This window comes from Dreissena polymorpha, chromosome 13 (assembly GCF_020536995.1).
Source record: "Dreissena polymorpha isolate Duluth1 chromosome 13, UMN_Dpol_1.0, whole genome shotgun sequence".
Taxonomy (NCBI): domain Eukaryota; kingdom Metazoa; phylum Mollusca; class Bivalvia; order Myida; family Dreissenidae; genus Dreissena; species Dreissena polymorpha.
In genome coordinates this window covers 71,450,265-71,738,622 of record NC_068367.1, presented here as the reverse complement: position 1 = coordinate 71,738,622, position 288,358 = coordinate 71,450,265, and the positions used below count along the sequence as shown (strand labels likewise).

At 35.0% G+C, this 288,358-nt stretch overlaps 11 protein-coding genes and 3 long non-coding RNA genes across 20 annotated transcripts; 9 read left to right on the top strand and 5 right to left on the bottom strand.

The window, feature by feature from the left end:
- Positions 1-42,082: 42,082 nt before the first annotated feature.
- On the top strand, positions 42,083-61,786 carry LOC127855788 (uncharacterized). The gene is made up of 8 exons (XM_052391600.1): positions 42,083-42,207; positions 49,185-49,293; positions 50,215-50,352; positions 50,500-50,623; positions 51,533-52,242; positions 52,568-52,845; positions 52,998-53,129; positions 53,375-61,786. The coding sequence occupies exons 3-8, from the start codon at positions 50,286-50,288 to the stop codon at positions 53,483-53,485; spliced, it is 1,422 nt and encodes a 473-aa protein (XP_052247560.1). The 5' UTR covers positions 42,083-42,207; positions 49,185-49,293; positions 50,215-50,285; the 3' UTR covers positions 53,486-61,786.
- Positions 43,502-45,621, top strand: LOC127855802 (uncharacterized). The gene is made up of 2 exons (XR_008037747.1): positions 43,502-43,588; positions 45,067-45,621. It is a non-coding gene; the product is annotated as an uncharacterized LOC127855802 (long non-coding RNA).
- Positions 46,048-49,095, bottom strand: LOC127855801 (uncharacterized). Its single transcript, XR_008037746.1, has 3 exons — positions 49,003-49,095; positions 48,048-48,194; positions 46,048-47,512 (listed from the first exon to the last, which is right to left on the bottom strand). It is a non-coding gene; the product is annotated as an uncharacterized LOC127855801 (long non-coding RNA).
- A 781-nt stretch (positions 61,787-62,567) lies between the features above and the next one.
- LOC127855795 (agrin-like) lies at positions 62,568-66,144 on the bottom strand. Its single transcript, XM_052391606.1, has 5 exons — positions 65,979-66,144; positions 65,353-65,479; positions 64,610-64,727; positions 63,125-63,225; positions 62,568-62,712 (listed from the first exon to the last, which is right to left on the bottom strand). The coding sequence occupies exons 1-5, from the start codon at positions 66,013-66,015 to the stop codon at positions 62,640-62,642; spliced, it is 456 nt and encodes a 151-aa protein (XP_052247566.1). The 5' UTR covers positions 66,016-66,144; the 3' UTR covers positions 62,568-62,639.
- A 23,223-nt stretch (positions 66,145-89,367) lies between these two features.
- On the top strand, positions 89,368-107,440 carry LOC127855784 (uncharacterized). 3 transcript variants are annotated; one of them, XM_052391592.1, is made up of 18 exons: positions 89,368-89,474; positions 90,863-90,942; positions 93,934-94,064; positions 94,334-94,563; positions 94,987-95,201; positions 96,104-96,207; positions 96,745-96,818; positions 98,645-98,812; positions 99,845-100,059; positions 100,373-100,470; positions 100,925-101,056; positions 101,401-101,482; positions 101,602-101,745; positions 102,147-102,270; positions 102,867-103,603; positions 104,300-104,577; positions 104,845-104,976; positions 105,616-107,440. In XM_052391592.1, exons 2-18 carry the CDS (start codon positions 90,903-90,905, stop codon positions 105,724-105,726), a joined length of 3,015 nt encoding a protein of 1,004 aa, XP_052247552.1. In that variant the 5' UTR covers positions 89,368-89,474; positions 90,863-90,902; the 3' UTR covers positions 105,727-107,440. The 3 variants fall into 3 exon arrangements, with proteins under 3 accessions (XP_052247552.1, XP_052247551.1, XP_052247553.1); XM_052391591.1 differs by lacking the exon at positions 89,368-89,474 and adding an exon at positions 89,612-89,739; XM_052391593.1 differs by lacking the exons at positions 89,368-89,474; positions 102,147-102,270; positions 102,867-103,603 and adding an exon at positions 89,612-89,739.
- Positions 107,441-111,291: 3,851 nt separating this feature from the next.
- On the top strand, positions 111,292-156,015 carry LOC127855786 (uncharacterized). 4 transcript variants are annotated; one of them, XR_008037738.1, is made up of 19 exons: positions 111,292-111,446; positions 115,262-115,332; positions 115,753-115,883; positions 116,202-116,422; positions 117,252-117,475; positions 117,829-117,932; positions 120,707-120,780; positions 121,172-121,342; positions 123,870-124,081; positions 127,364-127,461; positions 127,777-127,896; positions 129,990-130,098; positions 130,594-130,737; positions 132,853-132,976; positions 136,104-136,819; positions 137,251-137,534; positions 138,292-138,420; positions 146,651-146,775; positions 148,604-148,744. XR_008037738.1 is itself a non-coding variant. In XM_052391594.1 (18 exons), the coding sequence occupies exons 2-18, from the start codon at positions 115,314-115,316 to the stop codon at positions 140,655-140,657; spliced, it is 2,976 nt and encodes a 991-aa protein (XP_052247554.1). In that variant the 5' UTR covers positions 111,292-111,446; positions 115,262-115,313; the 3' UTR covers positions 140,658-142,592. The 4 variants fall into 4 exon arrangements, 3 of the variants coding, with proteins under 3 accessions (XP_052247554.1, XP_052247555.1, XP_052247556.1); XM_052391594.1 differs by lacking the exons at positions 146,651-146,775; positions 148,604-148,744 and adding an exon at positions 140,562-142,592; XM_052391595.1 differs by lacking the exons at positions 111,292-111,446; positions 115,262-115,332; positions 115,753-115,883; ... (11 more) ...; positions 136,104-136,819; positions 137,251-137,534 and adding exons at positions 149,298-149,403; positions 150,268-150,398; positions 152,897-152,997; ... (2 more) ...; positions 155,046-155,224; positions 155,485-156,015 and having other exon boundaries at positions 138,300-138,420; positions 148,604-148,898.
- A 7,077-nt stretch (positions 156,016-163,092) lies between these two features.
- Positions 163,093-166,942, bottom strand: LOC127855797 (uncharacterized). The gene is made up of 4 exons (XM_052391608.1): positions 166,775-166,942; positions 165,807-165,831; positions 165,348-165,502; positions 163,093-164,260 (listed from the first exon to the last, which is right to left on the bottom strand). Exons 1-4 carry the CDS (start codon positions 166,821-166,823, stop codon positions 164,133-164,135), a joined length of 357 nt encoding a protein of 118 aa, XP_052247568.1. The 5' UTR covers positions 166,824-166,942; the 3' UTR covers positions 163,093-164,132.
- Positions 166,943-172,366: 5,424 nt separating this feature from the next.
- LOC127855791 (uncharacterized) lies at positions 172,367-175,775 on the top strand. Its single transcript, XM_052391601.1, has 4 exons — positions 172,367-172,498; positions 172,779-172,989; positions 173,839-174,043; positions 175,571-175,775. The coding sequence occupies exons 1-4, from the start codon at positions 172,420-172,422 to the stop codon at positions 175,685-175,687; spliced, it is 612 nt and encodes a 203-aa protein (XP_052247561.1). The 5' UTR covers positions 172,367-172,419; the 3' UTR covers positions 175,688-175,775.
- A 3,690-nt stretch (positions 175,776-179,465) lies between these two features.
- LOC127855792 (INO80 complex subunit E-like) lies at positions 179,466-207,582 on the bottom strand. 2 transcript variants are annotated; one of them, XM_052391602.1, is made up of 8 exons: positions 207,442-207,582; positions 203,702-203,791; positions 201,846-201,916; positions 197,838-197,960; positions 189,974-190,052; positions 186,045-186,093; positions 184,515-184,662; positions 179,466-181,596 (listed from the first exon to the last, which is right to left on the bottom strand). In XM_052391602.1, the coding sequence occupies exons 2-8, from the start codon at positions 203,768-203,770 to the stop codon at positions 181,530-181,532; spliced, it is 606 nt and encodes a 201-aa protein (XP_052247562.1). In that variant the 5' UTR covers positions 203,771-203,791; positions 207,442-207,582; the 3' UTR covers positions 179,466-181,529. The 2 variants fall into 2 exon arrangements, with proteins under 2 accessions (XP_052247562.1, XP_052247563.1); XM_052391603.1 differs by lacking the exon at positions 207,442-207,582 and adding an exon at positions 207,388-207,409.
- A 2,367-nt stretch (positions 207,583-209,949) lies between these two features.
- Positions 209,950-210,869, top strand: LOC127854761 (uncharacterized). The gene has a single exon (XM_052389816.1). It carries the CDS (start codon positions 209,967-209,969, stop codon positions 210,867-210,869), a length of 903 nt encoding a protein of 300 aa, XP_052245776.1. The 5' UTR covers positions 209,950-209,966.
- Positions 210,870-217,789: 6,920 nt separating this feature from the next.
- LOC127855803 (uncharacterized) lies at positions 217,790-222,538 on the top strand. The gene is made up of 2 exons (XR_008037748.1): positions 217,790-219,344; positions 219,494-222,538. It is a non-coding gene; the product is annotated as an uncharacterized LOC127855803 (long non-coding RNA).
- A 10,426-nt stretch (positions 222,539-232,964) lies between these two features.
- On the top strand, positions 232,965-238,447 carry LOC127855793 (uncharacterized). Its single transcript, XM_052391605.1, has 4 exons — positions 232,965-233,229; positions 233,581-233,680; positions 236,959-237,119; positions 238,052-238,447. The coding sequence occupies exons 1-4, from the start codon at positions 233,172-233,174 to the stop codon at positions 238,309-238,311; spliced, it is 579 nt and encodes a 192-aa protein (XP_052247565.1). The 5' UTR covers positions 232,965-233,171; the 3' UTR covers positions 238,312-238,447.
- A 15,594-nt stretch (positions 238,448-254,041) lies between these two features.
- Positions 254,042-260,371, top strand: LOC127856331 (uncharacterized). Its single transcript, XM_052392467.1, has 4 exons — positions 254,042-254,193; positions 254,739-254,763; positions 258,615-258,781; positions 259,006-260,371. Exons 1-4 carry the CDS (start codon positions 254,145-254,147, stop codon positions 259,203-259,205), a joined length of 441 nt encoding a protein of 146 aa, XP_052248427.1. The 5' UTR covers positions 254,042-254,144; the 3' UTR covers positions 259,206-260,371.
- Positions 260,372-276,375: 16,004 nt separating this feature from the next.
- LOC127856337 (uncharacterized) lies at positions 276,376-284,862 on the bottom strand. The gene is made up of 2 exons (XM_052392472.1): positions 284,763-284,862; positions 276,376-279,378 (listed from the first exon to the last, which is right to left on the bottom strand). The coding sequence occupies exons 1-2, from the start codon at positions 284,778-284,780 to the stop codon at positions 278,560-278,562; spliced, it is 837 nt and encodes a 278-aa protein (XP_052248432.1). The 5' UTR covers positions 284,781-284,862; the 3' UTR covers positions 276,376-278,559.
- Positions 284,863-288,358: the final 3,496 nt, after the last annotated feature.

The following is a 288,358-nucleotide window of genomic DNA, read 5'->3' as shown; positions in this document are numbered from 1 at the left end:
GTGTAGAAAGACAATATTATAATTTTGTAAAAAAAGAAAAATATTTATATTGACGTTAATTGCGTTGCCTGCGTCATAGCGGTCAGGATGGTATTATTCGTCGATTGGTCGAGCATTGATAAAGTAATTAACACAGCGGGTGTTAATGTTTACAGTTTAAATAGACATACAAAGTCGAAAAAAATGCACCATGCGCTTAATCAAAATTGCGTCTCAATTACCGAGCACATTTTTATCTGTTATTTGACGTCAATCATAGATTAAGAATGATAGATTTCCCGTAAAGTATAAACACCGGAGAGAGATTATAAATTATCAGTAAGTGAGTTAGTTTCAGGTGTGGTCGCTTTGAATATAATGAGTGCATTGTGTTTGATACCCGGATAAAGAGTGTGCAGTCTTCTACATGACATCAGTTACCAAATCTTTATTACGTTATATGTATGAAGTAATTATGCACAGCGTCATTTGACGTTTAAAACATTAACTTAATTATTTGAAATGAACTGTCGTTAAAAGATTTTTCCATATTGTTGATACAGGCAAAATGCCTAAACGTTAATAAGAGGAGTAGAATCGGATAATTGATTGCTATTTAATATCCACAAGGATAATTACAATGAGTTTATGTGTGTTTAGAATCAATCTTTTCTGCTGTTATTCAAATAGATATCACAGATGTGTGTGTGTGGTAAATTACTGACCAATACAACAATGTTTTTTGTTGAGTATACTTGTCAAAGAAATCACATAAAATCCACGAAAGACCAGAATATCAATACAACATAATTTATTTTAATATGAACTTTTCTTTGTATATAAGCTTTAAATTAAAACAATTGAAATACTAGAAAATTGGGATATGTAAAATACTCAAGTCATGGGCATTTAGCGTTAAGATAATGTACATATTGTAAAACACAATATGTTGTTGAATATAACGTGTGTTTTTTTCTTGACGGAAATTGATTTTTCTATTTGCCCCTCAGATAAACTTATTGCAAGAACCAAGAATAAACTGACTTTGAAGTCGCCTGGTTCCCAACGTGGGACAAGGGACAGCACACAGATAGTATATAATCGCTGTTTTTTTCTATCCGTCCAAAATCTAAATTTACTTCAATGTTTAAGTTAAGTTGATAACAAAACGGACATTTCAGATACAATTATTTTAAAACTCAAATTCAAAGGTTTAAATTGAGTTAAAATGAAACTCTTTTTAAAAAATCACAATGTCATGGTAGTCCTTCGCAAGAAATAGTTTCGTACACTTACTTCATTTACGTTCTACCGCAGAAAACAAAAACCCAATGTCTCTTTTTGTGCTCCGCTTTTAATAAGGTGTTTATATAATCGAAATGCTTGTGTAGCTTAACACGTGTTTAACTACGAATATGAACGTTAATACTACGGAATAATATAAAGTAGGTAAACAAATACTACTAATGAACAAACTAACGTTTCTATAATCCATGTTAAATTTATTCTGGTGTAACATATTAATCTCATTGATATTTAATTGATTTTGTATTCATAGGGGCGCATATGGAGGAGCGTTGATGTATGGGGGAAATTGTCAAAAATAGCTAGTCAATGCATTTCTAGTTGTAATATCAAAAGCGACCCAATAACGTCAGCTTCAATGCTCGTTTCTTTGAAGGTGAGAATATTGTTATAAAATACGTTGTGACAGCATACCGCATTACATATTAAAAGGTAATTGACATTAAATATGGCAGCACATCAAACAAACAAACAAACACTATGTAGCGTGAGCAATTACTATATGTGAAGTCACAACGGTATCACTTAATTGTACCCTTAATTTTTCGTGGATCAGCCTGCTTAACATTTTAATTGGAAACAGCATAATGTGTCGACATGGGAGTGTGGTTATACACATCTCCCATATTGGCAGTAATTTTAGAACGTTCTCTTTTCGTACTTACATCGATTCGGGGTTTAAGCAAGAAAACAACTCATGGTTTAATCTTGTTTCTGCACTTATTACGAAAGTAGCATTTTTTAACATGTTGGCCCTTCAACTGTTTTGTATTCTCGTGTTGTTGCTTCCATCATTGCAGGGTATTTTACGAAAAGAAGGTAATTCAGTAAAAAGGTGGACAGTCCTGGGTGACGACAAATGTGAAGTATGCGTAGTAAATGATCAATTGGACAAAGGTTAGTAATTAATTAAATTGACTATTGTGTTACCATGGGATGCCTTTGATAACAGTAAATAAAACAACATCAAATGTAGCATATTTTACAGAAAATATTTTGATTAATGAAGTGGTTTCGCGTGAGTCTATTTATTTGCATGTGTGTATATGTCTTGTGTTTATCAATATGAAATAATTTTTTTAATGAAAATAGTATAAAAAATGAAATTCCAGCTGCATCCGAGGAGACAGAGGAGACACCTTATTACAACTATGATTTATTAATTAAAAGAAATGAACATATTGGAAAACATTATGCCACAAATCACATTTAATAGATATGTTACCCAAATTCACAACAGACTCCCGGACATAATAGCATCTTGGGCCACCGCCTTACAACTGTAAAAGCAAAGCATTTGCGTTTAAAAACCAGTTTTAAGGAGCTACACTCCTTATACTTGTTTCAAAAACCTTTAGTTGAAAACATGTTAACCTCACAGCCTACAAATTCAGTAAACTACTGAATGGTTAGATGCAGGCCAGAGCATCAAATGTGTAATATTCTGAAGATGATTGACACTAAACTAAAATATAAATCTCATTCCGTAAGATTGAATCAAAATTTTTTTCGTATAGACATAGCTAGCTTTAAGATGCATTTATATGACCATCTATTGCTTTGGTATGCTCCTAATTAGAATTCAATTTTAGTGTACTCACTTGCGTATATCTTAATACTTAAAGACAGTTGCCACATGTGATTATATTTTATTGCAGAAGATAGTTTTGTTGGCCGAGTTACAGACAAACATCATTCTTCTGACTGCCCAACAAAGATCAAAATATGCGGTGCCTGCATGCGGAACGGGTACATAAATCCAGTCAAGTGTCAGGGATGCGACAATGAGATCAAAGCCATCATAGGTAATATAAAGAAGGGAAACTACAGCTGCTGGAGCAGTATTGCATTCGCATTATATACAATTAGAATAAGTCAATGCGAAATCAGGTAACACAACTGAGCTTTTGTTTAAAACCGTTTTAATATACAAATTATTTACTCATTGACCATAATTCTTTAAGAATACACACCCTAGTATACGGCATATTCAAATTAAGTTGCCATTTAGTTTGATTATAAGATAAATCTTAGCATAAACATCAAGTATCTTTTTAGGAGATGAATGGGGCGCCATTTTAATAGCTGGATATGACGAAGACAACAGTTTCTTTGAAAACGATGTAAAGGTGTTCGCAATGGCTATATCATCGAATGTTATACCATCAATGTGTGTGAGGTATATGCATCTTCTTGTTTTCAAAATTCATGTTATATTTATCAATTTAATTGAATGAAGCCTCTGATTTTGTTTCTTGAATGTCATTGTATATAAATGTTGAGACCGCAATTGCTTGGACAATACAGGACTATGCATACGTCATAACAAAAACTATTTTAAACAACTGAAAAAAGATCCAAGAAATGAATATGATAATATGAAATTTATTTGGGCTTTAAACATTCAAATTCAGCAATAACTAATCACTACCGTAAAATCATTTACATTAGTTAATAATTGAGTTTCGAGTAAAACAGGAACACATGTACTAAAAAATACAATATAGTAACTCAATGGCTTGATTTGCGCCAAAACAACCGTAAGCACAATTTATGTAGAACAATAAAAGAAAAATGATGTGTGAGCCAAATCCAGTCTTGTTGTCAACATCTTTGAGTAGTGCATCATTGACATATTATTTAGAGCACATTCCAGATCATCACTATGCATCTCAGGGAGAAGTGTTCTAACTGGTGTAAAATTCTAGACTAAATATCTTTGATGTTTATGAACTAAATAAATAATTCATAAATTAAAGAATTATTGGATTATATTCCTAACTGATTACAGTCGCTAACGACCAGATGGCAACGTAAATAAAAACAGGACATTCTCAAATACAAATGTTAAAGGCGCTATTAAAAATATTGCAAAGCAATCGTTTCCCTGATCCATTACTTGACAAATCATATGTTGAGCATTTTAAAAAATACTGTAATATCTGCCACTTTATGTCGTTTATCTATTTTTCATTATTATTATCAATTATAAGTCTTTGTGTATTATTATATTAAACACAATTTATAACAACACATCCATTTTAAGTAAAAGTTGAATGTTCCTACCAGCCAGTAAACGCCCTCATACCCTAAGCATATTTAACAACTTTCTTCTTTTAAAGCGTCTCTTCATTGCAATTAAATATGCCAATAACAACACTCACAGCGTATTAGTTCTGCTTAAAATTAGTCGATTCTATATGTCCTTAAATCAATTATAACTGATTTTGTTGAATGCAGAAAGTTTTTTTTATTTAGTAGTTGATTGATTTATTTGACAATTAAATATGTTACCAGTCCACCACTGGTTCCACCGGAGAGGATTTAAGGTTAACCTTCCATCAACCAGTTCTATCAGTTCGTCCGTCTGTGTGTAAACTGGATCCTGCAATATTCTAAAAAAACGTATTGAAGATAATTTGATTTTGAGTGGTTAACATGTCAATGAAAATGTGAATATGAGGTAAAGGTTCAGGTAACTGTTACGAAAATGTTTGATAGTATAATAACTCAAACACTACTTTAATATAAAAAATGGTATACAGATCGGCTATAAATTTGCCAGATTTCCTACTATCAATCTATTCCTCGTATGTTAAATTTAAATGTTCAATTTATTAATATTTTTTTATTTTTTTAGGAAATGCAAAGTAATTAATACCGCAAGTAATACAGAACGACCCGTGGCGGCAAGGATTTATGATGCGTTTGAGAAGATGGCCAAACGAAATATCCACACGTTGGTGTTTCTTTACTCAGGGCATCACGGTAAAACAGGATTTAAAGTTGGCATAGATGAATATGTCAGCATAGAACACATTAACGACAGCATACAAAAAATGACAAATATTAAAAAAGTCATAGCGTTTTTGGATTGTTGCCAACCGGGGCAAATCACAGTTAACGATGAACAACAACTCATTCAGTTCAACGCAACATGTAGTTCGGGTGAGGTCATATGGCGAAAAGGAAAACCAAGTTATTTTACCAAGGTGTTGGTGCAGGCGTTCACAATGAAAGCTTGTGGTGGCAAATGTGAATGGTCGGATTGTGAATGTTGCATAGATGGGAACTTTATAACTATTGATAAATTAAAGAATTACATTGAAACACACAGACGAAACGGGCTTCTACCTCACGAACCTGAATTTAGTGGGAGTAAAATTAATTGGTGTAGTGAATACCTTGCGTACAATTATTCATATAAAGTAGCATTTCGTTTCGAGATGGAACTTCCGATACCAGTTACGATAAAACAGTCACACGAGGTTTTGGCAACAACTGTGGTAGACTATAATGGCCTGATTCAAATGATCCTTTTTCCGAAGTTTGTTGGTAAGTAACGATTTTATATTGACTTCTAAAGAACAAATGATGAACATAAAGTAAACACACAAGTGTTATTCAAATCTAGTATTTATTTCAAAACGACCATGTGTATATTTTCTAATCTGAACATTCTTTTCATTTGTTTGTTAAATGCATTGTTTTACAATAGAAATGCGTGAAATATAGCACGTATATATGTAAAAGCGTATGGTTTTGGGGAAAACTGTACCTAAATGTACATAATCGTATCTATGCGCCTAGGAGTTTTGTACGGACTATTTCTGTGCAACCAGATATTTTATATTTTGTCAGTGAAAGGTATAGTTTTAATAATATATATTGCAATATATTTGCAATATCAGTAGTAAATACATATGGATAAATACGCAATTCTTCACTGATATGTCAAATACATTATATTGTTTGTGGGTAATTGCTTAACAGCAATTCATTGCAACTAGATGTGTTATCTAATTTTACGACGATTAATGTAATTGTTTGTTATTTTTGAAGACTTTATACGGCTTGGTTTATAACATCGACCGAACAGTGATATTTAAAATGATATTAGTTATTCCATTATGTACATTTTGATACATTTACTCAATTCCGACATTGTATTTCTGACATGTATCCTCCCGTCGCAATTTGATCGTTCAACAAATTACAATATGGGGATATTCGTAGATGTTTAATACATAAATACAACTAAGACACCCGCACATTAACGTTTCACGTTATTTAATTTGCTTTCGAAAATATATTAGCTCTGTTAAGTGTGTGTGTGACTTTAACTTCCAATTTGCGAAATGATTCGTTTTGATTTCGCATTACGAGGAGAAAAAAAGTGTATGATTCTAATAATTGCAGATTTATTGAGACAGCAACTAAATGTACAAGGACAGTCAATCACACTCACAGACAAAGGTGTTGATTGCTTGTGCATTGTGTACGAGACGGGCCCAAAAAGTTATGAGGAGGTAGATAACATAGAAACACTTATGCTGGCATGGAACTCAAAGAAAGGGCTGTTCTGCAAGTTACGGTTCTCTCAGGAAAGCAATTTTCTTAAACCGTTTGGCTTTTTCTTGGAAAATAGTCAATCCGCCAAGCATGCAATCTATGGAAAGGTAATTGTAATTCTAATGTAAGTTTATATCAATTGAATACTTGTATGACATACAACGAGATGTTAAAGCATTAACAACAGTGTTTACACTGCATTCTAATACATACCTACTGATATTTTGTAGGAAAGATTTTGCTATTTTCGGCTTTACTTTATTGCAATGAACGGTTCCTGTAACATCCATACTCGATTTACATCTGACCATTTCACGGTTGATCTAAGCATTAAATTGATGCTCTGAAACGAGGCCCACGTCATTTAAAATTAACTATATCAATACTTTTTTATCAAATATACAAACATTTAAAAAATAATATTAACAATGCAAAACAAGAAGTTGTTGATTTGAATGCAGACAAAAAGATAAAATGTTATGGGAACTTATAAAAGTATGTTAAAGAAATTAAAATATCAAGCATGCTTAAAAAAGACAAAGAAAAAAACAACAACATTTAAACATAAACAGAAGCCAGGTTACGCAATATCGACGAAACATTAAAAAATAATCAAATAACTGAAGCTTTTTGTACAAAAAAAAATAATAAAACAAATAAGCTTATGCCATAAATGATGAAAACATGAAAGGCATTTTGATTCGGACCAAAGCAAAATAATTTGAGTGAGAAGAATAAAACACATAATTGTTCGGTAATTTAGAATAACAACGACCAGAACCAAGATTATTTAACAGCGTAAAGTCAATAATGAAATGGAATACGATCATAAAAAAAATCTGAAGACATAAACAACAATGTCTTTTCGGTCTTTATGACGATAATCGACTTTTGAATCACGAAACAAACTTTAACTTCTTTGAAAGACTTATAAAATTATACAACTAAAACAGAGATAAATACCCCCATTTTTTCATCGAATATATATGCTGCTAAGCTTAAGAAGACATGATAATGAAAGCCCGTGTTCAAAAAGGTTGACTTTATACTTCTATACATCGTGTTTATGAAAATACTCTTTTAATAATAAAAATCTAACTGAACTTAAAACGAAAGTTCTTATTTTACTTATTTCACCGAAGAAATATATAAATCTTCTGTCTATAGTTAACTGGTGACTTGTTTCTTTGCTTAACATATATGATCAAATTACTTCTTAATCAATTGCAAATATAATTAAACTATATCTGCAAACTATTTCTCTATCTTCGTAATGAGTTGTTTCGTACTGTTTTGGCACTTGCCTTAAATCTATATCTTTAAAAACTGAAAAACAGAGACCGCACGCAATTTATAAAGAGACTATTTATGGAGGAAATATATTACTTTTGAATGACATTAAAGACATAATTAACGACTACAACGAGACGGGGATGATATTTTCTCGGATTTCAAAAGGTATTTCAGAACAATTGACCATAACTTGATGTAAACGTGTTTAGAAACATTTCGTTACTACAGTGCGTATTTTTTTTCAATAGCATTGCCAAATCTTGCATTACCAACAATAGGTATTTTTCTGACGTCTTTCACACACAAAGGGTAAGAAACGGTTGTCTTAACAACAACTAAACAATAACAAATGCTCCGTGATGATGAACAGTGTTATTGGAAAATTGATCGTATACACGTATTAAGAATCACGTTAGACAATAAAACATTTACACAATATTAACTAAATTAAGGCATTTAAACACTGCTTACATAAATGGAATTAATGAAATATTGTATTAATATGAAAAGTATCAAAACTGATGCATTACCAAATAGTAATTGAATCCATAAACACTTTTCGACGGGCAAAAGGTTAACAATTAAAGTAATAAAATTAATTATGTTTGCATTCTTATGGGATGACAAACATGACAAAATTAAACATGCTACAAATGTGCAAGTTTAAAATTGATTGATATTGAATGCTTAATGAGGGTCCTAAAGCAAGTTTGATTAACAGATTTATTGATCAAACTTAATAAATTTGACTTAAATTTTTAATGCCTTTTTGAAGGCTAAGATATATGTTTCAATATTTATAATTGTAGAAAAAACTCGACGATATTGACTCGATATTTATTTGAAAAAAATGTTTCTAAACTGTTTTACCCCCTCGGCTAAAGTTACCTTTAAAAGAAACAATACGAAATAACTGAAATAGCTAATATATTAAACATGTACATGTTTGTTTTAAAAAGACTTGCACCTTAAAAGTATCAACCTTTTAGGACAAATTTATGATTACAGTCAGAAAGTAGTACAGTTTTTAACAATTAAAACAATAAGATAACGTGAGTTAAATAACACCGACCTCTTTAAATACTGTTGTCTCTTGAAAAAGGTAACTCACGAGTTGAACGAAAACTTACAATGTTAGTGAATTAGTTACTAACCGCCTGAATATAAATTTTCTTCAATAGCAGAATCAACAATAAATATGCAAAACAATATGCACACTGCTTATTATAGTAAAATGCAAAGATTCAATCAAAGCAATCACAAAATGGAAATTCTACTTTTATATACTTATACAGGAAACCAAACTTACCTTGGTCGAACTTATTACATAGCCAATTACGCTCATAATTGTATTTTGAAAGATGGCTACTCAATCAATTCATTTTATGTTAACTGTATGATGATTTTAACAAAGTTTTATATTGTTAAAAAGTTAGAACCAGAATATAAGATTCAACATTTGGCTTCATATTTTTAAAACAGAATGAAAATTAAAGAAAAAAAAATCAGTTGGACACATTTGGAGCATTTTGAAACCAATTGTTATTATTGCAATGAATCCAATCTTGGCTTTTGTGTGCGTCTATTTTTGAATACTTCTGTAAACCACTTGAATTTGTCGGTTAAATGTATCTTGATTTTATTTTTGACGGCATTAATGTGTATGTTGACAATACTTTGTTTTGAACAATAAACAATATATACATTATTTAAACAAACACAATTTTAGTTCATTATGTAATTTATTATATAATGAATCCTATTATGAACTGAAATACCATGAATGCTTAATTAGTATAGTCAATTGTAAACCAAACATATGCATATTTTGCAGGAAGAATTTGAATTGAAAGAAATGGAGAATATCGTACACGAATTTATAGAAAAACAGAGAAGTTGCAACACACCAGATAAAGCGATAGAATATTTCATGTCAAACGTATTCAAATTTATACACTGGTGCAACGCGACCAAGGTAAATCACGGTACAAAATATTGTATGTAAGTTTTTTTATATGAACAATAACCATGACACTGACATGGACCGATGGAAAAAGTGCGACCATTAGATATGTTCATACCAATAAATGTGTCAACCCCTATGCAAGTTTAAACATTATTTAACATAAATGATTCTACTATAAGTTAACATAATTAGCTTTAATGACAATGAGCTCCTATTTACTTGTAAGCGAAGATATATCTTTACTCGGTTCATGTTGAACATTGTTAATTAAACCTTTCGGGTCAAATTCACTAAAACAATTCCTTTATCTCGTACTCAATCTTCTCTTATGTCCATTTCAAAGAGAAACATGACCGCAGGTTGAAGACATAAGGACATGACTATAAAACCATAAGAAACGCCAAATCTCCTTTAAACAGCTTGGTCGACCTTTAAAACATTTAAAAAGTATCGTCAAAGTTAGAGCATTTTATCGATGCTTGATTATTGCAAAGGATTAAAATGTTCACGTCATACAGTTAGAGTTATTACGACACGTGATATCACACAAAACCATCGCTGATTGAAATTTTAATTTAAATGTAACTTAATTGTTTTCGCATAAGTGACAGACGCAAGATTTTGGGTAAGAGTCCACTATGATGCATTTTATAAGAAAATTGTGTCACCTTCATTCAGTATATATTTAATTGGGTTGTGTTGTTTTCTTTCAGCTAAATCATCCAAAAATAAATATTCGCTTCATTGATCTCTTTGAGGAATGCCCAAGCTGCGTCGTACACCTTTTGCTGACCGCTCCAGGTAGGATTTGCATTAACATTTAATTACATTCAAACGAGTTTGAATACAAAAAAGAGGTGCTAAAAATATGATTGTCGTCACATTATTTTTGGATCGTCGCTTGTGTTCAGGAGATTTATCAGCGATTGAACGCATTTTTTAAGCATTCTGTTTTAACGCTTTTCAGCAATGTTCACCGTTTTAATAAGTTTGAACTGTTATTCATCGGTTACGCGAATAATCACTACTCATGCGCAGTCATTCGAACCAATGTTAAATAGAAAAAGGCGAAGCACGTTGACTGATTTAAACTATGTTTTGGTTTATAACGAAACAAATGAGATTCCTACATATTACTTAAAAAGATCAACATTTAGTTGATTGCCCCTTAAACATTTTAAATTCAATTAACTGATTAATTATCATATATTTTTTAAAAACAAGTTAATAAATAAATTAAGTTATAAATTAATTTATCAGTTGGTTTGTAGTTATTAATTTAATGAAATAATAAAATTAGATAAAAAAATACTTATTTATTATCATATTTATGTATTAATCTATAAAAAAATTAAAGATAGATTGCTTAATTTGTTATCATTTGGTATGTATTTATTTGTTTGTTGGAATTAATGTTTATAATAATGGAATATAGCTTTAGTGAAGTAAGCGTTTCGCCTAATTGATTGAGATTAAGTATATTTCTTAACTGATATGAAATAAAAACAATAAGAAATGCATACTATTGACTTTAAATTTCATTTATTTATTTATTTGTTTTGAATGACACTGAATATATTTATCTGTTTTGTTTTTTGTTATTCATATCATGTTATGTCATTTCAACTATTTGACATACGTTATCAAGCAGCTTACAATAAACTGCATTTGGAAGCTTAGTTCGATCTTTGTTTTACTAAACCTTAAATCAGAGAATGGGTTATTGCAGTCATTTGACGAGTCTCACTGAAGTTCACTCAGTAAAGCGAATCATAATATATAATTATGCGGAAGAATGTGATAAGACATTTAGTTATGGGCCGATACTCTGAGTCGACAACCCCATGGCGGTCTGCCTTAGCCAACTGATAAAAACATGGTTTCCATAGTAACAGATGCCAGTTGGTTTTATACAACCTATAGCAAGTCAAACTCGAATTTATATTGGTCTTTGAAATATTATAAAATATTCGATAAGTCTACAAACATGATAAGTTTGAACTTTGAAAACAATTATTATTTCAGTTTAATTGAATGCATTACTAAAGTACGATATAAGTTATAAGTAAGATAGCCACTAATGCTGGTAATATAGCTTCTACCTTTGCTACTTCCACTACTACCATTACTGCTATTATAACCACTGCAACAATCTCTTCTACTTCTACTACCACTACCACTACTACTACTACTACTACTACTACTACTACTACTACTACTACTTCTACTACTACTACTACTACTACTACTACTACTACTACTACTACTACTACTACTACAAATACTACTGCTGCTGCTGCTGCTTCTGCTGATACGTCTACTACCACTTCTACTTCTTCTTCTTCTACCACCACTACTACTACTACTACTACTTCTTCTACTTCTGCTGTTACTATGACTACTTCTACTTTTACTACTACTACTACTACTACTACTACTACTACTACTACTACTACTACTACTACTACTACTACTACTACTTCTACTACTACTACTACTACTACTACTGCTACTACTACTACTACTACTACTACTACTACTACTACTACTACTACTACTACTACTACTACTACTACTACTACTACTACTACTTCTTCTACTACTTCAACTACTACTACTACTATTACTACTACTACTACTACTAATACCAATACTACTTCAACTACTACTTCAACTACTTCTACTACTACTACTACTACTATTTTCTTGACGATTCTGATTTTATTTATTGTTGCCGTAAGAAGGGCAACAGAAATGCACTTGCTCCTCCGTTCTTAGCTTCGTCCGTCATTACATACGTACCAAAGCTTTCATTTTGAAATCCCTTGTTAGCTCACCTGATTGCTTAAGTGAGCTTTTGTGATCGATCTTTGTCCGTCGTCCGTTCGTCGTCCGTTGTCTACATTTGGTTTGTAAACACTCTAGAGGCCACATTTCTAATCCGATCTTCATGAAACTTGCTCAGAAAATTTGTCCCAATAATACCTCGATTGAGTTCGAAACTGGGACATGCTGGGTCAAAAACTAGGTCAGTTGGAAAAAAAACTTATTAACACTGTAGAAGTCACATTTCATGCCCATTCTTCATGTAACTTTTTCGTTGGTTGAGTTTAAATGTGGTTCTGGTCCGTTGAAAAATATGGTCGCCCCACTGGCGGTTTTCCTTATTTTGCTATAAAGAAACCTTATAAACACTCTAGAGGCCACATTTCTTGTCCGATCTTCATGAAACTTTGTCAGAAGATTTGTCTCAATGATACCTCGATCGGGTTTGGAACTGGGTCATGCTGGGTTAAAAACTAGGTCACTAGATCATAAAAAAGAGAAAAACCTTGTTAACACTGTAGAAGTCACATTTCATGCCCAATCGTCATGTACTTTTGTTAAAATGTTTATTCTAATGATATGTTGGTTGAGTTGAAAAGTGGTTCCGGTCCGTTGGAAAACATATCCACCAGTAGGCGGGGCAGTTTTCCTTATTTGACTATAGAGAAACCTTGTAAACACTCTAGAGGCCACATTTCTCTTCCGATCTTCATGAAACTTGGTCAGAAGATTTCTCCCAATGATACCTCGATCGAGTTCGAAACTGGGTTATGCTGGGTCAAAAACTAGATCACTCAATCATAGAAAAAGAAAAACATTGTAAACTTTGTAGAAGTCAGATTTTATGCCCAATCTTCATATAACTTTGTCAAAATGTTTGTTCTAATTATATGTTGGTTTAGTTCAAAAGTGGTTCCGGTCCGTTGAAAAAAATGGCCGCCAGTGGGCAGGGCAGTTTTCCTTATTTGGCTATCAAGAAACCTTGTAAACACTTTAGAGGCCACATTTCTTGTCCGATCTTGATGAAACTTGGTCAGAAGATTTGTCCCAATGATACCTCGATCGGGATCAAAACTGGGACATGCTGGGTAAAAAAACTAGTTTAATAGGTAAAATCAAGAAAAACCATGTAAACACTGTACATAGAAGTCACATTTCATGCCCAATCTTCAAATAACTTTGTCAAAATGTTTGTCTTAATGATATGTTGTTTGAGTTCAAAAGAAGTTCCGGTCCACTGAAAACTTGGCCCCCAGTGGGCGGGGAAGTTTTCCTTATTTGGCTATGTAGAAACCTTGCGAATACTCTAGAAGTCACATCTTTTGCCCAATCATCGTAAAACTTTGTGAAAACATTGGCTTTATTGATATCTCACACGAGTTTGAAACAGGTCCAGATCGTTGAAAAACTAGGCCACCAGGGGGCGGGGCAGTTTTCTGAATATGTACATAGTGAAAACATGTGAACACTTTAGAAGTCACATTTTTGGTCCAATTTTAATGAAATTGATCTCCTAGATAAATGAATTAAGCTTGAAAATGTTTCTGGTTCGTTGAAAAACATTGCTGCCAGGGGGACGGGGCAGTTTTGCTTATAATTTTGTAGTAACAAAATGATGTGAACAGTCAAGAGGTCACATGTTTTGCCCAGTCATAATGAAACTTGGCTAAAACATTGGTTTTATTGAAATCTCGGAAGAGTTCGAAAACGGTCCAGATTGGTCAAAAAACATGGCCGCCAGTGGGCGTGGAGTTTCTATATATGTATATATTGACAAGAAGTCACATTTTTGGCACAATTTTCATGCGTTTCATAGATACGAGAGTTGAGTTCCAAAAAGGTTCCGGTCCGTTAAAAAACATGGCTGCTAGAGGAGGGAGGGGTGGCGCATCTTCCATACATGTCTATAGTGAATAAAGCTTGTTAACACTCTAGAAGTCAAATTGTTAGCCCAATCATGAAACTTGGTGAAGACATTGATTTTATTTATATCTCAGATGAGTTTGAAGATGGTCCTGATCGGTAATAAAACATGGCCGCCAGGGGGTGGGGCAGTTTTGCTTATAAGATTAATAGAGAAACCTTGTGAACACTCTTGAAGTCACATTGTTTGCCTTATCATCGTGATACTTAGTCAAGATATTGGCTTTATTGATACCTCGGATAGGTTGGAAAATGGATCTGATTGGTGACAAAAACACACGCACTTTTTAGCTCACCTGATTGCTCGGGTGAAGTTTTAGGATCGGTCTTTGTCTGTCGTCCGCCCGTCCACATTTGGTTTGTAAACACTCTAGCATTCACATTTCTCAAGCATTCTTTATCAAAGTTGCTGAGAAGCTATATGACCACAAGATCTCAGTCAAGTTTGATAATGAGAAAAATCGCATAATAAATGCCAGAATAATTGCCCTTAGATTGTCAAAATTTTCATTTTATTATACAAAATACTTGTAAACACTCTAGAGGTCACAATTTTATTTCAGATGTTATGAATCTTGCTCATAATATTAATTTTTGTAAGCAAAGTTTGATGTTTGGTCATGATGGGTCAAAATATAAGTCACCGGGTCAAATCTTAAAAAACATCGTAAACATGCCATACGCCGGAGGTTTGGTTAAATAATGATGAAACTTGGCCAGGTTTGTCTGGACCATATCTGGTCAAGTTGACGTTTGGAAATGTGTATACAAAATCTAGGTCACGGGGTCTAATCTTACAAAAAACCTTGTAAACACACTAGAGGCCATAGTTTTGGTCAAATAATGATGATTTTTGACCAGGATGTTTTTCTTGATGATATCTAGGCAAAGTTTTACATTGGGTCATATGGGGTCAAAATCTTGGTCACGAGGTCCATATCTTACAAAAGTGTTGTAAACACATGTAGAATCAGCATTACTTGCAAATGTTTGCATTGCAAAAACACATGCAAATGGACATTACTCAATCAGAATTAAGCATATGCTCACACTGTAAAAGTAAACAGAAGAGGACCAATCTAATAGCCTCTAGAGAACTGAATTTTCAACTAAGCAATGAACAATGCCTTGTAAGACTAGGTTAGTGAACTAGGGTTATATTGGCCTTCTTGTAAATTATAGAGTATCTTAAAGTAATTTACAATTACCGGTTTTTCAGCTGAGATCAAGTTCTGCAAGAAGCTTAAGGATAAGACGGAGAAGGAGAAGGGAACTCTGGCGCTTGACTGCAAGGCCTCCAACCCCAATAACGCGCCTGTGACGTGGTTCAAGGATGGGAGACCATTGGAAAATGACGATTCGTATGTTGATGTGGGCTCAGAAAGATCAATTATGAATGTCAATCAATCTCGTGGAATAGTTGGTTCATTTGTTTCTCGATCGAACTCAGATTAAAAAAGAATTTCATGAATATGTGCAATAATTAGTTTACTATACTTCCTTTTGCAAAAAAAAAATAAAAAAAGTAATCTTTTAATTTATGCTATTTATGTTTGGCTTTTGCAACAGTTGTGATGTGTTTTATTTGTATATATGATATATTTGATAAATTTAGTAATATTTTTTAATTACAATTAAACTTTGTTATTTAATTTGCTTAAAGTTCTTTAGTGTTTTTGTATATGTGTATTTATGCTATTTTTGAATGATTTTTGCAACAGTTGTGATGTGTTTATTGTGTAAATATGATTTCTTCCAATAAGATAGCAATAATTTTTAATAACAATTAAACATTATTATTTGTTTGAAGTTCTTTAGTATTTTGTTTCATTTACATAATTTTTTTTATTAAATTACCTTTTTATGGGTTATGTTATTATATGTATGTTTTTTATTATTTAATTAGTTTAATGTAATTACTGATCCCTCTTTACTCTTATCACAGGCGAATTGAGATTTCAAGAATAGGTGATGTGATGAAGTTGATTGTCAAGAACCTTTCAGAGGCCGACGCTGGCGAGTACATGTGTCAGGTTGGAGAGAGACACACCAACTGTCAAGTCCTAGTGGAGGAACGTAAGTGTTCAAACTGGCTTTTTAAGCGTTTTTTTTATATTTTTTAAAAATAATGTGTAATTCATTTACAGTAAAGCGGTTGTAAAATCTTAGAAAATTAACGTTAAAACTTAAAAAATGCTTCGATTACCCATTTTCTAGCTGGCTTTCCTTGCCTCAACACATTTTTGCTTGTGGTAACTGTAACCGTTGCAAGCAACCAAATAGCAAATTCAAAAGCGTCTCAGAAACCTTTTTCAGCTAGAATTTAATACACTTTTAGAGGGTGTTGTTTTAAAACTACCACGGGGCCGAATCTGACCAATTAATCTCCCTTCTGGTTTCCAGGAGATTGCGAACAGTATTTTCAAAATAAGAGAGTGTTTTAACTGTTAATGACTTACGCATCTCAGATAGATCATTTGACCATCAAGCAAAATAATGAGGTTCAATCCTCGTACGCGACCATATTCAATGGTTATGAAGTATACAAAATATAATTTTCAAATTCTTTTAAAGATATATTAAAATCAATCAATAAACATTAATAAATACAAACAAATTATAACTGTATTTTGGTACATATGCCATATGCTTCAAAATTTAAATATTCGGCCTAAAATAACAATTATTCATAGAAAAACAAAACAATGTATCAAAATATATACCTAAAATACCCTGTGTATGTTTAGGAGCGCTTTCCAAACAAATCGTTAAGCTCGATTGTATTGTTCTAATTATACTTTTCATAGATTGTTTTTATGGACTGCTTTTATTGGATATTATAATATTCTGTTTGCGAACACTAATTCTGTACGCATTTATATTTTTCTAAAAATAAAACATTACCAATTGAAATTACATTCGTATGCAACACAGCTTTGTAATCTGGATTAAAGCCACACAACTTATTTGGCATAGTAAATTTAAGTATAAATAAGAAACATATTTTATCTATGCCAAGTAGAATATATCAGATGGTTATAAGGAAGAAATCAGTCTTTGTTGCGCTTTAAAACTTATAAATAATCGCGTTTGTCGAAATGGACGTATACGTTTTAAAATCCTACTTTCTGTTTTAAAAGCGGTAATGTTATCTATGCCAATTAGAATACATCTGGTGGTTACATGGTAGAAATCCGTCTTTTTTGCGTTTTAAAACTTAAAAATAATCGCGTTTTTAGAAATGTACGTATACGTATAGAAATCATACTTTCGGTTTTAAAAGCGGCACGGTTTGAAAATTAATAAATTACTTGCTAACAAGGCTATAGATTTAATGAAAATGTTGCACACTTTCAAATGTCATCTATATGTTTTGATTATCGTGTATTTCATTTCAAGGTCAGAGGCAAAGTGTGTGGCTTTAATGTCTTCGCATGTAACGTGTCTTCTTCTTTACTTTTCTCACATTTCGTTTATAGGGACAGGAACCTCCGTGGATGTTAATGTAGATCGAACTCCTTCAGACAAGCAGTTGGTCAATCTAGCAAGCACAATAGGCAACGGATGGGAAATGTTAGCAGCCTATCTCGACATTTCTTCGGCAAGTCTTGACCAGATTAAGGCAGACAATAGTCGACATGTTCAGCGTGTGTATCAAATGTTTCTGCTCTGGAGAAGACGTAAGACGAACAGTGCAACCCTGAGAATGTTACTGAAGAACATGAAGGAATGTGATGCGGTGGTGGTCGATTGGGAGGGCGTGCGAGAACGTCTTGGATTTGGATTAGGTATTTGTACAATGATAAATGTTAACAACTCTTTTTCATATAGAACAACATGCTCACGATTCTCTCTCTGTGCTTGCATTGTGGCCTTGTCAGTCGTTTTAAGTCGTGCACCGTTATTTTATACATCGTTAACGATATATATTGTAACATTTCTTGCCATATCGTCACCAAACTATCAAAATATGTCCAATTTATATCATTGTTGAATTTAAAACAAGGTGATGTGGTTGAAAAAAAAGATGTAGGTCATAAGGTTTGATAGAAGAAAGAGCTTATTAATCAATTTGAAGACATGTAAGACACAGAAGATAGCTGTCAAAACATAGATACTTATTTAAAATAATATTTAAATATAAAAAATCGTATCCTGATATGAATGGAAAACACAAAATAATGTTAGAAAATCATACATATGTCGCAAACTAGCTAGTTGTGTTTATTCATTACATTTTGAAATTTGTCATGAACATCCAGTGTTATACTTCGAAATTTAAAATGCAACCGACTCCATGATGTTTACTAACAATGGCGGACGAGTCTGAGCGATCTGATATTACCGAAAACAAAACAATTACGAATGAATGGCTGCAGCAAAATTGTTTTAATCTTCAACAACAAGTATACATGTATTTCTCTTTAATTGGTATTAATATTTTCTAAAGCATTGAACAGAAATGTTGAAAGTTTTTTGCTTTTAATGTAAGGAAGCAAACATATAAAAACAGCAACTAAACGGTTAAATAACAATTAGGCTTGATTTAATAAGGGAAAGGGTTGAGTTTTTACATTACCATTAAGTCAATTTAATGTACTATTTTTGCGATAAATAGTTAATTTCGGTGCCCCTATGAATTCGTAGAGTGTGTTTTTCATTTTGCTACGAGCTGACAAGAACAAGTAAGTTTAGAATAGTTTAATAAATTTAACTTTTGTTATTTAAAAAAATGCGTCAAATTACTTAATATTGAACTGTCCGAATGTCTGTTAATTTTGGTATTTGAAGTAAATTTTACTACAAGTAAACTTAAAACATGTCCAGTGTATACATGCCGAAGTATTAAGTGTATAATATCATTGTGTGTATTAGGCACATTAGGGTTTCGAGATAAAATCACAAACATTACCGCTATCAAATTTTCAGAAAGAAAATACTGTAGGTGTGAATTTGAGTTTAAATATTTTTAATTTACCTAGACTAGTTTCAATATGTTACCACTGGAGTTTAGCTGCTTCTCTTGGTTTGTGACTTCTACATGTTTTGTTTCTATTCACAGAAGTGATCGATACCTTAAATGACGTTGCACTAAAGAGGTATTGTTACATGTATTTTAAACTATTATAAAAATAATCAATTGTAATTAAACTGAATATACACAGAGCAGAAATGTGGTGTGAATAAGAAATATAATGTTAATATTAAATATTGCATAGGCTATATTCAAATAAATACATGCAATATGACACGCGATTCTTATGTAGAAAAAAGATTCTTACATAAGTGACATTGATTTTTGTTAAAACTTTTAAGTCCATCATTTTTAGCTCGGCGTTTTCGGAGAAAACCCGAGGTATTGTCATAGCCAGCTCGTCGTCCGCCGTCTGACAGCCGCCATTCGAGTCGTGCTAAAACCTTAACATTGGCTCTAAAGTCAAAGTGCTTCCACCTACAACTTTGAAACTTCATATGTAGGTTCACCTTGATGAGTTCAACACGCTACACCCATTTTGGGGTCACTAGGTCAAAGGTCAAGGTCACTGTGACCTCTTGAAAAAAATGTGACAAGCCTAAGTGTATTCAAAATTGCACCCTTAGCCGAGCGTGGCACCCGTTATGCGGTACTCTTGTTGGGAACATATACTTGGTATGATCAGTTTCCTAACATGGGTATATTGAAAACTATTACCAGTTTGTGTTAACTTTCTAGAGGGTACTTGAATAGCAAGCTTGCTCAGACCTCATGTTAAAATAAGCCGTATTGTCCGAAAATTTCCCTTAGGAATACCCGACATGTGAAGCTTCTGCATCCGTGTATTCTGAGTGGAAGCCATAGTGTCCGCTAATGAGACCAATACAGATTGCGTTGCTATTTAGTGGACAGAGTACATGCTTACACGATTAATGCGTCGGCTGGTCTTGAGCTACACTAGCCACATTTGGCATAATACCAATTATTGCATGACGCGGCTCAAATGATTGTTCTCATGTTCAAAATATGCGTTACAAGCGTTTAAAATGGATCATTATTTTGTATGGATATATAAATTTTCACTGTTGAAGGAAAATCATTAAAATGATAATACATGTACATCACTTTGATCGTTTTGACTTTTTTTTTATAGTTATTGAAGTGTATGTTTGAAACTTTCTTTATTTTTGTCCCCATATAATAGTTTGTGGCAAAATCACATATACTTTTTGTGTCAGATTTAGTCCTTTGGTTACAATTATGTTTATTTAGTTAATAAATCTGTGAACGTTATTACAATTATATTAATATACACCGCATATAATATAAGTTATCTGATCTCTCTGTTTAAATCAGGATCCAGGCTGTTCTTGGAGCTCCTCACCTGAGCATACAACCGCAACTCCAGACACCAGCTTTGCAGGAAAGTGCTTTTAATGTTTTACCTCGTGATACAGTGATAACCAAGAAAATTCAGAAGGACCTTCATGACGGGAGACTCATTGCGCTGAGCAAGGATATGGTCGAAGAGTTAAGGAGTCAGGCTGTCAGTGATCCAAAGGACATAATGAGTGGAGCGTTTGGCAGGGTGTACGTATGTAAGTAAAATATTGACAGTACATATAATTGTGTAATAAATATTGCTTGTCACGCTAAAGATGCGAGTAAAACTGTTAACGTAACAAACACCCAAGTACAAAAGCACTATGGAATAAGGTTTAATATTAACAGCAAATACCGTATGTTAAAAATTGCAATATTTGATAATCTTTCCGTTGTCTTTCCTGCAACTGCCGCCTTTATCCGAACCGAAGTTATACAAAAACGGAACTGAAAACGACACATCAAATTACACTCTAATGAACAAATAAAACAATATCACTGATTCTGATTTTTTAAGCTCATCCAATATTTGAAAACAAATTATTAGCTATTGTCATCACGTCGGCGTCCGGTTAAATTTTTGCGTTTAGGTCAACTTTTCTCAGAAAGTATCAATGCTATTGCATTCAAACTTGGTACACTTACTAACTATCATGAGGGGACTGGGCAGGCACAGTAAGATAAATCTGGCGTGCATTTTGACAGAATTATGTGCCCTTTTTATACTTAGAAAATTGAAACATTTGGTTAAGTTTTGTGTTTTGGTCCACTTTATTCCTACAGTATCAAAGCTATTGCTTTCATACTTGCAACACTTATTAACTATCATAAGGGGACTGTGCAGGCAAAGTTATGTAACTCTGACTGGCATTTGGACGGAATATGGGCCCTTTATACTTAGAAAATTGAAAATTTGGTAAAGTTTTGTGTTTTGGTCCTATTTACCCCTAAAGTATCATAGATATTGCTTTCATACTTGGAACACTCGCAAACTATCATAAGGGTACAGTAAAAGGACAAGTTGCATAACTCTGGTTGTCATTTTTACGGAATTATGGCCCTTTTTTGACTTAGTAACTTTGAATATATGGTTAAATTTTGTGTTTCGATCCACTTTACTTCTAAAGTATCACGGCTATTGCTTTCAAACTTCAAATACTTTCATGCTATCATGAGGTTACTGTACCTGGCAAGTTGAATTTTACCTTGACCTTTTAATGACCTTGACTCTCAAGGTCAAATTATTAAATTTTGCTAAAATTGCCATAACTTCTTTATTTATGATTAGATTTGATTGATACTTTGACAAAACTACACTTACCTGACATACCACAATAGACTCCATCCAAACCATCCCCCGTGCCCTTCCCCCTCCTCCCCCCGAGTCCCCCCCCCTATTTTTTTTTAAGATCATCTCACAAATGACCACCACACCCTCACACTTTACCCCCCCCCCCTCCCAATTTTTTTTGAAACGGTTAAAAAACACAAATATATATTTTTATTATTTTATTTTTGAAATACCGTCCAACCATCGCACCCAAGAATCCCCTCCCCCCCACCCACCCCCATCCACCCCCACACCCACCCCCGAATTTTTTAATTTTTTTTTGCATTTTTTTCGCATTTTTGGAAGATAATGTAACAAATGTTCACACCCCCACACTGTACACCCCTCTTCACTCCACCCCTCCCTCCTTTGTGATTGAAATTGAGAGTCCCTTCACCTCTAAAAAGAAAATAGATGAGCGGTCTTCACCCGCAAGGCGGTGCTCTAATTTATAATATGAAATAATCATAAGGATAATAAAGCGTTTCTGTTTAAACAGTTTATGTTTTCTTTTAAAGTTTTAGAACTCTACGATATTTAGATTTTTGTTTATGGCATATTTCCAAATGCCATGGGTTTGTGAACCTAACATCAAATTAAAAAAATATTGCCGACTAATTAAGGTTTCTCAGACATTATGAGTTGAAAACAATCAACCATATATGCATTTATGTATAAGTAAATGAGGTGTAACAAGTGGACTAAAGAAAACTTAAGCACAAACGCGTTCTTTGATCTCACCAGAAAACCAGAAAAGAACCAAATTCAAGTCGTAAGTCGTTAAATAACATTTGTTAAAAGATAACGGCAAAAGAGAAATACAAAGTAAGGGCAACGGCATGTTGTCTTATATATCCTTGATCGAAAAATAGAAATTAGTTTAGTTTCAACGCAAACATTTTGAGTACAAGTTCACTTGCTTGGTTGTTCTTTTCAGAACAGTTCTCTGAAATTTTGAACTGATAAAAACATGTTAAAAGTGAACGTTACGATGCAGTGCAGAACTTTATTACATGTTTTGGAGTTATTGCCAATGGCTTTTGTATGTAGAATATTAATACTACTGAAATTGTTTTTGTGCACATTATTACTATACACATATGTAATGGATTTAAATGATGCTTCATATTATGATGGATTTGAGATAAAGTACTGGGTATAAGGATAAATACTATTCATGAGAACAAGGATATTGGTTTATTTCTTTTCCAATGTGTTTTGCAAACTCTTTAAGGATTTGAAATAAAACCAATTTATTAACAGATATTTAAGGAAAGTGCAGATGAAAAGAAAAGAATCGGCTCTTTAATACTCTCAGTGTTACTGACAGGCGCCTTTAGTTCAAAACTACCAGAGATCTTGCCGTAACAGTGCCTTATTGTCGATATGGGGATTTTTCGATTACATCATAGCACCTGTTACTTACGACAACTCAATATCCATAATCTAAGTTATGTGCATTAAATCAACCTTAAAGGGGTATAGGTTATTTGTAGCAAATAGGTGGAATATGTATGGTAATAAAAGGCATACTTACGCAGTAATAAAACCGTTGACCAGTCGGTGTACAACATTTTTCCTGTACTAAAAAAACAGGTATAAAATACATTTGTGATGTTTTACTATTGATTTAAGCTATATTTTGTTACTGTAACACTGATTCGCTAATTACATTTTCCATTAACATATGTTAGAGTACGTACATGTACACCAATTCTTGACTTTAGAAATTGTTTTACCTGAATATAATATTTGGTGTTGTAATATGCGTGAAAGTGACAGTCAATATATCATTATTGTCAAAAGGAGCGACCTTTTTATTAGTCGATTCAAGCTAATAACATGAAGTGTGAGCTCACGAAGAGCACACGCTGAGCTATTGTGATCGTCCTATATCCGTCGTAAGACATCGTGCTGTTTCCGATGCGCGTTCTGTGGTGTGCTTCGTAAATGTTAAGCTCGTTACCACTCTGGATGCCTCATTTTTTCATCCAATCGTAAATCAACTGGGTCAGAATGTTTATCTGGACCATGTTTAGGCCGAGTTTAACTTTGGTAATGGACGTTTATAAACATGATCACCAGGTAAACTCATAGTAAAACCCTTTTCCCACCCTAGATGTCACATTTACGACTCGGTCTTGATAACACTCGGTCAGATTGTTTATCTAGACAATATCTTTGCCAAGTTGGAATCTGCGTCAAATGCGTCCATACACAAGTTCACCAGGTCAACTTGTAAGAATCCCCTTATAAGAGCTGTTGTCCGTAACAGTTTCCTTTTATCAAGTAATTTATTTGAATTACCTCTTACAATTTATTTCCTAAAAATGTTAATCAAAGATTTGAAAGCTTGGTTTGGAAAATTTTATTTAAATTGTTAAATTAATTAATAAACAAAACACATGCGAAAGGGTTTGTATAAAAAATGTCATCGGGCCTCAGCTATTAGCCAATAAAGACCCTTGGATAAACTTTGTGATGAAGAAGTGTCTAAACATATTATATATGTTAACTCCTTAACTGATCTTCAAATCATCATCTAGGCAGGTTTTTTTTGTCAACAGGTTGCAAATATTAGCCATTGTTAATGATACACGTACAACGCATAAGCTAAATATATATTTCAGTATTAATCCAGTGGTGTGTCATGTAAAATAATTATAAATGCAACTATTTCATAAAAATGCTTACTGTCTAAGAGTATTATCATGTTTTATTTTTAAGCCAGAGAAAAAGTTCCAGGATTCAACCTGAGAGTGGTTCTCAAAGAAATCAACTTAGAGCAGCAACCAGGCAATCAGACAACAAAATTAGCATCTATTACAAATGTATGTAGTATGACTTTCTCTATTACATTATGTTAAACTGCATTTTTGATCTTCAAACATATGATGTGGCAACAACGTTCATGTAAGTCATTTAATTATAGTAAGCTTATTTCTCAGAAATGGCAATCATTCAAATCTTCATTATAGGTAAAATAAAAATCGACAAAATTTATGTCAGGTAAGTTACACTTCAATGACAGTACATGAAACAAAATACTAAACTTATAAATTATCAATGCTGTCTTTTACGCCTAAGAATGCAGTGCAAAGAATTGGGGGTTCTAATCGGTTTGCAGAATCACAACCATATTACAGAATTTATAACAAAACATAACACACGTCTCTCTTTTATTTGGGAACATTATTATAATTGTTATCATTTTTACTTTCATTAAATTTTCAATATTAACATGTATACTTTTTTCAGGAAAGCATTTTGACATACCAATGCTCTGTATTTTCATGAATTTTCTCTCTCACAAAGATTAGTATACAATATTCCGGAAATACACAATTCAATTACATGCAAAGAATCATTTTTATAACTCAAACAGGAGTATGGCCTGGTCCTTAATAAAAATAGGACACCGTAATCGTAAATAAGCCAGTCATGCTATTAATCATATTATTTAAGTTAAACACCACCATATAATACATTACTTATAATAAATTACATTTTAGTACAGATTTCGTGACAATTGGTTCAAGGTTTTTATTTCGTCTATCTGCCGTATTTTTGTACTGTACTATAAATCTTAAATATTTCAATTTGTAAGGCCATGTTTATTTCAATGCTAACCGAATCTTCAAGCAATATACCGGTGATCCCTTTATCCTTCTATTCTACTTCACTGACAATTTTATTTAGGTAGGGCATCATATATAAGTTTTAACGTCCATCTGCGGATTGTACTGTCCCGATTCTTGGCTTGGATGGATTTATATAAAGTTTCCGCTTGTTTTTTTCCGCATTGCTCAGTCTCAGACAATGTTTCAATTACAAATTTATGTCCCGAAATCACTGGTTTAAATCCAAATAGTGTCATTTCTGTTAAATAAGTTCTTTTATGCCTCCGAAGGGTGGCATAAAGTTTTTGAACTGTCCGTCAGTCCGCCTGTCTGCTTGTCCGTCCGTCCGAAAACTTTTACATTGGACATAACTTTTGCAAAATTGAAGATAGCAACTTAATATTTGGCATGCATGTGTATCTCATGGAGCTGCACATTTTGAGTGGTAAAATGTCAAGGTCATCCTTCGAGGTCAAAGGTCAAATATATGGCTTCATAGCGGCGCAGATGGGGGCATTGTGTTTCTGACAATCACATCTCTTGTTTAGATTATAATTCCCTATAACGATACAATACATCGCGTACAGTGCAAGCTTCTCGGTCAAAAATCAAGGTCAAAAGAAATATTTTTAGGAATAAAAAGTAAGTGGAAAAGAAGTAATGATGATCATTAAGAGTCTGTCACACGTAGTGAATACTTTTTTGCTGATAGTTGAAGATACTTGTTGCGGACATACTTTTTGACAGTTCAAATGCGTCCTGGTCATACTTCACACCCTGTGTTAATGTTAAAAGTAATACTTAATATGAAACTATTCCGTTCCCCTCTTAGATCTAATATATCGAATCAATGGCAATCTATTTGTTACATCACTTTTTAGTATACCGGCAAATATTAGTAGTTCGTTTTAGTCTCATGGTAAGTTGAGGTCATATTGTCTTTTGATAAAAAACAAAGATGCTGTTACTTTGAAATGAACTATATTATTTTCAATAATTTGTTTTATCGCGGTAATTTGTGACATTATACAATAGTATCCCTATGTAAAATGTCTAGGCCTCAACTTCAGATCAATGGTCAAAATTGATTCTTAATTTGTCTGTGATTTCATTTATTTAACAACTGGGTTATACAAATCGACTGTTGAATGTTTGATAAGTGTATGTGTCGTTGGAATGTTTACTGTTACATCAATTTTGCATTCGGCTCTCGAAATGTTCTTTTTGTTTCAAATACAGTAAGCTGCGATTTAAATCTTGTTTCAAGGGGAATGTTTGGCTTTTGTTTGTCTGAGTCGGACATCGTATCTTGGTATTATTAAGAGTTGTGTTTGTCAAGGCTCTAATCAAATTTCAAAATAATATAGAACAGCATCAATATGTTCAAATAAACTTCTATTACCTGTTCAAGATAAAATCACGTGTGTAGTGGCTTTGTGTGATAAATGTTGTACGTGTATTCATGTTTTGTTCATATTGCCTTTTAGGAAAAGATTGCTGCTCGGTTGATGCATTTTGGAATTGTACCATTGCTAGCATATTACGATGACCACACAAATGAGTAAGTTTCAAAGAGTGCGCACATTATTACAATTTATAAAATAATGATTTACAAAAGTAAAAGTAGTTTTTCGTACTTGTGAACCAGGTATTTATTTAATGCACTCGTCGAGTATGAAGGTCTTATTTCATATTAATTGAGAAGGTTGGATGTGCATAGGAACAAGGTCTAATGTTGAGGACGAGGTAAATATAAATCGATAATCATCAGCATTATTCTGTACAGAACGAATAGTCTATAAAATATTTTTTCAACAACCATAAAACACTAGTTTGTTGCACTCAAAAACATGTATGTTGTGAAGGTTAATATCGTGCCTCAAAGTGATTTTTTTCCATACCATACTAGTGTAATCAATGTTATTTAAAGAAACATGACATAAACTAATTGGATAAATACTGTGATATACCACATTCCAGCATTTAATTATGCCCCCCTTCGAAGAAGAGGGGGTATATTGCTTTGCTCATGTCGGTCTGTCGGTCTGTGGGTCGGTCGGTCGGTCCGTCCACCAGGTGGTTGTCAGACGATAACTCAAGAACGCTTGGGCCTAGGATCATGAAACTTCATAGGTACATTGATCATGACTCGCAGATGACCCCTATTGATTTTGAGGTCACTAGGTCAAAGGTCAAGGTCACGGTGACCAGAAATAGTAAAATGGTTTTTAAATGATAACTCAAGAACGCATACGCCTAGGATCATGAAACTTCATGGGTAGATTGATCATGACTTGCAGATGACCCCTATTCATTTTGAGGTCACTAGGTCAAAGGTCAAGGTCACGGTGACCCGAAATAGTAAAATGGTTTCCGGATGATAACTCAAGAACGCATACGCCTAGGATCATGAAACTTCATGGGTAGATTGATCATGACTCGCAGATGACCCCTATTGATTTTGAGGTCACTAGGTCAAAGGTCAAGGTCACAGTGACAAAAATCGTATTCACACAATGGCTGCCACTACAATGGACAGCCCATATGGGGGGCATGCATGTTTTACAAACAGCCCTTGTTTCTAATTTCGTGGGTCAGTATTTTAAAGGGGCCTTTTCACTAATTTTGGCAGTTTGTCATTAAATGCGTTATATTGATAAATGTAAACATTGAATCTTAAAAGTTCCAGTAAAAAAATTAAGAATACAATTTTAAAAAAAAACCGCTTAACTGGGCTCAAACCACTGACCCCTGGAGTCCTGGAGTAAAAGTCTACCGCTGAGATCACTCGGCCATCCGTCAAAATGGATATTTTAGAGCATGGTAATTTTTCAGTAGTACGGTTTCCTCACAAATATCATAACTAAAACGAAAATTTGCGAATCTAACAAACCTGTTTTTAATTTTGTCAATTTGCCAAAACGTGAAAAGGCCCATTTAATATCATGTCTTATGTTACATGTCAAGAAGATTTAATTGGACATTAAATAAAATAGTGACATCGAATTACCAAGTGCGTATATTAAACCAGGCTTTCAACAAATATAAAAAATCATGGTTATTAGATTGGGATATTGGGCCATTCATATATTTTGGTTAATGTCAGTATTTTCACTGACTGATCATGATAATCTTTGGATCAAGCTACCATGAAGAACAAGCTTGATATTGTATTTGGGGCTAGTCGGATCAATGGCAGAGTCCCTGTTTTTTTATGCCCTGGAAGGGTGGCATATAGTTTTTGAACTGTCCGTCAATCCGTCCGTCAGTCAGTCCGTCCGTCCGAAAACATTAACATTGCCCATAACTCTTGCAATATTGAAGATAGCAACTTGATATTTGGCACGCATGTGTATCTCATGGAGCTGCACATTTTGAGTTGTGGAAGGTCAAGGTTAAACTTCAGGGTCAAAGGTCAAATATAAGGCTTTAAAGCGGCGCAGTAGGGGGCATTGTGTTTTTGACAAACATCTCTTGCTAAACACAGATTCCGCTCAATTACTTTTGTTGAGATCGATGCATGGCTATAATATTTTGTATGCAGGTAGATGGCATGCATACCTAACATGAGGGTTCATTTTGGGCCTGTCGGGTAAAGGAAAATGTTACTGTTTCTTAAAATAAAAAAGTCTGTATGCTACGTAAGGTTGGATAGATGAATTGGGCTGCAAGTTTGTGTGTATGTACATGCATTACATTTATAATTGGCATGGCATTAAATTTTGACCCGGTGTGTCAAGGTTAATAATTGTTACTTGAAAAGATAAAGTGTTTTGCTAAATATGTCAATAAGGGAATTGTGTGTGTAGGTAGCTTGTATACAGACATAGCTTGGCATTGCATTTTGAGCCGTTTGGATCAAGGTCGAGGTCACTCTGACTTGTTATGGAAAAAAGCAGTGTTCCTGTGAATAACCTGAGTTTGGATTGAATATTTGCATTGTAGTTGTTGGCGTAGATATAAAGCAGTGAAACTCCAGCTGCTGGAGCAGTATTGCATTCTCATAATATATAATGTGTTGGTCCTTTATTTAAGGCAAGTAACAAATTGCCAAAACAGTACCAAACAACAAAATACGAAACAACATACACACATAGAAGAATAAAGCTGGGGTCACCACCTTGGAACGGTCAATGCAAAGCATTGGGGGATTAAACCGGTTTTAGAGCGCTAAACGTCACACTTTGCCTCGAATATTCATGATACATATAAATATTAATAAAGTTTAACGATATAAACACTGTGACCTATGCATGTAGCCGAAAACAGTGAAAGTGGATCGGATGACGTAATTTAGACGCGATGACACGGTAACGATAATTTAATCTGATATAATTAAAGGGGCATTACTGTAAATAAAACAATATTAAAGGGGCAGTACTGTGAAATCGAATTACCAATAAACCACCTTTGTTTATTGAATATTTTAGAATGAAACATATAAAATGGTCATTCAATTATAATTCCAAATTTTAAAAGAATAAGGATATATTGAATCGAAAATCAACAAGCATTTGTTTTAGTACGTCAACATCATATCCTTTTGATAAAAATGAGTTAATTAAATTGAAAAGTTAAATATATGTGGCTGGGGACGCGATTTTGACTATCTAGTAAAAAATGCTACATCTTAATAATCAAAATCCAAACTTTGAGTATCCAATGCCTAAAATGGCGAAGTTATGCCATTTTTAACCAGGTTTTCCGAAAGTAAAAACTGGTTATTATATTGGCGAATGTCGGCGGGCTGGCGGGCGGAACAAGTTTGTTTGTGTAAAATGTCACAAACGCCGAATAGCTCTGTTTAGTATGCAATGACGTTTCAATTCAATGAGTATCATTACATGTTATGCTGATCAGTTTGTGTCGATACTAACTCAATTGTTCGCGTCTTGCGATGAACATAATTGACTGCAGAACTAATTGCAGTATTAAAAATAATTAAATACTCATGGTTGCCATTTAAACAATTTCTTTTTCATAATAATTACCATTTAAAACAATTTAAGACAAAAATAACAGCTAAAACAGCAAAATAAGTTCTGGACAGAAATGGAATATGGTGAACATATTCAAAATATAAAAAATGTATGCATATTTTCTGGAAATAGGCGTGTATTTAGGAATTGAACATTTTGTAAAGCTTATATATATATTGTTTTTCTTGTTTTAATACCCCCATTACCATTACCCCCATTACCATTGGTAATGGGGGCTATATATGAGTCACTTTGTCGTTCTGTCGGTCTGTCCCGAAAATTTCATCCGATCTTCACTAAACTTGGTCAGAAATTGTATCTAGATGATGTGTAGGTCAAGTATGAATATGGGTCATGCCGGGTCAAAAACTAGGCCACGGGGTCACAGCGCGTTTTAAACGGAAAGTTTATCCGGACCATAACTATGTCATTTATCGTATGTTTTTAAAATGATTTGGTACATTTGTTCACCATCATGGGACGGTGTGTCATGCGAAAGAAGTACGTCAATATCTCCAAGGTCAAGGTCAAACTTTGAGTTCAAAGATCCAAATGCTTGTCCGGACCATACCTATGTCATTTATCGTTAGATTTTAATATGACTTGGTACATTTGTTCACCATCATTACACGGTGTGTCATGCGAAAGAAGTACGTCGATATCTCCAAGGTCAAGGTCGCACTTTTAGTTCAAACGTCAAAAATGGCCATAAATGAGCTTGTACGGACTTTACCTATGTCATTCATTGTAAGATTTTAAAATCATTTGGCACTTTATTCACCATCATTGGACGGTGTGTCATTTAAGGTACAAAATGGCCATAAATGATCTCGTCCGGGCCATAACTTTGTCGTTTATTGTGACACTTTAAAATCATTGGCACATTTGTTAATCATCATTGGAAGGTGTGTCATGCGAAAGAATTATGTCGATATCTCCAAGGTCAAGGTCACACATTGAGTTCGAAGGTCGAAAATGGCCATAAATGAGATTGTCCGGGCCATTACAATGTCGTTAATTGTAAGATGTTAAAATTATTCAGCACGTTTGTTCACCATCATTTGGCGGTATGTCATGCGAAAGAATTACGTCGATATATCCAAGGTAAATGTCACTCTTTGAGTTCAAAGGTCAAAACGGCCATAAATGAGCTTGTCCGGGTCATAGTATGTCATTCATTGTGAGATTTTAAAATTACTTGGTACATTTGTTCACAATCATTGGACGGTGTGTCATACGAAAGAATTATGTCGATATCTCCAAGGTCAAGGTCACACTTCGAGTTCAAAGGTCAAACATGGCCATAAATGATCTTGTCCGGGCCATAACCATGTCATTCATTGTAAGATTTTAAAATTTCTCTGTACATTAATTTTGTTCACAGTTATTGGACGGCGTGTCATGCAAGAATTCAAGAGTTCGTTCAAAGGTCAAAATGGCCATAAATGATAATGGCAAATTCATTTTTAAAAATCGCCATAAATTAGCTTCTCTTGTTTTGTGAAGACAGCATGCAAAATAGTCTGTGTCAATGCAGCATGTGGGGGTATACGTCACGTCTGTGACAAAACTCTCGTTTTTGTTCAACGATATATCAAATGTATGAGACAACATTATTTAAGTTTACATTTGCTATTGAAACAGTAAATTGTCAATTGCATATACATGAAATTTGTAATCAACAATTTATTTATAGTCAATATATTGTCAAACTTAGCATAAGTGAAGATAGATAACAAAATTCACTCATTGCGTACGAAGGGGTTCAAAAACATGCTTTTCAACTAAAACAAAATTAAAGCAATAAGCAATACATATTTAATGTCACACTCACCATAGATTGAACTTAAGACAACAAAGTGTTTGTTTACCGGTAAAAAAATAATATACTCATAACATGAACACATACATTTACATCACATATCTTGATGTTAATATGAATTACAACAGTATTAGTGATATTTAAAAAAAACATACCAGACATGCGATACAGTGAATTATTATGATGTAAAGAATATTTCATAGTGAATATCACTATGAGAGAGGTAATGATCATTAATCATAAAATAGATTTAATGTATCTGACTTAGTGTGCAGAATAAACAAAAATGCATACAATGTAAATTTTATTCCATTATGAATAACATACTGTAACATGCTTATAATGTTTTCTTATGGATTAAAGAGTGCTTAAAAACAGCACAATATATGCATAGTTAATGTTATGTACTACAAATTCATGCATATAAATCAGAAAGAATTTGTATTATTCCTTGATAAAAATGACCTGTTAAGTCTGGAATAAAAAAAAATATCTGTTAAAAAAAGCCAATCGCAACCCACTCTGAACTAAATATATTGTCCATAGTATCATCCACACAACGTCCAAACTGACAGTAAGATGCAAACATGGTAAGCTAAGGTTGCACCAGAATTGGCAAAATTCATATTTGAAGATCTGCCATAATAAAAAATACATATAGATGACTGATTCATTATAAGCAACCTTCTACATACCCGTAAAAATTACAACACACAATGGAGATCACCTACTTTTCCACAACGTTTTGCAATGGCAATCAATATGATATGCAACCTTTTTCTGCATTGATGTTTTTTTTCTTTTTAAACTTGATATGTGTGAAAATAACACAATATTAGATCAATTTATATTTTCAATTAAAATATTCTTGTTTTGTTCAGAATTCACTCTGAACCCTCCAAAAATGCATAGAGAACAGAGCACAGTAGATGTTCTAATTTAAAACATAAATATAAAGTATCATGCTTTTTAATTACTTGACCATAAATGTATTTAATACACGTATTGTAATACAACAAATGTACTTATGTATGTACGTATTCATTATATTATAACTTGTAAGCACCATAGTATTGAAAACAATGATTAACTAATCTGGTTACATGCTAATCCTTCCTTGGCATAACTGCTTCAACAAGAGCGTTAACTGTTGTCCATCCTGTACCATAATACATTTTTCTTTAAATACATAATTATGTGTTTTTGACTAAACATCCTACAAACTGTGCATATGATAATTTTTTTTTTTAAATACAGGATGCTAAACATTAAAAAGGTTAAGCAATTGTAGGGTGTAAGTCATATGATACCTGATAATAATGAGCACTTGTTTTGGTGTTCGCACTTTTCGGTTTTGCTCGATCTGTATTTTTAGCTGAAACTCAACCGATAGGATGCAGCTTAAGAAAACAATTAATATATTTTCTATTTCATCATGAGCACAAACATTAATATGGACATCCACAACTTAACATTCTGAAAAGAATAGAAACATTAAAAAATATACTCATAAACATGATCATATAGAATTTATCACATTGGTGACACTTTAACTGTGCTGTCGCTACCAATGGCAATGTTATTGCTTACATGCCCTCGAGGGATCGCCTAGAAATTTATTTGCAAAATAAATTTTATTTTACAGCCTTATTCAACTCACAGTGTGTCTGCTGTCAACTAATCAACTGTTAAAAAGTCATCTTAAAGTACATAAAATGAAAATCAAATGGAAAAAATCCATGCACACAACATTATCAACACAATGTAATTACTGTCATAACAGGAAAGTACACCAACAAAACATCAAATTATAAGTTTGTTACAATTTTCGCTCAGTTTCGGGTAAGACAGACACAGACTTATCGTCCTAAATCTTCGTTTTGACAGCCAAAACGACTCATACAGACACCTTGATTGGGTCAATAGTTTTATTTTACATTAAATTCCATAAACACAGACAAACTTTTAAATTGGTTGATAAAAACACACTGAAAAGCTGTGAAAAACCTACCTTGACAAAACGAAGAAACTTCATCCGAAAATAAGCAATTGTCAAATCTGCCTTACAGTATTCATTTTGTTTTCGGAAATGACGTCAGCGCCGGAATAGTAAAATCGCGTTCCAAGCCACATATTCATTTTCTTTAAGATATTTAAATTTGCGAACATGCTTCAAAACATCTCCACAATATGATGGGGTGGGAAATTCCATTAGTTAACTGCCATTTTAAAGAAACATTATATTTTGAAATTAAATCACCATACACTGAGTGAAATATAGCGAATTTACGTCGTAGGTTATGATACAAAAACCTTGTTTTAGCAATTTCTTCGTTAATATACGATTACGATCATTAAAATCTTTAACACATAAACATGCTCTAGCGTAACGTACCAACTGCGAAATGAAAATAACATAGGATGGACCTTAAGGGAGGTTACCATCTAGGAACGGAAAATCCACAATTTAAAGTTAAAGTCGTCCCGTATGTCGCATAAACTTGTCTTAATCATATTATTATTGATAGTTACATGGAAGTCTAAATACGCAGCATCTGTATTGGATTGACACGATCTTTTAAAGACTAGTTCTTTAAGGTATATTTTGTGAATTTATTGTTCAAGTATGGATTATCAAAATTTATTATGTCATCAATGTACCTATTAGTTAAGTTAAAACGTTGAATCAAATCTAGTTGTTTAGTTTTCGATAATTCTAACATAAAATCGCTTTCACAACAATACAAAAATAGATCAGCTGTAAGTGGCGCACAATTATTACCCATAGGGACACCGATATTTTGTTTAAATATTTTACCATTAAATCCAACAAACAAATTATCCAGAAGAAATGTAAGTGTTGCACAAAAGTCAAGACAAGTCAAAATGTTGTATTATCTAATATCTGATTAGTAAAAAAGCTGTTTTATTGTTTAAACCAAGATAAGAATACTTCTGTATTGCTAATGTTTTTTTTCAATCATAGAAACAATTTTGGATGTTATTAAAGTGTGAGGAAGCATTGTATATAGTTTAGAAAAATCATATGTTCTTATTTGTGATACCTTGTATTGTTTCATTTCAATGTTATCAATAACTTCTAAGGATATTTTTATTGACCGAAAAAGGTTTATATTACTATTTTCAAAACCTTTATTACAAGAATCTTACTGGTATTCCTAGCTTGGAATTGCACAATAATGAAAATTCAATGTGTAACTACAACAGTTGCCAACCTGGTTTTGTTGCGCAGTCATGTTTCTGGTTTTTAATTATTTCAGAAAATACTACTTTGTTGCACCATATTTCGAGAATGGCGACTTGTTTGAAGCGGTAAACAAAGACACATTCCGTTTGAAACGAGGTTGGGATGCTAAAATGGCTTGGAAAAAAAGGTTTAAAATCATGTACCAGATTGCATGTGCAATAGACTTTATGCACAAGGGAAATAAATATAGGTGGGTGTATGTCATTATTGAAAATATGAAATTAAACAAATTATGATTAAACTGATGAAATGCTTTTCTTTAGAAAGTTTGATTCCTATAATAAATTGATTTCTTTTGTTACAACGAAGACTAGAGTTTGATTTCTCTTCTGATAATGTTTCTTTTTTTTAAATCTTATATTTCAAAAGTTTGGTTCTCCTACATACATCATGATATAAGTTAATCAAACATATTTTAGTTACATACAGTGTTTTTAACTATCTAACACAAACATGTTTACAGAGGTACAATCTTACATATGGATATACAATCCAAGAAAATCGTTCTGGATGCCGAATTCAATGCGAGGTTGATTGATTTTGGACTCGCCAGAGAGTTGAAAGAAGGCGATGAAACCGTGTTGATGACTGTTATGCCTGTGGGGACCCCCGGGTATTATCCGATTATTCAACATAATCTGCTTAAAAAGCAACATGACTATCACAACTTTGGAGTAGGTTAGTATTGTTTTCGTTTTATTATCGCGCAGTGTTGGTTTTAGAAATTTGACTTTACTGTTTATCATCAAAGGTGGTTGTATACATATTATTATTTTATCAATTATTAATAAATATCATACATACGTATAATTGAAATGTTTGAACTCAACTTTATTTTCAGTTTTACTCGAGTTAATTACTGGTCTCTTCCCAACTGCAAGAAAGGAAGGGTTAGATCTTAGAAAATGGCATAAACGTCATGTAATTAAAAAAGCACAGGTGAATCTTTATTTCACGCCAAATTTGCTTCAATTATAAGTATATAGTTATCTCAGCTTACCTGACAACTTCATGCTTAGTTAGCAAAAAAAGCTTTTGGTAAGGGGACTATCCTTCTCATCATAAGCAATTACAATAGATACTTTCGATCCAAAAATGAGAATGTTTGCTATGTAATACAAGCTAAACGATAGCATTTCCGGATTCATTTGTGTCCGTATTTTCCCTGCGACATTGTCAAACAGTCCATGAATTAAGGCACTCGAGGTATTTTGGCGCGTCTCAGCACTAATTTTTTTCGTTTCTATGAAGCGAACTAAAAACAATTGTTATCAATATTATATAGGAGTCACTTTGACTGTCGGTCTTTCGTTCTGTCTGTCTCGAAAATTTCATCCGATATTCACCAAACTTGGTCAAAAATTGTGTTTACATGATGTCTAGGTCAAGTTTGAATATGGGTCATGCCGGGTCAAAAACAATGTCACGGGGTCACTAAGTGCGTTTTAATCCGAAAGTTTGTCCGGACCATAACTATGTCATTTATCGTTAGATTTTAAAATGACACGGTACATTTATTCACTATCATGGGACGGTGTATCATGCGAAAGAAGTACGTCGATATCTCCAAGGTCAAGGTCTATTTTGGAGTTCAAAGGTCAAAATATCAATAAATGAGCTTGTCCGGCCCATAACTTTGTCATTTATTCTGAGACTTTAAAATCGTTTGGCATATTTTTTCATCATAATTGGACGATGTGTCATGCGAAAAAAGTACGTCGATATCTCAAAGGTCAAGGCCACACTTTGAGTTCAAAGGTCAAAAATTGCCATAAATAAGCTTGTCCGGACCATAACTATGTCGTCCATTGTGAAATTTTAAAATTATTTGGCACATTTGTTCACCATCATTCGACGGTATGTCATGCGAAAGAATTGCGTCGATATCTCCAAGGTCAAGATCACACTTTGAGTTCAAAGGTAAAAAAAACATGGCCATAAATGATCTTGTCCGGGCCATAACTATGTCATTCATTGTGAGATTTTAAAATAACTCCGTGCATTTGTTCACAATAATTGGACGGTGTGTCATTCTAAAGAATTACGTCGATATCTGCAAGGTCAAGGTCACACTTTGAGTTCAAAGGTCAAAAATGGCCATAAATGATATTGTCCGGGCCATAACTATGTCATTCATTGTGGGATTTTAAAATGACTCTGTACATTTATTTTGTTCACAGTCATTGGACGGCGTGTCATGCGAAAGAATTCAAGAGTTCAAAGGTCAAAATGGCCATAAATGATAATGGCATAATAATTCTTAAAAATCGCCATAAATTAGCTTCTCTTGTTTTGTGAAGACATCATGCACAATATTCTGTGTCAATGCAGCATGCGGGGGTATACGTCACGTCTGTGACAAAGTTCTAGTTAGTATTATTGGTATAAAAATATGCCTTTAAGTCAGCCCCAAAACTCGAGACCTAATTGTGATATGGATGAAGGTATTGCAATGGCACCTTATATTTGCATTCCTTATAGCATTACCTTGCTAATGATGGCACTATGTTGCGTCTTGTGTAACGGTACAAGTCTGAATGGGAAAGAACAGGTACAGTTCAATAACGTGAGAACAAAATGTAAAATTGTATTTACACTTTTTTCTAAAATAGAAATATGGCCGTTCGCCCACTATATCATTATTAAACACATCTATAAAAATGCCTACTCATACCCGGATACCAAACACTTATTCCAAGACTTCAAATGGACTGGTTAAAGGGAAAGACTAGGTTCAAACAAAGACCTCGTGTAGACTGGCAAAGTGAAAATACTAAGATTAAACCAAGACCTTGCGTGGACTAGCGAAGGAAAAAGACTATGTTCAAACCGAGACTTCAAGTGGACTGGCGTAAGGGAAATACTATGTTCAAACCGAGACTTCGCGTGGACTTGCGAAGGGGAAAGATTATGTTCAAACCGAGACCTCTGGTGGACTGGTGAAGGGGAATGACGATGTTCAAACCGAGACCTTGGGTGGATTGGCGAATGGGAAAGACGATATTCAAACCGAGACCTCTGGTGGACTGGTGAAGAGGAAAGACGATGTTTAAACCGAGACCTCAGGTGGACTTGCGAAGGGCAAAGACAAAGACCGTGCGCGTACTTTTCAATTGGGAAGACTAGGTTAATTGAAAATCTTAAACTACGCCATACAATGTTTATGACCTTCAACCAACCGTTTCATTCAACGACATAATAGCCTATTGCGTGGAGGTTCTTTTCATATGACAAGCCGCTTATTGTTAGAAAATTAAAATTCTTCAAAGAAAAATGTTTCTTTGGGGTCTGTCCTTTTAATGAACCTTTAACATGAACTTAAGGGGGAAGGGGGGGGGGGGGGGCAGAGTTGGTGTTGGCATTTTTATTATGAAATCAATGTATACAACGGAACTGTATACGTTATATTTGTGTCGCAAACAGCTAGTCATATTTTGGCGAGACACAGTTCAAATACGTTCTCTTACATGTCTTAGAGGCGACCAAGTGCATTTGTGAAAACAATGAAGTTCAACCTGATGTGGATGTATCGGGCACATTTTGCAATCGTTGTTATGCCCCCGAAGGTGGGCATATAGTGATCGCATGTCCGACCGTCTGTCTGTCTGTCCGTCTGTCTGTATGTCCGTCACACTTTGCGTTTAGGTTTCGGAAAATGCTTATAACTTTTATGTCGATTCAGATGTCACCTTCATATTTGGTATGCATGTGTATATGGACAAGGCCTTTCCATATGCACACACATTTTGACACCTTTGACCTTGACCTTGAACTTAGGGTCCGCGTTAAGGTTTCGAAATATGCGTTTAGGTTTCGAAAAAGCGTTTTCGGGGGCATATGTCATCCAATGGTCATCCAATGGTGACAGCTCTTGTTTTTCATGAGATACATTTTTGGTACCATTATTGTTCCAAGTAAAATATTTTTAGACATACGCCAGGTCTGAAACCAGTTGCTAATTTTCGCAATAGTTTTACAGAAATATCAATTAGCTAACCATTCCTAAACTCAACTAGAAATGGCGCGGCAGAGGCCGACGCGTATCCCCACGCCGCATGTTTGAAACAGGGGCGCCCCAGGGTTGGTAATGGGGCCATGCATAGTTGAGATTGACCGTATTGTCATAAGAGATGTTAAGTATAAATTTGAAGTAATTCAATGTAGAAATGAAGAAGTTAATGTAAAATAACCTAAAAATGAGTGAAAATCTATACCCTAATTTCTCCTTCATTTTGCTCTCCTAACAAATCTAATAATGAATCAACTTCACTGTAGTCAATTATGTACATGTCATCCTAATTGGAATGACTTATTAGATGACTGAACATGCTCTCTTATAGCCAATCTTCTTGCTTCTGTTTTGGAAAAGTTATGTTTTGAGGTTAAGTGGTTGACTAAATAGTAGCGTCTCAGAAATTTTCCATCGCAATCTTGTACACAACAATGAATATGTTGAATTTCATGTCTGTCTTTGATGTGTATGTTCAAAGTCCATCTTGCTTTAAATTGTTTTTCACATTTTTCCCACTTGAACATTTTGACAGATTTTCAGTAATGAGTCTAAAATTGTTTTTGCACAAATTGAAAGTTTTAGCCCTTTTATAGATTCTTGAGGCTATAATCCATGAGGTTCTCATGCTTTTTATGCTTGACTGCATTCTATCTCTTCTCTCGTATACAGGTGTCCCTTTGCGCCAATATTTTATAATCCCTTGTATAAACATTAGATTGAGCTAAACCATTTCACAGATGAGTTAACACAAACAATTGAATACATCTCTGCGCCACTACTGTGTAACTCTATGCGCCACTTTGATTTATTAAAAATTTTATATCATTTGGCAGGTTATTTACTTACCTTCCTTTAAAGCTTAATACTTCCCTTGGATTTGTTTTTTGACCTTTGACCTTGAAGGATGACCTTGACCTTAACCTTTAACCACTCAAAATGTGCAGCTCCATGAGATACCCATGCATGCCAAATATCAAGTTGTTATCAATATTGCTATCATGCTATGTTATGGCCAATGCACCGTACCGGGGGCATAAAAATAAGTGAAAATATCTGACCCGGCCCTGCCCCATACCCCATAACTTTTGACCCAAGGGTCAGATCAAAATCCCGTCACTGTCACCGTAGACATATGCTCATAGCTACAAGGTATGTAAGTTTCAAGGTTCTAGTGATAATAGTGTAGGAGGAGCAGGTGGCCATGACGGACGGACAGACGCACATCAATACAGTATCCCCACTTTTTCTCCGAAAAACGTGGGGATAAGAAAACGAGTTTGTTTTTATACACGTCTCGTAACAAAGTAGAGGTGGTATACTAGATTCACAATGAGCGTCACTCAGTTTGTGTATGTACGTGTGTACGTAGACACACGCTGCGCTCTCTTCAACTTGTTTTCTTACACAATTCAACGTTGTTCTTAGGATTTGAAGTTGTGATTTTGCATGCGTTATTGGACAACATTTACCTTTCCTAAAGTTATGCCCATGTTGTTTAACTGGGAATTTCCGACCACTAGTTTTGACAGGCTTGACAGCTTATTAAAAACCAGCCTATATGATCGTACGAAAGGACTGTATATTCAGTCATTTAAATCTTTCAGTTTAAGCCAATGCTACTGGGTGATAACAGTTGGGCTGCCATAACGCTTTTATATTATTATCCCCCGCCATAGCAGGAGGGATATTGTTTTGGCGTTGTCCGTCCGTCCGTCTTTACGTTCGTCCGGAGCATATATATATGGATCACATGATGATGCACGCCAAATGGCATTGTACGCCATTTGTTAATAACGGAGTTATGGCCCTTTGTATCTTGAAAAAATGCTTTTTTGATAGTCAAATATAACACTTGTGTCCAAAAGCATATTTGCGGGGAAATCAATTCAACAAATTTGCTTTTTTTTATTGTCACTTATGTCGGTACCCCCCTATATGTTACCATTTATATTATGTAAATTTACTTAATTGTTGTTTTTTTCTTGTAATTTATTACTTGGGTCTTCAAGCTGTTTAATTTAAATTTGTTGTTTTTTTGTATGTAGACGTCGATATGGGATATTCCAGAGATCTTAGAAAAAGCAGTTGATATTGCCGTCAAATGCATTAAAAGCGTGAACCAGGAAGGCGAAGTAAAAAGCCTATCATCTGATGAAATCGTCAAAGATTTAACGGTTTGTTTATTTGTACGTTCGGTTTACCTGGGGCATGGCTTATGTTAACATTATTAATTATTGTCACGTGTGCGTCTTAAACTATTTTCGTTCGTAATCAGCAAAGTGAAAGATGATCTAATTGGCTGAATTCTTTTTAATAAATATCTGTGTATGCTCCTCTTCGAAGAAGAGGGTGCATATTGTTTTTTATGCTTTATATTGGTAATAAACCGTTATTAGTATATATATGACCCGCATAAAGACGTATTTCATTTTATTTAATAATCAGAATACATTTTTACTTGAATGAATTAAAGTATCCGCCCTAAGATTGAAATCTTGGAATTACTTTTATGAGTTGTATAATCGTTTCAAAGAAATATATTTTCCGCATAGGATGCAAATTGATGTTTAACAAATTATATTGGGAATTCCCAAGACAATAAACATAGTAAAGTTAGATATTTAAGCAGAAGTATGGCACTTATCTTTTTCCCACTCTAGAAAAGCTCGGTGGATTTGGCCTAATCTGTCACATCTTAATCCTACATGTGTTAGTGATCGTAAGGCCAGACATTATAGCAGCGAGTAATTTTGGCAGAAATATGGCTCTTTGTCATAGTATCCCACTGAATAATAAAATAAATGGTATTCCTTCAATTTATTGGACTCCTCTTTAACTGCTATGCCTTTTGTTTGTCCTGCATGTGATTGCCAATTAATGGAATTTATTTTCTACTAATTGTGACAGAATAATGGCACTTTTCATGTTTGTCTTGTATTACGTATAATAAGTAGATAGTGATGTTTTGGTGGTAGTCCTGCTCGACTGACTGGGGTTTTGTCTGTGTACAAACATGTGTTGCGTAAACTGTATATCTCGAAATGTAAACTGTTGATAAGCTCATATAACATATGAAGAGGGTTGGCGGGATTATGCAATACATTTGAATATCAAATAATTATAAGTATACGTTAATTAAAAAAAACACTTCTGAAACATTTAAGTTAAATAAAAGCTTAATGAACACGAAACTAAAAGGGGTATGTATTTGCACATATTTATTTTCACCAAAAGTCGAAAGTATGTTCGACGTAAATGGATAACAACTTTTCTGCTATTACACATTCACGTTGGAATCAATAATTAAATAATTTAAAGATATATGTGATTATTAAATACCGTTATAGTTAGGGACTATATTCATCGTTGTTATGTATTAAACAATTGTAAATTTTCTTTTCGAGCTATACTGTGTATTTTATCCTATGGTACAGATTGTTTTGTAAAGATATATATTGAACAGCAATCTTTTCACCGGGGATGAACAACTTTTGTCACGTGACCACAAAAGTCAACGCAGGTTGTTGAATTACATCAGGAATCCCGCTCCGTCAGGTAATTTTCATCTTTTTATAGAGAATATGTTAAAATTTCTGGACAATACATAGCTTATGACATGCTTCATACCTTTTCGCATATTAAGACGCATTGCACTTGTTTCGAAGCTTTGCAGTTTTTAAGAACACTTCGACACAAACTTTAGATTTTCGATGCAAACGCAGTTTGATTTTATATTTTTTTACTTTCCATTCACGAATAAATCATATTTCTAGAAAAATGAGAGCACACGATGCTTAATTTTTGATGATTTATTGTATTTGCGATATAAGTTGTTGTTGTTATATTTAATTTGGGCAGTTCTTGCTATTTCAAAAATTTACAAACGCGGGTTGGTTGAGCAAACGCAGTTTGCTGAAGCTGGATTATGGCAAACGCAGGTTGGTTAAGATTACGGAATCCGGATAGTGACATCTATATTCTTGCCCTTCTTTCATCAAGGGCGACACACGACACACGAAGCGATACACGATATTTTGCGCGACAGTCGCGGCGACGCGCGATATTTTATTATTCAAATATCGCCCATATTATCCGAATTTCGTGTAACGCGGTCTAATTTCAGACCGCGACACACGACACACGAAGCGATACTCGATATGTACTGTTCAAATCAAATCATCATCAACATCTTCATCATCATCATCTCCATCTTCATCGCCATTATCATCATAAAATAAATCGCGATTCGGAGCGGAGTATTGTAAAATGAAGATCTCAAAAGAATTGAAAAATAATTTGTCGGAATGTTATTTTTCTCATGCTGTTTTGTTAGTTGTCCAAATATATTTAATATTAAATATTATCTTAATATTAAGATTTGGTAGTTAAAGAATGCAATTTGAATGAACACAATTGTATGCATATGTTTTGCTCAGCTGTGAAGATTGAGGGAACAATTTATAGAAGAACTGTGAGAATCATCTCTACAGTGTTGCTACTGTTCCGCAATTCATAATACTATATTTTCGGCACACGAGCATTTTACTAAAATGTTGAAAGTTAATAAAAACAAAATATACGGTGTTTGGGAAAACGTATTGAACACCTGAATGTTGAGACACTTTACGACAATGGGCTCGAGTTACAGGTTGTAGCACGGCGTCTCCGTTAGCAACGTACCAGTATAAATTTAATATAATAGCAAAATTGAACTGAGCCTCGCTCTGTGAAAAGGGGGTTGAAAGCATGTGCGTTAAGTGTTGTCCCATATTAGCATTTGCAGTCCGCACAGGCTAATCAGGTACGCCACTTTCCGTCTAAACTGGGCGTTCTTCTAAGAAGAGACTTCTGAAACGAAAAGAATCATACAAGCGGCACGAGTCGTCCCTGATAAGCCTGTGCGGACTACACAGGCTAATCTGTCTTTATTGTCTTTGCTTCGGATGATGTCAAGCTGAAAAACTCGCTCTCAGTAAATAAGATGGTAAATGTTGTAAAATAAATAGTTTTCGATAACAAATATCATGTTTCAGGGACCACGAATTTGACATTCCAAAACGGAAGGAACCTAAACGAAAATTTGACACCGTGTCAACAAGCAGAAACGCTCTCCAGAAGGGAACGTTGGGTGTCCGATGGGAGAGGGCAAGACGAAATGACAGCAAAATGCTTCTAACATCAAAAATGGGAATTGACATTGACCCGTAAAAGGAAATCATAATATCATACGACAGTTTGTAGTTCTTTAAAAGACAGCTGTCATTTTTGATATTCGTTAACCAACGTTACCTATATTGATTCCGTGTAATGCTACTGAATTTGATTTTGTGTTGCTCTTTCTATGTTTATGCATTGAGGAGCTACCAATATTGGGGCCGTATAATATGCTGCCTATATTGACGCTGTGGGATGCTTCATTTAACGAGGCCTACCGGTATATTCAACCTTTTTGGGGGATTTGAAACAACAACAGACATATTGGATCTAACTTTATTTTGTTTGCTGTTATTTGTTTCAAGTTTTAAAATTACAGTTTCTAAAAAATGCCATGTATCTTGTATCTTGTTAATTAAAAAAAAGGTATCTTTCTTTTAGTTGCATAATGATAAATAATGTGGACCTATAAGGAGAGAGGTATCATGAAGCAAATAAAACAATCGATTCCTCTTATTCTGCAAGACATAGTTTTCATTTTAGGTGTATACCATTATCTTTTGATCCGAAACTTTAAATATAATAATAACTATTGACCTTTACATGGGCGCCTTGCAAATCACTAGTGTCTTCATATTGGTCATACAATATAATGTCTTTATGTGTAACGTGAGAATCCTGACAATCTTACAATATGATTGTTGGAGATAATACTTAAAATAAAGCTGAAGGCATACTACATCCATGACAAAGTACACTTCACCGAGATAAGTCTAACTATACTGTGAAAAACATTGAAAAACCCAGCGGTTGAACGCAAACAAGATCAGTGTCTTTAACAACAAAACGAACCAAACATATGCAGATTAATTGTTTTATTGCTGCAAAGAATATCCCGTATCGCAATAATAGCTTATACGCAAAACATTAAACTGGCCTATGTGCAACTTGAGAAGGAATTACAGATTTACATGTAATTGTTGACAATTCGCACAATGATTCCAATGAGACAAAAAGCTAACTCACCAAAAATATATTTTAATCATATTGATTCGAAATAGATAAACAAAAATCGCAGATTACAAATGAGTCTCGCTCTGTGAAAAGGGGGTTTAATGCATGTGCGTAAGGTGTCGTCACATATTAGCCTGTGCATTCCGTACAGGCTAATTAGGGACAAACCTTTCCGATAAACTCGATTTTTGCTCAGAAGAGACTTTCTTTTAACAAAACATATCATAAAAGCGGAAAGTGCCGTCCCTGATTAGCCTATGTGGACTGCACTTTACGCACATGCATTAAACCCCCTTTTCACAGAGCGCGGCTCAAATGTATATTCCAGCGGATATGGTGAGATCAACAATAATCACAGATAATCAACATAAATTACAATGATTTTGAAAAGATCAACAATAATCACAGATAATCAACATAAATTACAATGATTTCGAAAAGATCAACAATAATCACAGATAATCAACATAAATTACAATGATTTTGAAAAGATCAACAATAATCACTGGTTATATAAATCACAATTAATCGGTTGAGATCAACAATAATCACAGATAATCAACATAAATCACAATGATTTTGATAAGATCAACAATAATCACAGATAATATAAATCACTATTAATAGGTTAAGATAAAAAATTCACAGATAATCAACATAAATTACAATTATTTTGATAAGATCAACAATAATCACAGATAATCAATATAAATCACAATTCATGGGCTGAGATCAACAGTAATCACAGATGAGCAATAATGAACACAATAATTTGTATGAGATCAACCATTATCATAATCATTTTAAATTAGAATGATAAATATTACAACAATAATCTTATTAAAAACAGGAATATCAAACAAAACAACACAAGATAAACGATATGAAACACAATGTTTAAGAAGCAAAAACACGCGTAATACTATATATTATTGTATGACAGTCTGTATTTTCAATAATTAAGAAAATAACCACGGCACATTGGTAAGAATTAAAAATAATTCTTGGTCTTATCATCGTCATGCAACAGATGACTAGGCCCGGTGCTTTGCAGATCTGTGCTTTGATAGACTACTGCGGTGCCTGTACCTCTTTTCACACATATCACAAGCAAAGTTTTTCTCTCCATTGTGGGTGGCAAGGTGGGCCTGAAGGTCAATTTTCTCCCGGAGCGTTGCATTGCAAATTGAGCAGGTAAATTGCTTTGCAGCAACCTCCCTCCGGACGTGACGATTCAGGTCATCTTTGGTTGAAAACTTTTTGCCGCATTGTTCACAGGGGAACGGCTTTTCAACACCATGAATGCTGCATCTATATAACAAAAACAAATGGAACTGTTGAATTATTATTCAATACAGAAAAATACACACAGAATATTATCCATAACAATGTGGAACTTAACAAAATGATGGTCGTCAGAAGCGCTCCAGATAAGGCGCGTTAACGCGTATTTACGCATTTCAAAATCCAAAATACGCATTAAATAATATGTTTAAGGGTCCAATTACATACGTGAAGTATCGGAACGCGTACATTCTGGATTTATACGGTGTAAATTCCAATTGTTCAGTGACAATTTGCATTGAAATTTATCTGGACAATTATGGTCGTTAAAAACTAAATACTATAATGAGCACACCAATATGCACCACACTAGTAATAATGTGTTAAGTGTTTTAAAGCCGGCTTTTTTCGAAAACACCATTCAAAACATTTTAAATAGTGCTTTGCAACTAGGTTATAAAAACATACTTTCGCTCAGAATGCAATGACCTATGTTGAATTGTATCTTGATTTTTAAACCGACAGAACCTAGCATTGTACTAAAAACAAAAAAAATACAAACCTGTGTCTGTTGAACGCCTGTTTTGTGTAAAATGTTTTTCCACAACAGGCGAATCGTCCAGTCCCTCTGTGGCGCTTATCATGAAGCTTTAACCCCCACTTCGATTTAAATGTCTTTCCACAGATTTCACACACGAGCGTCATGTTTCTGTAATGAAAGAATTACTTTTTGTTAAAATATATTTCTAAAATGTTTTTATAAAGTTTTAAAGACTACACCAAAAGAGATATGAAACGCAAGTGATTGGATGTGACACACTATCTGCTATTCTTTTCGTCACAGTTCAATAAACATGCGTGTTTACTAATGCACGGGATTTTCGTGAGTTTTGGCGCGTTTAGCGTCATTCGAGGTCCGCTTAAAGGAGGCAACGCACGTTGTGGTTCAATATACTTGTAACAGTACTTAATGTGTTGATAAGCATATTTCCGCTCTGTTTAAATGTCCTCAATTGAAGTTCCGTAGTCATATATTGTGTTGAATAGTTAATATTTTCGTATTTGTAACCATATCATATTTTAGAAGACTTTCAAAAATGTGTACAGTGTGCGTTTCATTATCCTTTGAATATTCTCGCAACCTGCGTTTGCCATTTCCTATTGCTCAAGAAATACCAACCTGCGTTTGCAAAACAAAACAAAACAAAAAAATAAGATATTTTTCAATTTGCACCGCTATTTTTGTCATGAATCTTATTAAATATATTAAAATGAAGTGTAAAATCATACTAATTCAGTCGTTAAACCAATATTGTTGAAAGAAAATCATCAACACCACATAAACAAACAGCGTTTGCAATGCATTTCAGAATTTTGTGTCGAAGTGTTCTCGGAAAGTGGAAACAGTAAAGGCAATGGAATCATTTCAAATAAAAGTTTATTTAGTATACTGTGTCATAGGCTATCACTTGTTAAAAACTGAAATTTTGATTATATGAAAAAACAACAAAACTTACCTTAATGTACAAGATTACAATCTGTTTCTGCAACCGGCGTTGACTTTTGCGGTCACGTGACAAAAGTTGTTCATCCCCGGTGCTTTTACTGAAATTCGGTTTCGAACGACGATGGACTCGTACACTGCTTGTTATGTTGAAGACGTTGAGATTATCTAAAACAAGTTTTTTGGTTCGTTTAGCGCATTTGTAAGAATGAGTCAGTTACGAAATGGAATGAGTCAGTTACGAAACGGGAAACAGCAGATAACGGTCGTTGCGATATATGCTTGGTGAATAACGCCATAAAAGGTATGTTATTTATACTAATCCTTAATTTGAACACATACTTATCGGATGTGTTTAATCTTTCATAAGTTTTAATGTTAAATAATAAGTGTGAGTTAGATTTTCGCTCAATAACTTCAGTTCGCATTATCAAATATTGATGTAAATTTCGATATAGGAAGCTTCATTGGACATCTAGCTTGCGATGGGATGGTGATGTTGTACTGAAATTTTGTAGTTAAGTGACTAAATGAAGAGCTAGCTAGGTCATTGCTTTAGAGCCAGTTGTGTGAACGTCACTGTAACTAGCAACATTAACACAGTAAAAATGTGGTTTACGGTCAATAACTTTAGATTGCATTGACCAATTTTTCTCAAACTGGATGAAGCAAGTTTTAATGGAGGTCAAGGTCAAGCTCACTGTCACATAAATAAAAAATTGGCTTACGCTCAATTACTTATTAAAGAAGCATTATACTAAACATTTATGTGTATGTTGCTTGCATGCATACCTAGTTTGAGGCGCATTTGAGACCAGTCGGGCCAATATCATTATTTCTGTAGAACAACTGTTTCGGCTCAACTTAAGTTTGGATGGAGGTTTACACTGAAGTTTTGTGTGTAGGTAACTGCAGACATAGCATTATAGTTTATTTGAGACAAGTGTGGGTGAGATCATGGTGATAGTCTGCTGATATTTAAGTATATGTAGATTGCATAGATGTTTAGCTTGGGAATCTACTTTGGGCCGCTCGCATCACTATAAATATATAAAATGTTTCCGCTCATAAAAAATTAATTCGGATTGAGGTATTATTCTTGTGTTTGGTGTGTATATAACTGACATGCAGACCTAGTTTAGAATAAAACTCTTCTTTAAATAAAAATTATAACTGAGACGTTAATAATGTAGTTTTTTGGCGTTGCCAATTTTCTTTTTTTTAGGTGAATTGAATGTTCATCTCGCGGATTCCACCAATCTCTGTAAGCAACCGATCCGAACGTGCTTTTCATGCATGAGGAACTCGTACATCAATCCAGTCCAGTGTTACACGTGTGGGAAGACTGTTGAACCCTTCATAAGTATGAATTTTTATTTTCCAATAATTGTTCGGTGTATGAGATTAATACGTAATTTAATTAAAGCGCATCTACTGTCTGCAATAAATGATGAACGAGTCTTAGATGCTACGATTTAAATCTATGCTATTATGTCTATACTGTTTACAGATGACAAATGGGGCGCCATCTTAGTGGCAGGTTATGACGAAAAAGATGGACCGGTTTGGAGGAAGGAAATAGATACATTTAAGGACGTTATTACTTCGAAGGTCGTGCCTGCAATGTGCATAAGGTTATTGGAAAGAACTAAATTCGTTTCATTTAATGTTGCTGTTAATGGCAAGAAAAATGGCTTAACTTGGTACATTATGGCAAAAACGTTTCTTTTCCTTTTGGAAATTTGCGCAAAATCAGGAACCGTATATTACCAATGTCACTTATTAATCGCGCCGCTAACGAAACAATTTTATAATTCTAATTTCCTGAAATAAACGGCTCAATTGATCAATTCAAAGGTTCATATGTAGTTTGAAATGATGTGTGAACATAGTTGCTTCGAAATGATCGAGCCACAGCACTCTGACACGTCTGCTTCGATGTATTTATGGTACTGCGAGCGTAATAGATTTGATTTTCAATAAGTTTTTTTTAATGAAGCCATTTTGTGACTTTATTACGTTTTTTCTCGGTTCATGTTCTTTTTAGATGAATCATGGGTAAATTTAATACAATTTTTAAGAGACATTGAAATAATTTGTGTTCCGTTTTTTGTTTTCAACAAAATTAATAAATAATTACGCAATTTTTAGAACTACTGAATAGTGTTGCGTTAGCAGTGTGATTGAGTTTATACTGAATATAATATTCAAAGTAAACAAAATTGTTGTAAAATATTAATTCTACTAATAAATATGTTCTTGCAAATAACTTTAAGAACCCTTACCGGAACACATTCACATTGTGTTTGGTTATTTACATGTAAATACCATTTTATGTTAGTGTGCCATCGCGTTTTCCGTTTATGTCTGTATTTAGAATGTTAAACGATTGAATCTTCTATTTAATATTTTCATTTACACACAAGATGCTCTGATCGATGTTTAATTTGGTTTCGAAATCCAGTTATAACGTTAAAAAATGGTTTAAACTCCTATCAAACGTTAGATGAGGTATTATAAAATGCATTATTACATGTTTGCAGTTCAGACAATGTGATTGTGATCGGTTCGGGTGCGGGTCAAAAGCACACGTTTAAAAGTCAAATAGATGACGCATTTGCTCGACTCATGGTCAAAAACATCCGGACGTTGCTGTTTGTGTACTCTGGACACAAGGATGACAGTTTTCAAGTTGGTCGAGACGAGAATTATTCATTGAAGTCATTAAACGAAAAACTTAACGAATGGAATAGTAAAGATTCTGCGTTTGAAAAAGTGATTGCGTTTCTTGACTGTTGCTACTCCGAAAAGTTGGACTTGAAAAATACTCTGAAGCTCATTCAGTTCAACGCAACATCTCCAAATGACACTGCCAGTGCTAATGAAAAAGATGGAAGTCCATTTTTGAAGTACATTAGGCAAGCCTTAACAGGTCTCGCTAATGGGGACAGATGCACATACAAGAATGGAATGTGCGAATGCCTTAAGCTCCTTTCAGAAGACGTTATTACTCTTGAAGATTTGTCGAAATATCTAAACGCACATTCAACAACTGAATACTGTCCACACATGAATACCAGTAACATAAAGTTACAAGACACAATATTAGCCTATAATTATCAATATGAAGTGATGTTCGAATTTAAATTAAACTTTCCTGGAATGATTGAACATTCACCGAGTATTTATATCCGCCCAAGAGAGTTCAATAATTTCGGACAATTAAAACTAAAATTGGCTACAGAAGTTATGAGTGAGTTTGTATTCTTACATATTAGGAGTAAGATTCTAATTCACGATTATCGACGTGAACATATCTACATATATACTTGTAAACATTGTTAATTTCTTTTGTTGTCGGAAACTTGATTGTTTGATGTTTACCGCCATTTTATCGAATCATCTTTTTAACTCATTGTAGTTTTAATTATAAAACATTGTTTCCATTCACACATGCACGTTTCAATTGCAGAATTGTAACTCATATGTTATGAATAACATGTTGTATATATGTTCACTATTAGTATTTAAATTGTTTTACTGGCAAAGTCTATCAAGTCTGTGACATTTATTTTCAGAAAGTGTGAATGTCTTGGATCCAGATAAAGACATAAATGTGTCAAAGTTTGCTACTACCTTGAGTATAGAGATCAATACAGGACCAAGGGCCAAGCACATTCAAGAGATAGACTCCGTAGAAAAGCTGGTGTCAGCTTGGAACTCGAAGCGGCTGTTGCGATGCACACTACGTCCATTACAGAATATGGGCCTGGGTAAACCTGTAGGGCGGTGCTTGAAGAACGTTCCAGACATCCGAGTTGTCCATAAAGCTGTTCTCCAGAAATGCAAAATAACGGTATATTCAGTGACATATTACATTCAGTTCACAATAACACAAACTTAGGATTGCAAGATAATGCAAATGTTTATTTTATATGATAACCCTATTGCATAGTTCTTAATCCGTGAATGTTTTTGTATTCATTAGTTTGTGTATTGTATATCTAGGAGTATCCTTTGACGAAGTCTGACCTTCTGAAGTATGCAGACCTATTGATCAAGACAGAAAAGAACGCTACAGGACATTTGAAAGAATATTCAGAGTTTTTGGACATGCTTAGTTATCTACAGAAAGAGCAGGTAAATGTTATTATATCGATGGTATTAACGTGTATTATTCTTAACAAAAATCATTATAAGAATGTAGCTCATTATCAAGTCACTTGTTTCTTATTTTTGTATAGAAAATTGAGTTTAGGCGTAATAAAAAATACAACTAATGAATCATTATTTTAAGTAGAGTATATAAATATAGTTGCACTTTTGTTTGTATGTCGCATAGATACTTTAAGCTTATATACATCGAATCGTACTGTATGTTTCAGGAAGGAGACGTTCGTTTCGACATTTCATTCTTTGACCTCCCAAATAGCTACACCGTTGCCTCCATGAGCATTGTACAGACAACCGGTGTCACAGAAAGCATGCAGGAGTAGTAATGATGTCCTTGTCGCATTGGGTTTGGTCATGAAATGTGGTGTGTGATGTATTTCATAAGAATTGCAATTGGACTTTAATGATGCACATTGAAGGAATAATAGCGTTGAGACCATAACTCAAGTATAACGAGTATTAAGTTATTGATATTGCTTGAGCTCGCGTTTGAAATGAACCCCCTTTGCTCTCTTACCTGTTCATAACTTGCTCAGATGAGTTTTTGTGATTAACCTTTTTTGTTCCGTGGTCAACATGTACCTTGTGAATGTTTTATAGGCTAAATTTATTGCACATTCTTATTGATCAGAACCTGCGTCTTAATGGTTTACCCTAAGTTCAAAACGTTTGAACGCATGCATTTGCAATTGTTTTCCTATTCACCATGAAATTAACGCAAAACATTTATTTTAATAATAACTTAGTTTTTAAAAGGTTCCGGTCCGAGGAAGTTTTCCTGAAATGGCCATAGCAAATGCTTAATAGAAGAAACATGTTTCGATCACCTGAGGACCAAGTACTCCTGATGAACCGTATGAGTGCTTGTGATTTTGCAAATTTGATAGTGAACTATGCTCAAATCCGTGGTTCTGCCTCTGGGAAATCGTTTTGCTGATATTAAGAAGCAGGATAGTTTTTGAGAAAATACATGTCAACGATCTGAATTTAATTAATTTAAATTATTACATGTATTGTCTTAAATTAACATAAATACTCAAAATCTACGAATATCTCGCAAAATACTTCATAAAATAACGTTACACCCCCCCCCCTAAAAAAAAACAAAAAACAACAACATTGTTCCACATTTTGTTTCTTGTTTAATCTATGTTACCAGACCTCATCTAGCGTTGAAATATTGGCTATTGCTATACGGGACATTTATTTTTTATGTGTTAACTTTTTTTCAAAATATTTTACGAAATTTTCGTTGGTTTTGTGTGTTTATGGGCTTTTAATGCATTCATCAGAATATTCACCGATTAAATACAAACATATTTGTGAAAGATGACTCTTATGATGGTGATGAGGATTCTTGGTGATGATTTCTGATTGACAGAAACAAACATGTTTCATCACATCTGATTTCCGTTAATTGCATAGTCTCAAATTTAGCAAATGACCATTATTTTTTTATGAAAATAATTTAGCGGAGAAACAACTGTTAATTACTTAATTGTGTCTAACCTCAAATCCTCATTTCGTGGTTCTTTGGGTTCTATTCTGTGATCAGCATCAGTATGAAATAAACTCACAGATAGCTTTCTGCAATACTCAATATGTTGAGGCAGTTATGCATATGCTTGTGCCTGTCATATGATATTGTATAACATAAAGCAACATCTCTATTATCTGATTGCTGGATTTTCATTTTTGCCGAATAAACAAATCATCATTCGCAAGGAACTTCATAAACGTTAGATAGATTTAACTTAATTGGTTTTAATAAATTTGGGACTTTTGAGATTTAACATGTACAAAAGCCCATGGACCAGTTTTAACATTAAAGTTTATACTATAATATTAAAAGTGATTAATTAGGTTTATTGGCTATAAATTAGGTATATTATTCTAATGAAACGGCCAGTATTTGCATGTATGGTGTATGTATGTAATGGCTCTGCTTTTATAATATTTTCTTAAAACCTTTAAGTATCATTTTAATAAAATGGTCAGCCTTTACAAATGCAGCTTTAGCCTGCATGATACCGGGGTTAATTGTGCAAAGGCTTGGAAATGTGGTTGTTAAATACTTGTTACCCCATTTTATAAAGCATACATGTACCATTGCGACTATCTAGCAGTTGCATGTATTGCAAAACATCGATCTAGGGGAGGGAGGGGGCTGGGTAGTTGTTGTCATCTGGTTATACTAAAACCTCGTTCACATTCTTGCATTCACCTGTTTGTTCAATCGTCATTATACATGCTCATAACATTATTTTTCGAGTGATTTCTTTAGATCAGAATAAACTTTATCAGAACATCATTCTTGTTCTAATGACATCACAGGCGAGATTAAATGCTTCTAGATAAATAAAAGCTCACAAGCCACATTTATTACAGTAACATCACATGTTTGCCCTATGATTGTGCAAACTTGCTCAGAACGTTTGTTCGAAAACGGCTCCACTTGAAAAACATTGCCTCAAGGAGACCGACAGTTTTCCTAATTGTATTGATCTTTGTTTACACTCTCGAAGACACTCTTTGTCCAAGCAACTTGCCCTGACCATTTGTTCTAATGATATTTAAGTCAATTTGAAATTGTTGAAAAAAAAATCGCCAGGTTTGTCATAGCCATAGTAAAACCACGTGAACACTCTAGAAGTCCCTAATTTTTTCAATGTTTATAAATCTTGAACAGAACATTTGTTGAATGATAATTTTGCCGAGTTTGAAAATGATATCGTTCCGTTATAGAAACAGCAGGGTTGTTTGGTGGCAATTTTCCTTTCATGGCAATTGTACGACTAAGGCAGCTCAGAACAGTAACGTTAACATGGGTATCAGACCGGAGCGTTAGGGCATTTAGACCTTATCTTACATTTTACGCAGTACAAAGGTTTTGCGAGAGTCTCCGTTCGCTCGATCTATTCGTTTAGTATAAAAGACCTTACTTCAATGTACTTGTTTTGCGTTATGTTGTGTTTGTGTCGGGTATGTGAACTAACTGCAATACAAGGCCAGATTTATAATCAGTAATCTCCCGAATTCCATTAAATATACTGCACTGTATTTTGATCAATAATAAGAGGTCAGCCTACACGATCCGTCATATTTCTTTTAAAACAACTGCTTACTTCACGTGTACTTTTCTTTGTGCTGTATTTAAGAAAAACGTTGGTAGTTAAAATATCTTAAGATATATTGTATAAAGAAAAGAACTTCAATAAGTGCATTTGTCTTCGCAGAGACTCGACATTTTATTATTTGAGATGAACAAAAAAATAATACGTTCCTCCTTTGGACTCATTCATTATCGACGCTGTATAACTAGTTCACATTATATTCAAAATTTGTATGTAAACATTTTAAACGTACTTCTAATCTTAACCGTTTTGATTTGTGCCATATCTTTGTCAGCAATTACACTTGGTTATATTAACATAGATTATGCTTTTTGTCGAAAATGACAACCTATGCTTGAACGCGTTTGCGATGTTCTTTGCATTATATTAAAATTGCGTTTTCCTTTTTCATAGTTTGAAGCGCCTCTTATGAATTTCATTTTATGTAAATACTTCGTACTTATTTGTGTCTTTCGACACTAAGGGTATGATGCGTTTTTGTGTTTATAATGCTCTTCCGCGTCTAATATGTTACACGCCATATAATAAGAGTTAATATTAATGGCAAAACCATTTATTTCTACTAAAATAGTTTCATTTGATATATTTTCATCAACTGTTTGTTTTTAATTTCAATGTATATGTAAGTATTTGTTAAAGGTATACATGAATGTAAATGCATGTGTACATATTTGAACATATATAGATGAAATGTAAATTATGGTGTGACCCATTATCATTGGGTCGTTTTTTCATCATAGATATTTGATACTATTAACTCACTACTATACTGGGCTCACTATGTTTTTAAAATCAAGATTTGAGAAGTATCAATGAAAATATTGAGTACACATATTGACATACTGTTATGCTGGGGTTGATTTTTTACGCCTACGATGTTAATTAACACGGAGCCCTGTTTAAGCTTTTCACGATACTCCAACCTAGGTAGTACGAAATAATTCGAAATACTTCAACATATTATTCAATATAATTGTATATGTTGAAACAAATGAAAATGAACAATTTTCATTGTTCAATTGTATTATTGTGTTAGTTTATGAAGTAAAATAATCATCTTTTTATTCGTTAATTTGGACATGTACGAATTTTTGGCATGACGTATACATGTAAAAAAGTTAAATTAAATTTGCAAATGCTATTTATTGCTCTCTTGATAAGTTCAGATGGATTACACCCACATTTTTGCATGCTATATCATTCATTGATAACTGATTGCGACGAATTATAATCGTTGGGTATATGTAAACATCTTCTCTCGACTGTATTTGTTTTGACGGTGGGCTTTTCAACCATCATTACAATCTTGGACCATTGTACACGACTTTGTTATATTGAGAAATTCGATAAGCGGCCATAATTGTAAAAGCTGTTTTTTTTAAGTTTAAATCAGCCGCATGACATTGAATGTTCAGTGTTATTATACCTCCACAAACGAAGTTTAGGGGGGTATATAGGAGTTAGCTTGTCTATCGGTCTGTCTGTCGGTCGGTCGGTCCGTATTAAGTGTCCGCACTCTAATTCAAGTTGTTTTCATCCGATTATACCAAACTTGGTCAGATGTTGTATCTAGATGATATCTAGGTAAAGTTCAAATATGGGTCAAACCGGGTCAAAAACTAGGTCACGGGTCACTTAGTGCGTATAAAAACATTGAAAATGGTGTCCGCTCTTTAAATCAAGTAGTTTTCATCCGAGTTTCACCAAACTTGGTCAGAAGTTGTATCTAGATGATGTCTTGGCCAAGTTCGAACATGGGTCATGGCCGGTCAAAATCTAGGTCACGGGGTCACGATTTAAACATTAAGCATTGTGTCCGCTGTTTTGTGAAGACAACATGCAAAATATTCTGTGCCAACGCGGCTTGTGGGGGTATTCGTCACGTTTGTGACAAAGCTATAGTTTACATTGTTTACATTGTTCTTCAGACGAAATACCATATATTGTAACGTAGTTTTGTCCTGTTGGCATTGTTGTAGTTTCAATGTACGTAATTTTGTAATCCAATTACCAAATAGAAACGAAGACATTGGATCATACTTGATCTAAAAGAGAAATAATGTCACGAATGGCACAGCCATTTTAAATGCAAATGCACCTGCGTGTTTGTTGTTGCATTTGTATCAATTGCAAGTGTATGCGTGCTACTTATATTTTGTATAAAACATTCGACAATGATTTTATAATTCCGATGGTTTGTTTGAAGCATGACATATTTCGTAAAGATCATAACACTAAATATTGTTTGTTTTAATTTTCTTCTATATTTTATTTAATATATTGTGTCTTACCATGTTACTTTGGCTAGCTTATTATGACATTGAAATCATGAGTCGCTGGTAATTTTAACATTATTATGTTTTAATATCCCTGTACATCGTATGGTATATACTGTATATCACGTGACGTGACTTTCCAACGTTAAATAATCATCTACCAACCCATGCCTTATATTAATGTGGGATGAAGTTGGAACTTAATATTACCCGATCAGGTTCTAATTTTTAAAATGCTAAGCAAATGGGGCTAAACATAGTAACAAAAGGTCTTCCGAAATTTCTCCTTAGTCTCATACTCGGATAGGCGCTTAAAAACATGTTTAAAATTACAAAAAAAGTTGAAAAGCCCTTATAACATCGACACATACGATCTATTTGTCGTTCTAACATGTGCAAATAAATATGGTTGACTTTCGTAGTATATTAAATATAACCCGCCTCGAAGAGTAATGTCAATTTGGGCCTATGTAGACATCTCTATATCCCTTAACTGCGTATGATATTTATATATAGTGTGTATGTCATTTTGTTCAAAATACTGTCATATTTTATCGATACTGTTATTTAAAATAAATTCAAACGAAACACCTCACAATGGTTTGGGTACCTAATATAGAGTCGTAACGCCATTCACGTTACTCAGTTGGAAAGAAACGTCATGGGACAACTGGTGTATAAACAGAAATAATAAAATGTTTATGGAATTATCTGCTTATATGCAGTATATGTTGTTTTCATTATGCAGTTTTATTGTTATATTTGAAAATGATCATTTGCTTCATTTATCTCTTATGGCAGAACTATTATATTTTCTCTGATCTGATTGAGATTTTGGAAGATTCGAACAATATAACAGCATTAGACGTGTATTTACATCTGTTAATCTTGTTATTTATATGACAATTGGCCGAATTAACAAGATGAATAATTTCGTTTTTTAACACGAATACCTAACCTAATTGAGCTTTTTAAATGAGTTTCCTTTTCTATAACACAATACATCTGCACCATTATTGAACTGTTCGTTGATTATCAAATATTAATACGCGTTTTGTATGAATGTAAACGAGACTATACATTTTAGCTCGACTATTATATATGAAATATATATAGTGGAGCTATCCTACTCACCCCGGCGTCGGCGTGAGCGTTGGAATGTAAAGGTTTGTCCCTTGACATATTGCTTTAATATTTTGCATTCTTCTTTACCTACATGACCCCAATCTATAAACAAGAGCAGACAACTGTATCAAGCATTTTGTAAGAATTATGACCCTTTTTTCACTAAGAATATGCATATTATTTATAAATCTATGTTAAAGTGTGCGTACCACCACAAATATTTATGTCCCTTGATATATTGCTTCCATATTTTGCATACTTTTTTACCAACATGACCCCAATTTATAAACAAGAGCAGACAACTGTAACAAGCATTTCGTAAGAATTATGACCCGTTTCCCACTAAGAATATGCATATTATTGATAAATCTATGTTAAAGTTTGCGTACTACTTCAAATATTTTTATGTCCCTTGACACATTGCTTTCATATTTTGCATACTTCTTAACAAACATGACCCCAGTCTATAAACAAGAGCAGCAACTGTATCAAGCATTTTGTAAGAATTATGTTTCTTTTTTATACTTAGAAAATTGACAATTTGGTTAAGTTTTGTGTTTAGGTCCACTTTATTCCTAAAGTATCAAAGCTATTGCTTTCATACTTGCAACACTTACTTGCTATAATAAGGGGACTGTGCAGGCAAAGTTATGTAACTCTGACTGGCACTTTGACAGAATTATGGCCCCTTTTATATTTAGAAAATTTAAAATTTGGTTCAGTTTTTTGTTTTGGTTCACTTTACTCCTAAAGTATCATAGCTATTGCTTTCAGAATTGGAACACTCGCTAATTATCATAAGGGGACTGTACAAGAAAAGTTGCATAACTCTGGTTGGTATTTTGACGGAATTATGGCCCTTTTTTGACTTGGTAACTTTGATTATTTGGTTAAATTTGGTTAAATTTTGTATTTATATCCACTTAACTTCTAAAGTATCAAGGCTATTGCTTTTTAAGCTTCAAATACTTTCTTATTATCATGATGGTACTGTACCTGACAAGTTAAATTTGACCTTGACCTTTTAATAACCTTGACTCTTAAGGTCAAATTATTAAATTTTGCTAAAATTACCATTACTTCTCTATTTATGATCAGATTTGATTCATACTTTGACAAAACAACATTTACCTTACATACCGCATTGGACTTCACTAAAATTAACACCCACGCCCCACCCCAGAATCGACCCCTAAATAAATGACCACCCGCCCACATTATTCCCCCCCCCCCTCTCCACCCCACCCCACACCCACCTAAAAAGAATTTGTTGTGCCTCCCGGATTGAATGATCGGGAGTATATTGTTTTTGGACTGTGTGTCTGTCATTGTATGTGTGTGTCCCAAAACTTTAACCTTGATCATAACTTTTTCAGTATTGAAGATAGCAACTTGATACTTGGCATGCATGTGTATCTCACCGATCTGCACATTTTGCGTAGTGAAAGGTCAAGGTCATCCTTCAAGGTCAAAGGTCAAATATATGGCTCCAAAGCGCAGTAGGGGGATTGTGTTTCACAAACACAGCTCTTGTTTTTTGAAACATGGTACAAAAAAATATTTATTTTTATTATTTTATTTTTGAAATACCGTCTAACCATCCCAACTATATTTTATTTTTCAGAAATATGATTGCAATTTTTATTCATATTCTGTCTAAAAATGAGGTTTTCACGAACTGTGGACAAGAATCATATTGTCAGTTTTTGGAAATATGGAAATTCAGCAACTACAAACTTTAGCATTAAAACTCACGTACCTTATTATTATTATCTTATTAGTTTGTTTTATATCTTTACAAAGTTCAATAGATTGTGGAAAATATACCTCTATCAATGTAAAACTTCTTTAAAACATAAGCGATCAATATGTTTCAATAATGGTCCTCTTTCAGTTAGAATATGACTATATTACCTTGACCTTATTGAATATGAACAATTTCCCCATGATGGCTTACGTTATACTTTCAAGCACGTAAAATAGTCGAGCGCGCTGTCTTCTGGCAGACCTTGTATATACGTATATTAGTAAAGTTTCAGCTTTATTAGTATCGTATTTATGCTTCATTAATAAAAAGTACGGTAACTGACTTTGTAGTTGGTTGTGATAATTCTGACGCGTATTTTGACACTTTAAATTTAACGTAGGCTTCTTTTTTTTTAATTACAGCTGACAAAACTTTTACTATTCAATTTTTTGTTTTAATCAATAATTTACCTTCTGCGTATAGGTGTTCTCCTGGCAAATAGTTATTGTCTTATTTCGTTAATCGACATGATAGAAATGAAGCAGACTGATCTGCGGTATTTTATTTAAAAAAGCAGATCTTAATGACTATAATTCTTCAGAAAGCAAAAGAAATTTGCATTAAAAATGGTTGATCTTTACAATACATGTTGCGTCTTATTTAGTTGTTAAAGCATTTAAAGCTAAATTTAAAGATTCATATTTTATCCCCATTTGCGAAAAAACAACTTTTTATCATTAAGGTAAATGTTTGTGGGTATAATAGGTGTAGATTAAATCATTTTGCTGTTAACATGCATGCGTTCTACTGTCTTACACGATTCAATTGCTGCGGCATTCCCTGTGCCTTAAGTAGGCTGTTTGGCCGTTTAAGTTGCTGTAAGCAGTGATTTGATTCGTCGGTGTAGTTGAAGTGTGTTGTAAATAGTGATTTGATTGGTCGTTGTAGTTGTAGCGTGTTGTACGCAGTGATATGATTGGTCGTTGTAGTTGTAAAGTATTGTAAGCAGTGATTTGATTGGTCGTTGTAGTTTAAGTGTGTTGTTAGCAGTGATTTGAACATTGCTTACAACATTTCATCAGCGTCCGTTGTCTACAAACAACAGCGAGCGTTTAATCTGGCATTAAGTGAATAAAGAAGTATTTTATTGATTTGCCGCCTTAAAATGTAACATAAACACGAATGCACATCCGGTTTACGCGCTGCAGTCGCCTAGTTTCGCCACGTGCAGGTCCCTGTGCATGCACCTCGCTTTCTCGTACTCGCAGCTGTCAAGAGAAGTGGACATCAAATATTTAGTTTGTGTGTTGTAGTGGTTAAATGTTAGTTCTCTTCCAATTTATAACGTTGGAACTTTCAATGTATGTGGTTATTTGTTTACGTTGTTAATTATCTATAAATATAATGAAACTTTTGAAACATTGTCAGCAAATGAAGTCTTGTTAAGTCCGCTTCTCTTTATTTTAGACGAATAGCCTATATAATACAGGAAAAAACATTTCATACATCATTTTAAAAAAAGTCAAGCGTCATGCGAAAAGAGTTCTAACGACCATATTTCAATAGACCTACACATGTGAATACCCACTTAAAAGTTATGGTATGTAATCCCTTACATATGAACATATTCACTCACAGGTTCTAGTATGTTATCCCTTATATATGAACAGATTCACTCACAAGTTCTGGTATGTGATCCCGTCCGTGCCACAGATCTTTTCGTTCATGGCTGGCTCACATCCTCTGTGACCCAACACTACGCATTGGAAATCCAATACAAGCTGCGAAAACAAATGTTATACTTGTCAAATACATCCTTATTAAGGCGGCACATATGCTCTTTAGAAAGATTTAGTCATTGTCAATGCATTCCGTTTGAAGGTTATATATATATATATATATATATATATAGATATCCCGTTCGATAACTAATATAATTGCGATCTCTATCCATCATGTAATAACGCATCAATTCGCTGAAATTGAACAGGTAAATGTCAAACTGACATGACGAAAAGAACAGCAATGAAATTAATATAGTGCTTTTGAAAGCAGCATCACATGATTTGTTCCTGTCTCTTCGCCTTGAAATGCGCATCTCGCTACCGTGAGCTTCGTGTAATTCGAACATCAGTACCACCCGCTGCTTGCAATACGTACGCTGCTATTGAGTACTTCGTGCTCTTCGTACCGTTCCACTTTAAAGTACGTACAATGTGTACCTCGTAACCGTGAACTACGTATAATGTATACCTCGCTGCCATTCTAACTCACTACGGTGAAACTACTTCTTATTCTTTTTAGCTACCTAGATATCAGCACAGTTCTTTTTCGCTAACTTGAACTACGTTCAGTTTGTATCTCGCTACCGTTAACTTGCTGCATTTCGTACCTTCCTACAATGAAGTAAACTACAATTAATCCGTACCTCGCTTTTATGCAAAACATGTTTATCGTATATCGTTCATTTTTTATTTGTACTTCACTTCAATTAACTAGTATAGGTAACTGTACTTTGTTTGACTGCACCACATGTTATTCGTATCTTGCTGCGTGTACGTTTTACCTCGCTACAGTAAACGATCTGTAATCAATTGTCATACACGAACCTCGCTACCGTGATCATTTGTTATCAAGTGATATACATGAACTTCGCTACCGTTAACCATCTGTAATCAAGTGATATACACGTACCTCGCTACAGTCACCCTTCTGTAATTTATGGCAAACACGTACCTCGCTACCTTGAAACACCTGTAATCAAGTGACATACACGTATCTCGCTACAGTGAACCATCTGTAATCAAGCGATATACTCGTACCTCGCTACAGTTAACCATGTGTAATCAATTGACATACAAGTACCTCGTTGCCGTGAACCATCTGTTATAAAATGATAAACACGTACCTCGCTACCGTTAACCATATGTAATCAAGTGACATACACGTATCTCGATACAATTAACAATATGTAATCAAGTGACATACACGTATTTCGCCACCGTGAACCAGATGTATTCAAGTAACATACACGTAACTCGCTACAGTGAACCTGCTATAATCAAATGACATACACGTACCTCGCTACTGTTAACCAGCTGAAATGAATTAAATACACGTACCTTGCTACCGTGAACCAACTGTAATCAACTGACCTACACGTACCTCGCTTCCGTGCACAATCTGTTCAGGGCTTCGGGTCGTGGTACCGCTATCTCCGCATGGTCCCATGTGCAACTGATTTACAGTGGTATCCTTGCAGTGAGCCTGTCCTAGTGCACACCTAAATATAAATGAGCCTCGCTATTTGAAAAGGGGATTTTATTCATTTGCGTTAAGTGTCGACCCAGATTAGCCTGTGCAGTCATTACAGGCTTATTAGTGACGACACTATCCGCTTGTATTGTATCATTCTTTAAAGGAATACTTCTTGACGAAAATCCAGTTTTGGCGGAAAGTGGCGTCCCTTATTAGTCTGTGCGGAGTGGCGTCCCTTATTAGTCTGTGCGGACTGCAAAGGCTAATCTGGATCGACACTTAACGATCAAGCATTTAATCACGTTTTTTTTCAGAGCGCGACTCAAATGTATAGCGATGAATCTTATACTTAGCTCTGATGTTGTGTTACGATGCACAGATTTCGTCCATATACTGTGTCGGTACGTTATCTAACTAATCTTAATTCATAGAAACGTATTCGTTAACGTATAACAAACCTGTTTACTGTTTTGTAGTTATATTGCACAGAAATGTAAAACCAAACGAAACAAAATAAGTCTTTACTTTCTTGTTTGAATATTTGTATGCAATGTTATGTAATCATTATCATTTTACACTCCCCATAAGTGGCTTTTCAAAAGTAAAATAATAAGTTCATATAAATATGTATATTTCACAGTGTAGTGTACATGTTTGTGTATGTGATGAGGTCCGTTCCACATCTGGGCTCGGCGATGTGAATGCTGCAGTTTTCATTGGCCAGGATACCGCAGTACCAAGTGGAGTCGCCGCCGTTGAAATTCTGCGCATTCGCAACTGCAATGACGCGAACATTAGTGTTACTTTCTTTACTTTAATCCTTAAGTACTGGAACCGTGTTACTAGCACCGAAATACCAGACGTCCTTTTGATACAAGATTTCCGAGGATAGAAGGATTACCTACCAACTAGAAACATAAGTTATTACGACACATATATGATATATCATACCACAAATCTTGATGTAATGAGAACTTCTGATGTCATAAACATTGTCTATAAGAAATCAGAATCTTGAAAATCTTTGCTATAATCAAAATCTTCATAATAAATGAACAAAGTTCTCACGTATGTATATTCATGTTGAAAAATTACTGTGGTCAATAAATCTCTCTCTTTGCAGACCAGACTTTCATATCATACAAACATAATTCAAATCACGTTTGATTAGTTCATTTCTTTAATACGAAACTCTAAAGAACAGTTTACCGATCAGGCATATAGTACGTTTGCATTATTTTTCAGCATAAGTAATTACAATTAGCACAACATTCACCTGTTGCGCATAAAAGAATCATCCAATGAACGCGCATGATTGCAAGGTTAATAGTTCTCAACTGATGATCAACAAACACGCCTATTTCACTGCTTAATATTGGAATAATGAAACGTCGGGCTGTTGCTTAATGATCGACATAGAATGTTCCAGAATTTAGGACATCACAGATAACACCGTTCTTATGTACAAAAGCCATTCAGTAGTACAAAGGTCACCTTTTATCTCGTGAGAATATCAAGACATATTATCATATTGTGACCTCATACATATTGGCCCAACTTAGTTTAACCAATATGTTCCCAAAGAGTATTTGATTAAATTGTAACAGGAAGTCTTGTACATATTGACACGAACATATTTACTATTTTTGTTAAATTAATAACTCCAATCTAACCCGGATCGACTATCGCAATACACTTTTTTGTACATAACAAAGCGATATGCAAATACATAATATTTTCCTGCGTATGCAGTTGTTGGTATATCAAATACCCACAACACGAGCCGGGACCGCTCCTTGCTCTCAGTCGGTGTTCCACTTAAGAAAATCCATGTTTTACCGGGATAGAGCGTAAAACTTCATCAACTATGATTTCAGTTAGTTTCAAAATACAGAGTAGCTGGCCGTTACAGCTATGAGAATTCTTATTCCAAACAATATATAAGACTATATATAAGACTAAAAACCTCCTCACGGGTCCTTATATAATGCGCTGTCGCGCGAGGGGAACTCGTTAATTTCCCAAATGATAAAATGCATGTATCAAACGACAAAACATTTTTTATTTGCATTTGTAGCCGTTGAATGCCATTGACACTCATTGTTATCACTAATTGCAACGACAAACTGTATTAAATGACAGAAATAACGAAGAAAAAGTAGGAGTAGATAGTTATTTGTTATGATGTCGTTGTCCTATCTATCTCCGCGTTGGACTTTAAAACAGAGACACAAGGCAGTCATCTTATCAGTCAAATAACCTATATGGAACACGTTGGTGGTTGAAATCGCTACTTCGTGACTTGGTGAGATCACGATTTACTGGTCTTAATAAATAGGACTACAAAATCGCCAGTGTCAGAAATCACTGCTCCTCAATATGTTGCGTATCGTATGTCTCTGCGTTATTTTGGGTAGGTTTTTACTTTATTTTATTTCTTTAGTTTGCACATGCAATTAAGTCGTGCTCTGTGAAAATTGGTTTTAATGCATGTACGTAAAGTGTCGTCCCAGATTAGCCCTTGCAGTCCGCACAGGCAAATCAGGGATGACACTGTCCGCTTTATGATACTTTTCGCTTAAAGAAAGTCTCTTCTTAGCATAAATCAAATTAAGGCGGAAAGTGTCGTCCCTGATAAGCCTGTGCAGATTACACATGCTAATATGGGACAATATTTTGCACATGCATTAAACCCCCTTTTCACAGAGCGGCTCATTTATATTTAATGTTCTTCAAGATGGTCACTCTTATTGCTTAAATACAAGCATACACATTTTGTTCGACACATGTTCATAAATGCGATTAGTAGTTTTTAGACGATTTGACAATTGACAATATTGAATATTAAAGAGACATATATGATTCATTTATATCTAGTTTTCTCGTTCAGATTTTAAATAGTTCATTGACGAAGGATAATGAGTATTCTGATGATAATTATTATGGCGATGAGAATTTCTCTTGGCCCTTGCTGATAAACCCGACGTGGACAAACACTTATTTACTGTTAAGGACAACTGTTAAGGCATATTGCTGATTTTTCCCGACATCGGCAACAATTGAGAGTCAATATTTACGCCTGTTTAGGCATTGCCCTTTCTGCGAAGCCCGAGGTCGGCAGCCCCCACTGTGTCAGCGTGCTCGCCACTAACTGCTCCACGTACAGTCCCGAGCCCGTCTGTGCGTTTGATGGACAAACACATGTGACCTACCAAAACAGGTACTGTAAATATGCTCAAGAATAATCATAAAGGGGCCGTGTTTGTATTAACAGAGTAGCTTTGAATTATTATTAACCTTTAAGCTGTGTTTTTTAATTGTTAAACCAAACTTGTAATATACATTTCAGCTGTGAGTTCGCAAAGGGCATCTGCACCCATCACGGACACAGCCTTCACGCCGTGCACGAGGGACCATGTGACCCCGCCACGGACACGCCTTAAATTGAGAGACCTTTATGACAAATGAAATGAATGAAACACACGATACATCTGTTGTATAAATGTCAGTCTAACAACGACCTTCAACAATTTACAATTTGATTGTTGATGAAAATCCTATGTTTTAAATACACATCAGTTATCTAAAGAATTTATTTTCTTATTTGTGTAGCTTGTCAACATTGTGAAATCTATCAGAACATAGTTTAAAAGAGTCTCATGCCCAGTTTTATTCAAGCAAGTGTATCTTACAATAAGTTATCAGTTAAGTGGTGGTATTTTTATTCATCCACTTCAAGTTATTATTTATACTGAAACATATCCTTTTGTAAATATTCGTGAATAAAATTACGTTTAAAGTTTTAAATCAGGGGTTAAAACGTTAAAAATGCCGTTTCTTTCTTCAAATGGGGCTCTGTATAAAATGAAAAAAAACGCACAAACAAATTACTGGGTGGGTGGTAAAAATAAACAAAAAACCGCCTTGCGGGTGCAGACCGCTCATCTATTTTTCTTTTTAAAGGTGTAGGGACCTATCACAATTTCAATCATTAAGGATGGAGGGGTGGAGTGGAGAGGGGTGTAAAACGGGCACATAATTCTGTCAAAATGCAGAGTTACATAACTTTGCCTGCACAGTCCCCTTACGATAGTTAGTAAGTGTTGCAAGTATGAACGCAATGGCTTTGATACTTTAGGTAAAAAGTGGACCTAAACACAAAACTTAACCAAATTGTCAATTTTTTAAGTATTAAAAGAGCACATAATTCCGTCAAAATGCCAGTCAGAGTTACATAACTTTGCCTGCACAGTCCCTTTACGATAGTTAGTAAGTGTTGCAAGTATGAAAGCAATGGCTTTGATACTTTATGAAAAAAGTGGACCTAAACACAAAACTTAACCAATTGAAAACAAAACTTAACCAATTTTTCAATTTTCTAAGTATAAAAAGGGCACATAATTCTGTCAAAATGCAAGCCAGAATTATCTAACTTTGCCTCCCTAGTACCCTCATGATAGTAAGTATGTGTACCAAGTTTGAATTCAATAGCATTGATACTTTATGAGAAAAGTGTACCTAAACGCAAAACTTAACCGGACACCGAAACCGACGCCGACGCCGACACCGACGCCGACGCCGAGGTGATGACAATAGCTCATTGTTTTTTTTTTCAAAAAATAGATGAGCTAAAAATCGCATTAAATAACAATAACATTTTCAAACATTAAAACGTCAAGATTATTTCACCAAACAATTATTGATCACTTTTTTCAAAGTAACACGGACAAAATTAAGAGCTATTAAAAGACTAGTGTTCTTCTTTTCTTCTTGATATTATGACAACAAAGACATATTTGAAGTCGATTATAAGTAGTAGTTTTACAGTATATGTAAACGTTCAGCTTGTAAAAAAATATTTAGCAACAGTGAACTTGTACTTAACTAAATAGGCTCCCAAATGCAACCGCATACTATGTTTACATAAGCTCAAGCTATGAGTTGACGCACGTAAATGCCTACCTGAATTTTCCCAACGACATATTCCTAAACGTACGATAATAAGCAAACTTCTGTTGAATTGGAGCTGATAACTATATACCTGGGTCTGTGATCTGACATGATGATGACAAAATGAAATTTGAACTAAATATATGCCGTAGTTGCATAAATACATGTCTGTTCAATGCAAACTTAAAACTGTAATTTAACTCTTACCGAAACATGAAACGGAATTTTATAAGAACAAACGGTAATAATCCTGCTAAGCTGGTCACATATGAACAAATATGTAACGTTAATCATCTGTAGATAATATAGAGACTTGGAGTAGCTGCACGCAAACATTAACGGGATTTGTTCACGTTTAAAAGGGACAAAGTTCTACGTAATTGCATGTCAGCGTTATAGACCTTGGCCAGTGACCACATACACGCAATGAACCAGAACACATACCGGGTACTTGCCGTTTAAAATAAATGTCTGTAGTCATTCTATACATAAATGGTGACGTCACTACGTTATTGTCACCTCTATACTTAGACGCATCACGCACCTCCATTTGGAGGCATTTATGACTACGACACAAAGAAGTCCGCGAATGAATGAAGAATTTGCTTTATAAGTAAACATTCATGCTATGATTTAAAAGTTAAGTATTATTTTGTTCAGTCTTTCGGTCTTATGTTAGTATCAATTAAAAGTTTCGTTAGTTTTCAACAATTTGGCTCTTTATTCATTTTTTTTTTTAAACTGTACTTTTACTTTCGGTTGTATAACAACATGTATCCTTTATTGACGAAAGTTTGCAATGAAATAGCGTTTTCAAAACCGCTTAAAAAGTTTCAGAAAGTGTTTCTGATGCATGTTTTGAATAGACACAATGTCATAGCTATATTACCGACTAGTATGGGAACAATTTGATATTTCAAGTGGCTCCATTTGCATTGCAAGAGAAGTTCAAATTGACTTGTTCAGTTTGTTAAATTTTGACACCCTAATTATATATCTTTTTATAAGTGCCTGATAGATTTTTTTCTTTAAATAATTGAGATCAATGAAAAATTTAGTAAAAGCACAGCATTGATTTTCTATGGTGGTCATTTTTAGTGGAATAGTATGTTACAATAAAACAATTATAACTATTGTATTAATGAATTTAGATTAGGTGTCATCTTTAAATGGGGTAGTAATTCATTATATGAGATTAGCACTTTATATAGTTGAAAAATAAATAACACTTTAATGACTTATCATAGTAAAATAAAGTAGCATAGAATATGTTGCAGGTCATAAAATGTAAAACTGAAAGTGAAGACGCTTTACAAATATTTAACACTGACAACACTGTTGGTTTTCCAAAAAAAATCCTTCCTATCTACCTGCCCTAGTTTTTGGGGCAAATTTAAATATTATTAATATCATTAAGTTAACTTATTTAAAGTTCAATATGTTTTGATTACATTAGCTTATTATATTATTATATTATTAATAATGAAATACTTTGCAAGGAAAGTCCAATTCTGTTTTAATTAGTCTTAATTAGCTACTATTAAAATTGAAAATATCAGTGACATCCACTACTTGGATTATATGCGTAAGAATGCATGTTTTCTTTGACAGTTACATAGTACCCTATTTAATTGGATTAAAAACAACAAATAACTATAGTTCCACAACCCAACCCAAGTTGATTCAAACTGAATTAATTCATCAATTGATCCTATTTAATTATATTAAAAACAACATGTGTAAGATTTTTAGAATATCCCATGTATTCCTCTAGTATTCCTCTAGTACACCAACATGCAAGTCTTACTAATGATTTACATGCACTCCTTAAACAGTTTAACAAAAATAAGGAATGATTAATCCAAAGAAAACAACAAACAAGCTGCTTCATATAAAAAGTTAATTACATAAGATTACATAAGCAAAATAATCATTTTGATAATAAATCAAGATTATACTTCAACCGAACAATTATAAATTAATTGTGGGGTGGGGGGGAGGTAATGTAAGCACTAAAACTAAAATGGGGGAAATGTATGGGAAGGGAACATCTTAGGGGGGGCGTCCGGAATTCCTGCTAAGGGCGACAGTGTTGTTAATGGGTCTTTAGAAGAAATAACTGAAGGAAAGTACTCATTGGTGTATGCCCATCCAGAAGCATTTCTGAGCATATTAATTGGAACAGCAATATTGAGTGCATTTGAAAGAGATATAACTGTTTCATGCATTGCTTTTGATGAAGCCCGCATGGCCCCTTAATGGTAGCTTTCCTATTAGGGATTTTATACTTATTTTTTACTCCACAATCTAGCTCTTTTGTCATAAAATGAGAAGTTTTATTATCCAACAGGTTTTGTGTTTGAACCTCACAAATTTTATAATACCGAAGTCCCATCATATAATCATCATCACAATCAGCAGCAGCATTATCATATTCATCATCATCATCGTAAGCAGCAGCATCATTGTGTTGTATTATCAGAATTCAATACAAACACAACCATTACAACTCTTACTACTACTACTACTACTACTACTACTAATTAATTAATTATCTACTACTACAACAAGAACAACAACAACAACAACAACTACTACTACTACTACTACTACTACTACTACTACTTCTACTACTACCACCACCACCACAACCACCACCACAACCACCACCACTACTACTGCTACTACTACAACTTGGTACACCAGGACTTGTTGTCCATGGAGACGATAATGAGAACTCTCCCAAAGTATTGATCGAACCCATGCCCAGCGGACAACATTCTATACACCATAGCGACCATAAATTAATATTTGACGCCTGATGTGCAACATAATTCACATTATTTCAAAAAACATGGAATTCACAAAATGACTGAAAATGCTTTAAAATAAATGCAAATTTTAAATTTGAAACAAAACAACCTAAGCCATACATAATAAGAAACACTACATTATTGAAACACTGATACCATGAACATTTTAGGGTGTAACACCTTATGTACATGTACCAGACTTTTTATGTACTTCCGGTACTTTGAAACTTTACGTACCACCTACATAAAATATAGGCGTTATTGTCCATTCATTCATAGCAGTCCTAATGAATTATGGTCATTCTCTAAACATGATTAAAGTCTAAAGAGGGAAATAATTTGATTTTTTTACAGTTTGAACATTAAGGTCATTCTCTCTTCTCTTCAAAGTATCACATTTCAATTATACAATATAATACAAACATTTTAGACTTTATAATCCTTAGTCAGGATAAGATAAGAGACAATGAATTTTTATAATTTACTTCAATTTCAGGTAAGACTAATAAATCATTTATTAAGTACTACATGTACTTGGGCTAATAAATTAAACTAAGACACTCAGTGACACTTAGACAATCTGACAAAAAATAAAATCTATGGCCAATATAAAAGTCTAAATTCATAAATACTATCACACAAAATACATTTCATCAATAACAAACATTAATTTTAAATTAGTTATCTCTATATATTATAAATATGGTACATAAAGTGTCAGATAGTGTTACATAAAGTGTCGGTACATAAACGGACTGGTACGTAAGGTGTGACATTCAACATTTTAAAAATCAGTTAACAATATATGGACTTAATTGTTTTGCATATATGCAATCAAAGCATATTTATTAAAAATTAAACACACTGTTCATGGCTGTATCTTTTTATTTATACATGCATCAACTATTCTGGTTATTAATACATTTTAAAAATTATATATAAACAAGAGCACCATATAATGGGTGCCAAGCTAGGCTGCTATGCAGTTTTGAATAAATGATTTTATTTTTTTTAATTAGAGGTTAGTGACCTTGACCTTTGACTAAGTGACCCCAAAATGGGTGTGGTGTGTAGAAATCATCAAGGTGCATATACATGTGAGGTTTCAATGTTTAGGTGGAAGCACTTTGATTTTAGAGCCGATGTAAAGGTTTTAGCACGACGCGGACGTCTGACGACAAGCTGTCTTAGTCAACACCTAGGGTTTTCCCCGAAAACAGCCGAGCTAAAATTGAGCGCCATATAAATTAAATGGAAAACATACAATATTATGTCAAGAAAAATAAAGCTGTAAAAATCTCACCTGCTCGTCTTTGATGTTGCAATTAGCACATTCAGCATTTTCAGTATCTACTAAATAAATATATGAAAGTGCCAAATGTCCAAGATACCATGACGTCTTCCTCAAAATGTTAGATCCTTCGAACTCCATTTATTTTATCCCTGATTAATCCTCTCACACATTAGGCCTACATGTAAGATTCCTTGTTATGTTCACAGCGTTTATTTTAAATCGTTTACGTTCTCAAATTTCAGCAGGTATTTAATTATAAATATTTATTTATGATTAAGATTTATTTACTATTTCGAAGATACAGTCTTGCAACGTGTTTAGTTAGTCTAAGTTACGTGTTTAGTGATTCTTAAAAACAATACTGTCAATAGACTGACATGAAAAGTGGCTCCTTTTAAAGCACAAACAGCATCCAAATATATATTACAGCTGGCCCGGTTTGATGGGGCCTGTTTTTGGTAATAATTAATTACCATTTTTCACTTCCGTGCTTATTATTTTTACCAACGCCATGATGGAAAAAAAGTCCGTTTCCCACAATGCTTAGCGCGCATTCACACAGGTCAGTAAGACCGGTGTGACACAATGTGTCTGTAGTTGAAACAGTGACATGGAGATGTTGTCAGTTTTCCTTAACACGAGTAATACGCGGGCGCGGGCATTCGGATTAGTAGTTTTGCCTGGATAATTCGCTGAATAGTAAAGTTAACAACACATTCACAATAAGCAAGAACGTGTGTAACGATAGACAAATGTTATTGACTAATTTTATAAACAGTTTATTCTGTATGAATCGATGCAGTAATGCCAATGGAGTAATTCTTCACCTGATTAATTGTGATACACAATATACACAATGCTATACACAAAAGAATATTAAAGACATGAACATACTTTGTCCATTTGTCTTGATCTTAGTTTATTGGTGTTATTTTTGTTTTAACGAAACACAGTCAAGCAAAATACAAAAGGCATAATATAAGCCTTATATGCCTACAAATAAACAATTCTGGCAAAATAATTTGAATTTTCGATGGAAAAGTTTAAATGTTGGGACTGGAACCTGTCACAACACGATTCGCCATCATCTCGAATGTAGTTACAACAAATGTTCCTGTATTTTATATAGTGCTAACATATCAAACATAAATCGTTACTGTTCTACCAGTTACACGATATACATCATAAAGAGATCACTTAAACGTGTCGAGAATATAAATAGCGCATTCAACAACCGTGTACTTATTCATGAGTTGAAAGTTGACAAAAACGTCTAATACAAATCTCGATAATTTTAAATCCTTTTAAAATCACATACCTACGGCGGCATAAAGGGGACATAGGAAATATTTTATTTAAGTATTTTCTATGACGTGCGCACGTCATAGTTATGACGTGCGCACGTCAAGGCTATAACGTGCGCACGTCGAAGCTATGACGTGCGCACGCGATAGATATGACGTGCGCACGTCATAGTTATGACGTGCGCACGTCATAACTATGACGTGCGCACGTCATATCTATCGCGTGCGCACGTCATAGAAATAGTTAAATAAAATATTTCCTATGTTATATTATTTTAATATTTCTATGACGTGCGCACGTCATAGTTAATACGTCATAACTATGACGTGCGCACGTCATAGCTATCGCGTGCACACGTCATAGCCTTGACGTGCGCACGTCATATCTATCGCGTGCGCACGTCATAGAGACTGTCAAATAAAATATTGCCTATGCCCCCTTTATGCAACTGTATGACGTGCGCACGTCATAGCTATGGCGTGCGCACGTCATAGAGACTGTTAAATAAAATATTGCCTATGTCCCCTTTATGCCACCGTACATACCAGATAAACGGTTGCTATTTGAATTAAACTGACATTTGATAAAACGGATCATCGCAATGCGACAACGCGATAGTACGATAGCGACAATGCGATAGAACGATGACGACAATGCGACAACTCGATGGCGACAAAGCGAGATTACGATTGCGACAATGCGATAGTGCGATAATACGATGACGACAGTGCGACAAAACGATGGCGACAGTGCGATAGTACGACGGCGACAATACGATAGTGCGACAATACGACGGCGACAATGCGACAATACGATGGCGACAATGCGATAATACGATGACGACAGTGCGGCAATACGATGGCGACCGTGCGATAGTTCGATGGCGACAATGCGACAATGCAATAGTGCGATTGTACGATGCCGACAGCGCGACAATAAGATGGCGACGATGCGATAGTACGATAGCCACAATGCGATGATACGATGACGACATTACTATATGACTAACAGATTGTCGCCATCGTACTTTCGCGTTGTCGAATTGTCGCCATCGTACTATCGCATTGTCGCCATCGTATTATCGCGTTGTCGCATTGTCGTCATCGTACTATCGCATTCTCGCCATCGTACTATCGCATTGTCGCCATCGTTCTATTGCACTATCACATTGGCGCCCTCTGAATTTTAATGTGTAACAACGGTGGCTCTAAAGGTATTTTGTACGCAATAGACTGATCACGGAATTCGCTCGAGTGCAGAAAACCCCACTTATCACCCCGGTAAAAAGAACGCCGGTCCATTATATCAACCAATGATAGCTTCATGTTAAAACTAGCGGTTGATACGGTGTGTGTTTTTGAAAGGATTATAAACGCACACACAGCCTATTCCTTTTCTGATCAAAGGGAGAAAAACGGAAAAACTCAATACCACTTTACGAAGTGATTAATAGACCCATATTTTCATTATGTAAAGCAAAACAAATGTTAAAAGGAAAATGTTTTATTGTAATATGCATAATAAAGATGGAATGGAAATAAATTAAATGAAGTATTTATTTTTTTGCGAAAATTTTATAATGAAAATGAATATAATTGCTTGAACACGCAGTTTTCTTTCCAAACGTTTAAATCACACTTTCATATCCGTATCATGCGAAAATGGGTCTTATGGTCCTCCTGTAAGCGTAGCTCAAGCCCAGCCTGTGCATTTGCGTAGTCTGGTCAGAGGCGATGCTTTCCGCTATGAAATCACTCAAGGTTTTATGGTGTCATTATGTATCTCCTGACCAGACTAAGACATGCGCAGGCTGGGTTGGCTATAGCTATGATGGGCGCATATGGCATAAGACCCATTTCCGCACGACGCGGGTCTTTTTAAATCTCATTGCGAGTGTAAATGGTATATTTTAGCACAATGCAGTTCGATATAAAATTGAACTCAAAAAAGCAAATACAGCACACTGACAAATAAGGGTAGCCTATTCGGGCCTTCAGGAACGATTTTCAGACCTGCTGACCGAGTACGATAAACATTTGTGGTAGATAATTAAACGTGATACTGTAATATTTCGGTAGTGTTTTTTCACATATTGAAATCAAAACTGTGTTTATCGATAGTCAATTATGTCTTTCCCTAAAGATTTAGTGCCCGAGTAAAGACCCTGAAATTCTGCGAGATTGATTTTAACGCGTATTTGTAACTGGTCCACAATTTGTGTCGTTTGAACATTCAGAAGGTAGTCTGAAATTCCGTACATTGAACAGTGTTACATTCTTTACGCTGTGCACAGACACAGTTATGCAGCCAAAGTTCAGGGAATTTCTCTCGAATCAGCCAATAACATATTCGAATGTATTAATTCGTGCCTGCTGGCATTATGAATAGGTCATTTAAGGTGAAAAGCTGGGTAAAACAGCTACGCCGGAAAAGCGCATGAGTGTTCTATACCGATTTTAAAGTCAGAGACTGGTTGACACCGTGAACTACTAGGGTAACAAGTAATGCATTCAAAACAAAGTACGGGTCAACAGCGCTGTCTTTATGACTACCTAATTCGTGAGTAAAAAGTACTCCTCACAGATTTATTTTTATTGTATTTTCATCAATTATCTTAATCTTTATTTTGAATTGAATATGGGTTCAAATGTTATGAAAAGAAAATGTCCATCATGAAATTATATTCTAAGTGGGATAGGTATTCTGCATTCCCACAAAATTTATTTAATATAATGGTGATCGCAAATTTTATTTTATATTAACTGGTTCTCATTATACCTTTTTCATAATATTGTTAATGCTTCAGAACGTCTAAAAAGAGACATGTTGTTGTTATTTTATTTAAATTATCTCTATAACAAAAATATGATGATAAACAGTGCACACACGTCTCAACCTGTGCGTTAAGACACACTCTTTATAAAATCTAAATGGGTTTGTTCATTTTAAACTTGCGATTTAAAATGCTATAAGATAATTTTGAAATGAGTTGCGCCTAAGATTATGAAATAGCGAACAATTTAAGTGCCTTCGGCACTTTGATTTATTTAAAGGAAATCTCATCTTAGCGAAATCCGGCTAAGGCGGAAAGCGTCGTCCCTGACTGGCCTATGCGAACTGCACAGGCCAGGACCAAAACACCCTTTTTGGGGAAGGGGCCTCAGCCTTTTTTTAGGGGAAAAATAGCGCGATTTTTTCTTATTTGGGGAAAATAAGAAATTTGTATTTCATTTGGAGTTGATACATGAAATAAATTGTATTGGGTAGCCACAAAGTTAGGAAGGTTAAATATTAGGGGAAAAGAAGGTTAAATAATAGGGGAAAAGAAACTAAACCGACTGTGGATTTAGATTGCATGGTTACAGTACCATTGTCAGCCTGACATGTCTGATTGGCATCAATAGTTTGAACCGGGGTCGGGGAAGTGACAATGCAGTCTGTCTCTGTGCCAACCTTGGCATGATTCGACATACTACTATCCATGTATGAGTACTATTAAGATATGGGCTACTCACACTCGTGACAGTGACTGTCTTGAAAAATCCTGTGATACTTTAAGTATTTCGTGCGTCGGAAACTTTTAGTTTCTTGGTGTTATGAGTCCAGTTATGGAACATTTTTGTTTACTTCCGTGAACTTGGTTGTAAAGCCTCTGTATGAAACATGTATGTCGCAAAATTAAAGCAAGCTGTAAAAATAAGAGCAAATCAAACGCGTGAAAATTTCGCCGTAAACGCACTAAAAGGAATAACTTACCTGGTATTTCTTAGTTGATACAATAATATTCCAATTATATTCCAAAAATATCCACATGACTGAATATATTTTTAAGTCGCAATAGCGTTTTAATGTAATATATTTATAGCTTTTGAATTCGGCTCGTTTCGTCATTCGCCGATTGGTCACGAATGACAAAATAACGTCATGTTTTGCGAGGTAAGCACAACTAAATCGATCAATACGCATACCCCTCTAGGAGAATAATACGGGAGGTAATGAAAGGCATATTCAACCAATGCGAATACCCCTCTAGGAGACTTTTGACGATGCTGGAAAAGGCAGCGTCCAAGGTTTGATAATCACCTAAAAAAATTCACATTGGCCATCTATGTAAAAGACCGAGCCAGTCCGATTGAGATAACTCGATTTTTCAGTTACTTCCCTTGGACAAACGCCACTGCGTAGGAGATTGCTTGTTGATTCTCCTAGCAGAGTTGTCGTTCGTGTTTCAACATTCAACAATGGCCGTCCCCATGAGAGTCTCGATTCAAAACTTTCTTACTGCATTAATTGGCTTGTTTCGCTATTTAGAAGCTGTCGTTTATGATAAATGAATTATTTATTCACTAAATCTCCGCTAATGATAACAATGGATGGAATTCGAAAGATATATTCGATGTGAATGGATCACTTTCACATAGTTATTCACAAACACATATTGTTACTTATAGCACCTTTTTTAGTTATTTACAAACAACTGTGTCATTAATTTCTTAAAATTTTCTTGTGATTCTAAAATATGCACTTGTTATTTGTGAGCGAAGCATTGGTACATTGGTAAGTTTATGATTGAAATCTGTACGTATTGGCTGTTTTCAGGGAAAACAGGGCTTTATGCTGCATTAAAAGTTTGTGATGTGAGCAAAATTGTTTCTCAATAAATTCTGTAGGTTGAGATCAAACAGTTAGAATCTATATTATGTTTGTGTTATAATGTACTTAAATATTATTAAATGCCAGTTTTATTTTTCATTTTTAGGAAGAAGGTGTGAGAACAGTGGATGTTAAAGGATCACAAGTAAATGTTAAAAAGATAGAAATTAGAGACGGAACTGGAAGTGCCAAGGTGTCCCTGTGGCGTGAACAATCACAAAAAGACTTCCACACTGGGCAATATGTAAGAATCACAGATGTGGTTATCAACCACTTCAAGGGGGAAACATCCTTGCAAACAACTAGTAGGTCGAACATGGAGGTAATACTAACTTTTTTGGTATATTATAATTATACCCCCCCCATTACCATTGGTGATGGGGCCTATATAGGAGTCACTTTGTCAATCTCTCCCGAAAAGTTCAACCGATAATCACCAAACTTGGTCAGAAGTTTTATTTAGATGATGTCTAGGTCAAGTTTGAATATGGGTCATGCAGGGTCAAAAACTAGGTAACTGGGTCACTTAGTGCAATTTTATCCGAAAGTTTGCTAAGACCATAACTGTGTCATTTATCATTAGATTTAAAATGATTTGGTACATTTTTTCACCATCATGGAACGGTGTATCAAGGGAAAGAATTACTTCGATATCGCCAAGGTCAAAGGTCAAAATGCCCATATATCTTAGCTTGTCCAGGCCATAACTTTGTCATTTACTGTGAGACTTCAAAATCATTTGGCACTTTCGTTCCTCATTCTAGGACGATGTGTCATGAGAAGAATTACGTCGATATCTCCAAAGTCAAGGCCACACTTTGAGTTCAAAGTTCCGGGCCATAACCTTGTCATTTATTGTGAGACTTAAAATCATTTGGCACATTTGATCACCATCATTTGACAGTGTGTAATGGGAAAAAATTACGTCGATATCTCCAAAGTCAAGGTTACACTTTGAGTTTAAAGGTAACAAATGTCCATAAATGAGCTTGTTTGGGCCATAACTATGTCATTCTCTGTGACATTTTAAAATGACTGTACATTATTTTTGTTCACAGTCATTGGAGGGCATGTCATGCAAAAGAATTCAAAGGTCAAAATGGCCATAAATGGGCATATTAATTCTTTGAATTAGCTTCTCTTGCACGGCCCTCTATCTTATCTGCAGCCGCAGTCCCCCACCTGAAAAGTACATTTTTCCCCCATTTACTTTTTTTTTCAAGATGTGTCTCTTGATTACTGTACATGTGTAATAATGAGAGAGTAAGTAAAAAAAAATCCCCCTAAATGGAAACGCAGCAAAAATTCCCCTCATGAGGGTAGCAACCCGCTTCACCTAAAATGGATTGAAGGCCCTGAGTCTTGTTTTGTAAAGACAGCATGCAAAATATTCGGTGTCAATGCAGCATGTGGGGGTATACGTCAAGTCTGTGACAAAGCTCTAGTTTTTGTTGCACACCTGGGCCTATTTCTTTCCATTGTGGCAAAGAGGTTGCCAGTCAATACAAAGTTCCAACACAGTTAAACCCTGCATGATAGTAAGGAGTTACTGAATCAGTTTAAAGCATTGGAGTATGTGCATCTTAAACACAGTGCCCAGACAATATGTTAATCTTTGGACATTGATTTAACTTAGAGAAGGTCATGGGTTTGACCCCATCAAATAATCATGTTTTAGTTTTATAAGAAAATGTTCATAGTATTGAAGAGTAGTTTTCAGCTGTTTTAAATATCATTGTAAAGAAAACTGGCCAACTGTGCAGCTCGACAGATGTACCACCACATAAGTGTCAATGTTTAACCTTACTTTACTTGTAATGATTTTATGTACACAAACTTTTTCAGCCAGCAGATGAGCCTGTTTACACACGAAGAGTTACAGTCGCTGGAATCAGCGTAGAAGGAGACATTACACAGCTACTCCTAAGGGACGATGAAGTTGTAACTGTGTCATCCGAACTTTTGTTGGAGGCTTTACCTGAGGGTAACCGCATGGACTTAGAGCACCTGACAATCAATGGAACGGTTGACCTTAATATTGAATTTAAGGGGACTGAGGTGCTCACAGTTCAGTACATCCAATAAAGACATAAATGTATCAATCATCAATAACTCTGATGTCACAGAGCTCCAGATAAGGTTTTGTGAAATTCTTAACGTTACTACCATATTTTAAAAAAGAATTCTTAACTCTGAAATTTTATTCTTAACGTAACTACTAAGTTTTGAAAAATAATTCTTAACTTTTCTAAATGACCTAAAAATAAATAATGATGGTTATTTTCATGCAAAAAATTAAAAATAAAAATAAAACATACTAGCAACTTTATTTATACGAGTTCAATGGTGTCTATTCAGTATTATACAATTTTATTTTTCAAATACCTTCATATGCCCAAACTGTGCTTAGATTGCATGCCTTCGACGAATTTGTACATATTTCATCATTAAAACAGGTCCCCCCTTCAATCTTTTCAACAATTAGCCACGGGAATTGTCCCTCCCACTCCTTCAATGTTTTTTATGTCCCCAACTATAGTAGTGGAAGACATATTGTTTTTGCCCTGTCTGTTGGTTTGTTGGTTGGTTGGTCTGTTGGTTGGTTTGCGCCAACTTTAACATTTGCAATAACTTTTGCAATATTGAAGATAGGAACTTGATATTTGGCATGCATTTGTATCTCATGGAGCTGCACATTTTGAGAAGTTAAAGGTCAAGGTCATCCTTCAAGGTGAAAGGTCAAATATATGGATCAAAATCGCTCATTTAATGTACACTTTTGCAGTATTTCAATATTGAAGATAACAACTTGATATTTGGCATGCATGTGTATCTCATGGAGCTGCACATTTTGTGTGGTGAAAGGTTAAGGTCAGAGGTCAAAATTATGTGAAAACATCGCTCATTTTATGAGTTCTTTTGCAATATTAAAGATAGCAACTTGATATTTTGCATGCATGTGTATCTCATGGAGCTGCATATTTCGAGTGGTGAAAGGTCAAGGTCATCCTTCGAGGTCAGAGGTCAAATAAATGTGGCCAAAATCGCTCATTTTATGAGTACTTTTGCAATATTGAAGATAGCAACTTCATATTTTGCATGCATGTGTTTCTTAGGGAGCTTCATATTTTGAGTGGTGAAAGGTCAAGGTCATCCTTTAAGGTCAATGGTCAAATATATGTGGCCCAAATCGCTTATTTTATGAATACTTTTGCAATATTGAAGAAAGCAACTTGATATTTGGCATGCATGTGTATCTCATGGAGCTGAACATTTTAAGTAGTGAAAGGTCAAGGTCATCCTTCAAGGTCAAATATATGGGTCAAAATTGCTCATGTAATGTCACTTCTGCAATATTGAAGCTAGCAACTTTATATTTGAAATGCATGTGTATCTCATGGAGCTGCACATTTTGAGTTGTGAAGGGTCAAGGTCATCCTTCAAGGTCAAACGTCAAATAGGGGGACATTGTGTTTCACAAACACATCTTGTTTTTGTTCTTGTTATTACTTTAGTAGAAAGATACTAACTTGTTATGTTCATGTTTATATGACCAAATGTTCAGTCCTGTTTTGACTTACAAACGTGTGTTTGCTTCTTTTAGAAAAAAGAATTTGTACATATGCTAAAAGGATTAGCATTGTCAAATCATATCACTACATCCCCTGTAATATTGTTTTTTTTGTTCATCTTACCATTTGAAGGAGAAGTATCATTGTAACGATATTTTTTAGAATTTGTTATGCTGCATTTCTTATGCGAAATGAAGCCATCCTTGATATATATCGGTAATACTTTTGATAACATTTTTACTTTTCTTTTGTCAATTAGCGCTTGCAAATTATATATCCAGTAAAGACATGATTGTATAAATCTTCAAAAACTCTTGATGGCATACACTTCAAGATGTGAACCAGACTGTGTGCTTTACTATTCAGAAAGTCTTTTAAGATATTGATGTATGGTGCTAATATTTCTGTGCTGTCTCTTAGTAAAGAAAAGTGGAAACATAGGAGATTTCCTTTTTTATCATTTAGAAGAAAAATACTTGCCATGTAAATGTTTATTCGACCAAATGTTAAGTCCTGTTTTGACTTAAGAATGTGTGTTTGCTTTTTTTGAGAAAAAGCATTGTTACATATGCTAAAAGGATTAGCATTGTTGATTCATATCACTATATTTCCCTTCTAATGTTTGTGAGCTCACCTAAGCACAACGCGCTCATTGTGAGCTTTTGTGATCGCTTTTTGGCATTCATGAGCCATCAACATTTGCCTTGTTAACTCTCTGGTGGCCACATTTATATTCCAATCTATCTAAAATTTGGTCAGAATATTGGTCTCAATGATATCCTGGATGAGTTCAAAAATGGCTATAATTGGTTGAAAAACATGGCTGCCAAAGGGTGGGCCATTTTTCCTTACATTGCCGTAGTATAACCTTGTTAACACTCTAGAGGCCACATTTAATTTCCGATCTTCATGAATGTTGATCAAATCATTTGTCCCAATAATATCTTGTTATCTCAGGTGAAAGACCTTGGGCCTTTCAGGCCCTTTTGTTTGCTCATCTTACCATTTAAAGAAAAGATATCATTGCACTGATGTCTTTTACTTTTAGAATGTCTTTTGCTGCATTTTTTATGTGGCTTGTTGCCATCCTTGAAGTATTAATAATTTTGATATCATTTGTACTATTGTTTTGTCAATTAGGGCATGTAAATTGTGAAGCATTTTGTAACTGCTTAAACATTTACTAATTATGCCCCGGTAGTGTGGCATATAGCAGTTGAACTGTCCGTCAGTATGTGTTTATGTCTGTCAGTCAGTCTGTCCGTCCATCCGAAAACTTTAATGGCCATAACTTTTCCAATATTGAACATAGCAACTTCATATTTGGCATGCATGTGCATCATCCCCAGGCGGAACATTTTGAGTGGTGAAAAGTGAAGGTCAAGGTCATCCTTTAAGGTCAAATGTCTAATATATGGCATCTGTCTGTCAGTCCAAAAACTTTAACATTGACCATAACTTTTTCACTATTGAAAGTAGCAACTTGATTTTGGCATGCATGTGTATCTCATGGAGCTCAACATTTTGAGTGGTGAAAATTGAAGGTCATCCTTCAAGGTAAAATGTCAAATAATTGGCGTCTGTCAGTCCGAAAACTTTAACATCGGCCATAACTTTTTCAATATTGAAGATAGCAACTTGATATTTGGCATGCATGTGCATCTCACGGAGCTGCACATTTTCAGTGGTGAAAGGTGAAGGTCAAGGTCATCCTTCAAGGTCAAATTTCTAATATATGGCGTCTGTCCGTCTTCCAAAAACTTTTAACATTGGCCGTAACTGTTTCAATATTGAAGATAGCAACTTGATATTTGGCATGCATGTGTATCTCATGGAGCCGAACATTTTGAGTGGTGAAAGGTAAAGGAGAAGGTCATCCTTCAAGGTAAAATGTCAAACATATGGCATCTGTCCGTCCGAAAACTTAAACATTGGCCATAACTTTTTATGTCCCCCACTATAGTAGTGGGGGACATATTGTTTTTGCCCTGTCTGTTGGTTAGTCTGTTGGTTGGTTAGTTGGTCTGTTTGCGCCAACTTTAACATTTTGCAATAACTTTTGCTATATTGAATATAACAACTTGACATTTGGCATGCATGTGTATCTGATGGAGCTGCACATTTGAGTTGTGAAAGGTTAAGGTCATCCTTCAAGGTTAGAGGTCAAATATATGTGGCCAAAATTGCTCATTTTTTGAATACTTTTGCAATATTGAAGATAGCAACTTGTGTTTGGCATGCATGTGTATCTTATGGAGCTGCACATTTTGAGTGGTGAAAGGTCAAGGTCATCCATCAAGGTCAGAGGTCACATATATGTGGCCCGAATCGCTTATTTTATGAATACTTTTGCAATCTTGAAGATAGCAACTTGATATTGGGCATACATGTGTATCTCATGGAGCTGCACAATTTGAGTGGTGAAAGGTAAAGGTCATCCTTCAAGGTCAGAGGTCAAATATATGTGGCCCAAATCGCTTATTTTTGAAAACTTTTGCAATATTGAAGATAGCAACTTTATATTTGGCAAGCATGTGTATCTCGTGGAACTGCACATTTGAGTGGTGAAAGGTCAAGGTCCAGGCCATGCTTCAAGGTCATATATATGGGTCAAAATTGCTCATGTAATGTCACTTCTGCAATATTGAAGCTAGCAATTTTATATTTGAAATGTGTATCTCATGAAGCTGCACATTTTGAGTGGTGAAGGGTCAAGGTCATCCTTCAAGGTCAGACGTCATATAGGGGGACATTGTGTTTCACAAACGCATCTTGTTCAATATTAAAGATAGCACCTTGATATGGGGAATGCATGTGCATCTCACGGAGCTGCACATTTTCAGTGGTGAAAAGTGAAGGTCAAGGTCATCCTTCAAGTTCAAATGTCAAATGTATGGTGTCTGTCCATTCGAAAACTTAAACATTGGCCATAACTTTTTCAATATTTAAGATAGCAACTTGATATTTGTCATGTATGTGTATCTCATGGAGCTGAACATTTTATTGGTGAAAGGTCAATGTCATCCTTCAAGGTCAAATGTCGAATACATGGCATCTGTATGTACGAAAACTTTAACGTTGGCCATAACTTTTTCAATATTGAAGATGGCAACTTGATATTTGGCATGCATGTGTATCTCATGAAGCTGCACATTTTGAGTGGTGGAAGTTCAAGGTCAAGGGCATCCTTCAAGGTCAAAGGTCAATAAAATAATAATTTCAAAACAGCGTTCTCATGAAGCTGTACATTATGAGTGGTGGAAGTTCAAGGTCAAGGGCATCCTTCAAGGGTAGAAGGTCAAAAAAATAATAATTTCAAAGCGGTGTTCTCATGAAACTGCACATGTTGAGTGGTGAAAGTTCAAGGTCAAGGTCATCATTCAAGGTCAAAATTAAAAAATAAATCAAAACGACACAATAGGGGGCATTGTGTTTCTGACGAACACATCTCTTGTTTTGATGTATGTGCCCAGCAGTTGATAGATGAACAGCCTCATAATGCTTACATATACAAAATTGTGAAAAATCTGATTCACATTTTGTAAAAGTGGATCAGCTGTAAATAACAGTATTCAGGGTATTGTGTCAGTTTCATTGTGAACCCACGTTTTTTATATATAAAGTGCTACCTTCTGTGAAATGTACTATATACAATTTCAAGATTGCCATTTCATATCTATTTAAAGTCAGTGTTAAATTGTAACTGTTTTTGCACTGTTATTTTCAGATTTTGCTATGTACATATAGAATGTTTTTGTGATGTACAATTATTCAGTTTTGTAACAATCCTTGCATTTTTAGAAGTATTGTTTTACAAACACAACATTTTGATTAGATATTTGTGTCATTTTTTGAAGTCCACTTCCTTTCACTTTTATATAGCATAATATTTAAGTTTAAAGACTGTTCTTAATCTGCCAATTGCATTATGAAATATGCTTAAAGAGATTAAAACAAAATGCGTTGGGTAACTAAACAACTCCCTGACTTGCTTGATTTTCCTAAATGTAGACTTTTTACAGTGTATTATATCCAACTGAAAACAAATAATGCACTATCATTGGCACATTAAGCACATTGATTAAACTTTTAACTATGTGGAACAAATGTTTCACATTTTGTGATTAACGACAATAGACCGATGTTCATATCTTGAAAACTGCAGCATGTACAGCCTCATTATGCTTACAAATCTAAATTTATGAAAAATGTGATTCACATTTTTATGCACCCCTTCAAAGAAGGGGTATATTGTTTTGCACAGTCAGTCGGTTTCCATATGATAACTGAAGAACGCTTATTCCTAGGATCAGGAAACTTGATAGCTAGATTGATCATGACTCGCAGATGACCCCTATTGATTTTCAGGTCACTAAGTCAAAGGTAAAGGTCACGGTGACCCGAAATAGTAAAATGGTTTCCGGACGATTTCTCAAGAACGCTTATGGCTAGGATCATGAAACTTCATAGGTACTTTGATCATGACTGGCAAATTACTCCTATTGATTTTTAGGTCACTAAGTCAAACGTCAAGGTCACAGTGACACGAAACAGTAAAATGGTTTCCTGATGATAACTCGATATGTTTACGCCTAGGATCATGCAACTTCATAGGTACATTGATTATGACTAGTAGATAACCCCTATTGATTTTCAGGTCACTAGGTCAAAAGTCTATGTCACAGTGACTCAAAACAGTCAAATGGTTTCCGGATCATCACTCGAATGCTTAGGCCTAGGATCATTAATCTTTATTGGTACATTGATCATCACTGGCACTTGAACCCTATTGATTTTCAGGTCACTAGGTTCAAGTTCACGGTGACTCTAAATAGTAAAATGGTTTCCGAATGATAACTCGAGAATGCTTACACGATCATGAAACTTCATAAGTATATTGATCATGACTGGCATATGACCCCTATTGATTTTCAGGTCACTAGGTCAAAGGTCACGGTGACTCTAAATAGTAAAATGGTTTCCGAATGATAACTCAAGAATGCTTATGCCTAGGATCATGAAACTTCATAAATACAATGATCATCACCGGCACATGACCCCTATAGATTTTCAGGCCACTAGGTCAAGGTCACAGTGACAAAAAACGTATTCACACAATGGCTGCCACTAAAACTGACAGCCCATATGGGGGGGGGGGTGCATGTTTTACAAATGGTAGAAGTGGATCAGCTGTATATAACAGTATTCAGGGTATTGGTTCAGTTTCATTGTGAACCTACGTTTTTTGTATAAAAAGTGCTACCTTCTGTCAGGACCATGTCATGCCTACAAACTAATTGCTTCCTTAATCATTTATTACTAGCAAATCATTAGTTTTAGGTGAGCCACATTGGGCTGTTAAAGCCATCTATGTATAATATAGATTGTTACAAAACCTTGTTTATCAATAAAAATATATGAAAAAAATGGCTTTCTAAAAGAAGTAGTTTCTTCGATGATATATTCCTCGGTTATAATCTACGACAATCTTTTGAGAAGAAAACATTTTTGACTATTCTTATACCCCAACATACTGTGATTCGGGGCTAGCACAAATTCTCAATTATGTTCTTCGAAAAATAATGGGTTAGAATATTGTTGCTGTTTTATCCATTTGTCTGGACCATTACTCCCAAAAGAATTGTAAGTTCAAATATGAGATATTTAGGTAAATAAATCTCATTGAAGGGAGTTCAGTGTTCAAGAACGAAAACGATATTGATATTTTTCGCTGTTTTTTCTGGGAAAATCGATATTCCACCGAATCCAACAAATATCCTCTATATATCAATCCTCTTCAAAAGCATCGTCAAACCAGTACTTTCAGTACTTTGATTACGGCTCTGGGTTTTTCAAGCCTAATAGAAGGCCCGACACATAAACAATGCTCAGTTTTTTACGAAGTTTAAATATTATTATTGGTGGGGAATTTTTCCAGTATTGGGGAAAAATTTGGTCAAATTAGGGGAAAAAAAGTGGTTACTTTGGTTTGGGAAGCGGCCGATATTCGGCTTCTTCAAAGAAGGTTTTTTTAGCCCTGCAGGCTTATATAAGGCGACACTGTACGCACATGCATTAAGCCCCCCTTTTCCCAGAGTGAGGCTCATATTAAATCGTTTCAGGTTCCGATAACCATACGTGTTATTTCGTGAAACGTATTTCGTGGGTTTTCTGCACAATATCAGGTCAGTTATTCGTTTTTTCCCACAGGAGTATGGAATTCTATCCATAAAGCTAAGCTAATGGCTAAATAAAAAAATACCCATATATAGTATAAAGACTAAACTCCTGTGGTTTTTCCATTAGTTATTTGTGTTCCATTATCTAGTTTTGTTGGGAAACCAATATATTTAGTGTAACGGAATATAACTTTTTAAATAGTTCTACACTTACACAGTGTCCATGTTAAGGTTAATTTGGGCGCGCAATAAAAGGTCGTGTTATTAAACGGTGAGATTTTTCGGATAATATGTGTGATGGCTGATTCATAAAAATATACAGGGGTATGTTAGTACAATCAGAGGTAATACGATCCAGTCAGTGCTAATGAATAAATTTCAATAGTACTTTCGTTTTCCTATAGCGCATAATGCAGTGAAGAAAATTAATACGGAATATTTTGTGCTTTCGATCATGGACGGGGCATGAGAACAATACAATGCCGCATTGTATTTAAAATCTAGAAATCGGAAATGACGGTTTACAATTGCAGTACGTTTGACTAACCAGGAATTAATACGATTTTAGAATATATGCACACGTTATTGGCTGAATTATTGTGGTTTAAAGTGATATTATGGGCACCTAACAGTTAATTGGTGTCTATCGCAACCGTTGTTTATTTTTGGTGTTTTCACTTCATATACACTTATATTTGTTTATGCAGCATCAAAATACTAAAACAATATCCCGGAAAGAGAAAAATAATGCATTTGAATAGCAACCGTCCTTTCGTTTGACAGCTGATCACGCATGTACAATGTGAACCTAAATTTAGTTTTAATGCAGATTCGTTTATACGACACAAAGACACCATGTTGTTTTACGGATCATTTCGGCTTACAGGACTGGGTGGGTCACGTAAAATATCTAATATAATATATATTTTTATAAACAACTGGTAGCAAGATGAGTTGCAGATAATTGGTCAGTAACCACATTTTAACTTACTCTTTTGACCTGTTATTCTTTTCAGCTCAATTCAACAGTGAAAAATGCCCATAATATCACTTTAAGTATTCAAATATAAAATACCACAACTGTGTTCTAGTTCAATGCAAAAACTAACCTATCTTGTGTGTTAAATGTGCGATAGATCGCACAAAGGGTACATTTAAAGTTTAAGGCGTAATTATGCATTAAATATCGTAATTGTTTGAATGCTCATATAGATATATGATTGCTATTTGTAATACAGTCGTATAGTTGGTTTATGTTGTGTGTCTTTTATGTCATCAGACTATACACATATAACTCGCTTAATGTTAATATTGCACAATTTAAATGAATATTTTAAATACTTTCTTGTATCATAAAATGAAAACACTAACTGGGTTTCCTTTATTTATCTCAGATAATTTTAGAATTAGGATGTGACACCTCATAGTTAAACAATGGCCACAGTTAACGAGGACATTAATCCGCAGAGACTCGGTGAGTAGACAAATGTTGATACATTGTTTTATTTCAACAACAACATCAACAGCAACTACTTCTACTACAACTACTTTTTATACTACAACTACTACTCACCAACAACAACAACTACTACTACTGCACCTACTACTACTTCTACTATTACTACTACTACTACTTCTACTTCTACTACTACTACTATTACATACTACTACAACAACTACTACTACTACTACTACTACTACTACTACTACTACTACTACTACTACTACTTCTACTACTACTACTACTACTTCTACTACTACTACTACTACTACTTCTACTACTACTACTACTTTTACTACTACTACTACTACTACAACTACTACTACTCCTACTACTACTACTACTACTACTACTACTACTACTACTACTACTACTACTACTACTACTACTACTACTACTATTACTACTTCTACTACTACTACTACTACTACTACTACTACTACTACTACTACTACTACTACTACTACTACTACTACTACTACACCTACTGCACCTACTACTACTACTACTACTACACCTACTACAACTACTACTACTACTACTACTACTACTACTACTACTACTACTACTACTACTACTACTACTACTACAACAACTACTACTACTACTACTACTACTACTACTACTAGTACTACTACTACTACTACTACTTCTACTACTACTACTACTACTACTACACCTACTGCACCTACTACTACTACTACTTACTACTGCTACTACTTCAACTACTACTACTACTACTACTACTACTACTACTACTACTACTACTACTACTACAAACAACTACTACTACTACTGCTACTACTTCAACTACTACTACTACTACTACTACTACTACTACTACTACTACAACAACTACTACTACTTCTTCTACTACTACTACTACAACTACTACTACTACTACTACAACAACTACTACTACTACTACTACTACTACTACTACTACTACTACTACTACTACTACTTCTACTACTACTACTACTACTACTACTACTACTACTACTACTACTACTACTACTACTACTACTACTACTACTACTACTACACCTACTGCACCTACTACTACTACTACTACACCTACTACTACTACTACTACTACTACTACTACTACTACTACTACTTACTACTACTACTACTACTACTACTACTAACTTCTACTACTACTACTACTACTACTATACTACTACTACTACTACTACTACGACTAACTACTACTACTACTACTACTACTACTACTACTATTACTACTTCTTCTACTACTACTACATCTACTACTACTACTACAACTACTTCTACTACTTCTACTACTATGACTACTACTACACCTACTACTACTACTACTACTACTGCTGCTACTACTAGCTTACTACTACTACTACTACACTACTACTATACTAACTACTACTACGTCTACTACTTACTACTACCTACTACTACTAACTACTACTACTTACTAACTACTACTACTAGACTTCGACGACTACTACTTCGACTACTACGACTATTACATCTACTACTTCTACTACTACACTACTACAACTAACTACTACGACGACTACGGCTTCGACTCTACTACTACTACGACTACTACGACTACTACTACTCGACTGACTTCTACTACTATTACTACTACTATTTCTACTACGACTACTAGCTACTACTACTACTACTACTACTACTACTACTACTACTACTACTACTACTACTACTACACTACTACTACTACTACTACTACTACTACTACTACTACTACTACTACTACTACTACTACTACTACTACTACTACTACTTCTACTGCTACTACTACTACTTCTACTACTTCTACTACTTTTACTACTTCTGTTGCTACTACTACTAATACTTCTACTACTACAGCTTCTCCTATTACTACTTCTACTACTACTACTATTACCACTTCTACTTCTACTTTTATACTACTACTACTACTACTACTACTACTACTACTACTACTACTACTACTACTACTACTACTACTACTACTACTACTACTACTACTACTACTACAAATACTACAGCTACTATAACTTCTACTACTTTTACAACTACGGCTGTTTATGCTACCACTAGCTCTACTACTTCTCTTAATAATACTTCTACTACAACTAATACTTCTATTATTACTACTGCTATTATTTCTAATTTTTCTACAATAGCAACAATACAAACAACAAAACAACAACATCATATGCGACACCATAATCAAATAGTAATTCTACTAATACTACTGTTACTACTTCCACTACGACTACAAGTACACTTACGTCTACTAGTATATTACTTCGTCAACCGCTACTATGACCATTTAAGTACGAGACAACGAACGTATTTGTATCCCTACGTAGTGTGAGGGGGGAATAAAGAAATGAACTTGTCCCTCCGTCCCTACCTACGTCCGTCATTACATACGTAGCAAAGCTTGTATTGTGTCCCTTTTAACTACTGGGTGGATCTCGGTCAAACTTTCAAAGTTTAATAACATTAATTTGTAGAAGTTTGTTAAGAATGGATTTGAGGCTGCGACCATTTTTGTTTTTGGCTGCATTAAAGCAAAAATGTATTTTCGTCTACGGTAAAATATAATGTCGCTTTGTCTGTGTCATAACATGATTTGTCGGGGAATAAGTGTCTGCTAAAACTTTTTTGTTCCTCTTCTTCTACCACCGTCACCATCAACACCGCACATTTAATGTACTTCCTCATAACCATGTCTTATGGTAACATTTTGAATAAATGTATAAATGTCCATTTCAATCATGGTTCCATTTCCATTCCACGAGACACTGTAGAGGTGTTCGATCTTAATAGCATGTAGATTGATGCTTGCTTTTGGGAACTCAACAGATCTAATCAGTAAGTCTGTATGTTAGTATGTTTACATGTCGGTCTACGTTATCGAAGAATATTATTACATCTACTTCTGTATTGTCGACGGCCACCTGTTAGACGATGACATGTGTCGTCGAGCTCTGAACAGGGCTCACAAGAAGGTTGTTGCTGAGATGGACCCAGATGTTGTGCTGAACGGACTCAGGAATTCTGAATTTCTGCCACAAGGAGAATATGAGGACCTAATGGTAAGCATGTGCGTTAAGTATCGTCCAAGATCAGCCTGTGAGGTCCTCTTTGGCTAATCAGGGACAACACTCTCTGCTTTTATGGTATTATGGTATATGTATATTTAAAGCTTTTTAACTGATGTTTCTACTGTTCGGCAAAACCAATCACACGGCCCGATTACCGTAAATATTGCACAAACAAGTTGATGATAGTTAAAGAAGACTATCCGCGACTCCATTCATCATTAGTTTTGTCAGGGTGTATATACATGTGTAATAATTTTCAGAATTTGATCACACTGCCGATGAAATGTCGCCTCCTTGTGAATAAAATTAGTCAAGGTGGCAACGGAGCGTACTTCGAGTTCAAGAAATGTCTTCGAGCAACAAATCATGACCAATTAGTAATAGAGCTCGAGTTAAAAGAAGTTGAAATAATATCTGAGATGACAAGATATACTGAGCTACAGAATGAAAGATCAAGTAGACGAAATAATGAGTTCACATTGTATGAAAGGTTTGTACGAAAAGGCGTTGAATTGATTGGTTTAATTGTGTATGCGTTACAAAAATCAAAGAACACATAACATCGCAGATTTAATTAAAGAGCATTACTATTTAAGAAACAAAATAAATATATGCTGCTTGTGTATGCTTTTTATTTGCTATTCAAATATGTGTCTCAGTACTGCTTTTGGTATGTAAGTACGAGTTTTTTTTTACAATTGTACATTATGTTCGTATCATTTTGTATATTCCGTTAAAAACGAACTTTTTGTTTAATAATCTAACACAATAATGAAACTGTAATGCATACATAGTTGTGCTTGCGTTGCGTATGTTGTTTTGTTTAAGAGTACAATCAACACTTAATTCAATATATATAAGTAAACTATATAGTTTACAATGATGTTGTTTAAAATGTCTGATTATAACTCAGGATGGAAACTGACGATCAAACAATACCACCTGAACCAGCGTTGCAAAGAAGTGCTTTGTATGGTATACGTCGTGACCAAGAATTTGTCCAAACCATAACCAAAGACCTCCATAACGGGAGACTTATTGAGCTGACCAAGGAGATGGTGGAAGAGTTGAAGAGTCCGGGTGTCAGTGAACAAGGACATCGGGGCGGATTCGGCACTGTCTACATATGTATGTATTATGTTTTTTAACTGCGCAAGTTTGCAGTGCCCATGCACGAATTAGAAGTGACTTTTATCAAGTTAATTGTTAACTTCATGTGCATATGATATGGTTTAGATATATCTATTCTTATCCATTTTTAAACCTTTTTGGAATTATGACTGAGTGTATCATGACTCTTACTGTCAGGGGGGTAGAGATGTTCTTCTGTCCACCATTTTGTCCGTCTTTCCGTCCGTCCGTTTGATGTGTGTGTCGTGCGAAACTCAGAAAGCATGACTACAAATCATATGACACACTTTATTAACATGCATGTGAACTTGCGAACGAAGTAAAACGGGGTAAAACTGGAATCACCACGGACATGTTAACGTCTGTATGTCCTGTCCGTCTGTGTGTCCCACAGTCCGTCGGTCTGTATGTCTGTTATTACAAACTTAGTCGAAGGCGTTTTCCTTCTCTTATCAACGTGAAAAATTGACTATTGCGGCATATTTCTTATGATATCAGGTTGTGCATGGGGAATTGTATTATCTTACGTATAAATAAAAAACATTTATCTTCTTTAAAAACCGCTGGTTAGTATTTGGCATAAAACAATTTGAAGTGATCCTCCATATACTGTGCCCCTGTGGTAAAAATGGCCACGGCCATTGGGTAAAACTCTTGTCATATACTACAACATGGGGCGTTAGTTGGTATTCTACATCACTATTGTGACGAACTCTACTTTTAGCTTGTGACACGTGTATTTCAAAACGTATTGCTGCTGCGATTATGCAATTTTACGAACTTTCTTCAACATTAGTGGATTTTTAAGACAAAGGTAGAATATGGGGTTATCCGTGCCCAACGGACTTACGCCAAGTAACGTCTTTGTTATTACCTAAACACTTTTTTTTATTTTAAAGCTAACGATCAAGTTCCCGGATTCAATTTGAGAGTCGTCCTCAAAGAAATCAATGCGAAACAGAAAGATGGGAATTTGTCACAAAAATTAGGATCTGTAACAAATGTAAGTTGCTTTCCTCATTATCTAATCATACAGTTCTTCTTGAAGTTGCGCCGCCTATATTATTCTTTTGTTCATATCGATCACATATTGTGATTTTAATTAAATGAAAAGTGAAATTTCTATTTTCGTATATTTTGTCACTTTCAAGACTCATAATATGTTTTAACAGTACAAGAAAGTTTTTCAAAAGTCTGTGCACCCTAATATAGAGCACCGGTTGCATATCGTGCATCTCACATATATACTCTTTATAAAGAACTAAATTCCGATGATATTAAATCAAAGACAATGAATACATACCATAAATCATGTAAACATTTAAAACACTTTTAGACTGAATTTAAATGATCTCATGCACTAGTAAATGTCAGTTTCGCTTTGTCTGAAGTTTTAAAGATTATTCTCGCTTGATATTTTATAATTGCAAACTTATGTATATTGCATATGTTTTTTTTTCTCTACTGAAGAATTGTCTCTATAACATGTATATAGGCTTATTGAATATTGTGATGTAAATGTCATTGTTCTTTTTTGCAGGAAAAGATTGCAGCACGGCTGATGCATTTTGCTATTGTTCCTCTTCTGGCATATCATGACGATCATCATAATGAGCAAGTTCCTTAACTAGTTATCAATCACATTTCACCTTTCATCTTTAAACAATGAGTACTTTTTATATAGTGAACATAAGCTGTATCGTATATGTTTATTCAAATTATGACGTCATCTGGAGCGTTGCGCGCTTGAGGAACAACGTTGTATTCTTTTATTGTCCACCATACCTCATCTGTCATTTAACTATAAATATCAGTAGAAAAAAATCATTATGTATTTATGAAAAAGTGCGTAAAATACTACCATAAAATTTGATATGCAGATCAGATTTATCCTTGATATATTCTTATATCCGTCTCTATATTTGTCCTAGTCTACCCTGTCTTCCTACTAAAGAACTATAATATATAGATATTATATAAAATATGAATACGGTATAATCAAATTAATATGCGGGTCAAAAGGGAATATAATGCGCGACGTATTATGTAATAGTAAGTAAAAGGTCAGATGACGGACAGTGAAACCAACACTTAATATAGCAAAGTCTGTACAACTATGTATTTGTGTTTATCAACGATACATGTTTAAATACGAAAAATACAACCTTAACATTAAGAAGGCAGTGAAACATGGACGCGGGGTGGGAGTACAACAATACACGCATTTATTCATAGAGGCATACATTATGGTTTTGCACACTCTTTAGGTTATATAGATAGCCATAAACTTTTAGACTTGCGGATGTTAATACGAATTATTCTCCTGATAATATTTTTGTAGCTTTTATTGTTCATATATTTACATCACTGTCGCTGCCTTGTTACTATTGTCTTTCTCCGTCTGCTCTCGTTAACGTTTGAGAGGCATCATTTCATACACAGATCTGGGTCTAAGTCATTGTATTACAAAGAGGCATAGCCTTCTTTACTTTAAAAAACAACTGATTGTGTTCGTCAAACTTTAAATAAATTCCTCACAATACTCTTGTACAATTCCAAACCACGTCTTACAATTAATATATTCGAGCAAACTATTGCATAATCATTGATGTAAAAAAGGTGTGCATATGTCATTCAGTTTGTTATGCCTCACTTCGAAGAATGTGGCATATGGCAGTGGCACATTTTGACTGTCTCTAGGTCCACGTTTGTGCAAAACGCCCTCCCTTAGTTATAATTGTGCCGTATATTGATGGAATGTAAAATAATTTGTCACTAATTTCAACCATTTGAAGACGAAATTTTGGGTGAACTCGAGCATTTTCTTTGCTAAAAGGTCAAGTTCATACGTAGTGTTCAAATGTAAATTGGCCATATAACAGCTCAACAAATACTTTCTCAGCCATGCATTTGCTAAATATTGATAAATTATATAACTTGGCACATGCAATCACCCCTAAGACCACTAGTCGCATGTAACACTTTACTCCTTTCCTCGAACGTCATGGTCACACTTCTCTCTTGTCAAACTTGGCCATAGAACAGCTTGGTAGGATTGTAACTTTGTCATTCATCGTGCTATTTTGTGGAATACCTGTCTGTCTCTCTACTTCAGAGTTCAAGGTAAAACTCATTGATTAAAGATCGAACTCGGCCTTAAACATCTTAACCTGGCTTTAACTTTGCCATTCATCATGCTATCATAACAGGCCGCATATTACGACACGGAGATGACGGATTGTAGTGTGTACCCCCTTCCCCGCGTCTCATTACCTCAACTGTCAACGTCAAGCATATATATAAAAAGGCCATAAACAACTTTTTTGAAACAAAAACAGAGTGTTAACAGAAATATTGAATGTGGTGGGAGCATCCGTGTCGTGAGTGCACTCGTCTTGTTTTCAATATAATTAATATTGTAATTAAATGCGTTGTTTCAGGAAATACTACTTTATTTCGCCTTATCTTGAGAATGGAGATCTGTTCGAAGCTATCGCACATGACAGACTATATTCGTCTGCTGTTAAACTAAATTGGGAAATCCGGATAAAGATCATGTACCAGATTGCTTGTGGAATAGACTTTATGCACACCGGCAATAAATTCAGGTTGGTCATTTTTAGTTTTTATCCTTTATATTTACATGACGCATGGCATAAATTTACCTTTTTGTATAAGCTCACCTAAGCACAACGTGCTTATAGTAAGCTTTTGAATGTTGTCTTTGTCCCTCGACATCGTGGCTCATGCATCGTTAACATGTACCTCGTTCATTTACAATTTGCAGGTCAAATTTCTTCCTCAATATGCATAACAATTTGGGAGTCGATTTTCCAAGTGATCTCTAAGCAGAGCGAAAAACCGAGACACATTCTTTAAAAAAACATGGTCAAACCGATAAATAGAAAAAGAAGCTTGTTAAGACTCAATAAGCCACAGCTACAGCTAAAACTGAATAGGTTGGTTGGTCAAACAATTTGCCGCAATCATATCTTCGAATTCGTTCATGTGGAATCATGAACTAGGTTGAACTTAGCGCACATGTTCATGACCAACCTAGAGGGTATATAATTCGCTTACTCATCATGGCACTTGATACGATCATGTGCTGCGATTACACATGCTTAAAAGCAAGTGACCAAAATGCCTGTACGACAGAACACAGTAAATACCATCAAACGCTTTGGAACGGTCAATCCAATTTATCCGGTTTATAACTATAAAAAGGCTGACCTTATAGAGGTCACATAGGTCACTTTTTTCAAACTTTATTAAGCGTACTCGGAACATCTTTCCAAATGATATCTTCTAAGATTTTGCAACTATGTCATGTGGATCGAACACTGTGTCACTTTTTTAAGTGGCTAAGGGTAAGCGTAAGACACTCAAGAATGCACATTTATTGATTATTATAAGGACATAACACCATCGCATTGTTTTTGAGTTTGTAACTAGTTCATTAGGGATCAATGACAAAGAAATCATGACATATTGAATACTCAGGTATGTGGGGTCAATAACTTGTTGACTACAGTGTCAATGTTATTTGAAAATTTAATCACGCACAAACTTATGAGTGTCTTTTGCTCCTTTTGCTTGTGAATTATGGCAAAAACAAATATGTTCATTAATTTATGCAGGGGAACAATATTACACATGGATATTAAATCAAAGAACGTTGTTTTGGATGCCAAATTCAACGCTAGATTGATTGATTTTGGCCTGGCACGAGAGTTGAAAGAAGGCGATGAAAAGTTGTTGTTGACAGCCTTACCTGTTGGAACACCTGGGTACTTTCCGACTGTTAGACATAATTTACTAACAAAACAACATGACTTTCACAACTTCGGAGTAGGTAAGTAGCATTAATGATTCAAGCATAAACATGCATAATAACTTAAATCTTAAATAAATTTTGTATGAAAATATATATTTATTAAGTCGACTTGATCGACTGTTATTGCCTTTGAACGAATGCTCGTATTTATACATGAAGGGATAACGTAAATAAAGGAGAAACAATGTTTTTAAATACATCACTTTGTTAATAAATTGTCACCCACAGTCATCATTCAATGTTCGTAATAAGTATAAGTATTTAATAATGCTAAATTGCGAGGATCAATTTATATGATATAATAAATGGATGTTAATATGATTACCTTCAGTTTTGCGCGAGTTGTTGACAGGTCTTGAACCATCTGAAAAGGAAGAGGGGGTTGACTTTCGAAATTGGCACAAGAGTTTAATATTAAGAAAAAAACAGGTAAATTGTGTACGACTTCATAAACTAAAAGGGACTTGTACTCGGCTTTTCATAATTTTGAAATGAATTTACTGAAAAACTTGGGTACTTGTATTAGTTTTAAATTATTTTAATAACTATTTCTAAAATACGTCAATACATTTTCGACTGGAAAATAAACACTATTTGGAAAGTGTAAATCTCTTAAATAAGAGTTGTTCTTATAATTTATTGTATAATGTGTTTAGTTCTATGTGAATATTTTACGCTACATGTTGTTTTAATATATACGTTTTTAATATTTAATTATTGTTCAAAACATGCACACATGGCTATTGTTGCATATATATAAACAATGCAGCCGCATAAAAAAATTCTTAAATAAGCATTCGTGTAAATTCTTCTGATTTTCAAATGTCGTTTAGTTGTATATGCGTTAATGGTTGGTTATTGCTGGCGGGTCGTTTTTTTGTAGGAAAGTGTTTGGAATAATATCGATATTGACGAGGCCGTTGATGAAATTGCTGAAATATCTGTCCTTTGCACGAAAAGCGTAAACGAAAATCTTGAAACAATTGATTTAAAGAGCATCACATCTAAATTCAAGGTGCGTGTTTTAACAAACTTGCGGATGTTTCTAATATTAGCATCATACTGTGCATTCAGAGTTCAATAATGAACACTCGTTGTTTCAAATTCCTGTTCCGTAGTCCCTACTACAAAACATATGTACTTATGTCTGGTTGTATGTATGATTTTTATGGATGTTTATTGGTTTGTCAGTTTTTCCAATTATTTTGAGTAAATCTGTCTTTTTGCAGTCGGTGGAATTGATTAGTTTGATGTTGTTGTTTTGCATCTACGAAATTAATAACACCTATAAATAAATTAAACTAATACATGTAAATTTCTTCTTCGGTAACCACAATAATCAGTGGATGTATTTTTAAGGCCATGCTTAGGAACAAATCTCTTTGGGACGCAACAGATGGCGATCGCTGTGAAATATGCTTGGTGAATAAACACTTAAAAGGTACGTGTGATTTAAATACAGCTGTTTAGTTTTAAATTGTTTTGTTTTTAAAAATGAGAACGTTTTCCGTTTTGGCATAACTTTACTTTAAGATAGAATAGCTAATGATTTTATTACAGTTAGTTTTGATGGACATGATTTAACACGCGAGTCTCAGGCAAGTTGCGCACGTAAGATCCGCACGTGCTGCTCCTGTATGAGGAACTCTTACATCAACCCAGTCAAGTGTCACACGTGTGGGCAAACCATTGAACCGGTTATAAGTATGATTTTCCTATGTTTCCATTCACAACAATACATGTATGTTTTATTTCGCTCATATTGTCACATTTTTATTTCGGGAGTTTCTTTATTTCGGTATGGAAGATAACGATACGTGTGTGTTAATGTTTCGGCTATATATAGATCGTATGTTCACAGTTTTTGTTTTTCACTTTTTGAACGCAAATGTAAACATGTTTGCGATGAATCAGTATGCTTAATCGACTTCAAATTTAGATAGAATGTAATTATTTGTTAACACATCTTTTTCTTGCGAATACGTATCAGTATATTAATATGTTTGCCAAACTTATCAGTTTAATCGCAAACCTCTTATAACTGAACTTATTAAAAATACACATTGGTCTTTCGTTTTTGTTTAACGCGATTAGTTTTTTCTTAGATGCAAAATGGGGAGCCTTGCTTCTAGCTGGCTTTGATACAAGAAATGGAAGATTGTTTATTGAAGACATCAATCGATTTAAAGAAGTCATTACCTCGACGGTTCTTCCAGCAATGAGTATTAGGTTTCTGTTAAATTTATATATCACCGTTTATTTCTTATTAATTGCGTGGTTGATATGCATTTGTAGAAATGGTATTCGAAGGAAGAACAAACACCTAACTCCCAAACATGCATCTAGTGCTTAACATGTTCTTAATACTTTTTTCACTCATTGTGTTCTTGCAAGAGCTTAATATATTTATATTTTCTAACACGTGCTATTACTTTATTATTTACAAGCCATCAAACAAAACGTGATGCATTTATTAACTAATTGATACTAAAAAGGAAAAATCAGCTTCCATTTCGATTTCATCCCATTAAAACATAAACATTTGGTATGAAAAATCGAAAATATTATTGTATGCGAATTTTCGTATATCCACTGTCAGGAAATGTATAATGCTACTAGTACGATGATTTAATGACTTAACTTGCAAAAGCATTTATAAGCGCCTTGTTGTAAATATTTTATTGCTGATAATATATTACACAAATAAGTACTTCTTCATTTGTAATTGATTAATTAACGATGTATTTGTACACATATCATTTCCAGTTCGAATTGGTTCCACAGCTTTGCTGTTAGATCTTATGTATTCCTTTGGATTTTTGCAGCCAATACAATATCATCACTGTTGTTCCTGATACAGAAAATGGAACATGCGCCACTGGGCAGATAGATATTGCTTTTGAGAAGCTTCGAGCGATGGATATAACAACATTATTGTTTGTGTACTCAGGGCACAAAGGGCCACACGATGACTTAGGACAGGAAGATGACAACAGTCTACACATTGGCCCTAATGAATACTTTCCGCTAGCACGGTTAAATGACAAATTGAACACATGGAAAAGAGACAAGCCGCAGTTCAACAAAGTGATTGCCTTTTTTGACTGTTGTTTCCCTGAACCATTGAAATTAGAAAGTCCTCTAAAGCTTATTCAATTCAATCCAACGGCGCGGACGGAAAGGGTAAATGCTTTCCAAAACAAGGGAAGTCCGTGTTTGCAGCTTGTTCTTCAAGCCTTTACGGCAACTGCTAACGGTGGTATATGCATTTATAAAGATTGTGCATGCAGCAAACATCTTCATGGAGATTTTATCACTCTGGATGATTTGTGGAAATATCTGAACGAGCATGATCAAAGAGGTTATTTAGATATGCGTATGCCTCATCTAAATACACAGGACATAAGTTTGTGTGACACTGTCTTAGCGTATAATTATAACTTTGAAGTAAAATTTACATTCAAATTAGAGTGGCATGATAAGTTACTAGAAAAAACTGTGCATCCGAGAGATTTCAGAGAATTGAACGAACTCAAACTGATACTAGCTGAAGAAGTTATGCGTGAGTATGTCTTCGTAAAATGTCTTTTTATAAAGTATAATCTTCAAATACGTGCCTGAATTATAGGAGATGTTTTGGTTTTTGGTTTGCCTTTGATGCTCCAAAGGTTATTACCAAACATGAATAATACGTTAAAGGACGTAATATTTTAAATAGTGAGATACACCGCTACTGTTTGCATTTCGCAAATTTGACGAAATAGTATTAAGATATAGGAAATTGCTAAATGGCCTTTTTCGAATCTATTGAAAAGGCCACGTAGTAAAGTCCTATGTCTGCAAACGAAATTTCATCAAATTTTACATTTGAAGTATATTATTAAAAATACGAATGTCATAAGTCATATACTTATGAAAATTTCCGGGTTGTCTCGAGTGTCGGATTAATTAAAAATATCTTTAAATACTAACCCATGTAGAAAATCTATAAAAAGTATTTATTTATTTTTTTTAACGCGATAATCTAATGATAGAAAAATCAAAGAATGGTTACAAGATATAGCAGGTAAATGTTAACTGAAGATGATATTTTAAGTTTATGTGTAATATGTCTTTTATCAGCTCAAAGTTTTAGAAAATCTGGATGTTATTACTAACCGTACATATTATTAACAATATAAATACCCAATATATATAGATGTAAATAACACAAGTATTGCAAGTGAATAAATTGTGTGTGACTTTTTTGTTTTTCCAGGACACGTGCTTGGCATAGATCAAAGCAGCCAGTATCTGAAGTCTAAGTTTGCTGACATAATCAGCATCGAAATATATACTGGACCGAGAACCAAACATATTCAAGAAATTGAAACTCTCGAACAGTTGATGTTAGCATGGACCTCAAAGCGGATTTTGAGATGCACTGCCCGCCTATTGTACAACATAAACGTGGGGAAACCCGTAGGTCGATGCTTAAAGGACGTCCTAGAAATAAGGACTCTGCATCGAACAGCGCTTTACAAATGCAGCCTGACGGTAACAACTATAATCTTTATAATTTCGTAATTTTTATTGTATCAAATGTATAGACATGAAATAGATCTATACCATTTCCATTGTTGGTAATACATCTCCCTTAAACAGTCAAAAACCACAACTTACTGAAAAAAAATATTTTAAATTGGATAGTTTTACTAGTAGTAGTTTGATTTTCATATGAGAGATATTCAAGGTGTTAAAATTTTATATGATTCATTATGATAATTAAAATTCACGTACTATAAAGTTCATACTGGGTTTTAGGACAAACATTTGACTAAGTCAGATCTAGTGAGATATAGAGCAATGGTGGAGAAGCTGGATAAAACTAGCGGATATTTAAAAGAATACTTACACGCCCTGGATATGATTATTCATCACACACAGGAAACCCGGGTAAATTTGCTTCGTGTTTATAAATCAGTTCACAAGTCAACAACATTCACAATGCACGTACATAAATGAATAAGTGTTTCCTAAAGAATTAATAAAAAATTATTTTACTGCATACATAATGGATTCGTGTACAGTTAAAAATAGCAATTAATGGTAGATTTAGCATTACAGTTATAGATCACTTTATTTATAAACGCGCAACGATTCATTATACAAAAAAAGCGTATTGTGACAGTAACCATATGTATTGATTATTTTTTTCGTCAACATTCATCGCAATCTGATCATTGGGAAAACCTTCATAAAGGTTATTTTATGGTTTTAACACATAAGACGTTATTTAGGCCCTGTATTCAAGCTTTAAATGTGTTGATTGTTACGATCAAAGACGTCATTGAATACCTTGTTCGAATATAGTTATAAGAAAGATCGGCACAGAAAAGAAACACAAAGTTTTCATTCAAAAGCTGCGAACTAGTGTAGATACATTGTTCGAATTGAGCTATTATTTTTCTATAATAATTCGATGTCGATTAACAAACGTTATGCATATAGATTCGTTGCAATTTATACTTTTATTACTTTTGATAATGTTTAATGACCACAATTTATAGTTGAACCACTTTTTGTCTTTTATAGTTTCAAGACAACCGTTTGGACATTACATTTCTTGATTTGCCCAATAGCTTCACCTTGGTCCACATGAGTCTTGTACAGACGACTGGCGTTCAGGAAGTAACACAGCAGTGAAATGGGCCCTTGGACTGACTTCATTTACTCGACGAGTACATGCACTGTTATTATCATAATGTTGTGTACCTATTTTGCAAACGCTTTGTTTGAAAAGCATATATCATAATGTATCAAATTTATTCATGGTGTTACACCACATTAAGCTAGTCGTAAACATTAAATAGCAGAACGCTTTTGATCCCGAAAATGTTTGTTGAATATAACATGTGTTTTTGTTATAATCATTTTCTTGACGGCTGTTGACTAGCTGTTGACCCCGTGTGGTATTTCTGTATATGGCCCTAATCTTTTGAGGTGAAGGGGGGCATACTGATTTGTCATTGTATGCACATCCGTCTGTTCGTTCATCCGCCCGTCCTTCCATATGTCATAGTGTGTTGTGTCCTGCGTAATAAAACAAATATTGATACTTAAGGGGAGACACATTGCAAACATATCAACCACCCATTGAACATGCAACCTTCGATCATTCGGTTCGATTATTATCGACGCAACATTAGTTATGGTCCCTTTTTGGCAAACAAAATCACATGTGTTTACTTATGTCGCGTAGCTTTACATGTATGTCTGCTAGAGGCTGACACTTCAACAACATATTATCCAGCACGTAATCTTTCGCATCGGAAATGTTCGAATTATTAAAAAGAATTGCTTCTAGAGGGAAGAACTGTGAAATGAATAATTAACTGTATGTTAACTTGCGTATATGTACATGCGCAAAGGATACTTTTTTACGCAAACGTGATTATGGCCCCTTTTAGCAAACAAGTACGGTATAAAGTCGTCTCGCGCGTTGCTCAACCAGTATTGCTGCTACAGGGCAGTACTATTAAAAAATATAACCAGCGCGTGAATTTTCGTACTTTCAAAAACTGTTTTATTTTTTTGCCGACATTAGCGAGTGTTTCAGACTAAGCAAATGTGGGTACTTTTTTAGTTTAAAGGTTTGATTTAGTATATCTCAACAATCAATTATTGCGGAACAGCTCAACTAATCTGATTTTGTTGGAAATCTCTTTCATTGGTACATAATTGTACGTATTAATATTTCTTTCAGTTAAAAAAACCCTGAAATTATTACATGAATGTTATGTTACAAGAGTTACAATTTCATATAGTTCAGTGTTTACTGGTTTCATATTAGTAATAAGATCCCGCCCAACCGATTACGACATTAGTTGCATTAGTTACATGTTTCTCTTACTAGTAAATACGCATACATACATATGAAACAATAGAGAAATGTACTTACACGACACTCATAAATCACCTTCGATAGTACTCAACTTTTCTGTTCATATCGTTTTTTTTTATCTTTGTATATAGGAAAGATTAAAAAAACGTATTTAGCACCAGAAAACTAGCTTTGTTGTTTTCACTTTGAACCATTGAGCTTGCGCTTCAAATCCTGCAATAATGTTTCATTTTGATATTGTTTTAGTTTCATATGACATAATTATTACTGTGATTTGTGTGCATTATTTCATTTGTTAGTTGTTTCTTACATTAATTGTTAATGGCATCCTTAATTATAACATGTAGAAATTATATTTGGGACAAAAAACATTGTTATTCTCATTGTATGCATGATGTTCATGGCGCTGACTTATGCTCGTATATTCTTTAAGAGCGTCGATGCCTGTGCTATATGTATAATATCAAATTACACGTTTTAACAGCTTGTATAATAATAAAGTATAATAGAGTTTCATTTCATACACATTTATTTAATACAGGTCGTTTGAAAAATCGAATACTCGAATATATCATTCAGAAAAATATTTTGTCCAATTATGAAGTTTTGTAAATATATTTGGCTTATTAAGTGGTCGGTCGCTTTCACCAAAATGACACAGATTATAAACCCAAATGACAAAGTTTCAAACTCTTTTAAGAGATCACTAGGATTGATGTGCTAACCATATTTAATGAAGATTGGACAATAAATCTGGCCTCTTACGTGCTCACAATCTTTTTCTTAAATTTGTCCTAATGACTTAGTAATTGACCCCAAATTCCCCAAGTTCAAAGAGACATCATCGAGAAAAATGTTCTGACCATGTTTCAAAATATGGAAATGAATCTTACCTCCATATTGTTCACAAGCTTTTTCGTATGAGATGTAGAAGCGTTACGACCTTGATTTACACCCCACTTGAACCAGTTTCGCTCTTCGCCGATTTATTATTGGGGCAAGTATTCTGATCAAATTTTATGAAAAGTGGATTATAAATTTGGCGTCTAGATTGTTGAAAAGGAAATTATTGATAACGAACGACGGAGAAAGGTGATTACAAAAGCTCACCACGAGAATGATTTGAACATGTCAACTAATTTTTTTATAAAAGTCATGGCCCTTGAAGGATTGAAGAAAAGCATTCGAGGTAAAAACCAGTTTGATGGTAAGCCTCACTTCACGCTTTCCCATAATTCCTCACAAAACACATAGCAAGTGATTTTCTCTTGACAATTTTTCATTTTTATCCTAAACTTACAAATGTTCAACCTCCACAAACAGATCGGACTAGCATTACGCCTAACTCTTATAAAACAGCTGCCGTCAAAACGTACTACGAAATGATAAATCCAATGGTTTATGTTTTGAATTAGTTTGTTCCTTTTATACCTTTGACTGCAAACCATATCGAGTTGACCATGGTCATATAGCCGCTCACCTGAGACCCGAAGAATTTTAACTATTCTCAGAGGGTGATGTTCCGAAGAAAAAGTTGTGATGAATAAACATGTTTTCAACACATATTTATAACTTAAGTTAATGAATTGGGACACCTCTACTGGAACAACACAATTATTCCATTTATATATCCTGAAAAATAGGCTCAATACGGTTACTTGTGAATTATTTATAAATCACATGGAGAGATTTCAATTACAGCTCATGACATACCATGTGTATTGTAGGATAGGTACACAATTCGAATCAAATAAATAATTTCGTGTTGTTTTACTGGTTGTATCACTCCATAATTTTCTAGAAAAATATATATAACAATCTGAAGTTATCAAAATAACCAAGTGTCAATCAAGTTCTCATAAATTACCATTACGCCTGGGAGGCAATAACTCCGCCCACGGATCAGATGCTAACGCCGTCGCAAAACATAGACAACGAACAGAATATAAAGAGTAAAAGTTGTTGTTTATGTCAATCTATAAACTTCTTTACTCGAAATATATATAATAGTTCTATATAACCGACTTTGTACAATCACGGTCAATGTGCAATCGTGTACATCCTTTTATAAATAATAAATACGATACTTATTTATCGTTTTTTTTTAATTGAGATATTTCCGTCATTTATAAACGGACTTAAAAATAACAAAAACATCATAAAACAAGTATGCGTCTAATTGACTTATTTCAAGTTATTTACTATTTAAAATTGAACCATGTTCGGATAGGTCTCATTTAACTACAGCAAGAAAGTTAATGTCGGGTAATAATGCAAACTGAAAGTGTTAATGTAATATATAAGAACATAACAAATTGCCAATGCCTTAGTTACACTATTTATGTTTTAGTATAGTTGATGAAACTTCAAAAAGTACAACTTCTCAAGACTTGATACACACAGGTATTGGATAAAAATATGATGGAACTCATTCATATTTCGATGACTATTTTAAGCGACCCTTTGATGCAGGCATGGCTCTAATGGAAATTGGGCCTTAGGAACAGTGCTCTCTCCCCCCCCTCCGCTTAAACGGTTTTGGTGCAAAAAAACGGCAGATGTTCCAATTGCTCCCTGCTAGTTTATTTACGTTATTCTCCATTATCCCTCAGTTATGGCGTTTCAACTTGATTATCACAATAGTTTCTCTAGTGCGATAGACCCATTTATGGTTTTGAGACGCTTGTTATGTTATGTAATTTATAATAAAGCACATGTGCTTTTCAAAGAGCGTCTTTGTTATAGTTGATTTAAAGCGTCAGGATAATAGTTAGAATCTGTGATTTACAATAAATAAATGTGGAAACATTGTTTGATGGATACCAACATTCTGTATATTTCGAAATATCCTAACCATGGGAACATTATATTTGGACATGTTTCTTGAGGTACGTGTCTAAAGCATTGTCGTATTAACCATGAACAATTAAGACAACCTGATGGAACACACGAAAGTGATGCCTGTTTTAAGCCATGTAAAGTATTGTGTCAACTGAGTGTGTGCAATTTAATTAATTACAGTGTTTATAGTTGACCTTTATTCCGTTATACAATATATGTCTACAAGTGACATTTTTAACTAAGCAAATGTCATAAGCTTTCATATTATGAAGTTAAACATGCAGGCAGTTCCATCAATTAAAAATATATAGCTTCATACACATAGTAGTCTTGAGTAACACATCCTTAGACGGTGAGAAAATACATGCATGTTTTTCGTTGAACTGTTGAATGTCAATAGTCGTTTACAGAAAGATTAAAAAGAAAGATGTCGTTTTTATGTAACGTCTTTATTTTGAAGGCACCATTATTTAATATCAGCATATTTTAATATGACAATTTATTGCACATTGACTTCTTGCCCTTCGCCCCATTTCAACACAGTGCAACAAATCTTACCCCTCAGTGGGGTCTTCGTTCGTACCGGCCGGTGCTCTTGTTTTTGTTTAAATATATAACACGACACGGATTAAAAACGTCAGTATCAGGGTCGATATATTGGAACTTAATTACAATAGGTGCTATATAAAACATGACTGCGTTCTATCAAGTGAGCTTACACACAATGGCGTGTGAGTCATTCAACAATCACTTATTCGACTTATTACTGTATTAAGTTTATTAACTAAATGAAGATAATCTTACCTTATTTTTTCTTTCTACAATTATTTAGTGAACTTTAAAACGATAGAAATGTCTAGTTAGAAGTAACTTTGGATTCATTATAATTTACATTGTACATGTTTTTAATAATCGCAATTTGGGGATGGCAACTCGGTTCAAATTCAAATTCTTAAATGTCAACGAATTATTTAAATATTTTACACGATACGTTTTTTCTTCATTAACTATAGGATTTATCTGCTTTTGACATATATTTAAAGTTTATTAATGACATCGAAATGTGTATAAAGTAACGCGAAATATCTAATTAAATACGATCAAGTGTTTATATTTATCAAAGACGACATCTTTTTGCAGGACTAATACAATTGTATAAAATACATCATTTTAAAACGTTCATTTTATGACAAAAACACTTCAGGGCACGAACAGTTTTATTCCAATTAAATAATGCTTATGAACTTTTGAAAGTGTCCGGGTAATGATCTTTCACCTGTTGACATGTATTGTCTTTGAAAAATATCACGCACAATTAATAAAATCACGTCAGACGCCGATTTCACGATATTGAATAAGGACAACGTGATCACAGAATATTTCCACAGTACCGCGTCATTTTGACTTACACAATCCATAACAAAACACTGCATTGAAAACTACAAAGGACTTCACGGCGTTCCGTAATACGTTTCATTGTGTTCACATCGATCATGATCTATATATAGAACGCTCTACACTCAACTAGTTTAATATCCCGCGTGTTTACATTTAGCGTTCATTAAGATTATAAACGACGAGTGAAGTATTTTAAACTCCTTTAATAAAGTTAAGCTTTGTATAAATGTAAATTTGAGGGAAAAGACTATGGAAAATAGAGCTATATGAACATGTTGAACAGGTACTGCTATCAAAGCATTTTATTTGTTAAAAATGGAGAACAATAATGCTGTAATGACTAATGTACAATTGTAAGTAGTTCATGTAATTATAAATGTTATAATATAGTGTAATTACTGATAACGGTACGTTCTGACACGTTAACGTCTGCAATTTTCGTAATGTATATTTATTTCGTAAATCTATGTACGATATTTTGTATTATAACTGATGAAAAGCCAACATTTAGCATAAATATTTATTGCTACTTTCGATTTCCATAATGCCACGATGACGTTTAAAAGCGGAGATATTTAAATTACAATTGACTTCTGTCAAATAGAATTACTTATGGATAGTTATGCCGGGTACGAAGCCTTAGTTGTAATTTCATTAAAATTGAAGTAAGGTTTAGTTCGTTATATGCATCATAGGGACCGTTAAGTAAAAATATTCTGTTATACCTCGCTCTTTATATACAAAAACAACCATTAAACACTATGAGCGCCAGATTTGATTTTTGACGTGGTGATTTTTTTCTGGAAATCACCATGGCAGACGAAATCAAGTTAAACAATTGGTAAGGAATGATTCATGTGTATGCAATTTACAATATCTTTTGTTGATTGCCCCATTAATTGAGTTGAAACTGAAAGTAGATAGAGAAAGAGCGAGGTTCCCGGCCTGTGCACGCATTTCAATAAGCGAGCGGGGTGACAGCGATTTAATTATGCATAATGACGCACTTCCGTTGCTTTAGAAAATGGCGAGTGATTTACCTTGTCAATATCTATGTACATAGTCGATTTATCTTTTTTTAAGAAGAAGTTTTGTCGGAAGATTTTTATTAATTTAGTATGTGTATGCATTATTATAAACAACGGGTAACTAAAAAAAAACAAATAAATAAATAAATAAATAAAACTTTGTCATTGACATCGAGCGCCTATTTGCAATTTAGATAGAAGAAATATACGTTTCAAAAATTAAATATACTCTTCTTCGTGAACACTTATTTGTTTCATGTAGATATAATTATGTTCTTGTACAGCCAATATACTTGTCCTCGATCTTGTCATAGTTGAAAACTTCGTACCCATTTTCCCCTTTTAAATAACTAGACCGGAGACGTCGTGTACGCATCGAACTAATATGTGTTTTTAGAGTGGTTTAATTATAAAATTTCAGTATGGTGTAAAACTGTAATACTAATGCGCTAATGAATACGAATTGTAATTTGTGGTGTATTAAAGACAACAAGCACTATACTAGTCCTTAAAGCCACACACCTTGAAATGAAATACATGTTTACGTCCATTTTGAAAACGCGATTATTTTTAAGGCTTAAAGCGTAAAAAAGACGGATTTCTACCTTGTTACCACCAGACATATTTTAATTGGCATAGATAAAATTATGTCTATAGCCTTGTTAGCAAGTAATTTAATATTTTTCAAACGGTACCGCTTTTAAAACGGAACGTAGGATTCCTAGACGTATACGTCCATTTCGATAAACGCGATTATTTTAAAGTCTTAAAGCGCAAAAAGATATTTTCTAATTGGCATAAATAAACTATGTTTATTATTTATGCTTTAATTTACTCTGCCATGCATTTCATTTCATTGTGTGTTGCTTTAATGAATACATAATCATTGCACAAAAGTACACATAGTTTAAGGTCAGTGTCAACCAAAAGGGTCACATTACCTGCCCTGTGGTTTACATACTTTAGTAACTAGACTGTTTACGTAAGATCGGTTTCATTTCTTGCAATTCGCTCAAATTCGAGATGTTATCAAAGCGTTTGGGAAATGATTTACATGTTCATAATTGGATGGATGCTCAGTATTTACCTTTCAATGTGTGCGGTATGTTTTTGTATTGTATTTATAAAGTGCTTGTAGCGCTTGTTGCTAAACTTAAGGGCAAAGTTCAAGTTCGAAGGTTTATGGCATGAAACATGTTTTAATATTTTCCGAATACAGCACGAAAAGCGTTTAATATAAAGAAGTGAAAGTCTCATTCATACAGTCTTATTAGCAGTATATACCCTTGTAAATTGAAACAAATAAATAATGTTATTAAGCTATATGTCAATTAAACATGTTAACATACGGTACACATGTTTCGTTCAGACTAGTTAAGAACAGTACACTGCAAATAATAAAGTTATAAAACAAAAGTAATGATCTCTCATTATAGTACACAAGACAAAATCCTCTTTCATTGCGATTATTAATCTCAATCTTGCAAATTCATTTATAATCATTAATAATATTAAATCTTCATAGTTAAATGTAATATGAAACATAAACTTTAAAACATCTCTTTGAACTAAACTGACATTACTTTGGAAACAGTTACATAAATCAAACACATACTTATTTATATATACAATCTAGTCAAATGTAATCATTGTTTACAATTAAGATGTCACACTGCAAATGAAGATGTACCACTTGAGCATTTATTATATTTGAGAAGAAAAATCTACCTAGGACTCCACCGCTTTCACAGTGTCTAAGAGTGAACGTACTTGAACACTATTTCCCTATGTGTTAAAGAGCGTTGTTTATTTTGAGCTCACCTTTAACATTTCGTGATGACCCTGCGAAGGCTATGTGCGTCGTCGTCTGATGTGCGGTGTCAATGTTTAGCTCGCTTGGACTCTATAAGCAACTTTTTTTTCAAATCTTATTGAATCTTGGTCATTATGTTTATACAGACAATATGAAGCCGAGTTCGAATCTGGGTCACTTGCGTCTAAAACAAGCTCACCGGGTCAAATCTTTGAAAAACCTTTTAGGCACCTGGAGGGCACAAGTATAGCTGATTATTAATGGACTTTGGTCACACTTCTGCGCCAGGTTTGAATGTGGAATGCGTTCGTCTGAAAAATGTCACAAGGTTAAGTTTTGGAAATCCTTGTTACCGCAATGGGCATATTTCGCTTAAATGTGTAAAATTGAATTACACACAAGTTTATATGATTAGAAGGAATGACATTTTGCAGCGACCAATTTTGGTCGAATTATGACCTTATGACTATTTTTATACTATTAAATGCATGCATGGGTCTCATAAATTTGCAAACTAAACTGTTTTACTGTGTTTTTTTATTTCGTGGCAACTTCAACAGCTACATTAGCTGAATGTGGGGTTGATTTAAAGTTTGATTGCGACCTTTAGCGGAACAATGGCCTTTAGCCTTTGCGATCATTGTTAGTATACAGTGTTCAAACATGTGTCGGCGGGGCATCGGTTTATGTTGTGGCGGCGATTCTATTTATCGTCTGCGACTGAATTAACAGACAATCGAAACCACACTGGATTTTATTATTTAATTATATAGCTTATTCGAGAGTCCGTAACAAAAACAAATTTCTCATGTTACACAATTTCACTTAAAACAAATAAAGCTTTATTTTAAGAAACTAAAATATTTAACACAAATTGTTGCCGAAATACTTAATCAGACTTTATTATAATCCAATCTTTAAATTAATCCAACGTTTTTAACTTAGGTTGAAAAATATGAACTCTGACTGTGACAAGCGTACATGAGTTTAAATACTATTATTACTCCGCCTACTAAAATATACAGACAAACGACCGGAGCTACAATGCAGAGGCTCCGCTAAACACCGCCGAAATGTTCCAAAACACGTTGAAACTCCGCCATATAAAATTACATGTATATCAGTATTAACAAAGTTCAAATATTTCGCGTATTTCGCGACATATGTGACACATATATATTGTATTTGCTCTTTTTTAGTTTCTTGTTTGAAATAAATTTGCAAATAGGTCAACCATTCTTAACATCATTCTTTCAGAACGATGCATTGATTTATTGTCAGCAAAGCTTTGGCCACAATCGTCAACAGAATGAACGGACAGAGATTAAGTAAGACTTCTTTAATATAGGTTATTATAATAATAATATTATTATTATTATTAATAAACATACTACTACTTTTTCTTCTACTACTACTACTACTACTACTAATAGTATTAATTAGTATTATTATAATACAATAATACTACGAATAATAATGATGATCATAGCAATTATAATTTCATTTAAAACAATAATAATAAAAAAATAATGATAATGATAATAAGTATTAATATTGCTATACTGCTTATTGAGATGTGTATATATACACGATTTAAAAATGCTTGACCCTGTGATATAATACATTGCGCTGAAGTGTACTCGCTAGAATTAATTCATGTCAATGGATCCAATAGGGTTACTCACTATAAACATTTTGCCATTTTGCATCGAATCTCCAGTGAGTTTATATATACATTATTATTGCAGCTGATGACATATGTCGAAGCGTCCTGAACAGGGCTCACAAGAAAATTATTGAGGAGATGAACCCAGAAAAAGTGCTGGAGAAACTACGAGAAAAAGGATTTCTATCGCATGAGGATTACATTGCCATTGGGGTATATAATGCATTCACATAGCCTGGCTATACCATTCAATAATGACGTAACTATGAATTAATATTTCAAATGTTTAATGAATTAGGACACATGACGTGCTTCTTTGAGATAGCGTTTATAGCCAAACGGACTTTTTCAAAGTTAAAATATTTGCTTTTAGCAATAGTTGTATACATACGAATAAATCGTCTATGGGATACATAAAAACAAAAGTTCATATAGCTTCGAATTGCATTGTCAAAATATATTTATCGCTTTTACGTGTGGCAATTAAATCTTATTAAAAGTGTTTAATTTATTCACATTATGTATCATCAGAGAGTGGCCAACAGGTCCACGAAGAATCGCAGTCTTGTCGGTAAGATCAAACAAAGCGGCAAAAGGGCGTATTGCGATTTCAAGAAAATTCTTCATGAAACCAATCAAACAATCATAATTCTAGAGCTCGAGTTAAAAGAAAAAGAGTTAGGAATCGAAAATGCTGAACATTCGGCGCACCCGGCTGAAAGGAGAGTACCCGATTCAGCAGTTCACGAAAGGTTGGTTTGGAGCTATTCTTATGGGTGACAATGTATTTATTGTGCAAAGACAAGCAAGAACAACATAATAACATATTCTCATAGAAAACAAAATTCTTATGCGTTTGCAACCGATTTAATCAACATGTAAAAAACTTACATAGATTTTGTTCAGAGGCTAATACGTTCATCTAAGAAAACAAATGAACACTACCCCAGGCGAGTTTAGAAAATATAAAAAATTTGTTTCGGACAGGAGTCTACCGGCAAAAAGGGTACGTTCAAAAAGAAGTCTACCGTTTAGCATGAATGTCCAAAAACGTTACCATGAGATATTTACTTGTCCGCTAGTCTTTTATTATAGGCCAGCTTCAAACCACTACAAAATAGTAATGAACAAATCATTTTAATGGGTAACTACTAAACCTATAATGAATTCAGATTGACAAGTTGCCTGTTTTGAAGTATTAAATATGTAGCAAGTATCAGTAAATGTATTTTTTTTTAAATGAACGCATGTACGCACTTAGATGGACAAATATCTCTTGAGATTGACCTGAATCTTGACGTAAGCCAACGTCAAGCAGTGTACACGTGGAATACTATTTTTTGAGTGAAATGGTACAAGTATGCCTGAGCAATGTACCCTTGAACTTAGACATGGACTTGGCTTACATATCACATGTTATTATTTGTACAGCGAATCACTGAAACATATATCAAGCTATTGAATTCACTTGAAATATGTCACTCCCATAAATTTTACACTTACAATACACAATTTTTGCCATGCATGTGACAAATGTATGCGGGGAATTTTTAACGTTTGTAATAAAGCTTTATTGTTTAGGATGGAAACTGACCAAACACCAGATCCCCCTGCACCAGTTCGGCAGCCTACTGCGGACAATTCATTGAGCAATTTAGATCGTTCAGTTGTTGTTAAAACAAAAATTAAAAAAGACTTGCACGACGGGCGACTGATTGAGCTCAACAGCATTATGATTGATGAGTTGAAGAGTATTAGTAAGACGGAAAATAAATTAAAGGGCGGATTTGGAAAAGTGTACATCTGTAAGTATAACAGTTAAGCTGGCAAAACAACTATGTTAAATAACAATGAGATACATTAGTGCTACCATCCTATATAACACATGACGGTACTTACAAATAAACATAAACTCGAGGAAAGATGAGGACATCACCTTAGAAATGGTCAATGCATATTCATTGTCGGATTGAACGTGCCAGCCAAACCACCTTAGACATAGTACGCAACTTATCACCAAATACATACGTTTAAGTGCACAGTTACACCATAATATTGCATATTAAACACAACATTAACAATTTAAGATACCAATTCCATTATAAGAAGTGGATTTTAATTTAATGTGGATTTTGACGACTTTTTTCACCTGTTCTAGCTAACGATCGAGCTCCAGGATTCAACATCAGAGTTGTCCTAAAAGAAATTGATTTGCAAACAGGAGATTTGTCTCAAACTCGAAAGCTAGGATCAGTTACAAGTGTAAGTTGTATGCGTTTGTTTGATATTTCCTGATTCCGTATATGTAGTGTTTGTTCGAATACAGCGCTGTTCAAAAGTATTTCCTCTTGTAAGCATTAATGCATTTTTAGTGTAAATCATCTGAATCGATACGGACTAATCATTTGTATAGATTGTTATCGTTTATCTGAAGAAAGTAATATATACGTCTTATTCTGAGAAAACTGGGCTTAATTCATGTGCGTAAAGTATTCCTTTTATTATGTACAACAGGCTAATCAGGGACGACACTTTCCGCTTAAATGGTATGTTTAGTTTCAAGGAAGTCCCTCCTTACCCAAAATCAGGTTAAGGCGGAAAGTGTCGTCCCTGATTAGCCTGTGAGGACTGCACAGGCTAATCTGGGACGACACTTTACGCACATGTATTATGCCCAGTTTTATCAGAACAAGACACACATATATATATATATATATATATATATATATATATATATATATATATATATATATATATATATATATATATATATATATATATAATCAGTTTTTATCTTATATGTAGATATATAATGCATTTTTGATTTGTTTAATTTCCTTTGTTTATACTTATGGTATTTCATAAGAGTTTGTTTTTTCCTTTTGGGAAGTAATTATGCTACTCCCTTCAAAGAAGTTGGGATGTATTATTTTGCACCTGTCCGTCGGTAGGCCGGTAGGATGGTCGGATAATCGGTTTGCATCCAAATGATTTCTTGAGAATACTTTTACTTGTAATCATTCAAGTAAGCATGAAGATTAATTTGGTAAAGATGAGGACGTCTATCGATTGTGATGACAATAGTTCAATCGCAATAATATAGGATTAATTATAAATTGCCATCAACAACCGCTATTCTTTTGAAGGCAAGTTACCAATGCCAACAGTATACAGGTAAATGCATAGAATACAACACAAAAAAAATGATTAAGCTTTTGCCTCGGAACGGTCAATTGAAAGAATTAGGTGCGTAAACATGTAAAAAGGCGCGCCTAACCTAACACATAGCCCAGAATTAGCCTCACAGCATGGTTATTCAAATTAAAAAAATCAATAAGAATTTCAATTTGAGTAAACGTTTTGCTACCACTGTGCTGTCATTAAGGCTCGATTGGTAATTGTCGGCTCGGGTACTACTTAAATGTACCCCGGATCTCTTAAGCAAACGTAAATGTATATTTGCCACCTAATTGATATATTTCGGTTCTCCCATAAATATAGGCGTTTAACTATAAACATTTTATTATCTTTGACAAGAGGTCAATTGTTCCAAGAGTGTGTATCAGTCGAGTGGCTTGTGTGATGACGTATCATGGCTTGTGCTATTTCTCGACTGATACAAACTCTTGGAACAATTTACTAGCGTAATATTACTTTTATTATATACAACAACTAACGAAAACAGTTAACAATTGTATTTTTTGCTTTAACAAAAGTTACTAAACAATGACTAAAACAGTACGCCATATTTTTTAAGACGCGTTGAATACAGTTTATGTAAATTACCGTGTAAACATTTGAGCCGGGAAAACACAGATTTTCAACACGCTTACCTTAATGACATCGTAAATCCAATGTTTATAACAATTCAGTTGACAACTTTAATCCAATGTTTATAACAAAAATGTCGAAACGATATGCACTTCCACTTCTATGCTTCCATGTCGTTATCGAAACTTAGTTTAAACCACACTATTTTATTGTATTCCTTTCGAAATGTACATGTATGCATGATAAACACACATTCCGAAATACGTTTTGCATTCGCTCGATGTTTTAAACAAATAGTTTACTGTTAAAAACACCACGTCCGAAATGTCCTTAAATTCCAGAGAGTTGAAATAAAACTATTGTTTTTCGTCACAGAAATGTCGTCACAAGATGTACTACGTAATATATTTTGTAATATAAAATAGGAGTTTCCTATTTTCTGTGCGCGTAATGGGACGTCATTAAATGGGTCGAAGAAAGTAGTCCGGCTAGTATGGTAATACGGAATCGGAAACAGCGAGTAGCATAATACGGGATTCATTTCAACGATTAATACAACCTGTGTTAAAAGCATTAACCAGGTATATAATAAACAAATATTATTAACATTTATATGATGTTCCATATCTGTCTTTGGCTTTTGTTTTATTTTGCTGTTATGTTTTTGTCTTAAATTCTTAAAAACGGTAATACATATGAAAAACGAACATTTTTTTTCCATGGCAACATGAGTATTTATGATTTATAATACTGCAATTATTCATGTTTTTAGAAATCAAATATGTTCATCTACATACGCGAATAATGGAGTTATTATCAACGCAAACTGATCAGCGTAACATGTACTGATACTTATTGCATTAAAACGTCATTTCATTGAAAACGGCGCTATTTGGCGTTTATGCCATGAAACACAAAAAAACGACATAATTTCGTCATTTGAAGGAAATTTGATGCTAAAATTTCAGCTTTTGATTTGTCAGATGTAGCACTTTCATAATATATGCTTCACTTAAAAACTAAACCTGTGACCAGATGGGTCAAAATCTCGTTCCCTGCCACAAATGTGTTTGACATAATTTTTTTCGTTGTTTACAATTCATGCGAATGGCTTAAATATCGATGAGGAATGAAAACCATATTAAATTTTGTTTTTGTCAAGAAACAAACAAAAATAAATAAAAAATCATCAAGTTAGCCTTCGTTGCATGTTTATTTCATTTGGTCTGCATTATTGTTGAAGTAAGACTGTGTTCTGACTGCAGGAAAAGATTGCATCACGCTTGATGCATTTTGGAATCGTCCCTTTACTGGCGTATCACGATGACCATTTAAATCGGTAATTTCCTTAATTACAACTAATTTGAACATATGTTTATCTGACTTTGAAATTGTTTTTAATGATCATGATATTGGTCCTTTGGTGTAAAACTATTAAAACAATTGCAAACGGCAAAAATGACACAGAACGTATGTCAGCATATTTTATTTTGCAAACCGCATTAATAGGAAGATTAATATAAACAATACACATAAAAGTATATGTATATGGTACGTTTTTTATATGTTTAAAAAAGTAACATAGCTGGTTATCCTTTGTTTGAATAAATTACGAAAAAAACGTTTCAATTTCATGGTTGTTTAAATACCATGGCAGACTTTTCAACTTTGATTAATGTCTTAACGATTATTTGAGCATCGTGGTATTTGTTAATTTTCGTCTTTTGCAGGAGGTATTATTTTGTATCGCCTTATCTTGAGAATGGAGACCTGTATATAGCGATTGCCGCGGACAGAGTTTGTACAGAGAAAGATATTCACCTTCTTTGTCCAACCAGGATAAAAATCATGTATCAGATTGCATGTGCTATAGACTTTATGCACACCGGAAATAAATTCAGGTTGGCGTTTTCTGAACACATTATATACATATTTGAATTAATACATGACTGAACCGCTATCATAACTAGCCCACTAGCGGTTTGACAAAACGGACTGTATGTCCATGTTAAAGAGACCCAATTGTCTTGGTAAGCTTTGTCTCCAGGGGCATAAACACAATTGCTGTGTATATAATTTCTAGTCGATGCGACGAAACAAATATTAAAACAACGGGCTTTTCAGTTTCAGAGTTTCTCATTTTTTATGATCCCGCAATTATTTTGGGTGGGGAGCATATAGTCGCCGATTCGTCTATCCGTCCGTGTGTCCGTCCGTGCACAATTTTTGTCCGGGCTATTTCTCAGCAATTAATGACCAGATTTCAATTACACTTTATGGGAAGATTCACTACCAAGAGGAGATGTGCATATTATCAGCCGGTTCTGGTCGGATAATATTGCACAGAGTTATTGCCCTTTGAAATTTACCATTAACTGTACATATAGTGCAGTTCTTGTCCGGGCAATTTCTCAGCAACTAATGACCGGAATTCAATGAAATTTTATGGAAAGCTTCTCTACCAAGAGGACATGTGCATATTATCAGCCGATTCTCGTCGGATGCTTTTTCACAGACTTATGGCCCTTTGAAATTTTCCATTAATTGTACATATAGTGCAATTCTTGTCTAGGCGATTTCTCAGCAACTAATGACTGGAATTCAATGAAATTTTATGTGAAGCTTCACTACCAAAAGGAGATGTGTATATTATCAGCCGGTTATCGTCGGATGATTTTTCACAGAGTTATGGCCCTTTGAAATTTTCCATTGTACATATAGTGCAATTCTTGTCCGAGCAATTTCTCAGCAACTTATTACGGGAATTCAATGGAATTTTATGGGAAGCTTAACTACCAACAGGTGATGTGCATATTATCAGCCGGTTATGGTCGGGTTATTTTTCACAGAGTTATGGCTCTTTGAATTTTTCTATAAGCTGTACATATAGTGCAATTCTTGTCCGGGCTATTTCTCCCCAACTACTAACTGGAATTCAATGAAGCTTTATGGGAAGCTTAACTACCTTGAAGAGATGCGCATGGTATTTGTGGGTTCTGGTTAGATGATTTATTTAGAGAGTTATGGCCCTTTGAATTTTTTAAGTTGCTAAACCATCCATCGTATGAATTTGTCCAACGTTATGCCCCTCAAGACGTTTCCTTTTATCTGAATATATAGTGCAATATTGTGCCAAAAAAACCTTTGGGGATATTCACCCGTCTCCGATGGTTTCTTGTTTCCAATATCAGTCAACATAAATGTGGTGATCCACGATTATGGGACTTTGGACCAAAAGAACATAATTGGAACAAGTGTCAGTACAGGACCTTTATATGATCTCACGTACCAACTATGTTAGACATGGGCTTGACAGTGAAAGTAAATCTGTTTGCTGCCAGGGGGCCTCATTTAAACAAGTTTTAAAAGGACCTCTCGATTATGTCTATTTATATATTTATCAACTGTGATTACTTTGAGCTGTGCGGTGTCATAATAGTAGATTGTTTAACAAGTTTTGCGTTTTTAAGTCTTCTATTTTACAACTAGGGCCTTATATGGCGAGATCATTTTCGGCCCAGGGGCATAATTTGAAGAATCTTGTAAGATTAAAGCTTCGAAGAAAATATGAACGCCTTGGGTCTTGTTGTTTCAGACAAAACTATTTAAAAACACATTTATCTTTAAAAAAAAACAACATATGTACAAATGATGATCTCCGAGGCGAGGGTAGTTCTTACCTCAGGCGAATAATTTCAACAAACTGAATTCACGACCACAAATCGCTATTGCATGCCAATCAATAAACATCTTGGCTATGTAGTTTCATTGAATATTTTTTTGAAATTGTATGTGAAAAACCCCATGTTTTGCGCCGTGACCAAATTAATCAATTAACATTTGAACTGTTTTCATAGAGGAACATCACTCTGAACATTAATGTTGAATTTCGTCAAATTTGTACAGTTGGTTTGAGATTTCATATTATTAGAACGCTGACGTTCGTACTGACGTACGACGCATATACAAACGGTGTGACTGTTTGCGTACATTGCGTTCGAAGGGTTCGATAATGTGGGACGGACTACTTCTTTAGTGACTTGATTCATCTTTTTATATACAGTTCTTTGGCGAAAAACTAACTCAGGTGCAACGGAAGAGCCCTGTCAGTTTTTCTTTCTCTTGCAAGATTCGGCGATAAAAAAAATTCTTAAAGTGTTCAATATTTTTAATATAGAGTACACAGGTTAGCACTCGACAAACCTGAAAAAGAATTAAAATGAGAACAGTCATATTGCAGTCTCACATATGTGAATTAATAATCAGAGTGAACTTTTGTATTGTAAACAAATTGTGTGTAATAACTAAACTTAGGTTTTTGCGTTCAACCATAAACATTAGAACTTGAATATGAATGTTTCAAGCGGTTTAATTCTCATGAATCTTTTTATACATTTGTATTATAAACATATGTCTTTTGTTTTAAAGGAGAACAGTGTTGCATATGGATATTAAGTCCAAAAATATTGTCCTGGATAACTACTTCAACGCAAGATTGATTGACTTTGGACTCTCAAGAGAATATAAAGAAGATGATGATACGTCGATTATTACGTCCAAAGAAGGAACTCCAGGATACTTGCCAAACGGTCAACACAATATTCTGACAAAAAACAATGATTATCATAACTTTGGAGTAGGTAAGTATTCACTGTCGCAAAAAAACAAAGAGTGTGCCCCTCTTTTAAGAATTGGGCGCATTGCCTTTTATGTAGCAATCGTTTGGTCGGTTTTTTGGTCAATCGGACCTTGGACATTTTCCTGTCTTCAAGATATCTAGAGAACGCTTTGATTTATAACCAAACACACAGGACTATTAGCTATCTGGGACTTAAGAAAGATGCAAATCGATTTTTAGGTAAAAGGGTTTATTAAGTTAATTTGTTTTCGCAAGTTAACTTATATATAGTTTAACTTAAGAAAATGAAAATTTGTTCGGTGGTTAGTCCCGAGAAAATGAAGACGCGGATTGATTTTGAGGTAACCATATCAAAGATCAATGTAAAACGGCCTTGTGACAGGGAATTTTTATTGGCAGTATTTTAAGAACAGTTTTACCTGCGATAATGCACAGATGTAGGGTGAAAACCTTTTAGGAAAATAAGTCGCATCTTGAATTTAAAATCACCAGGTCAATGTCATAGGCGCTCGATGTCAATGACAATGTTTAATTTATTTATTTATTTATTTGTTGTTTTTTTTAGTTACCCGTTGTTTATTATAATGCATACACATACTAAATTAATAAAAATCTTCCGACATAACTTCTTAAAAAAAAAAGATAATTCGACTATGTACATAGATATTGACAAGGTAAATCACTCGCCATTTTCTAAAGCAACGGAAGTGCGTCATTATGCATAATTAAATCGCTGTCACCCCGCTCGCTTATTGAAAAGCGTGCGCAGACCGGGAACCTCGCTCTTTCTCTATCTACTTTCAGTTTCAACAGAAACTATTGTTTCACTCAATTAATGGGACAATCAACAGAAGATATTGTAAATTGAATACACATGAATCATTCCTTACCAATTGTTTAACTTGATTTCGTCTGCCATGATGATTTCCAGAAAAAAAATCAGCACGTCAAAAATCAAAGCTGGCGCTCATAATGTTTAGTGGCTGTTATTGTTTATAAAGAGCGAGGTTCCCGGCCTGCGCGCGCATTTCAATAAGCGAGCGGGGTGACAGCGACTTAATTATGCATAATGACGCACATCCGTTGCTTTAGAAAATGGCGAGTGATTTACCTTGTCAATATCTATACATACATAGTCGAACTATCTTTTTTTAAGAAGACGTTTTGTCGGAAGATTTTTATTAATTAAGTATGTGTATGCATTATAATAAACAACGGGTAACTAAAAAATTAATAAATAAATTTGAAAAAAAAAACAACATTGTCATTGACATCGAGCGCCTATGGTCAATGTCACGTGAGTTTAAACATGTTTGATCAAATTAGTTTCTACATGTTATTTCAAGAATACTATGCCCTCGCTTCCTCTATATTTGTCTGTTGTCGTTTGCTTCAGAAAACTAATGACGAAAACTAATTTGAGGTCAATACGCTAAAGTTAAGGGGCACAATAAAATGTTACAAGTTATACGTTCTCACACAATAGCTTAAGAATGCCTCTCAAATGCTCCTGCTATAGCAGGAGTGGTTAAATTGGTAGAAAGTACGATGATTATTAAAATTGGTGTGATCCGGTGGTCAAAAATCGAGGTCACGAGGGGGCTTTTATTTTAAAATTGGTTGGTAAATCTTGACACAGAATTACCTATATAATTTTAAATTGTACTTTGACCTATAATGATGCAGGTTAGTATTAAGTGGATAGTTGTGTCAATTGGAAGATGTCAATAGATTTCGAAGTCACAAAGTCAAAGGTCAAGGTCACATTGTTTGCTTAAAGAAATTCGTTAAGGCACTATATTGAGTAAAAATTGGAAATACGATCATACGACCATATGCATTGGTATAGTTCTTTCATAGGAGAAAAATAATATACAATCTCAAGGTCTCATGGGGATTTAACATTTCGTGTTGGTACATGTACTATAATTTGAGGACGAGTTGACATGTGGGGAAATGAAAGAGCATTTAGGTTTGATGTCAACAGGTAAAATGTGAATGAAAAATGGTTTATCAAATAAACAGTGAATATATTCAGTAACTCTAGCATGCTCGAAACCTTATCATATAGTGTGTTCTTTGACTTATGCCAGGGAACCAATTCCCCCAAAACAACCAATGTTGAAACAACTAATCTTTTTGATATATTGATAAGTATTGCCTTCCTTGGAATATATAGATAGATACGCTTCATATAAATAATACGTCAGCATTTCTCGTAGAACTCACAAATTATGTACATACGAGTTAACATCGTGTGTATAGAAAGTGTATACGCAATTTAAGTACAAGTGAGTAAACGACAGATTTTGATAAAATTAAAATTAGACGTTATACTTACGCTGACCGCCTCTGAAGACTGAAAATAGGAGACATTGCTGATATTCACGTGGAATAGAAATACTGCATCCACACAGCAAAAATAAAACTGTTGTAAAAATCACATATACGCAAAATAAACCTTCATCTGCAACATCAGAAGACGAATTGTATTATTAAATACAGTCGAGGCATCGGTTTTCTGATCTAGAGGCTACTTTGGCGTACGCAAATATCCATTGCTCAGTCGTACCAAAACACTCCTATGGATTTTTAGGGCAACAGTAAACGTATAAGATCACACGAGTGTTTAAATGAAACGTGCTTCCACACAATATATAAAGTCTTGACAAAGGATGGACTCCTATGACTTTCAAACGCAGAGATCAAAGGTCAAGGTCAAAAGGACGACGTCTGCAAGTCATAGCTGAGAGTAAATGACCTTCTAACAGGAGAACTAATTATTATAGATCTTATGTTTAAGTAATATTAACAGAATAACTATAAACCTGCTACATATTCATTTGCAATAGTTCGTCTTATTTTTTTCAAACTTGTTTCGAGCTTAACCATGGAAATTAAATTATATTTGTTCAAGTATCGAACAAAACATGCTTGCTACATATTTTTGTTCACTTGTTTTGTGCGTTTGTAATGATATACATTAATCAGAATCTTTTAAGTGAATATCTTTATATACATTATGCTTAGTAATGTGTAACACCGCGTTGTTGTTAGCTAGTTAAACAAAACGACTATAAGAATGCCGCGTCACTACTATCGATATTCATTTTGATCCCCTGAACTTATGGCTGGAAGTATGTTTGACGGATGAAAACAACATACCTCTCCTTCCCTGACACGTATGTTAACATAAATAAATACATGTACGTTAATAAACTGCCTGTATTTGTTAAATCGATAATGATAATAGTTGTGAAGTCTAAATATTCTTAAATTTCAGTTGTGCTCGAGTTGATTACTGGTCTTGATGCGTCTTCAAAAGTGGAGGGGCTTGAACTTCGGCAATGGCATACAAGCCTGATTGTACAAAGACAACAGGTAAATCATAAAGAAAATGTTTATACTAGCAATGTCATGTCCTCCCTTATTGGATAATCAAGTCACATTGAGTAATATTGACAATCTTAGAAAATCTTTATATCTTTATTCAAATTAACACATATGTGATCGTTTAAAGTTATTTGACAAATCAACCTTGTATCATTGTGTCATTTGCTCACAAATGTATCGCTAAAGCATTTGCGTTTGTAATATGTTTGTGTGATAGTATATGATAAGTCTTTAATATATGTTTAAATTAGTAACGACATATTTATTTATTTATCTTTGTTTTGTTTAAAAAAAACACTTCAGGTCTCAGTTTGGAATAATAATGCAGTTGTAAATAAAGTAGCTGAAATAGCAGCTAAGTGTGTTGCAAGCGTAACAACACAGTCTTCAATCAACTCAGAAGACATCAGGAATGAGTTAAAGGTAAGGGAGAAATGAATCCGTGTCCAACAACAGCATGTTAGCAAACAATAACATCTATATCATGTGTACGCTATGAATGTAAATAGTATGTATTATTAATACAATGTCATTATTTAGCAAAAGTTATGTTGAAGAGAACAGTAATTATAGTCTAAGAATACTTACGAATATTTTTCGTAGTTATTATATAAGGATTATTGTTTCAGTTATTTATTACTTTAACTTATGTTGGTTGTTGGTTGAGTCATATATTCCTGATAATAACCTCGCGCATCGACTTAAATGGGAAATATACATGTCATACGAAGGTACTTTAAGACAATCACCATCCAAAAAGGAAGCATTATCAATGCCAAAATAAAAATCGTCACGTTCGAGAACACATACATGCAAGTTTTCTTAGAGGCATATGTCAACTGTAAATCTGTGCACTTTTGAATTGTGCTATAAATATGATTTACAGGCTTGCATCCGGATTAAATACTGACCGATTCAAGCTATCATTTGTAGTCTTATAATTAGACATGGTTTAGCAAAAACATGTACATTGGATACATACAACACTATTATATGATATGATAAAAATAGACGTACAATAACGATATTCCTAGACGTTTGATTCCAGTCAGGTTGAAAAAGGCGTGTGATATTATTGCGTTTTACTGGACGAACAAATAGCACAAAATATGATTTTATTTTTATAGTTTGGAGAAATATTGAACTTTTAAGCTTTACTATTCGTCGGATCGTTCGAGCTTTACAACTCATATATTACCCGTTAGCGACTATCTAATGGTATGGTTAATGCTAACGTGCATCATCTCTCGTTCACTATATCTACTAAAGGTATTGAAAAGAAACTTCACGCATGAGTTTGGGACCATTCAGTTTGGTCACTGACCAAATTCCATGAAGATAACCGACAATTAAGCACAATTTTGCCTCTTTTATACTAAGAAATGTCGGGTTCAGTTGTGCGGGAAAGTTGAAAAACATGTGACAATTTCATGCAGCACGTACACATCTCTGTAACTACAACATATCTGTTATTGAATATGCACACATATTCTCGAAATGATCATGCGAAGTGAACGACGAGGACCCATAGCTCTAACTTGCAATTTTAAAAGAATTATGTCCTATTTGTACTTTTCATATTTAGGGAAAAAGAATAAACATTTTTTGCGAAAACTAATGCGAAAACTTGTCTTAGGGCAATAACACCAGTTAGGATGGGCGCATTGTGCTGAAATTGTGTTTGTAGGAAGTTTTCATGTGATTGGGTGATGATTTGCATTTTGGTCATTGTAGTCAAAGTTACATCTTTCTAGAATTATAGAAGAAGAGTTTCCAATCGATAATTTTAGCTTGGATGAAAGTGATAAGCTGTAAGAATATTTGTGTAGATTGATCTACCTTATGATCTACCTTATTTATAAGCCATTTTGTTATCCAACTTAAAAGCTCATCTGTTTAAACGGCCTAACTTAAGTGTGCTTTACTTACAGAACTTTTTAAGGGCAGACAGTATGCATATACATAACTATAATTAACATCCCATTTTTGAATAAAGTTAGTTTGAAGCGAAAAAGAATAAGTTAATACCATTTGCGCTTTACAAACGTTTTGTTTGATTGAAAGCTTAGAAGAAGATTGTTGTAGGATCATTGCAGTTGGGGTCGATTCCGACAAGGCTGTTGTTCATAAATATATTAATTGTTTCCACTAAATAGCTTAAATTCGAAGTGACGTTTGTATTGTAAGTCTGTTTGTATGTAGCTTTATGCATGCTGTGTTACTTAAATTCCAAAACATGTTTTCTATATTTTCGAAGTGAATGTACATGAATTCTTATAACCATTATTTCATAACAATAATTGTTATTGAAATGTTATGAAAAACTGTGTTTGTTTTTATTGTTATATTTTTAAGGCTTGTCGAATCTGTAGCAATATGGGATACTTACTTTTATGTTTTCAATTGTAATGATATAAATATATTTTCAAACAAGGTTTGCATTTTTATTATATGAAATCAGATTGAGGTTTTCCTCAGTTTCATCGAGGCCATGCAATTTTAATTTGCTTCTTTAGACCATATGCAGAAAACAATCAACTCCGGAATGGGATTCAGCTATGAAAACGGAAACCGTGGACAGAGATATTCGATGCGAAATATGTTTGGTCAATGAAGTAATGAAAGGTATACCGTTTGCCGAAATTTTTGTTACCAAACACGTTTGTATGAAAGATGGTTCGTGCATATGGAAACAACTCGCACTTATGTTTGTTATTTATTATTTTATTTTATAGTTACGATTTAAGAACATATGAATTTATAAAAAATACTCGAACTGATATATTTTGAGAAGACCATCGAAGGTCTGAAAGAAATACTAAATTTAATTTAATGTTCATACATTAACTATAGAAATAATTCTGAACACAATATTAAAAAGGCATATTGCTATAATGTTATGTATGTTTACAGAAGAATGAGTTAAAAGAAAAATGATAAAGTCATTATTCTCCAATCAGAAATGATTGCCATTTAACATGAATCCAATATTCTCAGACAGTTTTTTTCCCTAAAATCTGGCTTGGTAAGACAATAGCACTTGGTAAGACAATAGCAAACTAGTTAAAGTCAACTAGTTTCATGTTATTGGAATTTACGGCATCTTAACTTTTATTTCAGTCGGATTTGATGGTCATGAAAATAATTCACCGGTACAAGCAGCATGTACAAGACGGATCCGCATTTGTTGCTCCTGTATGAGGAATTCATATATCAATCCAGTCAAGTGTTATACATGCGGAGAAACAATTCAGCCTTTCATAAGTAAGACTGTTTGTTCAAGGTACATAAGCATACTTAATCATTAACATTAAAGCTTATTTATTTGTGTTTTAATCTTCACTACATAGTTTTGTTTTCAGTACTTAATGATGCAAAGGAAAGGTATGTGTATCAAACGAATCCGCATAATTTATATATAGTCTCGAGATTGTTCACCTTGTTGACCTTCGGTGTATATTTTGAAAAAAAAACTAGAGCAACACATCAGCACAAATTGTATCTGAGTACAGATTAAAATATTCAGATAAAACGACATCTTTCTGCAGTTTAAAGTTATTTATATTTTAAATGTGATGAATGTTGACTTTCTAGCAAATTCATTTAATAGATACGCAGATGATGAATATGATATTCTTTGATTTCATACCTAGTAATGTTTGGTGTATATTATGATAGCGTTTAACTTCTGTAAAAAAAAAGGGCTACGCATGGTTTGATTTGGCGTTTCCAACAAGAATAATTCTTAACCAACTGACAAGTCATCATTCAATAAAATATAATCCAATAAGTTTAAGACTGTCAACTTACAAACACAAGGTTTTAAAAGCCATACCTGGAGCTTTCGTCCGTGTACTACGGACTTCATCTGCACAATGATTTCTACTGTTGGGATACGTTAACACCGCTAATTGTCTGGGTGAGCGATGTTAAGGTACGATCCCAGGTGTGCGAGAGTTGGTAGCGGCCCCCGTCCTTATTTAGCGTCGGTCTTAGTGCACGAATGTAAATAGCCTCCTTGACCCCTCCCTAGAACCAAGATGGTTCACGGTCCAGGATCCTGACGTTCTTTATTGTGATTGTTTGGCCCTGTTTACAGTCATGTATATGCTTTGAGACCTGAGATGATGTTGAACTCGGTCTCCTGTGTTCCATCAATCGTGCTTTCAGATTTCTTTTAGTTTCACCAATATAGTCCATTGAACACTGTTCCTTTGGATGGCCATCACATTTTATATAGTAAGTCCGCAGATGTCTTTCTTGTCTGGATACGCTGATGTCTCTCTTGCTCTCTGTACCGGACATGGGTTTGCTGGCCTATTCCCTTCCTTTCTGCAGTGTCCATTCCGGATAGTGGCACTTCTTCAAGGCATGGCTGACATGCTGCATTTCATTATTCAGGTCCTGTTCTTCTGAAATTATTGATTGAGCTTTGCGAAAAAAGAGGTCTAACTACAGACAGCTTGTGTTCATTCGGATGGTGGAAGTTGAAATCTAGATATTGGTCTGTTTGTGTCGGTTTGATAGTGATTTTTAAGCTGCCGTCCGGTTTTCTGATTGTATTTGTGTCAAGGAAAGCTAGTGAGCCGTTCTTTTTTATTTTTCCATCGTGAACTTTATGTCAGGGTCATTGGAGTTGATGTGCTATGTGAACTCCTCGACATGTTCAACCTTCTGTTTTGTGTGGGTGTCTTCCGCGTAGCCGAACCACCAGCCTAGTGGGCGTTGAGCTGTGCGGAGAGTCTGCTCCTCAAAATGCCCTATGTAAAGGCTGCATACTATCGGCGAGACAGAGAACCTATAGCGGGTCCATGTGTATCTGTTGATAGAAATTACCATCCAACACAAATATGTGCAATTCAGGCACTCTGCTAGCAGCCTGGTGATCTGTTGTGGAAACATAGTGGTTCTAGTGGTCAGCTCCGGGGCCCGAGTAGTTTATTATGGATAACATCCAAGGCTATATCTAATGGGGCACTGGTGAAAAGTGCACATACGCCATACGATATTAACACTTCATCCTCCTCACTCTGTTTGTTTTTTATTAGTGCTTTGAAATGTTTGGAGTTCTTTACGAAGTGTTCTGTTTACCAGACCATCGGAGACAGTACTGTTGATAGGTATTTGGCACTTTTGTAGGAAAGAGATCCCACACTGCTGTCTATTGGTCTTAATGGCATGTTTGCTTTATGTATTTCAATACTTAATGTGTGTACTTTGACAGTCTAAAAGTTGGATTGTCATGGAAACCACAGTCAAACTTTCATCGAAAGTTCAATAAAATATCTTAATATTTCTTATATGTTGAATGACAACACTTTATTTTAACAATTGAAGCAATGCTAAAAAACAAATTTCATTTCAACTCGAATATTCTAGATGCCAACTGGGGAGCCATACTGGTTGCTGGGTATGATGAAAACTTCGGAAATGTTTTCCAAAAAGACATCAATCAATTTAAGGAAGTGATAACATCGAAAGTACTGCCAGCAATGTGTATCAAGTAGGTGCTATGTTGATATTATTCACATAATGAACTATTATTAATTCGATAATGCATAGTTAAATATATTCTCGTGTGCATCTACGGCGCACATGTACTACCCGTTAGGCTCGTTCAAGGTGAATTCGATTGTTATACAACATCGTCATTATTTAGAGTCCTCGACTAGATCGATTCAGCTGGAATTGAATTATAATCTTTGATCAACACATGAAGAATGAAAATCATTTAACACAATCCAAGTTATGAGGTGTGATCTTTTCTAACAAGATACTATCCGGTATTGAGTTATCATGTGACACCTCTACCTTTGTCTTAAATACAGTTTAAGCTATACGCTTATTGGCCGTATGGTATTTGTTTTATTGTATATATATTGCTTAATTGTCACCTTGGCACCGCTATCTACACAGTGAGGGACTCGCCCTTTCCCCTCCTCTAGCCACACAGTAGCCACATCAACTCCGGACGATTAATAAGTACACAAAACAGAAGCACCGACATTCCACAATGTCCTTCAATCTGAAATGACGTTTCATTACGCTGTGAACGAAGCAGATACTCACGAGCAACACATGCGTTTAATGCCGATTTGGAATATACTGAGATTTTCTAATTTTATGTCATCGATTTGGGCACGTAAATAAAACATTCCAAATATTTTTTTAAAGCGATATGTGCAATATAACTTAAACAAATCTAAACATTTGAATGGTTGATAAAGCAATCTAGAAAAATAGTTCAAAACTTGTGGTATCAGAAATCAACGACATAAGTGCAATTATTTCTCTCCTGATAGAGCATCTGGAATTTCGTTGTTTGCTACATTATACTATAACAAATAATGTTCACTTGTACGGAAAAAAAATTCATTCACAATCAAAAGTTGGGTCAAGAGTGTTAAACTGGTTTTGCTAAATTATTTTATAATAGCCGTAAACGGGAACATGAACTGTTGTATCGAAATCATTAGAGATATAGCTTAATTAAATATTTCATGGTGGTCAACCATCGCTACACACGGCGGTGAAATTGTGGATACCAATTTACCGAATATAATGTAGACAAATTATCATCATTGATCACGTCTAACCAGAATTTGGCATCATGCGAAAGATAAAACCAACGCTTTTGTAAAGATATTTTATATATGATTCTATAGACTTCTTTTCTTATGTTAATGTATTTTAAACTAGAAGTGGCGCGGCAGAGTCCGACGCCTATCCCCAAGCCGCATCGATGTTATATTAAAAGGCAATTTTGGGTGGGCAATGCCCATGTTGGTGGGGCCCCGGGATGGGCAATGTGAACATGGATGGTCGAGATAGACCGTGTTGTCATAAAAGATGTTCAGTTTTAATTTGAAGTCAATTGGTGAATAAATGAAGAAGTTATATTAAAATAATTTTTTTGGTTGGGCGTGGTCTAAGTATGTCGGGCGCCCCAGGGTTGGTAATTGGGCCATGCATTGTTGAGATTGACCGAATTGTCATAAGAGAAGTTCAGTTTCAATTTGAAGTAAATCGGGGTAGAAATGAAGAAGTTAATTCAAAATAACCTAAAAAAGAGTGAAAATCTCTGATCCGGCCCCATCCCAACCTCCATAACTTTTGACCCAGGGTTAAAATAAAAATTCCAAATAGTGCACTATCGCACATATGCTCAAAGCTACCATGTGTTTTAGTTTCAAGATTCTAGTGATTATAAAAGTGTATGAGGAGATAGTGGCCTGGACGAACGGACGGACAGACGGCGGAGATAACCACATAATTCCCCAGTTCAAATTCGGAGCTTGTGGATAATTAATGACAAATAAGAATCAAAGTACTGACAGTTCTGTGTGGCGATGCTTTTGAAGAGGATGGATGTAAAAGCAATAATTAAAGTTGATGTATACCACCACACGGAACGAAAATGTTTGGTACGAAAAAAAAATTAGGTACGAAAATAATTGGGTACGAAAATATTTGGGTACGAAAAAAATATAAAACATGGGTACGAACAAAAATTTGGGAACGAACAAAATTGGATGCGAACAAATTTGTGTATGAAAAAGAATAAGGGTACACACAAACATTGGGTACAAAAAAACATACGGGAACCAAAAAAAATGGGTACGAAAAAATTGGGTACGAAAACTACTGGGTATGAAAAAAAAATTGGTGTACCGGGTAATAAGGGGATTTGGGTACGAAATAAACATTGGGTATGAAAAAAATGGGTACGCAACCTTTTGGGTACGAACAAAAAGGGTTACGGAGAAGTAGTACCCGTGGACCTCTCGATAATTTAAGAGTTACCTTTATCAATGGCCCTGGGGTGTGTAATGTGGACATGGATGGTCGAGATAGACCGTGTTGTCATAAGAGATGTTCAGTATTTTGAAGTCAATTGGTGAATAAATGAAGAAGTGATGTTAAAACAAAATTGTGGGTGGGCGTGGTCGGCCACTATCTGCCCCTTGTCTATTAGCACTATAACCTTCACATTATCATGGGCGTCGCACGTTGTTAGTAAAATGATTTTTTTACCCATTTTACCCATTTATTTACCCATAACTTTTGACCCAGGGGTCAGATAAAAATTCCAAATAGTTCCCCGTCGAAACATATGCTCATAGCTACCATGTATGAACGTTTTAAGGTTCTAGAGCTAATAGTGTTGGAGGAGATAGTGGCCAGGACAGCGGAGATCAATACAATATCCCCACGCTTTTAAAAATGTGGGGATAACAAATCAGTTTACTCACTTCTCATGCTTCGGTAGACTTTTAGACATCTTTAAACACTGTTGTAGATTTCAAATTCAAGATTGACAGTCATATTTCAGAATTGCTGAACAAAGCGTGCTTCCTGTTTATATCGTACATTTCTGTAATCACCTTCCATCGTTAATTGTTCTTAGTGAGTTATGCGTTGAAAACATTAAATTGTAAAGCCGCTGAATACCACATTTGTTTTACTTTACTTGTCATGAAACGATGAACAAATATTCTTCTTATAATTTCAGCTAAGTTAAAATACGTTCATAAGATGACACATCTTTTACATCGCATATATATTTGTAACTAATTACTATTGACTATCATTAAGTAACGGTATTTCCATGTGCATACTTTATATTTCAGTCCACAAAATGTCATAACTCTGGCTGAAGACATGAAGGGCATTAAAGCTGATGAAAAACTTGATCAGGCATTTGATATTCTTTCCGGAACGAATATTCAAACATTGCTGTTTGTGTACTCTGGACACCACGATGATGAAAGTGGCTTTCAACTTGGTCCGAATGTGAATTACAATTTGGATAAAGTAAGCTTGAGACTCAACAAATGGAACGAAGAAAACCCGAACTTTGGAAAAGTGATTGCATTTCTGGACTGCTGTTTTCCTAAAAAAATGAATCTGAATAGTTCTCTTAAGCTTATTCAGTTCAATGCTACATCTCCAACAACGCCTGCAGATTTGGAAACAAAAGAGGGCAGTCCATTTTTAAATTACGTTATTCAGGCATTCACTGCAAGAGCAAATGGTAAAGTCTGTAAAATAAAGGAATGTGAATGTCACGCGCGCATCCTGGGCAACTTTATTACTCTTCACGATTTGTGGAACTATCTTAACGAACATATTCAACTGCAGAGAGAAACAAGTTTAAAAGAGCCGTATATGAGTGCAGCAAACATTGAATTGCGAGACACACTCCTAGCCTACAATTACGATTTTGAAGTGAAGTTTGAATTCACAATTAAGTGGCTTGAGACGGCAGAACGGAAAAAATATGTGCGTCCGATGGAATTCAACGAATTTGAAAGACTAAAATTGATTCTTGCTAAAGACATCTTAAGTGAGTTTGTTTTTCTGCTTTACATACGTTTGTATTGTTTTGCACTGAGAGGATTTATATGTTTGTATTAAACACCGTGAAATTCCAAACGAATCAACTACATTTGTTTACGGAGAGAACTCTTTCCATAACCACGAGGTCCTTTATTTATTTTCGGGCATTATTTGTATCAACAATCTCTCTCCTGTTAACATTTTTCACCATTCCTATATTTAATAGTGTTAGGCACTATTGAGTTTGTAATACCTGAACGTGTAAAAGAGCTTAGCAAACTGTTAAAATAACATGTAAAATGCTTAGCAAAATGTAACAAAAAAGTTTCCGTTTTTGTTCACAACAATATAGATTATTATGGTTTAAATGCAATGAAGAAAGTATCTCAATTATCATTGAGCAACCTTTTGAAATGTTATTGCTCTTTTTTGTTTCAGGACACGTGTATAATATCAATCTCAATCTAGAGGACTGCAGTGAACTGTCTAAATTTGCCGAAATCATCAGTTTAGAAATAAACACTGGACCAAGGACCGCACATGTGCAAGAGATTGACAACATCGAACTTCTTTTGTTATATTGGAACTCTAAACGTCAGTTGCGATGTCTTGCCCGTCTGCTACCCAACGTAAACGTGGATAAACCAGTTGGGCGGTGCTTCAAAAAAGTTCCTGACATACTAGCTGTACACCGGGATATTCTTCAGAAGTGCAATATAACGGTAATTATACAACATAAAAAGATATTTTTGTGTGGCAAGGGTGTACTGGAATCACCCTGTCGGTTGATTAAGTGAATTTTCTATCGAAAACTAGTACCTCATTTTTGCCTATCTTTACAATTCGTATAGAAATGTTTTTCATCGAAGTAGATATGCAACGCATAATTTTCGTGTATAGCGCAATATTTTTCGCAGGGTTATGTGCCCTTGAACTAAGGCAAACTTTTTATACATCATAGTAGTTATAATTTTTTTGTCGCGAACTTGTATCTCAGTTGTATGCGTTTTAGCACGAAACTCTCTAGATAGGTGTTTATAGTATATAGAAATGCAACACTGTTTTATATAAGGCTACTTATATTGATGTACATAATCAGGAATTTTTCTGTCTTAAACTGTTTTCTGCATATCAAAATGAAAATAAAAAATATATCTTGTTCATACCTATTGCAGAAGAAAAAAACATTGTTTGTGTCTGACACGCTATGTTTGTTATGCAAATGTTTGTACGTTTCAAATTAGGCAATTAATTTCACTAATCAACGTGAAGCTTTTTGCCTTTGTATATTATCAATGGAATGAGCGATCGACCGCATGTGTTTTTGTTCGCGAAATCATACACACTCTTTTATTGGAATACTTTATTATATTTAATTAATATGTTGGTATTTTTGTTCATATGCTTTAAGTGTGATTTAATTATTTGTCTTCGATCTTGCATTTGATATGTGCGAAGAAATTATTTTTTATTTTAAAGGAACATCAGTTGACACTTCCTAACCTTCGGCTATATAAGCAATGCCTGGAAAAGAAAAATAAGACTACAAAACAATATGATGAGTATATGTTTGTTGTGGACATGATAATTAATCAAGCAGCAACAAAGGTAAATGGTTTTCTTTCAATAATGCTCTATTTAATATCGAACATGTTACGGAATTGTTGATCTCCTTGCATTGCCGTCGGCTCGTTTGTTTTTGATTTTGTAAAGCAAAGCATTTCTGTATTTTAAAGTATTTCTTTATTAACCAGGTTTTCCGAAGGAAAAAACTGGTTATTAGATTGGCAAATGCAGGCGGGCTGGCTGGCTGGCTGGCGGGCTGGCGGGCGGGCGGAACAAGCTTGTCCGGGCCATAACTATGTCGTTCATTGTCAGATTTTAAAATCATTTGGCACATTTGTTCACCATCATTGGACGGTGTGTCGCGCGAAATAATTACGTCGATATCTCCAAGGTCAAGGTCACACTTTGAGTTCAAAGGTCAAAAATGGCCATAAATGAGCTTGTCCTGGCCATAACTATGTCATTCATTGTGAGATTTTAAAATCATTTGGCACATTTGTTCACCATCATGGGACGGTGTGTCGCGCGAAAGAATCACGTCAATATCTCCAATGTCAAGGTCGCCACGACTAAAAATAGATTTTTTTTAAAAACAAACTTACAAAGGGGGTTAATTTTGTTTGTTCATTTCAAAAGTTCAGTTTGGGTTTTCTCCCTTTATCAGATTTTTTTTTCACAATGAAAACCTGGTTTTGTGACAATTTTGTCCCTTGTTTCAAATACATCATGAATTGATGTATGTTTTGAAATACTGCTCCTGCAGCTGGAGTTTTACTTCTTGGACAGTATAAGGCTCAAAATATATTTTATGTTTGCTTCACCTGGACATAACATTCTTAAAGTGAGCTTTTTGAATTGCATTTCGTTTGTCGTTCTGTGTGCGTCGTACGGCGTCAACATTTGCCTTCTGAACACTATAGAAGCCTAATTTATATCCCAATCTGCATGGAACTTTGCCAAAGATTTGTCTAAAAAATAAATCGACATAGTTTAAAGCTGGGTCACGTTGTGTCAACCACTTGTCCAATAGGTCAAATTTAAGAAAAAACGCTGGTTTACGCTATAAAGGTCACATGTATTGCACACTCTTCTAGAAACTTGGTCGGAACATTTATCCTTATAATTTCTTGGTCGAGTTGGAAACTGGGTAACATGTGGTCACAAACTAGGTCACTAGGTAACATTAAAGAAAAAAATCGTTTTCTCACTCTAGAATCCACAAGTTTTGCCCTGTCTTCGTGAAACTATCGGGCCATTGGTATTTATTAAATTTCTGCTGAAGTCGACACTGGGTCATGTGGGGACAAATTAACTGGGTCATAAGGTCAAATTAAAGTCAAATTGTGAACACTATAGGCCATTTGTATTGCCTATAGCTCGTGAAACTTGCTCAAATCATGATTTTCGAATGATATCTCGGCCAAATTTAAAACTGGGATACTTTGGTTAAAATAACAAAGTTACTATATCGAATCCAATTAATAATAGCTTGTTAACACTATAGATACCACATATAAAGTCCAATCTTCATGAACAACTGTCATGAATAATAAGTTTGCAACAGGGCAACATAGAGATCACAATCAAGGTCTTAATGTCATATTACATAATTAACAGGTGAACTCCTTAGAGTTTAGAGACCAGATTTAAAACTTTTCGTGAAATTCGGCAAGAGTCCCAATTATATCTCGGCCATGTTAATGGGCCATATGAGGTCAACAACTTAAGTTATAAGGTAAACTTAAGGAAAACGCTTGTTAACAAGAGAAGTTAACTATTTGCGCTATATGCTTAACACTTTCTCTGAAAATTTGTTTTATTCTACTACGAATGAGATATGGTTTCCTTTCAATTTAAAGTAATGTGCACCATGAGGCGAGGAAGTTTTCCTTATGACTAAATAAAACATCGTTTGAACACTCAAGGTCTAAAATCTTTTCTCCATTCCTTGAGAAATTAGGTTTGAACAATTACAAATTATATTTATTTGGGCTTACTTCTAAAATGTTTCTGATTTTGTCAAAAACATTGATGTCAAGTGTAAGGGTCGTATTATCCGAAAGTCTGCTTTTACATTTTGTGGATACTACCTCTATTAAAAACAGTAAACTTATTGTGGTTTCAGGTGAGCGCATTAGGGCCTTTAGCCCTCTTGTTTTATCAATATGCTTTGTGTTTTAAAGCTTCAAGAGACACGTTTGAGAATTTCCTTCTTTGATCTGTCAACGGACTACACACTGGTCCACATGAACCTAGTAAAGACCACTGACGTTCAGTAAGTTGCATCATGGTAGAAGATACTTTGATACTACGTTCGGTTATTGACTCGAGTTATGAGCTGAATATACATAAAATTGATGCAAATGTGAAATTTGAATTTATTTTAAGGGTTCTTTGTTTTAATTGAAGAGAAAACATGTTGACAGAAGTACGTTTACAAATATATGATCAAACGTTTGATAAATTTTATGTCGACATGAACTTTGCAATATCTCAAAATTAGCTTAGATCGGGTTATATCAAATGTATATAGGGAAAATAATCGAAATAATAAAACAAATATGTGTTCATTAGTAATTCGTTACGTTAACATGTATCTTGGTGTAGAGGATAATGCTTTTTTTTAAATATGTTATTTTCCATTAGTTTATTCACTTGTTTCTAAGTTTTATGTATGAGTATGTGTGATTGTATCCCCTATCGATAAGTCTGCATTATTATCTCGCTACCTTGCAACAATATTATTGTGCGTTTAACAGACGTAAAGGAAAATGATATCTTTTAGATGTTTCACTCATTTTATTTTACCATTGCGAACGAAGTGTCTGCGGTGATTTACCGGAATCTCCAGTTGGTCGGTTGATTGATCGGTTGGTTTGTAATATGTGAACTTTGTATCGTAAATATATAATATGTCTGTTATGTCCAAGATGTAATGTTAGTTGTATATGTATTTTCCCTTAAATTTAGGTAAATTTAGGATACTTGTATCATAGTACATAGGCATTTTTTATCGAAACTGTGCCTTTCAGTTTTATGTTAATCAAAATGATATTGTTGTTCATACTATGAAAATCTGCAAGACGTTATTTTTCCTTACGATGTTCGTTGCAGAGTTTTTTTCCTTGCACTTTAAAAAATTGTGAATACTTGCACTCTAGTGCACATATGTACTTTGTATCACGAACTTCTCCCTCCGTTTTCAACATATAAACATAAAACCTTATTGATATCTTGTGTTTATTGTGTTAAGTGTAAAACGTTATTTTTGTGTATATCACTGTTTTATTCTTAGAGTTCTTTGTCCGCGAAATAAGGCTAAATTAGTATACTTACATCATTGAACACGTGTACTTTGTGTCGCGAACAGTTGTCTGTGTATCAACACGGAAGTTAATTAGAATGTTATTTTACATTTTTGTACGCACTTGAACTGTGGCACATTGTAGATACTTACATTATTGTACAACCGTACTATGTGTTTCAAACATTTGTATCAAAAAGAAACTAAACAGGATTGATGTTTTTTACGTATTAATGTGCAACACGAGCTTCTTTGAAAAGTAAATCCTACATGATCGTTCATGCTAATTGTGCGTGTTTTTTATTTAAAATGTTATTTAGCTATAAATTTAACGAAATCAGCTGATTATTCAAAGGCTCAAGATATACTTGTTTATATTTTAAAACGTATTGGTATTGAACTTAGAATATTTAATTACATATTGTTCACAACTCAGACTTTACTGCTTATTATGCTTTTAATGTATTGTATTGAATTATACTTTGTATATTTAGTCTACGCATATTCAGCTGGAGGAAAAGCCTTTTTGCATATGTTCTTCTTGCCAAAAAATGAAATAAAAAGTTTTATTTATTTGTAAACGAAACAAGATTATTATTAAGTGAGATCTGAGCTTTTAAAATATCGTGTGCTACGTCTATTATTTTTTTTAGTTGATAAGTTCAGTTTTATGTGTAGACATGCTTGAACATTTCTAAAAAAATATTATCTGTTAAAAGATCTCCCCTTGCGAAAAAAAAACATACGGGTCTGCATATCAATGTTTTAACTTGAACACTATTATATGAGTACGATTTATCAAAATAGTTTTGTATGGCGTTGTTTTTCGAATTATGGATTTTCGTTCTGTTGTGTGCTTATGGTCGAGAAGACGATGGTCATGTTTTTCAAAATAAATCACTTATTACTACGTTATTGGACCTTTATCATATAATTAATTCAGTTTTTGAGACGGAACGGTACAGGAGGGGTAGGTGTCCCGTTAAACCGGATTAAAACTACAACCGTTTATAATAAGCCGTTTCAAAGCCGTTTCAAAGCGAAATTCTCTCCTGCTGTTTAAACTGGAGTTTCACCTTGAGCTTATTACATACACATTCGGTTCTATATATGATGCTGGGTTGCTGTTGGAAGGAGGCACATTGATTTATAGGTCGGGAATATGTTTCAAAACCCCAAACATGAAAAGTCCTAAAATTCGTATATTTACGGATGAACACCGCATGTTACCCTGAAAATTACTATTCATACTTCGATACCATAATTTTTCTAATGAATCAAGCACTTGCTTATTATAATAAATACCCAATTTCAGTATTTATAAATCCACATTTGACTATAGCCCACTGACATTGCTGGACGCAACTTGAATATCAGAATAAATATAGTTCAAATATATATGTGTTTATATTTCATATTGAATAACGGAATAGCGTATTAAGATTAAATAAATGACCATTCATTTTTGAATTTGTTAAACGGCAAAATATGCAACAGAACAGAAAACAAGCCTACCATTTGATTCATACAATGACAAAACATCAAAAGTTTATATATATGGAATATTCTCAAGCCTGACATTCCAGCCAGATTGTCCATGAATGCCAAGGAAGCCTTTTCTGCCAGGCTGCCTCCTTAGAGACCCAGGATGGCTTTTCACTTTCTCTCATTTTTCTATAGTGCATAACCTCGTACTCTGTAAAATCAACCGTCTTTCAGTAGATTTTTTGTTTTGATTGTCTTTGGAATATAGAATGTTTTGAATGAAATTTCGATCACAATCAAAATAACAAGATTGTCACTTCAGTGAAATCATAAAAATTGTTATATTTCTTCCGTCGACAGCATCGGTGTACACATATCAGAGACTTTGTTTCATATCTAAAAATGTGCATAGAATATCAACAAACATACGTTTGCTATCGATCAATGAATAAATTAATACATTATGATTTAGATACAAAAAAGCACACACTAATACAATATTTTCCCACATAACTTGCGAAAAACAATTGACCATTTAAAGACAAATAGTGATTACATATTGATAACATCATACTAAACAATTATATGATGTTTAGGTTTCTTTCTCATATGTTTGTTTGTTATCGCAAAAAATCATAAAATGCAAAGGAAATATATTGCTTTATATTAAATTTCGCATATTTATTTTAATCGTGGTTATAGAAAAAGGCATATTTTTTCAACAAATCGTTCAATGAAATTCGAGTATACACTGAAATCAACAAATATCATGTTTTGTTTTGTACGCGTACTACGCCATATAGGATGTTAGAATAATTAAACTCCAGAAATATTATCAAGAGAGAAATATTTTTAGTACCTGCTAGTTTTATAACTAACGCAAACTAAGCATTTTAATACCATAACAGACAATACATACAACCAAAACCAAAAATGATTAAAGCTGGATAAACCGCACATGAAAGCTCAATGCAAAGCATATGGGATTTAAACCACTTGAAAGGCATGCCAAACGTTACCCCTAGCAATTACACTTGCAACCAAGGCGTAGTCTGCAAATGCTTACACATTTACAAGATACGAACATATGTTTTAAATCAATAATAAAAACAATCGCCATCTAGAAATTTAAATGTATCGATCATCCGGTGAAAATGAGAAAACATATTTAAAGGTTATTAGACGTTTCTTGTACAATACGGAGAAATATATCACGTAGTGTACAGTTTAAACGTCTAATAAGCTGCTTTTTATTCTATATCCTTTTCTTATGCAATTGTCAAGCGCCTGTGTGAATCGACAGTGCGGTACAGGGTGAAATGCGTATCTAAGTGACAAAGGGTTAAATACATATCTAAGTATTTAATGATTAAATACGTATCTAAGTGGTAAAGGGTTAAATTTGTATCTAAGTGGTAAAGGGTTATATAAGCATAGGATTCTTCCTTGCAGCATCGTCTTACTGAAACTGGAACAGTAAGGACAAAGGGAATATGATCTTCGTTCAGTACCGGTGAATGTAAACGACAATTTGCAAGGTAACGGTTCTAAATACAATTAAGGCGTTATTGTTTGGCGTACAAAGAATATGCATACCGAAATATGCTAGACCGAAGTTTTTTGCTGAAATCAGCATATTTGAAGCATTAATTGTGCTAGCAGTAGTCATGTATCTAAATGTAAGCAAATTTATTGTATTGAAATGTTCATTAAGTCTAAACTGTCTGTGTGACTGCAGTTAAACATATATTTTTTAAACTGTGAAACGTTGATATCATTATGTAAGTTCATTCTTTGGACAGACGTGAAGATTGCATTTATTATAAACACGTCATCAATTGAACATAATTTAAAGTTTGTAAACGTTTTCGCTTAAGACTAAAATAAGCATTGTGATGCAATGAGTAAATGTATTAAATTAAAACATACACTTGCAATACAGATAACTGTGTATATACACAATAAACTTTGAGTTTTCATTACTACTGATAGGCGATAACAAACGAAGTTCTTACATTACATATTGCTGCCATGTTATTTAGTTTGGCTCGTTTCGCCAATATAATTATAGGGAGCTTGGTTTCCGTTCTTTTGTTTCCATTATCTCTCATGAATGAGTGTATTTCTCTTCAGGTTTTAGACAATCTTAAATTTGAAGAATAAACCACTCATACTTTCTTTACCGTCTTTAGTTTCAGGTATAAAGAGCCTCATGCGTGTCAAATACAATGTAATTTATAACATCGGAACAAACAGTATGCATTATTGTTTAAATGTATGTTTGATTGAATGCGTTTTAATTCCCTTTTAGTTGCAATGTTTTGAGGATAATATACACTTATATGTATCAAAAATATTGCTGGGCCAAGTGTGAGGTTGAGTGCTCTAAAACAGGTTTAAACCCCCAATGCTTTGCATTGACCGTTCCAAGGCGGTGACCCCAGCTTTACTCTTCTATGTGTGTATGTTGTTTTGTATTGTGCTGGTTTGTACTGTTTTGTCAATCGGTGACTTTCCTTCAATTAAGAACCAACACAATGTATATAATAAGAATGCAATACTGCTACAACAGCTTGAGTTTCACGTATTTATATTGATGGTATTTTAATCGCTGCGTTATTTTTTTATCAAAGAAACGAATAACATTCAAACATAAAATAAAAAGGCCTCTCGTGGTATAACACGCATGCATCAAATCGCAGAAGTATGATAATCTGCAACACGCATGAGAATTAGAAAATACATGTACATGTAGTACAATGTGCACGAAGCAATTATAGATCAGATAAGATAAACGGAGTGAATTAAAGACGCTTCCAAATGAAATACATAAAACGCAATCCAGAAAAAAACACAATTTATTTTGAAAAATCTATTCAGTGCTGTATACATGTAATAACAATCAGCTATCATATGACAAAATATTTTCGTTGAAAATGAAAACGTTTTATTCTGGAAAAAACAATAACAACAGAACATGTTTTCCAAAATATAAAAGTAATGTTTATTTTTTATTTAGTGTGTTACAACCTGAGATAGCAAAGGTTGAAAGTTACCGAATAATGTTTCATCAAAAAACACTTAAGATGTATAATGTTAAATAATTATCGCACAGTGAGTTTACATACGGCAATCTAGCCCTCCGTACCCACGTTACACAATATCAAGTTTCAACCACGCTTATCAATGCGCCGAGTTAACTGTACTGTGCTTTAATGTGTTTATAATTTCTTAACTGTCGCTTATCGCCTGTGCAATACACTTTTTTCAGTTTACATCGAATGTTGCGTACATGTTTAAAACAAGTTAACCATTTCCTGCTCAAAAGCAAAATGGAAAATGGCTAGAGTAAACCAGCATAAAGCTCGCAATCTGTTTAGGTTGTATGCTGTCTGCTGCTATATACGTATCGTAGAGTTGAAAATTGAGTCTTTAAAAATTGAATCTAGTAAGAAGTTTTTTTTTTAAATATGATTTTCTAAGGGACTACAACCGCATCAAAGTGGGTTTCTGAGTTAAGTTAAATGGATAATTCGGGAGAATTAAACGTGTTGGAAGACCTTAAGAACAAACTGGACAGCGAACTAGATACGGCTCAGCGATACCAGGTAAGAACCATTAATCCATTTAAATGCCTAAAACGATAACCGCTCACTTTATAGCTAAAAGACTGACAACAATATTCTTAAATGTATTTGTTGTAAAATGATGTACCGAATGAAAAATAAAACAGAAAGCATAACAAAATTACTTATTTGATGTTTCAGTTTGCATGTAAGATATCCTTCATGTAAATGTAAGCTTTAAACAAAGTCAAAACATTTAAAGCAACACGTTTTTGGTTATTTTAAGTTATCACGTTAAAGTTGTCATTCAGGTAGCAATGCACACTTGTAAATCGATACACGCCGATATACCTGTCTCGCTGAGGAATGACATAATTTTACTCAGAGCAAACCATTAATTGCAAATCAATAGAAAAACACTATGTTTACTAACCGTGAAAATATGCGTTGGTAAAACGCTGTCAAACGTGTGTAATTAAAGGTCACATTTTATTGAATAAGCATGATTTAAACAAGTTGTGTATTGTATGGGCTAACCCAGCTAACACAATCACGCTGGAAAAAAGTTGTACCAACGTTACGAATTACATAACGTTGTAATTACGTTATTCTACAACGGTGGTACATTGTAAAAAGGAAGACTCCAAATAACGTTGTTATTCCGCAATAAAACAACATAGAACAATAACTTAAATGAGACCATTATACGTTACAACCGAGCTATATCTGCCGAACTGTATAAAACATATCGTCTTGGTTTTATTGTAAGATACTCATTAATCTAATAAACCAACAGTAATAGACAGTAATCACCACACAGTACAAAGTGATCTTTCAAAGTCAAGTCAAAGTGCAAACAGAATTTAACAATTGTGTTCGATATGCAAGCATTCAAATTGATTGAAATAGATGTGTACTTGTGTTGTTTGCATTCATAAAGCATCGGCTGGTGTGACATTTCTGGTGGCAATGGAACTTCAATCTAAATCTTAAAATAAAATGATACATTTAGCGTTTTAATAGGTCATTTTTTAACGAGGTGTTTCTTTAAATAACAATTGTTGATATGTATATTATACACGAAGACGCCGTATATTGTATCGTGAACATGCACACAGGAACACTTAGGTTGAATATCTTGAACATAACGGTGAAATTTAAGTGCTGAACAAAAACAATCGTGTGAAGTAAATTAGTTGAGCTTATAAATTATTTAAACAAAACATTTAATGTCTATTTAATATAATATTATTGAAATGTAATTCTTCGTAGTGGTTAAATCGTTTACATATGCGACACATAGTATTATTAGCTTCAATTAATAAGCCAGAGAGAATACAATAACATTGATTTTATGGCAGTAGATGCATGCTTGCAATTGCATTACGGTTGACGATGTCTTTACCTATCGTTTTGTAACTGCACATATATTAAAGAGAACAGCATTAGCAAGAAGCACAGTAGATAACCAAGCATAGCAGAGAACATATCATTTCTTTGTTTACGTGTTAACTAAGCTTACGCCCTTTACGGAAGTCCTGAAAATGTTTAAAAAAATATTCTTGTAGTGTATGGACTTTGAAATAAACTATTCTGTGAGTTTTTGTGTATGTGTTATTATGCGACATTGAATATGCGTAAAGTGTCGTCCCAGAGTAGCGTTTGCAATTCGCACAGGCTAATCAAGTCTACACTTTCCGTTTAGTTTGGAATTTTCGTTTTAAAACACTGCTCTTGGCGAAAACCCAGTGTATGCGGAAAGTGTCGCCCCTGATTAGCATGTTCAAACAGCACAAGCTAATCTACGACGAAACTTAACGGACACGCATGAAACCCCCTTTTCACAGAGCTAGGCTCAAATTTATTTTAGATGCTGCGGTTAATGAAGCACCATCTCGGGTCCCAGTATTATGAAATCATGGATGAACAATGGATGCCTAGAGATTTACTTGAGTGCTTGGAAAATAATATGCCGACATCACAGGTCTTAACCATACTTTCACACGTCTTCGGTGAGATGCAATTGCACAATACAACGTCATATAAACCGTTTACAGACTATATCAGTAAATACTTTATGGCAAAAGGATGCTTTAACCGCGTGGATATGATTGGACGAACAAAGGAGCTGGCAGATGTGGAAAGGGAACTTGAAAAGCGGAGAGGTTGTTTTGAAAACTTGAAAATGCTTTTTAATTTACTGTCACATTTTCCTTATAAGTGAAATGATGTCAGTTCAATTTATAAAAGACAAGGAGAACTGTATATACATAACAGACAGACATACATAATGTTTGATTTACGTTACTTTACAGTTTTTTTTGTAATTTACAAGTGAGTCCATATAGCTGAGTATCATATTGCCTTTTTTTATTTATTTATTGATCACATGCAGATTATCAGATATTCATTATTTTAATATTAAATTGTACAAAAATTGTGTTGTTTACAAATAAAACAATAATCAACTAAATAGTAGAGTATTTATAGAGTAACATATACAGACGATATATACAATGAATTTTACTCTTAATTTGTACAGAAAAACGTTGTTTGTATTGTAGGGGTCTGCGTGTATGGGCAAGGTGGTCTCGGCAAAACAACGCTGATTAATGAAGTGTGTACACGTTGGACGTATATGAAAAAGTCCGTGAAGAAAGTGAACCTTAAGTATGCTACATCAGTCATATGTTTGATTAAGATTAATAAAGTGAACCTTAAGTATGCTATATCAGTCGTATGTTTGATTAACATTAAAGAAAGTGAACATTAAGTATGCTAAATCAGTCGTATGTTTGATTAAGGTTAATAAAGTGAACCTTATTTATGCTACATCAGTCGTATGTTTGATTAACATTAAAGAAAGTGAACATTACGTATGCGTCATCAGTCGAATGTTTGATTAAACATTAAAGAAAGTGAACCATAGGTATGCCACATCGGTCGTTTATTTGATTAAGATTAATAAAGTGAACCTTAAGCATGCTACATATGTCGTATGTTTGATTAACATTAAAGAAAGTGAACATTAGGTATGCTACATCAGTCGTACGTATTATTAAACATTAAATAAGTGAACCATAAGTATGCCACATCGGTCGTATGTTTGATTAACATTAATAAAGTGAACCTTAAATATGCTATATCAGTCGTATGTTTGATTAAACATTAAAGAAAGTGAACCTTTAGTATTATACGTCGGTCGTATATTTGCTTATCATTAATAACGTGAACCTTATGTGTGCTACTCCAGTCGTATGTTTGATAAACATTAAAGAATCTGAACCTTAAGTATGCCACATCAGTCTTATGTGTGTTAAACATTAAAGAAAGTGAAAATGAAAGTGTAAGTATGCTACACAGTCGTACGTTTTATCAAGATTTACCCCAAATGTTAACATTTCAGCGTATTTTCATTTTGCAATACATGTATTATGGTTTCTTGATCACATTTCGGATTGTTGTGACTCGTTCGAAACAATTGTGGAATATATAATACATAATATTAAAAAATAACCTAAATTATTGTTTCAGAGAAACTAACAGTATGCGCACAATGCTGGCGTTGATTTTCAAACAGTTCAATGAATCGTTCATCGAAGATGAAGGAGATGATGTGAACCTTGAAACAGTAGCAGTTTGCTTAATTGAGGCTTGCAAAGACGGTATTTTTTCTTTTAAAAGGGCCTTTTCACAGATTTTGGCATGTTCTGAAGTAAACATGGGATATAAAAAGCTTCAGTAAAAAATCAAATAATCAAATAACAAAATAAAATTTTAAAAAAAAAGAAAAAAAGTAACCTCAGCAGGGCTCGAATCAGTGACCACTGGAGTCCTGAACCAATTAGACCGCTCCGCTATCCTGCCAAATATGTATGACAGACGTATTTTATACTTTATATAAGCAATCTTCGTAGTTTCACAAAATTAAACGACAAAAACAGAACTCTCCAAATTATTCAATCGTTTCGCGTTGCAACGCTTTTTAATTTTCAGGTTTTTAAATCGTCAAAAGATCCATATAATGGCTATATTAGAGCATGGTAAATGTTCAGTATTACTGTTTCCTTACAAATATCATAACTAAAACGAACATTTGCGAATCTGAAACAACTCTTTTCAATTTTGTCAATTTACTAACACGTGAAAAGGCCCCTTTAAGAGCTTCTTGCGGATATACATTTTGAGTTATTATAAATTTATTATCATTTGTGAAAATTATATATAGTAAAACAGATTACCAAATATAATTTTGAATGTAAATCATACGGAAGGGTTACATCATAAAGCATTTTATTTCGAAATAAACTGTTAATAAAGGATTGTATGAATCATTACGTATTAAGCGCACGTACGAAGGACATTACGGTTGTGTGTTTATTTTGTAACTGCTCGTTTTTATTACATTATTTAATATCATTTCTTTTAAATCGTTGAAAAGAGGAATTGTTACAAGAATAGCGTATTATTTGTCACTATAACTTCCGACAATGAGGTAATAGTTCACAATTAAAACATGAACATAAGCCATGTTATAGACACTCTTAACAGTAACCTAACAGTGGTCACTTCCCGATCGTATTTCGCACCGTAGATAGACCTCATGACAATCAAGTAAACGTTCAATCAATAAAGGTGGGTTCCCACTGCCGATCCGATCAACTCGATCATCCCGATCATCAAAATTTCCCGACCAAGCTCGACTAAAAGGGTATACACGACTTCTTTTCGACCTCTTGTCGATAACACACGACCCCCACACAACTCATTCACGACGTCCACTCAACCATCTTTCCGATTTCCGCTCGATCATCTCGACCTATACGCGAGCCCTATACGATCTCAGCTCGACCAAGTGGACCTCAGCTCGATCGCCACCAGATCTTCTCTCGACCAGATCGTGATGGTCGTACTACAGTCGTACAAGGCGCGAACGGTCGTTTATTGAAACTTTGAGAATAAAACCGTTAAACATTGTTGTTCACTAATCACTTCAATCATCATGGATTTTTGTACTAGTTTTAGCAGTATCAGTCGCCTTTTTGCCATTTCTTGGCATCTTTGGATGTTTACTCGTCCGATTCTAAGAAGGTTATAAGAGACAAGCACGTCGTTTTGCATGTGAGTTTTGTTTAAGTGACATGAGGTCGTCTATGGTCGAATAGCAATCGAGAAGTGATCGTGTACGGTCGAGTAGCCGTCGGGTAGCAGTCTAGTAAATATGTACATCAAATCGAATAGAGGTCGAGTGGATCGTGTTGCGATCTACAATAACTCGAGTAGAGGTCGAGCGGATCGGGTAGAGATCGTGTAAAAGATGTCAATCCGATCGCCACACGATTACTTCACGATCAACTCGATCTTCTACTCGACTAATACACGACCACTTGCCAAGCGCTTCTCGATCCATTTCCTACTCGACCGCTACTCGAAATTTTTTGACATGTAAAAAAATATCGGGTAGGAGGCCCGACCAATGCCGACCTACCCGACCGCCCCCGATCACTCATGCCGACCGAACCAGACCAGTACCCGACCGCTTGGTCGGGCTTGATCGAGTTGATCTGATCGGCAGTGGGAACCCAGCTTAATGTGTATGTTATTACTTACCCGTTCATATCAGTGCCATTGTATCTTTTAGCGCGTTTTAAGACATGAACACAAAATAATTGCGCGGACTTGTTTAACGAGTTTTTTTAACGGTTTAGCACGTGTTACTTGTGTTGAGAAATTAACAATATGCTTCTAACGAACAGTTCTATTTATTTTGTGACGGAAATGACGTCAAATAGTTGAGGCAGTGATCGCTTCTAGATATAATTATGAACATAATGATTAATATTCTCGGTAAAATTTTAAAATACACGATTGCATTATTTTTTGTTAATATCGTTTCGAGCAATAACGACAAATAAAAGATAAGAGTGATCATAGTTGTATTTTAGAACGGGTTTGCTTGTTTAGACTAATTAACAGTTTAAAAATAAAAATATAAGTGTTTTCCTTATCGAACAACCCATGTTTTGAATCTTTGTGGTAATATGTGCTTTTATATGGCTACCCAATACAGCGTTTGAGATTTGCAAAAAATAGCTAAATAGAATTGCCAAGTAAAGTATTTTTAATGTCTTTGATTGTGTAAGCTACAGTTTTAATTTTATAGACGCTGGGAACACCATGCTGTTTTTGGATAATGTAGAGAATGTATATGACAATGAAAGACAACCATTCCAGTCTACTATGAGTTCTCTTTTGCGGAATAATGTAAGTGCTTTTGGAAAATTCCATGTGCTAAATGCTGTTCAGTTTCGACATGATAGTACTTATTAAATTATGTGTTTCTCACTTTTTTGTGTAATGTACGTATCTAGTATTCGCATTTGGATGTCATTTACAATACATTAATTGTGCCTGCAGAATAAAATCAAATGGATAATGACGTCACGATTACCTCTTGAAAATATAGAAGGAGATCTGCGCCACTACCAGCTAGGGCCAATGCCACCAAAAGACGCTGAAAAGCTTTTGGAAATGTCTTGCAAGCCAGTACGTTTCAAGACTATATATTTATTTTATTAAACGTCCGACTCATGTGATAGTGGTAAAATTAATTTGAAATTATATTAACCTATTTTTAACATATTTGTAATGCTATTTCAGAAATCGTTACCGGAAGTTTATAAGATGGCAGTGCTTGACAAATGTGGCAACGTTCCTCTTGCAATTAAAACTGTCGCCGTAGCATTGGTGAATGATTTAAGCACTGATAACGATATAAAACTATCCGTAAGCGAGTTGGAGCATCGTGTACGCTTATTACTCCATGGAACGTTCGAATGCATAGGCTATGCTTTTAATAAGCTTTCTACGTCTTTACAACACTCTCTAAGAATGCTTTCAGTGGTTGGGACTATTCCAATTGATTTAGAGTGTATAGAGACAATTTTGAATCTGAGCCCAGAGCCTTTGAATCGATTAATGTCGGAATTGGTCTTACGCCAGTTTCTTCAACCGGAAGCACCGGCTGTAGGTGATTTACTATTTGATCGCAAGTGTGTTCGTTACTCTTTGCATCCATTAATCGTACAGTTCTTTAATAAATGGCTTCACAAAAATACGTTTAAACCTGAACTGATGATGAATGCAAACAAACGGTTTTGTATGTATATTCAATGCAAAATCAAGAAACTTATCGGGCAATTTGATAAAAACTATACACAATCTGTAACTGCAGTGCAAGAAAACAGTGAATTGTTTCACAAGTTTTTGGAAATTGTTCCATTACTAGACATTAAAGATAGTAAACATTATGAAGAGGAGGGTGCTCGCGAAGCCTTAGGACAAGTTGCAGATTGTGTGAAAATGTCTCCGAACGACAGGTCAAGATTTTACGAGAAGTTTTCTAAGAGTTTTCTGGCGGTAAATGACTATTCTTCGTATTGTTATTGGCGACTAGAAGCAATGAAAGCGTTCTTGATTGCTAAAGATTTAAGTGAAGCTTCACGAGTTCTTGATGACATCGAAACCAAATTACAACTTTTGAGTAATCATGAAATGCAGAAAAATATAACAGTTAATATTCTATTTCAAAAGAGTCGCTTGCTACGTTTGAAAGATATACCGATCAACGAAACAAAGGTTATTGAAATTTTAGATAAGTCATTGGAAATGAGCAAACAGCTAGAAATTCAAGACCCAAACATGGCAGTTCTTATATCAAATATTGAAAACCTCAAAGGAAACGTGTGTTTTGATGTGCATAAATACGACGAAGCATACTTTCACCACAGAAAGGCTGTTCACATTTTGAGACAGTATATTAAGGATAAGGATCACCCGTACATTACTGTGTATGAATTTAATATTGGAACTGTAATACTTCAAAAGGCAGAAACTCTTCTTCAGGACGAACTATTTATACCTGAAGAGATAAAAACATATTATCTTGAGGCTTTGGATATATTCAATAAAGCGATTGAACGTGATCGAAACATGGGAAGACATTATCGGCCCCAGTTTGAAGCGAAATTAAGCTACAGGGCTAAGGCGCTGGAGCGACTATCAAGATATAAAGACGCATTAGATGACCGCAATGAAGCAATTCATCTTGTGAAAAATCACTTCGACGTTCATACAGTACTTACAGATGCCTACTTCATGAAAGCTCAAACGCTTCACAAATGGATCTTGAAAATTCAATTAGGTACGTCATACATATTTTCAAGTTTTGTAAAACATGCACGACAATGCAATTTATAAACGTAATGATTTTCTGCGACGCTATTGTTTTAATTTAAGTTTATACTTTGTAGATGAAGAAAACCGCAAGCAACAAAAAGCATATATGAATACTTTAAGGGATGTCCATGGATTAGTTCTAGATGGCGCTCCTTTGTCGGAACACCATAAGTCGAAATTTCTTGACATGTACCGAAGTTTTGCAAAGAAGATGCCGGTGACTGAGAAGTCAAAAGTTGAAGATTTTTGCAATGTTGGTAAACTGTATGTTTATTAACAATTACTATATGGTATTCAGCATTTTAATTTCTTTAAATACATTGAATCCTCGCTCATTAAGGTTTACTGAATATCGGTTCACTTCACTTCGACTTTTATTCCCATATACGTTTGTGGATATTGTCATTAAACGTTAATGAACATCATAAAGCATTCACCGCAAAAAGGCTTATATCGATGTGGTATTACACATCAAACATGAATAAAAAATTATACGCAGTCTTGTTCTTACAGAGATACGAAATTGGAAGACCCTTTGAATCAGATTCTGAGTCGGACAGTTCAGAATCCGATATGAATTATGAAGCTTCATCAGAGGAACTATCTGTCGATAGTGGAACAGAAGAACAAATGGACACAAATCACGAAATGTTACATAACTCATTCGAGTCGTCACACGGTATGACACCAGCAAATAGTTCTCGTAAAAGGTCACGGCATGACTCTGACTCCGGGTCTGATGACAGCATCACCGTTGATCCTAGATATGTGCAAAACTTTAAGTAGACGTTTTTACAATACATTATAAGTGTTACAGATATGATTTTTTGTAAGACAATCTATATAAATACTAATTTGGGTGTTTGTGTTTAATCATTAACATTCTTATTAATTTTTTAATTCTCATACATAAGTTTTCTGCGAATAACGTAACGATGCTTTTTGTATGTGTTGTTTCCATTTATTTTAACACATAGTATGGCAAAGTAATCGCACACTTTTATGCATATAACTTGTAATAAAAGTCGTGATCTGAAGTATGAACTCACGAGCTCTTGCAATATTTTAAGAACATAAGGCATGGCATCCATAACAGATGCGACGAAATATATGTGTTCAAGAAATGAGAAAAAAGGCTGGTCTCAAAAACCTATTATTGAAAAGAATGTGCATTATGTTTATTACTACATATTTACATGTTTAGTATCCGTATCATGTCCTCATTCAGGGGCAAACCATAACAAAATCTGAAAAACGTTTAAGTATGTCATACCATGTCTTAACTTTTCCTATTCAAGCACCCGATCTAAAAATATGTGCGTGAAACGAACTGATTGAATAGGAAATAACCAAATGTTGATTCCATCGTGATTCCAAAAGGTTCTTCAGTATAAAAAGTTAAGACCGTACATATTGGATATTCATGTTTGCATACCGTACTGCTTGGTTTACTGCTGGCTATAAAGCGAACAGCAAAACGTTTAAATTCTATTTTCGAAAAGTCGATGATGCAATGATGTCTGCGTAAGTCACCTATTAAAGTGCTGATACAAGACAAACAAAACATGGCTATAGTGTTCCTACAGCAATGTTAAATTCACGCGACAATTACATGTGAGGTGTCATCTGCGAATATGAAGGCCCCTTTTGCTCTGCATTATGCCGTTTTAAATGAGTACTCTTAAGCATAATCGATAGTGATAATAAGCACCACACACTTGCGTGTGTACGTGAAAATTCGATTTTCGGACCAGTCGGATGCACATGTGACCACCAAACCCCCACACCCGCCACCACACACAAACGAATTGCTCTTGAATGTACTTGTATTGGGTAAATGATACTGGTAAAAAAATTATTCGTGTTTTTGTAAAACTTTCCTTTGTATTGAATAAACATTGCATACTGGGGGTGACACGTACCGTCTGTGCCGCCAAGTGAAGACAGACCTGCATCTATGTATGAATGTGTTTCATGCATATACCTTTGTTAGATAAGTTAATCTACATCTTTTGAACAGTTTTAAGCATTGTGTTTTCATGCTTATCTGTCGTGGGGTAATCGTATTAAGAATATGTTTTTTGTTTTTAAGTGCAGCAGTTGCACACAGTTATGTTGAAAAAACTAAGAACTCAAAATCAACCATTTTTAACAAAGTACAAATCAAACAACGTAGTTCATAAGGTTTTCAACAACATTTGTTTGTGTTTTATTTTAGCAATGTTGATCTTTATAAAAGTAAGCGAGTGTAGTCATATATCAGGACCACACGATGGACTCCTTTATAGTATTGAAAATATACATTCTAGCTTAAATAAATTTAATTTTCCAACATACCTCACATTTAATCCAAAATTTTACACTGCATAATAAACGTGCTTTAATTCTCATTTAAAATTACTTTGGGCTCAAAATGTTCATTCTCTGTAAGTTACCCATCACTTTATCAAGACAAATTTGAGTATAGCTATCAAGCTACATTAGTGCTTGGTACATTCGCTGCGCATCCGGGCGGACTTAGTTCATCCCAGATCGGTGCTGGTTTGTTTAGATCTTTGTCCCCTTACTTAACAGGTTTCTTCAGTGTAATCTTTTCCCAATTTGACCTTGCGAAGTTCAATTATCAGCAGATTGAAGTAATATCGTTCAAATTTTAATTATTTTTTTAAGTAAAATAGTAATTGATACTGGTTCACATCCCGAGTCTTCGCACAAAACAGCTTCAGAGTCCGAATTCGCACAAACGTAAAACGCGCACAAATGCACACAAATGCACACAAACGCGCGAGATACACACAAACGCCGCGCACTTGCGCATGCAAATACATACGCACTGGGGCGCATGCGCGCACGCAGTATCCTCAAATGTCTTATTGGTTCCCTGTACAATGACAACGCAGTTCATGAAAACAAGATCTACGAGGTCGTAAACTGCCCCCTACATCAGTACCACAAAAGTCGAATGCCCTAGTATTCTGAATAAACAATTCAGCAAGCAATCAAAATCTTTGCACGCACTTCTCAATTACATGAAAGAAGACACCTCATGGAGGGACTGAAATTGACATTAGGAAGCATCAACGATAACTTGTTTGAACAGCCGAAGCAAACAAAAAATTGTAATTTAGCCGAATGTATATGCAAGTTATATACGCAATACTACCATTAAGGTGCATGCATTTACTAGCGGAAAAAATGCTTAAAACATTCCACAACCTAACTGGCTTCTGATGGCGCCTCCGGTACAAACAAAGAGGATGATTGTTGAGGCACGTCTCTGTTGCTTATTGTCTGCTGCATTTGACCATGCCTAACTGGTTGATAATGCACAGCAGGTTGATTATTCATCATCGGTTGACCATGCACAGCGGCTTGAGTATGCGTAATTGGCTGGCCATGCATAAGTGGCATATAGCCCTGGTAACCAGGCACAGCACTTACAAACGCCATGCCTGTAAATTGGAGATTTGTCACAACAAATAGAAGAAAAACATAATTTATATTTAGCACTATGAAAATAAAGAATGAACATAATATATGTGTCTTGCGTTCTTATCATCATCATATATCCAATGCATAGCAATGACCGTTTTATTCCATCAGTTAATTGAATATTTGCGTTCGAGTATAATGCACATTTTGTAAGAAAATACACATACCAGGAGCTGATTGTGCATGCTGTCGACAACATTTCTTGGTACAAATGCAAATAAGACCCACAAAAATACAGAGCAGACTAGTTATGCTGAATAAGAGGGCTATGATGCCAATCAAAAGGGCCCCAGAGTCACTGTTACAGCAACTGTAATACCGCACATGTTAATATTGTACCCATGGTTATATCATGCATAATCAGTAATCTGTAAAACAATAACAACAAACATAGCTTTAGTAAATAGTCTTATTACCATACTTAAAAAACAAATTAACTGATTGACTCACTTATTCAGATTTAGTAAAATGACACAATCCCATATCTAGCTGTAAAGAAAATCCAAATGAAAATACACACTATATACGTTGAGGTTTTCAGACCAGATTTGAAAAACGACGTCAGTTATGCTGGTATTGTTTTTACATTTATACATTTTTCTATTTGATTGCATTTTGAAGTACTTAAGCATTTTTTTTAAATTAAACTTGCCCTTTAACTAATTTGAACCCCAAATGCGTTTACCGTTCCAATGTGGTTACTCAAGCTAAAGTCATGTTTCTATTACTTTTTGTGTTTTATGTTTTGTCTTCTTACGTGTTACAAATTAAATAAAATACAAGTAATCAAAGAGAAAAGTAAATTGATTTCATTTAAATATGATCACCAAATAGTTTTTAACACCGGCACAGGAATTTGTGTAATTGGAATAAGATCCTTACCTGTTGTAAGATCCTTGTCTAGACACTCAAAGAGATATCATAAACAAAGTATCCCGTATTGTCATGTTGTTCGATAAGTATGCTACAATTGTTTTAGAATGATTTTATCCATTATCTTAAAACCGCACGAAAAATCGTATATGACAAGTTTTGGGTATTCAAATATATATGTTTTGTAATTTTTACTAACCTCTTTCTATTTTTAAATTTAACACAACGTATTGTGATATAACTTACCTTATTGCATCCTATAAATATGCACGCAGTATCAAAATGCTTCATGTTAACATAATGAACTTCGGACAGAGTGTCTTATAATCAGATAACAGTTCCTTAAGGGACATGTTCACCGAGTTTCATATTTTCGAAAAATATAATTACATTAAAAAATCACTGAACTGAAATATTTGGAAAAGATTAAAATAGATATAGTCTCAGAGAAAAATATGTACCTGCACAGGATATCGAATCCAAAAACACTAAAACCAAACGCTTACCAGCTTCCACTAAACTGCAAAGTTTGTAATTAAAACCCTTTGTCGGTAATACATGATTTTGCACAATTATCGATGATGATTTAGAGAATATGTTGCTTATAGAGATTAAATCTTAAAAGTCGGATCTGCGTCATCAAGTTAAATTGCACTATTATTGCGAAACAAAAAGTCATGCTTAACTTTAAAATTAGGCTTTTCATTTACCGTTTCAATGCTGTGAATACAGTTTTAATAATGTGTTCTTTTGTCGAGTGTTATGATAAGGAACAATGTCATTTGTCATTCACAAAGACCTCGCAGTGATGATTCACTTTAGCCCCCGTTGATGCAACACACAATCTTCTTAAAGAAGCTATATTATCGCGACTTTTCTGAAGGGATATTATATATGAACAGTATCCTCAGGAATGTCTACCTGTCCTATTTAACCTTTTCCTTGAAAAGAAAATCAGGAGACCCTTTATGACCCCCAAACCTCTATATATTGTTTTATTATATACCTGTTCAATGCATTTAACAAAATACAGGTTGTATCAATCGTTGAAATAAAAAATCCCGTATTACGCTACTCGCTGTTTCCAATTCCGTATTACCATACTAGCCGGACTTCTTCGACCCATTTAATGACATCACATTCCGCGCACCAAAAATATAAATATTTTAAATTACGAAATATATTACGTAGAACATCGTGTGACGTCATTTCTGTGACGAAACACAAAAGTTTTATGTGGTGTTTTTTAACAGTAAACTATTTGTTAAAAATATCGAACGAATTCAAAACGTATTTTGGAGTGTGTTTATTATGCTTAAATGTTGATTTCGATAGGAATACAATAAAATAGTGTGGTTTAAACTAAGTTTCGATAAAGACATGGAGGAATAGAAGTGGAAGTGCATATCGTTTCAACGTTTTTGTTTTAAACATCGGATTAAAGTTGTCAACTTAATTGTTATAAACGTTGGATTAACGATTGCATTAAGGTAAGCGTGTCGGAAACCTGTGTTTTCCCGGTTCGAATGTTTGCACGTTAATTTACATAAACTGTATTCATACGCGTCTTAAAAACTATGTCAGTTTTGTTAAAGTAAACAATACAATTGTTAACTGTTTTCGCTAGTTGTTGTATGTAATAAAAAGAATATTACGCTAGTCAATTGTTCCAAGAGTTTGTATCACTCTCGTGGCCTGTGCTATTTCGCATCACACTCGAGGCTCCGCCTCTCGTGTGATACGTCATCACACAAGCCACTCTAGTGATACAAACTCTTGGAACAATTAACTAGCGTAATATTCCGTATGTATTCAGTGAACCATTTATCAGAAAAAAGCATCGGCAGCAAAAAGTGCCTCTTTTATATCATATATTTCTTACTGTGTAACCAATTATTGTTTTAGCTAATGAATTCCCATACAACTAATTAAACACTGCGGTGAACATGGAAAGCATTGTCGAATACCTCTTTTATGCGGATTATTTGGAGAAGTATCGCTTTTCTGAAGAACAGTAGTTTCAATTACCATTAAAAAATAGTACCCAATTAATAATATCGTCCAAACAATTATAAAATATAGGGGTTGTCTAGATTGTCGAAGCTTTATTTAAATTAGAAAATAACATTAGGTCCGACTTGGTGTGTTAATTGATTGTATCATTGCTTCGAGTAATCGAACAATTTATCGAATATTTAAACCTTTCATTTAGCCACATTGTACTTTGCTTATTATCTGTAAAGGCTTTTGATTCTGTTTGCAATCATACCAATTATTTCTATTCGATCCATTGGCGCACTCGACAACTATTTCGTAAAAAAATAACATCGTTCAGCCATTATGAAATATACATTATTTTGTGAACATAACGGTCAAAGGTTGTCGAATAAAATTTTAATCCATAATTGGATTATAAATCATTATTATTCAAAGTATATTATTTAAAAAATGTTTAAAGTAATGCATTAATATACGCCACACTTTACCACAAGAGTTGATTTCCATTTGGAAATAATTTCTATAAACAAAAAAATCCATACAAGCGAAAAGTGTCGTTATTTATTATCCTGTGCGAAATGCACAGTCTAATATTTGACGACACTTTCCCAGACAGATGCTCATTTATTTTGATGTGGAACGAAGTTATGTACACTATCACGCGTTAAAACGTTCAGTTATTCAAAAAAGGTCACTTTGAAAATGTGGCCGATTTATCAAATGGCTAGTATTGAAATTGGTTAGATAACATACAACATGAGGCATTGAAATACGTTGATTAAAATATATTAAACGTGTCTCAATGATATTCGTGATAACGAAAACGTACTACCGCGTTTTTGTCACAGGCTTTGCTCTTAGCGAGGCCTCTTTATTTGATGTGTCGTTTGAAAGGCATTTGATGGTGATGGTCCAATTAAACTTTACGATCGAAGAAAACTTGAACGTTACTACATCGTCAATAGTGTTACCTAGTATTTAAATAATGTAACATGTTTGAATGTTTTATCCTTGAACAATTGACTAATCACGGTTTCAAAACATTTAGGTGCACACATGTCCGGTATAAAATTATGTTGCTAAACAATATAAAACAAACAAAAAAACGACTGACAAATGTTCAAAATCATCAATATAAATGCGCGTGATGGGAGTGAGGATAAAACACTGCGTTCATATTGTCCAGTTTTAATTGTCTCCGCATGAGTGTATTTAGTTGAGGTTCTTTTCGGACTTGTGTAGTGCTGAATTTATATATATTGATAATAAATATTCGGGCCACGTATCTCAAAAACGACACTTTCTGCTCGTTGGAATTTTTTGTTTTAAGGAATTTCTTCCAAACGAAAATCTTCTTAAAGCGAACAGTGTCGTCCCTGATTAGTCTGTGCATGATGCACATGCTGATCTGCGACGACACTTTAAGCCAATGCGTTATGCACCGTTTTCCCATAGCGGGACCCACGTGCATCTTTAATTGTAACATCCTGCAGTCACGTCTTTGTCTAATGTCTGCAATACTTACTACACGATTGGACAAATGTTAACACACCTGACTGCGTCAAATTGACGCTTATATAATTGCATATATAGGGGTAGTTTTACCATCGTATTTCGTATTTGTGATGTTTATCATTGATTTTAATTTTTCTGAGAATTAACGGTTCATTTGTTGTTGTTGATGGTGTTGCTGTTGTTGTGTTGTTGTTTTTTTTTGTTGGGGGGGGGGGGAGTTCATATGATAATAAAGCGTAAAACCACACGTGAACTGGTTTTTAATATACCACAATATATCTAAAAACAGTTGAATTCAATAAAAAATATATTCACAGGTCGCCGTTGCATAATTGATACGGTGTCCGCCTAGCGATCGGGAGGTTCTGTGTTCAAACCCCAAAATGTGAGCGTTCTTTAAATCTCTCTTAAAGAAAACAAGAACTGGTTCTAGACCCGGGAAACGGACTCGAGAGTGTGTAAAATTATCTTTAAGCTTTCGATGCTATCGAGCTGTAATACATATTTTTAAATTAATATCTTGTTTTGAGCTCAGTCAGACGTGTATTAGCACTGATATTGTGTGAAATTTAATTACATCAAAATGCCAGAACATGAAAAATATGGTTTTGATACATTTATCAAATGTCATGGTTGACAATGTAGATATGTTAAACGATATATAATGGTATTGTACACTTATTGTGATGTGCATTATCCGAATAACTAGTACATTTTTATCCATACTATCACACGACACTTTCTTGTTGACACAAAGTTTTATTGAAAAAATGACGTAAGTAAACAATTATCTGGGTTGGGACAGATAACCTTATCCAAGAGGATCGTGAACCTTACAATTTAAAAAGGTGTGATGTTCTCTTTGTGAGCTGTTCAATGACATTCCTGACATACGGACAGAAATAACTGACTAAAGTGATTAAATCGGTCACTTTACAGCACAGACGAATGCCCTTTATTGCTGACATACAGATAACAGGAACGTAGAAACAATATTAAGGAGCATACGCCAAAGCTATTGTTTCAAGAAAAATTCAGTTTTCACATGTTTTAACATCGATATAATAAACGTAGTTATTTAATTATTCGTCTACCACGAAAACGTTGTTTGCTAACTAAATTCCATTAACAAATGCTGAAATTAGCTTAGTTTCCTGGACACATTTTAATTTATCACAGAAGATGTCAAGCAATCCATTCCATAACTGAATACCAATGGTGCCCCCAATGCAGATCAAACTAGTAAAAACGATGAGTGATGTGGCACGTCTGTTGTTGAACTTCTACTGTCGTTGACTATACATGGGTGGTTGACAATGCATAGCGGGTTGATTATGCATCATTGGATGGTCATGCGTAAGTGGCTGTCCATACTGCATAACACCAGGCACAGCATTAACAAAAGCCACACCTGTAAAACATTGTCAAAACACACAATGAACAGAAACAATTTATGCATGGCAACAATTGACAATTACAAACAAACCCATTTGGTGTTTTTATACCTTGCTTTTTAATCATTATTTTGCCACCTCAAATATATATAATTACTCATTCTATTGAACAATTTCATAAGAATACAAGTTCAATTAAGGTAGCGCACCCGTAGTGATTTCCCGCGATTTCTTCGAAGATCAATGAGCTTTTTTACCTGTTTACTTATGGATATCTAATTTAAGCAGATGATAATGTGAAGTTGTCGTGGTCGAGTGGTTAAGGTGATAGAATAGAAATCTTTCGGGATCTTCCCGCGCAGGTTCAAATCCTGCAGACAACGCATACTTTTTGCGACGCGTTTTATTTCTTTTCTAACGTAATTTGATTTTATATAGCATATAAGCTATGTTTATTGTTAAATATAATGCAATTGTTATGCACATTCTTCAATTTTTTTAATTAAAACAACGTTATGGCCAAATTAAGTGATTTACTGCTGCAAATACGAATCATGCATGTTGCATTTTTATTTTTATTTCAAAAAGTTAACGGTAAGTGTGTATATTTCTTGGTATTTTTGCTGTATATAGTGTATCTATAAAAGCTTAGATTCAAAATATAACTTAAATGATACTATTTTGAATTTTATAACACTTTGTTTTTAACCAACCCAATTTCTACATGGCTGAAACCACTTACATTTCATGGCGCGCTTCCATAGATAACAAGTTATAAAAAATAAATGTCTGTAAAAGAATACTTATTTCATCTTGTTTAAACTTTAAACACCTCTACTGCATCTGGACACACCAACTGCATGGCCTTATTTGGAAATCTGGATCAATTATGGAACTTCATATACCCCAGGAGTACAAATAAACTGGACAAAAGACGAGCGTGGGGTGGTTTTGAACAAATCAGTATTTTTTAAGCATGGAAAGCCTACATAAAAATGTGCATGTAGTTCAGTGAAATGATGCTGATTAAGAAAATAATACATTAGATTATATTTGGAAAGGTGCCCATTATGAGTGCGCTACCTTAAGAGCATATACACATACTAGGAGCTGCTGGTGGAGGCTGTCGACAACATTTCTTGGCACAGATGCAGATCAGACCCACAAAGATGCAAATCAAACTGAGACTGCTGAATGAGAGGGCTATAGCGCCAATCGCAATAGCATCCACATAGCCACGATAGTAATAATGATCGCTACTGTAATACAAATTATACGACAGCAGTAATAAAATGTCCAATTATCGTATGCAGAAATCAATTATATTCAAAGTTTTACTTATAAAATTCAAGTTAAATTTTATTTATAAATATAAAAACTTCCTGCAATTAAAAGTGATTACGTTACGCTATTATATATGGCCAAAACATGTACCTAAAGCAATACATGACTTTCGCATCCTGGACTAGTCAATATCCTTCTTACCGATTTGATATGCTTTAACCTTGCCTACTCAATAAATGAACAATCGTACGAATAACACTCATAACAATCGCAACTTACTCGAAATATGATCCCTGTGTAGATGCTGAAAGAGAAAACATGAACAACGTCAGATAGCATGAACAACGTCAGATTGCATAAATAACATCAGATACCATGAACAATGTCAGATAGCATAAACAACATCAGATACCATTTAAAACGTTACCTTTTTGTGAGAACACAGATAGCATGAACAACATTACCTTCCTGTGAAGACACATATAGAATGACAAACGTTACCTTTATGTTAGGATACATCTAGCAGGAACAAAGTTACCTCTCTGTAAGGACAAGATAGCTTGAACAACGTCTCTTTTCTTTGAGGACGAGAAAGCATTAACAACGTCACTTTTCTGTACGGACAAAGATAACATGTAAAACGTGACCTTTTTGTGGAACACGGATGGCATGGACAACGTTATCTTCTGTGAGGACACAGATAACATGAACAACGTTACCTTTTTTTGGAACATGGACGGCATAAACAACGTTATCTTCTGTGAGGACGCATATAGCATGAACAACGTTACCTTTTTTTGGAACATGGACGGCATGAACATCTTTACTTTTATGTAGGGACGAGATAGCATTAACAGCCTTATCTTTCTATGATGACGAGAAAGCTTGAAAAACGTTATGTTTCTTTGAGGACACATATAACATTAACAAAGCTACCTTATTGGGAGGACACGGATGACATGAACAGCGTTACCTTTCTGTGTGATGAGATAAAATGAACAACGTTCCCTTTCTGTGAAGACTTTTCACGAGTATAATACGCTCAATACATTTGACTTTTAAGGCCTTCATCCGTTATAACGACAATTGTAGTAATATAAGGCTTCACGACCTAAAGGCAAACATACAACATCTGACGTATTGTTAATACTGTTGCAAATATTTTTGTTGTTTTTCCAGAAGACTAAATGTTTTCCTAACGTTTTCTTAATGTATATGTAAAAATGTAATTGCGTGATGAATCATACCTGAATGTATAAATCCGATAAATATACTCGCAATTAAAACACCTGCCATATTGCAATCTTACTAAGTTAATCTGGTGCCTGTGCGGATTCTGCCACACTGTTTTTAAAAACTTTATCTAGCAAAAGGACGCCACTGCGATTGAAACTTTCACATACCATTAATCAATCAAAACGGTGTGGTTTGAGATAACAAATATCAATACATACCTAAACTTTCGAAATGTGTTCCAAAGTTAACACAATTTACTATGTCCCTATTGTCTTCTTATCAGAATGAAGCCTTTCAACTAAATCTGCCTGTGACTTGCATCAAAAAAAAAGAATTTTGAAATATTCGTAAACATTTTCTTATCCTGAATTTATAGAAAAGTACATTGTTTAAACCACTGCAATATGTCAGTGTTATCAATTGTATTTAAAAAAGGACTATAACATATTAAACAGGGGTAATACTTATCATCAAAAGCACAATAGTCCAAAGCGTTTCATTCATATTTTTTTTGTTATCGAGGCAAAATGTTGAAAATGTAACATTCACTCGGGAGTTCACAGCAAATATAAATGGATAAGAAAAACTGGCTATGAAATTAAGGAATACATATTGAAAAAGTGTTTCGTTTATCAATCGTTACAATCTCTACGCAGATTGTGCAGGATTTTATTTTTTGGTTAAAGTATAATGTTATGAAAAATAGTATCATGTTCTTGTATACTTTGAAAAACGTGTATACGTTTAGGTTCACAATAAAACAAGTAATTACATAAAGTAAAAAAATAAAAAATATCAACGGTAAAATTATTGTACCCCGTGGCTAGGCTTTCATCACGAGGTTGGTTATGAAGGCAGGGATTTGATCCAGCTATACTGGTTACAGTCAAAGTTCTGCACAACGTTTGCAATCGTTATTAGTGCATTACAACGGCATAACATCATACACACACATAATATATATTGGTGTTTTGTAACCTTCTATTTGATAGTACTCAGTGATTTAATCATATTCTATTTGAACCTTTTTTGGATTGCTCCGAGTCGCTATCGTTAATACACGATCCGTCGTCCATAAATGATTATATTCTGTGATCACACATGCGTGCAGTACGATCACAGATTGCATAATTCATTTATACTGTCTTATTTACGTTACTGGACGATACAAAAATGAAAGCTTCACTTCAAGTGCGTAGTCAAAGTTCCTGAATTTAAACTCTTGCGTATGAAATAAACTATGGTGGATTATGTAATTATCGAAATTACTCATGATCGTTTCTGCTTTTAACTTTGGAGCATGAAATATATATATATATATATATATATATATATATATATATATATATATATATATATATATATATATATATATATATATATATATATATATCAGGCATTTCCCCAGGCGGTTTTAACACAGCGGCCCCGCGGTGCTTGGACTTTAAAATATTTTCCGCCGCGGCGCTTGATTTTCCGATCATGTCGCCGCAACGCTTGAATATTTCACAAGCGCTTGATGTCTGCATTCATGCCAACGACCAACCAAAACAAGCACGCGCTAAATATCGTGGTGGGCATAAAGACTTATATAAGAGGTGTACACGTTTTACGGTTCGTCTATGGGGGTCAATAATTTTTGTCCACTAGAAATGGTCGATATCGATCGAGTATTCCGGTACACGTTGCGTAATATCATTTAAAGGTATCCTTATTTGTTTGTTTGTTTTAGTTTAACTGTTAACAACTATTTCATTGGGTGTTTTAACAATAAACAGTGACAGGCGTTTGTTGCGGTAGTGGTTAATTGAATTTATAATTACAATTAAATGGAGTCCACACTATTTTCTCGATGGCGAATATAAATTAACAGCATCAAATTTTTCATTATTCACGTTCAATAGGTTCTTTGATATTTAAGGAATACGTTATATACATGCAACCATTTTTTCTTAAGTTATTGTGCATGATAACATGATTAAACTTAGGAAACGACCAGTGATTGTGTCTGGGGAATCTGCAATTACTTGTTTCTTGGTCAAGACTTTTAATGAATCGTCTTTGTAAGATAGTGCAATAAGTTCAAGTGGAAGTGTCCAGGACGTTGCCAGTAGTCCTGAGATCATAAAGCAGGCGATTCAAGCAACACGCCAATGTGTTCGACAGTAGTTGGAATCAAGATTTTCCATAGGTCACAGAAGCTTGACGGAGTTAAAAATATTTCTACTGACCTTTATGTTGTTTTTTTTTAATTTGTATGGACAAGAACTTAAAACGAAACCGCAAATGAATAATAAATGTGTATCATTCACTGAAACAGTATATCAAATAGATGTTTTTGCAATAAAGATTAGACACTTACAACATAAATGTAACTTTAAAAACATGAAAAAGACTTTTAATAAAAAACAGTTGTTCGATAACTAGCCCGCCCTTTCGTAGGTATGACGTTCTCTGTGTGCATTCGTCACATGTGATGACCAGTGCGTTTATCAGTCGGTACTGCTCCGTGGGTAGAGGTGCCTTGCACAAGGGACTCACTAAGCCGCCATTAGAAGACAATGACCCAACCCAGGCCAAACAGCTGAGGGTAAACCGACTGAGAAATCTGGTTGAGCAGCTTAAAGATCTATGCCCTCTACAGAAGAGTACCATGCTGGCAGCCTTCAAGTATTTGAGCTGGTTGATGAAGCAGGAAATTCCTCATACAACAAAATATATATCCCTCATAATAATCTAGGTAAGTTGTTCGCCTGCTCCTCCCTACATATACATCTTCAGCTGGAAAATGCTTGACTCGGCTGTAAAGAACACACGTACAAACAAAATATGCTTTTTAGCTTAAATATCTCTTTCTATTTAATTCGAAACGATTTAAAAGATCTAATGTCAGAGTAATTAACACGTTGTGCGTATTTAAGACTGCGAGAGGGGCTTCAGCTCAATGAAAAGGGTATACACTTGTTCTCGCCTAAAGTCTGCAGTCCTCAGCGCTCTGATGGTGGTCAGCATAAAAGAACTAGATATTGAAGCAGTGGACTTTGGAAGAACGGTTGATGTCTGGCACCAGGAGAAGCTACGGACAACATTTGTTTTTTAAATTTAACAATGTATTTCTGAGTACTTATGGAAAAATATGTATTGTTGATGTTTCTTTCAATCATTTACGTTGAAATGCCTATTGCTGTTTTGCTTGTTGTTTAATATTATAATATTTGACATAAATGAAATAAATTAAGACATCATAAATAATAAAACAATATGTTGTGTTTTAATTGCTGTGTCGCCGCTGTGCCTGACCAAAATCCTGGGGAAATGCCTGTATATATATATATATATATATATATATATATATATATATATATATATATATATATATATATATATATATATATATATATACACTGCAATCAGGTATACGTGATTTGTGATGATGACGATAATGTTCATTGCATGATTATTATAATGATGATCGTTATGATGATATGATGATTATGATGGAATACGCTGATGATGACGGCAATGCATATACTGGTTTTGTTTGTTGGTATTGATGAGTAGGAGCCCAGAATTACGATACTGAGAAATTAGCAAGGTTTATGAGAGCGGTGTTGACTGCAAGCCTCTACACGTGTTATTAGCAAGGTTTATGGTCACAATATACTAAAAGATTTCCTACACAAATTCAATGTGAAAGCAATAACTTTAACAAAAAATAAAGTCAAACTTTTGCGCATAGACATCCCCATAACCATATCTTTTCTTAAAGAGCATTCCAAGCCGCACTGATTTAAACAATAAAAAAGGGGGGGGGGGTCATGCGTTATGCAAGAAAGAACTCGACGCGAATCAGCGGTCACTGTTTTATGGCCATCTATTTACCGGCTTCGTACCAGTTGAAAAGGGTTTCCCGCAATCTGTCAAAGTCTCATGTAGTCTCCAACCTTCAAGCAAAAGAGTGAATTTCTGTTAAACATCAATGTTTTCCCTACCACATGCACAAAGAAGCATTCTAAAATAAAGCCATGGCAAGTGCCCCTACAGAGAATTGTGTCTTCTTACAAATGATGTTCATGTTTTTAGAGAGTATAGCATTGCACTCCAAATAATTTAGTATATTGTAACCTTATGAGAGCGGTGTTGACTGCAAATCTCTACACACGTTATTAGCAAGGTTTATGAGAGCGGTATTGACTGCAAGCCTCTACAAACGTTATTAGCAAGGTTTATGAGAGCGGTGTTGACTGCAAGCCTCTACACACGTTATTAGCAAGGTTTATGAGAGCGGTGTTGACTGCTAGCCTCTATACACGTTATTAGCAAGGTTTATGAGAGCGGTGTTGACTGCAAGCCTCTACACACGCTATGAACAAGGTTTATGAGAGCGGTGTTGACTGCAAGCCTCTACACACGTTATTAGCAAGGTTTATGAGAGCGGTGTTGACCGCAAGCCTCTACACACGTTATTAGCAAGGTTTATGAGAGCGGTGTTGACTGCAAGCCTCTACACACTTTATGAGCAAGGTTTATGAGAGCGGTGTTGACTGCAAGCCTCTACACACGTTATAAGCAAGGTTTATGAGAGCGGTGTTGACTGCAAGCCTCTATACACGTTATTTTAAAATCCAGGAGTACAACCGAATGTGATACTATCCGAAATAGTATTGTACTGGCCTCCGTTCGAATGTTATAACGTTGACATCATGAAATTACTAGAAAAAACTAAATGTACTTCAATCCTATTACGAAAACTCTTTCATCGTTCATTTTTATATACTGTAGTTTTACTATTTAAGGAGCATATTTCAAAGTGTTCATCTTTACGAAAACACATCTGCGTTTCTTTTTCGTGACCGTGAACTTTTGCAAATGATAGCATTTACATGTACTGTAAGGCTGCATTTTGTGAAAAACCAGAGTGTGAGCACTACTACCTAATAAACTATTTGACTAAGGAAAGAAAATCTGGCAGGATTTTATTGTGATGGCAGATATAGTATGCGAGAGCATGGAACGACAACTCTGCGTGGAGATTGTGCTAATCGTTATATATCTACAATCTACGGACTCCTCTGTAAGCAGATTGAATCAATAAATCGTCCCCTGATCCATAGTGGAGATTGTGCGTTACCTGGACAGCCTAAGCATGTGCCACACTGTAAAGGTTAAATCATGCCCGATTACTGATCGGCACACACGACGTCTCTAGTCGTTAAGTCAACTTTTATGGCCGTACGTGTTATCAAACTTGGAACTGGAAAGTTGATTTGTTAACCCAATGAGAAAATGGACGAGCATACAACGATTTAAAAGTTACTTGTATAAAATCATCTAATCGAATTAAAGACTGTTTACAATCGGTTGTACAATTATTGTTTCACTTCATAGAGAAAAATAAAATAATAAAATTATTTTATGATACATCTAAAACAAACACAATATGCAATATAAGACACATCTATAATATCTTAATTTATAGTTAACCCTATGACACAATGACTTATTATGGAGTAAAACGATTTTCAAAAAGAAAGCTTTATGTTCTAGTATCCTTATCTTATTTTGAAGCGCCGATAACAAATGCTTAATACACTGTAAATGAAAGCAACGACCTACCGTGACCCTCCTTTCTTTCTTGATTATAACCGACGAAGCCATGATGATGAGTCCATTAAGCATTGTGTCTCTCACGCTAGCGATCGGACTTACAGCCGCCCTCAGGTGGTCCTCGTGTTGTAAGTGTGAAGTACTTTTAAGACCTCCATTATTGAGATACTATTTAGGCGTCTATTTTTATACAAGCATTTTTTGTCATTTAATTAATACGCGCTCTAAGTTTTGGCGGAGCGTGTCGTCCCCTACTCGCCTGTGTGGACAGCACTGGCTACTCTGGGACGACAATTAACGCACATGCATGAGGCCTCGTTTTCCCAGATCGAATCTTAAACACAAACTTCCTTTGACGTCTCAAAATGATAGTGTGGAGAATATTGAAATGTCGATTATGTTATTCAGCAAACACAAAAGACACAGATGTCGTCCAAATCTACAACATCGACATCATTCCGGAAGCGATCCCGTTTCCAGGCGAGGCTCACCTGCACTTAAACATGACGTTCACCCGCAACGTGACGTCTGCTTACGTCGACGTAGAATTTTACAAAATGATCTTCGGTTTCCCGATCAAGGTTCCATGCCTGTCGGGAACCAGCACGATCGGCTCTTGGTAAATGAGCATAGTTCTAAGAAAATGCACGTATCCCCAGATAAGCCTGTGCATTTCACACAGGCTCATCAAGGATGCTTTCCGCCTTAATTGATTTGTTTTTCAATAAATAGATACCATCAAAGCAGAAAATGTCGCCGATGATTAGCATAAGCGGACTGCACAGGCTAATCTTGGAAGACAATTTGTGCATATGATAATCCTAGTTTGCCCAGCTAATTTTCAGTTGTCAATTTAATGGGTAGTGACAGGAATGCCAAGCATTAAGCACAAGTATTTTGAATAAATGTATATGTGTATACTGAAGTATCGCCTAAAGAATCGCCTTATCTTATTATATAATTAACTTAAATATGTAATTACGATCCTTCATAATTGAAATAAATGGGACTTTGTATTTCATCAACAATATGACCTTTGCACAGTATCTTGGTCGCACTATGATTTGGGAACACGACTTCATACTTTAAATTTGAGCCGCGCTCTGTGAAAATAGGGTTTAATGCATGTGCATAAAGTGTCGTTCCATATTAGCCTGTGCATTTCGCACAGACTAATCAGGGACGACACTTTCCGCCTAAACTGAATTTTTGTCAAGAAAAGTCTTCTTTTAAACAAAAAATACAATAAAATGGAATGTGTAGGCCCTGATTAGCCTGTGCGGACTACACAGGCTAATCCGGGACGACACTTTACGCATTTGCATTAAAACCCTTTTTCACAGAGCGAGGCTTTATGAAAATACACAGATATTTAATGATTGGACTATTTTGGTTTGCAAGAACCTGCACAATGAATAATTTGTTCGATGTTTGTATACTGACTTAAATAAATGTCGATTCTCTATAGCAACAACGTAGACGCCTGTCACATATTTCGAAGCATCATGCGAGACCCAAACCACCAAACAGACTACGGTCACCAGGCAGAGAACGTGTTCTTGGCGGCCCTGGGACACTACGTACAGTGCCCTCTAGCGGCCGAGAACATGGTCGTGAACGATGGGGTGTTCCATCTTGACCCCATGCCGGCTGTTCTGGATCTGATTTCACACGTTAGTCAGATTAATGTCATAATTTCTGTACTACAATTAGAACGCTTAGTTTTACTTATCTTATAATATGTATACCTATAATTACAATATTTGAGGTGTTTACTTTACTAAAGTGTTATATTGTATAAAAAGTAAAGATCAAATTACATTCTATTTTAAAAGTACAGAACATATTACTTTCTATTTTTGATTTTATGAAATATGGCATCTTCTAAATGAATCAATGAATGCAAGATGTAGATCTAAACATTAATTCGCTTCTGTGTTACAAATATATAATTGGTGACATGTTTGCTGCACCAGCAGGAGATACACCTAATTGTAGCACGTGCTCCTGTATGTGTGACACTTGTGTTTATAAATACATGAGCCTTTTGAAAAAGGGGGGCTTAGTGTATATGTTAAAGTGTCGTACTAGATCAAGGTTGTAAGCGTGTGGCTATGATATAAATTAGTGAAAACATCATTTTAAATGAAAAGTAATCAAATTATAACGAAAAATCAACTTCTTTGAAAACAAATTAACTATCAAATATAAATATAAAACAAGGTATTCAACTCAAAATCGCACGAAAACAAGATGCATCGCTTTGATCGATGACGACTAGGTCACACGAGTTGTGTATAGTGTTATTTCTTAAAATTTGACGCAGCATTTGTAAAAATATTGCAAGATATGTACATTTTCATAACGGAAATTCAGTTTTGTGTTGAATTAGACCAAGTTTATGGAAATCGCTGAACAATTGTGTCGTGTTCTGAGAAAACTGGGCTTATGCTCGTGCGTAAAGTGTCGTCCCAGTATAGCCTGTGCAGTCCGCACAGGCTAATCATTGACGACACTTTCCGCTTTTAAGGTATTTTTCGTTTAAAGGAAGTCCTTATTTACCGAAAATCGAGTTTAAGCGGAAAGTGTCGTCCCTGATTAGCATGTGCGAACTGCACAGGCTTATCTGGGGCGGCACTTTACGCACATGCATTATGCCCAGTTTTGTAAGAACAAGACACAATTGATGAACTTATTGCTGTTAAAAGCGATGTACCCTGTTTTCGGGTGATTTCGAGTTGAATACCTTGTTATAATAATATGTATTTAATAGGGATTTTTTCCAGAGAAGTTGATTTTTCGTTATAATTCGATTATTTTTCAATATAAACGAAAATTTTACTAATTAATATCATAGCCACACGCTTACAACCTCAACCTGTGTCCTAGATTAGTCTAATGAGGGACTAAACGTTCCGCCAAATCTGGATTTTTGTTCAGAATATACTTGTTAAACGATAAAAATAACCATAAAAGCGGAAAGTGTCGTCCCTGACATGCCTCTGTGGACTGAACAGGCTAATATGGAACGACACTTAACGCACATACATTCAGTCCCGTTTCGCCACAGCATACACATCGACTCCCAGTGATACTACAGGGCGGCCCTGAGGGGCAAGGAGACGATGAATTCCACTCTAGGCGAAACGTGGAATGGCACTTTACGCACATGCATTAACCAGGCTGATATGTTTTCCCAGGGAGACTACAAGGCGGTCCTGCGGGGCAAGGAGGCGGTGGACGGGCCTTACACCCTGGGATGTCTGGAGGTGTTCGCCACCATTGGAGGAGCATCCTCCAACCCCATCGTAGGCTGACCATTAGCTGCAGAGTGAGACCATTGGAGAGACGGAAGTTTCATTGTGATACGTGTTCATTATAAATAACAATAAATTACAAAGTCAGCGTTGTAATTATGTTTATCCCACTTTTACAGCGAATTCAGTTGATTAAAGCCCCATTGATTAAATGTCATCTATAATCAACGGCACGTGCTACGTTGTTAGGCTTCGTTGTAAACAAATGTAGTTGCTTGTATATAACAACTAAATGTTATATTGATGTTATAAAACTTTTAGATTTGCAATTCAATATGAACAAAATTGTAATTTATAACGCAAGACTCTTTGTCAAAGAAAGATATTCTGATTTAAAAAAAATGATTATTTGATCAGCGGTTATTTTTGGAATGCGGAGTAAAACACTGACCTTGGTTACACTACAGTCATTATCAAAGTACGACAAACACTCATGAAAACGCGAAATTATCCAGTCGAACTAATTTTGTTTAAATAAAAAGGTTTACTGAATAAAAAGTAGGATAAATCACAGGTGGTTAGCGTGTGGCTATGATATTAATTAGTGAAAACATCATTTTGAATGATAATCATATTATAACGAAAAATTAACTTTTCTGAAAAAAAAATCACTATCAAGACTGAAATCTTCACGGAGTAAAGGGCAACTTCCCTACAAAGTTCATGTAGTTTGATACCATAATTCAATAAAACGTATGAAAAAACATTATTACCGTTCTTGTCGTTACATTATGCATCAAGACTAACTGTCCAGCGCCGTTTGAAACCTCTGTTTACATACATTTCAACTAACTGACATTTAAAACATACGAGTGATTTCATTGGTCCAATGCGGAGGTGTGTCTTTACAACTGGAGGGTTGCATACCTTGTTATATATATATTTGAAAGTGATTTTTTTTTTCAGAAAAGTTAATTTTAAAGTTAACGCTTACCACCTGTGGGATAAATAGAATAATAGATTAGTGTTGATTATAGATCAGGTTTATCATGCTGGGAACGAAATCGAAAAAACACTCGCCAAGGCTCGTGCTTTTTGTTTTCTAAGCCTCGCATGATAAACCTGATCTATAATCAACACTAACCTATTAATCTCTATTTCTTCTTTTTCAGCTAAAAAAGTTATGTTTCTTATTCATAGAGTATTAAATGTAAAATTTATCATATTTAAATATTGCATTTCGTAAATGTTGTGTTTCCTAATTTCGTGTAAATATTGATCAAAGCACTGAATAGTATTATAGAGTATGTTTGTGAGTCAACTGATTGCAAGACGTACAGATGAACTACCTTATTAACTCGGTCAAGTTTCTGTTACGAATAGTCGAGTCAAGATTTTCCTATCTACTGCAGAAAATAATACAAGTACGTTGGGACACATTTAGATTTTATCTGTTTGAAAACGTGATCCCAATTTCAAATGTATAAGTCGGCTAAGGCATTTACTAAATTAAGATGTAAGATAAATAGTGTTGTTATATAATTGTGCATAGTGTGATAATATTGGTCTTCTTCCAGGTTCATTTATCATAGTTTTCAAAACACGAATACAGTAAATACTCCTTAAATATGCAGGAGACTAGTTTTATTGTGCATAAAAATGATTTTTTTTAACGTACAGCCTTTTTAAATCCATTGAAAGATACCATGTAACCGTAAGATTCGTATTATTGGTTTATCTGTTGAATTTACAGTACAAAATATATGACAATAACTAATTTCATCAAATATGCAAATACACAAATAGCGGGATCATACGGTGCTTGTATTCAGTGGAATTGTTCACTTTCTGATAAAAGCAACAAACTTGGCACATTTGTAGATAAAAGTATTTTATTCAATTTTAGCCATGGACCCATCTCCAATGTTCAAGATGGCCGCCATTATTAAGATGGCTGCCAAGATGGCCGCCAAAATTTAGGAAATTACATGTTACTGCCATATTTGATTAAAATATTCTGTTTTTGAATTGAAATTAGCTGTTTTATGTTATTAATTAATTAAAATATGTTTCTACATGTACAAAAATGAATTAAATAGTGCATATTAAGTCAAAATGGCTTCCAAAATGGCCGCCTAAAGTACAAAAAATATGATTTTCCTACTCCAATCTATAATTTCAATATTCATTGAACGTATGTTATATAAGCAAGTGTTTTTTTCTTTTTTTGTATTTACAGAAACCTTTATTTGTATAATATTCTCAACATATTGTTTCAGTCCTTAAATAAAGAAATAACTGCATTCAACGAGTTGACACTTCCAGACCTGAAAGCTGCCTTAAAGTCTAACTGCGGTCACATCCTCCACCACATATGGTGCTTGTATTCAGTGGAATTGTTCACTTTTTTATAAAAGCCACACACTTTGCTCATTGGTAGTTTAATGGGCTCTTTTCACGGTTCGGTAAATTGACAAAATTGATAAAAGTTGTTTCAGATTCGCAATGTTTCGTTTTAGTTATGATATTTGTGAGGAAACAGTATTACTGAACATTTACCATAGTCCAATATAGCCATTATATGTATATTTTGACGATTTGAAAACCTTAAAATTATAAAGCATTGCAACGCGAAACGAATGAATAATTTGGAGAGTTCTGTTGTTGTCGTTTAAATTTACGAAACTACGAAGATTGCTTATATAAGGTATAAAATACTTAAAATGTGTACACCCGGCGGAATAGCCGAGAGGGCTAATGCGTTTTTACTTCAGACCAACTCCAGGACTCCGGGGGTCACTGGTTCGAGTCCCGATACCGGCTACTTTTGCTTCCTTTTTTAATTGTATTCTTGATTTTTTACTGGAGCTTTGAAGATCCAATGTTTACATTTATCAATATAAAGCATTAAATGACAAACTTCAAAATCTGCCAAAATCTGTGAAAAGGCCCCTTTAAAGTATAAAAGACAAAATAGGCTATTGACACAATTCATATTTTTTTAAATGGCCGCAATTTTCAAAATGACCCCCAACCTTTAAAAAAGGAGAAAATATCGAGGTGCTGAATTTTTGTTGCGATCTTTTACAAATCAAATGAAATATTACAGTAGTACAATACTTTTTTACTAACTATGCTGATAATCACACATCTTTACAAGAAAAACATTTATTATAAGTATGTTGTTTATTTTGTTCTTTTTGTAAGCTAAAAAGGTCTTTTTTTTTGGGGGGGGGGGGGAATTATGCTTTTTTGGCAAATATTCATTTACTTTAATAATAAATAAATCCACAAAGCAGATTATCATGGTCCGAGAGCCCACTGGTGTTGATTGCAAGTTTTGAGGCCAATAATTTTTTTGTATATTTGAAAAAGAGAATTTTATATCCTTCCAGAAAACCCTTTTCTTAAGTGTCACAGCCGTGCATATCTATGATTTTTAATTTTTTTTTGTAAAATCACTCAAAATCGAAAGTTTTCCCGCTGATTTCTGGAATAATTAAATAAATATACATTTTCAGACATGAGAATTTACCCAGGGTTTCAATTTTGGGGTATTAAAGAGGTATCAGAAACCTTTCTGATAATTCAGTAAAAAAATAGTTTTCCATGTTAAAAACCACCAAATTACTTATGTTATTTTTGCAAATTTGCCCATTTTTCAAATTTTAATTCTGCGTGTTCCTTTACAAAGTTAACAATTTCCAACATATTTGTCTAATCAGTGTTTTAAAAACACACATATGGCCTCCTTGTTTCATTCCAAGAACGACTTTTGTATCAACATCTATTAATGATTTTGGGAGGAAATGAATAAAATCACACACAAAACTGCTGATTTCTGGAATAATTAGATTTAATTAGATTAATAAGACATGTGACCATTATAATATTCAAATATTGTTCGCATATATACAAATGCATATAAGATCACTCTAAACAAACAATGCATATAAGATCACTCTAAACAAACAATGAAATGACCGCAGTGTTATTTTAGGTCAAAACCACTATTTGTTACAGTTTATATAGGTTAAAAACCACAAAATATTTACTAGTTTAGCTGTTATAGTCCATTTTTCAGGTATTAGTTCCGCGAATTTTTACTCAACTGAAATATTTTTTTCTTTTCTTTATGAGTCGTATTTGTTCTATAAAATCATTTAGCTGTAGGATAAAACTCGGTTTATACATAGTGTTTTACAGCATACAGTGTTACGTATGGAATTTGCAACCAATAAATTATCACACTAGATGAGATTTACCATCTCGTTTGCAAATAATGACCAACGATTTCGTTAGTTCAAAGTAAAGGGGTTTTAAACAGACTAAAATAGGATATTTTGAGTTTATTGTTGGCATGTATGCAATCAAATTGCAATTTATGACTGTCATTTGGTACAAATGAGGTGAGCTGCTTGGATAATATAAACAGGAATTATATTATATATTTTTTTAATGTTTTACAGTGTACATTCAGAAATATATTAAATATTTTGGTGTTACATAACCATTATGGATCTTTATGCAATTGGAAAATATTTTCACAATGTTTATAAACTAAAATGCGAAACACAAATAAAAAATAGTCTATATGTTTTTACTGACACAAAACAAAACAATGATATATTTCATAAGGGTCTGTACGGCATAAAGTTCATCTTCTAGCACATAATAATTTCTTGTACAGAGCAGCAAAGTTAATGAAGAAAGCAATGCAAGCTAACATTAAACAAGAGTGCCAAACTGTCACAAGATACGCCAGTTCAAAGGTTTTGGACACCATGCTCAATGCTTGAAATGCACTTAGTGACCTCAAGACCTAGTTATTGACCCTGCATGACCCATATTTAAACTTGACCTAGATATCATTTAGACGTAACATCTGACTTAATTCGGTGAAGATCAGATGAAAACTACTTCAATTAGAGAGCGGACACCATGCTTAATGCTTGAAATGCACTAAGCGACATCGTGACCTCGTTTTTGATCTGGCATGACCCATATTTGAACTTGATTTACATATCATCTAGACACAACTTCTGACCAAATTAGTTGAAGATCGGATGAAAACTGCTTGAATTAGAGAGCGAACACCATGCTAAATGCTTGAAATGCACTAAGTGACCTCATGACCTCGTTTTTGACCCTGCATGACCCATATTTGAACTTGACCTACATATCATCTAGACACAACTTCTGACCAAATTAGGTGAAGATCAGATGAAAACTACTTCAATTAGAGAGCGGACACCATGCTTAATCCTTGAAATGCACTAAGTGACCATGTGACCTAGTTTTTGACCCAGCATGACCCATATTTGAACTTGACCTGCAAATTGTCTAGACACAACTTATGACTAAGTCTGGTGAAGATCGTATGAAAACTATTTAAATTAGAGAGCGGACACTGCTGTGGACGCCGCCCGCCCGCCGCCCTCCAAGGGTGAAACTATAATACTTCCCGTTTTTTAAAACGGGCGTATAAAAACTTAATAAAGTTTTCAATAAAAGCGTGTGTTGTTTTTTTTTCAAATATAATTACACCCACAATGTACACAATCAGCAATATGCACATGCTCCCTGCGCTCAAAAGATACCCTGCCACTTGCATGTTTTACAGACAACCCCCCCCCCCTGCCATTGTGCCTAAGTGATACCCCTCCCTCTACATGTTTTGCACAACACGCATATGTATAAGACAACCCCCCTTCTATATCCAGATCTCCCCTTACGAATCCCACATGACCCTCTCTTCTATGCCTTAGTAAACCCCTAAATGTTCCACACAACCCCGCTCTTCTATGCCTTAATTAACCCCTAAATGTCTCACACGACCCCCTCTTCTATGCCTTAATTATCCCCTAAATGTACCACACAACGCCCCCCACTCCTATGTGCCTCAGTGAGGGGCGTCAATGATCAGATCTTCATCATCATCTTCATCCTTGATGTCCAACATCACGTCACTGCAAAAGAAAGTAGTAAAAATGTGAGCCTCCCTCTGAGAAAATAGGGTTTAATGCTAGTGTGTAGTGTCATCCCAGACGAGCCTGTGAAGTATGCACAGGCTAATCAGGGGCAACACTTTCAGCTTTAATTGTGTTGGCATTTAAAGAAAGTCTCTTCTAAGCGAAAAATCCAGTTTGGATGGACAGTGTCATCCCTTATTGGCCTTCAAGAATAGCACAGGCTAATCTGGGATGACACTTTATGCACATGCATTAAAGCCCATTTTTCCAGAACAAGGCTCAAATGTTTGTATTTAACTGTCTTTCAGTACAATAATGGTATTGAATTGACCTACACTTTCCATAGGCAAGCTTAGACAAACATGCACACAGTAACAGACAACTTGCCTACTTAAGTAGCGGACTATCAGTTAAGTATTGCCGTTCAAATTATTTTACTTCTACTCCAGCCACATAGGTTATTTGTCCAGGAATAGGAGTAACTTGCAGACTCTGGATTGACAGCCCTACGCCCATCCAAATAAGCTGGCTAGTCTGGCATGATGTAGGTATTAACAACAGGGATGGAAATTATTGTTTAGCCGTGAACCTGGCCAGTAGATTTTGGCCTGGGCAACTCAAATTCTAAGGTTGATAGTCTGGCCAGGCAACTAGCCTTTTAAAGCTTGAAACAATTCAGTGCAATTAAACATTTAATAAAAATTGGCCACTGTCGATTTATAATTAGTTTAAAAATATTCATTTGTCAAGGGCAAGGAAATGATTCAACTCAGACTCACATGAAGACATAATACACAGAAAGTGTGTCATGATAGCCATGTTGTTGTTTAGTTATCTATTATTTTATTTAAAAAAAGTATTAGATACACATGATACTACATGTAAATGGTACTAGGCTCTTTATTCATTAGCTGGGCAACCAAAATACTAAATAGCGTTGCCCCAGTGGGTAATTAATTGTAAAACATTAGTTTCTTTCCCTGAACAAGGTCAGACTGTATCAATTATATTACAAGATATTACAAGACTGTGCTAATCCTTGGCTGATTCAACAAGAAAGATTTGTTGCAATATATAATTTGTTTTAGTTATTAAGTCAAATTATCAAGACGATGCTCATTAGTACCATTTTACACCAGAAAATTGAATACATGTATGACTATATATATTGAATTGAAAGAGAAACTTTCTGAACAACAATGAATTAAATATTTAATCTTCAGTCAATCTATTAATATGTCAAAAAGGTCATATAACATTTTAGTAATATAAATAAGAGAATAAAATAAAACAATAGTGTGTATTCAAAACAAACTTATTACAGACAGATAAAACAAACACATTTGTTTGAATTGGCATTTTATCTTATTTTTTTAGATAAAGAATATTATACTGAAATTTAATGCAATATCACTATGGGCTTCTCATTTTCTAACTAAAGCAAGAGCAAAATGAACAAGAGCACCGCCTTGTGGGTGCAGACCGCTCATCTATTTTCTTTTTAAAGGTGAACGGACTCTCATTTTCAATCACAAAGGAGGGAGGGGTGGAGTGAAGAGGGGTGTATGGTGTGGGGGTGTGGACATTTACTACATTATCTTCCAAAAATGCGAAAAAAATGCAAAAAAAAAATCGGGGGGGGGGGGAGGGGGAAGGGGGGGGGGGAAAGGGGGTGGGGGATTCTTGGGTGTGATGGTTGGACGGTATTTCAAACATAAAATAATAGAAATAAATATTAGTGTTTTTTAACTGTTTCAAAAAAAAAAATTGGGGGGTGAGGTAGGGGGGGGAGGGTATAGTGTGAGGGTGTGGCGGTAATTTGTGAGATGATCTTAAAAAACAAAAAAACAAAAAAAATGTAGGGGGGGGGGATTCGGGTGGGGAAAGGGGGGGGGGTCGGGAGGGATTCTTGGGTGCGATGGTTGGACGGTATTTCAAACATAAAATAATAAAAAATAAATAGTTGTGTTTTTCAACCGTTTAAAAAAAAATTGGGGTGGGGGTGGGGGGGGGGTATAGTGTGAGGGTGTGGTGGTCATTTGTGAGATGATCTTAGAAAAAAAAAAAAAAAATAGGGGGGGGGGGATTCGGGGAGGGGGGGGACAGGGGATGGTTTGGGTGGAGTCTATTGTGGTATGTCAGGAAAGAGTAGTTTTGTCAAAGTATCAATCAAATCTAATCATAAATAAAGAAGTTATGGCAATTTTAGCAAAATTTAATAATTTGACCTTGAGAGTCAAGGTCATTCAAAGGTCAAGGTAAAATTCAACTTGCCAGGTACAGTAACCTCATGATAGCATGAAAGTATTTGAAGTTTGAAAGCAATAGCCTTGATACTGTAGGAATAAAGTGGACCTAAACACAAAACTTAACCAAATTTTCAATTTTCTAAGTATAAAAAGGGCACATAATTCTGTCAAAATGCCAGTCAGAGTTACATTACTTTGCCTGCACAGTCCCCTTATGATAATTAGTAAGTGTTGCAAGTATGAAAGCAATAGCTTTGATACTTAAGGAATAAAATGGACCTAAACACAAAACTTAACCAAAATTTTCAATTTTCTAAGTATAAAAAGGGCACATAATTCTGTCAAAATGCACACCAGAGTTATCTAACTTTGCCTGCCCATTCCCCATATGATAGTAAGTAAGTGTACCAAGTTTGAATGCAATAGCATTGATACTTTCTGAGAAAAGTGGACCTAAACGCAAAACTTACCCTGACGCCGACGCCGACGCCAAGGTGATGACAATAGCTCATATTTTTTTTTCAAAAAATAGATGAGCTAAAAATGATGCCAACATTTTAAGTTTCCGCTTGGCCAATTTCTTTCTATTTCTCAGTTTTGTTGATATATTATTCCCCAAAATGAAAGGCTGGGCCCTTTCCCCCAAATCAAATCTACCACTGTTACCTGTCCAAGTTGGAATTTTCGTTGCTGAAGATTTCAGAGGGCAGGAAGTCAGGTGTTTTCCCGATGCCGAATATCTCCTGTTTGGACTCTAGGTGGCGCTCAAGCTCCGCTCTTGACATCGGGTTGGTATTGGCCGGCTTCTTTGTTGCTGAAAGAATGGTATAACATCAACTAGAGCTTTGTCACAGACGTGACGAATACCCCCACATGCTGCATTTACACAGAATATTTTGCATGTTGTCTTCACAAAAAACAGCAGACACCATGCTCTTGTTTAAAACGCACTAAGTGACATTGTGACCTGGTTTTTTACCCTGCATGGCCCATGTTCGAACTTGACCTACACATCATCTAGATACAACTTCTTACCAAGTGTGGTGAAGATCCGATGAAAACTACTTGCATTAGAGACTAGACACCATGCTGAAATTGTAAAACATACTAAGTGACCCAGTGACCTAGTTTTTGACCCGGCATGACCCATATTCAAACTTGACCTAGACATCATCTAGATACAACTTCTGGCCAAGTATGCTGAAGATTTGATGCAAACTACTCGAATTAGAGAACGGACACCATGCTCAATGTTTAAAACACACTAAGTGACCCAATGACCTAGTTTTAAACCTGCCATGACCCATGTTCGAACTTGGCCTAAACATCATCTAGATACAACTTCTGACCAAGTTTGGTGAAGCTCTAAAGAAAACTGCTTGAAATATAGAGTGGACAACATGCTGAATGTTTAAAATGCACTACGTGACCCTGTGACCTAGTTTTTGAACCTGCAAGGCTTATGTTCGAACTTTGCCTAGACATCATCTACATCGACTTCTGACCAAGTTTGGTGAAGATCGGATGAAAACTACTTGAATTAGAGAGCGGACATGGACCGACCTACCGACAGACAAGCTCACTCCTATATACCCCCCTAAACTTTGTTTAGTGGTGGTATAATGAGTCTTGCACTTGGAAAATGGGACTTAATGAATGTGCCTAAAGTGTCGTTCCAGATTAGCCTGAGCAGTTCAAACAAAACAATCAGGGAGGACACTTTCCACCTGGACTCGATTTTTATTTTCAAGATACTTCCTTAAAACAAAAAATATCATCCCTGTTAGCCTGCTCAGACTACTCTAGGCCAACACTTAAAGAATTTAGACCGGTTTAAGTTATAAGTGCAGCTTAAATTTGAATCATAACTTACTTTAAAGATTCTCCAGATGAGCTAGTCAAGAGTAGAAAAAATCACGACTTTAACTTTCTTAGTTTTAATTTTAAAGTGTACATCTTACAAATGTTACTAAATGGCAAGCAATTGATAATTTCTGACAAAAAAAGACAATGAGCTCAAACGACAAAAGGTTACAACAGTGGACACAAAGCCATCGCACTGATGCACATATTTATTGAAAATTGCCTAATCCCACATTATTTTTGCAGATTATTTCTTTAGTGTTTAAGAAACCATTACAAAAACTCAATGCTAATAGACAGTGGCATTGTGTATAGATTTGTTAGGTTGCTTACGTTTCTTTTTCACACTGGTCTGCTTGGGTTTCTTCTTTTGTTGTCCTTGCTGAAAAAAGTACACACTGGTCAATTTTTTTGTTATTTACTAAATTACTTGATCAAAATAAAACTAGAGCTTTGTCACAGACTTGATGAATACCCCCACATGCCGCATTGACACATAATATTTTGCATGTCGTCTTCACAAAAAACAGCGGACACCATGCTCAACTATTAAAACGCACTAAGTGACCCCTAGACCTAGTTTTTGACCCAGAAAGGCCCATGTTCTAACTTGGCCTTAAGATCATCTCCATAAAACTTTTCTGACCAAGTTTGGTGAAGATTGGATGTAAACTACTTGAATTAGAGAGCGGACACCATGCTGAATGTTAAAAATCGCACTAAGTGACCCAGTGACCTAGTTTTAGGCCGGGCATGGCCCATGTTCAAACTTGGCCTAGAGATCATTTAGATAAAATTTGTGACCAAGTTTGGTGAGGATTGGTTGAAAACTACTTGAATTAGAGAGCAGACAACATGGTTAGGTTTAAAACGCACTAAGATTACCCCGTGACCTAGTTTTTGACCCGGCATGACCCATATTCAAACTTGACCTAGACATAATCTAGATACAACTTCTGACCAAGTTTGGTGAAGATTGGATGAAAACTACTTGAATTAGAGAGCGGACAACATTGTGATGTTTAAAACCTTGTTTTGACCCAGCTTGACCCATATTCAAACTTGCCCTAGACATTATCAAGATACAACTTCTGACCAATTTTTGTGAAGATTGGATAAAAACTACTTGAATTAGAGAGTGGACAACATGGTGAGGTTTAAAACACACTAAGTTACCCCGTGACCTAGTTTTTGACCCTGCATGGCCCATGTTCGAACTTGACCTACACATCATCTAGTTACAACTTCTGACCAAGTGTGGTGAAGATCGGATTTAAACTTGAAATAGAGAGCGGACACCATGCTCAATATGTAAAACGTACTAAGTGACCCTGTGACCTATTTTTTGATCTGGCATGGCCTATGTTTGCTACTTGGCCTTCAGATCATCTAGATAAAACTTCTGACCAAGTTTGATGAAGATCGGATGAAAACTACTTGAACAAGAGCACCGCCTTGCGGGTGCAGACCGCTCATCTATTTTCTTTTTAAAGGTGAAGGGACTCTCATTTTCAATCACAAAGGAGGGAGGAGTGGAGTGAAGAGGGGTGTATAGTGTGGGGTTGTGGACATTTATTACATTATCTTCCAAAAAAGCGAAAAAAAAAAAAAAAAAAAAAAACAATCGGGGGGGGGGGGGGGTATAGTGTGAGGGTGTGGTGATAATTTGTGAGATGATCTTAAAAAAAAAAAAAAAAAAAAAAAAAAAAAATCAAAAAAAAATTTGGGGGGGGGGGTGGGGGGGGGGTGGGTGGGGGTATAGTGTGAGGGTGGTGGTGGTCATTTGTGAGATGATCTTATAAAAAAAAAAAAAAAAAAAAAAAAAATTAGGAGGGAGGGGGGAGGGGGGGAGGGGGGGGAGGGCACGGGGGATGGTTTGGGTGAAGTCTATTGTGGTATGTCAGGTAAGAGTAGTTTCATCAAAGTATCAATCAAATCTAATCATAAATAAAGAAGTTATGGCAATTTTAGCAAAATTTAATAATTTGACCTTGAGAGTCAAGGTCATTCAAAGGTCAAAGTAAAATTCAAGTTGCCAGGTACAGTAACCTCATGATAGCATGTAAGTATTTGAAGTTTGAAAGCAATAGCCTTGATACTTCGAGTGGATCGAAACACAAAATTTAACCATATATTAAAAGTTACTAAGTCAAAAAAGGGCCATAATTCCGTAACAATGACAACCAGAGTTATGCAACTTGTCCTTTTACTGTACCCTTATGATAGTTTGTGAGTGTTCCAAGTATGAAAGCAATATCTATGATACTTTAGGGGTAAAGTGACCAAAACATAAATCTTAACCAAATTTTCAATTTTCTAAGTATAAAGGGCCCATAATTCCGTCCAAATGCCAGTCAGAGTTACATAACTTTGCCTGCACCGTCCCCTTATGATAGTTCATAAATCTTGCAAGTATGAAAGCAATAGCTTTGATACTGTAGGAATAAAGTGGACCTAAACACAAAACTTAATCAAATTTTCAATTTTCTAAGTATAAAAAGGGCACATAATTCTGTCAAAATGCCAGTCAGAGTTACATTACTTTGCCTGCACAGTCCCCTTATGATAGTTAGTAAGTGTTGCAAGTATGAAAGCAATAGCTTTGATGCTTAAGGAATAAAATGGACCTAAACACAAAACTTAACCAAAATTGTCAATTTTCTAAGTATAAAAAGGGCACATAATTCTGTCAAAATGCATGCCAGAGTTATCTAACTTTGCCTGCCCAGTCCCCTCATGATAGTAAGTAAGTGTACCAAGTTTGAATGCAATAGCATTGATACTTACTGAGAAAAGTGGAACTAAACGCAAAACTTAACCAAAATTTGCAATTTTTTAAGTATAAAAAGGGCACATAATTCTGTCAAAATGCACGCCAGAGTTATCTAACTTTGCCTGCCTAGTCCCCTCATGATAGTAAGTAAGTGTACCAAGTTTGAATGCAATAGCATTGATACTTTCTGAGAAAAGTGGACCTAAACGCAAAACTTAACCGGACGCCGACGCCAACGCCAACGCCAACGCCAACGCCAACGCCAACGCCGACGCCAAGGTGATGACAATAGCTCATAATTTTTTTTCAAAAAATAGATGAGCTAATAAGAGAGAGGACACCATGCTGCATGTTAAAAAATGCACTAAGTGACCCCGTGACCTAGTTTTTGAGCCAGCAAGGCCCATGTTCGAACTTGGACTTAAGATCATCTAGATACAACTTCTGACCACGTTTGGTGAAGCTCTAATGAAAACTACTTGAATTAGAGAGCGGACAATATGCTGAATGTTTAAAACGCACCAAGTGACCCCGTGACCTAGTTTTTGACCCGGCAAATCCCATGTTCGAACTTGGCCTAGACATCATGTAGATACAAATTCTGACTAAGTTTGGTGAAGATCGGATGAAAACTACTTGAATTAGAGAGCGGACAACATGCTGAATGTTTAAAACGCACTAAGTGACCCCGTGACCTAGTTTTTAACCTGGCAAGGCCCATGTTCGAACTTGGCCTAGACATCATCTAGATACAACTTCTGACCAAGTTTGGAGAAGATCGGATGAAAACTACTTGAATTAGAGAGTGGACAACATGCTGAATGTTTAAAACGCGATAAGTGACCCCGTGACCTAGTTTTTGACCCAGCAAGGCCCATGTCCGAACTTGGCCTAGACATCATCTAGATACAACTTCTGACCAAGTTTGGTGAAGATCGGATGAAAACTACTTGAATTAGAGAGCGGACACTTAATACAGACCGACCGACAGACCGACAGACAGACAAGCTCACTCCTATATACCCCCCTAAACTTTGTTTGTGGGGGTATAAAAACACAATGTATATAACAAATTAATTCATTTAATGTTCTATGCAATTTAGGCTTTAAATGATTCATAAAGTCGATGAAATCAAAACAAAAGGGCCTGGAGTGCAAATTTGTTTGTTAGTGTTTTTTGCCATTTTCAACTAGCCTCATGAAAGCGCTAACTTATCATACTCACACTTTTCCTTGGGCAACAGGTTTATCAATACTTTGTGCGCATACTTATGCCAGTAACTGACAACTAGCTGCCTGAGGAACATGTTATCAGCAAAAGAATTTTGATCTGTTTTAATTATTTTTGCAAAATTGACAGCAACAAAGATGTCAAATGAGCATATTTAAGACCTGCACAGGCTATGATGGGACCACAATTAAAGCACATGCTTTAAGCCCTGTTTTACAAGAGTGTTGCTAAAATTTTATGCTGAACAGCTGATCTGACCTGTTGTATGAGAGATGTATAACTCATTCCACCCAGGACCGTGGAGGGATCCAGACCTGCAGGCAGACTGGCACGCTTCCTGAAACAACAACAACACACATACAGAGGAAAATAACAGGACATGTAGCAGCATAACATGACAATAATGTTAACAGTGAAATAACTGATGAGGTTAACAAGCCATTGCATGACAATGATGTTTATAGTGAAATAACTGATGAGATTTACAAGCTATTACATAACAATGATTTTAACAGTGAAATAACTGATGAGTTTAACAAGCCATTACATGACAATGATGTTTATAGTGAAAGAACTGATGAGGTTTACAAGCTATTATATAACAATGATTTTAACAGTAAAATAACTGATGAGGTTAACAAGCCATTACAGGACAATGATGTTTATAATGAAAGAACTGATGAGGTTTACAAGCTTTTACATAACAATGATTTTAAAAGTGAAATAACTGATGAGGTTAACAAGCCATTACATGACAATTATGTTGACAGTGAAATAACTGTTGATGTTAACAAGTTATTACATGATAATTATGTTGACAGTGAAATAACTGTTGATGTTAACAAGCCATTACATGATATCATTGATATAAAAAGTGAAATAACTGATGATGTTAACAAGCCATTACACCACAATGATGTAAAAAGTGAAATAACTGATCAAGTTAACATGCCATTACATCACAAGGGACAAAATTGTCACAAAACCAGGTTTTCATTGTGAAAAAAAAATCTGATAAAGGGAGAAAACTCAAACTGAACTTTTGAAATGACCAAAAATAATTAACCCCCTTTGTAAGTTTTTTTTTTTTTTTTAAATCTATTTTTAGTCGTGGCGACCTTGACATTGGAGATATTGACGTGATTCTTTCGTGGGACACACCGTCCCATGATGGTGAACAAATGTGCCAAATGATTTTAAAATCTCACAATGAATGACATAGTTATGGCCAGGACAAGCTTATTAATGGCCATTTTTGACCTTTGAACTCAAAGTGTGACCTTGACCTTGGAGATATCGACGTAATTATTTCGCGCGACACACCGTCCAATGATGGTGAACAAATGTGCCAAATGATTTTAAAATCTGACGATGAACGACATAGTTATGGCTCGGACAAGCTCATTTATGGCCATTTTTGACCTTTGAACTCAAAGTGTGACCTTGACCTTGGAGATATCGACGTAATTATTTCGCGCGACACACCGTCCAATGATGGTGAACAAATGTGCCAAATGATTTTAAAATCTGACAATGAACGACATAGTTATGGCCCGGACAAGCTTATTCCGCCAGCCCGCCAGCCCGCCAGCCAGCCAGCCAGCCCGCCAGCCAGCCAGCCCGCCAGCCCGCCCGCATTCGCCAATCTAATAACCAGTTTTTTCCTTCGGAAAACCTGGTTAATAATGATGTAAAAAGTGAAATAACTGATGAAGTTAACAAGCTAAAAAAAGGCATGATCTTATTTATTGTCCTTTATTAAAAGATATGTGTGGCTGAAATATCTAGACAATGTTACATTAGTATAAAAGATATTCCAGCGCCACACATTTGTAATAAGTAGCAAGTTGTTGTTAAAACAACTATCCATATGGCATGGCAAATTAATGTCAGGAGCATGGTTTAAAAAACAATTTTTATCAATTTTGTATATAAAAGTGTACACTTTGATTCCTAAATTTGGCATTTATCTACATAGTTCTAATACAAACAATTTGCTATTGAGCTTATAAGCTGAAACCATTTGTCTGTACTCAATAACAATAACCTTGACCCTTTCTCAAATAATAGTGGCTTTGATCATTTCAATATTGAGAAAACATGTTTTAAGTACGCATGAAATCCTTCAAGCCATTGCTAAGAGATTAGCTTAAAAAAAAACTTAACCTAGCTTATGCCGGCACACGTAAAAATCTTTCCTTTTATTTGAAAAGGTAAGGGGCATTTACTTTGGAAATATTTAACCAGGAATGATAAAATTCACAATGTCTCCATTTTATAAGGACCTACTGGTATGCCTGCAAAATTAAATGATATTGACTAAAAAGACATGCTTGTGACTTAAACATACAGACGTTCATGGTGAATCCAGAATACCCCCTTTAATTTGTAACCTATGTTAAATAAATATTACATACATTTCAGTTCATGTTTAACAAAGCCCACAATATAAGTCAACCATTGAAAATACAGATCATGTTCCACAATCAAATACAAGAATATCAGTGAAACTGATGGATGCTCCCTGATGTTGTGCTTTGTCAATCGATGTGTTAATATCCACCTAAAAAGTCTATTATTAGCCTCGGTGACCTTGACCTTGAACCCAGTGACCTCAAACCTCATCAAAAGGAAGAGGTCCATGCAAGGTACCTACATGCCAAATATGAAAGAGATTGGTAAAGTATTGAAGGTGCTATGAGAAACGGTAACAAAAGAGGGTCGGAAAATCAATTATTATTAGCCTCGGTGACCTTGACCTTGAACCCAGTGACCTCAAACCTCATCAAAAGGTAGAGGTCCATGCAAGGTACCTACATGCCAAATATGAAAGAGATTGGTAAAGTATTGAAGGTGCTATGAGAAACAGTAACAAAAGTGGGACAGAAAATCTATTATTATTAGCCTTGGTGACCTTGACCTTGACCCCAGTGACCTCAAACCTCATCAAAAGGTAGAGGTCCATGCAAAGTTCCTACATGCCAAATATGAAAGAGATTGTTCAAGTATTGAAGGTGCAATGAGAAACTGTAACAAAAGTTGGACGGAAAATCTATTATTATTAGCCTCCTTGACCTTGATTTTGAACCCAGTGACCTCAAACCTCATCTAAAGGTAGAGATCCATGCAAGGTACCTACATGCCAAATATGAAAGAGATTGGTAAAGTATTGAAGGTGCTATGAGAAATGGTAACAAAAGTGGGACGGAAAATCTATTATTATTAGCCTAGATGACCTTAACCTTGACCCCAGTAACCTCAAACCTCATCAAAAGGTAGAGGTCCATGCAAGTACCAACATGCATAATATGAAAGAGATTGGTAAAGTATTGAAGGTGCTATGAGAAACGGTAACAAAAGTGGGACGGAAAATCTATTATGATTAGCCTCGGTGACCTTGAGCTTGAACCCAGTGACCTCAAACCTCATCAAAAGGTAGAGGTCCATTCAAGGTACCTACATGCCAAATATGAAAGAGATTGGTAAAGTATTGAAGGTGCTATGAGAAACTGTAACAAAAGTGGGACGGAAAATCTATTATTATTAGCCTCAGTGACCTTTACCTTGAACCCAGTGACCTCAAACCTGATCAAAAGGTAGAGGTCCATGCAAGGTACCTACATGCAAAATATGAAAGAAATTGGTAAAGTATTGAAGGTGCTATGATAAACGGTAACAAAAGTGGAACGGAAGTAAGGAAGGACAAACTGGCAACTACATTTTCCGCCGAATTTTATTTCAGGGAGCATAAAAATTGTCCTTCAACACAATGAGATGTCAATCTCATATGAATTCAAGAGACATCAACAAATATCAGAACTTTATTTTATGTATGAACAAGCACAAGTGTCATCCAGGGCTCGTATTCACCAACCCATGTTTAGACTTAAGAATGGACTTAAAATCTGGAAATAAATGCTCAGCTTATAAATAAATACAGGCTCAGAGATTCCAATTGAAACAGGATCCTGCTTTTTCTTGCAAGCATTTATGTTATCTGCCACGCATCTGTGACCAAGAGGCTAACACTAAAACATATTTTATATTGTACAATTTCTGTTGTTTGCATAGTACTGTATTGAAGTTTATACAAAGGAACATATTCAGAGTACATTGTTTTTAACAAATATGCAGACACATATTTACCCTTGACTTAAATATTTTGACCCCTGAACATTTCGAGCACAGGGGTCATTTAACGCCTGATTTTCTAAATTGCCAGGTTACATATGTTGCTTATGTCGTAAATATTTGTTCTGAATGAAAAATTGTCTAGTTAACTTCCATGTCACATAAAACTGTATTGTCATACAGCTGCATTGATATCTGCCTGATATAACACTGTGGCAGCCCGATATATTTTTTTATATCAGTTCACAGGAAGTTCTTTTATCAGACGATGATAGTTGGTAGGTCATATTACTCAAAATCAACTATAAAGTAATCAATTTAAGTAAAATATAATCAGATTCAACAAAACAAACAATTTGATATCAAGATAAACAGCAAAACACATGTTTGATAAATATTAAGTGCAGGTGCTCATGACGTCATTATTAACACATCAAACGTCAAAGATCATAATCATTCATGCTAAATAATTCTTGTAAATAGAGGTATGATAAATAGAAAAACATATTAGTGCCTGATCTTTTTGTAATATACCAGGCTCGGCAAAAATAAAATAATGGCTCCGCAAGGCTTGCCGTTATATTATTTCAAGCCTCGCCTGATATACTACAAAACATCCGGAATAAACTGTTATTGTCTATTTAAAATATTATAACATTACAGTTACAAGAATATTCTTTATTTTTAGACTTAATTCTAAGAACAAGTGAGTGAATTCTGTCCCTGCACTTTTCGCAGGGAACTCCTTATTGATTTAAAGGAAGTCTCTTCTGAGCAAAAAATGATGTTTATGCCAAAAGTGTCGTCCCTGGTTAGCATGTTCGGACTTTACAGGCTAACCAGGGACAGCACTTAACACACATGCATTACCAGGGACAGCACTTAACAAACATGCATTACCAGGGACAGCACTTAACAAACATGCATTACCAGGGACAGCACTTAATACACATGCATAACCAGGGACAGCACTTAACACACATGCATTACCAGGGACAGCACTTAACACACATGCATTACCAGGGACAGCACTTAACACACATGCATTACCAGGGACAGCACTTAAAACACATGCATTACCAGGGACAGCACTTAACACACATGCATTACTAGGGACAGCACTTAACACACATGCATTACCAGGGACAGCACTTAACACACATGCATTACCAGGGATAGCACTTAACACACATGCATTACCAGGGACAGCACTTAACACACATGCATTACCAGGGACAGCACCTAACACACATGCATTACCAGGGACAGCACTTAACACACATGCATTACCAGGGACAGCACTTAACACACATGCATAACCAGGGACAGCACTTAACACACATGCATTACCAGGGACAGCACTTAACCAGGGTTGTCATTATGATTGTAAACAAAGGATTATTTTTGAAAAGTAACCGATTCGGCCAGGGTCAAGGGGGCTGCCTAGGCCCCCTTTTAGGTCCAAGGCAAGGCCCTGGTAGGGGGGACCGAAAACGAATTCTAGACATTTTAGGGACAAAATACTGTTATTCTCAGAGCATAAAAAGTTAAAATGAGGTCTAAAATGAATAGAAAATTTTAAGATTTTCACATTTTTAGTATACTGTACAATATGAAAACATATTATATTGATAGATCTTTGCATGTTCCAATTCTATCCATTACCCGATAATCCAGTATTATAACGAATTCTTTTTTTCAAAACCAAATTACGGCCAATATTGACGATGAATGTCGTCCGCCATTAAACGCAAGTGCATATACAAATTGAATTGTGGGATTGGGGAATTCCCATTAAACATGCGTGAATCACGTGACGCGATTTTAGAGCATTGAAAACCGTTTATATTTAGTAATTACGACATATCGACGACTCAATCTAAACTGTTACATGAACCTCCTTTCAGAAAAGTTTGCGAAAGTGAATTTCTGAGAATAAAAGCGCGTCTTTTTATGCCCCCGGATTAAAAGATCGGGGGTATATTGTTTTTAGCCTGTCTGTCATTGTATGTAGTTGTGTGTGTGTTTGGTGTCCCAAAACTTTAACCTTGGTCATAACTTTTGCAATATTCAAGATAGCAACTTGATATTTGGCATGCATGTGTATCTCATGGAGCTGCACATTTTGAGTGGTGAAAGGTCAAGGTCATCCTTCAAGGTAAAAAAAAAATTCAAAAACTTTAACCAAAACTTTAACCTTCTTCATAACTTTTGCAATATTGAAGATAGCAACTTGATATTTGGCATGCATGTGTATCTCATGGAGCTGCAAATTTTGAGTGATGAAAGGTCAAGGTCATCCTTCAAGGTCAAAGGTCAAATTTATGGCATCAAAGCGGCGCAATAGGGGGCATTGTGTTTCTGACTAACACATCTCTTGTTTTAAATTTTACCGAGTACTTTTCATTCCGGATCGTGATATAACTTGTCAGGTCATTCATGCATGTAGACCTTTATGTAGGCATAGTTTGGCAATCTCAAAACACGTTATTTACCTACTTATTACATTATATGTTATGACCATTTGTATAACAAATGCATTATTTAATTGAGGTATTTTCAAATGCGTATAATTAAATGTGTTATCCGAAATCATTTTCAGATTTCATTATTCACGGAAAATTAAGAAAATTCTAGCAACAGGGAAACATTTCTCGTGTTTTTCATGTGCAGATGAAAATCATGCCAAAATTATACTTCATGTATAACATCACGTCATTCTTCCTCGGAGAAAGCGTCGGCTTTAATATTTAGATGCTGAATAACAACTTCGTAGCGCAGAGGTCGCTTATATCTTTTATTTTGGTAGAAAATTGAAGAGCATTTTTTAATATGTGGAAACCTTTTCTCTAACTAAAAAAACTAGTTAATTACGCTCTACAGCGCTACATTCGTTGAGATACGGTCAGTAATAATCTGTGAAATGTACAGCTATTTGATACAGTTTCACGTGGGGTCGGCTGCCTGAGCGCAAATTGGTTGACGTGCTTACCAAGAAGAATTTGATTGACAGCTGGAAAAATCAATTTTGGCCACTCGCTGAGAAATTCATTGAAAACAGTAGCTCTTAGGCGGAGTTAATGGACTGGCTGAATGGGCGTCGCTCTACTATACTACAGTTATTCCTCATCAATTATTGTCGGTTTGCATGATCAAAACTTCCGATCGCAATTTTAAAGATTCGGCAAAAACAACCGATTTTTTTGGCAATTTTAACCGATGAATTTGATTGGCAATCGGTTAATAATGACAACCCTGTTAACACACATGCATTACTAGGGACAGCACTTAACACACATGCATTACCAGGGACAGCACTTAACACACATGCATTACCAGGGACAGCACTTAACACACATGCATTACCAGGGACAGCACTTAACACACATGCATTACCAGGGACTGCTCTTAACACACATGCATTACCAGGGACAGCACTTAACACACATGCTTTACCAGGGACAGCACTTAACACACATGCATTACCAGGGACAGCACTTAACATACATGCATTACCAGGGACAGCACTTAACACACATGCATTACCAGGGACAGCACTTAACACATATGCATTACCAGGGACAGCACTTAACACACATGCATTACCAGGGACAGCACTTAACACACATGCATTACCAGGGACAGCACTTAACACACATAAATAACCAGGGACAGCACTTAACGCACATGCATTACCAGGGACAGCACTTAACGCACATGGATTACCAGGGACAGCACTTATCACACATGCATTACCAGGGACAGCACTTAACACACATGCATTACCAGGGACAGCACTTAACACACATGCATTACCAGGGACAGCACTTAACACACATGCATTACCAGGGACAGCACTTAACACACACATGCATTACCAGGGACAGCACTTAACACACATGCATTAAACCCCATTTTCCCAGAGCAAGGCTCATTTCCTTTATTTTTAGACCAAAGACTAATAACAGGGAAGTGAATAATGTTCCTGCACCTTTTGCCTGAGCTGCCCTCCTGTTTGATGGTTTCAGGCTCACTGTCACTGGACGCTGTCAGGTCAGAGTCTCCGGAGGTATCCTCCAGTTTCTCGTACTGTAACAGCCGGTCCAGCAGAAAACTGTACAATAGAAAATAGCATGGGTCTTTAACAGTAGGAAACTGGACAGCAGAAATATGCAATTTCCACAGGCTCATCAGGGACTACACTTTCCGTCTTGACTTTTAGATTTTTGTTTAAAGAAGACCTCCGTAAAAAGAAAACTTCCATACAAGAGGAATATGTGTAGGCCCTGCTAAGCATGCGAGGACTGCACACTATAATCTGGGGTGTAAGTTTTCACATATGTGTCTTGTTCTTAGAAAACTGGGCTTAATTGATGTGCGTTAAGTGTCGTCGCAGATTAGTCTGTGCAGTCCACACAGGCTAATCAGGGACGACACTTTCCCTCCTTACCGAAAATCAAGTTTAGGCGGAAAGTGGTCTGTATGTGATGAATATAGAGAATACTAGGTTAGCGTTGAATACAGAGAAGTTTATGTTGCGAGGCTTAGAACGCCGGAAGCGCGAGCCTTGGCAACCTTTAAATCTAGTCATATGACATAATTTTTCGCCATCCGTATAATGAATCAGCTGATTGATGGCATCATAAATTGACATACTTATTGCTTCATTTTCCCCATTTTTTGGACGATTTATTATAAACGCGACTTATTTCACATGTTTTCTACATGTACTGTATGTCGACATATCTGAATTGTCAATTTATCACATTTTCCTTATTTCGTGTAATGTGCATTGTTTATAACCAAAGCATATACTTTTGACATTTAACTTAAATATTAAGAATGAACAACAAGCCATACACATATCGCAAAGTTCATGAATAATCTGCTATGTTTGCTTTCCTATTTATTTCACGTAAGGCATAGAGCTGTGTAAAGTATAAGATGGTAAAAATGGAATTGGGAATTAGTTCTTACGTGTTTTGATTTTTGTTTGTACTTTTGTCGTTCCCTGTTCTCGGGGAAATGATTTTAACATGGGCGCCATTGATGCATCGGATCACACACGGCATACCCATAACATTATATAAAAAACACGTTCTGCGCGTCCTTAAATTCGTCGTCCGAAGTCGGAAAACGTATTGCCCTGTATTATATTTTGTCAAATAAAGTGTCAGTCGCTGCAATTGTCTGTTTACTCGTCAAAATTGTCAAGGTCTTCGATAGCTAAAGAAACTTCAGCGTACAAAACACGTAAGAACTAGTATCTTACCTTTAATAATCCTTTTAAATCCATTTAATAATCCATTTAACTCAATAATTGACGATTTTGCATCCAGGGTCTTTAATAATTATTTTAGCATAGTTAAATAAAGACCCTTATGCCATTCTATCACTTTATTCAAATGAGTTTATGAACGCGATAAACTTTCTTCTTCGTCACACGCTACGTCATGTACTCTACATTACTGCTGTTCAAATGAACCAGAGCAGTTTATCTAATAATAGCCTTTGGTAAACTCGGTTGCATTTGCAGATTTCTGCATACAAACATAATTATGTTTAAACTTGCACAATGTTTTATTGTACAACAACTATGTTTTAATAAAAGTAAATAAATGAAAAATACTTATCATTCTGATTGTTTTGGAATTAGTTTTTAGAGGTAAGTGGTTGCAAATGCATGCATTATGTGACACGCCTCGTTGTTTTAAATGAATAGGACGCGAGCTTTCGAATAAGGGGAGAAAAGTCAAAAATATTGTTTGAAAGTCTGTAGAAGATTTATTCGGGTTGACAAACGAACTCGAAATATTGCTCGGTTTTCGACTGACTGTGAGTTAACGGCTTGACAGATATTTTTGAAGTTAACTTTTTTGGAAAGGTTGTCCAATTACCCATAGGAGGAACAGAGGATGCTTTGGATTAAAGCTATTTTTGACATTTCTGAGGCCCGCGAAGACAGGTCTATAAAAAAGTCTAGTTAATGACCTTGTTATGATTCCAATATCAGTGGGTGGGGATTTTTTTTTCATGGCTCTTTGTCAATTCTTTTCTCATTAAACATGATTTAATATATTTATTTGAATATATTGGGCTCCTAAAAAATACTATCCAAGGTACGTTACTTCCACCTGTGTCCACAACGTGTTATACCGTCAATGTCGCGGTGAAAATGGGATAAAAGGAAATATTCATGTTGTGTAACATAATTAAGTTTTCAATCCCCATTATAGTAATCTCTATTGAAGTGATACCGATCACGATATTAAATCAATTTATGCTTTCTTCATGGTAACAGTGTACAGATGTGGGATATTATTTCAAAACTACATCATTTAGCGTCCTTTTTTGTTTAAACCCATAAAAGCCGATAAAGTCGTCCCTGATAAGCCTGTGTGGGCTGCAATGACTAATCTGAGGGACTACTTTAAGCGCAGGCATTTAGCCCCGTTTTCCAACAGTGGCTAATTAAAACAGTTCAGTGTGTGTTTAATCATTCCTAAAAATTTTATATAATATAAAGAACCACTTTGTACATAAATACCTCACATTTGAAAGCTTTTATAGTAATAGTTTATAGTTGAATCAAACCTAAATTCTTACTATTTCTGTCAACTGCTTAGTTTCACGAATTGACATTTCAAATATTATGAACTTTTACAGTAAAATAAATCTGATATTACATTTTAAGTAATCCTGATACCGGTTGGCTATTTCAATATAATTGATTTGACCCATGGGTTGTTAAAAGAAATGCATATCAATAAATTTTGATGATATTTAGACTCAATAAATATTATTTGTGCGTAAAGTATCGTCCCAGATTAGCCTGTGCAGGACGACACTTAACGCTTTTGTGGTATTTTTAGTTTGAAGGAAGTCCCTTCTAACCGAAAATCAAGTTTAAGCGGAAAGTGTTGTCCCTGATTAGCCTGTGAGGACTGCACAGGCTAATCTGGGACGGCACTTTACGAACATGCATTATGCCCAGTTTTGTCAGAACAAGACACATTAAATCACAAAAGAAGAAGAAAGAAATCATCAGTGCCTAAACCTTGAATTCACACATGCTTTTATAACATCTACAAAAAGGCTGCTCTCGGATCCAATACATTTTAGACAGATTGCTTAATCAATCTTGAGAATCAAATTGTACGACTGCAGCTAAAACAGAAAATTTATTTCTATGTGATATATATTATTATATTTAAAACAAAATTGTTTGCCTGTACAAGTTGCATGAAACTGTATTCCATATCACAAAAGAGATATTTGCAGTCTATTTATTTTACAATTGTGTTACAAAACATTGTGATTTCATATGAAAATACATGTGAATAAACATGAGTGTGAGTGTGTCCACATAGGCAAATTAGAGATGACACTTTCTGCTTCTATGGAATTTTCCATTTAACACTATACCACTTAGATACGTATTTTGAAGCATTTGTAGTCCCTTAGAAAGTTATATTTACTTTATTACCTTTCTTACTAGATTCAAGTTTTCAAGGTTTCATTTCCAACCCTTAGATACTGATGAGCAGCAAACAGCATAAAACCTGAACAGACTGTGAGTTTCTTGCAGGCTGTTCTGGTTTTATACTGTTTGCAGATAGCCATTTTCATTTTTGCTTCTGAGTGGGAAAGGGTTTAAGGAAGTCTCTTCGAAACAAAATTAACAGTCTAGGCAAAAAGTGTTGTGCCTGATAAGCCTGTGCGGACACACACTTAACCATTTGTATGCTGGGAAATTTGTCGTCTGCTAAAATGTTGTCTGCTTAATTTCTAAAATTAGCATTTTCTTCGATTTTTTTTCAAAGAATACTATCAGAATAGCAAACAGTTTGGATCCTGATGAGACGCCACGTTCTGTGGCGTCTTATCTGGACTCAAACTGTTTGCAAAGGCCTTCAAAATTTGGTTCCCGCACTGAAAGAGTTAAGTTTTCAAGAGCTTGGCTCATTTTTCAATTGTCCTTTTTTTCTGGTGTCCTTACCTTCTGTCTCTGGACACACGAAGCAGTCGTCGTTGGGACTTGCGCAGCTCTTCCAGGAAACATTCTTGCTCCTAACAAAAAACATTCACTAATGACTTTTTATTCAAATATTCTTTGAAACTCGAATCAGAGTATGTGAAATAATAAATGACCAGTTTATAATCTTTTACTTACTTATATACCAATTACATTTATACAATAAAGGAGTTATGGTGTAAGTAAGACACAACATTGTTTTGCATTAACCAAGATTTTGACCTCTGAATTAGTCCAAGGTAAATGTCAAGATGAAAATGAGGTCAGGTAATTCGTATTGTTGACAGTGTTCAAAGACAACATCCATACACATAACAAAGCTTTGGTTAACCTGATACAGATGAATGAACAAACAGGCCAAACATCAGAAAAGCAGACGTCATTAAAAAATCTGCTATGATTACACTGTAACTCCAATATAACGCGGATCATGGGGTCCAAGCCACGAAACAGCATTATAAACGGATCCATGTTATAAGTTTTGAGCTCATTTATTTCAGGGGGCTAGAAAAAACAGGTTTAGTATAGCCTATAATACAGGTCCTGTGTATTGCCATGCTGAGTTGTCATCCGCAAATACATGCATATAAACCAAATGGTATCGATAACAGCATACATACTGCTTTTCTAATGTGCACATTTATCCGATAATCTAACAGTTACAGTACAACATCACTTTAAAAAAACCAAGAGCACCGCATTACGGGTGCCAATGCTCGGCTCGGGTGCATATATGAAAGCTTGTCAGATTATTTTTTTTTTAGAGGTCACAGTGACCTTTGACCTAGTGACCTCAAAATGGGTGTGGCGTGTAGAACTCATCAAGGTGCATCCACATATGAAGTTTCAGAGTTGTGGGTGGAAGCACTTTGATTTTAGAGCAAAATGTCAAAGTTTTAGCACGACACCCGCGGACGGCAGACGACAAGCTGGCTATGACAATACCTCGGGTTTTCTCCGAAAACAGCCGAGCTAATAATTATTTTGAAGATTTATGACAATAAATGTGTTTAGGAATTTTATAAACACAACTAGATGCATACGCCATTTTTCATTGGACAAGGGAATTTAAATTTAGATTGAATGCAATACGATACATGTACAAAGAAATGTTTTATTGTGTCATACGCTGTCATGCAAAACACATGCTTCCCGGGGACTTTTTGATACCGGGAAAAAAATAAAAGAGAATCTCTGTTTACAATTACATTGCGTATGCATGTCAATAAATCGTCTTAATTATTTAATTAATTTCTTGTACACGAACTGAATTAAATGACTAAATACTAGAATGATAGTGAAATGACAGAAAAACTTGTTTTATACTTGCGCAGTATATTTCAAAGCCGCTCCTTTCATATAAATTTTATAATTATCCCGCTTGCACTTAATTTATTGAATTTAGCGCACCGAACCGCTCTGATATGGAATACATGTAATAAACACTGAAATGCGAGTTTTTCACACCTTTACTGACATTACCCAACAGATTAACACCAATTGGCTGTCGGTGTTGTTTAACCTCAAAGCGATTAAAATCGGTTCAAGAGACGGTTGAATACAGCAATCAAGATGTGATCGCCACCATCTTTGAATTGTCTAAAAATACATGAAGTTGCATAACATGGATTTGAATCAGAAATGGAAGGTTGGAGAAAAAAGGGATCCAAGACCAACCCGCGTTATATTTGATTCAGCGTTATAACGGAGAGCGTTATATTGGAGTTAGAGTGTTATTGTTTTTGAGTACAAAACTACATGTACTTCTTTTCTGTTCTATCCTGAAATATAACAAATCTATTAGAAACAAAATTATTTACATATACTAGAAACTTCAGTTTTTTCTTCAAGACTTTGTATTTCTGTTTGTAGTCAATCTGGTTGTCCATCGTGAATAAACTCCAGAAAATCTGAAACACATATATTTAACATTTAAAAAAATCAACTAATCAGATTTAAATGATTTTTATGTAAAATACCAAATTCTCAAGCCACCTAGACAGAGAACATGATATTTTTTTCTCTGATGGAATTACTGCCCCATCGATGAAAAAAAAAGGGCACTTATACAGTTAAATGGGCACTTAGCAAAAATGAATGGGCACTTGTCAAGATTTATTTCGGGTAAAAATTACAAACAATAGGAAAATCAGCATCAGTAAAATTGCAACCCCATCAAATTTATTTCCGAGTCTGTCACGCAACTATTTTGTTTAACATGTTAATTATATTAAACAAACCCAATATTTTAGTAGATTAAAATAGAAATACCTTGCAATCTGATAATTAGTAAATACTCCAATAAAAGACTACCATTATTTACGATATATATGTGGAATTTTGTAAACACTGGCGTCGGCCATAGTTAGGAACTGTACAGAAAGTTTGTAAATCAGTGTATCTCGGAATTTCATTGATAAATGTATTTCTCGTTTCAATGCTTAGGGCCAAGTAATTTCAGCAAATCGCAACCCAACTTGCGTAAAACACTTGCTCAATTAACCATTAAACTCCACCTCCATTCTCTGCAAAAGATTCGAAGGCGGAGCTAAGCATTTAGGAACAAACACGATTGGTTCGGCATGTTGATTGCTAGACAAAAGAGGCCAATTATGTTGATGAGAAATTTGTCGCTTGATTGCTTCAGACAGGAAGCACCTTTCCTTTGATGACGTCAAACTGTAAATTCACACAGAGTGCAAATTTTCGGAAGACTTTAACTGACTCTTCGTTTACAATTCCAGTGTAAAAAACACTAAAAAACACTTGCTAACATTAAACTTTGGATTGCATTATCAAAATAAAGCAAAAGCGAAGTTGAAAAATATTATTTACTTAATTCGCTTCAGTTCAAATAAGACGTTTTGTGTTGTAAATCAACGAGTTTTCATGACAACAATAACTTTAACAAGCGTTACCGCGACAACGCAGGGATCGATCTACCTCGATTTTTTCAAGAACGATCTCATAAGTCGAGTAAGAGCGAACAAATACTTTGTGTAAGCAGACATTCCCAAAAGTATTTTAAGTCCACAGGACATCCGGTCCGGTAGTCTTAGATAACTTGCAGGACCGGACTGGGATTCATAGGACCGAAACATCAATGTACAAACATATATATCGTATTTATGCATTTGCAAATTTAAGTGTTATGTCGTTCGGCAACAACTCGGATGCTCCATTAATACTAAGTGTTGGTTGTTTTCAGAGTCGATAAGTTGTATGGTTACATACCGTATTTTACCATGCATAGCGCGCGGTTTTTTACCTTCAAATTTCAAAATAAAAATTCAGTGCGCGTAATACATTGACACAACGCTTTCCTGGTTGCTAAATTGCAAAAAATCCATTTCGTAATCGTAAATCTTCACAATTGCCGCCATTTTTGTTATTGCAGAAAACTACACCCTATAATGTTATAGACTGAAGGGGCCGTTGTCGAAACAACATATAGCGGGAAAGGTTAGGAATGACTGGGGTAGTAACAGTTTTGACAAAAATTAAAAGATGAAAAAAAATGTCTTTGTTGGTGTTTTCACACTTCTTCATTGATTGTTCATTAAAAAAAATCGAGGTATATCGATCCCCGTGCGTTGCGGTATTGTTTGTTAAAGTTTTTGTTGTCATGAAAACTCGTTGATTTACAACGCAAAACGTCTTATTTGAACTGAGGCTTATTATTTCAATCATATTTTTCAACTTCGCTTTTGCTTTATTTTGATAATTTAATGTTAGCAATTCCGAAAATTTGCACTCTATGTGAATTGACAGTTTGACATAATCAAAGGAAAGCCGCTTCCTGTCTGAAGCAATAAAGCGACAAGTTTCTCGCCGACAAAATTGGCTTCCTTTGTCTTGCAATCAACATGCCAAACCAATTGTGTGTTTGTTCCTCAATGACAATCGTCCAATTAAATAATAGCACGTGCATAGCTCCGCCTTCGAACCTTTTGAAGAGAACGGAGGTGGATTTCAACGGTTAATTGAGCAAGTATATAACGTAGGTTGAGTTCCGACTTGCCGAAATTACTCGGCCCTAAGCATTGAAACGACGAATACGTTTATCAATCATTTTCCGATCTCTGCATAAATATGCTACTGTGCGAGTATACTACGTAGGTTACAAACCAACAATAGAGATATAGACTCGTTTTATTTTCTTTCAATAGAGACAAACAAATGATATTTGTCAAATGGCTTTACGCCGATAACGCCAACTGTATGGAATTGAGCGTTCGGGTGTATTGTTTGTCTCACTATAATATCAACTAGACGCAGTGAAGGCGCGAAATACCGGGTCAAACTGGATTTAATGGGGAGCATCTCTTAATGGGGAAATATTTAAGTCGATGAAAAATAAAATGGGATCCACGGACAGTTTGCGTAAAATTGGACATTGCGATGTTGCGGGTCTGCAGAAGAAGATGTCATACGATGTTGTGAGCGGCAGGTAATGAAAATGTTACACTGTTCAAATGTGAGTAATAGGTAATGGTGGTTCGAATTTAACGCGCAGGGGTCTTGAAAAAACACGCGCAGTGCGCAGCAATAAGGACATATCGGTGTTCACGAGAGAATAATCTTAAAAATTATCAAAAAATATAGTGCTATGCAACCCATGCTCCTGATCGTATAAACGCTCCCTACTTTAAAACAAAAAATTAAGCGCCCGAAAAACTCAGATTAAATGATTGCGCAATATAAGAATGGCGGCCATTTTCGGCCAAATTTTCGGGTTTTTGGTCTTGAATTCTTTTTTTTCTCCATTTTGGCTTTAAAAAATCGCATGTGCGTTATACATGGTAGCGCGTTATACATGGTAAAATACGGTATTTGTTTTCTTAATTCCAGGGGTGTTAATTGACCCAAATTTGAAATCCGGAAAATTAAGCTAGGGGTCTGGGACCGCAGGACCCCAACTGGGATTAAGGACCGAGTCCCTATGGGGGACACCCCCTTGACCTAGCTTATTGTACTTTTTTGTACTATTTCTAGTTTCAATTTCTGGAAACTACAATGCAAAATATTATAAACCATGCCATCCGTATCACCGCATGTGTATTGTCATTCTATTAAAATGTTATAAAGAACGTCGAAAATAAATTAAAATTGACAAATAATACTGTATCCGAATACAGTGGTCGTGGATTTTTCTGGCTGGGTATACTTAAGAGTACCAGGTGTACACTAGTACCTGAGCTGACAATGACCAATCGCGCATTAGTAAGATTAGAAGCATTAGACCATTGGATTACAGACGTCACGTGATCAGGAAATAAAAAACATGCATTCTCTTGGAGGGTATGTGGCTTCCCGAAGGCAACCAAAATAAAAACTATCAACAGGGCTTGCAGCTCTTTGATAGCATTACACAAAATCCCAGCTATTGACCCTCCGGATCTGAGCTGTACGTATGTACTCATAAAGGCTCAGAGCATTCAAGAAGAACTAGCCATAAACAAAGTTTGATCCGGATAATACAACCGTCCGGAAAACATTCGCATACCCTAACCTAACCCGTATCTCATTAAAATCAATGGTCGCTACTAAAACAACATACCAGTTAAACCTGTAAAACTAAAAAAAAGAATGAACTGCAAGCATAACACTAAAAACCAAGATAGTAAATCGATATTTTATGCTTTAACATTTTTTTTTATTAAAATTATTAAAATTGTCGGTCAGGAAGCATTATTAGTACTCAAAGTAAAAACAACGCACATTCATGGTTACAACTCAGTAACATATAAGTGCCAGGCTGCACAAAACTAACATGTTTATGCATTACTATTTCGGCAGTGTCGATATTACAACGTTTGGCTGAAATAAAAGTAGAAAGTTGTATACCTTACATACATTTTAATATGATTTTAGGTGCTACCTAATTTACGGGCAAAAGCTTTTTTATAACCATGTATTTTTAAGGTTTAGGTCCAGAAAGGCCGAAAACTAAAAAGGCTGCATACCAAAAAGGCCGAATACCAAAAAGGCCTTACCAAAAAGGCCACAAAGCGTACCAAAAAGGCCAAAAAAAGTACCAAAAAGGCCTTAAACCAATTATTGTTATTTTATGTTTCAAATTGTGTTTACAAACAAATACACGTGTATACATCAAAATGGACTAAGTTGTAGCAGGAATGACTATATCACATAACGAAGTCTATTTTGTAATTAAGTCTCCAGTCTAATTTTACTTATTCTTTTGTAAATGTCATCTTGTAACCAGTCTTTGCTAGTCTACTTAATTTCGTGACCATTTATTTCTCATGGATTTCATGGTGTTTTTAGTTATATAAATGGGAGGCCCATACAATTACTTCTGTTTATGTTTAATCTAGTGTGTAAAACATTTATTTATTGTAACTTTATGTGTCAAGTTGAGACAGGGCCTCTAATGGGCAATGGTATATAAGCCTGTGATTGCTATGTTATTTTGCTTTTTCTCACCAACACTGAAGGCAGCTCCTGCCTACGTTAACGAGAAAAGTCAGTAGGAACTATTTTATTTTAGTGGCTTAAATTCTAAATATTTATTTAGTTTATTATTATAAAGAGTCTGTTGAAACCATCCTGGTATATTAGTGTACTTTAATATCTATTCGGTTCTATTATCCAATCAGTCAGATAAAACATTTAGTCTGTTGGTGTGTATTCTAGTGTTTAGTATTGTACTTCCAAATAAACTGCGTATAATGGCATTTGTTTTATGTTTTATTACACTACTAGTGAACTTTAACCTGGGTTAACAGGTAAACCTGTTACATTTTGGGGGCTCGTCCGTTCTAAAACAAATAAACTATATTGTCATAAAACTTTGTGTTTAATTGGAGGTACATGTAGGTTTACATATATGTACACGCCACAGACAGGTTAGTGCATTCATATATGCACTGACAGTCGTGTTCTGTGTAATAGACACACAATTGAAGTGTATCATCAGTTGCAGATCTTTTGTGAATACAAAAACAACACTGGTTCATTGATTAGTGAAGCGTATCATAAGTTGTAGAAGCTTTTGTTAATACAAAAACAACACTGGTTAATTGATTAGTAACAGTGAGTGTATACATTATTGGGAGCACCGTTTCAAACTAGTAAATAGACATAGCTTTACAAGTCTATAATTATTAAATTAATTCACTCTTAGTGAATTTTACTTTTGATTAATTGCAATAAAAGGAAGTCTTACCTTCCTATTACACAAAGTGAATGACAATGAGTGACTCTATGTCATGGTGGATCCCTTTGGGAGAAACAAGGGAAGTTAAATTCTCTGGGCATTCACAGCCAAAAGCGTCAACGAATGATGATAACATATCACAGTGTTCATTCAAGAAACTCCCACACACAATGGCTGCTACGTCGTCAATGCCAAGAATGACTAGGCAAACACTAGCGTCAAACAAATACCAACAAATATCTGTGTCGGACAATTTCCAACAAACACCTGTGTCAATCACTTACCAACAAACACCTGTGTCCACCACATATCAAAGCTCACCGATTACACACACATATGAGCAAAGCTCTGATGCACACATAAACATGATGCATAACAATACAAACAACCCTCAGATTAGTACACATATGCATCCAATGTCTCACACACAACGCAGTAGACAATCGCATGCAATGTACACCAACACATACAGCCCACATGCGGAAACACAACTTCACCCAATGTATCACACACATAAAAGTGGGCAAACAACTCTCATGCAAAGCAACACAGTCCCTGATAATATGACATTTGGAACTTCACAGCCCAGGAACGCACATAGCTTACGCATGGAAACAGACATTGACCATATGCCACACGCGGAAACACAACTTCACCCAATGTATCACACACACCACAGTGGGCAAACACCTCTCATGCAAAGCAACACAGTGCCTGATAATATGACATTTGAAACTTTACAGCCCAGGAATGCACATAGCTTACGCATGGACACAGCCATTGACCATAGGCCACAAACTCAATACAGTATTATAAATCCTACTATGAGTGACTGTGTTCCAATTTATACAGCTAGGCTGAACAATCATGCATATGAATCAACACCTATCGCACATCCTCAAAATATGTCTTTACGCCAAAACCACAGCACGCAAGATCAAGACCGCATGTCAAAGCAAACACCACATAGCATGCGAAAAGCTAAAGAACCCGAAAAATTTGATGGACAATCCACAGATTGGCAAGACTATTTTGTTCAATTTGAGAATGTAGCCCGTTGGAACAATTGGTCAAACATTGAAAAAGCCCAGCAACTAGTAATGAGTTTAAAGGGTAATGCACAACGGTTACTCAGTGAGTTAAATCCCATATATTTGGACAACTATGATTATATTGTTCAAGTTTTGAATAGAAGGTTCAATCCAGTTGAAAGGGAAACGGCATTTAGGTGCGAATTTCGAAATAGGAGACAAACTAGGTCTGAATCAGCAGCAGAATTTGGTTATGCTCTTCAAAAATTGAGTACGAAGGCTTATCCGAATGTTCAATCCAATGCTAGGGAGATGTATGTAATCGATCAATTTGTGCATGGTCTCACTAGACCAGAACTGCGAAGTCATGTACAATACAGACATCCTAGTACAATAGATGCTGCTATTGCCCTAGCAACAGAATTTGAAGCGTTTGAGGGTTCACAAGGAATAATGCGAAAACCACGGTTTGATTATGAAAATGAGACTTGTAATCAAATAAAGCAGAACCAACAAGAAGTGACACTGAATGACATCGCAGATTTATTGAAAAATCTCACTCACACCTTGAAAGTTAGAAGTAGGTCAAATAGTCGTGAACGCACTAACATGTCTGATAGGGAATGCTTCAAATGTCATGAAAAGGGACATATTGCCCCTAATTGTCCAAATAGAGATAGCCGTGAACGCACTAACATGTCTGATAGGGAATGCTTCAAATGTCATGAAAAGGGACATATTGCCCCTAATTGTCCAAATAGAGATAAGGAAAACTAGCTAAGACTGATGTTGCGCCCGATCAATCAGTCTGTTCACATCCAGGGCAACAAAACATTGTGGTTAACTCAATCAAAAGGTCATGCTTACTTGCAAAATTGATTATATTGGGTTACACATGCCAAGCGTTAATAGATTCCGGTTCTGCAGTTAGCATTCTGTCTACTGAATTTGTTAGAAAATGTGACATTGATCTCAATAGTTTGAAAAAAATTAGCCAAACCTTATCCGCTGCCAATGGTAGTACTATTGTAGTTCATGGTGAGATAACAATTAGTTTTGAATTGGATAATGAGACCATAACATATGATTTCATAGTAGCCGATATTGATGAGGTAACAGCTATCTTAGGAAATGATTTCTTGGAAGAGTTTGACGTTCAATTAAAGTTTGGCAAAGCTTTAATGAAAATTGGTAAGCACAAAATCAAACTAATTAGACATGAAAGCTCAAAAATAGCACGAATTCGGCTAGTAAATACATGTTCAATCCCCGCTGACTCAGAAATGACAATCAATGCAAATATAGATGGGTTATTTCTTGAGCAACAAGGTATAGTTGAACCATACAAACTAGTACAAAAACGAGGCTTAATTATGGCAAAAACGGTTATTGATGCTAACCGGGCCGAAATTCCAGTTACTTTTATTAACTTGACTAATAGAAGTATAAAAATGGACCGAAATTTGACAGTTGCCAGCTTACAGCCAATTGTGTCAGTGAATGAGATAAATGAACACGATCATACAATTAAAGACTCAATAACCCTGCCTACTCATATTCAGCCATTATTTGATGATGCTTGCCAAGCTCTTGATACTGAACAACAAAATAAGCTTAAAAGTCTCCTGAATGAGTATAGTGACATATTTGACGACAACTCTGGAAAGGTCTCGCAGACAGACCTAGTAGAGCATACAATTGAGGTTGGAAACGCAAAACCAGTCAAAATTCCCCCAAGACGCGTTCCTCTGGCTCAGAAAGGTATTGTTGAAACTGAAATTCAAAAGATGCTTGATAATGAAATCATTGAACCGAGTTCCAGTGCTTGGGCGGCACCAATTGTTTTAGTAAAGAAAACAGATAATACTGTCCGATTTTGCATTGACTATCGCAAACTAAACGCATTAACGAGGAAAGATGCATATCCTTTACCTAAAATAAATGATGCCCTTGATACTCTTGCAGGTGCGAAATACTTCTGTACATTAGATCTGACTAGTGGATATTGGCAGGTTAAGATGGCCGATAAACATAAGCATATGACCGCATTTACCTCACATTGTGGGTTATATCAGTTCAAGGTCATGCCATTTGGCCTATGCAACGGACCCGCAACATTTGAGCGGTTGGTAGAATTAGTTCTGCGTGGCATGCAATGGAAACAGTGTCTTTGCTATCTGGATGATATCATTGTGTTTGGAAGTACATTTGAAACAACGTTTGCCAATTTATCTGAGGTTTTCTCTAGATTCCGTGCTGCAAAGTTATCTCTCAAACCAAAGAAATGTCATTTGTTCAAAAAACAAGTTGAATATCTAGGTCACATTGTTTCAGAAGAAGGAATTTCGTGTAACCCATCAAAAATCGAGGCAGTTCAATCATGGCCTGTGCCCCAAAATAAGACTGAAATTAAAAGCTTCTTAGGTCTTTTGAATTACTACAGAAAATTTATTCCCGATTGTGCACAGAAGGCTTTTCCATTGACCGAATTAACTCAGAAAAGAAAACGGTTCTTTTGGTCTCAAGAATGCCAATCCAGCTTTGAACAGCTTAAGGAAAAGCTGATATCCCCTCCAATTTTAGGCTTTCCACAAAACACTGGGATGTTCATACTTGACACAGATGGGTCACAAACAGGAATTGGTGCAGTTCTTTCTCAAGTCCAGGATGGTGATGAAAGAGTGATAGCATATGCCAGTAGGTCACTTAATAAGTCCCAACAGAAGTATTGCACTACCATGATTGAGCTTCTAGCTGTTGTAACCTTTGTTAAACAATTTAGGCATTACTTGTGGGGAAGGAAGTTTCTTGTTCGCACGGATCATGCTTCACTTACATGGTTACAAAACTTTAAAGAACCAGAGGGCATGCTCGCTCGATGGTTAACCGTGTTAGACACCTACGACTTTACAGTTGAATATAGGAAAGGTTGTTTGCATGGCAATGCTGATACAATGTCGAGACATCCTTTGAGAAACCGTCGCTGTAAATGTGAAAATTGTACTGATTGTCATGATTTAAGTTCAAAAGGCAACACTTTGCCTGGAACATTAGCTCCAAAATCTAGCGTTAGTATTCCATTTTGCCCAGATGAGTGTATTGATGAGGGTCTAGAACTTCATGCTTTAAATCCTTGTCATTCCAGTAGTAAAAAAGGCATACTGATGCCTGAAGCACTCAGTGGAAAGGCACGTACGGATGATGTTCAATGTTCTTCGATTCAGTCTTCTGATAATAGTATGCACAATTCCAAGCAGAATGAAGTAGACATAAGTACTGTGTTGTGTTCCAACTGGATTGACAAGTGGTCACAAGAACAGTTAGAGGAGATGCAAAGTAGTGATTCTGACATTAAAACTCTATTACAGTTCAAGTCCGTTTCTTGTGATAAACCATCAAAGTCTGTTGTCAATGAACATAGTCAAAATGTAAGAATCTTGTGGAGTTTATGGGAAACCCTGACTGTAAAGGACAATTTGTTATGGAGAACAGGTGAAAACGGCTTAAGACTTGTACTTCCATCAACCTTAAGGTCTGAAATTTTTCAACAGTTGCATGAAAGCAGATTGGCTGGACACTTAGGTAGAGACAAAACAATAGCTTCTATTAAGAAACGATTCTATTGGCCAAACTACTGTAGTGATATAAGACGATGGGTTAGTTCATGTGAAATGTGTTCACGCAGGAAACCTGGTCCAGGTCGTGGCAAATCAGAACTTAAGCAAGATATCTCGTATCAACCTCTTGATCGCATAGCATTGGACATTTTAGGACCATTACCAATAACAAGTAATGATAATCAGTATGTTCTAGTGATCTCAGATTATTACACAAAATTTACAGAAGCGTTCGCTCTCAAAGATCATACAGCACTTACTGTTGCAGACACACTTGTTACTCAGTTCATTTGCAGATATGGCGTTCCCACAATTATACATTCAGATCAAGGTCCCGAATTTGAATCCCGTCTTTTTCAGCACATGTGCCTCCTTTTAGGAATACAAAAAACTAGAACTGTTCCTTACAATCCCCGTTCAGATGGTTTAGTGGAGAGGCATAATCGCACAATACAAGCAATGCTGGCCATGTATGTGAACGATAACAGAGATGATTGGGATGACCATTTACCATTTATTATGATGGCTTACAGAGCATCGTGTCATGAAAGTACAAAATGTAGTCCTAATTTACTTATGTTTGGAAGGGAAATAACACTCCCTGTAGACGTTATGTTAGGAAAAACCCCTGGACAAATAGAGTATTTATGTCCTGCAGAGTATGTTGAATGGTTAAAAATGTCTATGGCAATTTCTTTTAAGCAGGTTAGCGCTCAATTAAAAATAGCTGCGTCCAGGCAAAAGAAAGCGTATTCTAAAGGCTTAAAACCTAGAACATTTAGTGAGGGTGAGTTGGTTTGGCGATGGTATCCTCCTACAGCAAATCAAAAGTTGGGTCTGGCCTGGATAGGACCATATAAGGTGCTGAAAAAGGTTACAACTGTAACCTATAAAATTGTGCATCAAAGCTCTAACAAAATTTTAGTTGTACACGTAGACCATTTAAAACAATGTCATTCTCAAATGTTATGTGTAGGTGATACGTCAGTTTCACAAAATATTGAATTCGTAGGTGAAACAGATACAGAAACTGCAAATTTTCTAGATTGTGCTGCATGTGAAACATTGCCAGATCCCGTATCAAACGGTCAACAATACCGTACACGAAGTGGACGCACGGTCAAACCAAAGCAGATTTTCGATCCAAGTGATTTGTAATTTTATGATCGCATAGTGTAGTTCGGTTAGTGTAAATATTATATTGATCATGTTTCAATTGTATTCCATCCTAGTGATTTGTAAAAATTATGATCACATAGGGTAGTTCGGTTAGTGTAAATATTATATTGATGATGTTTCAATTGTATTCGATCCTAGTGATTTGTAATTTTATGATCACATGGGATAGTTCGAATAGTGCAAATATTATATTGATGATGTTTCAATTTTATTCGATCCTAGTGATTTATAAATTTATGATCACATAGGGTAGTTCGGTTAGTGTAAATAATGTATTGATGATGTTTCAAATTTCCACCACGTATAAATGGTGTCAAGTAGAAGGTGTATGATTTAATGTTTTTATAATGAACACCTCATTTGAGTGGTCTGCTATTGTAAACATAATTGAAATGCTTTATTGTTATTCATGTTTGATGTTCATTTAATTATGATGATATTTAAATTAATATTATCATTATAATGGATAATTGTCTAATAATTATTGTTATTAAAAAATTGTATGTTTAATTGGCCCCCGGCCTTAGGGGGGTATAGAAATACTTTGGCTGCATGTTGCATGCATAGGGGTAGAACTCCTCTTAAATGCAAATTTTTGTTTATTATAAAAAAATTACATAACGCCATTATATGTATGTTTAAAGTTAAATAATAATAGAACATCATTAAGCAGGAAATGTCAAAAGATTGTGTCTAAAAGTGACCCTATAAAGCCTCATTAGTTATATATTGCTGGATTTAAACATAACATCAGATACTAATTTAATTTTATAAAAATAAGATCAGGTTTTGCTGAATTTTAGTGTTCATGGATAAGTACGGATGCCATCATATTTCTATGGAGTCTGTTTTTGCGGTAGAAAATCAGTTCAGTATGATTTGTTACGTACAGATAGTATTCCATATATAAAATGCCTAGGAATTGCAAATATGTTGTAATTACCTACGATGGGAGTTATCCTGGAAACTTATGCGCATCCAGACCGGGAAACTTATTTTATTTTCACTTAATTCAATAAAACATGATTTAGGATACGTTAACTGCAATAAAAAGGAATACATATATTCCTAAACCGTTAATTTTTAACTAAATGAATTTGATTGATTAAATAAACTATTATAGTATTGAATGTTTTCTGGGTAAACATTAGTGCGAGGAGATGTCATCATAAATATTTATTGTTTGTCCTTGGTTGATCACAAGTTCAATCTAGTATATATATTTGACTTGATTGCCTAGGAATTATATAATTTAATTACCTACTATGGAGATAATTCTGGATATCTACATTTTCTCGGACCAGAATACTATTGTTAGTTTAGATAACATTCAATACGATAATTAATTTAATCTACCAGAAGAATAAAAACATTTTTATTTATCATTGATAATATTTTATGTTTATCCTGCATATATTTTCAGTTTATAATGGCATCTCTGGAGATTCTTGACGGCATAAGCCAAGAGCTTGCTGCATTTGAGACCCTCGAAAGGCCTTGTTGGCCTAACCAGCCAACAGCGTGCAACGTGTGTGGGGGTCATCAGTACAGCAGCTTCCAAAGCTACAAACGGCATTGGTGTGCCAAGCATGAGAACACCTTTACACTCTTGTTCTGCCCCTCTTGCAATAAGAAGTTTGGGCGAAAACCAGATTTGGTGGCACACCAACGAAAAATTCACCACTTGCTGGCCACGCCAATCGAGAGGGAAGTACCAAACAAGGCGTACATCGATCCAAAGGGGACCCCTCCATACATGGTGGACCACAGACAACGACTCAGACTGAAACGTGCCAGAGACGTAGAAGAGGCCAGTGTGTCCTTGACTACAGAACGTGCTGACTGTAGGGATGAGACCTTTGAGTTATCAAAAGACAATCGTGTGGTCTTTAAAAAATTTAAAAGTTGATTTTGTTTTGTGTTGCAGTTTTGTTTTTGTGCTACTATTGGCATTCTAATACCACTGTTGAACATGTTGTTTTCTATATTTAATTGCAGCGTTATGCATGTTTCTATATTGAAACGATTTCGATTTCACTGGTTTTATTTCAGGTCTTTAAAATGTCATGTGTATCATTCCTGCTGATTTTTTTTTTTAAACTAAATTAAATTAACATTTATAATTTAGGTTTTAAGGGGAGGGGAATGTAGCAGGAATGACTATATCACATAACGAAGTCTATTTTGTAATTAAGTCTCCAGTCTAATTTTACTTATTCTTTTGTAAATGTCATCTTGTAACCAGTCTTTGCTAGTCTACTTAATTCCGTGACCATTTATTTCTCATGGATTTCATGGTGTTTTTAGTTATATAAATGGGAGGCCCATACAATTACTTCTGTTTATGTTTAATCTAGTGTGTAAAACATTTATTTATTGTAACTTTATGTGTCAAGTTGAGACAGGGCCTCTAATGGGCAATGGTATATAAGCCTGTGATTGCTATGTTATTTTGCTTTTTCTCACCAACACTGAAGGCAGCTCCTGCCTACGTTAACGAGAAAAGTCAGTAGGAACTATTTTATTTTAGTGGCTTAAATTCTAAATATTTATTTAGTTTATTATTATAAAGAGTCTGTTGAAACCATCCTGGTATATTAGTGTACTTTAATATCTATTCGGTTCTATTATCCAATCAGTCAGATAAAACATTTAGTCTGTTGGTGTGTATTCTAGTGTTTAGTATTGTACTTCCAAATAAACTGCGTATAATGGCATTTGTTTTATGTTTTATTACACTACTAGTGAACTTTAACCTGGGTTAACAGGTAAACCTGTTACAAAGTCATAAAACAGGTATGAAGTTTATCATTTTCTTTATTTGTTGTTTATGTTTAAATATACATTTATTTTCAGTTCTGTGCGTTACGGAGTATAGCACAGAACGTATGTCTGAACATAACGCACCGCACAAAACAGGTATATGTGCGGTTCGTTCATGCGTGTGGTTGTCACGTGAGTGATGGTCACTCAGGTGGACATAGGCGGGAATTTGCACGGGGTGTTCATTGTTTGGTCAGTTCTACGCTAGACTTCGATCAGTAAACTTGTGTTCGTGTACAAATCCTACATCGTGTTGTCGACTTTAGCAGAACACAGGGTGTCCATGCTGCAAGATTTGGAACGCATCATAGAAAAGATAAGTGCTAAAAAGAAACGTAAATCTGTTAAATCCGTTTAACTGAATCTCGAGCATAGTATCGAGTGTTACGAAGTAGTAACAGAGTTAAAACGATGTATATTTCAAGTAACAATTTCAGCACTAGAGAAAGCCAATCAATTTACAAATAGAAATATTGATGGCACGTGACCGAAAATTCACAGGTCATTAATGGTAGAACACAACAAAAGCTTTCGAACTTACTGGGGAATAAATTGCTATTCTTTGTGGTGTTGTATACATACTATATGTATATGTGTAAATGTTTTACGAGTCTGATGACGTAATGTTATTTGCAGAAAAATACAAGGTAGAGGCGATGGCATATAAAAAGGCGTAAACATAAAGCCACACGGCGCTCTTGACGGGTCATATCAGAAGCCGGAAGCTTCATCTAACATCGCAACACAAGGGGCTGAAACTCAATTACCATTGAGAAGCACAGGACTATGTTTCGCATGTGGCGAACCGGGTCATCGGAAAGGAGCAGCTGGATGTTCAGCAAACAGCTCGACCAATAAGTTAAGTTAATTAAGTATAGAACCCCGTTATCAGAAAATGGGAAGTTTCGTCTTCGTCGGAAAACGTAACGTACAGAAAGTTCCTAAAGTCAAACGTGATCAACAGGATCCAAGTATAGTTCGCCGGTAAGTTGAAGGAAGGCCCACGCGGTTAAGTAGCAGGAAACTACTGATAGTAAGTACATTTTCGATGTAGTAAATGGCGGTTATAAGTTTATTTTTTCCGTCGGAAAACGGTAACGTACAAAAAGATCTGTCTCAATGTATCAAAAGGATCTTAGTATAAAACTGGATCAAAAGGATCATAGTATAGAAAATGATGTTAGAAGCTCGCCGGTAAAAAGAACGAAAGCCCATGAAGTCAAGCTGTAGCAGGCTACGGATGGTTGGTACATTTTAGATGTAGTAAATTGCGGTTATATGTTTTCTTTTCCGTCGGAAAACGGTAACGTACAGAAAGAGATAAAAGGAGCAATTGATCAAAAGGATCATAGTATAGAAATTTATCAAAAAGATAAAATTCATAGTATAAAAAAATTTGTTACCGGAAGTTTTTCGGTAAGTAGACTGAAAACCCACGTGACATTTATCATGTTGTTAATTCGCCCGTTAATAAGTTTATAGTCGTATTTAATAAGAATGGGAGGCCTCGATATATTTAAAATTATTATTTATTTATTTGTTCTACTTTCGATATTAGAGGAGCGTATCATGATATTGATACATTCACGAACGGTGTGGTTTGAGCTATTAAGAGAATAGCAGGCAGTATTAGGTTGTTATAAGCTTATATTTGGCACGATAACGGCCGATCATATATTTATTTATTTGTTCTACTTTCGATATTAGAGGAGCGTATCATAATATTGATACATTCACGAACGGTGTGGTTTGAGCTATCAAGAGAATAGCAGGCAGTGTTAGGTTGTTATAAGCTTATATTTGGCACGATAACGGCCGATCATATATTTACTAAAACTAGTTAAAACTAAAATGAGGTGTACTAGCATTCTTACGTCAAATTGACTTAAAATAGTTATTTGCTTTTTAACCAGGTTTTTCGAAGGAAAAAACTGGTTATTAGATTGGCGAATGCGGGCGGGCTGGCTGGCTGGCTGGCTGGCTGGCGGGCGGGCGGAACAAGCTTGTCCGGGCCATAACTATGTCGTTCATTGTCAGATTTTAAAATCATTTGGCACATTTGTTCACCATCATTGGACGGTGTGTCGCGCGAAATAATTACGTCGATATCTCCAAGGTCAAGGTCACACTTTGAGTTCAGAGGTCAAAAATGGCCATAAATGAGCTTGTCCTGGCCATAACTATGTCATTCATTGTGAGATTTTAAAATCATTTGGCACATTTGTTCACCATCATGGGACGGTGTGTCGCACGAAAGAATCACGTCAATATCTCCAATGTCAAGGTCGCCACGACTAAAAAAAGATTTTTTTTAAAAACAAACTTACAAAGGGGGTTAATTTTTTTTGTTCATTTCAAAAGTTCAGTTTGAGTTTTCTCCCTTTATCAGATTTTTTTTCACAATGAAAACCTGGTTTTGTGACAATTTTGTCCCTTGTGTGATGATGGCATACATCACAGTGTAGAATATGAAAAAGCATTATATGCTAATGACTAGACGAGTTTGGATGTTAACTGGCTGAAGAAACAGTATTTTGATTCCTTCTCAGAGAGTAGAATGGCTCGGGCATGTGATCGATGTGCACAAAATGCAGTTTTTCATAATTAAAAATTGAGTAGCTAGGCTAGAAAAAGTATTGATTCGATGATCTATCTAATTTATCAAACGAAAGAAAAAGTAGTACCAAAAGATAAATTAATAGCTTGTCTTGTAGGGCAGATAATTTCCTTTCAGAGTGTGATTGTAAATAAAGTTTGGTGATAACAATGCATATATACAATTGCATAAATACCAGAGCTAGTTGGAAAGCCCCCGTTATTGTAACGTTGCAAGCTATTTCCAAACTTAGATTATGAAAAGAAAGCACTAGGCAGTTAATCAACGGTGGAAAAGATTTCAAACACAATCAGTTGTTTTTGTGTAATATATTTGCTGATGCAAGTACCACAAGTTATGGTTTATTGAGGTTTTATAGAAAGTTGTAGCTTTAATGTAGATATAGGCGAAATGGCTGTCAAATTAACGATTTTCATAAAAATAAAAAAGCAAATTTATTTTCAATTTGTTTTATTCCATTTACGAAGAGAGTAAAGGTATGTACTCGTGGTCTTTGAGACCCGAAAATGAGAAAATTGGAATGTACATGATCTTAATAAAAAGAGCAACCTGTTCCCGGAAGTGAACAGATTATTGACGAAAAGAGAAAAGTTATTCATGGAAGTGATTACTATATTACACTGTTAAAATCAAGGAGGTACACTGCCAGTGTTTCTATAAACGAAACAGGTAATGCATATTGTGATTTAATATGAAGTCAATACATTAAGCCACCGGAAGTTGGTTTTCAAGATAAACCGGATAAGTATTCCGTCGTTCAACATGACGTAAGTAAGATTTCTTATGATCATGAAAATGCCTTGCATACGGCTAGAAAAGGTATGTTATTGCTCCCGGAAGTGAGCAGAAATAGTTTGCTTTGGTCCCCGGAAGTGGACATAGAGCCCAGTAGATTGCTCCCGGAAGTGAGCAGAAATTTATGCTATGCTTCCCGGAAGTGGACATAGAGCCCAGTATATTGCTCACGGAAGTGAGCAGAGATGCTCCATGAAGAGAGCAGAGAGTATGCTATGGTCCCCGGATGTTATGTTATATGAAATGTTTTAAATGCTTTGCAAAATTCGTACATCAAAGTGTATTCAGACAATAAAATGTAAAATCTATATTATTGAATGGTAGTCAAAAGAAATAGCTTTAGATTTAAATATGTTGTGTGGATACTGGATTCAACGAAAAGAGGCAGTGGGTGCCTTAGTTCAATATGGGGAAACAATGTAAACTGGTTAGTTCAGAAACTAGGTTGGTATCAATCTGCATCAATAAGATGATATCGGAGAAAGCAAAATGCATCCTTGTTGTCCCAAGAAGGGGCAGTTCGCCTTATTGGCTAATGTTGATTTGTCATACGGACATTTTAGAGATATTGTGAAATATTGCAAAAAAGTTTGGTAGAGACTGTATGATTCCAGGTTGTTTTGGTAACACTATATTATCATTAAATAAGATAGCGTTAAGATGCATATCACAATACAGTTATCAATGTATAGTACATATGTTTGACAGGAAATGCTTTGAGAGGTACTCCGAAGGAGCGATTAGAGGGCTCGGGCTTGCATGGGCTTCGAAGAGATTAGATAGCGGACAGAATGGCTAAGTAAATACTTAGAACAATCAAGAGCAGACAATACGGTGAAGGAAAGAATTCTTCATGTGCGCATTTCAAATACTGCGAAGAAAATGTAGTCGCCATGCCAGCCTTACATATATCAGTAGTAATGTACATGGCTCAATTGATGGATCGAGGAAATCTAATAACGTTTTTTACATCTGTGTTTTACAGTATTAAATGGATCCATTCTATTAATAGTGTTCATGATCCAAAGGAAGATTTAACAAATTAGTATAAAAAGCTTCAAAGCGTGTGTGTTTCAAACCATCTCACAATAAAAAGATTTATCATGTACATGTACTTTCATTAGAGATGATACAAATTTTGTGTTTGATATAAGGATATTCCACTGTTTTCATTGATTGATCATTTTTGGGTTATGCATGTACATGTATCATGCATATTATCAAATTAAGTGAGTTTCATTGTAATGACCTACAATTGAAATCTGATCACTTTGTTATTAAAGTACGCCATTATAATACTGGCATGTATACGAATGGTTCGGATATTATAATTGCAAAATGTACAACTTCAACTTCCCATACGGCGTTTTATTAACAAATATGTAATTAGCAAATTGGTCAAATGAATCAAATGATTTTTTTGTTCAAAACAGGTTATATATATGTAATTATTTAGACCAGCTAACGCCGAGGGCGTGTTTGAGAGATGTTTGAAGCGATATGGTCGATGGAAGTCTGATAGGGCTAAAGATGGGTACATTGATGATTCTCTAGACAAAAAAGCTTTTTATCACTAGACAATTGAAATTATAATTGATTTGCGGTTCGAATTTAAAACCTTACTAACGTTTGTTTTTGTTCTATCGCAAGCCTTGCCCAATGCAAAACGTGTTGTGTTTTGTGCTTAGTTGTGTGAAGACCGATATATACAGTCAATGTACAAGCAGAGTCACACAATTTATATAACAAAATATACAGTTACAAGCAAACATTTACAGACGATATACATGTTCTGTCACACTGACAAAATCCCACATAATTACATAATAATAATATTGTTAAACATGTGAATCTTTTTTTTATTAAATCAAAATTGTCGAGGGCCTCTGCGTCTCTGCATAGACGACACACATACGTGACTTCACCGAGACGGATCGCCTCCCAGTATACTGTCTGGGTTATGCCTGTGAAATCCCGGACAATCGCTCCTACGGACAATCGCTCCTACGCTAAATTTGACAGGGCGGACGGTCGCTCCTACGATGTTTTGACAGGGCGGACAGTCGCTCCTACGATGTTTTGACAGGGCGGACATTCGCTCCTACATTATTTTGTCAACCCGGACAGTCGCTCCTACATTATTTTAACTCCACGGCAAAACTTAGTATACGCCGATCAACGGAGAACACCTATAATTAACCGACTATTAAAATTGCCAACTTGTTAACAATAAGCCGATTCAACAGATTTATTCTTTATTATAGTCTCAATTACATACAATACAACAATACAAACATTCACTTGTATATATACAATAGACAATTGTATGTAACCTTTCTAAATAAGAAATATCAGAGACTTTTGCATTCTAATCATATAAAACCATATATATACATGTATAAAATCACCAGCGTTCCAACTCTGTACAAAACAGTTCTATATTACATGATAAACCTAAGAGGCTGTTGCTAATCCTAAACATCGTAAAATAATTAATAAAAAAAAAAAATGAGTTCAAATACGAGCACTGCTGCGCAATAAAGAAATTGTTTAGAAAATCGAGTACATGTATCACCCCGATCAGATCGTAGATGACCTGATTAGTAACAACTTCTTAGAAGCCTCTAAAATACATTATTGTTACTTAAAAACAGCGAAAAGACATTATTTACAAGCATATAAAAGACGACGTTTTAAAATATCATAACAGGTTTTGGCACAACTTCTTATCATTAATGGGGTTGTGAAGAGAAAAACTAACTGATCGTTTTTAGACATAGATAGAAAGTTAGGATTTACACTTACAGCTTTGTCAAATAACATATGTCTTAAGTCATGATACAAGTAACAATCAAGAATAACATGGCTCTCATCCTCAACATTATCGCAAAAGGGGCACTTCCGGTCTAGTACGTCCAGCCGCTCGTATCGCCCGGTTTCTATTCGCAGAGGTGCTACACCACAACGGAATTTACTAAATGCAGCCCGATGATACGGAGACATTATAAGCTGACAATAAGATTCCGTATTAAAACCGTCCTTAAATAGGCGATATGTACGCAACTTATTTCTGCCTCGACCGGAAGGACCCGTGACACTATTTAGAGATTGATACCAGTCTATCTTAAATTTATCAAATAAAACATTCATTATTCCATTCAATAAGGCATGTTTCGGTAAAGCTGACTCGATATTTATGTATTGTTGTAATCCATTTGTATTAAACATATCAGTGACAATATAATACCAATTTCTACAAGACCTTCCAGCTGAAGACTTAGCCCAGAGTGCAACACGCTTATTCATTCTAAAATCATGCATTGTTGATAGACGTGCCCAATACAAAGAAATGGACTTCCATTGCCTAATTTCCGGAGGCACCCACCCCATATCACCCGAGACTGCAATGTTGGGAGTATATCTTCCGACGCCCAAAAAGAACCTCATCGCTCGATATTGAACAGCATTGATACACGAATAAGAATGGTAGCCCCAAATGGCAGCTCCATAACTAATAATAGACCAAACGCAACTATCGTATAGGTGTGTAAAAACATTAAATGGAAGTCCACCAACTGATTTGCATTTTGCAATCAACAGACCAAGTGCACGGCTTGCACTCTGAGCTACAACCTTTGCCATAATATTATAATCCAAATGTTCATGAAGAACTAAACCTAGATACAGATATCGATCAACAGTCATAAGTATATCATTGCCACATGTAAACTGTATTATAGTTTTACAAACAGATTTAGGTCGAAAATGCACAATTTTACTTTTGTTACAATTTAGGTACATATCATTAATATTACACCAGTCATTCAATGCATTTAACAAGAGCTGTAAATCATGTTCATTCTCTGCTATCAACACAATATCATCCGCGTACAATAGAATGCAAAGTTTTTCATTCCCATACTCTACACCCATATCTAAAGCTTTCAAATATAAAGCAAGATCATTGATATACATGTTAAATAACAGAGGAGATAATATACATCCCTGCCTTAAACCAGATTTAACAGGAAACCATTCAGTATTTAACATATTAACTCTAACAGATGAAGATATGGATGTATATAAGGACTGTACAGCAGTTAATATTTTTCCTTTTACACCAATATTAAACATTTTCTTCCAGAGCATATCACGATTTATATAATCATAAGCGTTTTTAAAATCAATAAAACTACAAAAAGTAGATTGCCTTTTCTTCTTTCTAGTATCAATTATACTTGTTAATGTAGAAACATGGTCAATAGTACTTCTTTTTCTTCGAAACCCATTTTGCTCATCAATAATAATATTGTTATCTTCGGCCCACTTTCTTAATCTTTCATTTAAAATAGAACAATACAGTTTATAAGCAGAACAGGACAAGGATATACCTCTATATGATAAAGGGTCTTTAGGGTCTAAAGAAGATGACTTTTTAATAGGGTTAATTATGCATTTTCCCCATACAGACGGCACAGTGCTATTACTAAAGCAAATATTAAACAGAGAGTGTAAAAACATAACCGATGTATCATTTTGCAACGCTTCTGTAGGAATTTCATCTATACCATTTGCTTTACCCTTCTTAGCACAATCAATAGCCTTCTTAACTTCTAAAGCAGATATATCATTATTGTAACTAAGATTGGACTCATCTACATAAGAACTTGAGACATTATTGTCAACATGTTCATATATAGGTATAGAGCTATAACATTGCATTTTCCAGGACAAAAGTGAGTGATCAGGTATACATGTTGGTGCAAGTTCAGCAATATTACCACATTTATTTATAACATTTGATGTCAATGTAACCGAAAAATCTACAAAATTTTCAATGGCATCATGTGGTATAATACAATAATCAACAACTGATACACCTTTTGTTGAAACAGATGTGAAATCATTGTTTACCATATTTCGTCCGTTTAAGACACACATATTTGTATTTATTAAAAAATCTATTAAAAGCTCACCATAAGCATTTGTATTAAAATCTTTGACATCTCTAGCAGGAAGACAATCGATACCAGCTATATGATCATCTAAATCGCCTATTCGACTATTAAAGTCTCCGCATATGAAAATTTTTCCAACTGATTGTAATAAATACACATTAGACAATAATGTATCATAAAAATTGTTAACATCATAATATCTGGACGAATTTTGCGGAGGAAGGTAACATACACAGGGAAATATTAACGATTTATCTTGCTTGTTACACATCCTTCACCAGAAAATCCCTTCAACAGTATTATCTTCAATGGAAATATCAAACATGTTTAAAACAGAGTTTCTTATGAAAAAACCAATTCCACCCGATCCAGATTTAGCTCTTATATGTATATTATTACGGTTAAACCCAAACCATGTGTAACCGTCTAATTGTAAAATATCATTATTTAAAAGATGTGATTCCGCTATACCTAAAACATGAATGTGATTTTAATAAATTGATTTACTTATTAAGAAACTATGTTACAGTTTGTCGATTCTTTAACAGTATTTATAAGGTAATTATAAGGTCAATGGTTCCTTCATTATTCCTATCAGGGACATGCGTGTTCCTATATACATTACATTTATTGGAATAAGTGCCATTTTGCCAAAGGAATAAACATAAAAACCGTATAGATGAAATGTTGTTCTTTATTTTATTACACAAAATATGCAAACGAAAGCACATGCGAACACACAGCTCGATTTATACGAGCCAGTTATCATTATTTATGATATTATGCACACTAAAGTACAGAAAGGAAATGCTCACATATTTACATTTATTAACATATATACACACAAAAAACGCAAACGAAATACTTCGTGAGAATGAGGATTCGTACCGTTCACTTGTGTTACTTGAAATTAGAAGTTATATTTATATAAAAGCAAAGAAATAGTATTTATATAACAATACAATTAAATTTAATAATGTAGGAGCGACTGTCCGAGTTAACAAAAAAAATGTAGGAGCGATTGTCCGGTTTGGCAAAATAATGTAGGAGCGACTGTCCGCCATGTCAAAACATCGTAGGAGCAACTGTCCGCCCTGTCAAATTTAGCGTAGGAGCGATTGTCCGTAGGAGCGATTGTCCGGATACCATGCCTGTGTATGGACGATACCCGCTATTAATAATACGCAATATATTCTGTGATATTCAATGTTGCACAACAAAACATCACATATAACCATCGACATTGCGCATCACACATAGAAAAACACTTTTGACAAGCTTGGGTTAAGCAATATATGGGCGGATCAAACAACTATCATAAATCAAACAGATCAAACATTCACCAACAATACATTTAAACAACGTTAATTAGATGACTTCAAGCAAAGCTGGTATAGTGAGATAAATAATCCCCTAGACTCATGAGCTATTGTAGATTTAAAACACATTTGAGATAGAACAGAGACGTAGATTAGAACCATTTCATCATTTTATAACAAATAAGAAATACAAAAAAATCACTAACACGATTTCGCTTATCGTCACATAAATAAGAGATCAAAAGTAGTCGTTATAATAAGATACTACGTGAAAATAGAAAATGTAAGTTTTGCAATAGAAAACGAGTATCACTTTTAACTTGTTTGTCCTCTTTATAGAGAAATTAGAAAGGAACATTTAAAACCATATTTTCAAAGGTGGCCAACGTTAAATAAATATGACATTCTAATGCAGTCGGCTAAAAAAGACATTATAAACTATGCTAAATTTATTTTAAATGCTTATGAAATGCGTAATAATATTGACAATCAGTGATAATTTTTAATAATATTACATAGAATAAAGCATTTTTTATTTCTTTCGGTTTAAGTCTTCGGAATTGAATGTAGCTAGTTTTATATCGTTTTAAGTTAAGAAACTATTTTAAAATGCGCAAGTAATCATCATTAGGTGCCAATAAGTGTCATTTTACACCACATGTGGGCTTTCTACTTATCCGTTATCAAAACAGATGCCGCAAACTGGGAATGACCCTTGACACTTGAATACCCGGTCTGATTAGCGAGTTTTTTGTACATGCACATTTTTATATTTTAAACATTGCAAAAATAGTTAAAGAGGAAATTAACAATATATAATAATATGTTATGTGCTTAATTAAATATTTGACTTTAAGCAGTCACTAATCCATATGCGTATATTTTATTTAATTCATTTTATTGTTGTACATAGTAATTAAGAATAACGTTGTACACTATATATTGTGTATGTTACTTTTTTGACGACATTGTCTATGTTATACAATTATAACAATGTTCATGGGTCATTTTGACCTAACATATTGTAGATATGTGTTATATCGGATTTGAATAAAACGTTTTTCGTCTTCTTATATAATTAATTTACTTTTAGATGCAAACAAAAAGTTCAGAGAAAAATATAATTTCCTTAAACAGATAATTCCTTCGTGCTAAATGGCGATAATTATGCCGATTTTGATTACATAATTAACGGCTTTTAATTTTAAAAAAACTGAAACATCTATTACTCAAGGAAAAATATTGCGACTTACGAACAATTCATACTGTATGCGATAATTGGCGATAATTTTGCCGACTTTGAATCGAAAATTTACGGCTTTTAAGTAGACTTATGAAAAAAGTAATGACTATATAATAGATATGATAATTATATTCAGCATTACTATTCAATGATAATATTAAATATTGTATGGCCTTTCTGGTATACCATGAGGCCTTTTTGGTTCACTTATGCGGCCTTTTTGGTGCGGCCTTTTTGGTAAACGGCCTCTCTGGTACTATACCTATTTTTAATAGAAATAATATGTTACATTATTGTGTTCAAAATAGTATAATTGTTTTAAAAATGAAGTAATGCATCCACAAAATTCAATCTTCAAAGGAGTAACATGTTCCTAGCTTTTAAGATCTAGCATCTTATAATTTGGTTTGTTTTCTAGCCGCAGGAATTTAAAGCTGATTCGGTGGCTGCGGTATAGTGGATATGGTGTCTGCTTAGTAACTGGGAGGTCTCTGGCTGCGGTATAGTGGATATGGTGTCTGCTTAGTAACTGGGAGGTGGCTGCGGTATAGTGGATATGGTGTCTGCTTAGTAACTGGGAGGTCTCTGTATTGATCCCTTAAGTGCGAGCTTTCTTTAGATCACCCTTAAGACACTAAGTACTGCTCATTGTCAGTTCAGGTACTACTTAAATGTACCCGGGGTACTCTTAAGTATACTTAAATGAACACCTGGTACGGAAAATTTACTGAAATGTACCCGGGAATTCTTACCCTTCAGAAGTCATTGTCTTTCTTGGGTAAGCCGCTAGCAGAAGCATGTAAATGATGTTAGTATATATATATATTCAGTACATATATAAAAAGGTGTGTGGTATTGTGTGGAGATACAAAACGCTACACATCATTTATTTGCACATAAAATATTAGTTGCTCATTTAACACAATCAGTAATACTAAAATACTGTCATCTACTTAGAAGAATATTTACGTATATGAAATTCCAAAGTGATGTTATCTCTTGAAAAACTGTGGAATCAATGAAGTAACATTGTATTACCTTTTACAAAATTAACTAGAAATGGCACTGCAGAGGCCGATGTGTATCCCCACGCCGCATATATATATGTCCCAGGGGCGCCCCAGGGTTGGTAATGGGGCCATGCATAGTTGATATTGACCATATTGTCATAAGAGAATTTCAGTATCAATTAGAAGTGAATCGGTGTAGAAATGAAGAAATTATAGTTAAAAGGCAATTTAGGGTGGGTGTGGCCTATGTGGGCGGGGCGCCCCAGGGTTGGTAATGGGGTCATGCATAGTTGAGATTGACCAATTTATTGTCATAGAAGAAGTTCAGTTTCAATTTGAAGTGAATCGGTGTAGAAGTGAAGAAATTATACTAGTAAAAGGCAATTTGGGGTGGGTGTGGTCTATGTGGGCGAGGCGCCCTAGGGTTGATAACGGGACCATGCATAGTTGAGATTGACAATATTGTCATAAGAGAGGTTCAGTATCAATTTGAAGTGAATCGGTGTAGAAATGAAGAAATTATAGTAAAAGGCAATTTTGGGTGGGTGTGGTCTATGTGGGCGGGTCGCCCTAGGGTTGATAACGGGGCCATGCATAGTTGAGATTGACAATATTGTCATAAGAGAGGTTCAGTCTCAATTTAAGGTTCTGTTCTGTTCTGTTCTCAAAAAATCTGTTTCTCTGTCTAACTTGTATTCAGAAATCCACTGGCATAGTTTAGTCGAGCGTAGAAAGTATCTAACACTACCGGTAATACATATGTACAAAGTACACAATAGCTTATGTCCAGACTTCTTTCGAAATTTACTACCAGTAACTGCTTTTCAACAATTTACTAGAAACCTGAGGAACGCACATTGTGTTATCGGTCCTAGAAGAACGGAGCTTTACTCGCGTTCATTCATCCTGTCGGCTATCGACCTATGGAACAACTTACCTCGTGACATAAGATTGTCAGATTTATTTCTCTATCAAGATTCAAAAGTTAATTGAAACAATTAATTCTCCCATGTGTCGAAACTCCATTATAATTATTTTCATTTTGGTGTTAGAAAATCGTCCATTTTACATGCTCGACTAAGCAATGACTGTGACGACTTGACAAAATTGCACTTGTACACCAATCACTTAATTAGAACCTTCACCTTTATGTGCATGTGGAGAAGTTGTATCGGTGTATTATTTCTTCTTTATTTGTTCGCGTCTGTACAACGTACAACTCTTTTCGAATCCCTTCACGCAATAGAACCTATAAACTGTAATATAATGCTGTTTGGTAAAAACATGTTTGATAATGACACCAACTGCTTCATAGTTAAAAATGATCAGATATTTATTAAGACGACAAAGCGTTTTTCATAATGTTGTTGTAGCACAAAGTTTTACCTTTCTGGACAGGACTTCACTATCTTAAGTATTTACACACTTCAAATTCTTTACCAATCATGATTTTCTTTCATTGTTTTACTTTCGCACTTGTTTTCTCATGACAAATGTGCTTTTGACCATGTAACATAGAGCTTTGCAAAATCACGTTATCGTCACGAACATGTTATCTAAATAACAAAACAGGGAAAAAACACATTAATAATGTTGTTAGAACTTGAGGTCCTACCATTTCGTTACAATAGATGTACATGTATTTCTATGTATATTTTGTATTTGTGTCAACTGTTCATGTGATTGTTCATGTGATTATTTTGGAAATAAAATATGTTTAAATTAATAGTGCGTTTATTCTACAAGTGGCAAAACAATCAATATTGCGTATATTCTATAAGGGACAGTTTAATCAATATTACGTATATTCTAAAAAGGGCAGTTTAATTAATATTACGTATATTCTATAAGGGACAGTTTGATCAATATAACGTCTGTTCTATAAGGGGCAGTTGAAATCGATATAACGTATATTCTTAAACGGGCAGTTTAATCGATATTACGTATATTCTACAGTGTATAAGGGAATGTTTAATCCATATTACGTATATTCCATAATGAACAGTTGAATCGATATTACCTATATTCCAAAAGGGACAGTCATGTCCACACAAACAAACCAAAAACTATTACACAAAAATAAATATTTTATCTTTTTAAGTATTAATGTGTTAAAGTCTCTTCATAAAATTTACATTAACGTGAAATAATAATATTATAAAACTTGATAACTGCATAATTATCAATCAATTTTGAGTTTAAATCTATATCTCATTGTAAATACACGTTTTCACTTAACCTCATATATCGATAAGCACGGTTTAATGCAACGATCAAATGTCCCTGTCGGCGCACACCTCAGTGCCTGTATGAAATTACTTGTATGAACTAATAAAATAGCAATATTATTTATTATTGTTTTCGAGTAACTCTTGTTCAGGTTTTATGCTCTTTGCGGCAACTCACCATTTTAGCGTTGGAAATTAAGTTTAATACTTGATTGAATTAAGAAAGTTCTTTAATTTAATTTGATTTTCTAATGGAGTACATTCAGGTCGAAATACTTACCTAAGCAGTACATAATTAACAATCCAATACAATTAGAAAACTCTTTTGTTAGAATATTAAAGGGACATAATCACGACTTGTCGTACTTTAAAAAACAATGTCATTAAATGAATTTACTAGAAAAACAAGCTATTTGAAATAGTTTTGAATGGCTATTATGACAAGGAAAATGTTCAATTTTTGGGATGCGAATTGTTGATGTTTTGAAACAAATATTAGCACGTTACCACACACCACACAAACTTTCGTAATTTGACACCGGTGTACATGCTATTTTCTTAGTACGCCTTTAACCCATTTATGCCTAGTGGACTCTCCCATCCTTCTAAATTGGATCAATTTATTTCCAAAATTAGGGATGTCTAGAATATTTATTTCTATATTTAGAATATTTCTTGCAGATATTCCTTTAAGCAAACAGCGCAGACCCTGATGAGACGCCGCATGATGCGGCGTCTCATCTGTGTCTACGCTGTTTACCAAGGCCTTTTTCTAGACGCTACGCATAGCATTACACACGCATTATGATGTTTAGGTTTTCGATTCATTATTTAGCATAAACTACCCAATATTTGTAACTGTTTTCATAAGCAGAAATTTTATTTTGCGTGTTTACATACAATATTGCATAGCTTTTTTAATTTCTCACATTTTTTTTAATTTTCATTTTGCCAAAATGTGAACAAGTTCCTTTAACCCATCGTGCCATAAGATTCAATTTAAACAATTATTTAAATCCAAATGTTTGTCAAGTTCAAGTCGGTCAGATATCCTCGATAAATCGATACCAAACAACCACTTGTACTGCAATAAACCTTAAGCGATTATAGTCAGGTGCGCACACCGGCAAAATATAGACTTTATGCTTATATATACATACCAATACGGATTTGCGTACAAAGTTAAGCTTTTGTGAAATAACCGTGGACATTCTTTCTTACAAAATTTGAGAGATCATATGAAAACTATTTTGTATCAAAGGAGGTATATTTAATCAACAATACACATACATGGAAATGAATGGATATATTAATGGAGTTGTGGTTTTGTTTGTTTTTATTTTAAATGGTAGGTCACCATTTTCTTTTTAACGAGATTCGATCCTTAAGATCTGAGTTAATCATTTATAGTCGTGTTTCTTTTGTTGTGTGATAACTAGCAAATTAAGAACCTTCTAGCACATATTAACCGCTTCCCACGAATGTTATTTCTCCATGAAATGTTAACCACGCAGACTACAAGTACTTTAAACAGTTTTACAATCTACCTTTAAAATACTAAAATATTACAAGACAGCATTAAATAAAAACTATTTATCAAACCTGCTTAAGGGTTTAATGAAAATTCACGCGATATTTTGATCACGTAAATAGGCCAAACACATGCGATTGTTGACGTTTCGCGGGTCTTTATTTCCAGTCTGCCCCGTGCTGGGATATGAGGTCTGTTTGAACTACCTGGTCACCTTCACGTACTGCGAGACCGGGTACCACTGTTGTGATAACAAAACTAGATGTTGGTAAGTGATCACATACACAATACATAGGCGGATCCAGGGGTGGGTGGGGCGGACGCGGCGTACGCCCCCGTCCCCCTAAAATCGCCAAAGTGAAGTCAATTCATTTGATGTTTCATACTTAACTAGATCTAAATCACCTATTTAAACTTGTCAAAGCCTTCAAAATCACTAAAATCGTGGCGCTTCCGGGGGGCTTCGCCCCCTGGACCCCCAAAGCCGGGCCCAAAGCCGGGCCCAAAGCTATAAACTATGCACTTTTTTGGCATTATAAGAATGTACTTTGATAAAAGTATATAATAAGGCGTGACATGCTCGAGAAGTGGTTGTCAAAGCCTTCAAAATCATTAAAATCGTAAAGCTTAGGGGGGTCCCCTAATCTCTTGAAAAACTGTGGAATCAATGAAGTAACATTTTATTACCTTTTACAAAATTAACTAGAAATGGCACTGCAGAGGCCGATGTGTATCCCCACGCCGCATATATATATGACCCAGGGGCGCCCCATGGTTGGTAATGGGGCCATGCATAGTTGATATTGACCATATTGTCATAAGAGAATTTCAGTATCAATTAGAAGTGAATCGGTGTAGAAATGAAGAAATTATAGTTAAAAGGCAGTTTAGGTGGGTGTGGCCTATGTGGGCGGGGCGCCCCAGGGTTGGTAATGGGGTCATGCATAGTTGAGATTGACCAATTTATTGTCATAAAAGAAGTTCAGTTTCAATTTGAAGTGAATCGGTGTAGAAGTGAAGAAATGATAGTAAAAGGCAATTTTGGGTGGGTGTGGTCTATGTGGGCGGGGCGCCCTAGGGTTGATAACGGGGCCATGCATAGTTGAGATTGACAATATTGTCATAAGAGAGGTTCAGTATCAATTTGAAGTGAATCGGTGTAGAAATGAAGAAATTATAGTAAAAGGCAATTTTGGGTGGGTGTGGTCTATGTGGGCGGGTCGCCCTAGGGTTGATAACGGGGCCATGCATAGTTGAGATTGACAATATTGTCATAAGAGAGGTTCAGTATCAATTTAAGGTTCTGTTCTGTTCTGTTCTCAAAAAATCTGTTTCTCTGTCTAACTTATATTCAGAAATCCACTGGCATTTTACATTTTAATATTTGTAATAATTTGCCGTCATGGAGCACTTACGCACAAGCAACCATCGGGATGGTTTACAACGAATCTTAATGGAAACTTTGAAGTGTTACTTGTTATCATAAGCAAATATGCATTCAACAAGTTTATTGGATAATTTCCTACATTTGTTTTCCGGATTGTATTAGTGTTACGCACTTGAAAAGCTTCCTTTATAACGACTATTTTAAATTAGTGAATACAAGTGCCTTTAAACACAAGGAAGATGGCGCGTCTTAATGTTAAACCTCGTATGCCAGTGCACACTAATTCATTATCAAGACAGGCGAATAGACTCGCATGCATACATACATTGTAAAGTAGCTATGTCAAACTTTTATGAGCCTGGTTCCAGAAAAAAGGGGCATGATTCACTAGCTTAAAATGTTGACCCAGATAAGCGTGTGCAGTCCGCACAGGCTAATAAGGGACGACACTGCTTGGTTTTATGGAAGTTATCGTTTAAAGAAAGTATGTTTTAAATAAATTCCATTGTAAAATGGAAGAGTTGTCCATTCAGCCCTGTTTTCCTGGAGCGACATTCGCAAACATCAAACGTCAAACATCGGATATGATAATCTGCGAGGGTACCGATTGCTGGAGCGAGGCTCAAATATATACCGAGCGTTCCGGCGATAAACTTCCCAGGCATGGGAATTACTTGAGGGCATTAATCTTTATGAAACCAGTTGGGACTGATTAGGTTTAGGTAGTACGAGGTTATTCACGAGTGTGCGATTGACCTTTGGTAATAATGCACTAGCCAGCTGTCTGGCTCACTGATTAACCAATCGGATACTGTTCACCGCCGCCACGTGAAAACAAAAAATGTTGGAATGAGCGTTTTACGTAAAAAAAAACTTAGTGAACGAGGCTACTGATAAATTCAAATCGGTAATTTGCGATAATATTTGCAGATTGTCTAAGAATCATATCAAAGATCAGGATAGGATCAGATTTGAAAAATGAACTTCCCGCGGGATATTGCGGATCACGCAGACCCTGTTTACTATTGAAAGTATAATTATTTACAGTATATGTATACACGACACATGTAAAATAGATTTTCCAATTGTATCGAGTTCAGGTTGAATTTGTACGTTATTCATAGCGCGGTTTCTTTCTTTTCAATTGTGATCGGTCGATATACTAGTAATAGTTATTGAACACAATACGCAATGAAATATCTGAATTATCATTGCACCTCGCTCTGGGAAAACCGGATTTAATGCATTTACGTTAAGTGTCGTAACACATTAGCCTCTGCAGTCCGCCAAGGCTAATCAGGGACGACACTTTCCGCCTAGACTGGATTTACGTGCACAAAAGCATTCAAACGAAATTTCCATGGAAGCGGATATGTTCATCCCCGATTAGTATGCACGGACTGCACAGCCATATCTGGGACACAACTTTAAGCCCATTCAATAAGCCACGTTTTCCCATAGTTGGGCTCATATATTATCATGCAAATCGATAGTATAACAACGATCGTATAAACTGTAGCTTTATACTATCGCTATTTTTAGATCAGATTTGTTGTGGGTTTTTTTAAATGAAAAAAATGGAGAATATGTTTTTGTCAACTACGGAAAGATAAAATCGTCAAAAATGCAATATTTGATAACTATTAATGGAAAATAGGGACGAAAAATAATAGGATTAATAGAACATTATGTGTGTTTTGGATACAGATCAAGTTTATCATACTCGGCTAGAACCATGTTAGCGCTCGGCAAGCCTCGCGCTGCATTGGTTCTAAGCCTCGAATGATAAACTTGATCTTTATCCAAAGCTCACATAATGTTTTATATTTATCCAGAGGAAAATCGATATTTTAACAACGATCGTATAAACTTTAGCTTTATACGATCGCTATTTTTAGATCAGATTTGGGTTTTTCCTAAAATTGGAGAATATGTTTTTGTCAACTACGGGAAGATAAAATGGTCAAAAGTGCGATATTTTATAATTATATATGGAAAAAGGGAGGAAATAATAGGTTGAATAGAATAATATGTGAGTAAGCAAGCCTTGCGCTAACATGGTTCTAAGACGCGCATGATCAACTTGATCTTTATCCAAATCACATAATATTCTCCATATATTGCAAACAAATCGCTAATAGCACACCATTTCACTTCAGCGCTGACAGTCCGCTACTCACCGTGGGGGCTATTGTCGGCATCATATTTGGCGCTCTGGTTTTCCTCGGCTTCTGTATCGCTTTCATATGTTACGCCGTCACTAGGAGCAAAACCCGCCCAGGTCGTGTGATAATGCCTAGCAACAACAATCAAGTGTCAGGTGAGGGCGGTCTTTTAAACCTTGAAGTGCGCTATCATAAGATATAATGGAAGCCTATTTGTATTATGAAGTGTTTGACGTCAGCCATGAATAAGTGATTAACGTTAGCCATAAAATCTGTTAAATTCGAACATACATATATATTCAATACAAATTTATGGATACATTTCCATGATACAGTGTATGTTAATGGTGACTTGGTCTTTCAATTGGCAGTGCAATGTATATGACGACACGGTGTACACGCATGGTATAACATGTGTTTTAGCTTGGTTAATAACTTAATAGTACATGGGACGAAATTTTATTACTTGGAAAAGAAGCTAATAGTATTCAATTTTATTTGACTGGAAAGACTACGTACGCCATAAATTTGATTTAACTGATTTAACTGATGTCAACGTCGCATTTCCTCTATTCACCAGAATTAGCAAAATATGTATGTAAAAACACGCATGTCCCCCCTCCCCCGGAAGGAGCCAAGTTTCAGTATGTGTATTCAATGCAATCCTTAATCGCTTGTCCAATTTAGACGAAACATCATATAAATTATCTTTAAATAGTGTTTAAACATTTCCGACCCACTATATGTGTAAATCGCAAAACTTAAAAAAGATTTTACACTTCAAAAACTTAAAAAATCTCAAATATCCTAAGACTTTGACATTGTTACATGAACATCTACAGACGTATCCATTATCTACATCAAAGCGTTCCCTGGATAGCATGCGGAAACGAACTAGTCTGTATTTCAAATTCCAAACAATTGTGACCTTGACCCTTGAACATAGAATCGATAGGCCTCTTGCTTTTATCACAAGTAACCACCACAACAAATCGAACGTTAAAGCGTTCTCTAAATATCGTACCACTAGAAAATGGTATACATTTAATAAGTTTGCATTTACAACATATACGGCGGTTTTTTTCAGTTGTGTCGCAGTCTGCAGTGTACGGTCAAGGCTACAATAACACGACTCCCCAGTATCCGTATGGTCAGATGCCGACCGCCTATATGGCCCAACCTCCACCATATCCGTATGGTCAGATGCCGACAACCTATGTGGCCCCGCCCCCATACAGCAACCACGCCCTGGTGTCCAATAACCAATCCCATGTGCCCAATAACCACGCACAGGCGCCCAGTAGCCAGGCCCAGATTCCACCGTCAGACAGTCAATTCCCACAATAACCTCTGTACCAGGGAACTGGTTAATGTTCACGATGTTCGAATATTGAAATAACTTATTATGTGATATGTGTCAAGGGAATTTGAATGTTAAAATGTCTGTTGAAAATGTTAAGTCTTCTAAATATATATTTATATATAAAATATCGTGTTATACTAAATTTTCATACGCGTCGGAACTGTGACCGGTTTTTAATGGATGCTGCAAACAATACCTTAAACTTATCAACGCCGCCGCACAGTTTTGCACTCGATGTCATTTATATCATAGTTAAGCGTGCGTCATGGAAAGAGACTTGTCTCATATATACGATCTAGCGGCTACAATAAGACGCGCTAACATTGGCTATTATTGTATAGAAAACTAATTTTAATTGACGTATTCAAATACAAAAGGGTGCATTTTTAAGTATTAAAGGTCATTTTGTACTTCCGGTCATTTCCTTTATTATGTTTTATATTGATGTGGTCTTTTGCTGTGAAGCGGAGTGGAGGTAAAACGAATCTGTCTCAAATGGTTTGCTCACTATCAACCTCATGTGCATCGGTAGCGATACTTGAACCTCAGTCGCCGGTGTGAGGAGCGCGTATACAAACCATTGCGATAAATACAAAAATATTAGCCTCGCTTTGTGAAAACCGCTTACATGGATTTTTCTGCGTTTCGGTCTTTTCTGAATGAAAATCCAGTGTAGGCGGAGAATCACGTCCCTGATTGACCTGTGTCGACTGCACATCTTAATCTTAGACGACACGTTACGCTCATGTATTAAGCCCAGTTTTAACATAACGAGGCCCTACCGACCCAAGTATAAAATACCTCATTTTCATCGGATTATTCATGATGCGTAATTGATTGGATTGATGACGCACACAACGCGAAGAACCGTTCATCGAATTGTATTCTGCTATTTAACACGATGCTTTCCAAGTCCACAAACTATTCCAATCAACATGATGCATACGGCAATTTTCAAATTCATAAAATATATAGTAAAATAATTAAACCTCCATTAATTATTCTAGTTGTAATATAACTCATAACTCGTTGGTTGGTAACAAACAACCGACTTTATTCAAAGATTCACTCAGATAACTTTATTCAAAGATTCGCTCAGATATAAACGTTAGTACAAATAACTCATGACTGCAAGCTTTAACAAGACAATAGGAGTTGTTTCCCTTACATTATTATACGTGACATTATCCTTTCTTTTTTTGAAATAAATACGTGAATACATGAACTACTCTATCGTTGCATTTTCGAATAGGTATATGAAAGAAAGAAAAGAAAATTATCTGTCGTAGCACATAATATACTTCTCTTTTCATAAAATCATAATTGGAAGTTTTCGTTTAAATCTCGGAGTTTTAAATTGTTAATGAAAAAGAATATTTTATATGAACCAAATTCAATGTTATTAATGCAGAAGTGTGTTTAATTATATATTAAATTGAAATTCATAAAATCAAGTTAACAATTAAACAACACGTAACTCAAAATTATTCACTGTTATACATATTCCCTAACCCCCCGTTCACACATAGACGCCGCCAATCTCCACGCAGAGTTGTCGTTCCTTGCTCTCCCATACAACTCTGCGAAATGCTCAGCTTGCCATTTTGCCTATAAAATAGGTAAAACCGAACAAACGCATTCAATGTATATTTGATTGGATATATAAGATCGCGTGCATTAAATTAAGAAATATGACTTTTAAATGTAAGATAAATCGTGCAAAAACTTGCGAGTTTTAATGCAACTCTTTGGAACTATTCTATTGCCCATTTACGCAGATGGAATCATTCCACGCGCTTTACAAATATAAACAATTGAACATAATTTTTATTGAGTGACGTTAGGAATTGCTTCGACGTGTGTATGTATGTTGGTTTCTCAACATCAAAAACCATATCAATTTTATAATTATGAATTAAGACTGATATAAGATATCATGGTATGAGATGGTTTTCTTTAATACAGTGAATGCAATGTAACCGTCGCAAGAGATTGTTTAGTATACTGTAACCTCAATGATGAACGCTTGGAATGATCATGACATGAATGAGACGCTTTCATAACAATAGTCCGTTCTGAGCCCAACACAGAGGTTAATGTAATGTAACCGTCGTGCAAGAGATTGAGACGCCGCTTCTACTACGATCAAAGCGTGGCCGAAAACGCGGCCGATCGTGACAAATCGCAGGAGAAACGTAGTGGAGTCTTCATAAGCGCAGTATGATAGCGGTAGAGTCTTCATGATCGGAGAGCTGTACGCTCTCGCCAGGCTTGTTTTGAGCTTGTTTTGAACATGCTCAACACAAGCGTAGCGGGATAGTGGCCAATAAGAATCGGTGTAAAGTCGTAAAAATAGCGTAGTAGAAGCGTTGTAATCGTACAGGCAGCGCGGAAGCATCGTGGAGAGATCTTCGTGATCGTAATAAAAGCGAAGTAAAAGCTCTGCGTAGCGTCGTAGTATGATCTTGAATGTCGCGACAGTAAACGCAGTAAACGCAGTAAGCGTCTGGCGTAGGGGCATCGTAAAACGGTCGAAATGAAGACCATAATTTTCCAAATTGCTCGATTTAGACTCCGATCGGCCTCGATCCTTTTTTTCAGATCGTGGCTTAACCGGGATGATCGTCGTAAAGTCGCAGCTATGTGAGAACGGGGTGTAAGACACAGTATTTTAGTATGTATAAGCATCGATTTAAGATCACAAACCAGTGGTTAAATAGTGGATTGCAATATACGAAAAATATTGCTCGTGACCGTTTAGCTGTAAATAACCTTTCCATAAAGACTTCGTAATTCGTTATCATTTGAGCTAACATTTTAAAGATAAGGTATGGGTGATCGTATTATAAAAGTAAACAGGTAAAAACGCATTAACACAGCCATTCAATCATGCATTTCACATAACATTGTTAACGTAAGCCTAACCATTGTACAACTCTTCCGTTTTGCAAAGTCCTAAGGATGTTAAAAGAGATATAAAATATTTACCATTTTCAGCTTAACCAATTGCTTATTATGACACTGTCTTCATTTATCGCCTGCCTTACTATAATTTACATAACTTATTACAACCCTATGCTTTGTCTGAGACAGCATTTACCTTGTCGAATATTATATGTTCAATTTTAATTTTCCAAAAAAATAAATACTAGTTTGGTGTTGTATTATAAAAAAAAAACTGTTTCTAATAAAAGCATGCATTATCTTTAAAGTGATACGACTTATTTTATTTATGAACTTGCTCTTATGTTCAGCCATTTTGTTTTCTCTTTCACCGCTGCAAAGTGTATGCCAGGGGCGTAGCGATACGACCAAATAAAACCAACAGTACGGCTTTAAAACACACATTGCTTAAACAAATTGCATGTTGTTATCAATACATGTTAATTTTACTCTTTAGCAATATTTCATGTGTGTATATTTTAACAGAAAAACTCATTCCATATGCAATTTACAACAACGATTTAACTTGACGTTATGTAAAAACAATTAGCTACGCTACCGAAAACCGTACTGTATTGCGTCACTCAGTTCACGGCTTCTTAGAAATTTTCCTTACTTTGTTTTTGTTACGTCAGTGTTTATAAGTGTGGCAAGAATAACGCGTATAAACATATTTTTATATTCAAATTAAGGTAGAAGATAATCAGGAATATTTTTTAGATGGAATAATCAGCCATGTGAATGGTGTGATGTAATGTATGAAAATTGATAAAACACGCGGCCAATTAATAAAAATTGGAAGCTCAAATAGTCCAGTCATCAGCATAAATCAATAAGAAATAGTTTCATTTCATTCTGTTTAATCGATCTAGATTTTCGTAGACTCTACGTTATGAATTCAGGTCTTGACACTTACTTTTTTGACAGGGTACCCGGAGGGAACCCTACTTTCAACTTTTGGTGGCCCTCACCCAAACTAGGGAGTCCTCTTGTTTCAACACACAGCTACTCTCGGCGTAAGGGCAAATAAGTACAAGAAGCATACTAGTACACATTTTTATTTCCTATATTCAATTCTTACTCCAGCCGGTCTATTTTTAACCTAGAAAAAATTGCAAAAGAATTTATTCCGTGTGGGTCGTATTCTCATACGTCTTATTAATTCATAGTGTTTTTTTCAAGTCTCAACTCAATGGGGAAAGTGTTAAAATTCAAAGTTGAAAATGGCGAAAAATGCGAAGTTTTATTATGTCCCAAGTAGTACACCATACGGTTTCTTCCAATAAATATGACGTCATAAAGTGACGTGAAACAGTTCAATATGGCGGGCAAAGTCAGTTGAAAGTTCTGATCGATGTGGAATCAACTGTGATTTGACGTTATAAAGACAGTAAGTAGAAGTTTTGTATTTCAAACGATGTGAATTGTTATATTTCAATATAGAGCAATGCTTAATGGTGCCGCTGTTTTAGCAGAAATCTAGTTGAAAGAAGATTATAAGAATATCAGAGCCCTCTTAAAAGACATGCATCATCAAGTTATTGAATTGAGGCGTTTATACATCTTTGTAGACTTTTTTCATATAAAATACACATGGAGAGTTGATATTTACCAAAGGCATCCTAAATACATGAAAAAAAACTTTTTTTTGACAACTTATAAACCGAGGTCTGCACAATTTTTAAAACTACGGAAGCGTGTTTGAGTCAAAATTCGCAAATTTCGGGGAATATGAGTTCTTAGTTTTTCGCATTTTATGTATATTCTTTGATTTAAACAAGTTCATTAAGTACATGAAATTGCTAAATATTAAATATTATCTATATTAACACCATTTCAGGTCACTACATCAGTGATATACAGCATGTGAGAAGACCAGCAGATCATGTAGTTTTTGCCATCTTTCTCATTCAGCATGGTATGTTAAATTAACTGAACAATCGATTTTATGAAATATTTCATGTATTATAATCAGAAAAAAAAGATAAGTTAAAAGTATAATTATACTGCTAGTCCATGATATTTGGATTTTGTCTTTTCACAAGTGGTTATAAACACTATGCCACTCATGCCACCCAGCAGTTTGTACCTAATTACATGTATACTGAAGAATGTTACTATATAAAGAACATATATTTCACGATCGAGTCGGTCACTAAAAATGCAACCAACACTGATTCAAAATGCCGGGCGGCTTTTATTGGAAGTAACACAAATCATTATTTAACGTTATTCTACTTCAGTTACAGTGGTATGTATTACAATTATATTAAAATGTATTTATGCAAACATTATTTTTGTTGCAGGACAAGGTATGATGGATGACCAGGCGAACAGCAGAATATTAAGATCGGACGAGACTTTTGATATTAAGTCTGACTGCTTATTCTGTGCTAATTATGCTAAATCAGACTAAAAAAAGGGGGTGGGGATGTATGGGATGTCAAAACTTTTGACTTTCAAGAAACTATAATAAAGAAATGTAAAGAAAGAAATGACCTTTGAGCACATCATAGATCTGCCTGCTGCTGATGCAGTTTACCACCAGACATGCAATACAAACTTCCGAACTGGAAAATACATACCTTTGAAATATCGTTCAAATAAAAGACAAAAAACAAGTTCAAAAAAACCAGGAAGGCCTGTTGATAAGGACCAATTGTTAGCATTTCAAGAAGTTGTGAAATATGTAGAAAGTTCGGAAGGTAAAGTCATATCAGTGAGTGACCTCGTCCAAAAAATGACTGAACTCTGTGGTGACAAGTCTTACAGTACAAAACATATGAAAAACAAACTGATAGAACACTTTGGTACTGATATTGTTATAGGAGAATTAGATGGTAAAAGTGACATTATAACCTTAAAGATTACAGCTTCATATATCATTCATAATTTTCACAAGAGTCAGAAAAATGAGGCATCAAATGAACGAGAAAATATCTTGTTAACAGCAGCTAAACTTATCAAAAATGACATCCAATCCATGCAGTATGATAAGTCGTTCTACCCAGCATCAGAAAATGTTACATCAATTGAAGACAACTTAGCATTTTTGCCAAAGAGTTAACTGATATTTTTGAACAACATATTTGTTGAGAAAGATTGTAAGTTGAAAATCGCTGTTGTCGGGCAAGCAATAATGCAAGCTTGTGCCCCTAGAAATGTTATTTGTCCTTTGCAGTTAGCCTTAGGCTTACAAATGCATCACCAGTTTAGTTTGAGGTTCCTTATTGATACTTTGTTTCAATTAGGCCTATGCTCATCATATGGTGAAGTACAAAAGTTTGAAATCAATGCAGCAGCTTCAAACTAAACATTGTTCAAAGATTACTTCCCTGGACAATTCATGCAATTTGTAGCAGACAATGTCGACCGCAATTCATGGAATGGGTATAATTTCTTGTAAAACCCCAGGGCAAAAGACCAGTTGGAATATACCAAGGACGGATGCCAACTATAGCCAGTTATCAGAGGCCAACATTGAAATTAAGTATTACAAGCCATCCGAGGCTTCAGTCCCGCCCATCAAATTTAATCAACTGACTGAGATTTCCCCAAAGAATAAGAATTTCTTCCATTCTGCCAACTTGTTGGTCAAATCTGTTTGGATTGCAAGACAGACAAGACCTAATTGGTCAGGATTTATGCAGACATTTCAGCAAGGAACACATCCAGGGGCAGCAAATGTGACATGTTTGCCAATGATAGACATGGCGCCTAGTGATCTCACATGTATCAACTCTACTTTATGGTTTGTTGCAAAGCAAGCAGAGAAATTTAGTGTGACACCTATCATAACCTTTGACCAACCACTGTACCTGAAAGCTCATACAGTAATAAGAGAACAGAATGCCGACAGTCCGTTAAGACGGGTAGTATTGAGACTGGGTGGATTCCATATGCAGATGAGTTTCTTGGGGTGCATAGGGCACATTTTTACTGACACTGGATTGCAAGAAATATTGGAGACAGTCTATGCTTCAACCGCAGTTGTTCACATGTTGACTGGAAAGTCTGTCCATAGAGCTGTTAGAGGTTATTTTATGCTTGACGCTGCACTCCATGCTTTGATGTTGTCTGAACTGTATAACAGACCGCTGGACGCACCAATATCTGAGCAGTTGAGTAACCATGGTGTAGAAAATGCGAATGGCTCAACAATCGCTTTTCCAAACACAGGTTTAACAGAGGAATCAGAGTCGTCAAGACAATCGATAGACCATAATGAAAATATCTACGACGCTCCTAATGATGATGTAGAAGCTATCTGTCACTTATACGACGCCATTTCAAGCGACAATGCAACACTAGATGATACCAAAACAAACACACACCTGAAAGCGATTGATGAAAATATATCACATTTCAGACAGAAGTTGAAAGAAAATAGGACAGCTCAGCTTTGGTTCCAATTCATGGACATGGTATCACTTTTGCAGCAGTTCTTGATGGCTGAGAGAACAGGCGATTGGGAAGGTCACTTATCAAGTGTAAAAAGCATGTTACCCTATTTTGCAGCTGCGGGTCATACACACTATCTAAAGTCGTGCTACCTATACCTAATGGATATGATGAATTTGTCCACTGATCATCCAGACGTTAGTGAAGCTTTCTCACAGGGACTCCATGTGGTCAGAAGAACAGATCGGTACTGAGCGGGCTTGTCAACTGATTTGATTATCGAGCAAGTTTTGATGCGTGCGCTTAAGACAAGTGGTGGACTAACACGTGGCCGAGGCATGACTGACAATCAGAGATCGCTATGGGTACTATCCATGCCTGCGTGTTCAGAAATGAACGCTGCAGTACAGGAATTGACAGGAGTATATTATGCCACCAGTGATCAACACAAAGACGTAGGGACAACAAGAAACTCAAAGGACAGTACAGCCACTAGAACTATAATCAAGTTTCTGTCAGAGAGAAACCCGTTTGACGAGGCTGTGCAAGATCTAAGAAACATTGAAACCGGTGTATTTGCTGAACTGAACGTAAATACTGACAAAGCAAAGGACGTTGGAAGCAGTGTTTTAAAGGACATGAAAGACAAAAATGTAGATGTGTATACATTTAGAAGAGCAGACCAAGTTGTGAGAATGAATGTCAAGTCCACTCTGAAAGTTGATGATGAACTGATAGAAGTCGATCCACAACTTTTGTTTCAGCGTCTCATAACTGTTGCTGACAGAAACATGCCAAATATTCCAGATATATTCAAGTATGAATTGTGCCAAGTTCCATCGTCTATGTTTGACAAAAGCGGACTTCTAAGAGAGGCTAACAAACCGAATTTATCCGAAGCTATTTGGAATATGGGTGACTGTCAAGCTAACACCTTCCCACAATCACCAACATATGTTTTAGATGGTGGGTCATTGCTGCAACGTGTTCCATGGAAGAAAAACAGTACATTTCAGCAGATATGCCAACAATACCTTCGAAGTATTCAACAACACTATGGCAACAGAGCAAAAGTTGTGTTTGACGGGTATTCCTCCTCACCAAGTCTCAAGGATGTTACACATATGAGGCGAACGAAAGGAAAAATAGGGACAAAGGCATTATTTAACCTTGATACGACGTTCAGGTCAGATAAGGAAAAATTCCTCAACAACACAGAAAACAAGCAGAACTTTCTAACCATCCTGAGCAAATACCTGAGAGACAACAACGTGGATGCAATACAAGCAGTCGATGACGCTGATACGTTGATAGTAAGCACTGCAGTTCAAGAAGCAACATCGCATGATACGGTCGTTGTCGGTGAAGACACTGACGTGCTTGTATTATTGTGTCACCATGGGGACGATTCAAGTCACAATCTGCTTTATAAATCAGATATAAGGCGAGCAAATAAGACAAATAAACTCTGGGATATCAAGAAAACGAAAACTGTACTTGGACCAGAGTTATGCAGCATGCTTCCGTTCATACATGCATACACAGGTTGTGATACGACTTCTAGGATACATGGTATCAGCAAAGAAGCCGTACTAAAGTTGTTCAAAACCAGTTCCGAATTCAGACGGACCATTGCGATATTTAATGAAGAGGAACCAGACGTTAACGAAATAACAACTCGTTGTGAAGAGGCAATGATTCTTCTCAACAACGGTGTTCTTCTGAAGGGCTCGATATCCTAAGATTCCGGAAGTTCACCCAGAAGGTTTGCACAAGTAAAACATCCGTCCAAGTAGAGACATTACCACCGACCACGGCTGCCTTTCGCTTTCACTCACTGCGCACATACCTACAGACACAGATATGGCGAGGAAACAACAATCTGGATGCAGTAGATTGGGGCTGGGAAATATCCAACAACAAATTGATACCAGTAAGGACACATCTGCTGCCTGCTCCTGAACATCTACTCAAAGTCATACGCTGTAATTGCCAACAAAGTTGTGACTTAAAACGATGCACGTGTAGAAAACCTGGACTCGAATGTTCACAAGGCTGTGGGAACTGTCGAGGAAACTGTTCAAACTCCTCCTCCGTCAATGATGATGACGACCTTGTGTCTGAAACCTGAACGTTTCATATGAACGACCTGTATAGAGAGATAAAAAATTGTGAAAGGATTCAATGCATTTAAGATAATATTTTAAACCATTCAGGTATTTCAATAATTATGCACATCATTTATTTGTATATTTCTGTACTAAATAGCATTCGCACGATATAATTGATGCAATATGTATATAAGCAAAAAAGTATAGATTTAAATAATTATATATTGCATTAAGAATGCAGTTAGTTTAGTGTGTGCATATATATTTATTGTTTCAAATTAGACAACGCCAGATTTGCCAATGAGTGTATTTGATTGTGGATGTTTATTTTCTATGATAAGTATCCAAAATAGAGTATCTGTGGAAAATTTTGAAATATACAATATACTTTAATCATTCATTAACTAATAATTTTATTAAACGACATCAAATCAATATATTATCTTTAATTCCATATTGAACAAATAGAAAATATAAGCTTGTCAAAAATATGTTTTTCGACAATTTATGTACATTTATTTTAATATGCATTTCATATAAAAGGTGTGAAGTATATATTGTCTTCACATTATATTAACCATGAATATATTAAAAGGAATTTAAGTAAAAAATTAGTTGCTTATTTTTACTTAAATAAGATATTCTTGGGCTGCATAAATGTTTCTGGTTGCAATGAATTATCTTCTTAGAAGAATGATCTTGAGTTTACAATGGACCTGTTTGTAAGAAGTGGGTGGGGTAAATTGACCCACGACATACGATAAATATGATCAAAATAAAAAGAGAAGTCAATTTAAGAATCATCACCGGCATCTAGACATGCTTTGTATGTCGTCTATGCTTCAAAAACTATGAAAACTAATACTTACTGGCCAGATGCATTTCATATAAGCAATTTTTGTAAATTTCCACTGGTTTCAGCTGAAGTTCTAGGCATGTTGTTTCGTTACAAATTTGAGCACTTTCCGCCAAAGAAAAGTAATTTCTAACCTTGTCATGCAATTCTACGTATATTAAAATACCTAAAAACAAACAAATAAATTCTTTTGCAATTTTTTCTACCTTTAGCCATTTTAAGGCTAGAATGACTGGACTACTGTTGCCATTTAAAGCAGACCCATTAAAAGCTCATAACCTTGTCTTGTTAACTTTTGATATCATGTATTTCATCAATATCATCAGCATCGTCATCCTTGTCATTATCATCTTCAGCATTGCCCTTCGCCGCCAGAACTTAGCGTTTCGGAAGTTCTTATTATAAACTTTTAAGAAATAAAAGGTAATAACGCGCATTCAGGGGTTTCACTGGCTCAACAAAACTTGTTGCAACTTTTTCGCGCCGTGAAAACTGTCGATTATTCCAACCTTATTAATAAGAACAATCATTTAAAGAAACCTTACTACATTAATGTCATTGCCTATATTATCACTTTAAAAAGTATATTATTACATAAAAAACAATAAGTACCTTCATAAGTCATACCTTACATACGTCTTAATAAGCTTTATTTGTATATAAATACCATTTTTCCAACTTGATAAACAACACAGATAACCAAAATAACATAACAATGTTAACTTCAATGTATTAAACAGTATGCTGCCTAAATGTTTCAAAATTAATTATTTAAACATAAAATCACACCAATTTACATCATTTGAAAGGGAAAAAGAAATATAAAACATCAGAAAATAAATCATCTCACTTAATTTGTTAAACAGTTATATATGGTCATTTGGACATGTCATACATCAGCTTCTGTTGTTAAAACGTTTTCTGTTAGTGGTGGATGATTTCCAGGATCAATTAAATTATAGTTGATCACGCCTGTTTCCTGACAGAAAGGCCCAGATAGTTACCACCATCTATTCTAGTTGCCTGAAATAACATAAAGCATATTTTTTTTACAAACTATCAACAACAAACAAACACATACATGTCACTATCTTTAAATGTCCGAATTTTAACATATTCGAAATATAGTAAACCAAGTGAACGATATACTTTTTATTTCAGAAATTGTTGGTATCTTAATCAAATTATATCCTTCCAAGGTCATAATAATAATGGAACTATTAAACAGAAATGCTCACAAATACCTGTAGAAAAAAGTGTGTACCGGCATGTGTTTTTGTGGAGAAATTAAATGCTTTTGCCAGCCCGATCGCCTATGGTTTTGATTAAAGAAATAACGGCCCTAATAATTATTATAATTGCTGATCGTCGTGACAGTTTGTCCCAATGTTACTTTTTTGGGGGCTCAATATCATAAAGGAGCCATTAATAATCCGATAATCCGATAATAACCCCCATAAAACTTGACAATAGCAGTAAAATACCGTTTGTAACACTTACACGCTTCAGTGATTTCAATATACTCTCTGCACTGTAGGTCGCTTACATCGTCCAAAATCAATATTTACAACCGACAGACGCTGGCCGCTAATGCTCAGTCGCGTGCTTTCGATTCGCAGTACATTTTCGGATAAGATTTTACCGATTTTTTTGTATACGCCGCTCTTTAAAAATTGGAGGCCCCTTTAAAAATTCAAATGGTCTATTAAGACAAAGTGTTTGTATAAATTTAGGGTTCCCGGAGGACCACCCAGCTTGAAAGAACTGGTGGTCCTCGCCAAAATCTGGGGGCCTCGGGTCCCCGGACCACCGTTAGTGTCGAGGCCTGTGAATACGATAATAAATGTGTTTTCCATAAACACTCAGGGCCCTCAATCTATCAAATCTGCCGCCGAATTTCGGCGGCAGTCCCCCACCTAAAAAGTATACTTTTTTCCCCTTTTGGGGGGAAAATTCCCCCTAAAAAAAAAAAAAAAAATATTTTTTTTTTATAGAAAGATGTGTCTCATGATAATTATATCTCAATTCTATTTCAATTTAATCTTTTCAAACATACTAAATTATGAAAGATGCTATGAATATAGTGCAAACATGTACACATGAAATAATGAGAGAGTAAGTAAAAAATCCCCCAAAAAGGGAAACGCCGCGAAAATTCCCCCTCCTAAGGGCTGCGGACCCCTTCCCCCAAAGTAGTGTGAGGGCCCTGACACTTGATTTTGACACATTGACATCCCTAACTTTATTCAAGTAAACCTATCAAATTAAGAATTCTGGTAACAATTAATGCACTTAAATGCTCGCCGATGTTTAAACAAATGTGTTATACGTTATTTGATTTTGTTTAGGAACTCGAGAGTCTCTACTCTGAGCATTTTGGTAGAACGCCGGTTTCCACCCCGTACGCGTCACAGACTCTTAGTGAATAATTAATGTGCAGTTAATTTTTGTTGTACGGAAATTGGGATTGAGGAAGGATTGGCAACTTTAAATTCTAAGGTCACAGTTACAAAAAATGTATGCACACAATGGCTACCACTACAACTGACAGCCCATATGGGGGCATGCATGTTTTACAAACAGCCCTTGTTTGTCTTATGTTGGTAAAAGTTCATCTCTGTCAATTCTAGGTTAAGTTTGAAAGTAGGTCATATGTGGTCCAAACTAGGTCAACAAACCAAATCACAGAAAAGGTTAGTGAACACTCCAGAGGTCACATTTTCTTCCAGATCTTCATGAAAATTGGACAGAATTGAATGTTATCTCGATGAAATAAAGTTTCAGTTTGAAAGTTGGTAGTTTGTCAAAAACTAGGTCATTAGGTCAAAATATAGAAAACTTCCTTTACCTTTCTACAGATCACATTATCTTCCTGATTTTCATGAAAATTGCTTACAATGTCCATCTTAATCAAATCAAAAGCTGAATTTGCAAGTTGGTCCTGGCAGGCTAAAGCTAGGTTACAACTTAGTAAAATCATACACAAGTTTTTGACACTATAGAAGGAGTTTTGGGCGAGCGATACAGGGCTATCTTGTTTTAGAACAGCCTGTAGTGAGAAAGGGAAGGTATTGTATTTGTTTCAAAAGTTACATTTTATTGTTATTGGAAGTAACTGAGCAATTATATGATGTCATAGTTTTGGTTATTTTGCTCACTAGTTATGATGTGACAAGGTGAGCTTTTGTTATCACTCTTTGTTGTATTTTATCCAAAGTTTATTGTGAACACATAAGATATAATTTTACAATGTTTAAATTTGGGTGTCACCTCTTTGCCAGATTCTTATGAAACTAGTCACCTCTATGTCATTTTTGGTTTCATATTCTATCAAAAATTAGGGAACTAGGTCAAATATAAGAAAAGGTCTGTTAATACTTTAGCGGTCACATTCTCTCTCAGATCCACTTGTAAATTGGTTAGAACATTATTTTAAATGCTTTCAAAGTCAAGCACGAAAGTAGCATATTTAACATTTAGGTCACAAGGTCTAGTCTCAGTGATTAACAGGTTACGTTCCAAAGTGGGTCATGTGCTTCCAAGCATTTGATCAATAACTAAAATCATTAAAATCCATGTTAAAACTTACATTTTTTACCCGATCTTCATGGCAGTTGATCAGAATGTTCAAATAAATAAAAGTAGTATCTCGGTAACAAGACTCAACTAGATCGGATAGACGCAAATAGTTTGTTCATACTCACAATGCCTTTTTTTCTAGATCTTCATGAAAAATTAGTTAACACCACTAGGAAACAATCAGTTTCAAGTGAGCCACATTGTGCTATTAGAGCTATCTATGTATAGTATAGATTGTTACAAAACCTTGTTTATCAATAAAAATAAATGAAAAAAATGGCTTTCTAAAACTTGTAGTCTTGGATGATATATTCATCAACTTGTAATCTACGACAATCTTTTGAGAAGAAAAACAAAGTTTGATTATTATTATACCCCAACATACTGTGATTTGGGGCTAGCACAGGAATTCTCAATTATGTTCCTCAAAAAATAATGGGTTAGCATATTGTTGCTGTTTTATCCAGTTGTCTGGACCATTTCTCCCAAAAGAATTTTAAGTTCAAATATGAGATATTTAGGTAAATAAATTTCATTGAAGGCATGCAGTGTCCAAGAACGAAAACGATTGCACCACAACCATTAACTATTGACCTGCGGATAAATGACAAGCAATAAAAATTACACAATTGCGGTGATGTAGATTAACTTAAATGGATGCTTATTTATGTTATGCTTTCCGGTGATTTATACAGAAATATCAGTGAAATAAACTGGTATTTCACTTTTTTAAACAGTGAAAAATAACAGTGAAAATATCGATATTTTTCGCATATTTTCTGGGAAAATCGATATGCCACCGAATCCAACAAATATCCTCTATATATCCATCCTCTTCAAAAGCATCGTCAAACCAGTACTTTCAGTACTTTGATTGTTTCAGGTATGCACGTAAGCCCTGTTTGGATATTAATACAGATGCCACCTCCATTTGTGTTCAAGGTAAGTCTGTGTTTTCAGGTCTTGTCCGTTTTAATTTTAAGCACTATTTCTTTCTTCCGTCAAATGTTCTTTTTTTTTTCTTCTGGATTTCGACCGGTTTTATCTTTCTACCTACCCCTTACGATGCTTATCCTTTCCAACCCTAATCGGGATAACTTTTTTCAATACTTCATGATTGCTCATGCTATCTTTTAAGCTTGTGTACACTTTAAAAATATTCTCCTTAACCGAACAGCCCAGAGATTTGGTATTTGGCATGTACAATCGTATGGATTGTTCTCTACAATGTTTGTTCATATCATGTCACTCGGATCAAAATTGTTCCGTTCCGGGCATAATGAACTAAATTGTTTCGTTAATATACATTGTATTTAGCTTGAAAGTTGAAATCAACGTTTCCCAATCTTTAGAGCTGTATACAAAGTCTAGACATGTGGCATGGACAACGTACAACGTTTTTTAAAATTACGCCCTGAAAACAACATTGGCCGTCATGGGTTTCCATTCTAAATATATATTTTGGATTAGAAAACCATTATATTTTTTTTCGTTAACTCTTAAGTGTATGTGAAATTTCAAACATTTCGACGCGTTAACCAATTATTACATATTAAATGAAACGCTTGTAACAATTATTCTATTAATAACAAGTCATTATCAATATGTACAAATACAAAAATCACCTAATTAACCAACACATATTTGTCTATGCATTTAGAATAAGAAATTTGGCATGAATCGTATTTCGATGCAGGTCATTAAAAGACTTAGCTGTAAAGCTTCATGCTGATAACAAGACAATGGATCCTTTGGTTATTATGTTTACTTTGGATTTCTGGATATGTATTGATCTATGTTATCTCAAAGTTAACAACATGTTAACATATCAGTTGAAGCGGCGTCCATTTACAGTTTGGTCAACTAGTTCGGGGGACCTTACACATGTGCTTGCACAGATTAGGGTTTCACTAATTGTGATCGCAACATGGCACTTTTAATAACTGCGGGCATATGTATCGGATTAATACATTCAGGTATGCTTCATCGCACACTTACTTATTTCATGTTCATTGATTATACATCAGGAGGATATTTAGTTGTCTCATTATAATACATCAATAGCCAATAAAGGTAATACATTGTGTTATTGTCTTGAAAACGTGAAGCCTTCTTTTACTTCCTCTGTGTTATAAAATAAGGCCTGAACCAATCCGAAGTAAAATGGATTTGGCGTATTAAACAAGTGACTTTTATGTGTTCTCATAGAAAAGAAATGTTGTTCATCTTATATGAAACGTTGTACATGTACCGGTAATCTGTAATGTTGTTCATGTTATCTGTAGTGCTGTTCATTTTATCTGTAAACGTTGTTTATGTTATCCGTGACGTTGTTAATGCTATACGAATCCACATAGAAAGGTGACGTTGGTCATGCTATCTAACTTTGGCAATGCTAAATGACGTTGTTCATGATATCTTACGTTGTTCATGCTATCTGACGTTTTTCAAAATATCTTATATTGTTCATGTTTTTGACGTTGCTAATTCTTTTTGACGTTGTTTGTGCTATCTTTTTCAGCGTCTACACAAGGATCATACTACGGGTTAGTGGCGAATGACGTTCATAAATACTGCAACCGTAAGAAAGGTTTCGGGTTAATTCTGTAAACAATTGCCTCGCTTGCGTCATCAAAAAAGTCTCAGATTGTTACGAGAGTATGTTGTTGTTTTCACTATTCCTTTATTGGCGTCGCACTGAAGTGCGGCGACTCGCATGTAATACGTTTTTTTTTCGCTTATGGGAGGAGAATTTATTTTACGGATCAATGTATATATTTTTGTTGTCAGAATATCTTGCATAATGGTGATTTTTGTGAAAATTAGTGTAAATAAGTACTGCATTTGTGCCTATTACATTTACTACAACATTTATTGCCAATAATGCAAAGCTTATTCTTTTAATTAATTACTGATCACAGGGACTGGGCAATAATAAAAGATCACAGGGACTGGGAAAATTCGCGAACCGGTGATACTTTCTGGTTTTGTATAAAAAAAAACATAATCAAAATATATTTATTTTGTGTTTTTTCTAACAATAGCGCAGACTTTTGCTGTTCGAGATTTGGTTAACTGTATTTTCTTCAATTTTACAAGACGACAGCGATTTCACGGTTTATTGTTTTATTGATAACCGTTGCACTACAGTCACTTATTAATATCTTAGTTAGAAGGTGATTTTTCAAGCGGTTCCGCAGTGTAGTGGTTACACGCTCGCTTCACATGTGAGAGGCCCAGGGTTCGAGCCCCAGTAGAATCAAATTATTTTATTTGTGTTCTATGTTAACTTTTTGTTTTGATGTAGACATTTTAGTTTAAATCAATATGCTGTTTTATTGTAACCATTTTTTGTTTTTATTATGCCCATGAAATATATGTGTGAGAGGGTGGGGGGGGGGGTTCGTAAACACATTAAAACTTTTACAGTGTGTTCATATCAATGAGTACTCAACCCCTATCGTAAATGAGCAACGTAAGAATAAGATCAGAATCATCTCCCCTTGAAGTTGAGAAAAATATGAAATTACGCTTACAAGATGAAGCAGATTTTTTAAAACCTACACAGTTCTGTTCCATTAATGAAAACTGCACACGGATGCCAGTAAAAAAAAGGAAACCAATGTAAATAAAATGAACTATGAAATATTTGGGGGTTACAACACAAAATCATAGCTATTGGTTATATGGGGGTTATAACACAACATCATAGATAATGGTTATTTGGGGGTTATAACACAAAATCATAGATAATGGTTATACCAGTATCTTTTTCAATTTTGTTTAAAATAATCGGCCAATATATTAATATTTACAGTAGAAAAAAAATCGTTCCATGTAACTTCATTGAGTGCCCTTAACACTGAAATTCCCGACGCCCTTTGATGCTTTGCGTCAATACTTATCTTGTTAAGTGGGCAAATGTAATCAATATTTAATCGCTAACAGGAATAATGAATTGTCCGGTGTGGGAAACGTCATGTAATGCGAGAGGTACATGTTTTATAACGTAATTCATTTTATCCCACTTTTACAGCGAATTCGGTTGATTAAAGCCCCGTTGATTAAATATCATCTATAATCAACGGCAGGAAATGACGTCAATATTTCGACGAAATGACGTCATAAATCCAGCGAAATTATCCAGTCAAACTAATTTTGTTTAAACAAAAAGGTTTACAAAATAAAAAGTGGGATAAATAGAATAATAGATTAGTGTTGATTATAGATCAGGTTTATCATGCTCGGCACAAAAACGAAAAAGCACTCGCCAAGGCTCGTGCTTTTTGTTTTCTAAGCCTCGCATGATTAACCTGATCTATAATCAACACTAACCTATTATTCTCTATTTATCCCACTTTTACAGCGAAATCGGTTGATTAAAGCCCCGTTGATTAAATTTCATCTATAATCAACGGCAAGGCTATAATCAATGGCACGAAATGACGTCATCAACTGCCGAACCGGGACTACTTTTTCCCACGCACCTCGTCACCTGTATTTGCCAAGTGCATCAATAATAAAAACAATCTCAAATGTTTGTCAATCTAAATGACCTTAAAACAAAGGAAAGTAGCAAAAACGAGTTTTTTGTCATTTATTGTCATTAAAACCTAGTATTAGGTAAATTTAACACTATGCAAATAGGTTCTGTTGTTGTTGCTCCCCTTTGAAGAAGTCAGTTCGAGTTGCTCCCTTTTGACCGTAGAAAACAATCGTCTGGACCAAGAAATCCTGTGTTCATTTACAAGCTGTACTCGGATATGCGTCCATCTGATTTTTCTTCAAAGCATCTTTTCTACCTGGCAATACGCACAAATGACACTGCATCCCGGTGATTCTTGCGTCAACAATTGGGTGTCAACAAGTTAGGTCAGATGCTGAAGGCCATGGCAAAAGACGCCGGCTTTCTCAAGCACAAGAGAATAACGAACCACTCAGTTCGCAAATTACTGGTCCAAAAACTTCGAAATGCAAACATTCCACCCACTGAAACCATGGCCATAACAGGGCACAAAAATGTCCAGTCCATAACCAATTATTCCAACATATCTGTTGAACAGCAGCAAAAGTGATCATTCTTGCTCAGTCCAGTAAATGTTACAATCCAACAGATTCCTCTTGTTCACCTTCATGCACCGAAACTATGGCCGAAATGCAGCCTAGACAATCACTGTCTACCGTCGAACAAGTTGATCTTGATGTTCGCCCACCCAGTCACTTCACCAGCAAATGTCTTTCTCTAGTTCGAACAACTCTGCCTCACAATTCTTTGGTGCCACTTTCAACATTCAAAATGTTAATGTATATAATTAGCTTAAATCCAAGTAATCTTTGTTATTTCGTCACGAAATAACCACAAACAAAGAAGCAAATATTGTGCACCTCGTGATCGACTCGATAGTTTGATATCGAAAGTGAATTGTGTGTGGTGTTAGGCTACGTTGTAAACAAATGTAGTTCCTTGTATATAACAACTTAATGTCATATTGATATCATAAAACTTAAAGATTTGCAATTCAATATGATTAAAATTGTAATTAATAACGCTCGACACTTTGTTACAGAACGATATTCTTATTTAAAAAAATGATTATTTGATCAGCGGTTATTTTTGGAACGCGGAGTAATACACTGACCTTGGTTACACTACAGTCATTATCAAAGTACGACAAACACCCATGAAAACTTATTTTGTTTAAATAAAAAAAGTTTACTGAATAAAAAGTGGGATAAATAGAATAATAGGTTAGTGTTGATTATAGATCAGGTTTATCATGCTCGGCACGAAAACGAAAAAGCACTCGCCAAGGCTCGTGCTTTTTGTTTTCTAAGCCTCGCATGATAAACCTGATCTATAATCAACACTAACCTATTATTCTCTATTTATCTCACTTTTACAGCGAATTCGGTTGATTAAAGCCCCGTTGATTAAATATCATCTATAATCAACGGCAGGAAATGACGTCAATATTTCGACGAAATGACGTCATAAATCCAGCGAAATTATTCAGTCAAACTAATTTTGTTTAAACAAAAAGGTTTACAAAATAAAAAGTGGTATAAATAGAATAATAGGTTAGTGTTGATTATAGATCAGGTTTATCATGCTCGGCACGAAAACGAAAAAGCACTCGCCAAGGCTCGTGCTTTTTGTTTTATAAGCCTCGCATGATAAACCTGTTCTATAATCAACACTAAACTTTTATTCTCTATTTAATTTCATGTTGTTTATAATATGCAAATAAAAATTTATACGTCATAAAATATAGCCAATATATATTTATAAATCATCATTCAACTTGAATATAATAAGTTAATAATTGTATGAAATTTATTTCTTTATAATATATTTAAACTATTTATTATTGATGTTTATTTATGATTTGTATTTCAGCTACAGTGATAGTTACTATCGCGGCCACTATGAGGAAGCCGAGGAAGCCATTATGGTTGGCGCCATAGGACTGTCGTTTAGCATACTATGTCTGATCTGCATTTTCGTTGGTCTGATCTGCGTCTGTGCCAAGAAATGTTGTCGCCAAACTGTGCAACCAGCTCCTGGTATGCGTATTTCTGCTCTTAATTGAACTTGTATTCTTATAATTATATTACGTGTTTTGAGTAATTATATATTTAATTATCTGTTAAACTTGCTTTGGATACATAATAATTATAAATACGTATGCTGATTAAAAACCACCGTGTTTGCTTGTTATCTTCAACATGGCCGTGAATAAACTATGTTTGATTATTGGGTGTTGTGACATTTGTTTGTTTTTTGACAGGTTTGGCATTTGTTAACGCAGTACCTAGTTATATGCCGTATGGACAGTCATATTTTCATGGTCAACCAGTAATGCATAATCAACCCGCTATGCATGGCCAACCACTTATGCATGGTCAACCAGTTATGCACGGTCAACCAGATATGCATGGTCAACCGCAACAGACGTTCAACCCATCGGCACCATCAATAGCCAGTTAGGGAACAGATCGGTTCAACTCGCGTCAAAACGTCACTACGCTCACTTAAGGATTACCAAACAATGTTTCTTGCTAGTTGAATACATATTTTTTCGATGTAAAATACTGTTAGAACTGCCTTTTCTTCAAATAATTGTTTTGGCTTATTTCGTTTATTGCTCCTACGTTTCTGTTATCTGTATGCCAATAATTAAGGTTTTTTGTATGTGCCAGTATGTGGAAAATTGCGCAAATTTGGTCGATTATTTATGACTGCTTGACCGTCTGTATGGAACATGACTAAACATTTCAGAAGAAGTATGTGTTAATCCGTGCAAACCCCAACAATTGTCTGCGTTTATTTATTTATTTTGTATCAAACTTTGTGCCAACAAGAAAATGAAGTGTGACAATATGGATATGCATTGTACTAGTTGTTTGGATGAAGCACATCAAGTTAGTTTACATTACATTGCATAGCACATCCTTTTAAATACCTTAATTGGCAAACATGACATTTAAAAGTATAGAAACCAACATTGTCAACGGTTAGGCATTTTAATGATATTCACTTCAAGATAATATCAGTGATAATGCACGTCCTATATCAGTGAACACGCAAAACAACAAAATGCTCCTTCATTAATTCTTGATATAATTGTGTTTCATTTAAACCAGATACACGTGTCGTTGTCAAACCATTTATTGTCAGTTGAGCTCCCAATTAAAGTTGGACATATGAACAACTTCTTCCCAGACAAAAATAAAATAAGTGAAAAACATCACAAGAACGCTGTTAATGGTAAAATGCTAATTATATATGTGACGTTATACAGGCGTAGTTTTGACACAGTCAGCTGTTAATGCATTTGTCCAAGGGGCAGATATTGGGCCAAGAAATGACTGTTTGAAATCACTTGTGTGACATTACAAAAAAAGAAGCAACTGATGCAACGCACCTCCATAGGGCACCGTAAACGTGTTGTAGCAGAGACATTCGTGGATTTAATAACAACGATTACGTAAAAATATTCATATAAAATGGAACGCTTATATTGGATGTTAAGTCATTAGTACACATTTTGTTTTAAAAGCGGATATATTTAACAATCTTGAGATTATAATATCCATCAAAATGTTATGTCGGTAGAATTAATATTTTGGTTAAATACATGTATATGGAAATAATCTAAAGACTTTTTTATTAGGTATGTTTTTATACTGTCATTTCAGAGTTCATATATATATATATATATATATAGTATAATGAAACTTCAAAAACGTAATTAAGGGAACAATTAGTAAAAGACCTAAAGCAAAAGATGAAACAAAATACTTATTAAAAATCCCCACCATCACGGAGTCTATATTGATAGGAGATGAATCGAGTATTTGAGCATTACTGTAGTAAATTCAATCTTATGCAAAAACTATTCATCCGATTTTATTGGTTTATACGTTATCATGTTGCTTATTAATTTCTCTTTCAAAAAAATATAACTTTTAGTATATTCCCGTTTTTATTAATGGATTTATGGCGAGTTAAACACAAGAAATACACATTTTATAATTTACCACCGCGCGTTTTACCGTGTTGTGGCTATCGATCTTTTACAATTAGCGTACAGCGAAGCGCCGAGGTTATACATTTTGATGTACCCACTCACGTCTTTTGTTAAATTATAGTTTCATTTCTCGGCCGATTTTGACAAATTATATATCATTAGAAAGCTTACTTTACGTAGTAAACAGATATATAAATATATATTAAGTTTTTCTTCTGATTTCGACAGCCCGGCGAGTTATAACTTTCACTTTTGCAAATATCATACCGTTTTGGAGTTTTAGAATCTAGATTTACGGTCGACATGTTCGTACTTAATACCAATTTGTAGCGTTTATATTTGGAGTTCAGTTTTAAAAAATAACATCTTGCTTAGGAGAATAGAATTCTGTATATGAAAAAGGTTTTAAAATGAAAGCAAGTAAGGAATACAGGCGGAAGAAAGTAGCGCGCGGTCCTAACGAACCGAACTGATGCTAAGGTCTTGGCGATTATGCTTTTGTTTAGATACCGGCCGGTATCTAAAGCAGCAGGGTATTTTGAATCTTAAACAGCATAATAGCATTAAAAACAAAATTGAAGTTCAATTTAATCAAGTATAGACTTAAGGAAATTTTCAATTTTAAGGCCTTTACTTCAGTTTTCACTAAGGAGCTTTGTGGATACGACCCATGCACATGTCGTTCTCTGCGTCATGAAGAATCCATTATACTTGTGCCATAAAAGTAGTTAGTATCCAAAAATGCCATATAACAGATTATGTTGTATAGAATAAACATATTTAATATATTTTCAAGTCAGCAGTTTAAAACCAGAACAAAACTTCAATGACATAAATACATGCGGACAGAACATTTAATCTTGACAACATGAACGAAATGGTTTTCATTTACATTCCCATCACCCGTAGTTATTTATATGGCTTGGCACTTGCATCTGTAGTTTTTACGTATGTTTAGGTTGTTTAGCCACGTACTTTTAAACCTGTCACTGGGGTTTTTTAATCTTTTGTAACCGTTTTAACTTTTTCAAAGAAAATTGATTGAAATATGGAACGTTTTTTCAAGACTTGACAACGCTGTTGACGATTCAGTAACTATAACATTTTATTCGATCGTAGAGTTTAATACGATACTCAAATTGGCTCATAGACACAAAATTTGTGTATTAAAACATAAAATAAAATTGCGTTCTTTTTACATGCTCCCCCCAAGAAACAGCAAATATAGCAGCCCCGCTAAGCTCCGAGCCTGTTGCATAATTGCGTCTGTTACGGAGATCCTTTAGCTAATAAAATAATAATTAAAAGTGTAATATTGTTAATTATGAAGAAGTGAAAACAAAAAACACGAAAGTATTTTTTCTTTATCACTTAAACCGTTAAGGCACGGCTTATCACTAGTTTTGTATAGCGGTAGTTTTCTCAGTGATGGATATAGAGAATACTAGGTTAGCGTTGAATACATAGAAGTTTATGTTGCGAGGCTTAGAACGCCGGAAGCGCGAGCCTTGGCGAGCGCTTTCGGTGTTCGAGCCGAGCAACATAAACTTCTCTGTATTCAACGCTAATCCTAGTATTCTATTTATCCCATTTGATTTTTTCAACGTGACATTTAACATAAATAGATCTAATAACCTTAACAATAATTTTAATTCGGTCATAAAAGCGCTTACAATCTATCAAATGTAACCATGCGTAGTGATATACATGTATTTGTTCTGGTACGCAAAATAGTCTTTAAAAAATTCACACACAGACTGTAAAACAAGTAAAAATATCACCATATGCCTACATTCAATTTTACGCAGTTTGCGAATTTTAACACATTACGACCGCGAAAAGAAGATTTTACTTTACTATAATTTATTTTATTTTCGAAAGAAAATGATCAAAATCCAATATGGCGGCGATTGCTCCTGACAAAATGCTGTCGATGTCAACATACATGTACACCATTGACGACCTAGTTCTGGCTACCATAACTTTAAATGTCGCTTTTTATGATTTTTGACTGGCGCGACTTTGTACAGGTCTGTCAATACTAAATAAACTGTACGCTGAAGTTTCTTTAGATATCGAAGACCTTGACAATTTTGACGAGTAAACAGACAATTGCAGCGACTGACACTTTATTTGATAATATACAGGGCAATACGTTTTCCGACTTCGGACGACGAATTTAAGGACGCGCAGAACGTCACCGTGTTTTTATATAATGTTATGGGTATGCCGTGTGTGATCCGATGCATCAATTGCGCCCATGTTAAAATCATTTCCACGAGAACAGGGAACGACAAAAGTACAAACAAAAATCAAAACACGTAAGAACTAGTATCTTACCTTTAAAGTTTAATTATCCTTTAAAATCCATCTAATAATCCATTGAACTCAATAATTGACGATTTTGCATCTAGGGTCTTTAATAATTATTTTAGCATAGTTAAATAAAGACCCTTATGCCATTATATCACTTTATTCAAATGAGTTTATGAACGCGATAAACTTTCTTCTTCGTCACACGCTACGTCATGTACTCTACATTACTGCTGTTCAAATGAACCGGAGCAGTTTATCTAATAATAGCCGTTGGTAAACTCGGTTGCATTTGCAGATTTCTGTATATAAACATAATTATGTTTAAACTTGCACAATGTTTTATTTATCTATGGTAAATGCCCTTATTGTACGAGAAAATAGTTTAATACATAATAATAAATACACAAAGAATGGAAAACATTCCAGTACACAACAGATTAATGAGTAGAAAATACCCGTGTACAAAATGGGACGTTCCCAATTCCAGTGTGGTGCTATTTTTACCATCTTATACTTTACACAGCTCTATGCCTAACGTGAATTAAATAGGAAAGCAAACATAGCAGATTATTCATGAACTGTGCGATATGTGTATGGCTTGTACATTCTTTATATGTAAGTTAAATGTCAAAAGTATATGCTTTGGTTATAAACAATGCACATTACACGAAATAAGGAAAATGTGATAAATTGACAATTCAGATATGTCGACATACAGCACATGTAGAAAACATGTGAAATAAGTCGCGATTATAATAAATCGTCAAAAAAATGGGGAAAATGACGCAATAAGTATGTCATTTTATGACGCCATCAATCAGCTGATTCATTATACGGATGGCGAAAAATGATGTCATATGACTAGATTTAAAGGTTGAAGGTCGTATAATTTTGAAGCGTAAGTTTTGTCGACTTTGTTTCTTATGAAAAATCATTCAGTGGTAAAGGAAATATAAATAAAAAAATAATAAAACAAAAATCGTGTAATTTTATATTTTATTTCTAAATTTCTTTTGGTGAATATGTCATATATATATAATATATTTTTCTGCAAAATATGCACATTTTCTTCTAATGGGTGACCTTAAAATTCGATCAATGACCCAAACAATATCGACCTAATTTTAGCGTATATTGCATGACGTCATTTAAAAAGTAGTCCGTGCACGTGACAGGTATATTCCACAGTGTTGAATACAAGCAAGTATATTCCACAACGTGTTATACCGTCAATGTCGCGGTGAAAATGGGATAAAATTCCAGTGTGGTGCTATTTTTACCATCTTATACTTTACACCGCTCTATGCCTAACGTGAATTAAATAGGAAAGCAAACATAGCAGATTATTCATGAACTGTGCGATATGTGTATGGCTTGTACATTCTTTATATGTAAGTTAAATGTCAAAAGTATATGCTTTGGTTATAAACAATGCACATTACACGAAATAAGGAAAATGTGATCAATTGACAATTCAGATATGTCGACATACAGCACATGTAGAAAACATGTGAAATAAGTCGCGATTATAATAAATCGTCAAAAAAATGGGGAAAATGACGCAATAAGTATGTCATTTTATGACGCCATCAATCAGCTGATTCATTATACGGATGGCGAAAAATTATGTCATATGACTAGATTTAAAGGTTGAAGGTCGTATAATTTTGAAGCGTAAGTTTTGTCGACTTTGTTTCTTATGAAAAACCATTCAGTGGTAAAGTAAATATAAATAAAAAAATAATAAAACAAAAATCGTGTAATTTTATATTTTATTTCTAAATTTCTTTTGGTGAATATGTCATATATATATAATATATTTTTCTGCAAAATATGCACATTTTCTTCTAATGGGTGACCTTAAAATTCGATCAATGACCCAAACAATATCGACCTAATTTTAGCGTATATTGCATGACGTCATTTAAAAAGTAGTCCGTGCACGTGACAGGTATATTCCACAGTGTTGAATACAAGCAAGTATATTCCACAACGTGTTATACCGTCAATGTCGCGGTGAAAATGGGATAAATAATAATAAACGTCGCATATGAATTATTGAACTACGTTGTCGAGGAATGCTTAAACATTGAAACGATATATGTTTGATATATTGGATCAATGATTGTTTTATCAAGTAAACCATTAAAACTAGGCTAATCAATATATTTTTATCTCTGTATTTCAAGTCATCTGGTTGTATGTTATCTAACGAATTGCAATGCAAGTCATTTGATAAATTTACCACAATTGCAAACTGACGCTGTTTTGGATGAAAAACTGAAAGGATTTACGCATATCGAAGCGTGATTGTTTACAACAATTTCTGGAGTTTCAGTACACCTACATTGTATCATAGAGGAAAATCACAAAAACAAAAAGAGCGCGGCAAAGATAAAAATAATCTTAAAAACCTAGTTTAAAACATGCAATTAAAATACACGAATGAGAAAAATTCTTGACATTGTTTAAGTCCGAACCACCATTATTAAGTATTACAAATTGCAATTTAAACTTAGTGGGCTTTATGATATTTGAAAATGTCCATGGTGTGTATGAGAGGTTGAAGAGAACGTTATGGCCAAAATAGTGCAGTACACATTAATAAACAATGTAAATCTGATTCAATCAATTTTTTACATGGCTATGATAGCATTACCATAAGTACATGTGCAAGTTGTTAATATTTCAAATTACTCTTTTTGTGCTTTTGAATAGCGGAAATATATACATTAGCAAAACCTCAATATACAAGCAAGGCATACACTGATAATGGATACATATCTACAATTTTCTTATTATTGTTATTCTGTCTCACGTAATGACTCTATTAATAATACTTTCTTATCTACATTTTTACTTTCTTTACTCTAACAATACATACAATTATGTAAAATATTCCAAACATTCAAATTAATTTGTACAGTCCCAATTTAACGGAAGTAGACAAATAGCAATCAAAGCAACATTTAATTTATTTCATACTTAATTGCTCCGCACATCATTATTTATTTTGTATAAAACACAATTTAATTTTTTTAATATCTTTAATAATTCGTTTCAATGACGCATTTTTCTTTCTATTTCTAACTTGTTTTGTTTTTAATTACATTCCCGAAAATTAATAATGCAATCTTTTATAAATAAATTAACCTTATCATCATCGAAGTTATTGTCTTACGTGGTCAGCAATCATGATAAGTGGCTGCTGTACTTCGATCGATCCTTTCTTTTTATGTCGTTTAATTTTTCGGCACATGTTCGGCTGTGTTGTAGTTCTTTGATCCGATCCTCTGTCAGAGTCACCATTAAACAGATGTGATGTGTAATTCGATGGAATAATTACGCACACAACACAAAGAACTGATCATTAAATTGTATTCTGCTACTTAAAGCGACGCTTTTCAAGTCCACAGTTATTCTGATGAACAAGATTATATTATATGCGGTATACACGATTTTTTTTCAGCCTAACGACTGTTGATGGGACCTCCGTTGGTGATGTCTCATCACTTTACGAAATAAGTCAGATCGGAGAGATCAAAACCGAACCGAGCTTTGAACTCTAACTGCCCATTTAAAATTTAGCCTTCTTTATATAATGAAAACGCCATACGTATGTCGGACGATTTTGTAACAACAAATATTGTTGCTTGAGACATCAAAAGTTGAATGATAAACTTAGGTGTTATTTAATTATGAAAGCAAATATTTCTACACAAAAATTGTCCATAGCTAAATATTTTGAATGATAACATTTGGATGCAAATGTATTATCATAAACAAGCAAAAAAGGAAAACGGAACGCCCGCCTTTCACATTATGATAAAATAAACATACACTTGATAATATAAAATATATGTTACGGATTATGAATGAATCACCTGATGCAATCTATGTTGATTTTTTTCAATAAACATTTGACCCTTGACAACTTGAGAATTTTGTCAAAAGTTGTTAAAAATGTTATAACCTGTAAGTCAATGCCGAAACGCAAACAAAAACCGACTCTGCTTCCCTTGCAACTTGAACATTGTGTCAACCCACATTAAGATGACGCCATAATAATATAGAATTATTGATAATTAATCGTTTCGTTTCGACTGAAGCACACCGCATGTCATACCAAGCGTTCCATTAAGTACGCGCATCAATTAATAGCTCACGTACATACACATGTATTTAAATATGTCTTTTGAAACGGAATATTTTATATTAAAGGACATAAGCATCTGGGATTTCCAGAGGAATTGATTCCATTTTAGCATGAATTGAGCTATTGGAAAGGGACTACATGTGGTTAGAACCAGGGTTTGGAGTTTTTAAAAAACAAACATCTTGAAAACTCTCGCAGGGGTGATCGAACATTTATTTAACCTGTTACCTCTTGATCATGGAGGCTAGGCAGGAAAACATATACACGAAAACAACAAATTAAAATGTGTTTATGATTATCAGGAACAGTTCGCAGGACGAATTCCAAAAGGTTCGAATACGTTTGTTTAACCCATTTATGCCTAGCGTCTATAAAAAAGGCCTTGGCAAACAGCGTAGACCCAGATGAGACGCCGCATTATGCAGCGTCTCATCAGGGTCTGCGCTGTTTGCTTAAAGGAATTTTTGTAGAAAATATTCTAAATATAGAAATAAATATACTAGACATCCCTAATTTTGGAAATAAATTTATCCAGTTAAGAAGGATGGTAGTCCACTAGGTATAAATGGGTTAATTGTGCAGTTGTTTGTGTGGATTTCATTTTCATTTGCTTAATATAATTCTAGCCTGATTAATGAAATATAAAAATAAAAATCTATTTACTTGTAATAAATGTAAAAAATTTAACGTTTTATCTTTGTTCATTAATTTAATATTATAATTAAAAGGATTTGCTATAGATGAACTTTATCGTACATTTGAATCCCGAAGACAAATGGTTTCAAGATGAATGGTTTGAGATATCACACTTCTAACCATGATGAGGTGGTATATGTTGTGCATCGGGATAAACATAAAATGAAGCATGTTAAAATCAATTTAGAAAGCAAACATTGTTTGAAATGTAAAAAAAATCGCTGTGCGACAGCTTAATACCCGCATTGTTTCTGTATGAAATGCTCAGTTTGCAAACATCGAATATGTTTAAATAAGCACTGCAAAAACTGGTGCAGTTGATGTAGTGATCCAATTGCAAACATACGACAAATAATGCCCCTCGGTTCAAAACTTGCAAAGTCCCAGGGGTAACCTGATTTATATAGGCTTATATGGTAAGTAACTAACAATCTTCTTTGTATTAGCAAGGGTAAGGGATTTAATATTTAATGTTTTACGTTGCCGATATTGCCAAGTGGTCCTTTTAAGGGATAATTAAAAATAATGCCCCTGTGATCAACATTGACCACGCCCCATGGTCTGTATCTGTATAGACTTATATATTGAACATTAAAAAACTCTCAAACAGCGTTGCAAGGAAGTGTGATTTTTCGAATGTAACATCGTCTAGTTCTAGGTTGGCCCTGTCTGTGGGTGTTAGGTTGAAATATTCAAATTTTATATAAGTGACATCAGATCCTCAACAAGGATTGTTCTAATCATAAACATAAAGAGTAATATAGGGCCATCTTGGTTATTTTGTCCTTGAAATTGGTGGTAATGCATAGAAAGACAGAACAATTTAAGCAATACAATAATTCATGTTTATTTGCATTTTACGCGCAATGTAATAAGACTTCTAATATTTTTCTATTTTCATTAATACATGAGCATGTATCATAAATAATATAAATTATAAATGGTGTTTATGCTTATTATTGAACAGTAAATAATTAAGAACAGCAATCTTTAATAATCAAAGTCTTGTAAACATTAAAAATGGTGTAAAATTTAACTATAATTCGGAAATAATTAACATGATAATCCACAACAGGAACATGTTGGAATATTAACAAAGCCACTAACAATTACTTCCAGGCAATACCGATATTAGCAATTGTTAATGCTACTTAAACATAACAACTATTGTCAATCACACATTTGGAAGGAATATTCATAAACTAGATCTTTGTCATACAGGCTCTCACAACTTTGTCTTGGGCACATTCAATGGCACATACCTTTTTTATTATGTTTATTATTATTTATTAAAGAAATTTAATACACGTGCCTTGCAAATCTACACATCTTGAAGATTTGCATATATTTTATACATATATTAAGTTTCAATTTACATGTAATTACTTGAGAATTATAAAAGTTTACTCCATAATCGTATAACATGTTAACTGGTAGTCATGACCATGTCTAAGTTTAAGGGCACATACATAAAAAAGGATTATTGAGCATGAGTATGTTTACACTTCATGATATTGACATATTTCAAATGACGCTGACCATGGCTCAATTTCAAGTTCAATGGCGAGTAATAGAAAAGTGTGGATCATTGGGCCTTAAAACAGTGTATGCATTCGAAGATTTCATGGTTGAATTGCTTAAGAAATGTGGGCGCATTTCTATTTAAAACCAAAATTTTTAGTGGATGTACAGACCGACAGACTGACACCAAAATAGACCCTTCAAATTTTGTTTGATTAGGTATACAAACTTGCAGTTTTTTATAAAATAGGAAATTAAATATTCAAATAACTTTTACACTGATTTCATAATGATGATAAAAGTCATCAAACTAATAATTTAAAAGCTAAATTGCAGAAAAAGTTTAATTGCCCTTTAACTCTTGAATGTATTAACCCTGGAAAATTTGTCTTCTGCTAAAATGTCGTCTGCTAAATTTCTAAAATTAGCATTTTCTTCGATTATTTTCAAAGAATACAATCCGAATAGCAAACAGTTTGGATCCTGATGAGACGCCACGTTCTGTGGCGTCTCATCTGGATCCAAACTGTTTGCAAAGGCCTTCAAAATTCAGTTCCCGCACTGAAAGAGTTAAAAGATACGAAATAAATAAATTACATGTATGGAAGAATATCATGGAAAAGCGTGCACAAGCACATTGGAATAGAATGATTCAAAACAAAATAACATTTGGACAAAGAAAATGCATTGTGATACCTGTGAAATATTGGAAACATTTGATAAATAAAAATATAAGGATTAACACTTAAAAAAATAAAATGGACCGATGGCTTTCTAAATAAATATTGAACATATCCATTCTGCAATCCAAATCCTACAAACCCAACAGTAAAAAAATCAGCTTTTTAATAAATTAATAGAATACAGCAAGTTAGATTTGTTTCGGTCAATCATGTTTTATTTTCACCTGATTGCTTTAGGTTTTTGGATTTGTAATGGGGTACAGTTGCGTGTACAAGTTTATCTGGTAGTCTTAGACATTCGGATTTGTAATGGGGTATACCGGTAGTTGCTGGTTCAGGTTTATCTGGTAGCCGCCGACATTGATTTGTAATGGGGTATAGTTGCTGGTTCAGGTTTATCTGGGAGTCTCAGACATTGATTTGTAATGGGGTATAGTTGCTGGTTCAGGTTTATCTGGTAGCCGCCGACATTGATTTGTAATGGGGTATAGTTGCTGGTTCAGGTTTTTCTGGTAGCCGCCGACATTCAGATTTGTAATGGGGTACAGTTGCGGGCTCAAGTTCATCTGGAAGTCTCAGACATTGATTTGTAATGGGGTACAGTTGTGTGTTCAAGTTGATCTGATAGTCTAAGACATACGGATTTGTAATAGGGCACAATTGTGTGTTCAAGTTGATCTGGTAGTCTCAGACATATGGATTTGTAATGGGGTAGAGTTGTGTGTTCAAGTTATCTGGTAGTCTCAGACATTGATTTGTAATGGGGTACAGTTGCATGTTCAAGTTGATCTGATAGTCTCAGACATACGGATTTGTAATGGGGTATAGTTGTGTGTTCAAGTTGATCTGGTAGTCTCAGACATACGGATTTGTAATGGGGAACAGTTGTGTGTTCAAGTTATCTGGTAGTCTCAGACATTGATTTGTAATGGGGTACAGTTGCGTGTTCAAGTTGATCTGATAGTCTCAGACATACGGATTTGTAATGGGGTACAGTTGTGTGTTCAAGTTGATCTGGTAGTCTCAGACATACGGATTTGTAATGGGGTACAGTTGTGTGTTCAAGTTATCTGGTAGTCTCAGACATTGATTTGTAATGGGGTACAGTTGCGTGTTCAAGTTGATCTGATAGTCTCAGACATACGGATTTGTAATGGGATACAGTTGCGTGTTCAAGTTATCTGGTAATCTAAGACATTCGGATTTGTAATAGGGTATAGTTACTTGTTCAAGTTCATCTGGTAGTCTCAGACATTCGGATTTGTAATGGGGGATAGTTGCTGGTTCAGGTTTATCTGGTAATCTAAGACATTCAGATTTGTAATGGGGTACAGTTGCTGGCTCAAGTTCATCTGGTAGTCTCAGACATTGATTTGTAATGGGGTACAGTTGCTTGTTCAAGTTCAACTGGTAGTCTGAGACATTCGGATTTGTAATAGGGTATAGTTACTTGTTCAAGTTCATCTGGTAGTCTCAGACATTCAGATTTGTAATGGTGTACTGTTGCGTGTTCACAAGGATGTTTCAGGCATGTAAATACCCTGACCAGAATAATCTGAGGTGTATTCCAGATCTTCTAAAATCAGTTCACCAGCAGTTGAGGCCGGGTCATTATCAGAACCTGCCATGTCTGTTCCACTAGGTGGCGAGTTCACACGATGGTTAACTGTAAAATACAGTTCAGTGTTTCCATCATCTGTTGTTATCTGTTGCTTGGTTTCCTGGAGGGAGGAATTCAACATGGTACCAATATCTGAGTTGGCAACATCTTCCACACTGCTTGGCATGTTAACATAGTGTTCAATATTTACATACTGGGATGAACCAGTAATATCCTCTTTGTTCACTTGATGTTTTATTTTAACATTGGGACTCATAGTCGGTTCTTGCTTCACTATGTGTTCCCCATAAGAATATGAGGAGTTGTTCCCATCTTTCACCTTTGTAAGTGTCATCTTTTTAGTGTGAGAGAAAGCAGTGGAGATGATTTCATCATCACTGAAGACATCATCATCAGATTCATATATCATATCATCACCGTCATCACCATCAACATCATCATCCTCATCACTATCATCATCATCATAATCATTATTATAATTATTGTCATCCGTATCATCACTAGAAGATGTGGACGAGGATGGGCTGTTTTGGTACTCGTGTTTCCGTGAATACCGTGCTCTTCTGGGTGTTTGAAGTCTGTCACTGGTGACCAACTTGTCTGGCTGAGAAGTCATCTGGAAAGATGCCTCACTTCTTGGTGTATCGAACGCAAAGTTCTGGTTAAGTGGAAGGCTGCCACGCTTGGATGCAGGGCTTCCACTTACATTCATTGGGCTCCCTGAAGTACTTGCTCTAAGGACATTGACATTCTTCAATAATTTTGCATTTATGTTTACATGTTTTTCATGTGTAAACGATCTTTTACTTATAGCTTGGAAAGCCTGTTCATCAATAACTTTATCATGGCTTTTTATTTCCGTATCTCTGTCAATATATTTGTGATGGAACCTGCGGTGTCCTCTGCTGTGTCTGGGAGACATTCCAGGACCGTGTTTTGAATGCTTCCTGATCTTACCTGAGCCAACATTTCGACTGGAATGTCGGCGGCGGCGTTTCCTTGACGACCCCGGCTGACTTGTAACAACCTCTGATTTCTCCCACCGACAACATCCGCAGCATTTTTCATATTTCTCTTCTGATCTTTCACAATGGAGACAATAACAGTTCATCTCGTTCATTGCATCTGATTTATCGATACAACATGAGACACAAAATAAAGCCAAGACTTTGACAATCAGATTCCAGAAACATTCCAAGGTGGAGGCAATGATAGCCAAGCTAACAGCCAGAACATTATACACCAGAAAGTAAACCAGATTTGCCAGCTTTATCAGGCTTTCAAATAGCAAGTTCTTAGGGTGGAATTTTATTCTGCAGCCATCACATTCCAAACAGAAGTACTGAGGTGTACCTGTAATATCGTACGAGTGCCAGCCATAAATACGCACACCCAACACATCTGCTTTGCCATCACCATGAACAATATCCGGACAGCAATCGTTTCCACATAAGCGAAAGTAATTCTCATTTATGGAAATAATGCAAGGATCTTTATCCTGGCTGTTACATGAACAAGCATTTCCAATGTTTTTGAAATAGGATCTGCAACAATTATCCACACGCTCTATAGCATTACAAGTTAATGATGGGCACTTCATGCAGGTGAAATACTTGGGCTGGATGATTCTCCAAATCTTAGCTAATCCAGTTGCTTCACAGCAGTTAATGCAAAGATTCCTACAACTAAGGACACAGCGGTTACACCCATTTTCAACTTTAAAACAAACTAATGCAATTCCAGCAAATATTAAAAAAAATAATCCGTATACATTAGCTAATAAACAACAACAACCTTTCCGTAAACAAGGACATGCACTTGAAACACGATCCCCTATCCAACTGGTGCACTTTGAACAGCATTCTCTGCAACCGCTGACAAATGCCACACAAATGTCCTTTATTTGGCAAAAGCAAAATTTCAACCCTTGCCACACCTTGACGCAGACCTCAAACCTCGGGCAGCACCTGTGTTGTATGTAGTAGCGGAGGGAGGGACACCAGTTCCTGGCCCTCAGGTCCTGCAGACATCTCCCACAGACCTCACAGCGACACCATCTGCAGCAACAATCCCCCAGATCCCAGCCTCCACAGCAGCGGCAAGCAACCCCATCATAGCAGGGAACCAGGTGGAAGCACAGCCACTCTGGACATGAGACAGGCTTGCTAATCACGTACACAACGCCATCCGTGTCTATTCTCTCCACTTCAATCCTGCAATCACTGGGGCAACATTCCCAGCTGCTTCGCTGGAATATGCCATCAAATAAACTTTTGTTTTGTCATATTATTTTAGCATAATAACTATATAATAACTAACATCTGAATATTACATTATTTCATATTCACTAATTTTTTAATAAATTTATTGCATAACTGAAGAGCTCCATTTTTTTGGACGACTTCAGATACAATTTTGTTACATCTAGATTACTATTGTCACAAATACACGCATATCAATAAGTCCCAAATGAGTACTCTTATCCACCTTTGACCTTAAAATGTGACCTTTACCCATTTATGTCTAGAGGACTCTCCCATCCTTCTTAATTGGATCAATTTATTTCCAAAATTAGAGATGTCTAGTATATTTATTTTTTTTATATTTAGAATATTTCTTACAGAAATTCCTTTAAGCAAACAGCGCAGACCCTGATGAGACGCCGCATCATCGACGTTTCATCTGGGTCTACGCTGTTTGCCAAGGCCTTTTTTCTAGACGCTAGGCATAAATGGATTAAGGACTTGGTTAAAGTGTGCAAAAACCACTTTGCTTAGAAGTACTGTTATTTAAAATCCTTAATTTCTTCAGAACTATTTTTTTACCTTTTACCTTGACTAATGACGTAGACCTTAGAAATATTACCTGGGCATTGATTTTCACACTTATTGTCTCATCATTCAGATCACTTCTTCCAAGTAATTTAAAACTCTAAGCATGCTGGATAACGTTAAGCAGCGGAAAAGAGTCAAGTACAAATTTCCTATACTTGAACTCTGACCTTGAACTTTGCACAAGGGACCTGGTTCTGGCTCGTGATATTCTGGTTCAACATACTGCACAGTAATGCCAAGTTAAATGAAAATCCATCAAATCTGTTGAAAATTCCTTAATTGTATGTTTGACCATGAATTGCGACCTTACATTTGGAGCCAGGGACCTTGTTCTATCAAGAATCTCTGTCTCGTCATGCTGATCACTTCTTTTAAGTAAACTGAATATCCATAAAAAATTCAAAAAATTATTCTCCGAACAATCTCCAAAAAATTATGTCCCAAATTTGACCTTGACCATAAAGTGTGACCTGAACTTTTGTAAATAAAACCTTATTAGAAGGCGCGAAACTCTGCCTAATTAAGCTGATCACATCTGGCAATACATTTGAAAAGACAACCACGTTGGACCATGTTATCCGCCGGACAAAGTATCAAGTACAAATTTGATAAACTGTACATTTGACGTTGAATTGTGGCCTTAACCTTGAACCTGGGTTATGTGCGTGATTATTTGTCTTATCATGTTGATCACTTTTGGCAAGCTAAATAACAGTCAATAAATGATGATAAAAATTATGTTCAAGACACTCACAAAACCACAATACCTACTCAAGTTGGTGTAAAAATGATCAAACGCTTGAAACTAAGCCAAAGAACTCCTGACAATTTACAGATAGACCTTCGCCGTAATCAATTATCATATATTGCCGGTACGTCCGAAGGCAGATTTTTGACAAAGTAAAATCAAAAGAAGTGAATAGAATATCAATATTGAAATGCTCAGTTAACCTTCGTGCAACGAAAGATCAATCGGAATAATGGATATGATTCCATTCAAAAGTAACCTTTTACATGCATCAATTTGTATTAACGATAATAGAAAGAAAGTGCATGCATTTGCCCCTTAAGTAATTGAGTAATTTACTGTATTCAATTAATGTATATGAGTAATTTTTACATACATTAAAGATAATAGACCGTGTATTTTGTGGTCCTATGTATAAGTGTTGAACTGATTTTTATATTAAATTTCAAGATTTTTTTTTCCAGCTACCATTTTTATTTATCTATTATGTGTTTTATTGTTCAGGATTTGTTATTCATTTTCTTTTAAAAACTTATTCAATAATTAATGTCGCGTTCTGAGAAAACGGGGCTTAATGTATGTGCGTAAAGTGTCATCCCAGATTAGCCTGTGCAGTCCGCACAGGCTAATCAGGGACGATACTTTCCGCTTTAATGGTATTTTTCGTTTAAAGGAAGTCTCTTCTACACGAAAATACGGATAAGGTGGAAAGTGTCATCCCTGATAAGCCTGTGCGGACTGCACAGGCTAATCTGGGACGACACTTTACGCACATGCATTAAACCCAGTTTTCTCAGAACACGACACAATTAATGTCGTTTTCAATTGCTAAGCATACTTTACTACCTTTTATGTGAACAAATTTATCAAAATTTCATTAAGTTTCATAAAAAACGATTTAAATCCCGCACATGCTTCTATTAAATCATACCCATTCAAAGTGACAGCCAAGTGATAGTCGGTAAACGGGGTATTATAGACTAACAAATTATTGGCTTAAACGCAAGTTTATATAAGAATAAATGCGTTAAATAAAAATTCAGGACACAAGCTTCCAAGATAATATAGATTTTTAATGTTGTTGTTTTCTGATTACTAATGCATTATTTATCAATGTAAAATAAGTCGATGTCATGCATGGTCACAGATTTCATATAAAACAACATAGTGAACTTTTCATTTCTTTGAAAATTTGAGCTGGCCCAACATGTGATTGAAAGGTCTCTTAATAACAACCCTGAACAGTGAAATTTTAAAATTAGCATGATGAATGAGGATATCACACTATGGACACACTGTTTTTATTGCAAAATTTTGAACTTGACCTTCATGTGTGTCATTAACCTTTGAGGTAGGGAGACAGTTGTTAAACATGGCATGCAGTCTCAACAGGGTAAATTGTTAGTAAGTTATATTAAAAATGCATGATGAAATATGAAGCCACCATCCGGACAAGTTGTTATATGGCCAACTTTTAGCTTTTACAGTTTCACCATGAGGAGACGGAGTTTACCAAGCCACATCGGCTTCTCATGGTGGACATTAAAGGGACTGTCAACCACGACAACGAAGAAAAGTTCTAAAATACTGTATTTTTTTATATTGATTAAAATATCACAACTGGTATATTACATTACTTGAAAAAAGTCATATTTTCAGTATATTTGCTAATACAATTTTACTGGGTATGTCTACCAGGTAACTACCAGTTAATTATAAATAACGCAAGTAGATTAATTGTAATCGTCACATGGTAAACCCAGGAATGCAAATTGTGCATGGGTAGTGAATTGTATTTATTTTATATATAAAATGATCAATCTTATTGCGTTATTTATAGTGTGTATATCGTTATGTCACCTATTTTCGCAATGTACTTTCGATTTCACATCGTGAAATTTTATTACAGAATATACTGAACATATGAAAACTTAACAACTTTTTTGCAACTTTAATAATTGTACAAAAATACAGTATTTTAGAACTTTTCTTTTCTTCGTCGTCGTGGTTGACAGTCCCTTTAAGGTAGGTACTTTTAATAATAATCGATGTCAAAGTAACAGTCCAGACAAGATATTTTATAACCATCTTTGACCTTTGATCCCGATGTTTGACCTCAACCTTAAAAGCGGAGAGACAAGTGTCATACATGACACAAGGTCTCCCCATGGTGGCCATTTAACGTAAGTTATTTTAAAATTAAACAAGGGCTGTTTGTAAAACATGCATGCCCCCCATATGGGCTGTCCGTTGTAGTGGCAGCCATTGTGTGAATACGATTTTTGTCACTGTGACCTTGACCTTTGACCTAGTGACCTGAAAATCAATAGGGGTTATCTGCGGGCCACGATCAATGTACCTATGAAGTGTCATGATCCTAGGCAAAAGCGTTCTTGAGTTATCATCTGAAAATCATTTTACTATTTCGGGTCACCATGACCTTGACCTTTGACCTTGTGACCTCAAAATCAATAGGGGTCATCTGCAAGTCATGATCAATCTACCTATGAAGTTTCATGATCCTAGGCGTATGCGTTCTTGAGTTATCATCCGAAAACCATTTTACTATTTCGGGTCACTGTGACCTTGACCTTTGTCCTAGTGACCTCAAAATCAATAGGGGTCATCTTCAAGTCATGATCAATCTACCCATGAAGTTTCATGATCCTAGGCATATGTGTTCTTGAGTTATCATCCGGAAACCATTTTACTATTTCGGGTCACCGTGACCTTCACCTGTGACCTAGTGACCTCAAAATCAATAGGGGTCATCGGCAAGTCATGATCAATCTACCCATGAAGTTTCATGATCCTAGGCTTATGTGTTCTTGAGTTATCATTCAAAAACCATTTTACTATTTCAGGTCACCGTGACCTTGACCTTTGACCTAGTGACCTCAAAATCAATAGGAGTCATCTGCGAGTCATGATCAATGTACCTATGAAGTTTCATGATCCTAGGCCCAAGCGTTCTTGAGTTGGACGGACAGACCGACCGACAGACCGACATGAGCAAAGCAATATACCCCCTCTCGTTCGAAGGGGGGCATAATAAAAAATGACAAATTTGTAACAATTAACACAACTAAAACACTAACACTAACATAACTAATTATTAACACATCAACAAATCTGGCAAAACATTTTGCATTATCCATACCTTAAATAATTTATAAATTAAAACACCTTATACTGTGTAGCACTATTGGAACACATCCATTTATCTAACATGTCTGCTATCTACCATGTGGAACCGGCAGAGGCCTTGGAGAGGTCAAGGTCAGAGATTGACCTTGTGACCTTGGAGTCCTAGGCACATTGCTATAAACAGAATCCATCACAGAGCTTCGATGAGTCCCAGAGCCGTCAAGGATAGTCCCGGGTTCTAATTGATCATACATATGTACACGAATGTTTGACATGCTTGCGTTGCTATTTACAGATAGCGAAATGAGGTCATCGTGCTGAGGCAAACCCAGCAAAAGGTCTGGGTCATTGTGACCTCTCCCAAGGAAGTGAAGCGGAATACTATTCTGAATCACCGGAACTTCCCTCAGCTCACTGGACACTGACTGTTTTCTCTTATGAGTTACTTTGGCACTTGTTTGCTGGCTGGGTAAAGAAACTTTAACATGCAAAGGGGGTGGTGGAAGTTTCCTAGTTAACTCCAGAGTTGTCTCTTTCAGTTTTGTGTTATTTGTCTCTATCACATCTCCGTTTGGCTTAATAGTTTTTTGCACTTTCTTCGGAGTTGGTTTACAACCTGTGTGAGTCACGACAGCCACTGTTGAAAGCACATGTTTACTTGCTTCTTTTTTACTTTTGGCACCTTTTGCACCAAAAGAAAGACTTGTGGCTTTAACCATATCTTTGGAATCCATAGACTGCATTTCCCTTGACTGGTTTACTGAAGATTCAGACACAGATCTTGATTTATCAGTTGAGTACTTGGAAACCAGTCTAATTTCTAGACAGCAGCAGACAACAGGGGCACAGTCTACACAGGAGACACAGCACCTGGTACAGCAGGCCTTACCGTCAGCGCCACCTAGCCTCTTTGAACAGAAACAAGAGAAACAATTAATCAATCTTCATGATGAGTCATCAATAGAAAGCATTACATTTTTAATATTGTAAGACAATAAATGTTCATCCATGAGGTTAAATTGTTGGAACTATTTATATCAGAAATTGAAGCAGGTACAGTCTAGCACTCAATCCATGTAACCACAAATTTATTCCCATCTTCCTTGAATAATTTATTCTTTCAAATGTTTTTCAAAGGTTCTAAAATGTCAAGGTAGCTTTGTTTGTTGTCATTTTAGTTGCATACACTCCATGCTTTCTCTACAGGGTCTTCCGAGATGTTAGTGCAGAGACCAGACAGACGATGGAAGAGGAGTTTTGCAGTGGGAAACAGACACAAAGACATGGTTTCATAGTCTATGACAAAACTGAACTGGGATATGTACAATTAATTGATGTTTAAAATTTCAACAGTCTTAATATTGTCTTAAGGTTTAATCAATTAATAGGTTTCAAACAAGAGGGCCTAAAAGGCCCAAAGTCGCTCACCTAAGATACAAAGGAACTGACCTGTTCTGTGCTGCCAAAGATATCATTAGAACAAATGTTCTGACCAAGTTTCATAAAGAGTGAACTATAAATGTAACTTTTTGAGTCCTTACAAGGTTTCACTAAAGCAATATAAGGATAACTTCCCTGCCCCCTGGCGGCAATGGTTTTTAACAGACCAGAACTATTTTCTAAGTCATCCAAGATCTCATTAAAAAAAAAAGTTCAGACCAAGTTACATGATGACTGAACAATAAATGTGACTTTAAGAGTGTTCTTAAGTACTTTAAGAGTGTTCTTAAGTACTTTAAGAGTGTTCTTAAGTACTTTAAGAGTGTTCTTAAGTTCTTTAAAAAGAGTGTTCTTAAGTTTTAACTATAGGCATATAAGGAAAAATTCCCCGCCCCCAGGCCACAATGTTTTTTAACCAACCGGATCAATTTTAAAATTCCTCTTAAGTATAATTGGGACATATCTTCTGACAAAGTTTCATGAAGATCGGACAACAAATGTGGACTTAAGAATGTTAACAAGGTTTTACAATAGCCATAAAATGAAAAATGCCCCGCCCCATATAAAGAAAAATGCACCATCCCCTGGCAGCCATGTTTTTCAAGCAACTCAAACCATTTTCGAACTCTTCCAAGATATCATTGAGAAAAATCTTCTGACCAGTTTTCATGATGATTGGACAATAAATGCTAACTCTTAAGTGGTTAACAAAATTTTACTATAGCCATAGAAAAAAAAATCCCCCCACCCCCTAGGGGCCATGTTTTTCAACAGACCTGAATTCTTTTTGAACACATCCAAGATATCAGTATAACAAATGTTCTGACCATTACAAGTTTTAAAAATAGCCATATAAGAAAAAATGCAGCGCCCCCTTAAGGGCCATGTTTTTCAACCAACCGGACCCATTTTCAAACTGATCCAAGATTTCATCGGGACAAATCTTCTGACCAAGTTTCATGAAGATCGGACAATAAATGTGGACTCAGAGTGTTAACAATGTTTTACTATAGACATATTTAGCCATATAAGGAAAAATGCCCCGCCCCCTGGCGGCAATGATTTTTCAAGCAACTGTAACCATTTTCGAACTCTTCCAAGATATCATTGGGGCAAATCTTCTGACCAAAATTCATGATGATCTGACAATAAATGTGGCCTCTAGATTGTTAACAAGGTTTTACTATTGCCATATAAGGAAAAATGCCCTGCCCCCTGGCGGCCATGTTTTTCATCCAACCTGAACCATTTTCAAACTCTTCGAAGATATCATTGGCACAAATCATCTTACCAAATTTCATATAGATGTGGCCCCTAGAATGTTAACAATGCAAATGTTGACACAGCACGATGCACAACGCACGACGGACAAAAAGGGATCACAAAAGCTCACCATGAGAACATTGTGCTCAGGTGAGCTAAAAAGAGAATTTAACACTACAAGGATTGGTTAACAATATAAAAATGGAGAAAAAGGTTTGAACAGCTATAAGAAGTCATATCACATATATTCAACAAAGTGGTGCATATTCAGCAAAAATGCACAAATCTGGTGTAGACAACATTCCAATATTTTTAAGAATGCTAAACACTGACTTACATACAAGGATGACATATGCAAAACAACTAAGTAACCAAACCACGATGTTAATGAAATGAATATCTATTATTGTGCTTTTAATTACATTGCAAAGGTGCACACAACAACTAAGTTACAAAAACACAAAGATGTTAATAAAATGAATATCTATTATTGTGATTCTAATTACATTGCAAAGGTGCACACAACAACTAAGTTACCAAACCACAAAGATGTTAATGAAATGAATATCTATTATTGAGATTATAACAACATTGCAAAGGTGCACACAACAACTAAGTTACCAAACCACAAAGATGTTAATGAAATAAATATCTATTATTGAGATTATAACAACATTGCAAAGGTGCACATAACAACTAAGTTACCAAACCACAAAGATGTTAATGAAATGAATGAATATGTATTATTGTGATTCTAACAACATTGCACAGGTGCACACATCAACTAAGTTACCAAACCACAAAGATGTTAATGAAATGAACGAATATGTATTATTGTGATTCTAACAACATTGCAAAGTATGGTTCAGACTGTTATGCATTAACATTTTATCTGGATGATGTAACATGAGCCCCGTTTTGGGAAAATGGGGCTTTATTCATGTATGTAAAATGCCGTCCAAGATTATCCTCAGCAGTTCTCACAGCTAATCAGGGAGAATGTTTGCTGCTATAATGGAATTTCCCGCTTCAAGAAGGTCTCTTTTAAAGCAACAAGAGTTGTGTTTGTAAAACACAATGCCCCCCCCCCCCCACAGCAGCTTTTTTAGAGAAAATAAAGGTCACAGTGACCTTAACCTTTGACCTAGTGACCTCAAACCATGTTTAATTGTAGATCTCAATGAGATGCATGTGAAGGTTAAAGAACATAGACCCAAGAATTTTCATTTTATGAGCAAGGTTAAGGTTTGGGACAGAAAAACACTTACAATTACAGACAGACAGGCCAAAAACAATATACCCCCTCTTCTTCCAAGGGTGGCATACAAATCCAGGCTAGGCAAAAAGTCTCGTTTGTGATGAGCCTAAGCAGACTGCACAGGCTTCTCTAGGACCACAATTTATGCACATTAATTAAGCCCCATGTTCCAGAGAGAGACTCATATTGAATTCATCTGACAAATATAATAATTAGCTATCGATCAATATCAAAATCAATAAAGCTCTATTACATGAGTTAAAATGAACAAGAAATTCTTAGAACTAAAAATACAGTGTAATCAACTCATACACACTTGTTCCATAAAATTAAAAGAAGAGGGCAAAGAGGGTCCAAAAAACATACCTGAGTTTATGTTAATCAGAAATTGCTTTTAATATTGATACCGTAGTAAGCATTAGCAACCCTGAAGCCCCCGTTTTTAAGTCCACATGAACTGTGCCTAGATATGATTGGCTAAATGCATTGACCAAATAACATGAAGTGCTGGCAATATATGTGGCCTCCAGTGTTAAAGTTTTTCTCAATTTGACCAATTGTTTTTTACTACTCCTCATTTACAAACTGTTCACAATTACGATTGGGATAAATGGTGTGACCATACTCTGTTAAGATTTGGAAAGACATGTGACACATAGAATGTAAATATGACCTTTTAAGTAAAGCCTTATTTAACAAGAGCACCGCCTTGCGGGTGCAGACCGCTCATCTATTTTCTTTTTAAAGGTGAAGGGACTCTCAATTTCAATCACAAAGGAGGGGTGTATAGTGTGGGGGTGTGGACATTTATTACATTATCTTCCAACAATGCGTAAAAAAAATGCAAAAAAAAAGGGGGGAGGGGGTGGGGGGGGGGAGGGGATTCTTGGTTGCGATGGTTGGACGATATTTCAAAAATAAAATAATAAAAATAAATATTTGTGTTTTTTGGCAGTTTCAAAAAAAATAATTTGGGGGGGGGGTGTGGGGGGTATATTGTGAGGGTGTGGTGGTCATTTGTGTGAAAGCAATAGCCTTGATACTTTAGAAGTAAAGTAGATCGAAACACAAAATTTAACCATATATTCAAAGTTACTAAGTCAAAAAAAGGTCATAATTCTGTAAAAATGACAACCAGAGCTATGCAACTTGTCCTTTTACTGTACCCTTATGATAGTTTGCGAGTGTTCCAAGTATGAAAGCAATATCTATGATACTTTAGGGGTAAAGTGGACCAAAACACAAAACTTAACCAAATTTTTAATTTTCTAAGTATAAACTATAAAAGGGCCCATAATTCCGTCCAAATGCCAGTCAGAGTTACATAACTTTGTCTGCACAGTCCCCTTATGATAGTTAATAAGTGTTGCAAGTATGAATGCAATAGCTTTGATACTGTAGGAATAAAGTGGACCTAAACACAAAACTTAACAAAATTTTCAATTTTCTAAGTATAAAAAGGGCACATAATTCTGTCAAAATGCCAGTCAGAGTTACATAACTTTGCCTGCACAGTCCCCTTATGATATTTAGTAAGTGTTGCAAGTATGAAAGCAATAGCTTTGATACTTAAGGAATAAAATGGACCTAAACACAAAACTTAACCAAAAGTATAAAAACGGCACATAATTCTGTCAAAATGCAGGACAGAGTTATCTAACTTTGCCTGCCCAGTCCCCTCATGATAGTAAGTAAGTGTACCAAGTTTGAATGCAATAGCATTGATACTTTCTGAGAAAGGGGACCTGAACGCAAAACTTAACCGGACGCCGACGCCAAGGTGATGACAATAGCTCATAATTTTTTTTCAAAAAATAGATGAGCTAAAAACACATCGATCTTGCAACAAGATCGATCTTGCAACATGATTGCGCTATCATTGTAACAAATTTTCTGACAAAGTTTCATAAAAATTGGACTATTGGTGTCACCTCTAATCTTTTAACAAGCTTTGTATGGCCCAAGTAATCTAGTTTTGGCCCCAATTCCCAAAATATTAAAACATATTCTGACCATGTTTCAATTTTCTGTAAATTGGGTAAGAAATGTTGCCCCTGGAATGACACAGAGGTACATGGTATTGAAGCAAAAGGCAACCACAAAAGCTCACCATCAGCACAGTTTGCTGAGGTGAGATTGCAAGCACCAGTATAGAGTTCTAAAGATGCAATTCTTGCATATGCATATTCTAGAAAGCAAAAGACATGCAGTCCCCCCCACCAAAAAAAAAAAAGATTATTCTGTTCACAAAAATGAAACTCTTTTAAAGTGCCACATGAACACAGGCTTCCTTGAGCTACTAAAGTGACAGACATCTGCCTGGATACTTACAGAAAGGAGACAACACATGAGTGTATGAAACTAAAGTGACAATGGAGTTATCTGCCTGTGATAGGCTGATGCTGGAGAGTTCCACAGTCGTCGCACAGCTGTAGGAATAGAAACAGCATAGCCATACAGTCACTCAATGGTAAAAGATAAATTAAGATTATGCTTCATAACACATTGAGTTATTCAACTCATGAATCATGGCAGAATGTTATTGATATCTTTAGAACATTAAATAGTAAAAGATAAATTGCCTTGGTCTGGGAAAATGGGGCTAATACATGTGTGTAAAGTGCTGTCTCACATAAGTCTGGGGCTAATACATGTGTGTAAAGTACTGTCTCACATAAGTCTGATGGGGCTAATACATGTGTGTAAAGTGCTGTCTCACATAATGGGGCTAATATGTGTGTGTAAAGTGCTGTCTCACATAAGTCTGGGGCTAATACATGTGTGTAAAGTACTGTCTCACATAAGTCTGATGGGGCTAATACATGTGTGTAAAGTGCTGTCTCACATAATGGGGCTAATACATGTGTGTAAAGTGCTGTCTCACATAAGTCTGGGGCTAATACATGTGTGTAAAGTACTGTCTCACATAAGTCTGATGGGGTTAATACATGTGTGTAAAGTGCTGTCTCACATAATGGGGCTAATACATGTGTGTAAAGTGCTTGTCTCACATAATGGGGCTAATACATGTGTGTAAAGTGCTGTCTCACATAATGGGGCTAATACATGTGTGTAAAGTGCTGTCTCACATAATGGGGCTAATACATGTGTGTAAAGTGCTGTCTCACATAATGGGGCTAAAACTATGTGTAAAGTGCTGTCCCACATAATGGGCTAATACTGGTGTGTAAAGGTCTGTCTCACATAAGTCTGTGGCTAATACATGTGTGTAAAGTGCTGTCTCACATAAGTCTGGGGCTAATACATGTGTGTAAAGTGCTGTCTCACATAAGTCTGGGGCTAATACATGTGTGTAAAGTGCTGACTCACAGTGAAAATGGGGCTAATACATGTGTGTAAAGTGCTGTCTCACATAAGTCTGATGGGGCTAATACATGTGTGTAAAGTGCTGTCTCACATAATGGGGCTTATACATGTGTGCAAAGTGCTGTCTCACATAATGGGGCTAATACATGTGTGTAAAGTGCTGTCTCACATAATGGGGCTAATACATGTGTGTAAAGTGCTGTCTCACATAATGGGGCTAATACATGTGTGTAAAGTACTGTCTCACATAATGGGGCTAATACATGTGTGTAAAGTGCTGTCTCACATAATGGGGCTAATACATGTGTGTAAAGTGCTGTCTCACATTAGTCTGTGGCTAATACATGTGTGTAAAGTGCTGTCTCACATAAGTCTGTGGCTAATACATGTGTGTAAAGTGCTGTCTCACATAATTCTGGGGCTAATACATGGTGTGTAGAGTGCTGTCTCACATAAGTTTGGGGCTAATACATGTGTGTAAAGTGCTGTCTCACATAAGTCTGGGGCTAATACATGTGTGTTAAGTGCTGTCTCACATAATGGGGCTAATACATGCGTGTAAAGTGCTGTCTCACATAATGGGGCTAATACATGTGTGTAAAGTGCTGTCTCACATAATGGGGCTAATACATGTGTGTAAAGTGCTGTCTCACATAAGTCTGTGGCTAATACATGTGTGTAAAGTGCTGTCTCACATAAGTCTGTGGCTAATACATTGTGGTAAAGTGCTGTCTCACATAAGTCTGGGGCTAATACATGTGTGTAAAGTGCTGTCTCACATAAGTCTGTGCAGCTGGCAAACAGTAATAAGGGACAACATTGTTCCCCATGATTTGGAATTTGTTTAGAAGAGAATTCTTTAAAAAACGCAGAAAGTAATGTCACTTATTGGTCTGTATGGACTGCACAAGATATTCTTGAATTACAATTTAAACACATGTAGTAAGTCCCGTTTTCACAGAGTGAAGTTTAAATAAAGATTATGCTGTGAAAAACATTCAGTTATTAAAATCAGTATGTTCTCCTCTTTTACTTTCCTTCAATTAACCCTTTTTCAACATCTAACTATAGATGTAATACATATGCACATAAGTTCCTGTTTTAGTTTTTCCATTCAAATGTAAGAAGGTGTAAATGGAAGGACGGACACCGAGCAATCATGCATGAAACACTACAGCAGGTTATTGACACCATTAAAATGCATTCAAATAATGTCAGTGAATAATATAATACCAAATATACCCCAAGAAGAAATAATAAAATTTAACAATTATCATACAAACTTGTTTAGTTGTATTATTAGAAGTAAAAATTATAATTAACAAATGATGAAATTTGAAAAAAAAAGCGTAAACAAGTTTAATTAAGATGATTACAATAGTTTGTTTACTTGTTCGAATTTAAGAATGACAAGAGCACCCGCATTAACGGGTGCCACGCTTGGCTGTGAAAGCTTGTCAATTTTTTATTTTATTTCTTTTTTTTTTTTAAAGGTCACAGTGACCTTGACTTTTGACCTAGTGACCCAAAATGGGTGTGGCGTGTAGAACTCATCAAGGTGCATCTTCATATGAAGTTTCAAAGTTGTAGGTGAAGGCACTTTGATTTTAGAGGCAATGTTAAGGTTTTAGCACGACGCCGGCAGACGGCGAGCAGGCTATGACAATAGCTCGGGTTTTCTCCGAAAACAGCCTCGCTAAAAATCAGTGGATGATTTCTAAGCCTAGAAAGCTTGCATTATCACAGGCTTCATGCAACAGAAACCTTCACCCTATCAGACTTATCCAACTCAGACTTGGTTTCAGTACATAAGTTGTCATGGGAACACTGAGCCTAATGCATGAGTATTTTTAAGTGTTGTTTCACCTACACAAGCTCATGCAGGAAAACAGTGACCCTCCGACAGTTGATTTAAGATTAAAAGACAATATATCAAATACTGTAAACTGATTTATATCCGTTAGCATTACATTGTGTGTTTTAATAAAAAAAATCCTATTTTAAGGATACATTTGTGATTTCTGATTTTGGCAAAACATGAATTTGAATTGCTCATTTTCAATATGTTTTTAATACATGTCTGCAATACATTGCTGTTAGGTGAGGGAGTGACTGGCAGGAGTTGAGCCATGGTTATCATATGCCAATAAACTTGTCCATTTCTATAAGATATAGTACCCAGCCCAGTTAATTGAATGCCAATAAACTAGATCAGAATTCGTCAGATTTAAATTGCATTATTGTCTTTGATCATAATATGTTTTGGCTGTTTAAAATATAGCAGCCCGGGAAATAAAATACCCACACTAAGCCTGTAGATGCTAACAATTAGCTATAATTCTTACTACACATGTAGTATCATGTAAACAAAGTTAATGGTTCTCCTTTTTTGAAGTATCTGGATTTATCTGAATTGCCAAACATGGATGTGTGCATTGATTACGTGGGATATTAATATCCTTCATGCCTACAGTAGAACGGACATTGAAAATAATTATTTGTTGGGATCAAAAATTCTTGGATCCTTCAACCCAAGAAATCAACACAAATTATTTTTTAGCACACCGTAAAAGTGTAAAGTTACTACCCTGAGCAACCTG

What these genes read in the sequence shown, in the direction of transcription:
- LOC127855786 (XM_052391594.1), top strand. An exon ending in CACACCGGAAATAAATTCAG is followed by an intron (nt 121,343 to 123,869) that starts GTTGGCGTTTTC and finishes TTTGTTTTAAAG; the next exon opens with GAGAACAGTGTTGCATATGG. An exon ending in TTAATCAAGCAGCAACAAAG is followed by an intron (nt 138,421 to 140,561) that starts GTAAATGGTTTT and finishes TGTGTTTTAAAG; the next exon opens with CTTCAAGAGACACGTTTGAG.
- LOC127855784 (XM_052391592.1), top strand. Translation starts at nt 90,903, where the DNA reads ATGGCCACAGTTAACGAGGACATTAATCCGCAGAGACTCG. An exon ending in CACACCGGCAATAAATTCAG is followed by an intron (nt 98,813 to 99,844) that starts GTTGGTCATTTT and finishes TAATTTATGCAG; the next exon opens with GGGAACAATATTACACATGG. An exon ending in GCATCACATCTAAATTCAAG is followed by an intron (nt 101,057 to 101,400) that starts GTGCGTGTTTTA and finishes TGTATTTTTAAG; the next exon opens with GCCATGCTTAGGAACAAATC.
- LOC127855788 (XM_052391600.1), top strand. Translation starts at nt 50,286, where the DNA reads ATGAGGAACTCGTACATCAATCCAGTCCAGTGTTACACGTGTGGGAAG. An exon ending in GACTGTTGAACCCTTCATAA is followed by an intron (nt 50,353 to 50,499) that starts GTATGAATTTTT and finishes TACTGTTTACAG; the next exon opens with ATGACAAATGGGGCGCCATC. An exon ending in TCCAGAAATGCAAAATAACG is followed by an intron (nt 52,846 to 52,997) that starts GTATATTCAGTG and finishes TTGTATATCTAG; the next exon opens with GAGTATCCTTTGACGAAGTC.
- LOC127855792 (XM_052391602.1), bottom strand. Translation starts at nt 203,770, where the DNA reads ATGGACAACCAGATTGACTACAAACAGAAATACAAAGTCTTGAAGAAA. An exon ending in ATACATCTCTCATACAACAG is followed by an intron (nt 186,094 to 189,973) that starts GTCAGATCAGCT and finishes TACTTTTTTCAG; the next exon opens with CAAGGACAACAAAAGAAGAA. An exon ending in GACCAGTGTGAAAAAGAAAC is followed by an intron (nt 184,663 to 186,044) that starts GTAAGCAACCTA and finishes CCATTCTTTCAG; the next exon opens with CAACAAAGAAGCCGGCCAAT.
- LOC127855791 (XM_052391601.1), top strand. Translation starts at nt 172,420, where the DNA reads ATGATGATGAGTCCATTAAGCATTGTGTCTCTCACGCTAGCGATCGGA. An exon ending in ACCAGCACGATCGGCTCTTG is followed by an intron (nt 172,990 to 173,838) that starts GTAAATGAGCAT and finishes GATTCTCTATAG; the next exon opens with CAACAACGTAGACGCCTGTC. An exon ending in TTCTGGATCTGATTTCACAC is followed by an intron (nt 174,044 to 175,570) that starts GTTAGTCAGATT and finishes ATGTTTTCCCAG; the next exon opens with GGAGACTACAAGGCGGTCCT.
- LOC127856331 (XM_052392467.1), top strand. Translation starts at nt 254,145, where the DNA reads ATGGCACTTTTAATAACTGCGGGCATATGTATCGGATTAATACATTCA. An exon ending in ACACAAGGATCATACTACGG is followed by an intron (nt 254,764 to 258,614) that starts GTTAGTGGCGAA and finishes TTTGTATTTCAG; the next exon opens with CTACAGTGATAGTTACTATC. An exon ending in AACTGTGCAACCAGCTCCTG is followed by an intron (nt 258,782 to 259,005) that starts GTATGCGTATTT and finishes GTTTTTTGACAG; the next exon opens with GTTTGGCATTTGTTAACGCA.
- LOC127855793 (XM_052391605.1), top strand. Translation starts at nt 233,172, where the DNA reads ATGGAAATGAATGGATATATTAATGGAGTTGTGGTTTTGTTTGTTTTT. An exon ending in GTTTGTTTTTATTTTAAATG is followed by an intron (nt 233,230 to 233,580) that starts GTAGGTCACCAT and finishes CTTTATTTCCAG; the next exon opens with TCTGCCCCGTGCTGGGATAT. An exon ending in GATAACAAAACTAGATGTTG is followed by an intron (nt 233,681 to 236,958) that starts GTAAGTGATCAC and finishes ATTTCACTTCAG; the next exon opens with CGCTGACAGTCCGCTACTCA.
- LOC127855795 (XM_052391606.1), bottom strand. Translation starts at nt 66,015, where the DNA reads ATGCGCGTTCATTGGATGATTCTTTTATGCGCAACAG. An exon ending in GATTCTTTTATGCGCAACAG is followed by an intron (nt 65,480 to 65,978) that starts GTGAATGTTGTG and finishes GCGTCATTGCAG; the next exon opens with TTGCGAATGCGCAGAATTTC. An exon ending in AGATTGTGCACGGAAGCGAG is followed by an intron (nt 63,226 to 64,609) that starts GTACGTGTAGGT and finishes TTGTTTTCGCAG; the next exon opens with CTTGTATTGGATTTCCAATG.
- LOC127854761 (XM_052389816.1), top strand. Translation starts at nt 209,967, where the DNA reads ATGTCTTTACGCCAAAACCACAGCACGCAAGATCAAGACCGCATGTCA.
- LOC127855797 (XM_052391608.1), bottom strand. Translation starts at nt 166,823, where the DNA reads ATGGCAGGTGTTTTAATTGCGAGTATATTTATCGGATTTATACATTCA. An exon ending in ACACAGGGATCATATTTCGA is followed by an intron (nt 165,503 to 165,806) that starts GTAAGTTGCGAT and finishes TTTGTATTACAG; the next exon opens with TAGCGATCATTATTACTATC. An exon ending in GCCTCCACCAGCAGCTCCTA is followed by an intron (nt 164,261 to 165,347) that starts GTATGTGTATAT and finishes AATGTTTTACAG; the next exon opens with GTGTGGCTTTTGTTAATGCT.